The 250,526-nt window shown below is 37.3% G+C and overlaps 3 protein-coding genes across 3 annotated transcripts; 1 reads left to right on the top strand and 2 right to left on the bottom strand.

The window, feature by feature from the left end:
• Positions 1–50,457: 50,457 nt before the first annotated feature.
• Positions 50,458–73,608, bottom strand: LOC149791756 (uncharacterized). Its single transcript, XM_089970258.1, has 5 exons — positions 72,968–73,608; positions 64,979–65,091; positions 61,820–61,896; positions 56,579–56,726; positions 50,458–56,154 (listed from the first exon to the last, which is right to left on the bottom strand). The coding sequence occupies exons 1-5, from the start codon at positions 73,086–73,088 to the stop codon at positions 56,050–56,052; spliced, it is 564 nt and encodes a 187-aa protein (XP_089826384.1). The 5' UTR covers positions 73,089–73,608; the 3' UTR covers positions 50,458–56,049.
• Positions 73,609–121,603: 47,995 nt separating this feature from the next.
• Positions 121,604–175,853, top strand: LOC149791755 (kelch-like protein 18). The gene is made up of 11 exons (XM_089970257.1): positions 121,604–121,914; positions 129,538–129,668; positions 135,922–136,062; positions 138,721–138,919; positions 141,904–142,064; positions 145,448–145,584; positions 149,825–149,932; positions 158,001–158,115; positions 160,644–160,748; positions 170,374–170,485; positions 171,623–175,853. The coding sequence occupies exons 1-11, from the start codon at positions 121,807–121,809 to the stop codon at positions 172,013–172,015; spliced, it is 1,710 nt and encodes a 569-aa protein (XP_089826383.1). The 5' UTR covers positions 121,604–121,806; the 3' UTR covers positions 172,016–175,853.
• Positions 175,854–187,937: 12,084 nt separating this feature from the next.
• On the bottom strand, positions 187,938–233,253 carry LOC149791754 (uncharacterized). Its single transcript, XM_089970256.1, has 12 exons — positions 232,551–233,253; positions 221,656–221,787; positions 214,992–215,145; positions 214,407–214,468; positions 213,075–213,266; positions 212,256–212,415; positions 210,888–211,607; positions 210,296–210,494; positions 193,797–193,883; positions 192,541–192,737; positions 190,734–190,802; positions 187,938–190,131 (listed from the first exon to the last, which is right to left on the bottom strand). Exons 1-12 carry the CDS (start codon positions 233,019–233,021, stop codon positions 189,677–189,679), a joined length of 2,898 nt encoding a protein of 965 aa, XP_089826382.1. The 5' UTR covers positions 233,022–233,253; the 3' UTR covers positions 187,938–189,676.
• Positions 233,254–250,526: the final 17,273 nt, after the last annotated feature.

Here is a 250,526-nt window from a genome sequence, read left to right as displayed (position 1 = left end):
AAGAAAGTAAGGAGGAAAGTAAGAATTTGAGCACAGCGAATAACGCTGGAATTTGTTGGTGCAGGCCACACAAGTGACAATTGTATTGAAAATAATAATATATTCATATGATCTAAAATGCATAAAGTTATTTACAAAATTACTTTAACATAGTATGTGATAAACTACTTAGTTGAAATTCAGACCTGAATCTAAATTTGTAAACCATCAAACCAAAAACAATCTATCTGGGAGCTGAGGCCGCCATAATGTACATGTAACAGAAAGAACAATGAGCAGCAGAGAGGGTGAACAGACTCTAATTGACTTATCTGTCAAATCGGAAAATGAGCCTTTCTCTGAAAATCGCAAAAACTCTAATTGACTCACTCTTGAATCGCAAAAATAAGCCTTCCTGAAAATTGCAAAAAAAAAAGATCGCGACTGTAACGGGGGGGGGGGGGAGGGGGGGGCGAAACATTTTATCAAGACCGACTCGGTATCTCGACCGCGGATTATGTAAGTTTATTGTTATAAATCCATGCGAAGATAACTGAGCCTGACTAAATAAATTTATAAACTTAATTATGTCCATATATCCGCTGCACCAAGTCTGATTTAATTATTTCGCAGAGTATGTGTATCAACTCCGTTAAATAAAGCAAAAATATTGCAGTTATCTCTGATCACTTTTGGTATTTGTGTATACCGCTGGCTTACATAAATTGCATCTGTGTTTTTATGTCTACCGCGTTAAAATATTCTAGCAGGATTTGATTGCTTATCCAGCATTACATCGTCGTATACAACTAAATTATTAATAAATCCATCAATATCATCTACAGATGGCGCTTCATTAATATCAGTAATAAATTCAATAATATCATCACCGTTTTCATCCAAAAACTTTGCGTTTTCATTAAAGTCTTTAAGTACATCGTAGGATCGCTGATCATCATAGACGGACCTACTAAATACAACTTGTCCCTTGAGCCACCTCATTATCAAATTAAGCAGCAGTTGCGTTTCACCAGACCCAGATGGACCTGTTATGATCATTCGGACAGAATTTGGTAGCGCAGCATGATGCTTGACCGGTTCTTGCTTTCGTGTCGCTTTGAAATCAATTACATCCATGTTGTAGAAATATAATAAATAATACGGATTTATATTGTGTGAAATGCATGGCGCGTACCCCCACAAGTGGCTAACAACTATTACAACAAAAAAATAACAGATCAGCAGTTACAGGTAAGTGTGAACGATGTGGTACAAAAAAAATTATGTTTATTTCAAGAGGCGGATTTTTTTTTTTAAAAAAAAGGAGGTGATATTGCCGCCCAGTTAACAAAGTTACCAGGAACTCCATGGGTGAAATATCCAGGAGAAAAACATCTTCCAGGATATAATTATTGTGGTCCTGGTACTCGACTTGATATCAGGCTTGATAACCAAGATCAGCCAAAACCAGGTGAATATCCAGCAAATGCTATTGATAAAGCGTGTCACGCTTATGATGTAGCTTATAAAGGTAAAAACCTACAAGATAGACATTGTGCAGATATAAAATTGATTCATGCGTTAAATTCCATAAAAAATAAAACTTTCAAAGAATGGTAAACTAGCATTAGGAGCTGTTAATTAATCAACCGAGTATTATTATAATGAAGTCGATATATTATAGTCCAAGGGGATATTGGAAAGGTAGAGCAGCGATTATTAAACTCGCCGAAGCAGCAGGTGTCGAACGTTCTGCTGCTGAAAAATGGTTAGCACGACAGACAATATGGCAAATTTACCTACCACCGCCTAAAACAATTCAGTACGCACATTTTGACGTTAGCGATCCTAACGAAGTTCATCAAGCTGATATTTTATTTTTATCACAGGATATTATCAAAACTGGAAGACATTGTGTAACATACAAATACGCGTTAACTGTCGTTGACGTTGCAAGTAGATATAAAGAAGCAGAGCCGTTATTAATAAAGACAGCAACTTAAGTAGCTTCTGCGTTTGAACGAATTTATCGACTTGGTGGTCTACGATGGCCACAGCTACTACAGGTTGTTCCTGGCAAAGAATTTCAAGGCGCAGTATCATCGCTGATGAAGCAACATAACGTCAAAAGAGGACATACTATAATTCATCGTGATCAGGCAATTGTTGAAAGATTTAATCGAACGCTTGCTGAGCGGTTATTTGGATATCAGTATGTGAAGGAAATAATTCAGGCCAAACGATCTCGCGAATGGGTTGCAAGATTACCAAGCGTGATAGCTGCATTAAATAATGAAATCACTCGCGCAACTTCTATGAAATCTATTAGTGCAATTACAACAACAACAAAAAACCGTACAACGATGTGATTTTTCAAAACAACCAGTATTAGGTAATGTGACTGTAAGATATTTATATGAAACCAGTGAACTTGAATGTGGTAAAAAAAGAGCGACTGATCCTATCTGGAGTATTACGACACATACAATTTTTCCAGCGTAGTAAGATCCGCGGGTAGACCTGTAATCTACAAACTAGATTCAACTGCTCATCAGCGTGGATTTACACGTGAACAATTACAAGTAATTCCTGAAGACACACAATTACCACCGCGACCTCTTAACTAGCACCTCTGCGCCGATTACATTCAAGACAGGTCAGCATCACATTTTCGCTTGTATGACCAAGACTGCTTTCTTTTCTATCCACGGTAAATTATCTTGGATCATTATTTGAATATCGCCACAACATTATACAATTACAACTTGCACAATGATTATTCTGCTGCTGTTTTAGCGCTATGATAAATTCAACATCGAGATCAAAGTCTCGTTTGTTGTTTGTTTTTGTCACTTTGTTTATAACCAGCTATTTATATACTAAATCATTATCATCGAGGTCATCATCAGTGGTTTCTGTAGCGTCTATGACAATTCTCCGCAGCTGAGATATTCTTCTGACTCGAGACACTGCAAGATAAACTAAGTTTGACCATTCGACACGATCATCGACAATCCAAACTCGAGTATCAGAGATGGTTAACCCCTGAGATGAGTGAATTGTCATCGCGTATCCCAGTGTCCATGGAGTCTTATCCGCGCTCAGCGTATCCTCAACAACACTGACATCAATTAAAACAACATCATTTAATACGAGATTCTGTTTCTCAGTCTGTCCTGGTATATCAACGTCGATATTCTGTCGTCGTGTATCAACTGGTCTATAACACAATGGTACACGTAGATCTTAAAACTTTTCTTTATGTAACTGAAATAATCGCTCTTGAAGTGTATCACGAACTATCTTTCTACTTGCCACTATTAAATCATTTGGTCCCCACACTTGCAGAAAATCGTTCGTAGACGTTTCTGACATTATTTTACGCATTATTTCACATTGAATCTTATTCGGTTGTAGTCTGATTAATTTCGTAAACTCCCTTAATTCTACATCAAGAGATCTATGATCATCAGTTATTTCTTTATAATAATCTACACATTTGTTTAGCCACCCGTGCGGAGATAACCTAACAAACGTCGGTGGATGACCTTGATCGCCGCACATGACCACAGCTGTATTTTTCAATAACAGCCAATCAAGAAACATTTTTAATGTATCTAACGACACTGTACATATTGCATCCCAAATAATATTTTTTTGGAATTTATTTCTCTCACTTTCGATCAGGAGTCTATGCGTCTCCCTTCCATCGAAAAAAGCTATGATAAGTACACGATTGCACTCCTCGTTCTCTCACTTCTCTTTAGAGTCTGTGTGTAGGTGCTAAGACAACCGTACCATCTGAATTTTGTCGAACTCGATATGTTTTACCAGAACCCCGGTCCGTTTAGATAAACAGTCTCGTGTCGGGATACTGGATCATACACGGACGGTGCAGATGATAATTCTGATATCCGATTATTTTTGTAATAAATATCGTTGATTTCAACATGTGCGGATTCAGAATAATTATATAACATTTCCTGTTTAATTCTCCATTTACCCATGATGCATCATGAGCAGTAAATTGAGTCAGTAATTCTGTATATTTTTTCCCGATATAGAATGAATCCGTTGCAACTCTGACTGAAGTGGTAGGAATTCTAATTATCATCGATAATACATTTATAAAAACATAAGCGAGCATTGAGGATCCTAAATGAGTAAACTAAGGTGACTCACCATCAATATAACCAACAATTATACCTAATCATGTTCCGTTAGACAAGTTAGCTTTTCTCGACTTATAAATATATCTCTCTTTGTTGCATCTCCGATTATAAAATCATATTCATCATCATCTAGAATTACTCGTACATAATGTCGTTTATGATCATATGCCCCACCTTGAGTAAATTTACCGATTATTCTTCTACCGATATCTTTTGCGGTTTTATCATCAGAACTTTTCTGTGGTGGCAACCAAACATCTTTCTGAAGACGGTATGATATAATTACTTCACCTACAATCAACGATATCAACCTCACTGCATCGAGCATATAGCGTAATAAAACTATTGGTGCCCAACGTTTTTCTGAAAAGTGCCTACCAAACCAAACATAACAGATCGGATGAAGACCTTTAGCGAACTCGAATGATACAATACGAGCGAATCCGGTCAGAGTACAATCGGGAAGTTGTCCATTTATCGATACTCTAGTCATCTCGTGTGTGGGGTGTCCAAATCTTTTAAAATATCCAGAACACTCTCCGTGATCAAGAAAACTTCCCGGATAACACGCGACCATATCAACCAAGATAACGTCGCTGTAATTATACTTAGTATTCCACAATTCACCGTGTCCATATTCACAGCAGCTTAGCCGCACGTCTTCGAGAAATTCAAATCGTGTTGGCTTCTACGAATTTTCTCTCTTGTAAAGTGAGCTGCAAAATATGGAACTGTAAAACAATTACTCAACAATTGCTCAATATTCTCTGCGCATGATTTTTCATTTCTTTATGAAGAGATTCTTTACGATATATTTCGCCGTTAGGTCGTACTAATTGATTATATTTTTCATCATCTGAACTCTTTAATAACCATACTGATACAGGATCGTTTTAACTAATTTCGTGAATAAAATCAAACACGTTTCCCCCAGAGTCTTGAGGGTAAAATCTTACAGTCCGATCTATTGGAAATATTGTTACTGCGCTAGTCCACGCAGGCGCATTATGATCAATATTTTCAGTTGGGGCTCCACTCGCTTTATTCTTTGACTCGCATAAAATCTCTCCTGTTATCGTTTTTACTTTCAATGGAAATTTTAATTTATTTCCTTACTCGGCGACATCACTTATTGTAGCTCTGGTATCCTTAACTAATTCAGCCCATTTGTTTATTTTTTCAAGTGGTAGATCCGTGAACCCATTTCCACGCATCGCGTTTGTAAAATGTTCGATTACACGTTCGGCTACACAATTCAGCTTTGAAAATCTCATTGGTGCAAGATCGTTAATGTTGGGGTTATCATTTAGCTGATAAATTCCATAAATAACCGCGGTCATAGGATACGCTCGAGCATAATATGGTTTATCAACACCAGTCAACATTCCTGGTTTGGAATTTTTACTTAGCACAGCGGGTTTTCCATTAGCAAGGACAAGGTCACGTTTGTCATGGATAATCCACTCAGCGGAATCTGTTTCTGCTAGCACATTAAACTTTATTCTGAATAAACATCTTTGATCGTTGAGATAATCAATAATCTTTTTCGCCCAATCATCGTTCATTGTAGCGTCGATGACTTCGTCGACACCTTTGGTGTTGCGTATAATTTTGAATGTCGACCATACGTGAGATGCTCCATCATCACGAAATTCTATTTTAGCATTCCTAATATTATTAATCAGATTATTCGTGGATCAACCAAAGCTCGCCGCCGCAAGTCAGGGGTTCTTCGGTCAAGATCGAATTTGGATTCAGGAAGCGAATTTTTCCAGGGCTCGATTGTAGATAATCTCTCAAACTTCTCCATATTATATTTTAGACAAGTATTTAAATAAAAAATAGTATATATACAACGACTCAAATAAGGAATCAATGCAAGTGGTTGATGATAGGGTCTTCAACTCCTTGTAACAAATCTTGCGTAAATGAATTCTGCGGACAGCACTTGAAAAGCGTAAAGAGAGGGTCCAAATCCGAAAATCGTAGATTTTTAAGATTAAAAATCATCAAGATTTCAAATCTAAATTTAGACTCAGAGTCTCTTAGCGAAGGTCAAACAAGTTGCCGGACTGGTCAGTTAGTTTGAAATTTATTCTTGACAATAGCAGATTATGACATCGTTGATAATTGGTTCTTGCACAATCAGATATCCGGGTGGGACTTGCGGTGTAAAAGTATACAGAATATATCCTTGCTGTGCCTATGTGATATGTCGGTGTCTGTCTGATAACTTCCATCAATTGCATCACAAATAAGATTGACCGCGATCATTGAGGTTATATTTATAATTCCTGGAGAAATATGACGGCCTTCACCGTGTTGATTATTGTTCTATCGGAGAATACTTGGTGGCGGCGTTATTTTTCTCCATGACGAGTATTTTTGGAAAGTTTTCGTTGATTAGATCGTTAAATGAGTTTTTTAGTTCGTTGGTTGAATGTGATGGTATCACAAATGTTGGTAATTGTTGTTCAGTTATTTTATAATGGTCAAGAAATATTTTTTTAAATCATGGACGACCCAATTTTTAATATTACATCACGAATTCGCCAATTAATAGACTTAATAACGTCCATGATGTGATTTAAATGTTGTATTGTTTCGATGATATGTGGTTTTAATAATGTGCAATACTAACAAATAAATTATTTAAATTAACAAATACGCGTTTAAGTTCAGGTTTAATGTTTCTGACATTTCATTTATATATTCTTCGCTTATAATTACGTCAAAGCCGTCTGGGTTTTGTATACATATTTTAACTGCTTCTTGAGGATTTTGGAGATAACTACCAGGATAGTAGAAATATACTGTCTTCGTTTTCCAAAAAATCTTTTTTTTGTATTCTGGTTCCTTTATATATTTCATTTCTTTGGTGATAAAATCAGACTTTGTTGGTTCTGGCGGTCCTTGATATTCAGGACCAACTTCAGGCCATCCTAGCACAGATCTGATCGATGACTGATATAGATCAACGACGCAATCCGGTGAATTTATTTAAATTGCGGACGATAGCGTTGGTTGATGAACTGTTCTGGCTATCTTGGATTCTTTCCCCGTAATAGTTTTTATTCTACGTTGAAATTCATCACTGATCTGTTCGATTTGATAACAGCCGGTTGGTATTCCAACAACTACCCAGTCAGGTGGTCCATCATCTTTTTTTTTTATTTGCAAATACCAGCGAATTATTTGATTGTAATCCACCAAACGATCTTGACCGATATTAGACCAACTGTAGTATAATCGTAACTGCTCCAGAGCTATCTCCACTACTGGAATCGCAGTTGGAAAATTAATGCTGAACTCAGGGTTAGTGGAGTTTACTGGTATCGTCGTGATCTTCATTGGGGCTGTATTTGCGACTATCTGCTGCAATAGTTCTGTCATTTTCTTTAACTTTACACCATTTTTCAAATGGTAGGTTTTCTAAATTGTTTGCTTTTCTGTCAGATCATTGACTATTTGGTTTTCCAAATCGATGACTTCATTGTATATCTTAAGTATCACATCAAATTCAGAATCTGATATCGTCGTATCGTTACGGCTTGATAATATCAGAGACGACAATTTTGAATACGCTGTTGTTACCGTGTGTAATTTTACAACATAATCATGCAATTTTGTGCTCGTGCACATGGATATCTCTTTCGTTAAAATATTAAAAAGCCCAGCGATGGTCACCGATGATGAAACACATATTATTGAAGCTACAGCTGCTGTCACTGGTGTTAGCACTGATAATACTACACCGGTACCAGCAACTAGTGTGGATACAGAGTACACAATAACATCAATAAGAACTCACGTCTTCTGTATTTTGTTTACTTTCGTTGTATACTTGTCAATGATGGTTTTGAACGTTATTTGCCAATCACGCACTTTATCATATCTAAATTTTTGAACGTAGATTGAAATGCTCATTATACTTTAAGCAGTAACCAATTGAGGCGTTTTAGCAACAAATTCCAGACACAACCAGAAAAAGACGGCATAAATGTATCTGATGAACTAAATCCTGAAAACGTAGAGAGGAGGTGGGATGCACGCTACCATTAAAATACCATTCGTAAAGAAAAATTCAAACGGGAATGTTTCAATTGATGGCCACAGTAAAAGAAAATGAACTGAAGAGATTTCTCTCTCTCTCTCAAGGATAAAATCAGGGGTATAAAAATCAAGGACGGGGATTATTATTATTTTTATACTGTTTTTAAAGTGTATCAGGCGTCAGTGGCATTTTTCAGGTTTGTGATGTTTCCTTGTCCTTGATAAGGGGAAACAACACTCTACGATTAAATGTACTCGAAAATCATAGATTTTTAAGATTGAAAATCATCGATAATCGTAGATTTTTACAATTTTACATATAAATTCAGACTCAGGGGTTCCATGTCGTAGGTCAAGCAAGTTGCCGGACTGGTCAATTAGTCTGATATTCATTCTTGATAATAGCGGATTATGACATCGTAGATAGAACGGGTTAATTGGTTCTTGCACAATCAGATATCTGGGTGGGGCTTGCGGGATAAAAGTATATAAGATATATTCTTGCTGCACCAGATTTGATATTTCTGTGTTTGTCTGATAGCTGCCATCAATTACGTCACATACAAGATTGACTGCGATCGTTGAGGTTATATTTACAATTCCCGGATAAATATGACGGCCTTGTCCGTATGGGTCATTATTATACTTGAGAACAGTTGGTGGTGGGAATATTTTTCTCCATTGTTCAAGTATTTTAGGAAAAAACTCATCGATAATGTCACTGACTGATTTTTGTTTAGCTCGTCTGCGTTATACCAGGGAAATTTAAATGTAGGTAGATCTGATTCATTTATTAAATAATATTTGAAATATTCTGACTTGGCTTTTTCTTCTGACTTAAATACAGTTTTCACAAAACTTTCCTGAACAAATTTAAAATCAGATAAAATTTGATTTGATATTTCTATCTGTTTCATGATTTTGTCCCTTGGCGATGACAAATCAAGAAGATATTCTGTAAAATTCTGTCGCATTTTTTCGTGATGTTGTTTGTGTTTTCTTTAATTTCACCGAGTAACGTGTTTAAACTTGATATAATCCCACCTGCTCTATTTGTGCTACCATCAGTGGTAAAATAACTGTACCCCTAATATAAATCCTTCCCCACGAAAAATAATTTACCGTTACAATCAGAATCATTAATTATTGCTTTATAATAAGTGTATGTGTAATATTCTGGAACAGTTCCCCAGTACTGGCGTTTGTCCAAAGTAAAATCAGCTCGGGTTGGTTCAGGTATTGGCGGTGGTGACTCTGGGGCAACTTCAGGCCATCCTAGCACTGATTTGATCGATGACTGATAGATATCAACTATCGTGGTGGACAGTGTTGGTTCATGAACAGTTATGGCTATCTTGGATTCTTTCCCCGTAATATTTTTATTCTGCGCTGGAATTCATCATTGATCTGTTCGATTTGATAACTCCCCGTGGATATTCCAACAACTTGACAATCGGGTGTTCCATCTGGTTTATATTTATTTGCAAATACCAACGAATTATTCGATTGTAGACCGCCAAATGATCTTGACCTGATATTTGGCCAACTGTAGTATAGTCGCAACTGCGCAAGAGCGATTTCTTCTACTGGAATCGCGGTTGGAAAATTAATACCAAATTCAGTGTTGGTTGATTTTACTGACATCATCGTGGTTTTCAGCGGACTTGTATTTGCGAATATCTGCTGATGTACTTATGTCATTATTTAAATTTCTAAATCAGTTACTTCATTGTATGTCTTAACCATTATATCAGGTTCAGAATATGATATCGTCGTATCGTCAAGGCTGGATGATATATATCAACGACGACAATTTAGAATACGCTGTTGTTGCCGTGTGTAATTGCACAACGTAGTCATACAATTTTGTACTCATGCACGTGGATATCTTTTTCGCGATAGTATTAAAACCACAGCAACTGTTGCTGATGATGAAACACATATCGTTGCTACTGCTACCGTTAATGGTGTTAGCACTGATAACACTACGCCGGTGGACGCAACGAGTGTAGATACCGAGTATACAATGACATCAATGGCAACTACACGTCTTCGGTATTTTTTTCACTTTATGGCAACTACACGTCTTCGGTATTTTTTTCACTTTCATTGTATACTTGTCAACGATGACTTTTAGTGCTGTTTACCATTCACGTACTTGATCATATCTAAATTTTTGAACGTCCATTGTATTTTACACAGTAACCAATTGCGGAATTTCAGCAACAAATCCCAGACACCACCAGTAAGATGTTGAGGTTAATTTTTTATCAGCTGCTTCCAGTAAAAATGTTTCTCCATCTCTGCTATTTAACACAATATGTAGTGTAATTACTAAATTTTGCATGTCAAAAATCCCGATGACACTGTGCATACTATATTGACAAACTGTTTGTGGGGGATTTTAATCAGATTAATTTTTTTACGATATCAGGAATTCCACTTACGACACCTTCTTGTATTTCCTTAATTGTATCAATACTCGTATTGATATCAGAGAGTTTCACGTCAGCAGTCAACGGGATGCCAAAGAATTCCTCTGCAGTTTCATTAATTTTTCTAAAATTTCTACGAAGATTTGTAAACGCACTTACGTGAACTTCGTACTCGGCTCGCTACGCGGATAATTTACCATCTACATTATCTATGTATTTTTTCATCGCGGCATCTTCGTCAGATGTTGGATTTCTTAGCATGACTATTTTATTTCCGTTCATGCTGAGTTCACCTGTCATTGTGTCACTGGTATTCTTCAAACGGTTAGCAACACCTATTGCAATTTCATTTCCGATTTGCGATATGGATATACTCGAGTCTCTGATTTTTCCGTCGCTGGTAAACACAGGGATGTTATCCGTTATAGCACCGATACCTCTACGAACTATATCATTCCATTTGATATTACTCGTTTTTAAAACGCTGTATTTATCCTGAAAAACAACAACTTCATCTTGGTCAACTCCAGAGAGGTTCATAATATCAACGAGTTCGTCTTAGCATCATAATTTGACAGATCTGTTTCGTTGAATTTTTTTTTAATTCTTACTAGTATCGCCGCGGGATCTTCCGTAAATATCTCCATTTTTTTATTTACAGAGTATCTAAATTATGTTTTTTTTTTTTTTTAAATAAAATACTGCACTTGTATAATTGTGCACGACCTTGTGAGGTGGCAGCGCTGATTTTGATATAGCATTGAGTACAGCAATTACCTCACAGTCACATATCAGCAGATTGGTTAGTGTTTGGGTTGGTAGTGTTGAATACCGGACAGGGATCCTTGAATGTGTGACACAGTTGATAAATTCCTGCGGTGGAGCTAATCCATACGAATCGAAATAATTCCACGCGGATCAATCGTGTATGCTACCCAACGAGTTCCTGCTCCGGTACTATTATCGAGATTAATAATACCCGTCTCACTGTTGTTTGGTTGTTGCGGTAACTTATCACGCATAAAAACGCCTCTAAAGTTTCTTATTTTTAATTTTTTTAGCAGCATCAAGTAAAACCGCTGGTTTTTAACGAAGTGTTCCTGGAAGTCTCAAACCTTTTCCTCAATGAGTTCTTGGAAGTCTTAAGCCCTGTCCCGTTGCTTGTTTTAATGCCATTTCAACAGCGGTTCCAACAACACCTAACACAACCGCTTTTCCAACGGTTGGAGCTGCAGCGACTATCAATGCTGATATTGCCGAGAGAAGTGGAAATGTACCGCCTGTCTTAACAACATCTTTGATGGCTCCGGCGAAAAGTTCAAGTCGTATTCCAGTCTTGGATTGTTTGGCTTTATTAAGATGTTTAAGTTTGCATTCTGTGAACGACAGCTTGTTTTCACCGCCTGTGATATGACTCTGTTTTAGCGTTATTGTGGTTCCTGTTTTTTTTTTTACTGATGCAGATTGTAGCTTTTTAACCTGACCAGGAGTCAGACTGTCATTAACGTGATGGTATGATGACATTTATAAAATAGTCGTATTTGTAAATCACATATTTTCTACTGGTGCATCAATGACTCTCATTCAACCACCAACACCTTCAAGCAACATTGCTTTGTCGCTAAGTATAACCCTGATTACTCTGCCACGATCTGCGGCTAAATCACATATGAGAGCTCAGAAGTGTATATCAATGACTGATTGTCTGAGTAAATCCAAGTGCTCCAGCGAAGGTAATAGCTCGGATATATTGTTGTGAAATCACGCTGAGATATTTGCAACCCAATATTCTGATCATGCCCCATATACGACATCAATCAATGATATGCACGTGCAACGTGATTGTGTTCAAAATCCAACAATATTTCTCAGAAGGTTCTTGATGTCCGATTATCCTCAAAACAACTTCAGACACTCTAAATTTGTAAAATATCATTAGATTTCTTTGTTGATTGCTTAATCTAACATTATTCTGAAGCGCGATAAATATATGTCGTGGTGATGTCACTCCCTGCTGTGATGCTATTAGCCACGTGAACAGCCCAGCGGCATTAACTGGGGCGCTATCTGTGGTCATTGTATGCCACGACAGCAACAATTTACCGCATGTGTTCATGAAAGAAAGCACTCGCTATTCCTCAGTAATCGATGGAGTCATTACTGGCATCCATAGCGACAGTTTTGTTAGTGTTACTTTAACAGCATCAACTCCATCAGCACGCCATATCGCATCGTTATTGGTGGGTTTTCTGACAAGGCTATTGTGTGAATATAACCTTTCTGACATTTCTGCAAAATCCAAAAATATGAGACAGTGGAATTTCGCACGAAAACTCTTCACTGTCGTTTAGCATTGCTCGACGTGTGGTAAGTCCTAAGATGTGATTTACATTCATTGATATTACTGCAGGTGATTCTGCGTTTCCAGACGCATTTCTCATATTACCCATGGTTACGTTTCTGTGCTCTGGGTGATCTGTTATGTCTTTTGCAAACATCAATGTTGGGCCGGCTGATCTTGTGTAGCCGTCGGAGTATCTTGCAAGACCAAGTATCGTCATGGCCACGTCGACATTTTCAAGACACAAGTCAATATTTTTTCCGTCAGTCATGTATGTAGCACTGTTAAATAACGCCATTATGCCATTGTTGACAAACCCAACTCGATCACGATCTCCATATGCTGTATCATCTGCTTTTAAAACTCTACCTTCAACTTCGATGAATGCATCGGAGGGTAGGAAATATCTACTTGTATCCTGAACTTGTAATTCGATTCTTCCACGTGAATCGGGTACACGTGCATCATAATGATACTGATAATCAAGTACGGACTCGTCTTTTGGGAACTGGTGCATCCACGTCAAATGCTGGGTCAGATATACGTTTAAACATTTTATTATAAGTGTTTTTCCAAATGGTGGGTGGATTATTTACCGTCTGCGCCTTTGACTTTGTCCGAAGACCACTTCCCGCTATCAGATTTGCGGTTTTGTTTCTTTCTTTTTTTTTTCTCTTTCTTTTTCTGTTAGTGGAGACACATCTTGATTTATCAAGGCTACTAGTTTTTGATTTGCGGCCTGGTTTATTTTTTTACTGACATTTGCAGGCATAACTTCAGTGGATGGCAATTTTACTGGTTGTACCGTCTGACGTCTGTATTTGATTGCCGTGAAGGCTTTAGCGGCAGCACTGGCAACTACACCAGGAGCTTTTTCACGAATAGCGTCGATAGCTTTCATTGATAATTGTTTTGCAATTGGTCCTGCTTTTGGATCCATTCCTCTGAATAATCCCTGAACAACATCACCAAGTCCGTCTCCGTAATATTCTTCATAAACAGGTAATCGTGAGTTTACTGCTCTGATCATTACAGGTCTGCGTTCACCATCGTGTATGATTATCTATGATTTAGTCACTGTAGTCATCAGTGAGTTCATCGATAAGTTCCTGATAAATGTTAATATCCATGACACCACCTGTGAACAATCGTCGACAAATATCAGCTGCTTCACCGATTATTTCTGGAGAATTGTTACCGGCTAGTTTTCCTCCTATAAGACCTTCTAGTCGTTCTACGTCGGAGAGAATATTGTTAGGGCATGATGTAACAAGACCACTTCCTGTAGTAAAATCGCTACCGGTAGCACCAGAAAGATCATCTGAATAATACGTTTCTTCTTCTTCTGGAAAATATTCTTCTTCCGTTTGTTGCAACGATGGAGGAAGTTGATAGGAAGGTTCTTGCTTAGGAGGATGCCGCTGGAATTTTGTATTCTTTTTCTTTTTTGTTTCTGTTCCCTTTCTTTTCGTTTCTGTTCTTTTTGTTATTTTAGTGTTTTATTACAACTTTTTACTCCTTCTGAATAAATTTTATAATCAGTATTTTCTTTGTCTATATAATCAACATTTTGATTTAAATTAAACACCCAATCGTTCCATGTGTCAATATCTACTTTTTTAGTGTATTTGGGTTTTAAAAACTTATCTCTTGAATGATAATTATCAGCAGCAAACTCACCAAATTTGGCTTTTTCCTATTTTTCAATTTATGTTTTTGTATTTTTTGTATACTGTCTTTAGTAATTTTTTCCCTAAAATCAACGTCTCTTTTTCCCTTTTTTTGTTTTTCACCAACAACACCTTCAAGTGTTTCTTCACCTTCATCTTCAAGTTGAGGAAATAGTTGAGGTTGAGCTGCAGCTACCTTTGCAATTTGTTCAGCGGTTTGTTTGACTGATGGAAGAAGACTCTCTCTAATGACTGTTGTAACTTCCTCGATAGCTTTTGTAACAGGTCTAAATAATTGTTCTGTGCCTTCTGCATATTCAACTTGAGATTCTTGTCTTGCTTGTAGTTTTTCCTTAACAGCATCTCTCAGTGGTAGATATTTATTAATTGCTTCTAGTCGCTCTCGAGCTAGACATGTTGTATAAGTTTCTCCTATTGTCATTATTTGATACAACTTTTTTTAATTGATAGCAGCAACGAAGACGCTGTCTCACCCCCACCCCACCCCCGTCACAGCCGTGATCTTTTTTTGTGATTTTCAGGAAGGCTTATTTTTGCGATTCAAGAGTGAATCAATTAGAGTTTTTTGCGATTTTCAGAGGAAGGCTTATTTAGCGAGTTGACAGATAAGTCATTTAGAGTCTGTTCACCCTCTCTGCTGCTCCATGACATTTCTTAAAAAATGTTTTCAAATATATACAAAAGCAAAGGATACAAAGACATGAAAGAAATGTGACACTTGAATAATTTGTGTAGTACAGGTGTGATTACCTTCATCATATAATGTTACTGCTGAGAAATTCATATGAATAGAACATGCCTATAGATATTTAAAAACTAACTACAACATAGGAAGCTATACACTAAGGTGGTTAGTGGGGTGGTAGCGAAAAATGTAAAAATTATGATCGCTAAATATTTATACAACCCGTATCTCCAAGAATTCTTTTGCAAGTGACGCTTATAATGCTGACCCATATATTCGTGCACCTTACAACTATATTACATTGGCTGAATGAGTCATGTGACCCAATTCCTGGGTTTGATTGTCCCCAGAGGGTCTAGCACAACATAACAAATATTCAGTCTCAGGGTTCTGTGTGAAAAGTACTCGCAACACCAACAAGACATCTATCATGTGTTCATAGATATCTCAAAAAGGCCTTTGACAGAGTGTGGCATGAGGCATTGTGTGCTGCAATGAAGAAGTACAACATGGGTCAAAAGTTGACCAATACCATCAAGCAGCTGTACGCCAAGGCTACCAGTGCAGTAATTGCCCAAGGTTATGGAGGGGGACTGGTTCCAGACAACAGTCGGAGTACGTCAAGGCTGTCTCCTGTCACATTATCCTGACACCAGGCCGACCAGTCCTAACTCTTAGTAAGAGGGGTGGTTAATTGGGTTTGGTTGGCGTTATCCAGAGGATGACCTCTCTCAATATTAGAGCCCGGCGGGAGTGAAAGAAGAATGGAATTTCAGCAGAGAACTTAGTGAGAATACTGGGAAGAAATAAAACAATACGAGCCCCTTTGACAAGAAAATAACAAATTTAATCAGAACAAATTAATACCCGCAATTCAAATTCAAGTTAGAAAATATAAGTAGAATTTAACAGGTGTGTCCAATTTGGATTTATTACATCATCATAACGAGAGGTGAAAAGAGGGCAATGTCCACGATTGATTGCATCACCTTCATTCACTTTGACCGTATCAACGTCTCTTAGTTCCTCCTTCCTAAACTCTAGGTTCTGACCCTTTATGAACTTCCTGGTCCTTTTATTCTGACCTCGTCCTTCTTTCTTTCTTTCCACGTACTACTGTCTTCAGACTGTCTCGTCCTTCTCTCAGAAAGCTGTTCCTTGTCGCTGTATTTTATTTTCCTTCCTTCAGGACTTGTGCGTCCTAGCACTAAACATGCCTTTCTTTTTACCCAATTGTAGGCAGTGGTCCCTAATTTTCCCAAACAAATAATTTCTTTCATCAGATTTAGACAGCTCAGAATCTGTGTACGACAGTGCGTGACAATTTTCCTTTGAAAATATGATAAGTGGACGTAAGTTCCTACCAAGCGGTTAGGGTTGGTAGCTCAAATGTTTACTTTCTAAGGACCGTGTTAAGATATCCCGGTCAATTTCACTGTGTCGGAAATATTGTTCCTTTGAAGTTGACACTGACATGGGGGAAGAGAAACGAAGAAAGTTCGAAGTGACCTTTCACAAACACCTTTCTGGGTTAACTGCGATAAGACTTTAATTGCTAAATGCATTCAACTTTTAAAAAATTCTGTAATTCAAAATTCGACACTTCACACCCACGCTTTTCAACATCTACTTAGAGTGCATCATGAGCGAAGCCCTGGAAACCCACTGTGGGACAGTCAGCACTGGAGGGCGTAACATCACCAACCTCTGCTTTGGAGACAACATTGATGGGTTGACAGGCAGTGAAGACGAGCTTGCCACCTTAGTGAAGAACCTGGATGAAACATCTTCCAGATTTGACATGGAGATAAGCGCTGAGAAGACAAAGCTGATGACAAATAGTGGCAAACAAATCTCAGCCAAGATTAAAATCAGAGGACAGGAACTAGAAACAGTGAGCCAGTTCAAATATCTTGGTTCCATAATCACCGAAGAGGGATCAAGAGCAGAAATTTTGTCAAGAGCAGCATAAACAACGGCAGCTATGTCAAAGCTAAAACCCATCTGGAGAGACAAGAATATCTGTCTGAAAACTAAAATCAGACTATTGCGAGCACTAGTCATTTCAATCTTTTTGTATTCATGCGAGGTCTGGACCCTGACAGCAGAATTACAATGAAGAATCCAGGCACTTGAAATGAGATGCTACAGAACCATCCTTGGCACCTCTTACGTGGACCACATCACAAATGAAGAAGTGCGTAACACCATCAGGCGCAAAGAAGGCCAATATGAAGACCTCCTCACCACCGTCAAAAAGAGAAAGCTGAAATGGTATGGCCATGTCACTAGAGCCAACAGTCTATCCTCAACAGTCCTGCAGGGCAGCGTTCAGGGTGGCAGAAGGAGGGGTAGACAGAGAAATGTGGACTGACAACATCACAGAATGGACCAGGAAAAGTTTTGCGGAGACACAGGCATTGGCATATGATCGAGACAAGTGGAGGGAACTGGTCAGATGTTCAGCAGCACAGTGCCTTGACGACCACTCTAAGTCAAGAGACTGATGATGATGATGAGAGGGTCTATATTACTTTGCTTAGAGTGCCCAACAAGACTCATTCACCCCTCTTCACAAATATCCTTGCGCTAGCGCAAATAGTTTTAATTTTGCAAGCAGAAAACAACTAGGAAATTGTCATATTTCTGACGCTAATATTTTAATTTTTTTTTCCTTATACAGTTTCTTTCTCTGTTGTCTCTTTCGTTTCCTTCAGACAAGAGCCGTAGCTGAACATTTATAAACCGGGCCTCCTTAAATGAACGGCACATCAGCACGAGGTTTTCCTCATCTTATAATAAGCCAAGAAGCAACTCTGTATGAAAAACCGACAAGAAAGTAGTCATTGTGACATAAATTTGCTCACAGCTAGTGGAGATGTCGACAATATAAATGTCCATAAAGTTTCATGACTGTACATTCACCAGTGTCGGAGAGACTGTGCTAATTGCAGAAACATAATATAAACAGCGGAATGTGAAATGATTGGTGCTGTTATGTATTTTTCGTCCAATTAAATAAATACCAAACCTAATTAGCAAATTAATAAATTTTAATTAATAAAGGTTAATGCAATGAAAAACATATAACATGGTAACAATCAATTTCATATATATATATATATATATATATATATATATACATATACATACATACATACATACACACACACACACACACACACACAATTTCACTAAACGTTTTCGCACAAGCTTGACATTTAAATGGTTTATCTCCAGTATGTATCCTCATATGTACCTTCAAATGACCACCGAGTCTAAAACAAATTGTCACAAAATTTGGCATTTGAATGGTTTATCTCCAGTATGTATCCTCTTGTGGTCCTTCAAAGTACAAAATGGACGAAACATTTTATTACAAAGTTCACATGTGAATGGACCAGACAGTGTGGGATTAAGGCCTTCCAGGGATCTAAGCACTGAAAATATTTTGGTGCCACCACCCCCTCCTACAAAATGTGGGACTAAAGAAAGCAATAATAGAAGCTAACAAGGTGGGGAAATACCAGTGTTACCGACATTCCAAATCAAAATACTCGTACATGCGGATCAAAGTGGTCTATATAATTCATCCAATTTTATCCTCAACAATTAATCTGAATTTTTCTGGTGCCCCTAAGTACGTTCTTAGTGTGCTTAATGGGTAATCCAACATGGAATGGTTTATCTCGAGTATATATCCTCATGCGGACCTTCAAATGACTACTGTCCAAACATTTGATCACAAAGTTCACATCTGAATGGTATATCTTCAGTATGCATGAGGCCGTCCATTTAGTACGTAGTCATGGAGGGGGTAACTCATTTGCATACGCTTGCGTATGGGCTGCAGGGACGTTATTGGCGGGGGGGAGGGGACCAAATTTGGATCTGCTGTAAAATTGCTGTAGCCTATATATGAAAATTAACAAGTACATAAAGTTTTGACACACACACACACACCTAAAAAAAAAAGTTGAAATGTCCTCCCTGATGGGTGTGTGTGTGTACTGATAATGTATGCACGCGTAGGAAACTGGTGGGGTGGGGTGAAACCTCGATAATAATTTGTCTAATACATAACCTGTTCGATTCAGTCGGCGTTTGAATTTTAGCGGACACTAGACACACTTTATAAAGTTAAGCAGCTTATTTCTTTGATGCATCCACAGGGGCTCGTATAGTTGCTAACGCTCCAGTGGCCTAGTGGTTAGAGCGTCCGTCTCAGATGCGGGAGGTCGTGGGTCCAGTCCCCGACTGAGTCATACCAAAGACTTACAAAAATGGTACTAACAGCTGCCTCGCTTGGCACTCAGCATTAAGAGGTTAGTTGTTGTTGTTGTTGGGTTTAACGCCATTTTTCAGCACATGATAGGCTATACATGGTGGCCAGTATTAATGGTGGAGAAAGAACCCGGGAAAACCCCGGAAAGAACCACCAACCCATGAGAAGCTACTGGCAAGCTTTCTCACATACCAACATTGACCGAATCCAAGACTCGAACCCATGCAGACAGAGGTGAGATGGCAGTGATCCGTAACAGAGAGTGCTTTAGACAACTCAGCCACTCGAGGCCACTTTAAGAGGTTAGTGTTAGGACTTGTCCGCCTGGTGTCAGGATAATGTGACTGGGTGGGACATCATGCTACATGTCTGCGGCATGATGCCCCATTGGTAAACATCACTATAAACTGCCACACTGCAGACATCGTAGCGATATGACTGAAAAATTGTTAAAGCTACGTTAAAAATTCAAATCATATCACAACACATCGTATCATATCGTTGCTTAAAACTGACCTGTCATACATGTACTATATAATAACTAGTTATTATATAGTACATGTATGACAGGTCAATTGTAAGCAACGATATGAGCCCCTGTGGATGCAGCCAGACATTCAACGTCGGTGGACTATGTTTTATTAAACACGTTAATATTATTAATCCTTGATCATTTTTGCGTGGATTAATTATAAGCCGTTCTATAGAATTGGGGGGGGGGGGCATGTAAAATAGTATGCATGTGTACAGAGAGAGGGGGGTAGGGGTCAAACTTTGCCAGACTTTTGCGTACATACTAAATGGATGACCCCTACCCCCTTGCATACCTGTGCTGAAGCATCTTTTTACTCCAATATACTGTCAGTAAACTCCAATAATAGTAAAAATTAAAAAATGGTCCAAACCATACAGTAACAACATTCAAAAGTGATGTCTACCAATGAAACTGGCTCAAGTGTTTGAGTGAATAAAAAGATTTTTGTCAAAAACACCGTACTACTGTACTCAATGTCGTCAGTGGGGCCCCCGAGTGGCCGAGTGGTCTAAAGCGCTCACCGTTACGGATCACTGCCATCTCACCTCTGTCTGCGTGAGTTCAAGTCTCAGTATCGGCTAACGTTGGTACGTGAAAAAGCCTGCCAGTAGCTTATCGTGGGTCGGTGGTTCTTCCCGGGGTTTTCCAGGGTTCTTCCTCCACCAATTATACTGGCCGCCATGTATAGCCTATATTGTGCTGAAAAATGGCGTTAAACCCTACAACAACAACAACAACAACAATGTTGTCAGTGATGATGCGAATAAAAAGCATCCAGCAAAAAGCACATTCTTTCATGAAGTCAGTCTAGAAAAGTCTACCCTAACGTATGCCAACGCTACTCAATACTTTGGAAACAAACACAAATACTTCAATTTATGGTTTTCAGAAGTCAAAAAATTTTTAAAATGTATGTAGAACCTTTACTCCAATATACTGTAATAATTTTGGAGTATGCGCATTAGTTAATAGCGCTGTTTTAAGGATTTATTTGATGTTTGTGATTACTTGTTTGATTGTGGGAAGTTGGTCCTGGGTAGATATTTCTCAGACCAAAATCATTAGACAATTACCAGGAGCAAACGTAACAGAATGAAGTGTTAGTGAGTTTGCATGATACCATGGTTTACTTTTGATGAATTCAGGTCAGAGCTGCATGAGTGTCCCTGTCCTTCAATAGTTTTTATTTAAATCTAGTTGTCTACATTGATTGTGTGACTCCAGGTGCAGTATTTATGACCGAAGAGTGGTAAATTACAAAATGGAATAAACGAAGAGGGACTTCTGTTGTCAGCAGGGGCCGTTTATTACTGCCATGGTGGTAAATGTGATGCAGTTTTATAGGTGAAATATAGCTTAAAACCACGATTTGACTGGCATAAGGCCGCGTAGTGAAAAATATTCCCTATATTAGTGGGAGCTGTATAGTTTTATGGAGTGAAATGCTGACAGTACCATATGGAAAGTTAATGAAGAGAAACCATGCAGTTATGCGATTGATAGACAATTGGGAAATTGTGAAATCAGCGGTCCTGTATTAGAGTAAAATTATTTGTAGAATGGACACGTTGGACTTTCTAGTTTACAACAGTTGTTGTATAGAGGTCTTTGGAACTAGGGGAAATTTATGACTTCAAGCGGAATCGCGCAAGGGTTTGACATCGCTCGGTCAGTAACCCCTTTGATGGCTTATTACAATACCATGTTTTTACTCAGCAAACCCAAAGCATAAAAGTAATTGCTTAAGGCATCTTCAGTCCATTGAAAGCAAACACCACTGTGTGTGGTCATGAAATCGTATTACTCTTTATCATCAATAAAAAATATCATTTACTTTATTAATATTGCATTTTTGCATACATTTTTGTCTTTTAATTCAATCATATACTTAATTATACATTATGTATATTTTTAATTGCACTGTTACCCTTTATTTGATTGGTTCCTTTTTTACGTTTCTTTTTTTTATTTTATGACTTTCAAGTAAATTATAATTTTTATTTCCTAAATGCATGGTATATATATATATATATATATATATATATATATATATATATATATATATATGCAAGATTTATCCAGAAAGCTTCAGTAATTTATTTCGGACATAATCAGGTGAAAGAAATATGACATGAAATTCAATGGAAGAAACAGGAATTTCAATGGCTGGAATCAAGTTCAAATAACAAGAATATGCCTTCTGCCATTCCAATATATTAGATTTTAAGAGGAACTTCCCCAATCTGACACAGTGACAAAACTTGAGAAGTTCTGGCAGGCAGTCACCAACCTCAATTAATCCAGAGGCAGGAAACAAATAAACGTCTTGGTGAACTGAGTAGAGTTGTACCACTGACACATTCAATTGGAGACAATGAAACGCCATTTTCCATTCTGAAAATAAGTTCAGGTGATGCCAGAGGAAAATGAAATTCAGTAACAAAAACATGATCTCTCGAGTTTTTAAATACCAACAATGATGATGACTGCCACACAGGACCGGTCTTAAGGCAGGGCACTTGCCTTGGGTACTGCGCTCCAATTGATAACAACATTAGGCATACTACAGTCATTCTACCAGCCGGTCTCTGCTGACTCGCCAACTATAATGCCAGGCCTGCTACCGCAGATATAATCCAGACAATAATCTCATAAGAGATACTAAAAATGATTGTGGTACATATTAGGAGAGTATGAACCACAACAAGATACCGTGAAAGGATTAATGTAATGAGATGATGTGGTGCGACTAGACGATATGGGTTGGCCCATTGCCAGCCTTTATGTGGAGATGGGCAGGTTGCCTCATGCAAAAGACACTCTCTATCAATCTGGGGTGGCTTTCTACAACAACGTTGTAAATGGTGCTCCATTACGAAGTGATTCCATATCACGCTCCATTCGCACTATTACGAAGTGTATCCATATCCAGTCCCACGTTTAGTTGGGTTACAACTGTCCAATCCCGCACTGAGTTTCAGTGATTTCGGGGTGGAAAATTTACGAGTTAAGGAACCGGATTACAAATGCACAATGCATCCTTGTTAATAATGGACAACAAATCAATTATTATTCATGGTCCGGGGGGGGAAGTTGCGGCAGTTTAACAGAAAGCCGTATCCATCCGCAGTTTCAAGACTATATTAAAAGATTATATATTAACATTCTAGTGACCGTCGAGATATCAAAGCCCCATCACCCTGTGAGACTTGTTTAAGCAATCTGGGAAGTTTACCAGGTTGGAATGTTCATTAACAGTGTTCGTCATAGAGATGGAATCGGAAACAGGTCTATCTATACTGAATGCACACTATATAATTATACCAGAAGGACTCTGCACTATTGTCCTGACTAGAGGCTACACCACAAGTGGAGATTCTTAATCTGCTGCCGCATAAGCCCAATAATGACTGGGCGTTTCTTGGCGTTGATCTAACCGTTCATTTCTCAAATAATTATTATCAAGGAAAGAAAAACTTTCTATATCACGGCTAAACAAGCAAAAGAAAATAGTTTCTTGATGTAACCCTGTCCTTACTAATTGAGGAAATTATATTTCTTGAATTACAATGTCCGCGGATGCCAACACAGTACTGATTTAGACACTTTCCTAAAATTAAAAAGAATTATAAAAAATGAAGCACTTTGATTCAACAAATAAAACTACAGAGTTTGGTATTATCTAGCTGATGGGAGCTACAAACTCTAGCACAGTGCTTTCCAACCCGCGGCCCACGGGCTGGTTTTAAATGGCTCGCCAGAGGTTGAGCAGCTATATAGTCATTGCTTTTCAGTTTTCTGCTGCGGCCCTCTGCTTCAAGAAAAACATTGTGTCAAAAAGGTTGGACAGCACTGCTCTAGCACAGAAACAAGCTCGAACACCAGGTTGACCAAGCACGGAAGACATGGACTGTTCTCTGCAAAAGTGCCAGCAATGTATTAATACCATCGGTGGTGTTGGCACACCATTTATATAGGCAGTAGGGTATAGGAACTTGTGGTATGGAAGTACGCACTATCATCAGTGCTGGCTATATTGTTGTGCAAGCTGAAGCAGCCGCAGCAGCACTTTAATGGCTCCGGTTGAATGTAGGGTTATTAGGGTTATTAGCCGGCCTCTCAGTGTGAAAGGTAATAGGGTCAAGACTAGACCAGGTCAATAAGAGATGTACATATTTTTGCAGAAGGAGTCATGGCTTGGGGATAAAATACCATCAGACGAAAAGTTAAATTTGCGCAGGAGCCATCAAAGCACATACTGTTGCAGTAAATGAAGAGGCACAAAACGTTCTTATCAAGAGTAGTCTTTGGGATACAAAATACCCCCGATGCGAGTATTCTGGAGTAAGGTACACTTTATTGTACGATCGACTGCCATTATACTCTTCGTACAGTAGCAGAAACATAATGGATAGGATCATTAAGCTACAATGAGCCCCCGATCATTCACCCATGATCTAAGGCTACCATAATAAGTTATTTTTCTTTTTGTGAATTGTCGTGGTTTATCTTCTGTCCTAGACTGATTTTGTTCTGTGTAAGGTTTCAACCATGGTTGCCGTTCAAATGAGAAGACTATGTATATCTTCTGTTTCATACCTAATAGCATCTGTAGGTTTAGATTTCTATAGAATTATCTATATAAAAAAAAATACTTTTCAAAGTGCAAAATAGTTCATGTCGATTTACCATTTTCTATTACTTATTTTTGTGGATGAGCTACGTTTATTTCACCTGGAATTGTTTTGTCAGGTGCAGTGGGTTTCTCTTATATTAACTAAGCAGTTCTTTGGGAATCAGTAGATCAACCTCAAAATGTAAGTAGATATTCTTTGTGTTCGGGGATATTTAAAAAAATTTTCATTTATTCATTGAAACTTAACTCTTTTATCTCTTACACATCTTCTTTCACCAGTAAAATTGTTTGCACATTGCCCATCAATAAATAACTTCTAATCGGATGCCAGATACCCTCAGAGCGAACCCAGAAGTGCTGTAGCAATGAGCAGGGTCTAGTTTGCAACTTTTTGGTGCAGGCATTGTGAAATTAGTTCAGAATATTGCATACAATTAATGCATCTTTCATGACAGAGTAGGTACATAAATCAGGAAATGTTTTCAGTTCAAAGTGTTCCGTTGCATCATACAAATATTGGTAGTCACTAACGGATGCGTTTGAAATGAAGTGCGTGACTAGAATATTTCTTTTCAAGATTTTTGTGTCTGGTTAAACTGTTAAAATAAACCAAAGTACTTAATTGGGTAGATGTCTTTTTTCAAAATGTTTATTCCATCTATTCAATCCATTCCATTTGTTCAACCGATCTGCTTGTCAGGATAAGGTTTCTTGTCCTCATACATTTTAGCAAGCTGCAAGTGTTAAACTTCTTGCTGAATGATATGTATGTTTTACCCATTTATATCATTATCAGAGTCTTGCCTAACCAACTCCTTGAAAAAAGATGGCAAATCACAGCCTAAAATACAGTGAATAGTGGGATGAAAGTTGCACATTTGAAATTCGAACTGCACTCAGTGTACATGCCCTCACTATTCTAAAATGACCATGGCCGCGAACGTTATGTGCATGGGCTTCACCATTAATGACTTTGCTTTTAAATATTTCTTTGAAGACATGAAATGTTCTTCATCTCTGAATGTCATATGTTCAAGATATCGTTTTGTACTTAACTTTGCATACACAAGTTTCACTCTTCTACCCAGCTTGTTACAAAAGACCTGAATGCAATCTGCAACTCTATAACCGAAAACTCTTGTGCTTTGCCTCAAAGAAATTGCAAAGCAAGAAGTAATGTGTTTTGTCATTGTACATGATTCTGATGACAATGCTGCTGCTGCTAATGACGATGTTCCTCTAAGCAGTTTGTTTTAACATTTCAAGTAGTTCATTTTTGCTGTCTTTGGGTGTCATTACATGTGTGTAATATGGAAATATATCGCACAAGTTTATCCTTACTAGCCAATGTATCATAATTGTTATATGATAAAGATGTGTAAACCATGTAACAATACATTTAGATATATATTTTTCTGCTTCAAAAATGAAAAAAAATATGCATTACTATTCTTACTATCAATATCAAATCTGGATGAAACATGCAGACTTTGTACAAAGGCACGAGGACAAATCTTTACAATGCTGAGGAGGGGTTTCCTTGACATTTTTTTAACTATGGTCTGGTATTTTACATTTTCGAATTTTATTTTTGTCTATAAATCTAAAGATATGTCCGAGAACACATTTGTATTTATCCTTCTCTTCCTGCTATTACTCTCAGACTGGTCGGCCACTGGTACCCAGTGTGGGTATCAAGCAAAGGCTGAATAATCCCTTGGTAAAAGTTTACAGACTTCCCTCCATCAGTTTGTCCATGTAGCATGCTGCATTCTAGAGAAACCTTCAAGTCAAATAGCTAGAATCATTTATGTTCAATGAAAAACTCACCTCCCTTGGCTAAGATTATGGACAAGAAGACATTGTACAAGTTGTACGTGGACAAGCAATACTTAGAGTTCCTTGTAGGCAGTGAAGGTAAGCAAGACATGCATCCCTCTCTCTCTGTATCTATCTATCTATATATATATATAAAGAGAGAGAGAAAGAGATAAAGTTTGGATTGCCTTCCCCCTTTTCCATCTCCAACAGCCAACTATGCAGTCTCTTACACATACTTTCTGTTTGGTGTTCCGTTCCTAGACACTGTCGGAAAGTATCTAGATTGCAAGCCACAAATGTGGATCAGAGGCTGTGGAAATCAAGAGACCACAGTGATATTACTCTGCCCGATTTATTATCTTTCATTTTGTGTGTCTTTGTAGACTTGATGTATCACATCTATAGAATGAAAGCAAAGATGACTCTAGAAGGAACCAGACTGAACCAAATTGTCGATCACAAATACATAATATTCTTGCGATACAGTACATGTCCGATTCATGCTTCATTCCACGGTGTTTTCTTTTCTTTTTTTTCCACAGCAAGAAGCATTCTTAGTCATAATTTTGATTAATTTCATAACTTTCATTAAACATTTCACATCTGGATGTGATAATAAAAGATCATGAACGTGAGCTTTACAAAAGAAAAGACTGTAAACAGATTTCTTTATTTTTGATGAAAGTAGTTCCAATAGACTAGTAAATCAAATGGGGCTGAGAATTATGTTCGAAGTATGAGAATTGGTGTTCGAAGACGGAGAATTTGTGCTTTAAGTCTGAAAATTAGTGTTCGAAGACAGCATATTAGTGCTTGAAATCTGAACATTAGAGTTCGAAGACTGAGAATTTGTACTTGAAGTCTCAGAATTAGTGTTCAAATACTGAGAATTACTGCTTGATGTCTGAAAATTAGTGTTCAAATACTGAGATTTAATGTATGAAGTCTCTCCAATGTGCATGTTCCCAATGCAAACAACTTCACCTTAAACCAGTCACTCTCTCAGACGTTCATATCTGTGGAGTGCACGCATAGGTATGATTTATATTTGGTTGTGCAGCTGAAACATTTAAGTTGCAAGCATCAAAACAGTCCTTTAGAACAGTTCTCACATTTTCCTCCATAGAATAGAATTCATTATTAGCAAAGTGCCACATAACTCCAGCCACATCCACCTCCTGATGAAAAGTGAGTTATATTAAAATGCACGCTGCCTTTTTCTCAACATAGCAAACAATATTATTTTGAAAGACAGGAACCTGAAACTTGGCACAATTATTGCTAAGATGTCACTAATACATTTATCAGTTTGAAAAGGGATGGAACAGATGAAGTTCATGGAGATCGAAGGTCAAAGGGTAAAATGTTTGCTTATTCTTCGAACACTAGAATCTGGAAGTGAATTTCCTTTGTCATTATTTGTTAATTTCATTACAAATGGATGAAAAGAAACATTTTCATTATATATTTCTATCAATGCAACAGTTCTAAGTTTAAGATGGCTTCACTCATATTTTCTAAGATCACTAATTTTGCCTTAATTAATGTCATTACACACACACACACACACACAATGCATCCACAAGGAATAGTGTGTAAGCAAATGCAAAAGAAGCATACTTGGCTTAGTTTCATTCAAAACATCAATGTTAATTTACTGTTTTGTTCTAAACATCATACATGATGATATGAAAATAAGACAAAAAATTGTACAAATTTTCATATTTCTTTTTAAGGTGGCACTCTACAGTCTCATATTTTGCATAAGGTTGGATTGCAAAAAAAAATATCTGCGAACTCTGCTTGATCATTTTCACTTCCTGGACTTCAAAGGTAAATTATACAAAAAAAGAGCTGATAACTTTTTTACATTTATATATTTGGCAATTCATTCATGTCACACATCACTCTCTTAGATGTTTATAATATCTGCAGAGCGCCCCCTTAATGACTGTTAAAATAACACCGACATCACCACAACATAAAAAAGATCACATTCCCTGTTCTAAATGAGTAACACAATGAATCAAATTCAAATTATTTTATATCGTACAGTTTATTGAAATACGATTCCATCATATTTTGTTATTCAATTTATTTTACATACAATTAACACTTGTTAAGTCAAGTTTATCCTAAATTGAAAATTTTGCTATCAACATCTTTTGTTTTGGTACAAAGCCTGACTGGGATCACTCCATTGATGTACTATGCAACTAACATAGCACTGGTTTCACCTATCATTGATGTTGATGTTTTTAAGGATATTTATGCATTTAATATACGAGTCAATATCAAAATATGTCAATAATTGTTCAAAGTATACTAAAATAGGAAACATTATCTAACTTTTCATTTAGATATGATAGAATATGTCATAAAGTTTATAAATATCAGTAATAAAGGTAAAATTTATATAACATTTACATTATTATGTTAACATTTTCAGCCTATTACACATGCATTTACTTCTCCCTTCTTTAAACATTGGACGATATACTAACAAAACTTTCACATCAAATTAAATCCCATTTTCATTATTATACATATTACACATATTTCACAATAAATTTAATGGAATGTGCTCATATAAAGCCAATATTTAGACATTTTCAAGCATGTTCCTTTCATCTACAGTGTTTGTGACCATCATGTAACAATATTATAAATAACTAAATTACATGTAACAATAGACCCTACATCTGCTGATATTCAACTTCCGTTATTAATTGTCTTCAAAAATAACTTCTTGTCTTAGAGGCATTATGGCTTTAGCAGCCATTAAGAAGGACATTTTTTTAATAACTGGTAAGTTTACCTTCCTAGTATATATGAAAATTGTCCAGCCTCTAACATGGATAACACATACATACAATTTCTTAAGTAATATTTGGTTTTAGCCATAGATTTTAAAAATATCATCTCAATGCCACAGCAATTTTATCTTGAAGGAAGCAGTTCTTTTTTAATGCCTTGGTATTTATGTTCTAGTCCTTCCTGTAACAGTCCCGCCTGTAACAAACATTTTCGTTACAGGAATGACAAAATTTATTGCAGAAGGACAACTGAAGATAATTATGGAAACACACAGTCTGATATGTAAATAATTTTCACTGAAATAGAAAATACATTATTCTTGTTTAAAAACTTCTACATTTACAGCTTGTGTGATACACTGTATGAATGTGGCACAAATATAAAAGAAAACAAACCAAGTTCCTGTCACAGGAAGGAGTTCTTTTATTACAGGAAAGACTAATCTCTTTATCTTACACACATCTTACACACATCTAAATATCCTGCATCTGATGCAGGTTATTTTAATATATTATGTTGCATGAAACTAATTTCTAATGTTCATTCATGTCTATACTTTTATGAACAGTGCCAGCATTTTTTTAGAATAACTGTTGCAGCAGGGACAGAATTGTTAATGTTACTGTTTAATTTAGAGAGGAGTTCAACTGTTTACTGTTTCGTGTTTTTAAAAATATTTTAAACCTTGTGAATAACTGTTATTAAATTTCAAGTTCATTATATTAGTAATAATATTAATGGAAACTGATTAATGAATTGGGAGTGTTATGCCATGTGCTGTTCCTATATTCTTGAAACAATATGTTCTAAGATAAAATGTCAAATACAGAACACGAGAAAAAATTTATACAAAATAGAAATCCAATTCGAGAACATCGGCAAGCATATATAGAAAATGAAAAGAAATGGTACCCAAAATGACTTTTCTTGCAGCTGGCTGAATGAAACTACCATACTGGTAGTGGCTCTCTTGATTCTATGCTCACACTGTGACTCTGGGTAGATTCTTTCAGCAAGCACTTGGAGCCATTGCAATACAACCTTAGCAAAAAGCTTTCCCACGATGATCAGTTGGGAAATGCCACAAAAGTTGTTGCTGTCACTCCTGTCACCTTTATTTTTGTAGTGGTGCTAATAAAGGCATCCTTCATGTCTCGTAGATCAAGCCCTTGTTTCCAACATAGGAAGAATTCAGGGTTGGGTGGGAAGTCTTCTTTTGTGTGTCCAATAGTCACTTTGATGCCATTATACATGCCCTTTGTGTCACCGATATCGCCAGAGGTCTGAATCCACAACAATGTCGGCAGAGGTCTGAATCCACTAGCAGAGTTGAAGCCTGAAATTATTAGCTCAACGTCCTGCAGTCGGCTAAATTTTGGTATGGGTTGTCCTGAAGGTTTGCATGTTCTTCTCGGTTATTGAGGTTCTGTGGACGGCAAAAGCCACTGTTGTTTCTTCCTGAGAGCAGGAAGCATTTCTTTTAAGTGAGCCTCAAACCCAGTAATTTGTCTTTCCACGCTTTATGCCAAAGGCTGAGATTATGATGGTGCAGATAGTATGCTCGAGAAACCGCTCCTGTAACCTAAGTGATCAGAGAGAGAGACAAAGAGAGGTGTAAATGATTCAAAGTTTCGGTACGGTGGTACATGATCAGTAAAACTAGTTCCCCTACATACAGTAAATGTTGATTATCAAAGGTCCCTAATACATTTTGTTATACTGAGAAACAGTCATGTAAATGCCAACTATCTATTTAAACATTAATGCCCTTATTTACTTATTAGATGGCTGGGTAATTTTCATGACAAAGGTGTAGATTCAGTGGATTACGTTATGTAAGCCAGGCCCAATAATCATTCAAATATTTACTTAAAACGTAATCAAGAAACTTTTTGAAAATATGATCAGAAGTAAACTGATCGACTGATCAACAGACAGACAAACAGACAGATAGATAGTGTACTGGGTCAAGTGTGATTAGCCACTTGAGCTGATGTCAAAGGAGAAAAACTCTATTAATACTAACAAATCTTTGGATGTAAATGTATATTAAAATGGTACTTGCACATCTAATACATGGTGTCTGATCCCATTGTTTTTATCAAAAAGATTACATTCTATGAAAATGGAGTAATATAGTCCTCTGATTAAAGACTGATCAAGAGGGTACTTAATGTTGATAACAACACAAATGTAATCACAACTAGGTTTAATTTTGTGTAGTACATTTTCAAGCTCGGATTTAATATTATGTTGTATATTCTCAATAGTATTGATATTCGAGATCTACGATGGCAGAGAATGGATTCAGTGCTTTACCATTCTTCTCATCTTGTCCTCCTAGAAACATGGACAAAACGATAAACTTCCATAATGGGCCCTTCCCTATTTGGAAACCCCTTTTGCAATGTCCAGCCTTTCTCATTAAATATAACACATTTGTCAATTTTTCTCTCCAATGGGGTACAATCTCCAGCCTTTCTCATTAAATATAACACATTAATCCCAAACTCATTCATCTTCTGTTGACAGTACTTCCAGAAACATGAACACCAACAGACTATGGTCAGTCATACTATAAAGGATGAAAAATTACATGATCAACTCCTTTTTCTCATTAATTTTACACTGTTATCTGTGAACCCCTTTGGTCAAACACTTTCAAATGCTTATGAATAATACAATGTGATATTCCAGTAATTTCTGCTATTATTTCTATTACTAAATTCATTCTAGGTCAAATTAATTATCGGTCAATTCTCTATTGCATTTTGTTTATGTCTCAAGAGAGGTAAACAAAAGCACTCGCTACAAATTTAGTTTCAATCTGAACTCAATTTAGTACACACATACAGAATTATGTTTGCAGAGTCATTAAATCTTCTACATATGGCTGACTATTGGAAATCAAATTTCACTAAATAAAGTCGAAGTTTCTAACTCCATGGCTAATCACTTTTGACCTGGCACTGTAGAAAGATGGAAAGGTTGCCCATCATCCATTGTCTTTTCATTCATAAATGAACAGATGCATCAGCCCAACAAGCCAATGACCGAACCATTCATCTGCATGCATGCATTTTTGCATAAGAATCATTTTTGATACCTCATCACAGCTGATGTGGAAATAATTACATGTTATAAATAGGATTGCTTGCATCTGTCATTGAAAATTAAGATCTTTTTCTGGATTTTTGAAAATTCTGTATTCGTCTCCAAGAAGACAAAATAGCAATTCAACAGCTTTATTCCATAACTTAATACACCTTTGCTCAAATTGTTGGAGACTAAAATTACATCTTTAGAGAATGATTGAAATAAAATTGAAGATGTGCACATTTTGTTGGGGAGCGGGTGACCTCTGCAGTTATGGACACAATATTATTGGGTCAGGATTTACTGAATGAGTGAGCAAATAAAAGGAGAACATCTAATTACATGGATAGCTCATTAATCCATGCCAGTTCCTCAAGAACCTCAAAAGACTCAGCTAGTTTATCACATGCCTTTATGACAACCTGCTGTTGTTGAGCCTCTGACAACTGAAATGGTAAAATGGCATGTCTTCATTCTAAACTGAGTTAAATCTAAGACAAATTCTGTCAGACGATATATATTACATATTTACATTTTGGTATGTAAATGTAAGTTTATAATATTTTAAACTTGTGTGTCTTAAAAGATGAGTTAGAGAACATTTACGCAACATCACATACGCAACAATTTCACTTTATTTCAATATTTAAGTTAGGACTACAGATACAAGATATAGCTTAAGTGTTTTCGGCTATTACTGTGACATTCCTTTTCTGTTATCTAAATGGAAACTACTAACCTGTCCTTGAAATCCTGAATATGGAAGGTCAACTGAACGAAATTTATTATCGCCAGTCGTTTACATGTGGTAGCTAGGTTAATATTAACTATTCTAATTTTTGCTTATAATTCCATCATCACTGAATCTTTCATATTCCAAAATTAATCATGCTCTATGTCCATAAATACATTTTGCTTTAAAGAGACAATAAATAAATAAATGTTTGATGACATGTCGTTCCCTAACCTGTTGCATTTCACACTTGGTGCAGTTCTCCTTTTCCAGTACAGTCTGGTAGTTAAGACAGGTCAGGTCTGTAAACTCTTCGTTCATAGTAAGCTTCTTCTAAAGGCTTATTATCTCCTTTTCTGTGCTTTCTTCTCTTCTCCTTCTGGTTGTTCAAGCTTCATCTGCAGTTTTCCTGACACGTTTTCTGCTTCTCTTGGTACATAAGGCATTTCTGAAAGAATATAGGGTTGTGCAACATATCCAATGATTGAAAATCATATAACTCGGTTACCCATATCTTTTTCATAACTTTTTTTAACAATAGCAACACCCAAATAAATGTATTTACTATCCAAAATGGACAACTAGATAAAGAATAAATTTGCCCAAAGGCAACAAATCTTATGTAGACCTGTAATCAAGTTATTGTGACCCACCTTTTATATGACGCTGACCTTGCTTGAGAAGCATTCATGATAGAAGTTATTGTATCTTGTTGCAATTCAAAAGATATTAAAATTTCAAAGTATTAAAAAGGCACTTTAAAAAGGTCGTATGAGGTAACCAAATAATCATATGAATGCTGCACCAATTTTCCGGATGTACAGAACATCGAACAACTTATCCTCTCTGTCTAAAACAGACGTTAAAATAAAAGGTTCACACACACACTCTTTCTCTCTCTCAATGCAATCTTATACAGACAGATAGATGAATTGTTCTAATGGTAGGTAGACAATGTAAAGACAGACACCTTTTGAAGTGTTTGCAGTTGCCTGATGATGAGATCCATGTGACATTTTATAGTGACCTCCAGCAAACATCTCTGTATCACGTACTCCTTATACACCATTTTGTTCAATCTGAAGGTGATTTAGAATAATAAAATAATAATAATAATAATAATAAGATTGATTTATATCAGTACCACATGAACTTGGTAATGTAGAATTACTGTATTATCTCTAAATTCTCTGCATGGTTAAAAAATGATATGACAAACTTGGTTATTACCAATTCTTCTATTTATTTGCATCATCAATATTTGAAATTATTATTAAGTAATGAATGCGATGTTAGTATAGGCATTCCACATTATATGTGTATTGCTCGATTTCGCTGATGCAGCAAGCAACATATTGTTAAAACAGGGAGACTTTTTGGTATAGCGTGTATTGTACAAGCATGTCAGTATGTCATGGTGTATAAACATATAGTACAAACATGGCAGTATGTCATGGTGTATAAACAAACAAATTTCAGTATATCTCGTATATAAATGAACTGTACCAAAAAAAATTCAGTATATCATGTTATAGATGTCAACATTTTAGAAAAAGTCAACCGGCTACCCGACGATCTTAATGATTGGTTACCCGAGTACCTGATCAAAGGGAAATTATGTTAAATGTGAACCTGAATTGCTATGATGTAAGTTCAAACTTGCCAAATGCCACTCCCCAGGTATAAGCCTAATTATTACTAATATAAGTGGCAAACAAGTGCAGTCTGAGCATAAAAAGAGTGATCTATTTATTACATGCCACAATTACAGAAAACCATATGAAAACGTACATTTATTTTCGCTACTTACCTGAATCTGCAGTTAGCTAAAATTATTGTCATAAATTGGCTAAATTCATGTGGATTAGTACAAGAATACAGACACAAAACAAAATGATAAAATTATTTATACACAACATTCACTTTAATTAATCTACATCGCATGTTTAACTTTAGCTTAAATGTTGTAATGTCTACAAATTCTGAATGCTCTATTATATCACTGTAGAATTACTCTTTCAAAATTTTTAAGCAATATTGGTTTGTATTTTCATGATGCAGAATGCTCTTCAGTTTAACAAAATTCCTCTTCTCTAACATTTTTCAGACATATAACATCCACGATTCATAATAAAGCCTGTATCACTTGATATCTGGCAACATATTTTTTTCAATATATAAACTGGTCTGCTACAGGTGTGATTGATTGATTGATTGATTGGATTTACGTCCAATACAGGTGTGTGTATGAAACAATAGTAAATCTGTGATGCATGATTTCAAATTCAAGAAACCTGTCTGTTTTCTTTGAAACATGTCATGTACAGTTACTATAAACAGAAAATAAGAAAACTGTTTGAGTTCATAGACAAATGGTCACTCACATCGACAATATGAAGATGATCAGTAGACAGACATCTAAGATGGATCAATGTCACATCACATCACCAGATATAATCTTTGATTTGAACTAGCAAAGGGTTTTTCTTTGGGTTTTTTACATTACCCTGTTGCTAGATGTATTACTGGGGTAATCATGAATGGGCGGATACCAGACCTGCCAAGAGTTCATCTCAGTAAGGCAGTTGATTTTTTTCTGTAAGTCTGACCAGTTTTCAGTAAGGTGTAACAAAATATCATAAACTGCTACTGCAAAGCTGGAAAACATAATTAAAAGTTAGGTATTCAAAACATGCTGCAATGATAAACATTATGAAAAGTTTGTAAAATATGGGTAGACTTTATTTACCACTAGTACAGCTGCACAAACTTTAATTCAAAACCCTATGCAGCTAAAGGTGCTCTTTGAAGGACCAAACAAATGCCCATTTGTTATTGCTGCGGCAGCATCAAATAACTGTAAAACATTGACGGAGACAATATTTTTTCATTTGTTTAGTATATATACTATTTTTTCCTGTTCATTTTTCAAAAAGGAAAAGAGATGCCACTGTCTGTTAGATTGTAGTCATTCCCAATTTAAGAGGTGGTTGATTGTAGCTAGTCAGGTAGCATGACTATCTGGGTTACATTACAGCACAGAGTTCAAAGGCGAGACATCAGCATAAGCATATTATGATACAGTCCTACCTGTTTATGTCGACATCCTCGGGCCCGAGGAAATATTGCTGACATAGGCAGATGTCAATATAAGGGGGGGGGGTATGAAAAAAATACAAGGTAAATTCGTCAGTAAGGGGTGGCCTGTCATCAGTATGTAGCATTTACACTTTGAGAAAACAAGCAATGGAAATTTAGAGCACATGAAGACAAAACCAGTGCGAAATCACTTGTATATTGACAAATTACATTTTGGTTACCTTTTATGTAATAAAATCCACAATAAAATATTGCATCAGTCACATCCTGATATGAAAAACATTCACTACGATATTCAATGTCAATATTCAATGTTCGTATCAGCACATGGTTGCATAGTTGTTATTTACATGCTTCAAATACATGTACTTAAATTGTCCTAGATTTTGGTCAGTCTGTTCCCATCTTATTGAGGATACCAAGGGGATGGGGCTATTCACACGGAAATGAAACATGTCAACAAGTTGGTTTAAACAGTACATGTATTTAGTTACAGAAGTCATCGTGAAAAGTACATAAAAGTGAACAAGAGATACACAGCTGATATGATTAATGAAGGCATAATATTGTATTCACTGACACATACTAAATAAAGTTAAAAAAGAAACTGTCACAGCACAATAAACTTGTTTTAATCACCAATCACTTTGGAAAATGCAAGAATCGATCAGATTTCATTGCTTTTATTTAAGTCGCCGCGAGAGGCCAACTTTATAGGACCAAACAAAAGCTGGTTTTTTTTTTCAACCACGACATTAAAGCCTCCAGGTGGCAAGATCAACTAATTGTTGAATAAAGTACAGGTCAGAGAGGGCCGCTTGCCGACATAAATGATTAGGCGGGAAAATTAAAGTCTGTTGGCAAGATCAACTAATTGTTGAACAAAGTATGGGTCGGAACTGGCAGCTTGTCGAAATAAATGATTAGAAAACAAAGGTATTGTTCAAGCTGGGACCTAGGGCTTCTGTCGACATGTATGTTTATTTTTTTATCCCGATGTCGACATAAGCATGACAATTTTGATAGTAATAGTAGACCAAGGGACCGGGACTTTGCTTTTTTGTCGAAATAGGCGGCTTGTCGACATAAGTGATGTTGATATAAGCGGGTAGGACTGTATAACAATGTCGTGTTAGGGTGGTTTATCAATATGAACAAAGTATTTGTTTATGAACACTAGATTCCAGTGCAATTTTTATATCCATGTTTGCGGCTTCCTGTCATGGTGCCTCTGAATTGCTCAACTCCAAACCCAAAACTCTATATATAATTTTTAACAGCCAAAAATGTTGTCGCCAAAAAGATTGGCATATGGTACATTTTGTGGACAATAAGGAAACAAATCACAATATGTGACACTGCCAAAACCCAGCGCAATCCATGATGTCAGTATATCATGGTATATAAATGTATTGCTCAAATATGTCAGTATATAAACATCCAGTACAAACATGTCAGAATATCATGGTATATAAACATGTAGTACAAACATGTCAGAATGTAAATGGTTTAAAAATATGAGTACAAACATGTCAGAATATCATGGTATATAAAGATATTGTTCAAACATGTCAGTATATATATATAAACATAATGAAGACTTGCTAGTTACATATACTGCAATCTGAAGTAAGTATAACTGTCAAGATACTGCAATAACAAGTAATGATAACTGTCAAGATACTGTAATAACAAGTAATGATAACTGTCAAGATACTGTAATAACAAGTAATGATAACTGTCAAGATACTGTAATAAGTAATTATGACTGTCAAGATAATACAAATAAATTATAACAATTATACTTGTCAAGATACTGCAATAAGAAGTAATTATAACTGTCAAGATACTACAATAACAATTATAACTGTCAAGATACTTTAGTCCTGTAGAGTTCGAAGACAGACTTTCAAACAGGCAAAGGCCTCATTTAATGCTGGTAGTCCTATAAATATCCATTTATAAAACAGCACTTATAATCATTCAAATATAAGCAGGACATGGCAAATGCCTGATCGGAGAAACTGATGTATTTTAAATGCTAAAATATTTTGTGCAGGTGATGATAAGCCTTTGACTAACATGCATGTTTTCATAGAATTAAGTACGATTTAATAAGATATATTATAAATTTTAAAAAATTCTGTTCTGAATTTTATTCAATAGTCTATTTATATTTTGGTATGACTTTTAATGTAAACTTACAAGCTGGTCTTACCCTTAATGAACCACAAATAAGAAAGCATCTTCATAACATCATTTAAGGCCTTGCTTCTGCCACAGGTGTAGATAGCTATTCGTCCCACAAGGCATCTGAAAAGGTCAATATTACTGAAGCTGAAATATGTACAGGATACAAGCACAAAATTACAGAAAAGACTTAATGAATCAAGTGTCAGCATCTTGCCATTATATAACAAATCAAGTATCAGGATCCGACTGTTAACAAATAAATAAAGTGTCAGCATCTGACCGTTATATAAAAAATCAAACGTCAGCTTCTGACATTTGTATAACAATTGCATTTTCATGTAGAAAACTCATTTTTCATTATTAGGATTACACTCAAATGAGTTTGTTCCATTTAAAAGAAAATTTACAAATATTAATCACACCAGGACAAGAAGTATAATTCTAACTAGGAGTGAAACGATACACCTGTGCAGATCAGTATTGATACAATTCATTATACACAGCCTGCAATACGATACATATCGATACACATATGAATTTGATGGTCTTTCCATCTTCGGAAGGTAGGTAGTAACACTTCACGTATGTTGACATTCTTGGTTGTATTTGCAGACTACAGATATACATATAGTTATCATATATTTATCTGCAATTCTCATTGATGAGAAAAATATTTTCAAACGGAATACATGTTGGTTGCAGTGAGTTTTATCCAATGTTTTAGGTCATTTAATGGTGGCTCCATTTAACTCCCTTTGTATTGTACAACATAAATGTCTGAAAAACATATTCTTACCAATTTTATGTCTAAGTTACACTTGAAAGACATTACAATTATCTTCAAAACAGAAGAAATAATGCAACATCCTCGTACAAAGAAAATCTCATCTAGAACAAAGTCCCGGCATGGGAATAAGGTTGAATACCAAACAAAATCTATCACATCTAATTTCCTGCAGATGCAAAAGACTTCTGTGGCCATAAGTACTTGTATTTGTTAGTGAAGAAGGAAAATTTTACTACATCCAGTCCTATTCCACAATTTTCTTTGAACTTACACAAGGTTTATTTATCACAGTCGGTACACTTCACTTTAGTGTGTGGTTTAATATTTTTGATACTATAAAATGTGAACTATCACTTTAAGCTGACTGAGCCAAATAGCCCATTAAATTCTTGCGCAATTATTCTCTTTACTGATTAGCTGCGATTGCGGGAAAATTTAATTACCCCGCCGTCTGGACTTTTACTGTTGACATTTTGGCGGCCATTTTTTCGAATTGACTACCCAATGGGAATTGTGGAAATAGAAATCGCATCTGTCTAAATATGGCCCATTTATACCCACACGAACTTGTTAGACCATGTATAGATTATCATTCCCTGAAAATTGGCTTTAAACCCAAAACAAGAACAACAAATATAACGGAATAGGTCAACTGATAAAGTGCGTGTGGATCGTGGTGTGTGTATACCCATAAACTAGAATCCACCCTATATACAAGAGTGGTTTAAATGTTAACTAATAGGAGTACAAGATAATCTTTTTAAAAATCTATCCTCCGCTCACGAAAGAAGGTGGACAAACACCAGCCTCCAAAGTTTAAGAACGTTACCCAACCAAGGTATGTTTATGCCATAAAATGTCTTGTCATGTGATGCAATTCCGAATTTGTCTATTTCTAGAGTATGTCCTATCATGTGATGCAATTCTGAATTTGTGGACATGTCTGTTGTAGTCTACTGTTCCAAATCGAATGAGGCAAATATCCGGTCACAAATGCATTGCTGTAAATCAGGAATATCTGCATTCATAATCATTCCTTCACATATCCAACACTTTGAATGCTTAGAGGTGAAACTGATATTGGTATACTCCACTCTAAAATATTTCTCTATAGGACATCGTGCTGAACTTGCATATACATTCCGCTTTCAAAAAAAATAAATATGTTGTTCGAGTCAAATATTATATTTATTCGGAAGGACAGTTGCTCTTCAAAATTATAACTGGTAAAATTTAAACTAATAAATTACGATTTATAAAAGAGCTCGAAACATTCCAGGAACTATTTTTTACGCGTAACAAATGAAAGGTGCAGCGACTTAGTTAAAACGAATACAAATTATATTTCTTCTTTCACTCCGATTTCCATTAAAATAAAAACTGTGATGAGCAGAATCTCAAATCGGTAAAGGTTTAATATTAAACTTATGAAACTCGTTAAATAATGTCCAGTTCTTGCGGGCCTCGGACTGGACATTGTTAAACTCGTTTCATAAAATTAATACGAAATCATCACCCATCCTCTGTTTATCCTCTATAGGGCCTACTGTATATGATCCAATCACAACAGAATAATTTAATTAAATAAGTGTGAGCATTTACCTCTCTGAAGAAGAAGAAGAGGAAGAAGATGAGTGTAATATGATAAAGAAGAAAGAGTAGATTGATAATGATGTTGCTACTACTTTTGATTTCAGTGAATAATAATAATAATAATAGTAATAATTAATAATAATTAGTATTATTATTATTATTATTTACAATAATGAAGAAGCTGATGATGATGTCGATGATGATAATGAGTATTCAGGAAAGTTCACTCCACTCATGATATTGATGTAATAGTCACTGCTGTTCAAATGCGAGACATTTATTTAATATTTTAATTCTTTTATTTTCAAATCTACTCAAATCATGGCTCCAGTTCGGGTAAACTGTCCTCTTGAATTTTTATATAGATTTATTTTCTTACATACTTTCGGTTTTTGTTTCCTTTTATGATTCAGTTTGACTGGATCGGTTCATGCAGATGGAAAAAAACTTGGTAAATATTAGGAATTAACATTTCTTTCTCAGGAATTTTTATAATAAAAACTTTGCTGATACCCAGTGATGTTTGCTATATTGGACTAAATATTTAACACTAGTCTTTTAAGAATTTCTAGATTTCTTGGCGTTTATGTCTGTATCAAAACGAAACTGTATATCCATGAAATATCAATTATAGTTACATCTATCTGCAACCTCAGCATGGATTGAAATATCTTGTGGAAAAAAACAACCCAAATATATTTTAAAAAATTAAAAAGAAAGACATGTACATGACACGAATAGCCTAGTCCAGGATTAATATCAATGCGGTTTACAACTTTTGCTTGAAGATCATAGAAAACAATGACAAAACCCAATACAAAGTGTGTGGTGAGGAGAAGCCATTTTATATTCCGACTTAAGAGATTTTGTACATGTTCATAAACAGCAACAACAGTAACAACAACACAACAAAACCACCAATGATAATAATCAAGTCAGGCAGTAAACTATACATGGGTTTAGCAGTACCTTTAGTGGGTGTATTTTATCTGTGATGGAAACATTCAGTTATGTTAAACCTTAACCAACAGCAAAGTTCGTGCCTTTATACATACAGGATCAGAGGCGGCGTTAGGAGTACGCAGGGCCTAGGGCTGACCATGACCTCATGGGCCAGAGTTTAGGTATCTCGATTGATATGCTACTGCAAACACTGATTATGTCTAGACTAGATCAACTTTCACGATTTGCGTACATTACGTGCGGTCTGTATCAGCGTTTCCAATTTACCAGACAATATAGCTTGACAAACTCATAAGGACCACCTTAGGCCTGAAGCGCGGGGCCCCCTCAAGAGCGGGGCCTGGGGTGGTCGCCCCACTTGCCACCCCCAAACGCCGGTCCTGTACAGAATACTTACACCTCTCTATCCTTTTTGCAAACTAAAATTTCGGGTACAAGAATTCTCTCCAGTGTTATTTTGCTTTCTGTTCCATAGATACAGTAACAAAAGGTCGATCTCAACGGCATGTGTCAAGTCATAGTGACATCATGATGTTACTATGTATAATCCTACAAGAACAAACTACTTTGGTTATGTTAAATACGTGTGATCCTCTATCTCTGATAAAGAAAAAGAAGAAGATTTTAATGACGAAAGAACAGAAAGAGTGAAATAACTTTTTTTCTGCTACTTATCATGTCAGTGATATTGCTGATGATGATGACGACAATGTCGACATTGATGATGCAACAACATTAACAATAATAACAATAACAACATCAGCAGGAATGACCTAACAGTAACCAAACTTTTTATATGTCGCCCAGACATATTAGTTATTAACATTTTGTAATGAATCTACAACGTACACTATGTACTAGAATTTTTCCGATTATTAGGACATAGGAAAATTATACAAATTGTTTTGATTTGAGCCAATTGCACAGGTGGCTAACACATTATTGGCATTTTTTATTGTCCATTAGTACAACTAGACTAAATGTGAATAAGTACTGGCTTTTGTTCTTGAGAGTACACGACATCCATGGCTGGCTTGCCGAGTTCCTTGCCCTCTTGCCTCTCGGACATCATATAACGGCAGAGATGTGGAACAATCTCCACCCGCCTAAATCTAGGTGTACTGATGTGACGCCATTGTTGCGACCAATCGCAATGGGCGTTACAAACTGCTTGGGTCGACACCTAGTACAGTCAATAACGGACTGAAATCAACCATTAGTTAACATGAATGTGTGTTGGGCCCATTCCCATTCATGAAAGCCCTTCATTCAGGTCGTTAAGGACATATAGTCCTACGACCTGACGGCTAAATTAGCAGTGCTCCTTGAGCACATAAACACCTGGGAGATGTGGCACATTTAGCATCCCGCTGTGCGGAAATAAACCCGTCGCATACGCCTTTTTGGGCGCACGCGATGTAAATCTAAGTAATCAATCAATCAGCAGGAATTATGGCAACACTGCTTTTACAACTACTATTAATAGTAATAAAACAAGATCATGACAACGGCGAGTGTGATGATGATAACGATGATTAATCTTTCGTTATCTCTTCAGGAAAATTCACCCCATTCATGACGTGGACATAACAGTTGCTTGTGTTCGAATCCATTTATTTTATCCTATGAACGTCAAGGCAAAGCATGGCTCCAGTTCCACTAAATGTCCTTTTGAAATTTCCAACAGATTTATTTTCTCTACTTATTTTGCGGTTTTTGTTTATCTTATGATTCAATTCGACTGGATCGCTTCATGCAGAGAAAAATGAACTTGGGACTTATTAGGTAACAAAGACACTTTATTTTTCAGTAATTCTTCTCATGAAAATTGTAGTCATTTCAAGATCTATTGCTTTTTATTTCTATATCAAATTGAAAGGTCACATTAAATATCTTCTACAGTTAGCTATCTTGGAAACCTCATTATGGATCGAACAATCTCGTGAATAAAAGCAAAACAAGTACAGCAACAACAAGAACAACCATAAAAAGTATTTTTAAAAAATTCAAAACAGACAATATGCATGACACGAAGATCTAAATTTGGGATTAATATCAATGTGGCTTATGACTTTTCCAGGAAGGTCATAGATAACAATGATAAAACGTGATACAAAGAGTTTGGTGAGGAGAAGTCGGATGAAGCTTTTAGCTAGCTTTGGTTATTGTTACACCGATGCGGTGATCAGAGTTAAGGTGCGGTGACCATTTGTTTTTGGCAAAACTAAAACTAACCAGCACCTCATTTTTGTCATGTATGCATAAAGCGGACAGGTAGGCTTGTACAGTAACAAGTAGACAGCACTACCTTCAAAACTTTCTTGGCTGAATAACAAGTCTGGGTAAAAGAATGAGTCATTATCATCCATACCAAAATTGAAAACCATTATTTTACTATTTAATAAGTGTGATTTCTGTGTAACGAAAGTTGTCTTCAGTCGTAAGCAGTCATGAATTTGGGGTCAAAGATCTCAGAGAAGAAATATTATACCCTCACCCCTATCCCCTTTAAACAAAATGAGACAATCATACATTTAATTTGAAGGTATCTCACTGTTATCAGATATTGCTCGTCTTCATATCGTGTTTTTGTTTTTGTTTTTGTTTTGTTATGCTTGTTTAATGGCGGATTAAAATAATATATGGATGGGCTGTCATTACGCCAAGTATTTGATGACCTAGTGACTTGGTCGTTCGAAGACAGAGACACGTGTCCCCAACAGTCACTGAATAGTATGGGATACCAATGTTTGGTATCTGCAAAACATCAATTCCTAATAAATTTCAAGTAATTTGACAAATGTATAATGGCTACAGACTTGACCTATCTGACAACAAAAGACCAGACCAGTTTTGTCACAAAGTCAGACCGAGATTTTACGTGTGTTTAAATATTTTATATAGGTTAGTAATATTTCTTTTCCGTTCGACCCATGCGTTAAAGGGTTGTAAATTGTGGAAAGAATGTATATTTGCATATATTTTGCCAGCTAGTTGAATAAACTGACAGAAAAAGAAATGTATAACCGAACTACCAACCGATAGATAGCTAGAGAATTGTATACATATAGCTAGATAGTACCGAACTTCTTTACCTCCCAACGACCCATGTTACACACTGCTCACACGCCAAATACTGAACTGATCCAATAGTTATCAATCTCTATCAGCCAACCTACCTACCTACCTGCCCATGTATGCAGACCAGACTATTTAATTAATTGGTACATATAACGATACCCGGTCGATGTTATTTTGCGTATGATCACACGAGCTTTATTTATATCGTGAAGAGTAAAGTGCCCTGACCAGGGAAATATTTAAACAACTGACCTAGGCCTATGTGATGGTAGGATTCAAACCCGCACCCTTCTTGTCGCTAGTGTAGTGTAAGTCTTAATCGAACCGGGAATAATAATTGTAATCTGATTCCACATAGTGTTCCAGATTTGAAAAGGAGTGCACACTAAACATTTTGGAAGCTGCTAAACATACAGTTTGCAGGGGAAATTTTGTAATCTATTTCTGAACTTGGTATGACTTTTATACCTATTATTCTTTACTAATTAAAGACATGGATATATTTGTGAACTATTTGTTTTGGGGCTCAGCATTAAGAGGTTAGTGTTAGAACTGGTCGGTCTGGTGTCAGGATAATGTGACTGGGTGGGACATGATGCTACATGTCTGCGACATGATGCCCCAGTGCTAGATATCACTATAAATTGCCACACTGCAGACATCGTAGCGATATGACTGAAAAATTGTTAAAGCTACGTTAAAAATCCAAGTCACACACACACACACACACACACAGGACTATAGACGTCATTTTGGACACAAAGAAACTGCCTTTCTGTTGTTCAACCATTATACAACGACCCGTCCGCATTAAATTCAAAGGGAATTGTACCACCAGGCCGACCAGGTATAGTCTTGTGTTTGTTTTGCAATCCATCAGTGATGTCACGACCAGTTTGGCAGCAATTCTGGGCTTTGGTAAACGGAAACCCGAGAGTATCAAGTTAGTGTTAATTTACCCCAGGTCCGTTTTCAAAGAGACCAGGCCGTATCCAATCAAAACCGAGAGATTCAAGTCGAGGGCAAAATCTAAATAAGCAGCTGCTTATGTTCGAAACAAATTCATTTTTCAGTCAGTACATGTGTGAACCTCGCCAAGGGTGGATCATAGAGAAGTTGAGAGACATCAGACTGTACTCGGAGATGTGCACTCGTTAAAAGGCGGGAAGGAAGGAATTCTAGTGAAATTCAAGGGTTGAATTTGCGAACAAAGGCTTCTTCTGGAAGCTTTCTGGGTGGGTGTGGAGTTGACTCCAAGGATCGGAGAGAGGGAAGAGATGTCAAGACCATGTGGTAGGCATTATTGTGACGTTAGCAGTTTGTGTGGAGGCGCAGTGCCGGAAGAAGCACGCGATAGAGTACCGGAAGTGTCGGAAGGACAGCTCTGGAAGTGCCAGGAAAGCACGTGGTCAAGGATACCGGAAGTACCAGAGAGAAACAAGAGGCGAACAGTGACTGACAGATGAATAACAGAGACAACACTGAAAGGAAACACTTTCACTGAGACCATTAATTTCATATAATGAAATAGTAATTGGCAACTCTGAATTGGTCATTGATTGTATTTGTTCGAAAGAAATTGTGATTAAGAAATTTGTCAATGAAGTTACTGAATACCTTTGATATACTTGATTAAAGTGTTATACCATTCACTCTGAGGTATTTCTACACCTAGATCGTCGGCATTGTTGATAGGGGGCTCAGAGCTGTTTAAATTGCAATGTCCACCTTCTACGGTATTACAAAAGAATACTCTAGGAGGCACGTGAAAAACTGCCACTGACTTCTCTGGTCAAGTGAATAATATTCTTATGATTTGTTTTAATATAGCTCTCCAAAACTATGGACCCTTTTTATACCTCACTTGTGTATTTTATTATTTATGATTTTCTTTAGTAGTTCGGTGAATGCGGCAGCACATTTACACATAAAAACAGTCCCTTCCACCCACAGAATGTCCATGGAAAGAACTCTGGTTATTTTCACTCGAGATTAGTTTATCTTTCTTTTAGAAGTATGTCGTTGTTGTTGCCGTTGTTTTGGAGTTTAACGCCATTTCACAGCACAAGATGGGTTATAACTGGTGGAGACAAAAACCTCGAGAAAACCACAAGAAGAATCACCGACCCACGGGAAGCTTCTGACAGCTTACTCACATACCCACACTGGCCGAGCCCATGACTTCAACATGCATGGGCAGAGTTGAAATGGCAGTGATTGGTAAAGGCTTTAGACCTCTCAGCCACTGGGGCCCCCTTTTACATGTATGAAGCACCAGTTAGGATAGGTTTACATCCTGTCAATTAATATTAGGTTGCAGGGGGTAGTTTCGTAAATTGCCCCCCCCCCTGTCAATTTCTTAATATTATGGCGTGACCTTTTAAGCTTTTATTGTAATTAGGTAAATGTTCAAAACTAAAACAAATTAAGAAAGAAACTTTAGTTGATGGTTAAGTTTTTGATCCGTTAATTTATTATTTAGTGAATTGAAATGGTCGAAATATTTCTTTCATATATAGAGACCGCTCAGGTGGTTAGAGCAGCTGCCTCGGATGCGGGAGGTTGCAGGTTTGAACCCAAGCTGAGTCAAACCAATGACTTATAAAAATGACACTAGCAGCTGCCTCGCTAGTCGCTCAGCACTAAAAGGTTAGTGCTAATGCCGGTCGGCCTGGTGTCAGGATAATGGAACTGGTTGGGCCATGATGCTACCTGTCTGTGGCACAATGTCCCAGTGCTCAACATCACTTTAAACTGCAAACACCGCAGCGATATGACTGCAAATTTTAAAAAAAAATATCTGTTCTAAGTAACAAAATTTATAATTTACCGTTATATATATATATATATATATATATATATATATATATATATATATATATATATATATATATGGACAGCGTTCTTTTGCATACCAATGCCCAGCAACGTGGAATGAATTGCCCACTGAACTTAGACATAAAGATCACATTCAAGAGGGCTCTCAAAACTCACTTATTTCGACAAGAACAAACTTAAAAAACCTAATGTTTCCTACCTGAAATATTCTCAGTATGTTTTTTGTTTTTTTAATGTTTTTCTAATTTCATGGTGTTTGTTTTTGTAATAATATTATTATATGTTTTTTATCTTATAGGTGTTGTCTAATGTTGTAAAGCGCTTAGAGCTTCTAAAAATTAGGCGCTATACAAAGTCCTCATTATATATATATATATATATATATATATATATATATATATATATATATATATATATATATTTCACTTTGACATAAGTTTCCATTTAAAAAATCACAACATCCTGTAGATCAGTAATAGCATTACATCCCAATATATGTATACAAGTTATATCCTGTTTATTGTAAATTTCTTTAAAATATCAAATCCACTTGATATCCTCTTTGATATTTTGGTTTCTGGTGTTATGAACATTTCACCTAATAAAATTCTTTATACCCAGGTATCATGAGAAGTCTATTGGTGAGAAACCCGATGTTGATGTAGTCATCCATTAGGGAGAAAAAGAGATAGCATTTTCAAGATAGCCACCATGTTCTCCACATTGAAGGTTATTCATTTTGGACAAAATAGACAACATAGGAACTCTTCTGATGAAAACCCCATCTCAAAATGATAGGATTTTCAAGATGGCCTTATAATGGGCATCAGTTCAGTAACATCAACAAAACATTACAAGACATCATTCATGGAAAGTAGTGATAACAAAATTTTCATGCTGGCCACTTTGATAGCCATATTAGACATCAGTTTCATTTAGGCCTAACTAGACACCATTAGAAGCCTTTTTAGTGAAAACCCCTTGTCAACATAACTTTCACTTCAGGAGTAGCAATAAGAAGACTTTCAAGATGACTGCTTTTGTGGCCATTCTGGACATCAGGTCAACACTAGTATACTGGACATCAGGTTAGCACTAGTATACTGGACATCAGGTTAGCACTAGTAATACTGGACATCAGGTTAGCACTAGTAATACTGGACATCAGGTTAACACTAGTATACTGGACATCAGGTTAACACCAGCATACTGGACATCAGGTTAGCACTAGAATACTGGACATCAGGTTAACACTAGCATACTGGACATCAGGTTAGCACTAGTATACTGGAAATCAGGTTAGCACTAGCATACTGGACATCAGGTTAGCACTAGTGTACTGGACATCAGGTTAACACTAGTATACTGGATATCAAGGTTAACACTAGTATACTGGACATCAGGTTAACACTAGTATACTGGACATCAGGTTAGCACTAGTAATACTGGACATCAGGTTAACACCAGTATACTGAACATCAGGTTAGCACTAGAATACTGGACATCAGGTTAACACTAGCATACTGAACATGAGGTTAGCATTAGCATACTGGACGTCAGGTTAGCACTAGTGTACTGGATACTGGACATCATGTTAGCACTAGTATACTGGAAATCAGGTTAGCACTAGAATACTGGACATCCGGTTAGCACTAGTATACTGGACATCAGGTTAGCACTAGTATACTGGACATCAGGTTAGCACTAGTATACTGGACATCAGGTTAGCACTAGTATACTGGACATCAGGTTAACACTAGTATACTGGACATCAGGTTAACACTAGTATACTGGACATCAGGTTAGCACTAGTATACTGGACATCAGGTTAACACTAGTATACTGGACATCAGGTTAACACTAGTATACTGGACATCCGGTTAGCACTAGTATACTGGACATCAGGTTAGCACTAGTATACTGGACATCAGGTTAACACTAGTATACTGGACATCAGGTTAGCACTAGTATACTGGACATCAGGTTAACACTAGTATACTGGTCATCAGGTTAACACTAGTATACTGGACATAGGTTAGCACTAGTATACTGGACATCAGGCTAGCACTAGTTTCATTTAGGGGCAACTAGGCATCATAAGAAGAATTCAACAGAAAATCTCTCTTATGTTGATGCTGATCATCCATTCAGGAGGAGTAGCAATAGTAAGATTCCCATGATGTCTACTGAAAGATCCTACAAGTAGTTCAGGCAGTGTAGTGGTAACAAACTTGTGTAAATGAACAGATGAATTGTGCCCATCAATGTCAGATGACAGACTACATCCCATCCCATATGCTCTTCCAGTTCATGACCAGTACATCTAAAAATGACAGTGTCAGAAAAGAATCCCATTTCTTGAAATGTGCAAAACAGTCAAGACAAATATTCCTGGAAATTTAGTTTTAGGGATCATCTAATCTCTTTAAAAAAAAACTATCATGCTGACCGTATGATATACAGTACTTGTTTTATATACACATGTAAATTTAAGTTCAATCAATGAGTTGTGATGTATTAGCAAGGGCTTAATCTTCCCTTTGATTTGACAATGCCTGCCGAAAGATGGTAACAGACAGGAAAAATTCTACACTGTAAATATACTACAAACACAAAAGACATGATTACAATTAGCACTTTCATTTATTCCTTAAAATAAAGTAAATGCATATACTTGCTTATAAACTGAGTCAAACTACAGACAACAAAGATCCTGATCTGCCGTAGCATAACACATCATGGTCTATGCTGTTTGTTCTACTGATTACTCCTAACAAACTGCACAGACCTAGATCTGCAGGCACATTATGTGATGGCAGATCCGAGTCTCTAGTGTTTGCAGTTGGAGTTGTGAGTATATATTGTAGTTACAAAAATACAATAAGCGCAATTTCATGTACACAATAGACATAGTACCCAAAAGTTTAATTCAAGTGAGTTAGTGATTAAGCAGAAGAAATATCAACACAATATGACAATACACAAATATAATTGGCACAAAACAATGCGTCACTGGGACACAGATGATCCCCAACGATACGAGGCAGGTTAAAAAGGGGCCACAACTCTACAAAGATGATGAAAATCAAACATGAACTAGATCTTCTCAATGCAAAGCGCAATACCAAATATGTTTTCTGTCCTAAAATTAGAGAGTGGAAATGAATCTGCTATGGACCCAACGTGATATGATGGACAGAGAAAGAACTATATGCCTGCACAACAGATATGGCTAAATTCAGCATCAAAGTTGCACATATGTATAGGATTTCTCACTGACACATTCATAAAGTGTAATGCAGAAAAGCATGAAATTAGACCCGATAATTAAAACAAAAAAAAACTCTCTCCAGAATATTACCCTCTTCTGTTTTTCCTATTTCACCAGTACATCCTTATCTTGTGCCTGTATAAATGCATGCCCTAGTACTGCAGTTTTTCTTGCTTAAAAAAAAAAAAAAAAACAATGTTTAGTGATTCTAGTATTATGGCTAGATGTTTATTATTTTGTATGTGCAAGCATTATAATAGCGTTAACCTTGTCTTTCCAGCCACCAGTCCAGTTAAGTACTAAATCCAGGTCAGTGTCCCGCAATCATCAAAATAAAGACCAATAATTAATCTCTTACAACACATCTTATCTGCCCCACTATAAGTGGATTTTTTTAAAAATTGTCTTGATTATACAATGGAAATAACTTGCACATGACGAAGTCAAAACACAATGAAGTCAAAACTTAAGAAAACTACATCACTGCAACCTACATTTCCCTGGGTAGTGACACAATAATTCAAAGACAATAATGACAGTTCCATGTAGGTATCATCCATAAAGCTGGAGATAAGTGTAAATAAAATATATTAACTGTGTGATGGTTTAGAATGGAGTAAGGGAAATACTAAGTTCCATAAAAATGGCACGTCTACAGCTGAAGATGTGATAGTAGAACAAGACTGTTATAACTGAGTTAACCAATAAGCTATGAAGTCATTAATGTAACTATATTAGCATTTTCAGAAAATGATCTACCTCACATGGTTTTTCTCTTTAACTGTGCCAAACTGGATTCTGTCCCCAAAAAATTTAATCTAAACTTTCAAAATGATGAAAAAGATTTTTTTAAATGACCCGAAAATCAGATCATATCTACATACAAAATACAAAATATGCCCAAAAAATTTCAAGCACATTTCAAGACTTTGCAAAAAACTGAATGTCAAGATGATGTTGTTCGGTGACTTCAAGCTAAGCTTTTATATTCCACAACATCAAGGGGCCCCGAGTGGCCGAGTGGTCTAAAGCGCTCTCCATTACGGATCATTGCCACCTCACCTCTGTCTGCGTGGATTCGAGTCTTGGATTCAGCCAATGATGGTACATGGGAAAGCTTGCCAGTAGCTTCTCGTGGGTTGGTGGTTCTTTCCGGGTTTTCCCGGGTTCTTCCTCCACCATTAATACTGGCCGCCATGTATAGCCTATCATGTGCTGAAAAAATGGCATTAAACACAACAATAACAACAACAACATCTTCCAGCTATTGGGTCTTTTAGCTGGGAAACAAGGTGCCATTGCACATCTACTCAGTCCACTGAAGTACATTGTCAGGTAGAATGCCAAACTGATACATCAGGAACTGTTCTTCTAATTTATCGACAGCCTTTCCTGTAGCAAGATGCATCAAATGACAGGGACAACCTGTTATGTACACTGATGGAGACATTTTTCAAAATACAGAATGTGACACCTTTATGAATTCCAGTCTTCAGTGATGTATTATCAGCCGCAAACCCCATATAGTTCTGCCAACTTATATCATGTCCTGCCAACTTATATCATGTCTATTCAAAGTACTATCACGCAAATCAAAAATTGTTTGCTCTAGTGGAATCTACTGTTAATTTTGGTTGTTGTTGTTGTTGTAGGGTTTAACACCATTCTTCAGCACAAGATAGGCTATACATAGCGGCCAGTATAACTGGTGGAGGAAGAACTCTGGAAAACCCCAGGAATAACCACCAACCCACGAGAAGCTAATGGCAGGCCTGAGACTCAAACCCACGCAGACAGCGGTGAGATGGCAGTCATCCGGAATGGTGAGCACTTTAGACCACTCGGGGCCCCTGTTAATTCTAGTAATGAAAGAACAATCTGACTTTGCCTTTTTCATTGTCAAAGTCTCTAACACAAACCGAGTACAACTTTTGTTATAATCACTATTCTTATCTGTGGTATAACTAACAGCCCAATTTTCATGGCTTCTGAAATTTTAAGTGAAGTATCTTCAGCTAAATATCGAACAATATTCATCGATTTTGCTCTTGCACATGCATATTTTCTGCAATTTTGGAATCAGGAAACATCCATTTGAACAAAAAGCCAATGCATTCTACTGCTAGGGGTAGTCCATGTTCTATTTAGAACTCGGTAAATAACACATCTGCATTGTTAACCTTTGTGTCCACAACTGAGTTCTGCTGTAAAAATATGTTACCTTAGTACTGGAGTTGGTAAGACAAGCTAATTCAAGGCTTCTTTAATTTTCAAATGTTGTTCTACATCAAATATACCAACATGACCAATATTAAAATCCTTTCCACACAGCCTGTAATGGGCATGAAGTTACCCTAGAATGGAACACTGTATTGTGTAATTCATGTGTTCATCTTTGACTTGGTTTTTCATATTTTTCTAATCCATCTATGAAATTATTTTAAAAACGTTTCTGCTCTAGCACATGCATGGACTATAATAAATCTGATTTGACTTTTAGCACCAAATACCTTCTGTACCAAATATGAGATTAGAACAAAGAATCTGTGAACAAAGATTAAAAATTGAAAACCAGTCTGTTCTCTCCTAACTAAGCCATACAGCTGCTATAAATAGAATCTAGACCAAAAGTTTTAAAGTAGAAAGCAGTAGGTTTCTTGAAAAAAGGACAGTTGCTATAAATAGAACATAGTACTGTTAGTAAAGTATATGCAAGTCTATGTACAAGCGTACTCTTATGTCATAGTTATGCAGAAGCCGCCTTTTCTAGAATACAGTCTGTGGGAGAATGTTAATAAAAATGAGAAAACAAATTATCGATTGTTGGGGGAGGGGGATATACAGAAATAGTGTAATCCATATACATTTACACGAAAGGTGCAATTTAGTGGAAAATAGTGTAATGATTATGCCAAAAGCGCAGTGGGTGGCATATATGTATAAGGTACGCATATAAAAGTCCATACTGACAAACAGTGCAACACTAGACAGTAGAAATGTTTCTGCTTGTATTAATCATTTTGGGAGAAAAAAGTCATCAGAATGATACTGCAAAACTAGTCCATAGGGAATGCAACATGCCTTGGAGGGAGAGAGGATCTAAATAAAAAAGGTGAGTAAAAGTTGTAATATTACATCAACAGAACCTTGTTTCTAATATTATGTGTCCATCAATGAACACTTCTAAAATATATATGTTGGGCATCATCAGTTTCCCTTATTCCAAAACAAACAAATGGGTTCTCAATTGGTTAAACCCTACCCCATCCAATTTAAATGATTGTCTAACATATGCTTCGATCAGTTGCTTACTTGTTTGAATATTAGAATACTATAGAATCATTGTGCTTCCATCCAATTATTCACTAGTCAGCTTCAATATCTCTTCGAAACTCTATTCACCAAAATCTGCATTTTTTTTTTGCTCGTTTACCCTCTCAATCTGACCATATGTTTTTCTCTGTACGGGTTTGTCCCGTTTTCACTGTTCACCGTTCACCTATTACATCTTCTCATCAGTTTCAATTCGTCGTTTCTTTTCTAATATTTTATTCAAACGGAAGATATATTTAGAATGTAAAACACCATAAATACTTGCTTTATTTTCATACATGCCCCCCATGTTCTATTTCTGCACTTGAAAGGAGGTTTGTTTTATGTTTATTCAGATGAAGGAAATAAAAGACAAAGCTGTAGACACATGTTCATATTTGCTTACATAAATACCTACCTACATACATGATACATTACTGCATATTTTGTTACTATTTCTGCTTTTCAAATGCATGTCATTCAAAAAATAAAACTTCAAATATATTTACCAAAGAACAAAATTTAATGAAATGCATTAATATTATCTACGTGAAACAGCAAATGTGTGTGCATGCATGTGTGTGTGTGTGCATATGTTTATGTGTAAGGAGGCTATTTTATTGGTCTGACAAAAATGAATGTTACTGCACTGATGTGTAAGATCAGGTTTCCTTCCAATAACCTGCTTACATGCAATATATATCCATTCCAATTTCCCAACTGTACCTTTAGGACTCACAGTACTAATTCAGTTCCCATAGTAAACCTGTGCAAACACCATGATATTAAAAATTCAATAACTTTAAATTTTTGAATGCTCATGATCAAACCTATATTTATCAGTATAAATGAAACCTTGATGTCAGCTTCTGTGTTGAGGAAACGATATGAGCCATGGCAATTTCTGGACCTGCATGTGTTTGAAACGTGCTTTCAATTCCGCACCAAAGATTCAGGTGCTAATTTTAGTAATGAGTGTTCCAGACTCAAGGCTGTTAAAGGACTACAATTCCATCACTAAAACAATGTCTCTAATTTTTTTCACTTACAACTAGGATAAGCTCTCAAAAGATTCTTTTTCCTAAAACATAACTTACATTTTTAACCAATCCTGGTCAGCCAAATCCATATATACTCTATTTTATGTTCACCCATTTCCAGACTGGTTCCCATTTTTCCATATCATTAGTACCATGTGTCCTATAGAACCACACTAAGGGGCAGTAACTCCCAAATGGCATGGCAATTAACCTTACTGCCCCCAAATACTACTGCATAATTTGATACATTTCGATATTCACTGATATTTTCCTGTTAACAAAAATAGTAATAATGAAATATAATTAGTGTATGATGTGACCAGTTCTGATACGAAGGTCAAGAAACTTTACTGTTCTATTTTTAAGAGTGCAACACCACTATAACAAATCTTTGGTATAAATCGAATATTTTCAACAAGAAAAAATTCCAAATGATATATTCAGGAACTGTCAGTACAATAAGCATTATAATTAATGAGAAGATGGACAAGTGACTTAAAACAAATGTAATACAATTCATGGCAATATAAATGACCACAAAAAAATGGACGTTTCTGGAAGTTTGCGCTGAAAAAAGGTGCTGTTCAGCACATTCATTTCTTTGCTTGGGCAAAATTTAGAGCAGTACTGTTGATACAGTATCGCAGTCCAGTTGGTTTCGGGCCATCAGGAAAAACATGTCCTAGGTGAGAATCACACTGCAAAAGAAATTAAAAACATTAGAAAACATCATTTAAACAAGAGGCCTAATTGGAATTCAAACTGCTCACCTGGCTCACATTTGTCTAGTAGCCAAATGAATGAGAAGGTGGCCAGTAAATCCATGTCAATAGGATGCTTTATGTAGAAATTTCTTATAATGCTGTTGATTGCATATGTGATAAAAACAACTGAAACATTTTTTTTATAGTTTTGATATCTTCTTCAGCTGGATACCATGAACAATTTTGTACCATATTATTTCTAAAAACAATACAATACATACCATTGTACTCTGCAATTATAAGAAGGTACAACAATTTAATGTTCTGAGGCAGGGGTGTGACACTTTTTCTTCGATAAATTTTCAATCTGTCAATAGTTGAAAAGAATATATCCACAAAATTGGTGGAAATAACAAACCTTTCGACAAATAACCTCTGTCCGAGACATTCCATGGCTATTGTCTGCTCGAGTCAGAATGTTGTAATGTTTCTCATTTGCAATTTCTTCCTTCACAGCATCATAAAACGAAGGCCATCCACTTTCCGAGTTGTACTTGGTTTCTGAGCTTAAAAAATAATAATCCCATGGGTTTTTTAAAAAAATCATTACTATAATTATAATCAGTGCACATTTAACATCTTTTAATTACCAATACATGTTCCTATTAACAGTAATTATTGATTACAGTAATGCTTCAGTTTTAAAAAAATGCAAGTGACTCTCAATTTTACTTAGTACAAATTTTAACCAGTTATTGAAAAATATCATTCGCCAAAAGAGGAATGATTACATTTTATTATTTTATTTTTTAGCATTAGAAAGTTCTGAAACAGATGTGGTGGCCTTATCAGTGTTTGGATATTCTGATTTTGCTATGAACTGATTTCGTAAAGGCATTCTGCAAAACAATTTGGAAAATATATGAGAACAAATATTGTTTGCAATACTGTGTCATACAAACGCCAATAGCACATGATTTCAGTACATAACATACACTTAAGAGCAGACATGGGTACCTTCCTCCAGGTGCTGGACAGATAAGTAATTTTAAAAGCCACACCCTATGATGTAAATTAACAGATAAAACCAGGCCATGGGCTGGCTCTAGCCTCTGAGACATGCTTTGCTGACCTCTGCATTAGAGCATGGCAAGTAGTTTAATTCTTCTTGTGTAAATAAATGTCTCCTTTTATCAACTTTCATTACTACTCATAAGGCTATATTGTGTACAAAAAGCTAATTGCAAACATATTATGCAGTCACATGTAAAACATAGTTCACTGTAAACTAGTTTTGCTAGCTGTGACTAGTTCTTCTTATTAAGATATATGTAGCGATTAAGTTTCACGATTTAATTTATATTATCAGTCATTTCAGAGAAATGAATCCAAATGCAACAAGAGACTTAAGTGGACCAGGTATCACTCACCTGACTTACATAAGTAAAGAGATGACCAGTTTACAAAGGTATCTTGCAGAGTATTGTGTGTGTGTGTGTGTGTGTGTGTGTGTGATTTGGATTTTTAACATAGCTTTCTTTAACAATTTTTCAGTCATATCACTATGATGTCTGCAGTGTGGCAGTTTATAGTGATGTCTAGCACTAGGGCATCATGCCTCAGACATGTAGCATCATGTCCCACCCAGTAACATTATCCTGACACCTGGCCGACCAGTCCTAACACTAACATCTTAATGCTGAGTGCCAAGCAAGGCAGCTGTTAGTAACATTTTTGCAAGTCTTTGGTATGACTCAGCTGGGGATCAAACCCACAACCTCCCGCATCCGAGGCAGACGCTCTAACCACTAGGCCATCAGAGCGGTGCAGAGTATTGTAAAAACACAAACCAATTAAGTATGTAACTATCTGGCAAATTTTATATCAGGTCAATTTTACCTATTTTACTTGATAAAACATCCTTTTACTGACAGAGGTGTATTTTCTTGCTCGTACTCAGAGTCATTTAGGATCTTGGAGATATGGAATGAACCCACTGACAGAGTTTTAACCAATTAGATGAGAAATAAATTCTCTAAAATGGTAACAAGTTCAGCCAATTTAATTACTAGGCATCTCACTCGTATACACCAATCTCACTCATATACACCAATCTCACTCAGACACAGATCTCACTTTTTAAAAACTGATTTTTTCCAACCATGCTTTCTATGACAGTCAAGGTGAGCTTCATTGTTTTCATGGGTGAATGTGCCTCTTATTTGAGAAAAATTCATTTGTACATGCAGACTATAAAAATCCTACCCTCTGCAGTCTCCCTGTTTACATCAAGTAGTACCTCTGCAGCAACAGCGATAAAATGAAAATTGGTTTAGGTTCAAGCCTACTAAACACACATAGGCATTTTCTGAAGAAACAAATCTAATGTTCGTTAGTAATTATTTTCTTCCAATCAGTGACCTTCATTCTTTTAAATATGGTATTTTATGTACCACATAACAGACTAGTCCCATTTCTCTTAAAATAATGAGCAGCATCTGGTCAGCAAGCTCAGCCAATCACATGCAAGGTCATCTCATTTATTAGTGTGGGATGTGTATTATTGAACTTGCACAAGATTTTGAACATAGAAGCCTACATTTCAAGTTTGATCAAAATCACAAAACGGCTTCAAGAGCTGTAACAACCTCAGCAAAAAAATGCAAGATCACATCATAACTATATGATGATTTTGCTCATTACTGAAATTGTACAAGATTTTTATATCAAAAGCATATATTTCAAGTTTCATCAAAATCAACTTTACGGCTTAAAAGTGGCAGAAAACCTCAGCCAATCAGATGCAAGATCACCTCAGCAATGTATACGAATTTTGTTCATTACTGAACTTGAATGAGATTTTAATGATATAAACATAATTTCCAAATTTTATCACAACTGGAACAGAAATGTGGCCTACATTGTTGTAACAAACTTAACCAATCCGGTGCAAAATCACCTCTTTATTAGGTTGTTGTTGTTGTAGAGTTTAACACCATTTTTCAGCACAAGATAGGTTATACATGGTGATCAGTATAACTGGTGGAGGAAGAACCCTGGAAAATCCTGGGAAGAACCACTGACCCATGAGAAGCTACTGGCAGGCTTTCTCACGTACCCATGTTAGCCAAGCCTGAGACTCGAACCCATGCAGATGGCAGTGATCTGTAACGGTGAGCGCTTCAGACCACTCAGCCACTCTTTATTAGGTAGGAATATTGCTCATATATAAATTCTGCAATTTTGATGACATAAACATTCTTCGAAATTTTATCAAAATCAGATCAGAAATATGTTCTCTAGAATGGTAACAAGCCACTGTTGATAGACGGATAATGGATAACGCATGATGTACATCTGACAAATGGCTATAACATAAATAAATAACTTAAAGTTAGTTTCAAAGATAAAGGCATAATTAATATTTAAAGCTGCATGCACAAAATCAAAGTCATTTTAAAACTTAAGTTTACAAAGCTTTAATCTGTGGTCTACAGAGTCACATGTCTATGGCAAAACTTAAAATTACAATTCACAGGTTTCTGGGGGGGTGTTGTTTTATTTAGGTCATGGATTTCTTTACTCTTGGTACTGAAATTTGGAAGTGTTTCAGGAGAAAAAGCATACTTGGGTATTTTTAATAACTAAAGACTAGAAATAAAAATATACAAATTCCCACTAATGTGTATAGACAATGGCACTTAATGTATCAAATGCCATAATATAATGAACAATACAAGTAATTAACATATATATTAACATCTTCACTAGCCAAGGTTCCTGTAACTCAATCTACACCTTGGCATATTGAGCAGATATTTCTGAGCTTCAGGTCTGTGAATTTCATTGGATGCAGTGGCAAGCCATTGCATCCAATCAAAATTAAATTGTTTAGATATGAACACTGTTCCTAAGTAACTGAGCCAATAGATTGATATATAAGCACTTTTCCAGTGTGTTTGCACAAATACCTTTCACTCAAATAGACCTGTAATGGTACAAAGTCATACTTTCAATGTTAAACTTACAAAGGATCCTTTTTAGGTCAATTGCCACCACTATTTTTGGTCGTTGTACGATGCACCATGCTATTGGTTAGTTGGCATTACATACTAAGGGAGGCAACACATGAAATCCAATAGATGTTGCTAGGACAAAGCAGTGATATAGCTGTTAGGTCCACCAAAGTGTAGATAGGGTTATCGGAATCTTGGCTATCAAAGATGATATATTTCAGGAACTTTAACATTACAATATTTGCAACTGTCAAACTCTATTTCACCAAACACATCAAACTTGTTTCCAAATATTTAAGAATTTAAAATGTGGTAATGTTTTAGAATAATTCTCTCCAAATAAATTTATTAACTCAGGCATGCTCTTTACAAAAAAGTAGCTATTACTGAAACAAAATATTAGAAAAAAAAATACAATTACTAGCAAACAAACATCCAGAACTGTGTAAAGAATGTCTGATCCATAGTTACGACATTGTGCATTGTTTATGCTAGCCTGCAATTGTACAGTTTCTCAAACAATATTTCTATATTTACTTTTCTGTTTTAACTACAAAAAATTCATTTTAAACCCCAAGGTGTATTAAATTGCTTATTTAATAAACTGTTGTACTGAAATATATAGATCTTGTATACTGAAAATCTTCATAGATTTTACTAGGGGAAGAATTCTCTAGCCCACAAATATGTGACCATCATTAGTCAATAGCATATATAACTTTTTTATTTGCTTTAATTGAGACAGAGGACAGGTATTTCAAAAGCAAACTTTTTTGAACTGCACTGGATTTGAGAACACTTTCTAACTGCACTGAATTTTATTAATATTCACAGACCTTTCTTGCCAATGTATGTGAGAAAGCATGCCAGTGGTTTTCCATGGGTTGGTAGTTCTTACCGGAGTTTTCCCAGGCTCTTCCTCATCATCCAGCAAATATATTGGCCACCAAGTATAGCGGTATTATGCAACGAAAAATGGCATTAAACCCACAGAAACAGTAGTAGATCTTGCTCAAAATAAAACTTGATGAACATCTTTATGATTATAAGTCCATTTACCACATTTACTCAAAATTAGATAAAACAATTGTGTCCAAAGATGTAACAAATGTGCCGATTCCACTCATTATCGAAGCAATGCAAGATCTTGATCCTGTAACCTATGATCCGAGTTTTATCAAAATCTGATTAGAAATATCGCCACCAGTGACAAGCTCAGCCCATCAGATGTAGGCTTTTATTCACATGCATTATTGAACTCATATAAATCCACATTCTAAGTTTGATAAAAACTGGATCAGAATATGGCTTCCAAAAAGCAACAAACTCAACCAATCAGATGCAAGAAAACCAAAATAATATTTGTTAATTCTTTTGAGTTACTGAATGTCTCTGAGATCTTGATGATATAAGAAAATATTCCAAGTTTGATCAAACCTCATTAATATATATGGCTCTCGATGATTATTTACCTTGTTTGAGATTTTAACAATATAAGCGCATCTTCCGATGTTGATTATAATCGGATTAAAAATATGTGCTCAGAACGGTAACAAGCACATGCTGATGGACTAATGACAGCTGAGAGATACGTGGCCATACCATAAGCTCTATCATGGCCAGATGAGCTTAAAATGACTAACCTGAAGAGTCTGGTCCCACAGCAGACACAGGTGTATATCCCGTTCTCAAAATTATTCACATATTTGCCACTGTAGGGCTGATAAAAGAAACAACAAAAAATATTAGGAAAATCAGTCAAAAGAGAACATTTATACAATTACTACACAGTTCAAGATTATTAAACATTTTAAAGATCCTCCCACTTTTACAACTATGAGCATGCTTTCAAAAATCAAATTTGAACAAAATAACAAGTAACAATTTTTTTCATGAAAACGTTCTTCTAAAAGAAGGGGTGTTGTGCTAGGATTGCAAAATGGTGCAACATTTCTCATGATGCATAATATATTTAAGAAACAAATCAAATGACCCAGATAAACAATGGTTTTGTGAGACCATGGGGGTCAACAGAGCACACAAATGAACCCTAGACCCGATAAACCCAACAACCAACACTTAATGGGTACCCATACATACATGCTTGTAAGTCAAGACCAACTGCAGACATTTAGATCCTGATCTGCCATTGCATAATGTGTCAGCAGATCAGGGTCTATGCTATTGTTCTAATGATTACATCGAAGTTTGTTAGAAAATAAATAAAGCACACCTTTACTTGCTAATTATTAAGTCCAACTGCAAACTGCATAGACCAGATCTGCCAGTGTATTATGTGACAGCAGATCTGGGTCTATGCTATTTATTCTAATGATTTCTCCCAATAAACTGCATAGACCAGATCTGATAATGTAATATGTGACAGCAGATCTGGGACTGTGCAGTTTGCAGGTGGACTTAATAATTAGCAAGTACACAAGGTGTGCTTTTTTTATTTTCGAATAAACTTCCATACTAATTTTGTTACATCTGGCAAAATAACTTCAAATGAAGTGTACATGATTTTATAAGTCCATAACCACTCTTCGCTAGCTAACATTTTCCCCACAGGAACCCCAGCAACTCCATTCAAATTTAGCAATCAGCATTGTTCAGTTTGTGCATATGTAGTTGTAAAGGCAACAATATAAACAAGGCTTTCCATCAAAAATCAAGCAGTCCTGGTATTGTAATATGGCTAATCATTGCTGAGTTAAATAGTAAATTACAGACATGCAGGAGTCTAGATTTAACAGAACATGTGAGAGACAGGTATAGAATGTGATGGGAACTATGTCTTTCCATGATCAACTTCAACGAATTTCTTTCTGGTTAAATCAGTTCATCTCTTAGGAGATTATCGAAAGAGTCCATTCACTTAATTATTTGAATACAGCAACCATTCTCACTAGAAATGCATGGAATTTAGAAATTATAGTTCGGTGGAATTCCATGGATTTGTTTTCTCTTTCTCTGTCGTAGAAAACAAAGGAAATCAGAAGCATAGTGATGCAGTACATTTTAATGTTCATGATTTATTTCCCCTTCAGAACACAACAAATTAAAATGTCTGCAAAATATCATTAAGTGGACAGAACACGGGATTTTGAACATAGTCCATGAATCAAAACAAACTGATACAGTTTCATTTTGATTGACCTTAGACACACAACTCCTTTTGTATGACCTTGGACACACAACTCCTTTTGTATGACCTTGGACACACAACTCATTTTGTATGACTTAGGACACACTTTCCTTGTCACGAGGTTTGAGTGAGACCATGATGTACATGCCCTTAAATTGTGTAGAAATGGCAAACAAGATTAATATGGCATCAAACTGGTGCCAATACTCCGGTGAATACATTATTTGATTATAGTGATTTAATAGTTACACACTTTTGGAAGTATCTTAGAAATCAAGTCCATCACTCCACAGTACAAGTTTCTGAGAAACTGAGCCAAATGCATGGTTAATGCATATCAAGTAAAATATCAGCAACCTCTAGAAAAATATCAGTATTTAGACGTATGAATAAGTTGTGAGTGAAGAGTGTGTACAAGTCTAGCCATATAAGTCATGACTGAAGAGTATGCATGCGTAGTAGTCATATAAGTTATAACTGAAACATGTGTACCAGTGTAGTGATATAACTTGACTGAAGAGTGTACATGAGTGTAGTTAAACAAGTTATGACTGAAAAGTATGTACATCTGTCAAGTCATAAAGGAATACATTAAAAGTCAAGATATGCATAAAAACACAAGTTGCGACTGAAGCAAGCGTAGTGTGATACAGCAATTTAGTATTGATTAAATGTTAAGTTATAAAACTGAGAAGGTAACAAGAATCCTTGTGAGTTAATGTGTTTACAAGATATGTGAAATTGCTGTACAAAATTCTTTGTCATGGCCTTTTGACCTTGAACTAACATCATGAACAAAAATCACTATACATGTACCTGGCTCAGACAATTTTAAAACATATACCCATATGTGAAGATTTACCTAATCTATATTTAATTTTTAAAAATTGGTTGGGGGAGTTATTTTAGTGGCATCATTAAAGATATTTTAATATATCTACAAACTTATAGATATCAATTTATGCTTGTCCGACTTATCATCCACCAATCTGGTTTGGTTGTTTAAGCTATTTTGGTTTCTTTTGCTGTTTTCATTTATTAAACACTTTTTTCTTGATTACTGACAAGGTTTAATCATTGTTCTGATGGATTCTGTACACTCTATATGCCAGTATATAAATATAAGTTCTAAGTCTAACTGCAAACTGCGCAGGCACAATTCTGCTGTCAGATAATGTGCCAGCATATCTTGGTCTATGCAGCCTGTCAATCAAACAAACGTAGAGCTTGATATATGTTATAAAGAGATCCCCAATGGCAGTGGGGAGGTGGGCTACCATCGTCCCTAAATGACTTTTATCAATGGACCAGGAAATTTAGATCACAGCAACCTAATTTTCTCAAAAATGTAGTACCTTACAATGCACATCTAAAACACTTGTGTGGCTCTACATCTAATCATGTCTGAGATAATGTCCTAAATGCAAACCTTAAACAAATTTGATGTTAGACAGACAGACAGACAGGTATCAACCCATAAACCAAAATAGCTTTACATCTGCCAAAAAATGTAACATATTTCCTCAAAGCATTAAACCATATTTTATCCCAATGATCAATCAATATCAAGGTGCAGCAATAATAATAATAATAATAATAAACATTTAAACTAAGTTTCCATGGTACAGGCAATAAAAGCAGACTGGATACATACTGGTTCTGTGCACTTTTCTCTGCAGACTGAATATTGTTCTGGTGTTAACCTTTTGGCCCATTCTTCATTTGTCAAACTACGTACATCAGAGTGAGACTGGGGAGTTGTGTAAGCTGAAATTAAATACATGTGTGAGTGTGTGTGTGTGTGTGTATATATATATATATATATATATATATATATATATATATATATATATATATATATATATGTATATATATATATACACACATACACACACACACAGACATATTTCATATATAAAAGCTGCATTCCAAAAATAATATACATTTATACTTGTAAAGCAGTACAGACTAAAAGCTCTAAATCAAGCAAGTTCAAACATTTAAAAAATATTTTAAATATGGAAAAACATAACCAGGTCTTCTAAGTAAGCACACAATGTACATACTAGTTTCATTAAAGGTGTTTGCTTATTAACATCACTAAATGAATATTTAAATAGTCAAATAAAAATACTTTCTTGATGAATATACTGATCTAAACTGGAATTCAAATATTCATGTTATTATTAATATGTGACTGTGAACATGGGGAAAAAAAGAGATAATGGAGACTGTCAAAACACAAATGAAACTGTCAGTGAAAAGCAGTGATAGCCACACTGACATAATAATGCCATTGTCAGCATTAACATCTTTATGTCATATGGGAACACAATTCAAAGCATTCCCACACAGGCTGCATCATTTGTCCATGGCTGTTGTAGGGTTCCAGATTTGTGGAAGGACATTAAGTTAGCACCATTTTCATTTAGGACCAACAAACATGAAGCTTAGTTGTCTAAATAACTGTCCATGTAATCAATGGTCATAAAATTTTATGAAGAGATAAAAATTTAAGTCAAGCAGACAAGTACACACTTGAAATACGTTTTGTGAAAGTATATGTAGGATCAAGTCTATACAAGCATACATGTTTCACCAATGTTTGTTTTACATTTTCAGCCATCTGTTTATAAAAACAAAAAATTGGTTCATTTTTATTCTTCAAATTATCCAATATACATGTACATGCAAAATATTAAGGTTTCTTATGTTTAATATCTTATACCAGTCCTATTAAAATGGCACAGTGCAACAAAACTAAAAAAAAGGACAAAATTCTGCCTCAATATGACACCCATACCATTCACCCTAAAAATATCCATGTTATAATCAGCTGCTACAATTACATGCATCCATCCATAAATAAGATCAATTTTTTAATATGTATAAATACTTTCCTTTAATTAAAACAAATAAATCAAAATTAATGTCATAATATACGACGTATCTACATTTACTGCTGTTCCTAAAATGTGCATAGATCTGGGTCCATGCAATTTGTTTGGAGTAATCAGCAGAACAAGCAACTTAGTCCCTGATCTGCAGGTGCATTATGCAATGACATATTGGTGTCTATGTTGTTTGCAGTTGGATTAGCCAGACTAGTCTATATGGTATAATATTCGGTGTGCCTAATATGACTGAGAAACCTTGGTAATTCATATTCTTAACAAACTTAAAAAAGCTTTAGTTAAAATACAAGAATGGGTTTTAATCTGTTCCTAATTTAACCAGGGCTGATCTTTTTTTCATCCACTTGTCCAGGACAAGTAGTTTCAAAAGTCTTATTTGTCCCATCTTCCCTTTTCACTTGTCTCAAAACTTCACTCCCTTACCTTCATTCAACAAGATGTTCTTTTAATCAATAATAACATAAGAAATAATATACAACACAGTGATTTCTTCAAAGGGCATAATTTTTCAGTTTTTCATTGTCCAGGTTTTCTTGCCTCAATATGGAATCAATACTTCTATCAGCAAGACTGGAAATGAATTTACTAAAATCCAGACTTTCCCTAACTATTATACTCAATATTTGATGAAATGACAGAACAAAGCCCCAAGTGTTTTCTTGTAATGAACACCAAATTCAACAACGTACTTCTGGAGTGTACCAGGCCAAGAATTTAACACAGAGGACTAGTAGACAGAGAATTTTACTAGTCCTGTTGAATCTAAACTAGTCCTACCCACAAAACAATCTCAGAGTCATAACTAGATCAACAGCACTTTTGCTTCTTAAATATCACAATGATTCTAAATTGAGAAGAATCTTGCTTTAGAAAACCACCAAGGTCACTTTAAAATATTTGCTACAAACCCACAAGAAACATTTTCCAGATACATGCTGTCAGAAATGATGACCAAGCATTTTGAGAGCCTCGTCATCCAGCGAAAACAAATAATAAGAAAAACAGACAAAAACCTCATTCAATATGGTCATTATGTATTATAACTTCTGATAGATGATTTAGGGCAGTAACCACTATGCTAGAGTGAAAGCGAGGTGTGAAGAGCCATCATTATATTTTTATACAACAACATTAGTAAGGGTTTATTTTGTTAGAATTCTGCTACTATTGTACCTTGGATGTTATGAACGTATAGATTGCGAGACATGGGTAGTCATGTGACTAGCAATGCAGATGGAGAGTACCATGTAAAATTTTGTCAACGTTGTAGTTTTTTTCATCAAGAAATTAAAAATGTTATACTGGCAATTTCTGAGACGATAAAATGTCTTTCTGTTAATTTCATGCAGGATTTAAGTTTACTGAGTCCAGTAGAAAGTGGCAAACCTATGTTGACACCATGTGATTTCTGAAAATTCCTGGCTTTCATTGGTAAAGCACTCTAACTCACAACCCAAAATAAATGTCTAAATATCTACAATGGGAGGATAAAGGTAAGAGGAAACCCTGACTCACAGCTCTTGGCATGCAACTTTACCTTATGGATCCAACAAAACTTGTCAAGATTCATACTGCCTCATTTTGAAATACAAGTCAAACCCTAACTGTTCTAACTCTTGAGGGGCAGCTGAATCTCAGAGAATTAGGTAATTAGCTCAGAAAGGACTTGGACATCACCTGATCATTTAGGCTTCTGAAAATTACCTAGGTCAGCATTAAAAAACCGTGATGACTGGTAACATCTGAAACTTTCCTAGCCTTCGGACCATGATAATGGAAACTACTAAAGTCCAACAGGAGACTTACTTGTCTCTAACAAACTAACTATGTGCTATTAATTTTGAGACCTGATGCACACAACATCTCCATATCAGAAAATGGTTTTTTGTAACTAGCTATGGTGTATGTTGTATTCTCATTTTGTCTTAAAATGGCCATTCCGGTGCAGTCTAAGCAACTTCAACTTCAGAGATTTTCTGCATATTCTGGCGTGTGTGTGTGTGTGTGTGTCTTTGTATGTGAGTGTGTGTGTGTGTGATTTGGATTTTTAATGAAGCTTTAAGAAATTTTCAGTCACTTTCCTACGATGTCTGCAGTGTGACAGGTTATATTGATGTCTAGCACTGGGGCATCATGCCACAGATATGTAGTATCATGTCCCACCCAAACATAATATTCTGACACCAGGCCAACCAGTCCCAACACTAACCTCTTAATGCTAAGCGCCAAGTGGGGCAGCTGCTAGTACCATTTTTTAAATCTTTGATATGACTCGGCCCGGATTTGAACCTCGGACATCCTGCATCTGAGGCAAATGCTCTAACCACTAGGCCAATGGAGCTGTAACTGATTAGTGTCATGCGTATACTGTGCTGCAACAACCCTGTAATTTCTAGAACCAAAATTAAAAGACTTAGTTTAAGTTCAATCCTGAAATTGTCATTTCCAATGACAAATACAAATGACTGAATTTACAACCTGTGCCAATCTGGAATTATCATCTGTAATAGCTGCAAAATAGTTTCTTCCAGTGTCAATAAATTCAAACCATGGATAATTATCGACCAAATGTGACTGACAATTTCTCAGTCTCTTTGTTGTGTCATATTTTGCACTTGTACACATTATAATTGTCTGATGAAAATGTAAATATTGCTGCTACATGAATGTAACTGTTTTAATCCCAGTAACACCCTGACATTATTGGTATCTGACAGAATTGTTGATATTTAGATGAATTCTGTTTTAATCCCAGTAACACCCTGACATTATTGGTATCTGACAGAATTGTTGATATTCAGATGAATTCTGTTTTAATCCCAGTAACACCCTGACATTATTGGTATCTGACAGAATTGTTGATATTTAGATGAATTCTGTAAGGACAACTGATTTATCTAAGTTTGATCACCCTCCAAGAAATTAAGAATGTCTCATTGCTGTCAGCAAGCCAGGCCATTCCACTTAATCAGGCATTCATGATGCTGTACAGTACTTTCCGAATGGAAAATTGTTTTGAATTGGAAAAGTCAAAACACAACTGTCTTGTGTTAAAACAAGATTTTTTAATCAGTCCTCGGCACTCTATGAAATTAGCAGTTATCAATTTCTTTGTCAGAAAATCTGTGTGTGATATGGATTTTTAACGTAGCTTTAACAATGTTTCAGTCATATCGCTAAGATGTCTGCAGTGTGACAGTTTATAGTGATGCCTAGCACTGGGGCATCATGCTGCAGACATGTAGCATGATGTCCCACCCAGTCACATTATCCTGACACCTGGCCGACCAGTCCTAACACTAACCTCTTATTGCTGAGCGCCAAGCAAGGCAGCTGTTGGTACCATTTTTGTAAGTCTTTGGTATGACTCGGTCGGGGATGGAACCCACGACCTCCCGCATCCGAGGCAGACGCTCTAACCACTAGGCCACCAGAGTGGTTAGAAAATCCATGAATATTTTTTTTTTAATTTGCTTGCTGAGAATTTCCCTGACTTTGTAAGTGATTTTTTAAATACCCAAACTTTTCCAGAATTCCAGGACCCACAGGAACCCAAATCACATTAGAAAGGAAAGACTAATGATATTAAAATGTGAGTTGTGTGCTTTTATTGGCTATACCAAAAAAATATCAATTATTTTTTATATGTAGTGCTTCTATGCAAAGTGCTTTACAATAGTTAGCTAACAGTACATCAACAATGCGAAAGATCACCGTGACCCTCAGTAATGTTCAAGTGGTCAGCAAAGAAAACGGTTGAGAACCACTGCTCTGCGGATAAAATTAACCAAAACCTTAAGTTATGCTGTCAGCTTAAATTTACTTTTTCATGACCATAACAGAAATGAAAGCAGACAGTAATCACTAACATACATGTCATCACCATCAAGTGAAAAAGAAATATTTTTTTTGTACCTACCAGGTGAGTTTACCTGCATTGGATGGATTATGAGCAGAATGAGAGAAAAGGCAATGATCTACTGAGGAGAAGCTTCATTAAATATACCTGTAATATGGTAACTGGAAACATTAAATGTACCAGTAATACGGTAACTGGAAACATTAAATATACCAGTAATATGGTAACTGGAAACATTAAATATACCTGTAATATGGTAAATGGAAACATTAAATATACCAGTAATATGGTAACTGGAAACATTAAATATACTAGTAATGTGGTAACTGGAAACATTAAATATACCAGTAATATGGTAACTGGAAACTTAAAATTTGTTAGGGCAAGATCACGTTAAAGAAAATTATATTTATCTAATATGGTCTAAAAGCATTTATTTTACTGTCAGGACATTGTATGCTGTCTGTTTTAACGATTCTTTGGTCATTTGTCATCCAAAATGGTATTCTGCACCCACAGATAACCTCATTTTCAGTTGAACGACAAAGGGGTACTATTCCATTCAGTACCAGACTGACAATTTCAGTGCCCTGGATGAGACTATTTACTGGAACAAGACAGAACAAACAAAAATGCCAGAACAAAAAACAGATAATATAGGAACAAAGGTTAAAAAAAGCAACAAATTATACTTCTGTAACTAGTAATACTTTTGATTACATTAATTTCAGTTAATATTATACTGACATTGGTTATTTACTCTTTTTTTATAATTTATGTAAGAGGGGAACAACTGAAAATACCAGAACAAAACTAGATAATACCAGAAGAAATTAAATGTATATATCAGGATATGTTTCTTATGAAAAAGTTGAACTCTGTAAGCAAGATATCTGCATGAATCAAGCTTCAGCAAGCAGCGGCTAGAAGTAGGATGGTACAAAATGGCATATTATATTTTCAACAGTACTGATGCATTATTATTGTCTTATAACATAATCAGATTCGTATTTTAATGCTCAGAATGTCATCATTTAAAACCACACAAATTAATATTTAAGAATTGTACATACATCACAGAAAGTGATAAAATATGAAGTAATAAAAGTTGCTAGGCTATTAATGGCTTCATACGGAAACTGGATTTTAAGCTGAGATTTAGCAATTATTTTTCTATTCTTATTTCTTCATCATTGTCAGTGCACTGCAGTATGTAAATTGTCAATCCATACATTCAATAAGTTGGATAGAGCAATGCATACAGAGGACCAACTACCTGGTTTTGAACAGTCTACAGTCTTTTTTCAACTCAGGTAAATTAAGCAACAGGTGTACTGTCTGTTGTAAATGCATTAGTCTATGTGTTTTGCCATTATCTTTCATTTAAAAATGAATCATTGAATTTGTTAAATAAATAAAATGAGTTCTTTTCGCACTTATTTATTCTTTTCACAAGCCAGTTTACATACCACACTATGTACGGACTGGTAAAATGACCAAAATGTCATGTAAATTCATGTTTTGTAAATATATTAATCAGTGTGCTATGTCATTATTTATTATTTAAAAAAGAAGAACTATTGAATTTGAAAAATATTTAAGAAACAGAGTTCTTTTTGCATGTTACTCCTCTTTTTGCACTTTGGTACCACCCCTTTTCATGTTCATTATTTGTTTTCACTGCTTTGGATATCAGGAAATGTCTGTGGCTGTCCATTGCTATATATATGACATGTTTTGGTTCAATCTCTAAAAAGGACCACTTGCTTGAAACTGTTAAAGTTTTAATTTACCCCGTTTCATTTAGAAATTAATGCTCAATCAACATATAAGTTTATAAAATTTAATTTTCCATGAAGACAAAAAATCTCATGGACCTGTGGACAGTTTTATTGTACATTTATTCCTGTTTTAAATAATCAAAACATCTCACTGAAGATTAGTTATAATTAACATGTCCTAAAACAATCAAATAGCAGTATTTTTTATTATTTATCTATTTTCTGTTCCTGTATTTTCGCTTTTGTTCCTTAATTTTCAGTTATGTTCCGTGTTGTTTCCGTAAATAGTTGGACCACTGCCCCCCCCCCCCCCCGTATCGTTGCTTACAATTGACATGTCATACATTAGACAAACAAGTTGTTCTAACAAAAAAAAAAGGGGGGGGTGGGGTGGAGAACAACTTGTTGGTCTAGTCATACATGTACTACATAATTACAAGTTATTACATAGTACATGTATGACAGGTCAATTGTAAGCAACCATACGAGCCCTGGTGCTGCCCCCGGCTCATTCCAGTCGCCGCATATAGAGGCAGATTCTGTTTAACGACAGCGTGGGAAAATGGTCTGGCATTCCTTAAAGGTGTGGTAAATGGTCAAACTTTGTAAAGGTATAAGAAGTCAAATGATTGAGCTAAACATCAGTAACAGATATATTTTTATAGTACAGTTTGAAAGATCAGTGATATTCTTAACTAGGTCACACGACAAGGGAGAAAAGTGTCCACGTAATATTTTAGCACATTTACAGGTAAATTGTAAACAACCATACAAGGACCTATGGATACATGTCATAGTGAACCTGCGACAAAATACCGTACTGTACTGTATAGTCCAACATTTAGACGCTAGGGAAAACGTGCGTGTTGATAAACAATTTTCAATGATGAATAAATTATACATACAAAACTTTAGGGCTTTATATAGCAATTTTAATAGTTTACCGCATTATTGCCATGCAGACGTTAAAATTCACGATTAGGACACGAACCGCGGCTGGTAGGGACTAGGACCACACCAATAACAAATAAACAAATGCCTTCCGCTGTGCTAGCAAAACTAGACCACTGTAGCCAAATAACTCTTACCTCTTGCACAAGAAACAGTGAAACCCGCACTTCTTTGTACAAACACGCATCTTGCAACACCTCGACTCCTTCTAGAAACGGCTAAGCAAGCGCGTATGAGCGGATGGATTAAATGCGACATATTGTAGAGAAAATTAGTTGTAGTGTTGAAATCAGCTGACGTCTTTCCTTATCGTTAGTTCAAGGTCATGGACATTCCCACAGCTTGACGGAAATTTTCAATATACACTTTTGATCTACACGACTGCAGTCAAAATTGTACACAGATGCAACGAGTTCTCGCAATGCACCTTTGCTGATTAACTGAAACGAGTATGTTTAAAGCCGCAACTTCATATCGTTGTGACCAATGGGAAACCGAAACAAAGCCATCCAGACTGGCCACGTGTACCAGTCCTCAGGGTATCGCGTCGTCGCTTACTATTTGTCTATATACATAAGGCATGTATATATAATGATACAAAGTTAAGACACTACCCTCATTTCCCACAGGGGTTCGTTACAACGAAACTTTGGAGTATCCGTCCTTGGATCAAGGGATAGGAGGTTATAACCTGTAACTGTTCCGATACTCCAAATTTTCTTTGTAACGAACCCCTGTGCGCACGTAAGGTTTCCGTCTCCAACAGTGAAGCAAAACTCCTACCGAATTCGACCGATTGACGAAAATAAAATACTGCAGTGCTTGCCATTTGTATGCGTGTGTGTGTTTTGGGGGTTTTAACGTAGCTTTAACGTTAAAACAGTCGTATCGCTTAATTGTCTGCAGTGTGGCAGTTTATAGTGATGTCTAGCACAGAGGCAACATGCAGCAGACATGTAGCATAATGTCCCACCCAGTCACATTATCCTGACACCAGGACGACCAGTCCTAACACTAACATCTTAATGCTGAGCGCCAAGCGAGACAACTGTTAGTACCATTTGTATAAGTCTTTGGTATGACTCGGCTGGGGATCCAACCCACGATCTCCCGCATCATAGGCGGACGCTCTAACCACTAGGCCACTGGAGCGGTCGTTTACCATTTGTAAAGAGGCAATTGTCACCAGAATATTCTGTTCAAAATGATATTAACTTTGACACACGGGATACCACTCCTGTGTTTTTCATGTCTCGCGATATGTGGGCCTATTCTGAAAAGATGTAATGTTTATCCATCGAGCTATATAAATGAAATACATTACTTTGGACTGTTTCTGTCAGCAGTTCAGCCGAATAATTAGGTCAGATTTATTACTAGTTTTACAAAATTCAACGTAACAATGCCAATAAATGGCAATATATTAAGCAAACAAAACCAATCTTATGAAAAAATAGTTCTTTTTTTTTTAAAGATATTAGATGAAAGAGAAAAAACAATGATTACAACATCTTGTTTATGGGGAATAATGACTAAACAAGTTAGAAACAGACTATACGCCGGGGAATTTCTTGAGAATCCCGTTCTAGCGGCAAGTTGACACGCTGGGTAGCAGACGATTTTGTACGTGAGTAGTGAAGGGGGACACTTTACGTACAATGGAAATTAGCATTACAGACCCCCTTGGGACACTTTACGTACAATGGAAATTTAACATGGCGAAAAATCGTGGGACACTTTACGTACAAGGGGAATTAACATGGGAATAAATCGTGGGAACATATACGTACAAGGGGAATTTAACATGGGAATAAATCGTGGGATACTATACGTACAAGGGGAATTTAACATGGGATTTTTTTTTTTTAAATTTTTAAAAGGGGTAGGCAATTTAAAGACTATCTCTTTTCGAGAAATATGGCTGGCCCTGAAAAGGGCCTTTGGGTTTATGTTAATATGCCCATAACATAGAGGGCATTTGCGACATCTTCTTTTCCTCAAACTTCGTCTTACAGCAGGGCCATACATCAGAGTCCTCTTGAGGCAACCTTGTCTCTCTATATAGACTCTTCTTATCCACAGGCTGCTGTTGGTCCTGTGGACAACGGTCCACTTGGATCGGACATACATGAGCATGTCCGTCCTGAACATCATTGTTGACACAAGGGTTGAAGATTCAACGTCTGTCCACATGTTGAGGCTCCGAGAATAGGTGAATCAATGCAGTGAACGGCGCTTATTTATAGGGACAGGAAGGATTGAAACGGATTGAGTTCATTCACCAATCCGAACACGCGTTACAGAATTCAGTCAGCCCGCATCCAATCGTAAGAGTGCAGTCTGTGACGTCACGTAGTCTATATAAATTCGTTAGCGCTTGTGTGCAGTCAATCTATGCGACAGTGATTCAACATGACGGAAGCTCAGAAAACGATCCATTGGGGTGCACCAGCAGGAGAGACTGCCCAAGGGAACTCGGACTTACTTTCAGAAGAGGTGAATTGGGATTTTGTGGATTTTCTCTCCTCGCAAGAATTTGTTCCGGAACCTTCGTTACCTTCTTCATTACCGCAAGTGGAAAATTTTAGACAGAGACAAAAAGAAGAATTGGAGAAATTTATACAACGACAAAAGGAAGCGGAACAAGCTTTTCTCCTACAGCAACAGCAACAAGAAGAAGAGGTAAGAAAAAAACAACAGCAAGAAGAAGTAGCAGCAAAGAAACAAGAGGGTGAAAATCAAACGGTCACGGTACTGTTGGACATTTTAGCGGAGTTAAGAAGTCTGAAACAAATGTATCAGACTTCTTTATCACGACCGAAGAGAATACGACCTTCCCGAGCTAAACACGTCAACCCTGTGACTAAGCCTACCGTACCACCCTTAGTGATTTCAACCCAATCATCATCATCAACATTACGCAGTCCAGAAGTAGGCCTTGGCCGTGGCAAAGGCATAAGGCAGTTAAAGTTGATTGCTTAAACTCACCCCTTTACCATGAAGAAAAAGGCCCTTTTCAGGGCCACCCACATTTCTCGAAAAGAAATACAATTTCAATTTGCCATTAACTCAAAAAAAAAAAAAAAAAAAAAAAAAAACTCACCCATGTTACCCTTATAGTACGTGTCTGTGTATGAGTGCGTGAGTGTAGCTTCTTATTTTAAAATCAAAACTCAAAGACTCTTACCTTATATCATTCATTTATTCTTTTCTCCATTTTTACAATCCAATTCACAACTCAACACTTTAATAAAAAGTTCATTGATTTCTTCTTTTCTCCTTCTTTAGTCTCTCTGTTTTTTGAATTTCTTCACCGTCACACTCTTTTCCTCTTCTTCTTCTTCCTCCTCGCTTTCTTCCCTTCTTCTTTTTTTCTCCTGTTTCTTTTTCTTCACCTGTCTTCTTTCTTCCTCAGAAGAATCCCTCTCTTCCTCTGAAGAATCCCTCTCTTCTTCTGAAGAATTCCTCTTTTCTTCTGACTCCTCTTGTTTCTTTTTTGGGCAATCTGGAGACCAATGTCCTTTTTCTTTACAATAATAACAGGTATCTTGACTTTTGTCTTTTTTATCCCCTGTTTTTTTTTCTTTTTTGACGGTCTGGACACTCTGAAGACCAATGCCCTTTCTTCTGACAGATATAGCAAGTATCTTGACTTTTATCTCTAAAGGAAGGAGAGTAGTCCGTAGGCTGGTCTGAAGAGAATTTTCTAATGACCCCTCGCAAAGCTCTGACGAAACGTTCCATCTGGTTAGTCTCTTCCATCGTTGTGCTCGGCTTGAGAGTGAAATGAATAGTGAAAGGACAAGACACACACCCTTTTATATACGCTGGTCTGCTATGACTATAAAGTAGTTTATGGTGTTTGAACTTGAGTCATTTGACTTTTTGCTTTCAAGATGAAACGATCCCATTCATTCGAGAAGAAAGAAGAAGAAAGTAAGAGGCAGAAACGTGATCTATCGCCTCGTACCAGGGCTGAAATCTTGGCACAAATTCATGCCAGTGATTTTGAAGAGGACATGAGTGAACCAGAATCCGAACCCTCTAAACCAAGTTCACCACCCTTAGTCAACCCTGAAAAGTACTATTCCATTCGAGAGACGGAAAAGCGCTCCTCTAGAAAATTTAGAACCACGGCTTACAAATACACAGTGAAGTTTAAAGATTTCAAGGCTGAAGTGCCGTTAGAGAAAGCAGAAGTGTTCATCACCGAGGTGTGGGATTCTTTGCTCACTGCACTCAAGCAGCAATGTCAACCCAAAGAAGACGATCGCTTGAGACTTTCCATACAACACGACGGTTTGAAATCCCCTGTTTGGATCGAGTTTAGCACCCCTGCAGAATTGAACGCTTCCAAAGTCATGGACAAGATTCAACACGTGCAACAATCCAATGACCAGTTTGACATCACCGATGGAAAAGCCACATTGGACATGACCCACGTCTCTCCTCCTCAAGGAACTGGACGCAAAAAGATATTATTGGTGGACGACCTTCGCAACACCAAAAAGAGTCTCGTCCGAATTAACAACTCTCATGACCAGATGTGTTTAGCCCGTGCCATCGTGGTGGGACGAACCTATGCCGACAAGAACGACACGGTAGAATGGAAAAGAACCTGGAACACTATTCAACGTTCCCATCGAGCCAAACAACGAAACGAAGCAGAACTCCTGTTGCAACAAGCTGGCCTGTCCAAAGACACACCCTGTGGCATTCCTGAGATGCAAAAATTGCAAGATGCCCTAGCTCCACGCTACACCTTGAAAGTGCACCCTCAAGAAGTGCGCGGACCTCTGTTGTTTCGAGGCCAAGACTTTAAGGACGGAAAATACATTCATGTCTATTATCACGATGAACATTTCGATACCATTACCAGTATCACCGGATTCCTGAAATACGGTTATTACTGTGAGAAATGTGACCATGGTTATAACAATCGAGAGCAACACAAGCATTGTGGATCGAAATGCACAGGATGTTTGGCCTCTTCACCCTGTCTGAGCGAAGAACCAGTGCCTTGTTCAACTTGTCTGCGCACGTTTGTCAGCCCTACCTGTTACCAACAACATCTGAAAACGCAAGGTTCACAGAAGAAATGCGCTTGTCAACTGCTGAGATTGTGCCCCGCGTGTGGACAAGGCATACGTACCAATAATACCAAGGCACACGTATGTTCAGGAAAGAAAAAATGTCACATTTGTCACCACATCGTGCACTTGGAACACCAAAGTTACGTGCAAAAATACCAACCCCCACCAGAGAAAGAGGACGGTCACAAGAAGAAAGGCAATTTCATCTTTTTCGATTTCGAATGCATGCAAGAAACCGGCATTCACATTCCTAATTTCTGCGTGGCTCATCGAGCGTGCGAGAAGTGCATTCAAGAACCTATCTTCAGTCATTGCCCTCACTGCAGCAAGATACCCGGAGGGCGTGAAAAAATCTTTCGGGGACCAAACACGTTAGCCGATTTTGCCCAATGGGTCTTAGACCCCATCGACAAGACGTGGAGCCAAGAGGACATCGAACGTTACGGAGATTGTCATCGTCATGCCACGGTGATGGCTCACAATTTCTCCGGATACGATGGACAGTTTCTTTTGAGGTACTATACGGAACAAGGCACCGAGCGTCCTAAAGTGACTTTGAACGGAGCCAAAGTACAGTTTAAAGATTCGATGAGCTATTTGGCCATGCCTTTGAGTCGAATGCCTAAAACGTTTGGAATGACAGAAATGGCTAAAGGGTACTTTCCACACTTTTTCAATACGGAAGCCAATCAACACGCCGTTCTACCCCATTTACCTGAGGCTCACTATTACGACCCCGACAACATGCGTACCGAACAACGAGAAGCTTTCTACGCTTGGTACCAGATTCACGCCTCGGACCCTTTCGACTTTCAGGAAGAAATGCTAAAGTATTGTCGTTCCGATGTGGACATTTTACGGCGTTGCTGTGGAAAATTTCGAGAACTGTTCATGGAACACGGAGGGGTCGATCCTTTGAAAGAAGCTTGCACCATTGCCAAAGCGTGTTCCTTAGTGTATCGACAACGATTCATGCCTGAAAACACCGTGGCTGTCATCAGCCCTCAAACGACCCACTTTGTCAAACGTCAATACTCGGTCAAAGCCCTACGTTGGTTACATTACTTGTGCGACAAGGAAGACAAGTGGATTCAGCATGCCCGCAACGGAGGGGGCGAAAAGACCATCGGAACGTATTCGGTCGATGGCTGGGACTTAGAAAACCCCAAGATCGTGTACGAGTTTAACGGTTGCTTATTTCACGGATGTCCCGTCTGTTACCCTGACCGTGGCACTAAAAATCAGTTTTTGCAACGAACCATGGAAGACTTGTACCAGGACACTTGTCAGCGACGCCTAAAGTTGGAACAGGAAGGATACCAAGTGGTGGAAATGTGGGAACACGAGTACGATCACCGTATGAAAACCGATCCCGAGTTTAAACGCCTCGTGGAAAGTTACCAGTTCATGGACCCGCTGAACCCGAGGGATAGTTTGTACGGAGGAAGGACCAATGCCACCTGTTTGCTGTACCAAGCCGACGAAGAGAAAGGAGAAGAAATCAAATACTTGGACGTGTGTTCGCTGTATTCCTACGTGTGCAAATATTGTCGCTTTCCTGTAGGGCACCCGCAATTGTTAACGGAACACATCGACCTGAAAAACATTCGACAATACGAAGGCTTGATCAAGTGTAAAGTTTTGCCTCCCACGAACCTATACCATCCCGTCTTACCTCACCATTGTCAAGGCAAACTGATGTTTCCCTTGTGCCGTACTTGTGCCGAAACGTGCAACCAAGACCAGCCTTGTCATCACAGCCAGGAAGAACGGGCCTTGACGGGAACCTGGGTCAGCGTAGAATTGTTCAAAGCTCTGGACATGGGATACCAACTGTTAGAAGTGTACGAAATTTGCCACTTTCCCAAGACACAACAATACCACAAGGGTGATCCCAGTCAGAAAGGCATTTTCGCTGACTACGTGGATGCCTTTTTGAAACTGAAACAAGAAGCCAGCGGCTATCCTTCCTGGTGTCACACTCCCGAAGACCAAATAAAATTCAAAGAGAAATATTACGAACAAGAAGGCATCACTTTAGACCACATCGAGAAAAACGAAGGTAGGCGATCGTTTGCCAAAGTGATGTTAAATTGCTTGTGGGGTAAAATGGCACAACGACCGTGTTTACCCAAGACGGAATATTTGACAGAACCTTCCCGCTACTTCCAGATGATTCACGACAAAACCAAATACATGAAACACGTGGACGTCGTTCGAGAGAATTTGATCTTGGTCAATTACGAAGAAGATCTGGACTTTGTACAAGACGACCCTTTTGGAAACGTCATCATTGCGGCTTACGTGACAGCCCATGCTCGCTTAAAATTGTACGAAGCTTTAGAACTGTTAGAAGAACGCGTCCTGTACTTTGACACGGACAGTTGCATTTACATTCATCACCCGATTCAACATCACCCTAACATCGAAGGAGACCGTTTAGGAGCCTGGACAGACGAGCATCCCGACGACAAGATTCTAAGTTTTGTCAGTGGCGGTCCCAAAAATTACGGCTACGAATACCGTGACAAACAAGGAGAAGTGCACACCACGTGCAAAGTGAAAGGACTGACTCTGAATTATCGTACCAGTCGAGTGGTCAATTTTGGGGTATTGAAAGAAGCCTTGCAATCGGGAGAGGATGGAAACTTTAAAGTGACCACTTACCAACCGAACAAGATTGTACGTTTACCCACTCACCACATCGTCAGTCGACCTTTGGAAAAAGTCTATCAAATCGTGTACCAGAAGCGAGTTCGACTTCCCAATCATTTCACCTTACCGTATGGACACGTTGGTATAAAACATTGGTTGTAAGAGGATAGCCACCCACCAGAAAGATGACTTCGCCACAGCAAGAATCGAGTGAGAAACCCGATGAGAACTCCAAGTTCAAACCCTACCATTTTCCAGTCTTCTTACCTGACTATTGTGATTGTGCCCGTCGATTGGACACATTTCAGAAATGGCCTACGGATAGGGAAGGATTACCTTCTTCGCATGTTTTAGTTAGAACAGGATTTGTCTACTTGGGACCTGAGTCAGGATTGGGATACGAGGTACAGTGTTTCGCTTGCGGACTGAAGTTACGAATGGATCTATGTATCTATAAAGATTCAGCTATTCTGGAACATACTCGATGGTGTCCGCACTACCCTTACCTTTCTATGGCCTTTCCACCCATTACACTACGGTACAATGTTGACGGTACCTTAGAGACGGTACCTTCCGAAACAAGACATAAAAAACGTAAAAAAGGAAAGATGTACAAGCTGGAGACTGCATTGAGACTAGTATAAAAAGGGGGCTATGGTCAAGATCGATAGTTCATTGTGACTACCAAGACCGAGCGAACAAGATGAATACTTTGAAAAAGACATCGTTTCAGTTTGGGGATTGTAAAAAAGTTGTATCTTCCTCTAGTGTGACTAATATTGGATGGATAAGACCCATGCATTGCGACGGAAAATGTCCGGAAGGAAACTGCGATTGTCCATGTGGTTACCATTGTAATTGCGTAACGGAGTTTGCAGACGAGTGCGATTGTGAGCCTTGCGATGGGTACGATGCTGCACGTTGTGACCTGAGCGATGCCGTAAAGCATCATGGGAACTTTGTTCTCACTGCCCCTGTCATGGAAAGTGATGCTGTGCGTGTCAAACCTGAGGGATGCGAAAGCGATGCCGCTCGTCCTCTTAGACATTTTACCGGGTTTAAAGGGGAATGTTCACCTTCACGTCTACCCCCCTACGGATGTCATCCAGCCCTGAGCAAACTCCTGTTCCTGTCACCCAACCCTCATCGAAACGAACCTGTGAAAAACGAATATTCGTTTCCTGTACGTTTGTCGGAATACTGCGACTTTGAAAATCGTCTTCAATCGTTCAAAGGAAAATGGCCAAAGTATCTGGGAGGACCGACCCCCGAAGAATTAGCCAGAGCCGGATTTTTCTACTTGGGCGAAGGAGATAAAGTCAAGTGCTTCAGTTGCGGTGTGTCACTTCACCACTGGGAACCGCAAGATTCGGCCTACGTAGAACATGCTCGATGGTCACCGAATTGTCATTACTTACCTTTAGTGGGACCGAGACATTGAAGTAACTTCTTACCATAATAATCTGTTCATGGATACTTTACAAGAGAACATTCGTGCTTTGCCTGTGGAGTTGAGAGAACGCATTTACCGAGAGCTGGTGAAAATACAAGTGAAACGTAAAGAACAATTGCATCCGATACGTCACCGGTGTTTGAACCACTGGTACCTGAAGGCTATACAAGGACTGATTCAATTGAAAGTGTTCCATTGGACAGACATTGATCAACGATCCTCTAGTTTTAAAAAGGATTGGTTTGGTATGGACGATTGTAGTTACATCATTGTAAACGTACTGCATCGAATTCCAGAGGAAGAGTTAACGAATTACCAACATCTTGAACACAATGTCAACTTAGTGAAAGAGGAAACTTCTGAACGAATTGTAATGTGTAGATTAGTGACTAAACGATTTAACTTCGACACTGAAGTAAAACCATGTTTGTGCAAAGAGTACATTTCTTGTGTCAGACCAAAGAGGATTTAGTATGACCTATTCATGGATACTTTGCTAGAGAACATTCGTGCTTTGCCTGTGGAGTTGAGAGAACGCATTTATCGAGAACTGGTCAAAATACAAGTGAAACGCAAACTCAAAGTGATTCATCCGTTTTTAAATTATGCTCTGTTCCAAAGTACAAGAAGACTGATTATGAGTGGATATTACATTAGACACAAAGTTAAACGAGGCTATTGGTCACCACCCAACGATTCCAAAAACAGTGTATATAATTATGGATACTTTACAAGAGTACATTTTGGGCTTGCCTGAGGAGTTGAGAGAAAGGATTTACCGAGAGCTGGTGAAAATACAAGTGAAACGTAAAGAACAACTGCATCCGTTACGTCACCAGATCTTTAACCACTGGTACCTGAAGGGTATAAGAGAACTGATTCGTCAGAAATTGTTTCAGTGGTCAGACCTTGTTCAATACTTCCAGGCCCCCGATGATTCACGTGTTGATCATTTTGGTTACTTCGAGATTCACCTAGAGCAACCCATTGAGGAAGACGAGGAAAAGGATTACCAACATATTTTCCGTGGAATCTACTTAGCGGAAGAGGAAACTTCTAATCGAACTCTGAAGTTTCGGTTACAGTATGCAAGATTTACATTCCCCACTGGAAAACGAACATCACTGGCTAGAAAGTACGTGTATTCTTTTCGAAAGAAAGAGACTATAAAAACAGGCAGCTATGCCACGACTTATGTCGTATGTAATCCAACAGATTCCGTGGAAGGAACTCAATGACCATATTCAAACCGTGGATCATTACCATCGTTTATTACAAGAACTTTATCCATTCAATTTGGGACGACAAGTGGTGTGTGTCTTAGTGACTTGTTTTCTGGGATTTCGTTTACCAGCCGATTCTTTGTGGACTCTTTACGATCAGTACTTACCACCTCCATGGCCTTAAATGGTCACGAAAAACTCCTTTTGCTCAAAGCCTTGCGGTTTCATCTGGATACTTCTCGACCTCAACAGGAAAAAAAGATTCGTCAACTTTTAGCTACCCAAGACGTGTATGACGATGTGTGTGTAGCTTGTGACTTACACCCTCATTGGACAGATGTTCGTGACTGGAAAAAGGGGGGTTTTGAGGCTTGGACCCAAGAAGTGGCCCAGTATGCACAAGAGTTGTTCAAGGAAAAAAGTTACTTTTCAACCTGTGTTAGTGACGGTGCCAGAAGAACCCGTCACCGAGAACAACCACTCGCTTCAGGACAGGACTGTCATGGACAGGCCTGAAAGGTCATTCCGGGAGGACACTTGTGTGACAATACCTCATGTAGAGACTGTAAGAACATTACACACTGTCCCTAGGACATCTTCGTTACCCAAAACATGTTGTACAGACACTTGTTTATATTCCACTTTGATTGTTTTGATGTGTTTTATATTCCTGTACGTCACTATTTGGGTTGTATGCATTTTTGTCTTTCGTGTTCATATTTGAAACATTCAATAAACGTGTTCTGAAAAAAAGTATATAAACTCTTGTCTTGTTTGTTTTTCGTGTCACAAGTGACATTTCTCACACCATGGCTACCTCTGCTGTCTCTGCTCCCTCTTCCTCTACTGTCAAAGTCATCGACGAACACTTAGATCGTGCCAGTTGGGAGGCTTTGTATCTTCGCCATCCCTTTAACATGCTCATTGCTGGACCTAGCGGTTCAGGCAAAACCGAATTCGTCAAACGTTTGATCGAACATAAACATCATTCGATCGATCGGCCCCCTCAACGGATCGTGTGGTGTTACAAAGAGTGGCAATCGGCGTACAGCCTCTTGCGAGAAAGTCAAGGCGATTCCATCGTGTTTGTGGAAGGCATTCCTAAAGAAGACGACGGCATCGTCTCTGACTCCCGTCTAACCCATTTGGTCATTTTCGACGACATGTTAGGAGAAGACGAAGAAGAAATTAAATTGTGGTTCACGCGCAAAGGGCATCACCGTAATGCCAGTGTCGTTTACATCACCCAAAATTTGTTTCAACAAAGTAAAGCCCATCGCACCATCAGTCTCAATGCGCATTACGTGGTCTTGTTTAAAAGCCCTCGAGATAAATCGCAAGTGCAAGTCTTAGCCAAACAGTTAGGAACGCCTTGGCTGACTCAGGCGTACGACGATGCCACTCAAACGCCACACGCCTATTTACTCGTCGATTTGAAACCTACGACCCCCGAGGATTTGCGATTTCGTACCCACTTGTTTCACCACTGGTGCCAAGACGGAGGGCCTGTCCTGTACACGTCTCCGTCCTCGACTTCATCTCACTCCCCATAAAAAAAATCTATAAAAACCTCAGACCCTTTTTCGTCTGCCTCACTCTCAGTGTGAACATGACGTCCCTTCAGTCGCATCTTCCCGTCAAATTGATTCGTGCCTTGTATGGCATCAGTCGAGAAAAAGATCCACAAACACGAGCTCGTGTCTTAGAAGCTAGTCTCAAAGAAGTCTTACGATGGTTCACGGTGACGGCACGTCAAATACTCCAAGGAATCATTCAGATTCCTCATCAAACCCAACGCTTTTTCGATCGAAACAAAGTCGCTTTGGTCCAACTGGCCGATCCCCGCATCGACACTCAAACCAAAAAACAAATCATTTTGAAACCTGGAGGGAGCGGTACTCTAGGAGGGGTCATCATTCGCTCACTCTTAACATGGGATCCTAATGCCCCCAAAGTTGTCCCCAAGACAAAAGTTCAACGAAGCCCCAAGAAGAAAAAGAAAAAGACCAGGTCCCCAAGAAGAATAACTTCTCCAATGGCAGGGCCCTCCTCTTACCAGACACCACCACCCCGGAAAAAGAAAAGAAGCCCCCAGAAAAAGAAACAGAGAAAAAGTCCCCAGAAAAAGAAAAGTCCACAGAAGAAGAAAACTAGTCGCAAGAGAGGCACTTCGGCCAGGACGCAACCTTACACTCGCAAGCCACGACCTGCCACAGCGGTGACTGCGTCTCCGGCAGCCTCACGTTTGTCCACTTCTCCGTTGATGTCACCAGGAACTGAAGAGTACTTGGAGACGTTGATCACACCAAGAACTTCTCCGTTGATGACCCCCAAAAGAACTTCCCCAGTGGCAGGACCTTCCAATTTAGTGGCAGTGGCTGCTGCTCACAAAGTACCTTCTCCCAAAATCAAAGACCATGAAAGATCGGGCATGTTACAAAGTTTACTGGATTTGTCCAAGCAAGAACTGGCTCGATTTAGTCCGTTACGTACCCCTGCACGACGTGTCATGCCTGTCCTCAAACTGATACGCCGTAAAGACAATCAGTGGCGACGCGTTCCAGTATAAAAAAGGCATGTGACCGAGTAGAGTATCAGTGTTTTTAGGTGCTCCTAAAGACTCAAAGATGTCACCCTCCAGAAAACCCCAAGGAAAGAAAAGGAAAGGACTGCCACCACGTTTAGCCAAACATGGGGACCTGTTATCTGTCCTGTCCAAAGCTTCTCCACCCCTACGAAAAAAACTCATTCAAACGGCCTCCAAAGAGGTCATCGATACCGTGTGCGAATGTTGTTTGAACGTTTTGAAAGGCACGATCCCTTTGTCCAAACACCAGAAACAATGCTTAAGCAAACATCGTCACGTTCTTCGCCAAATGGTTCGAAAGAAAATTCCCATTCGTCAAAAAAAGAAGATGTTGGTCCAACGTGGAGGCATTTTACCTCTCTTGTTAGGCCCCATACTGAAAGGAGTCTTGGGAACCATGTTGGGAGGACTGGTGGGAGCAAGATAAAAAGGCCTTCGGAAGTCCCAAGATCTCAGAATCGACCCCTGACAACCCCATGGAAGGACGAAAACTAGCTTTAGTGCCTTACAAACGATGGATGGAATACCATCGGTGGCAAGAACAACGGACCCCGCATTTACCTCCCAATCCCAATTTGAGCGAGATGTCCCAGTTACAACACGAATTGCAGTCCTTGATGGATCGCCAAGATTTGTCCGAAACAGAAAAATCGCAAAAGTACGGTCAACTCTTGCAACGACTGCAACTCTTTCACCAGAAAGCTTTAGACGAAACAGCTCTACCCACTTTGAAAGATTTTAAGACCTTGATGAAAAGTCCAGCACCATCACCAGTACCACTACCAGTACCAGTACCACCAGTACCCGTGACCAAGACAGAAAAAGGAAAAGAAGAAGAAGAAGAAGGGTTTCAAACTCCACCAGAAAAAGTACGCAAGTTAACAACACCACCTACCTCCAGAATTGGATGGATTAAAAAGATGATGGCCACCCCTTCTTCCTCACAAGAGAAAAAGAAAGTGAAGACAGAAGTGAAGACAGAAGTGAAACAAGAACCGATATCACCCGCTCAGACATCCTCCTCTTCGACACCTATTGCTGGCCGCACACGCAAAGCCTTGCAATCCAAGAAAATACCCCAAGAGAAAAAGAGTAGCCTCTTCCAAGAGTGGGTGCCTTATTAAGACACCAATCAACACAAAAAATGGAAAAAGTCTTAGCTAGCATTTATTACGATCCCTCGCATCCTGCAGGTTACGCAGGAGTTCAAAAATTGTATCGTGCTGCCAAAACGCGACTGAAAAGTCTCCGTTTACCTCAAGTGCAACGATGGTTACAAGAACAAGCTACCTACACTTTGCACAAACCCATTCGCCGCAAGTTTGCCAGAAGTCGCACCCGAGTGGAAGGCATCGATCATCAATGGCAAGCCGATTTAGCCGATGTCTCTCATTTGGCCAGCTACAATCGTGGCTACAAATATTTGTTTTGTGTCATCGACGTCTTTTCCAAATTTGCCTGGGTCGTGCCCTTGACTTCCAAATCGAGCAACGAGTTAGTGCGAGCCCTGCAACGGGTGTTGAAACAAAGCGGTCGTCACCCTCTTCGATGGCAAACGGACAAAGGCACCGAATTTCTGAACCAAGCTTTCCAAAAAGAATTAAAGAAACGTGACATTCATTTTTTTACCACCGAGAATCCCGAAACCAAAGCCAGCATCGTGGAACGTTTTCAACGCACTTTGAAAGAACGCATGTGGAAATATTTTACGCATCACCACACTCTGAAGTACATCGACATCTTACCGCACCTGGTGCAAGCGTACAACCAATCTTACCATCGAAGCATCGGACGTGCCCCGCAAGACGTGACTCCCGACAACGAAGTGCTGGTGTTTGAGCGCCTGTTCGGTACGTCCCCGACGAGGGCTGTCCCCAAGAAAAGTGGAGAGTTGACCGTAGGAGATTGGGTGCGCATTGGCAAAACCAAACGCACTTTCGACAAAGGTTACTTACCTAACTGGACGACCGAATTGTTTCGCGTCACTGGACGAGTGCATGGCCGTCATCCTGCCGTCTATAAATTGGAAGACATGAACGGAGAAGTACTCAAAGGAACGTTTTATTTGCCCGAGTTACAACGTGTCACCAAAAAAGAAGACGACGTGTACGACATCGAAAGCATTCTCGAACGCAGAACCCGTAAAGTGGGCAAACGACGTGTCAAAGAAGTCAAAGTACGTTGGAAAGGATATCCACCCAGTTTTGATTCTTGGATCGACGCTTCGCAAGTCATCGACTATAAAAAGAAGAAGTGACCATCATGCCCTTTCACACATCAGACGCAGCTACGTCGACCAGTCCTTCTTCCCCTAGTTCTTCTGTGCAAGATTTACAAAAACAACCCTTGTGGGTGTGGTGTGGAGAACGTGTGCCTAAAACGCAAATCGTCTTTTTCTGCCAAATTTTCGTGGTGTATTGTGTCATCGGGGCAGCCATCGCCAATTTGAGTTTGCAACAAGGAGACAAACAATTGTGGACCATTTTATTGAGCAGTTGCATCGGTTACCTACTTCCCAATCCCTCCCTGAAATTCTCCTCAAACGGGAACGTTGTGTCCAGTGCCAGTGCCAGTCACCACTCCAACAACAACCACAACCAGAACCCCATTTTGGGCGGAGACACGCCTCTGACATCCACTAACCCCTCGGACAGCCACAGAACTCTGGAATTATGAGTCACCAAAACCAATTTTACTTAACCTTACCCAGTGACAGTTCCATGGAGGTGTTTCCCAACAACACGTTGTGCTGTTACACGGCCAAATTACCTCAAGCCATCCCCTTAGATCACGAAGCCCATTGGGAAGTGGCTTTAGTGGAAATGATTCACCCAACCCAAGTCCAAAATATCATTGCCCAGCAAAATTGGTTTAAGGTGGAAGTTCATGACCAACAATTGCAAGTGGAGTTGGATAAAATTGGCACATCTACCAATAGAACCTATGATGACAAACTTAAAACGTGGACCTACAACTTGTCCATTCTCCCAGGCTATTATTTCAGTGGTCATCATTTGGTCAGCGCCATAGCCTCCAGGTTTAATGGCGTGTTCCATAAAGCTTTGAGTAATGTCCAAAAAAGTGTCACCCTGGAATACCACAAAATAGCTCGTCGCTTTCTGATGAAATTTTCTGAGGGGTCCAAAAAATTCATGTCTTTCTTATTTTGTCCTGAATTGTTTGACATATTGGGCGGTGACACGGAGATGAGAATGGTCATGATGAAGAAAAACGAATTGCCAGTCATTTCCGACAACGATATTTTTGCCAGGTATTTTCGTTTCCCGGTAGAACTGAACCAAGGACTGAATTTGATCTTTGTGTATTCCGATATAGTGGAGCACAACGTGGTGGGACACACCTCCGTGCCGTTACTGCGTGTCATTCCTTTCAAAGTGGATTCTGCCACAAACGCTGACGAGGAAGGTGGAAACACTTACCACGTTCACCGCGAATTTGTCCATCCTCACTATTTACCCGTCAGCAAGTCGTATTTGGACACGGTCAACATTACTATAAAAGGAGATTTGGGACAAAATATTCCATTCACCAAAGGAAAAGTCACGGTGAAACTCCATTTTCGAAAACGGTTCTCTCACGACTCGTAAGTAAGTCATGTATCCAGTGTACCAAGGGGTGGCTCGACAGCGAGGACACGGTTTAGGAGACATGTTAAAATCGGCCTTTCGTTCGGTGGCCCCAGTGTTGAAACCGATGGTGACACGCGGATTGCACGCCTTGAAAGATGCGGCACTGACACAAGGCAAAGAATTTCTCCAAAATGTCATCATCGACAAACAAAACCCTAAAGAAGCCTTCATGAGGGCAGGCAAAAATGTCTTGCTGCAAACGGGCAAAGACATTTTGGGCCGACGAGACACACCTATAAATGCCCTGCACGCTACCGAGTCAAGCATTCAGCAAGGACAAGGCAGAAAGAGACGACGAAGAAGAAAACACCCTTTCACCAGACTTCAAGCGAGAAAGGCCAAGAAAAGAAGAACCGTTCGAGACTTAGACGTTTTCGATTATTGAGACACAGCAACAACAAAAAATGATGCACCGAGAGTCTTGCGCCTGTTCCAAGACGGAACTGGATCTGTTTGCCATGCCCCCCACCATGATGACCATGCAAGAATCCCAATGGGTGGAATTTAATCCCATCTCCTCACTGACCGATTCCGCTCCCATCGAATTTGAAATCAAGGGGCAGCCCGAAGATTACATCGATCTGAATAGCAGTTACTTGTACTTGAAAGTCCAAGTTCTAGAAAAAGATGATAGTGGAGTAGATGACGCTGACGAAATAGCTCCCGTCAACAATTTCATGCATTCCTTGTTCAGCTCAGTGGATTTGTACTTGAATAACAAACTAGTCAGCAGCAGCATGGATACATACCCTTACCGTGCCTACTTGGAAAATCTCTTGACGTACGGAATAGATGCCAAGGATAGTCATCTCAATGCCTGCGTGCTGTGGGTAGCTGACGAAGCGGGCAAGTTCGAAAAAACAGATGGAAGCAATTCCGGCTTTGAGGCAAGAGAAAGCAAAATCTTAGAGAAGAAGAGTTTAGAACTGATGGATCGTTTGCATTTGGACATGTGGTTGCAAGAGAAATATTTGCTGAACGGGGTCAATGTCCGCTTGAGACTGAATCGCAGCAGTGCCGCTTTCCATTTGATAGCTGCTGATCCTACTAAGGCTCCTAAAAGCATAATCCAGGAGGCCAAACTCTACGTACGACGCGTGGAAGTGTTACCCAAAGTGGGTAACGACATCAGTCAAACGTTGAGCAGAACGACCGCCAAGTATCCCATACGACGCGTGGAAGTGAAAACGTTCACCATTCCCGCTAACCTTCAATCCATAACCGAAGATCATCTGTTTCAAGGACAGTTACCCAAGCGTTTAATCCTTGGTATGGTCTCGAATTCAGCCTTCAACGGAGCCTTCAAAGAAAATCCTTTCAACTTTCAACACTTTTTAGTGAAGAAAGTCGAAGTCAGTCGTGATGGCAAGACCTTGTGTACCCGACCTTTCGAACCTGACTTTAGTGACAAGAAGATGAATTACTTGAGATCGTACTTGTCCCTGTACGAAGCCACCGGTCAGTTAGGAACCAACACCAGTCACGGCATTGAGTATGACGATTATGCAGGAGGCTATGCTTTGTGGGCTTTCGATTTCACTCCAGACCAAGGCAGCGACGAGGGACATTTCCACCCTATAAAATCTGGCCAGATTCGTGTGGAACTTCAGTTTGCAGATAAACTGCCAGTGACAGTGAACGTCATCCTGTATGCAGAATTCGATAATACCATAGAAATCAACAGTTTGAGAGAAGTCATTCTAGATTATTAGAAAGCCATGGAAGACTGTTATCCCTCTTTACCTAGTGGAGAAACTTTGGAGATGAAATGTAAGGAGACCGTGGAAGGAGAAGAATCTCAAGACAAAGACGAAGAAGATATCATGATGAAGTCGAGATGGCCAGAACAAGAAGCCCATTTAGTCTGCTGTTTTGCCAAACACTTGGTCGACAAAATGACGGAATTGATCAAGAAAAATTGTTATGGATGTCAAAACGATCATCCCAGTCAAATTCAACACGATAAATGCCTAATGTTAAGTCAAGAAGAAAAATTGGACGAGTATCTGGACGAAGCTTGGAGTCTCATCTCGAACAAAGACGTGTTGCACCAGTGGTATAAAGACTTGCGTGAACATTCTTGTCCACCATTAACCACTCAAGAGATCCATCGTATCGAAGCTCTCCTGAATCAGAGTGAGGAAACAGAACGAATAACCGTTTATTCGTCAGACATTTTCAAGCAAAAAGTCAGGATCGAATTGACGACTTATTATTACCTGTGAAGAAGAAAACAAACACAAAACAATGGATACCTGGGAACTTTATTACCTTTTGAACCACAGTTCGTATACGTCTTCTTGGAATCCCGTCGTCTGTGCTAAAGATGAACTCCCTCATCGCAAACCTAAAGACCATCAAGCTTACGTGATCAACACGGACGATAGTCATCTCCCAGGAACCCACTGGGTAGCCGTCTACTTTCCTCAAGAAGGCTGTGTGGAATATTTCGATTCGTATGGATTGCCCCCCTTGGAAGACGATATCATCGACTTTATGAGAAGAAATGCTCAAACCACCCGATTCAATAATGTGAAATTACAAGGCACAGATTCCTTGGTGTGTGGACAGTACTGTGTGTATTTTCTGCATCATCGCAGCCTGGGCTATTCCTTAGAACATTTAGTGACTCATTTCGATCCTCGTTCTTCTGCTAGAAACGATGTGAAAGTAGATAGATGGTTTTGTGACCATTATGCTTATCTTTTGTCTCAAGCTAGGAAACGTAGTGTCCATCAATGGCCTAATGATTTCCAACAGTGGAAATCACAATTTCATTCACAACGTTGTCAGCCCTGTTCAAAGTAGTTAGTAATTGAAGAAAAAAATGTTTGTGATTTGAAAAAAATTGTTTGATGTTAAAGTGTTGGATTATTGTTAAAAATGTTGTTGTTTAGTGTTAAGTGATTTTTGAATAAAAAATGTTGTGTTTAGAAAAAAATGCCTTTGTCTTTTGTTTAGCTATAAGAATGTTGGATTGATGCTCTTTCATTTCTTACTATCCCTCTCATGAACGTTGCGGCTCGAAAACCGTGTGGGAGATGTTTTCCTTCACGTCCGCGCTTTAACTTTAAGAACCGGGTTGTTCCCAGTCTAGCCATCCATTGTCGACTCATCCTCCTAAGAAGATGTGCTCCAAACTAGCTAAGCTCAACGAAGCCTACGTGAATCTGCATAGGGTCAGACACAGTCTGATACCGAAACCAGAAGAAATAGAGAATGTGAGAATGTTAAAAATCACTGAAGACCTGATAGAAGAGCTCTTCAGAGAAGAAATGAACAGGGAGAAAGAAGAATGGACAGAGAAGTACAGACTTCAGAGACAGCAGCAACAGCAGCAACAACAGCAACAGCAGCAGCAACCTGAAGCTGACAGAGGCTTTGTCGATTGTCGTATCGACACCAAAGAATTCTTCTTCTCTTTCCGAAGAAGCAGACCTATCGCCAGAAAGTCTATCCTCAGAGGACATCGCATTCTTAGAAACTAAAAAAGAATGCCATAGCAAAAAAAAAACAAAAAACAGCCCTTTTCAGGGCTACCCAATACTCTAGAAAAGAAATAACGATCGATTTGCCAATGTGTGTAGGTAGAGTAGTGTGAAAATAAACACTAACTCTTTCTTAAAAAATGTGAGGGTATGAGTTTATGTGTTTGTGTTTGTAAGTGATAAAATAGGTTGGTGTGGATAGTAGATTAAAATGATGTTAGTTTTTTTGGCTGTTAGAGGTATATATTTTGGGTTAGATTGGATTGCTTTGCGTATGTGGATAGTCTATTGAAGTGATTTATAAAAATTTTAAAATAGTGATGGGTAGCATAAAAAAGTGAGTGAGTGTTTCTTTTAGGTCCGCGCGTTGTTGTTTTATTTTTTGTTAATGATCTAGGTAAGATAAATTTTATGTTATTAGGGGATGTTTTCCATCACGTCCGCGCTTTCAGTATAAATTGAAACTCGTTCGGCAGTCCAGCTACCCTTGTTGATTGATCAACAGTAAAAAATGAGCAGAAGACTGACTAAATTGATGGAACTTCAGATGCATCTGGAGTATGCCAGATACCTACTGAACGAGCTGACTGCGGAGGCCCTTGTGGAAGAAGTGAGAATAGAACAGGAGGAGAAGGAGAGAAAAATGAAAGAAGAGAATGAAAGAAAGAGAGCTGAACCACAATCACAACAAAGACAAAGACAAAGAAGACAGAGGGAAGAAGAAGTGTTCACTATTCCGCAAACGGAGGAGTGGGATAGTGAAGCCACTCACCCACCGTCTGCTCTTCAAACAAGTCATGTGAATTGGACTAATGATTGGAGTAGACGTTGTGTCTGTGGTGCCAGACCCGGAAGGTGCCACCATTAACCAGGGGTCTCTGAAGTTTAAAAAAAACAGCCCTTTTCAGGGCTACCCAATACTCAAGAAAAGAAATAACCATCAATTTGCCAATGTGTAGGTAGAGTAGTGTGAATATAAACACTAACTCTTTTATAAAAATGTGAGAGTATGTGTTTGTGTGTTTGTGTTAGTAAGAGCAAAGGTATGTTTGTGAGAATAGTAGATTATGGGTTTCTTTATTGTTTCTTAGCAAATGTGAAGAGTATAGTTTGGGTTATATTATATGAAATGAAAAAGTAGGGGGATGTTTTCCTTCACGTCGGCGCGTTGTTTGGTCATGATCTAGGTAAGATCCATTGTATGTTTTTAGGGGGATGTTTTCCTTCACGTACGCGCTTTAAGTATAAGAACCCACAGTATTCGTCGTTCAAACCATTCTACATAGAAGATGGCTTCAAACCACCTGGATAAGTTTCAATCATTGCAAGACGTCCTTGACAATTTGAGCATGATAGAACAAATGCTCGTACGACTCGTTGAAGACCACTATTCTTATAGTCCGCATAGAGTAAAAATGGAAATTAACAACTTAAGAAAAGCAAAGGACATGATTAGTGGTGTGATGAAGGAAATAAAGGAGGAGAAGGAGGATGAAGAGGAAAAGATAAGAATAAGAACATGGAACGAAAAAATTGAAAAAGAAGAAGAAAATGAGAAGAGGAAGAAAGAAGAGAAGAAAGAAGAAGAGGAGGAGAAAAAAAAGAAGAGAAAGAGTGTTGGAGATAAAATAAGAAGTTGGTGGAGGAAAAGGAGAAATTAGAAGTAGAAGAAGAAGAAGAAAACCCAAAGGCCCTTTTCAGGGCCAGCCATATTTCTCGAAAAGAGATAGTCTTTGAATTGCCTACCCCTTTTAAAAATTTAAAAAAAAAAAATCCCATGTTAAATTCCCCTTGTACGTATAGTATCCCACGATTTATTCCCATGTTAAATTCCCCTTGTACGTATATGTTCCCACGATTTATTCCCATGTTAATTCCCCTTGTACGTAAAGTGTCCCACGATTTTTCGCCATGTTAAATTTCCATTGTACGTAAAGTGTCCCAAGGGGGTCTGTAATGCTAATTTCCATTGTACGTAAAGTGTCCCCCTTCACTACTTACGTGTAGGACAACTTCCTGCAAAATTGGAACTTGGATTAAGATGCAGAATTGTTTTAAGGTATACATTTTCATCTTTTATATAATGTATATATTTGTATGATTCTAAAAGATGCATAGTAAATTGGATTTTCTGGGATACAAGATCAAGAAGGTCATGGAGTGGGTCTTCGTGTTGACATTTAGATGTCACATTTTCACATGCATTTCGAGTCGAAATGTGGGACAATTTTGTACATTTTATGAATATCACTTTCCTTAATTAAAGTACGGTCGTTTTTTTCTTCTTGGTACAAAATAGATTTTTGACCAACAAAAAATAAAAAAGCGATTCATTGTTTACAGAGTTGACGTATCGTTGCGCAGAATTACCCGACGCGCAGAATTGGCCAGTATGGTGGGTATATGTGAAATTGGACCTACTATTCCGCCATTAACTTGGAACACCAGCCCGTTTTTTATTGGTAACCGCTGGGCTTAGCCGAGACCAACAAGTAGTTTTTTTCCGCCTTTTTCTGACATGACGCCAATAATATCTAGAAAAAAGGTGAAGAACTATTTGTTCGTCTCGACTTAGCCATTATCGAAGAGACAAATATATAACTGCAACGCGCTAACTAGAATACTACACTCTCATGAGGCAAAAAATAATATTAAAAAAATGCGGTAATTAGTTGGCGCGGTACGTCATTTTGATTGACCAATGAGATGACATCATTTTATTCGGCTCGTGGCACTTGTTTAATAAGTGTACATAAGTATGGACATGAATTGATACCCACGACGGATTAATACCAATGTGGTATCCTCGACGTGTCTATGTTACGAATGATCCCATACCATATAATGGAGCAAATAAAGCATCGTTAACGTAAAAAAACATAATTGGGTAAAAATATGCCCCTTAAATATAGTCCTATTTTGAAAAAGTTAGACTCATGATGAAGTTATTAAACTAATACAAGATAAAATATATTTATTTGGCAATACTAACCGCACTGTGTCCGCCATGACTGACAATGCGGGATTGTGCGGTAACTCGTTTTGTCAATAAGGCTTGCTTTACTTTGTTTGGATATTCTACGATTCAGTGCATGCCGTTTACTACGATCCCTTTACGTTTCCAAAATAAGGATGCACTGTCATTATATGGTACATGAAGAAGAAAAAACAACGTGACTGAAAACAGAAATAGTTATTACATGAACTAATGTGGCGGACGATGTAAACGAAAATATTGTATTTTGAAGGTAAACGCTCTTTTGCACGTATTTCTACAATGACTTTAAGTATTTTTGGTATTAAATAAAACGACTATTTAATGTTTTAATATATATGTGAAACATCTTCGCAGTGTACAGAATGCTGTAAAAGCACCGGGTTTGAATCACGACCGTCTGCTGAACTGATACACATAGATTTGTTTTAGTACCCTGTCCACAGAGTTGGGGTACTTATATTAGTACTGAAGACGAAAGTAGTAATGTGGGATACTATACGAACAATGGGAATTACCATTACAAGCCCCCCCCCCCCCTCCCAGGGATCGTATACGGACAAGATTTATACGGACATAAGGTTCCGACTGTATACGGACAAGGGAAAGCTGAACATAGGTTGGGTTTGTATAGGGACAATAGGATTGGAACAGGGTGACGTCATGGACACTGGCAACGATGGGTCAAACAGTGACGGGGGGGGGGGAGGCTATAACGCTTGACAGGGCGGGAACGAACATCCGCGTGGTACTGACCCGCAAACACAAACATCGTCTGACGGTGTGGGAACACGTACCATTCATACAACAACAAAATATACATGGCGGGGCAGGAAAAATAACATTTTAGACAAATAAACAAAGACATAAATATGGCAAGAGAGAGTAAATCTTTTCGAGGCAATGGACTGGCCCTGAAAAGGACTTTCTTTTGTTGATCCCACCAGTCAAGTGGTAAACTTTGGGGTATTGAAAGAAGCCTTGCAGTCTCGGGGGGATCGAGATTTTAAAGTGACCACCTACCAACCTCACAAGACTGTACGTTTAGCCACACACCAAATCGTCAGTCGACCTTTAGAAAAAGTGTATCAAATCGTGTACCAGAAGCGAGTACGGCTTCCCAACCACTTCACGTTACCTTACGGACACGTTGATTTTGGTCAACATATGAAAAGGGAAAACGCCCGAGACCGATAGTTCATTGTAACTATAAAGACCAAGCGAGAAAGATGAATACTTTTAAACAGACACCATTCAAGTTCGGTGATTCTCAAGTGGAGTGCGATGCTGTGTCTTGCGATGGCAGGGATGCCGTACGCTGTGACCTCAGTGATTCAGTACCACATCATGGGAACTTTGCTATGACTACTACTACAACTATACCTACTATGGAAAGTGATGCTGTGCCTGTCAAACTTGATAGATGCGAAAGAAATGCCACTCGTTATCATACACATTTTCACTTTACTGATTTACATTGTCGATGTCATCCTCCACGTGAAACCATGCGACTTCCACCCTACGAATGTATTACAACCCTGTGCAAACTACTGCGGATTTCACCGTACCCTCATCGAAATGATCGTTTTTAAGAATAATGTTCATTCCCTGTGCGTTTGCCTGAATACTGCGACTTTGAAATACGTATCCAAACCTTCCAAGGAAAATGGCCTAAACATCTGGGAGGACCTACCTCCGAAGAATTAGCCAGAGCCAGATTTATCTACCTGGGTGAAGGGGATAAAATTAAGTGCTTCGGTTCCTGTGTGTCACTTCACGAGGAGGAGCAGAAAGATTCCGCTTACCTGGAACAAGCTCGATGGTCTCCGCACTGTCACTACCTACCTTTAGTGGGACTCCAGTAATCTCTGGATGGATACTTTACAAGAGAACACTTGTGATTTGCCTCTATTTTTGAGAGATCGCATTTACTGAGAGTGTAATCCAAGTGGAGTCCAATAGTAATTCACTTATTAGTCCGTCGGTCCATCCTTCCGTACGGAACAATCTCGTCAGCGCAACTGGTTCCTCGGTTTTCTCTTGACTTGGTGGCTTTTATCGTCATCAGTCGAAGATATACATATTAACAAAGTCTGTGCCCCAAGAATGTTTTTAGAGTTATTGCCCTCTAAGCAGAAAAGAGTGGAAAATTGAATCTTGAGGATACAAAATGTCTATAGATTGTTTTGGGTTATTTTTAATGGATTACCATGCAACTTCCTGTATATGTTGTTATGGTCTTCTTTAAAAATGCATACGCTGGAACACATTTGTGCTCTCTCTCTCTCTCTCTCTCTCTCTCCGTGTTTGTAAGAGTTATTGGCCTTTTGAATTAATGTGTGAAATTTGTTACAAATTATTATTATTATTATTATTATTATTATTATTATTATTATCTTTTCAAAGCGCATATATTCACAATTATTTATGTACCCTTCGCTTTTGTTAGAGTTATTGTCCTTTATGACATGTTTCTGTGAATGCATATACACTTGCAGTTTATATTGTTTGTTGTGAAGAAGATGTGCACGTTGTTCAGTCAGTGTATTCGCATTATTCTCCTAAGAGTTATCCCCTTCTTAGTACTGTAAACTCAATTGGTAGAGCATCAGACTCGTAACCCAAAGGTCGCGGGTTCGATACCTGCCCATGCTAGCCCGGGTCGATGCATCAATGGATCCAAAAACTAAAATCTGAAACCTGGAAGACATGTGGGTGAAAATGTGGTCTGTAGTGGTAGTACTGTATCTAATAGTCTTTCACCTCCTTGGTTACCTCTCCATCTGTAGTAAAGTCAAGTCTAATATATATATATATATATATATATATATATATATATATATATATATATATATATATATATATATATATATATATATATATATATATATAAACCAACCCTCTCCATAAACAAAACAAAAAAACAACAAACAAACAAATGTGAACTATGATAAAAGATAGTTCTTAGTGTTTTTCTGGTTATTTAATATATCAGTTTAACATTAACATGACAGAAGCATGCCATGACACGATATAAATTATTCACGATTTCGATCTCATAAAAATGGAGCATATATACAAAATATTTATAAACAAGTGGACATAAGGTTGCGTTATTCCTTGTGGAGGTATACGTCTCCAAACACAGGGTTTGATCTGGAAATATTCTGTACATATCGCCGAAAGAACTCTCCAACAGACGACAGCTCAGGAGATGTGAGACGTACTGGTGAGTGTTTAAAATGTACTCCGATGTATTGCCGATAAATCTGCCTGCAAACATTTCTCGATTTTATGAATGGGTGACATCATTCCCTCAAATCATCCATTAGTATCAACATTTTTGGGTGTGTGTGTGTGTGTGTGTGTGTGTGTGTGTGTGCTGAGTTTATGGTTTTTCGGACTACCGCAAGAGTATCTGCGCATTCTTGGGGTTAGCATGTAATCTTTCGAGGAAAAAAAAAGCCAAAAACAAAACGAATGTTACAGTTGGAATATCATCGGCATTTATTTCCACACTACATACTCTGCAATCGAACAGTGGCGAATTACCATAACCCCTCAAATATATGTGTATTAATACAACAACTTCCACGGTTATTTTGTCAGTCTGACGGATGTGGCTGAGAAACGTTCCGATCGACAAGGTGTCAAAATTAGAAACCTAATTGGACCTGTCTGAAATAAATCTCGGAAGACTATTATCATAGCTTTAGAGTGTTGGGGAAACTTTACAGCAGCCTTACCAACGGTGTACAAAAATCAGTGTATCTCATTCAGATAAGGTAGGTCGAAGTATGGTTTCCCTTGGATTATATGGAACATACATCAGCTGTTCACAAAAACGAGAGAGATTATATCAAAAGAAAGAATAAAAAGAAAAGAAACAGAAAGAGCAAATTTAAGAAAAACAAGCATTGGAAAGCTAAAGTACGAAAATGAAGGCATAAATGTACAACATTATAATCGAAAACAATAACAAACAAACGTGTCTTTTAAAACTCTAAACAATGTCCAAATATGAGTAACATTCCTAAAACAGATGTGGCATTACATAAAAATCAATAAAATAATGCAAACCCGCTTCAAAAACATTTTAAACCTATGTTCAGTCCCAAATCACAACTGTCACTCTGATATATTTGTCACTGAAAGTCCAGGACCAATCACAACACTAGACTATCATTTCATAACAACCCGTTCTCCGTATGGCTAACATAGTCTACATAATGAATGAGCAAATAACTGCAGAAACTAACAGATTTGTAATCAGATTCTAGTGGATATCTTGAAGAAAAAAATGGCGTTTTATAGACCTATTTCATTTACCTGCATTCACTTCAAACCCGTTTTACACATCAGATCCACGTCCGTTGTTAAACATTACAACAATCAAAACATTTTGTAAACTACAGATTGGGTTTCAAGAAAAGTGATCTCGTGAGTACCATCTGATAATCATTGTTGACGAGATTTACGAAAAACATGCATAAATAAAAAGAAGCTGATTGGATTATCTTATAATTCAGTAAAACTTCGTATTATTATTATTATTATTATTGAAAACAAGAACAGTATTCCCGTAGCATCAGCTGTCTCACAGGGCTCTGTTATAGGACCTGCACTGTTTCTCTCCAACAACCCGTCTAAACACGTCAAATAAATAATTAAATTGTTTGGAGATGACACGGCAATAGATCTCACAATAAATAAATAACATACACTAAAATGACCTGGCAGGATTGGAAAACTAGGAGTAAAATTAGGAGATTTAATTAAAAATCGGAAATGTAAAGCTTTCATATTACCAGTTCTCCAAAAAAGCTATGTAAATACGTCAGATTTTTAATGGTTTTTAATTAAAAACTGTAACCTTTGCCTAAAAACCTTGTTGTTTACTTTATAAACAACTTTCTTTGAAACACGCGCACCTTACGTACGACAACGAAACAAACATTAGGATTCAAAAAACGAAACATTTAAATTCTACCATGAAAACCTGGAAGTAGTTCCCTAGAAAACTTAGGTATGGCCACAACTGGAATATGCCTCTGCAGTCTGGTTTTCTCATACAAAAATCGTCTATCAACTTGAATCCGTCCAAAAAAGGTTCAGCCAGGTGGATGAAACATTACTAACGATAAAAATATACTGACTTAGAGCTGGGTACCACGGCATTTCTGAATATACCATAATAGTTAGTTCCCTGATGACGTCATCATCCGCCATATTTTTGGACAGCGGGCAGATTTACCGTTGATTTTATATGGTGTTTGGAAGTTGAAATAAATTCATTGAATCTAAAAATTCTTTTACGAAAATTACATACATAAACAGAACACAAAACAAGCTTTCTGTTAGTATCTATAGTTCTGATTTATAAGTTAACTTTGCTTCAGTGTGCCTTGTTAAAAATGGTAAATTTTGGTGATCGCATATAGGAGTAGCTACCAGGTTGCCCATCGTCCCGGTAAAATAGGCAGAAATGTAGTCTGCTAGTGACCTTATCGGGAAGCATCGATACTTACGATGGTATATCACATTATATTAAAGATCAATAATTTAATTTTCTGAGGCAGGAGCTTGGGATTTTTTTTTTAAAATTCCGGCTTTGAAATAACTGGAAAAAAAACACGTTATCCTATTTATAGCAAAACAATACCATGTTATACCCATATTATTAGAACAAAATTAATCATCTTGGGATAAAGGAAACTAAAATACCCTGGCTAGAAAAAAAAAATCGCACCTCCTCTCCCGAATAAAATGACCACGACCTATTATTAGTGATGAATTGGCTGTGTCTAAGTTAATGTTGCGTACATTTTTTACTGTAATTGATCCGGGGTGACTAAGCTTACACTAAAACAACTGACACTCTGTACAAGTCATTGTGCTTGTTGATAAAAAAAATGATGTACGGACACCGAAACAGACAATTTACTACCTATACTATTTATACAGTAGGCACGGAAACTTTGAGTGGGACGTCGACTTTCGGGCAAGATATTTATCAGGGAGGGACAGTAAACATAAAACACAACGAATCAACAAACAAGAAAACATTTTGAGGACCAGATAAATTACGAAAACTTAAAGCAGAAAACAATTGCTCTCCTGGAAATCTTTGGATGATTTATTGGTCTTACATATTAATACTTGTACTTGACAAATTGACATATGCTAGTAAATAACTAAAAGAAGTTATATACATACATACATACATATATATATATATATATATATATATATATATATATATACTTTTTTTGCATTTTTATTATCTGGAATTATTACAAAAGTTGGATATGGCCCAAATATCGTTCACTGCATCTCATTCTGTCGCCATTTTGATATACTCGACACGTGTCCAGCATGGAATTAAAGGTTCATTAATATAGTTATATTTGTAAATTTTCAGAAATATTTTGTTATGAAAAATGAAAACATGCTTTTAAGATCATCACATTTGAAACAAAATTACACAGGAATTTCTGTATATTCCTTTCTGACAGAATCTACCGAGATGTCGGTACAGTGAAAAAGTACCATGGTACGTACTAAGGGAAAAAGACCGCTCCGGTGGCCTAGTGGTTAGAGCGTCCGCTTCGGAAGCGGGATGTCGTGGGTTCGAACCCCAGCTGAGTCATACCAAAGACCTACAGAAATGGTACTTACAACTGCCTCGCTAGGCGCTCAGCATTAAGAGGTTAGTGTTAATACTGGTCGGACTGGTGTCAGGATAATGTGACTGGGTGGGACATCATGCTACATGTCTGCGGCATGATGTCTCATTGCTAGACATCACTATAAACTGCCACACTGCAGACATCGTAGCGAAGCGATATGACTGAAAAATTGTTAAAGCTATGTTAAAAATCCTAATCACACACCAACACACACACACACACACACACACACACACACACACACACACACTACCAGTATACCGGTAATAGCGTTCACCTCAATTTGATCTTACAAATAGGCAAAAACTATTAAATTAGTAAACCGAGTCTTGGTTTAAACAAAAAATGCCAAACGATCTTGCTATTATTCCCAAAGAAAATAATCTAACTCCCACCAAATCCCCTATTACCTTACTCTTGCCTGTAGACGGATTCTTACGTCTGTGGATTAAATAAAGTAATCTTTCTTCCCTAACAGCATCATCCACTGGAACTCTCACTGTCGGGCTGGTACATGTGGTGATCTGCCCGAAGGCAGATCGGTCGCGCGTTTATAGGCAATATTATAAGTCAAGGGCCGATATGGACAGACAGGTGGTTTCTCATTAATTCTTCAAGACTAAAAACATTTTATTGTTGACAAAGATAGAAGAGACACTGTTCCATTTTTGGAAGGCTTAATAACAAACGAAGAATATTGCTATAACCAATAGCTAATTTTCTTTTGCTTTATACATTCATTAAAGTCTGTATGTTCAATACGTTGTGTAGTTTTAAGATTTTGATAATCTAACTTTGATATTACAAAAGACAATTTCTAAATTTACATAAGACAACGTTTGTTCGAGATCATACAAACCTGCAATGTCTTGCATTATCTTCTTTATCTGAACATACATAAGTATAACCATTGTCATGTAAGAGCTTGACCGTTAAGAAGTACAGAAGAAGGACACAGCAATTTGAAAGATGTTTCTGAAACAACATGCATACGGACTTTTGTGTAATATATATGATATCATTTTCAAATTTCCTTAAACATGCAATAGAAGGACTTATCAATGACATGTCTCGATAAAACTAAAATTAGTAAGAAAACAATGGCAATTAAAACCCACGTGACATTGACCCAATCTTCCATGTATATTTCATGTAGGCGAAATTTAAGCTTCCCGCCTCAGTTCATTGGTTACATGGAATGAACTGGATAATGTACGTACATAGGATGAATGTTTGCCATAACAGTGTACTTGAACTACATAAACGCATATTTGGTTGTCGAGTAATTTTATGAAAAGTATCTAAAAATTGACCATAAAATGTCTTACTAGCCTATTAAAAACAAACAAACAAACGAACATGCAATCTAAATAATAGTTGATTGTTTCTTTAATGGCACAGATGGATAAGTCTGTTGAGTCTTGCTTCTTACGACCAAACTGATTATCCGAAACTGTAATTTCATATCGATGTGATACAAACCAATAAAATAAGATTTATAGGTCTATAATTATGTTTGGTCTGCCAGGTTACTAATTTACCTTTCAATTCGTGATAAATTGTAACTTTTGTGAAAATACCTGGAGTAATGTTTCGTACAAACATACCATGAAATAAAGTCATCCAAAACACGGAGTCTATCATTCAAAAAGAAATGTATACAATTTTTTTTTTTAAGGGTAAATTTTAATTTTTTTTATTTTTATCGAAATTGATTTGTGCCTCTGAGCCGGCTTAGCCCAGTAAATCCATAAAATAATGCTGCTATTTACATGTTTATTTACAATATACACTATGTACACTCCTTTACAATATACACTATGTAAGTAGTAAATGGGGCCACCCTAGGGACAATGGGACTTGGCATTAAAAACACCCCTGGGCCACTCTAGGGACAATGGAAATTTAACATGGAGAAAAACGCTGGGCCACTCTAGGGACAATGGGAATTTAACATAGAGTTTGGGCTTGTCTAGGGACAAGGGGAATTGAACATGGGAATAGAGTTTGGGTTTGTCTAGGGACAAGGGGAATTGAATATGGGATTTTTTTTAAAAAAAAAAGTTTTTTTAAATTTAAATTTAAATTTAAATTTAAAAAAGGGTAGGCAATGGAAAGGCTATCTCTTTTCGAGAAATATGGCTGGCCCTGAAAAGGGCCTTTGGGTTGTCTTCTTCTTCTGCTTCTAATTTCTTCTTTTTCTCCACCAACTTCTTATTTTATCTCCAACACTCTTTCTCTTCTTTTCTTTCTTTTTTTTCTCCTCCTCTTCTTTCTTCTTCTCTTCCTCCTCTTCTTTCTTCCTCTTTTCATTTTCTTCTTCTTTTTCAATTTTTTCATTCCATGCTCTCATCCTTATCCTTTCCTCTTCATCCTCCTTCTCCTCCTTTATCTCTTTCATTACACCACTTATCTTGTCCTTTACCTTTCTCAAGTTATTAATTTCCATCTTTACACGATGGGGACTATAGGAATAATGGTCTTCAACGAGTCTTATTAACATCTGTTCCATCATTCCTAAGTTGTCTAAAACGTCTTGCAATGTTTGTATTTTGTCCATTTGGTTAGAAGCCATCTTCTTTGTAGAATGGTTTGAACGACGAATACTGTGGGTTCTTATAGTGAAAGCGCGGACGTGAAGGAAAACATCCCCTACTTTTCTCATTTCATATAATAAAACCCAAACTATACTCTCCACATACGCTAAGAAACAATAAACAAAATCCATAATCTACTATCCACACAATCGTACGTGATCTGTTACAAAACCCAAACTATACTCTCCACATACGCTAAGAAACAATAAACAAAATCCATAATCTACTATCCACACAATCGTACGTGATCGGTTACAAAACCCAAACTATACTCTCCACATACGCTAAGAAACAATAAACAAAATCCATAATCTACTATCCACACAATCGTACGTGAGCGGTTACAAAACCCAAACTATACTCTCCACATACGCTAAGAAACAATAAACAAAATCCATAATCTACTATCCACACAATCGTACGTGAGCAGTTACAAACACAAACACACAAACACATACCCTCGCACTATGAAAAAAGAGTTAGTGTTTATAATCACACTACTCTACCTACACACACACACACACACATTGGCAAATCGATAGTTATTTCTTTTCTAGAGTATTGGGTAGCCCTTAAAAGGGCTGTTTTTTTTTTTTTAACTCCAGATGCACCTATCTAATGGTTGCACCTTCCTGGCCTGGCGCCACACACGCATCTTCTTCCCCAGTCTCCTTTCACCTTTCTTCTGGGGTGCGCAGAGGGAGGATGATTCGCTTCAACACTCCAATCCTCTGTCTCGGGAATATTGTACGACATCCTCTCTTCTAGTTTCTTTTCCTCCTCTTCCCTCTGTCTTCTCTCCTCCTCTTCGTTCTTCATTCTTTCCTCTTCTACTATAGCCTCCGCGGCCAGTTCATTTAACAGGCGCCTGACATATTCCAGATGTATCTGGAGTTCAAGAAGTTTGCTTATTCTGCTATTCATTCTTGTGTTGATCAATCAATAAGGGTAGCTAGACTGCCCAGCGAGTTTCAATTTATAGTGAAAGCGCGGACGTGATGGAAAACATCCCCAAAAACATAAAATTGATCTTACCTAGATCATAACCAAAAAACAACAACGCGCGGACCTAAAAGAAACACTCACTCACTTTTTTATGCTACCCATCACTATTTTAAAATTTTTTTATAAATCACTTCAATAGACTATCCACATACGCAAAGCAATCCAATCTAACCCCAAATTTACACCTCAAACACCAAAACAAAAAGATATCATTTTAATCTACTATCCATACCAACTTACTTAACCACTTACAAACACAAACACATACCCTCACATTTTTTTAAAAAAGAGTTAGTGTTTATTTTCACACTACTCTACCTACACACATTGGTAAATTGATTGTTATTTCTTTTCTAGAGTATTGGGTAGCCCTGAAAAGGGCTGTTTTTTTGTTTGCTATGGCATTCTTTTTTAGTTTCTAAGAATGCGATGTCCTCTGAGGATAGACTTTCTGGCGATAGGTCTGCTTCTTCGAAAAGAGAAGAAGAACTCTTTGGTGTCGATACAACAATCGACAAAGCCTCTGTCAGCTTCAGGTTGCTGCTGCTGTTGCTGTTGTTGCTGCTGTTGCTGCTGTCTCTGAAGTCTGTACTTCTCTGTCCATTCTTCTTTTTCCCTGTTCATTTCTTCTCTGAAGAGCTCTTCTATCAGGTCTTCAGTGATTTTTAACATTCTCTCATTCTCTATTTCTTCTGGCTTCGGTATCAGACTGTGTCTGACCCTATGCAAATTCACGTAGGCTTCGTTGAGCTTAGCTAGTTTGGAGCACATCATCGTAGGAGGATGAGTCGACAATGGATGGTTAGACTGGAAACAACCCCGGTTCTTAAAGTCAAAGCGCGGACGTGAAGGAAAACATCCCCCACACGGTTTTTGAGTCGCAACGTTTAGTGAGTGTCATGAGAGGGATAGTAAGAAATGAAAGAGCATCAATCCAACATTCTTATAGCTAAACAAACCACAAAGGCATTTTTTTCAAAACACAACATTTTTTATTCAAAAATCACTTAACACTAAACAACAACTCTAACATTTTTAACAATAATCCAACAATATAACATCAAACAATTTTTTCAAAACACAACATTTTTTATTCAAAAATCACTTAACACTAAACAACAACAACTCTAACATTTTTTAACAATAATCCAACACTAAAAGTTTCTCCACTAGGTAAAGAGGGATAACAGTCTTCCATGGTTTCTAGTAATCTAGGATGACTTCTTTCAAACTGTTGATTTCTATGGTATTATCGAATTCTGCATACAGGATGACGTTCACCGTTTCATCAGGGTCTCGGTCTTTAAACTGAATTTCCACACGAATCTGGCCGGATTTTATAGGGTGGAAATGTCCCTCGTCGCTGCCTTGGTCTGGAGTGAAATCGAAAGCCCACAAAGCGTAGCCTCCTGCATAATCCTCGTACGTAATACCGTGACTGGTATTGGTTCCTAACTGTCCGGTGGCTTCGTACAGGGACAAGTACGATCTCAAGTAATTCTTCTTGGTAAAGTCAGGTTCGAAAGGTCGGGTACACAAGGTCTTGCCATCGCGACTGACTTCGATTTTGGACACGCCAAAGTGTTGAAAGTAGAAAGGATTTTTTTCGGCAGCTCCGTTGAAGGCTGTATTCTCGACGATACCAACGATCAAACGTTTGGGTAACTGTCCTTGGAACAGATGATCTTCGATCATGGATCGCTGTCCCTTGGGAATGGTGAAGGTTTTCACTTCCACGCGTCGTATGGGATACTTGGCAGTCGTTCTGCTCAACGTCTGACTGATGTCGTTTCCCACTTTAGGTAACACTTCCACACGGCGTACGTAGAGTCTGGCTTCTAGGATTTTGGTTTTGTAACCGTCACTATCAGCCATCAAATGGAAAGCGGCACTGCTACGATTCAGTCTCAGGCGGACATCCACCCCGTTCAGCAAATACTTTTCTTGCAACCACATGTCCAAATGCAAACGATCCATCAGTTCTAAACGTGTGTCGGCTCCCGTGATTCTCTTTCTTCGTTCTACAAATCCATCATTGTTGTCTTTCTTTTCATCAGTTTCCAATATTTCAAACTTGGTAGGTTCGTCAGCTTCCCATACCACACAGGCATTGAGATGAGTGTTCTTGGCATCTATTCCGTACGTCAAGAGATTTTCCAGGTAGGCACGATAAGGGTAAGTATCCATGCTGCTACTGACCAGTTTGTTATTCAAGTACAAGTCCACTCCACTGAACAAGGAATGCATGAAATTGTTGACGGAGCTATTACCTCATCGCCATCTAGGGGAGAATTGTCCTCATCGACAACTTTGACTTTCAGGTACAAGTAACTGCTATTCAGATCGATGTAATCTTCGGGCTGTCCTTTGATTTCAAACTCGATGGGAGCGGAATCGGTCAGTGAGGAGACGGGGTGAAATTCCACCCACTGGGATTCTTGCATCGTCATCATCGTGGGGGCATGGCAAACAGATCCAGTTCCGTCTTGGAACAAGCGCAAGATTCTCGGTGCATCATTTTTTTGTCTCTTTTCTCAATAATCGAAAACGTCTAAGTCTCGAACGGTTCTTCTTTTCTTGGCCTTTATAGCTTGAAGTCTGGTGAAAGGGTGTTTTCTTCGTCGTCTCTTTCTGCCTTGTCCTTGCTGAATGCCTGACTCGGTAGCGTGCAGGGCATTTATAGGTGTTTCTCGGCGACCCAAAATGTCTTTACCCGTTTGCAGCAAGACATTTTTGCCTGCCCTCATGAAGGCTTCTTTAGGGTTTTGTTTGTCGATGATGACATTTTGGAGAAATTCTTTGCCTTGCGTCAGTGCCGCATCTTTCAAGGCGTGCAATCCGCGTGTCACCATCGGTTTCAACACCGGGGCCACCGAACGAAAGGCCGACTTTAACATATCTCCTAAACCGTGTCCTCGCTGTCGAGCAACCCCTCGGTACACTGGATACATGACTTACGAATCGTGAGAAAACCGTTTTCGAAAATGGAGTTTCACCGTGACTTTTCCTTTGGTGAATGGAATATTTTGTCCCAAATCTCCTTTTATAGTAATGTTGACCGTGTCCAAATACGACTTACTGACAGGCAAATAGTGAGGATGTACAAATTCGCGGTGGACGTGGTAAGTGTTTCCACCTTCCTCGTCAGTGTTCGTGGCAGAATCCACTTTAAAAGGAATGACACGCAGTAACGGTACGGAGGTGTGTCCCACCACGTTATACTCCACCACATCGGAATACACAAACATCAAATTCAGTCCTTGGTTCAGTTCTACCGGGGCACGAAATAACTTGCTAAAAGACTCGTTGTCGTAAGCGATGGGTAATTCGCTTTTCTTCATCATGCTCATTCTCAGGTTCATGTCTCCGCCCAACATGTCATACAATTCAGGACAAAATAAAATGGACAGGATTTTACTCCGTTCAAATTTCATCAAGAAGCGACGAGCTGTTTTGTGGTACTCCATGGTGACACTTTTGTTAACATGCTCCAAAGCTTTCAGAAACACGGCATTAAACCTGGAGGCTATGGTGCTGACCAAATGTTGACCACTAAAATAATAGCCTGGGGAAATGAACAAGTGATAGGTGGTGTACTTTTGTGTACGGGTTTTCTTGTCATATTTGACATTGCTATCCTTCCACTGTTGCAATTGTTCGTCATGAACTTCCACATCAAAAAAATTTTGATTGGGAAGGACATTGAGGACTTGGGTCGGGTGAATCATTTCTACTAAAGCCACTTCCCAATGGGCTTCGTGATCTAAGGGGATGGCTTGAGGTAATTTGGCCGTGTAACAGCACAACGTGTTCTTGGGAAACACCTCCATGGAACTGTCACTGGGTAAGGTTAAGTAAAATTGGTTTTGGTGACTCATAATTCCAGAGTTCTGTGGCTGTCCGAGGGGTTAGTGGACGTCAGAGGCGTGTCTCCGCCCAAAATGGGGTTCTGGTTGTGGTTGGAGTGGTGACTGGCACTGGCACTGGACACAAGGTTCCCGTGGTTCCCGTTCGAGGTGAATTTCAGGGAGGGATTAGGAAGCAGGTAACCGATGCAACTGCTCAATAAAATGGTCCACAATTGTTTGTCTCCTTGTTGCAAACTCAAATTGGCGATGGCTGCCCCGATGACACAATACACCACGAAGATTTGGCAGAAAAAGACGATTTGCGTTTTAGGCACACGTTCTCCACACCACACCCACAAGGGTTGTTTTTGTAAATCTTGCACAGAAGAACTGGGTGAAGGAGGAGTGGTCGACGTAGCTGCGTCTGTGTGAAAAGGCATGATGGTCACTTCTTTTTATAGTCGATGACTTGCGAAGCGTCGATCCAAGAATCAAAACTGGGTGGATATCCTTTCCAACGTACTTTGACTTCTTTGACACGTCGTTTGCCCACTTTACGGGTTCTGCGTTCGAGAATGCTTTCGATGTCGTACACGTCGTCTTCTTTTTTGGTGACACGTTGTAACTCGGGCAAATAAAACGTTCCTTTGAGCACTTCTCCGTTCATGTCTTCCAATTTATAGACGGCAGGATGACGGCCATGCACTCGTCCAGTGACGCGAAACAATTCGGTCGTCCAGTTAGGTAAGTAACCTTTGTCGAAAGTGCGTTTGGTTTTGCCAATGCGCACCCAATCTCCTACGGCCAACATTCCACTTTTCTCGGGGACAGCCCTCGTCGGGGACGTACCAAACAGACGCTCAAACACCAGCACTTCGTTGTCGGGAGTCACGTCTTGCGGGGCACGTCCGATGCTTCGATGGTAAGATTGGTTGTACGCTTGCACCAGGTGTGGTAAGATGTCGATGTACTTCAGAGTGTGGTAATGCGTAAAATATTTCCACATGCGTTCTTTCAAAGTGCGTTGAAAACGTTCCACGATGCTGGCTTTGGTTTCGGGATTCTCGGTGGTAAAAAAATGAATGTCACGTTTCTTTAATTCTTTTTGGAAAGCTTGGTTCAGAAATTCGGTGCCTTTGTCCGTTTGCCATCGAAGAGGGTGACGACCGCTTTGTTTCAACACCCGTTGCAGGGCTCGCACTAATTCGCTGCTCGATTTGGAAGTCAAGGGCACGACCCAGGCAAATTTGGAAAAGACGTCGATGACACAAAACAAATATTTGTAGCCACGATTGTAGCTGGCCAAATGAGAGACATCGGCTAAATCGGCTTGCCATTGATGATCGATGCCTTCCACTCGGGTGCGACTTCTGGAAAACTTGCGTCGAATGGGTTTGTGTAAAGTGTAGGTAGCTTGTTCTTCTAACCATCGTTGCACTTGAGGTAAACGGAGACTTTTCAGTCGAGTTTTCGCAGCACGATACAATTTTTGAACTCCTGTGTAACCTGCAGGATGGGAGGGATCGTAGTAAATGCTGGCTAAGACTTTTTCCATTTTTATTTTTTGTGTTAATAAGACACCCACTCTTGGAGGATGCTACTCTTTTTCTCTTGGGGTATTTTCTTGGATTGCAATGCTTTGCGTGTGCGGCCGGCAATAGGTGTTGAAGAGAAGGATGTCTGAGCGGGGGATATCGGTTCTTGTTTCACTTCTGTCTTCACTTCTGTCTTCACTTTCTTTTTCTCTTGTGATGAAGAAGGGGTGGCCATCATCTTTTTAATCCATCCAATTCTGGAGGTAGGTGGTGTTGTTAACTTGCGTACTTTTTCTGGTGGAGTTTGAAACCCTTCCTCTTCTTCTTCTCCTTTTTCTGTCTTGGTCACTGGTACTGGTGGTACTGGTACTGGTGATGGTGCTGGACTTTTCATCAAGGTCTTAAAATCTTTCAGAGTGGGTAGAGCTGTTTCGTCTAAAGCTTTCTGGTGAAAGAGTTGCAGTCGTTGCAAGAGTTGACCGTACTTTTGCGATTTTTCTGTTTCGGACAATTCTTGGCGATCCATCAAGGACTGCAATTCGTGTTGTAACTGGGACATCTCGCTCAAATTGGGATTGGGAGGTAAATGCTGGGTGCGTTGTTCTTGCCACCGATGGTATTCCATCCATCGTTTGTAAGGCACTAAAGCTAGTTTTCGTCCTTCCATGGGGTTGTCAGGGGTCGATTCTGAGATCTTGGGACTTCCGAGGCCTTTTTATCTTGCTCCCACCAGTCCTCCCAACATGGTTCCCAAGACTCCTTTCAGTATGGGACCTAACAAGAGAGGCAAAATGCCTCCACGTTGGACCAACATCTTCTTTTTTTGACGAATGGGAATTTTCTTTCGAACCATTTGGCGAAGAACGTGACGATGCTTCTGGTGTTTGGACAAAGGGATCGTGCCTTTCAAAACGTTCAAACAACATTCGTACACGGTATCGATGATCTCTTTGGAGGCTGTTTGAATGAGTTTCTTTCGTAGGGGTGGAGAAGCTTTGGACAGGACAGATAACATGTCCCCATGTTTGGCTAAACGTGGTGGCAGTCCTTTCCTTTTCTTTCCTTGGGGTTTTCTGGAGGGTGACATCTTTGAGTCTTCAGGAGCACCAAAAAACACTGATACCCTACTTGGTCACAGGTCTTTTTTATACTGGAACGCGTCGCCACTGATTGTCTTTACGTCGTATCAGTTTGAGGACAGGCATGACACGTCGTGCAGGGGTACGCAACGGACTAAATCGAGCCAGTTCTTGCTTGGACAAATCCAGTAAACTTTGTAACATGCCCGATCTTTCATTGACTTCGATTTTGGGAGAAGGTACTTTGTGAGCAGCAGCCACTGCCACTAAATTGGAGGGTCCTGCCACTGGGGAAGTTCTTTTGGGGGTCATTAACGGAGAAGTTCTTGGTGTGATCAACGTCTCCAAGTACTCTTCAGTTCCTGGTGTCATCAACGGAGAAGTGGATAAACGTGAGGATGCCGGAGACGCAGTCACTGCCGTGGCAGATCGTGGTTTGCGAGTGTAAGGTTGCGTCCTGGCCGAAGTGCCTCTCTTGCGACTAGTTTTCTTCTGTGGACTTTTCTTTTTCTGGGGACTTTTTCTTTGTTTCTTTTTCTGGGGGCTTCTTTTCTTTTTCCGGGGTGGTGGTGTCTGGTCAGAGGAGGGTCCTGCCACTGGAGAAATTCTCCTTGGGGACCTGGTCTTTTTCTTCTTGGGGCTTCGTTGGACTTTTGTCTTGGGTATAACTTTGGGGGCATTAGGATCCCATCTCAAGAGAGAGCGAATGATGACCCCTCCTAGAGTACCGCTCCCTCCAGGTTTCAAAATGATTTGTTTTTTGGTTTGAGTTTGAGTGTCGATGGTTTGAGTGTCGATGCGGGGATCGGCCAGTTGGACCAAAGCGACTTTGTTTCGATCAAAAAAGCGTTTGGTTTGATGAGGAATCTGAATGATTCCTTGGAGTAATTAACGTGCCGTCACCGTGAACCATCGTAAGACTTCTTTGAGACTAGCTTCTAAGACACGAGCTCGTGTTTGTGGATCTTTTTCTCGACTGATGCCATACAAGGCACAAATCAATTTGACGGGAAGATGCGACTGAAGGGACGTCATGTTCACACTGTGTGAGACAGACGAAAAGGGTCTGAGGTCTTTTATAGATTTTTTTATGGGGAGTGAAATGAAGCCGAGGACGGAGACGTGTACAGGACAGGCCCTCCGTCTTGGCACCAGTGGTGAAACAAGTGGGTACGAAATCGCAAATCCTCGGGAGTCGTAGGTTTCAAATCGACGAGTAAATAGGCGTGTGGCGTTTGAGTGGCATCGTCGTACCCCTGAGTCAGCCAAGGCGTTCCTAACTGTTTGGCTAAGACTTGCACTTGCGATTTATCTCGAGGGCTTTTAAACAAGACCACGTAATGCGCATTGAGACTGATGGTGCGATGGGCTTTACTTTGTTGAAACAAATTTTGGGTGATGTAAACGACACTGGCATTACGGTGATGCCCTTTGCGCGTGAACCACAGTTTAATTTCTTCTTCGTCTTCTCCTTACATGTCGTCGAAAATGACCAAATGGGTTTGACGGGAGTCAGAGACGATACCGTCGTCTTCTTTAGGAATGCCTTCCACAAACACGATGGAATCGCCTTGACTTTCTCGCAAGAGGCTGTACGCCGATTGCCACTCTTTGTAACACCACACGATCCGTTGAGGTGGCCGATCGATCGAATGATGTTTATGTTCGATCAAACGTTTGACGAATTCGGTTTTGCCTGAACCGCTAGGTCCAGCAATGAGCATGTTAAAGGGATGGCGAAGATACAAAGCCTCCCAACTGGCACGATCTAAGTGTTCGTCGATGACTTTGACAGTAGAGGAAGAGGGAGGAGAGACAGCAGAGGTAGCCATGGTGTGAGAAATGTCACTTGTGACACGAAAACAAACAAGACAAGAGTTTATATACTTTTTCAGAACACGTTTATTGAATGTTTCAAACATGAATACGAAAGACAAAAATACATAAAAGCCAAAGGCTTAAGTACAAGAATAAAAGGCACATGATAACCATGAACGTGGAATAAAAACAAGTGTCTGTACAACAACCACATGTTTTGGGTAAAGTTCTAACCAGTTCTATAGTAGCGGGTAAAGTCACACAAGTGTCCTCCCGAAAGGGTCTTTCAGGCCTGTCCACGACAGTCCTGTCCTGGGTGACGGGTTCTTCTGGCACCGTCACTAACACAGGTTGAAAAGTAACTTTTTTCCTTGAATAACGCTCGTGCATACTGGGCCACCTCTTGTGTCCAAGCCTCAAAACCCTGGTCTCGGTGATGTCCAACATTTGACTCCTAACCAATCTGGTTTCTTCTTCGTCAACGACATGGTAAGTTACTTCAATGAACAATGAACTATCGATCTTGCCTAGGGTTCCTTTTTATATACAGACCAATACCGACGTGGCCGTACGGCAACGTAAAGTGATTGGGAAGTCGCACTCGCTTCTGGTATACAATTTGATAGACTTTTTCCAAGGGTCGACTGACGATGTGGTGAGTGGGTAAACGTACAATCTTGTTCGGTTGATAGGTGGTCACTTTAAAGTTTCCATCCTCTCCCGATTGCAAGGCTTCTTTCAATACCCCAAAGTTGACCACTCGACTGGTACGATGATTCAGAGTCAGTCCTTTCACTTTGCACGTCGTGTGCACTTCTCCTTGTTTGTCCCGGTATTCGTAGCCGTAATTTTTGGGGCCGCCACTGACGAAACTTAGAATCTTGTCAGTTGGTATCCCATGTCCAGAGCTTTGAACAATTCCACGCTGACCCAGGTTCCCGTCAAGGCACGTTCTTCCTGGCTGTGATGGCAAGGTTGGTCCTGGTTGCACGTTTCGGCACAAGTACGGCACAAGGGAAACATCAGTTTGCCTTGACAATGGTGAGGTAAGACGGGATGGTATAGGTTCGTGGGAGGCAAAACTTTACACTTGATCAAGCCTTCGTATTGTCGAATGTTTTTCAGGTCGATGTGTTCCGTCAGCAATCGCGGGTGCCCTACAGGAAAGCGACAATATTTGCACACGTAGCGATACAGCGAACACACATCCAAGTATTTGATTTCTTCTCCTTTCTCTTCGTCGGCTTGGTACAGCAAACAGGTGGCATTGGTCCTTCCTCCGTACAAACTATCCCTCGGGTTCAACGGGTCCATGAACTGGTAACTTTCCACGAGGCGTTTAAACTCGGGATCGGTTTTGATACGGTGATCGTACTCGTGTTCCCACATTTCCACCACTTGGTATCCTTGCTGTTCTAACTTTAGGCGCCGCTGACAAGTGTCCTGGTACAAGTCTTCCATGGTTCGTTGTAAAAACTGAATTTTAGTGCTACGGTCAGGGTAACAGACGGGACATCCGTGAAATAAGCAGCCGTTAAACTCGTACACGATCTTGGGGTTTTCTAAGTCCCAGCCATCGACCGAATACGTTCCGATGGTCTTTTCACCCCCTCCGTTGCGGGCATGCTGAATCCATTTGTCTTCCTTGTCGCACAAGTAATGTAACCAGCGTGGGGCTTTGACCGAGTATTGACGCTTGACATAGTGGGTCGTTTGAGGGCTGATGACAGCTACGGTGTTTTCAGGCATGAATCGTTGTCGATACACTAAGGAACACGCTTTGGCAATGGTGCAAGCTTCTTTCAAAGGATCGACCCCTCCGTGTTCCATGAACAGTTCTCGAAATTTTCCACAGCAACGTCGTAAAATGTCCACGTCGGAACGACAATACTTTAGCATTTCTTCCTGAAAGTCGAAAGGGTCCGAGGCGTGAGCCTGGTACCAAGCGTAGAAAGCTTCTCGTTGTTCGGTACGCATGTTGTCGGGGTCGTAATAGTGAGCCTCAGGCAATTGGGGTAGAACGGCGTGTTGATTGGCTTCCGTACTGAAAAAGTGTGGAAAGTACCCTTTAGCCATTTCTGTCATTCCAAACGTTTTAGGCATTCGACTCAAAGGCATGGCCAAATAGCTCATCGAATCTTTAAACTGCACTTGTCCCACTTGCATGAAAATGATTTTGGCTCCGTTCAAAGTCACTTTAGGACGTTCGGTGCCTTGTTCCGTATAGTATCTCAAAAGAAACTGTCCATCGTATCCGGAGAAATTGTGAGCCATCACTGTGGCATGACGATGACAATCTCCGTAACGTTCGATGTCCTCTTGGCTCCACGTCTTGTCGATGGGGTCTAAGACCCATTGGGCAAAATCGGCTAACGTGTTTGGTCCCCGAAAGATTTTTTCACGTCCTCCAGGAATCTTGCTGCAGTGAGGGCAATGAGTGAAGATAGGTTCTTGAATGCACTTCTCGCACGCTCGATGAGCCACGCAGAAATTAGGAATGTGAATGCCGGTCTCTTGCATGCATTCGAAATCGAAAAAGATGAAATTGCCTTTCTTCTTGTGACCGTCCTCTTTCTCTGGTGGGGGTTGGTATTTTTGCACGTAGCATTGGTGTTCCAAGTCCACGATGTGGTGACAAATGTGACATTTTTTCTTTCCTCGACATACGTGTGCCTTGGTACTGTTGGTACGTATGCCTTGTCTACACGTAGGGCACAATCTCAGGAGCTGACAAGCACATTTCTTCTGTGAACCTTGTGTTTTCAAATGTTGTTGGTAACAGGTAGGGCTGACAAACGTGCGCAGACAAGTCGAACAAGGCACTGGTTCTTCGCTCAGACAGGGTGGAGAGGCCAAACATCCTGGGCATTTCCATCCACAATGCTTGTGTTGCTCTCGATTATTATAACCATGGTCACATTTCTCACAGTAATATCTGTATCCCAGGAATCCGGTGATACTGGTAATGGTATCGAAATGGTCATCGTGATGATAAACATGAATGTATTTTCCGTCCTTAAAGTCTTGGCCTCGAAACAACAGAGGTCCGCGCATTTCTTGAGGGTGCACTTTCAAGGTGTAGCGTGGAGCTAGGGCATCTTGCAATTTTTGCATCTCAGGAATGCCACAGGGTGTGTCTTTGGACAGGCCAGCTTGTTGCAACAGGAGTTCTGCTTCGTTTGGTTGTTTGGTTCGGTTCGATTTTCGAATGTTCTCCCAGGTTCTTTTCCATTCTACCGTGTCGTTCTTGTTGGCATAGGTTCGTCCCACCACGATGGCACGGGCTAAGCACATCTGGTCTTGAGGGTTGTTAATTCGGACGAGACTTGTTTTGGTGTTGCGAAGGTCGTCCACCAATAACATCTTTTTGCGTCCTGTCCCTTGAGGAAGAGAGACGTGAGCCATTTTCAGTGTGGCTTTACCATCGGTGATGTCAAACTGGTCATTAGATTGTTGTACGTGTTGAATCTTGTCCATGACTTTGGAAGGGGTTAGTTCTGCGGGTCTGCTAAACTCGATCCAAACAGGGGATTTCAAACCGTCGTGATCTATGGATAGTGTCAAGCGATCGTCTTCTTTGGGTTGACATTGTCGCTTGAGTGAGGTGAGCAAAGAATCCCACATCTCGGTGATAAACCCTTCTGCTTTCTCCAAGGGTACGTCGGCCTTGAAATCTTTAAACTTCACCGTGTAGGTGTAAGCCGTGGTTCTAAATTTTCTAGAGGAGCGCTTTTCCGTCTCTCGAATGGAATAGTACTTTTCAGGGTTGACTAAGGGTGGTGAACTTGGTTTAGAGGGTTCGGATTCTGGTTCACTCATGTCCTCTTCAAAATCACTGGCATGAATTTGTGCCAAGATTTCAGCCCTGGTACGAGGCGATAGATCACGTTTCTGCCTCTTACTTTCTTCTTCTTCTTCTTTCTTCTCGAATGAATAGGATCGTTTCATCTTGAGTGAAAAACGTCAAATGACTCAAGTTTAAACACCATAGACTAATGTATAGTCATGACAAACCAGCGTATATAAAAGGGTGTGTGTCTTGTCCTTTCACTATTCATTTCACTCTCAAACCGAGTACAACGATGGAAGAGACTATCCAGATGGAACGTTTCGTCAGAGCTTTGCGAGGGGTCATTAGAAAATTCTCTTCAGACCAGCCTACGGACTACTCTCCTTCCTTTCGAGATAAAAGTCAGGATACTTGCTATATCTGTCAGAAGAAAGGGCATTGGTCTTCAGAGTGTCCAGACCGTCAAAAAAGAAAAAAAAACAGGGGCTAATAAAGACAAAAGTCAAGATACCTGTTATTATTGTAAAGAAAAAGGACATTGGTCTCCAGATTGCCCAAAAAAGAAACAAGAGGAGTCAGAAGAAAAGAAGGATTCTTCAGAAGAAGAGAGGGATTCTTCGGAAGAAGAGAGGGATTCTTCGAAAGAAGAGAGGGATTCTTCAGAGGAAGAAGAGGAAGAAAGAAGACAATTCTATTTAAAAGAGGCAAAGAAACAGGAGAAGAAAAGAAGAAGGGAAGAAAATGAGGAAAAAACGGTGAAGATTTTCAAAAAACAGAGAGACTAAATAATGAGAAAGAAGAAGTGTACGAACTTTTTAAAGTGTTCTGTGGTGAATTGTGAATTGGATTGTAAAAAATGGATAAAAGAATACATAATGATATAAGGTAAGTGTCTTTGAGTTTTGATTTTAAAATAAGAAGCTACACTCACGCACTCATACACAGACACGTACTATAAGGGTAAAATGGGTGGGGTTTTTTTTGGGTTTTTTTTGAGTTATTGGCAAATTGAAATTGTATTTCTTTTCGAGAAATGTGGGTGGCCCTGAAAAGGGCCTTTTTTCTTTATGGTGTAGGAGTGAGTTTAACCAATCAACTTTAACTGCCTTAAGCCTTTGCCACGGCCAAGGCCTACTTCTGATGATTGGGTTGAAATCACTAAGGGTGATACGACAGGCTTAGTCACAGGGTTGGCGTGTTTAGCTCGGGAAGGTCGTATTCTCTTCGGTCGTGATAAAGAAGTCTGATACATTTGTTTCAGACTTCTTAACTCCGCTAAAATGTCCAACAGTACCGTAGCCGTTTGATTTTCACCCTCTTGTTTCTTTGCTGCTACTTCTTCTTGCTGTTGTTGCTGTTGTTTTTTTCTTACCTCTTCTTGTTGCTGTTGCTGTTGCTGTAGGAGAAAAGCTTGTTCCGCTTCCTTTTCTCGTTGCATAAATTTCTCCAATTCTTCTTTCTGTCTCTGTCTAAAATTCTCCACTTGCGGTAATGACGAAGGTTCCGGAACAAATTCTTGCGAGGTAAGAAAATCCACAAAATCCCAATGTACCTCTTCTGAAAGTAAGTCCGGGTTCCCTTGGGCGGTCTCCCCTGCTGGTGCACCCCAATGGATCGTTTTCTGAATTTCCGTCATGTTGAATCACTGTCGCATAGATTGACTGCACACAAGCGCTAGCGAATCTATATAGACCAACTGACGTCACAGACTAATCTCTTCGGATTGGATCCGGGCTGACTGAATTTTGTAACGCGTGTTTGGATTGGAGAATGAACTCAATCCGTTTCAATCCTACCTCTACCTATAAATAAGCGCAGTTCAGTGCATTGATTCACCAGTTCTCGTCGCTTGAAGATGTGGACCGATGTGCAATCTTCTACGCTTGTGTCTTCCATGATGTTCCGGACGGACATACCCATGTATGTCCGATCCAAGTGGACCGTTGTCCACAGGACAAACACCAGTCTGTGGATACGTAGGATCTTCGTAGAAAGACAAGGATGCCTGAAAAGAGTCCTGATTTACGGTCCTACAGTGAAACGTAGCCTAAGGACAAGAAGAAGACCAATGCGGTACCCTTTATGTTAATGGATACATTAACATAAACCCAAAGGCCCTTTTCAGGGCCAGCCATATTTCTCGAAAAGAGATAGCCTTTCCATTGCCTACCCTTTTTTAAATTTAAATTTAAATTTAAATTTAAAAAAAAACTTTTTTTTTAAAAAAAAAAATCCCATATTCAATTCCCCTTGTCCCTAGACAAACCCAAACTCTATTCCCATGTTCAATTCCCTTTGTCCCTAGACAAGCCCAAACTCTATGTTAAATTCCCATTGTCCCTAGAGTGGCCCAGCGTTTTTCTCCATGTTAAATTTCCATTGTCCCTAGAGTGGCCCAGGGGTGTTTTTAATGCTAAGTCCCATTGTCCCTAGGGTGGCCCCATTTACTACTTATGTACACTCTTTTAGCCTTGTGTTGCATTACACAAGAAAGCCCCTACTTTCCTGTAGAGTTACAATCTAACTATTTATTAGAACAGAGAGAGAGAGAGAGAGAGAGAGAGAGAGAGAGAGAGAGAGAGAGAGAGAGAGAGAATCTAATTAATCCTTTCACACTGAAAGCTACAGAACCTCTTTCTCTCTCAAGCAGGAACGTCATTTCAATTTTTTTCGGGGCGGAGGGGGGTGACTTGGGGGGTGGGGCAAAATTTGACGGGCTTGTTAATTTTCGTATATAGGTTACAGCAATTTTACAGCATATGCAAATTCGGGGGGGTGGGGTGGCAAATGCCTCTGCCCCCCCCCCCCCTTGACGTCCCTGCTCTCAAGTCTGTGAATCTTATTAAAACCACTTTCCCAGTCTAGTTAAAACCTGATACTGGACACACGAAAGCAGAAAATGGTTCTCACTCCATAGGATCACTGCCCTCAGGCAGACAGTTCCGTTATAATTAACAGCTCTAATTGTTTCAACCAGTGCTACAGGGAAAACATAACTCCACCAATCATTGTAGCATCACACTCCCCAGGTATCTAATTTCATCATATATTCCTACCTGCCCTAATTTTAAAATAAGTACAATATGAAACATACATGTTGTGCTTGGTTTTTTCTTCGTTTTCTTCTTTTATTTTGTAAATTTATATTTGATTTTTTAAAATCTTTTGTTGGTCTTATTTGAAGGTTTAAAATTTGACCCTGGATATTTCCGCTATTTTGTTGTGTAGGTGCATTTATTAGTAACTACAGCTTTTATCTATGTGATTCAGACGCATGTTTCGGTGGAAAAAGAAGATGTGGATTTAAGTATTTCCATGAATATAGTCTTTACCACTGAAAATAAATTCTAAATGGATGCAGTTTTATCAATTTAACTTTTGTTTTTCACCCAAATAATAAAGCTGACGACATCGTCAAAATGATGACATAAATGCATGCGTCTCCACCGCCTGGAAATATAATAATGAAGTATGGCGGACGATGTCACACATTTTCACAAGGAGGATTTACCACTGTCTGCATTTCCTGTTTTTGAAGACATAAGGAGACAGGGAAAGCTATGCGACGTTACACTAAAAGTATTATGCTTTACTAGAAATGATTTTATATGTGTATTAAAAGGAAGATATAAATGGCGTATAGAACCTTTGTTTCTGGAAGAGCAGTTATAACAAGTTGGGAATATGATTGCCACTATAGTCTACAGTGTAAGACATATCACAAGTTATTTATGTTTTAGTACCAGACGCCCAAAACATAAATATCAGCAACGAGGTCTTACATGTAGTACTAGATTGTTCCGTTATATTAGGAACAGTTCCGTATTGGATAGTAAAATGCAGTGTAACAGTTGTAATGTCTTTTCAAGGGCTTACTTGTTCCTTGTTTTGGAGGTTATCAGGTTGGCAACCCTACTCGGCTAAACATTTTCCGCACGAATCGCCTCAGAAGCTCTTATTTGTCATTTTGTGCAATGTTTTTGTGGGTAACATAAATGTAAAATATTGACACTGAAGGAATGTTTGACAAAGATAGTAGTGAAAATCTAGCACAAAAATAAGAACAGAACTCATTGGTGTGGCAATTAGTACCTAGTCCAATATAATTGTCCTCCAAACCTTTATTGGTATGTTTGGTGGCTTGGGTTATAATCTCACTAGTCCTACAATGTAAGATGTATCACATGTTATTTATGTTTTAGTGCTGTGTCTTGCTGCCCAAATAATGGCCTTTTTTTTAGCTTATTCCAACATAGTCCATGTAAGACCATGACACTGATATTTATATTTTGGGTGTCAACAAAATCAACATGTACTATGTCTTACATTGTAGGACTAATTCTGACTTGGACTGACATTGGAACGAGCATCCACATTTTCAAGAATATCTCACACACTTGGCAGCACCTGTTGAGCTTTTCCACAAATTAAGGTCATACTGATTTAGGTGGCCATTACTTACTCTGATGTCTTTATTTAGAACAAGTTCCAATTCTCACATAAGCAAATGGATGTTTTCAAGTTCCATTGACCTACATTACAGTTGACTAGAATCTGATGGAAGCAGGGAATGATGAACATGGTTATTGTTGTTGTGGGGTTTAACGCCATTTTTCAGCACACGATAGGTTATATATGGCGGCCAGTATTAATGGTGGAGGAAGAACCCGGGAAAACCCCAGAAAGAACCACCGACCCACGAGAAGATACTGGCATGCTTTCTCACATACCTACATTGGCTGAATCTGAGACTCGAACCGGCGCAGACAGAGGTGAGATGGCAGTGATCCGTAACGGAGAACGCTTTAGACCACTCGGCCACATGGTTAAAAAGATAAATATCTTGTACAAGACAAAGTTAAATATCTTGTACAAAACAAAGCCTTCTAAACACTTTCTTCAATATTAGTATATGTTTATTTGTTTTGTTACAGAAACATTTTTCAACCTAATCAAATTTCAGCATTCTCAACTTCATCACATTCCATCCAGCTGAATGGAATATTAAAATGCCCCCATTTGCTATTGTTAGATTTTTATTCCATGAGGATAAAGAAAACAAAGTTTAATCTGTCAGATTTAAATTTGTAGAAGAGTGTTGATATGAGCTGCCAAGTGTGTGAGATATTTCTGAAAATGTTAGCTTTTATTCTCATATCGGTCAACTTGGGAACACACTATGCAAGGCCTTTAAAGAGGCAGTAAAACATAGCACCAAAACAAGCATCATGTGATATGTCTTATGTTGTAGGACTAATTATCTCAGCTTTTGGTAAAACTACAAGCATTTCAGACAGATCTGTCCATATGGGTGCACATATTGATAGTTTTTAGAGATCACATTTTCACGAATCCTAAGTTGTATGTGGTGTCCCATACATAATAATCTACCCACATCTTACGTGCAAAACGTGAAGCAAATTAAATGAAAGTGAGAATAGTCTGTACATCTCAAGGGAGACTCATGCTAGGCATGCTCAGCATGTATTTCATGCATCATGTGCAGCATTTGATTTTAGGCCGGTCATCTGTTTGTAAAGACTTCTCCAGAGTTCCTAACCCCATCTTGGTAACATTGGGGAGTTTTTATGAGTCATGAAAGGTGTGTTTAAGGTCCAAAGGAGGGTCAGTGCATGTGACAAAAAAGCTATATCATCCAACTGAATTTGTTATTTTCTTGTAAGCCTATAGAAAATTAATTGGAAATTCAAAAAGCTGAATAAAAGAAAATAACTTGTTGGTTTCCTTCAAAGCATTTTAAACACTTAACAAGGAAAGAAATAGCTTGTAGACTTAGCATTGTCAAATATGGCCTTACACATACACATTCGTGCAACTCTTGCACAAATCACAACCACTCTGACATTAAATAAAAACTTGCATCAGGTTTCTGTCTTTAAAATCCATAGGATGGCAAAGTATTGGCCTGATTAGATGCAGTCTTCACTGCCCTCAATATTTAGTATTGGGTTTAAAGGTCATTGGTGTTCATTTTTGCACTCACTTAGACACTGGATGGTACTTCTGAGCAAACTTCCCAGCTGGATTCTCTGAGGGAATCCTGGTCAGAACATAGTTGTCCTTGACAACCAAAACATTAGCATTGTAAGAACTCACTGATGCAGTTTAGTCATGAGATATGCTTGTCACTTTAGAAAAATGAATATTCAACACATTTAGGACTGACCATTTAATTGAAAGGGGAGGGGACATAATATTTTCAGGTTTAATGGGGGTAGGTAATACAGCAGTGGTATATGCGTCGGTCCAGCAAGGGTGTTGATGCTTTGTGAACACAAATAACTGTCCAGCATGAGTGTGTACTTACTGTTGTCTTTTAATCCCTCTAAAATCATTTTTAAAAGCATGGGTTAATTAATAGTTAGTATCTTGATTAGAGTAAGATAATAATAATGATAACTGATCAGAACATTCAATTCATCATGTCAAAATGTTACAGATGGTGCTCCTATTTTGAAGAATGTCATACACTCCCGAATGACCTGAGTCACAAAGTTAAACTGCCAACCTGGTGTTTTGAAATTTTATTTATGCTGGCTTTGCTGATAGCTTATTGCTTCCTTAATCCATTTTCAAACATGAATCACACTTCAGAACTATTTCAACAACTGAAATGATCATGCTTTGCATTTTATATATGGAGTAAACTCAAACTTTGCAGCTGTTCCCAAACTTGCCAATAATCTTTATTACAGATGACTTAAGCAATCTTATGCAAGGCAATGATCTGTGATAACTTGTGCATCTCTATGTTCTACCCCTTACTTAAAACAATTGGGTTGTTCCACTTTGTGAACTTTACCTATGCAAATTTGCTTTTTAATTGCCTCTTGACAATTTGCTGTATAAGCTTCCTCAAGGATAGTTTTACGTGAACTCAAAGAAGCACTGTTTGTCATTTATCTACATGTTATGGGCATCTACTTTTTTTTTTTCATCCTTTAAATACATTTCACAATCACATTATGTTTGGAATATTAGCCAGCTGCATCACAAATCCAGCTCTTCTAAAAAAAGAAAATCCACTTTTCCTGTTTATCTCATACAGACAAATGGCTATAACTCTTGCCCATTATTTTCCCTTGCCATCAACAGGTATCACTGGTTTTTGGCTTGCTGCTTTAATGGTAACATTGTACAATTTAACCTTTGACAATCCAACACTTTTTCTGTTCTAATTAAACCATCCACTTTTCCTTTTGGATTTATTTTGTGGCTTGATCATTCTCCTGCAGGTTGTATGCATTATCTTTATAAACTTATGCCAAATTTGAGTGATTTTGTCACCTTTAGGACTTTGTCTATTTAAGACCATATTACCGGTATACAAGCTATCATTGACCTCATGAAGGTCATTATGTGTTAGCACAACTTTGACTTTTTGCTTACTTCATTTGTACTGGTGATATTATTAGTGAGTTTTGATATGCTGTATTGCTAATTTGTGCTTGGTTTCTTCATTTTTGGTGTTCTGATAGAATTGTTAATATTATGCATCAACTCAGCTTGGCTGTAAGCTTCTAGCATGACATTTTTCACTTTTCCATTAGTAATGAGAGTAATTTAGCAAGTTAGTAATATACTGCATTACTAATTTATGCGTTATTTTTTTCTTTTTTTGTGATGTTTTAGTGGAAATGTGATCCAACTGCTTGAAGCGCAAAAAGTTTAAAGCTGGGGAGGATAACCATGACTCCTATATTGTATGTACAAAATGTATGTTGACCCCATGCATCATATGTAACACATGGTCAGAAGATATTTGGGCCTTAATTATCCAAAATGCAGCTAAGGGGAAGGAATGACAGACTGAATTGAGGAATGAATGCCTTGACACCCTCAGCATTTATCCCAAGTCAACGTCCATTATGAGTCTTGTGGGGGATGCTGGGTCCCCCACCCCAATCAAAAGTTCATTGTGTGCAATAATCGACTACAGTCATCTTTGAAACAGATGTGTCATCTAGTACATAAATTGACGACGCAACTCTTGACATCAGGGCACATTTTACCCATTTAGTCCCTCATCTGCTCCTACACCTTTTTCTGACTCATTGAGGGCATATTCCAGTGGGTACAATTCCCCCAAATGTCCAGGCATGGCCTTTGGGCCTGTAAATCAGGGCGTATTGGGTTTGTACCTGATCCATTTGAACCAATTCTTAATGACGCCACACTGTTACCAGCCATCACAACATCACTGGCAGTCCAGCCATCCTATGATGGGGACCTTTCATCAAAATGGTCCAGCCAAATAAATCATATGGGAATCTTAATGACAGATCCATCTATCCAGCCGTACCATTGGCAGCTTGCCACAGTGAATGTGACAAAGTGCCAACAAATCAACCATATTCTGATCTGACTTTTGAGCCGACTGAATTCAGCTTTCAAGCTGCAGTCGAGGAAATTTATCAGGTGTTGGCCATTTTTGGAATGCCCTCTGTCCTCTACCATTGCCCAAAACTATAAAGTGAAGGCGTTGGAAGATTTTGGTGAGGAAGAAGAGATGCTGTCTTTTTGACTTTTTCCCCAATTGGCAAAGATTAAAGAGATCAATGACCAACTTTTGGGTAGGATTGTTATAATACTCACTCCAACGCCATCAGTATGAATCTTCCTGCCCGTGACAAGAATTTAGCAGCTGTCCACATGTCAGTTCCATTGTACTATAAAGTTTACAAGAATGTGTTCCATGCCATGTCCAAGCTGGTTCGGAACATCTTCAATGTCCTCAGTGTTTGATTTGGCTCATTGGCAATCTTCCAACTTGCGGAAAAATCTGACAATAGCCACACTTGGGAGGCAACAGGCAGGATTGCAAGGATCCTTAACCAAGCAGCTCACCATACTATATCCAATGTTGGCCAACATGAACCTAGTATGACGGGACACTTGTTGCTCAAACCATATCACGCCCTAGCTTTACAGACATTCCCATTTGGGTCACCATTGCTTTTTGGAGAAACAGTGGAAGAAGTTTGAAGGCAGGCAGCTCAGGAACTGCCCCTTCAACTTGTTGCTCAATCCGCACATGCCTTTGGAACCTCGCAGACCCCCATTGGAAAGGGATGTTAAGCGGCCACTCAACAGGGGAACATTTCGGTCATATGTGCACCAGTATTGATCCTAACCCATTCTAGGAGGCAATCATGTAGAGGTGGTAAGAAAATGAATTTCTCCACCTTCAGGCCCTCCCAACCATAAACATTGACATACTCTACATGCCACCTGCCAACAGCCTACCTGTGGGTGGCTGACTCCTGCAATTTTGAGCTTACTGGATCTCCCTATTCTCTTAGAACATTTGGGTGATCCAGGTCATTTCCTTCTCTTCCCTCTTCATGGACATGCCCTCAGATTGGGAGAAGGATGCCTTTCTACAACAGGATATAATGGTCGCTCATAAAACAGGCAGATTGAGATTATGCAAAGACCACAATGCCCAAGGTTTTATTCAAGGCCATTTCTAATTCAGAAAGTGAACAGCAAGTTGAAACCAATCATAGACTTGAGTTGCCTCAACCAATTCATTGTACCTTCAGAATTGAAGATGGAGACAGCAAGATCAGTATGCTTCTCCATCTGATGGGACGAGTGTGCCATCAGTCTCCATCTGACCAATGCATATGTTCATGTCCCTATCCACCAGTGTCACAAAATCTTCTCCATTTTGCTTACAATGACACAGCTTATCGGTTCAAAGTCCTTCCTTTTGGTCTCAACATCAGCCCTTAGGCTTTTACCCAGATTATGGATTGCACCATCACCCCATTCCAATTGACATCATCTACAATGATGGCAGCATACCTGGACAACATCATCCAGAAACACATGGTAAGTTCTATCCTATTCTTGTTTGAATCATCTAGTCATCATTTGCTTGCTCTCTTCCATAGATAAGTCAAGAGCAATGGCCATGTAAGATCCTGTTTTTGTGCTCAAGTACTACTTGAAACATGTAGAGACAAGTTGTGGTACATGAAAATGCCTTTCTGGTAAAAGCCGTGCAATGGGACATCGCCCTGCAAACCCTTGCTTTGTGACTGAAATGGGTTATATATTCGGCATACTCTGAGATCTCACAAGATCAAAGTTGGCTCATGAAAATTACTGCTCATGAGATTTAAGCCATATCTGCATACTTGCATTTAAATGTAATGTTTTGATCTGGGTTATAACAGAAGCTGTTAACTGGAATGTAGAGTCAATGATCTCGAGTTTTTATCTATGAGATTTAGCTTCACAAAGGCAAACCTAGATGGGTCCAGTGGCAGCAGCACAGATGGCCACCAGACGCATTGAAAACAACACAGCCTGTAAGCTTCATTGGATTTGCCAGTGAAATTTTTTAGGTAAGAAAATTTCAGTATTTATCTTCTTAACTTTATATAAGGGTCACAGGTAAAGTGACCCTAGGCTGTGTTGCTTATGTAATTAGGAAAACTGGTTGTCATTCACATAGCTACATCTAGCCATCCTTCCCTTGGAAGATACCTGAGGTAGAGGTCATATGCTTAGCATTCCCGCCTCCTGTTAACTATACTCCTCCTCCTGGGTAAGTATTCTAGAGGAAACATATTTTAAATTTTCTTTTTTTTATGATTACTGGAAATTGTGTTGTTTGAAAAATGACTAATATCAGGGTATTTCAGAGTGAAAAATATGAGTTTTGCATGACACATCATGTCATGGCAGATGTAATAAACTGACCTTTGTACACAGGTGACCTTTATATACAGGTTCACCTTATAAAATCTTTTGTATTTTTTACATTTATCATGTAATTTGTAAACATTTTAAAGAGTTTTGACTTATTTACCTTATATATTTTATGTTGTAGTAGTGAATGTTTACATTTGTTTGGCAGGGTTTATATTTACATTTTTACAGTGTAACCATCAATCAGTGCTATAGAGTCATGACTGTGCTGATGTGCTTTTAGACCCTTTACAAACATACCTTTGTGTGTGTGTGTGTGCATGTATGTGTGTGTGTGATGACTTGAGATTGGTGCAGAAATGCATTTGAATTCATAAATTGTGTTGGGGATTAAAAAAACATTTGTAAAATTAAGTGTTTTTTCTCATCCATGAGTTGTGTCATTATAGAGAATATGAGTTAAAAAAATACCTTAAATAAATATTGACCACACATTTACACTCCATTTCTTCTTAACAGGTTGGGGATCGGAAGTTTCGAGCCCATCGGATAATCCTGGCTGCCACCATCCCCTATTTTCAGGCAATGTTCACACATGATATGGTGGAGTCAAAACAAGATGAGATCAGTATGCAGGGAATTGATCCAAAGTATGATTCTGAGCTAAAAAGTTTATATCATAAAAGCGCACAGCATAGTTATCTTGTACATTGTTCAGTACAAATATAAAGCTGTGAGCTAGAACTTACCAGGTAGCTGCCAAAATATAACCCCAACTCCCCCAAAACACTGATGTTTGATTTCTTTAGTGTACTGGAAGATGACTGTATTATAGAAAATCCAGATGTAACATCAGTTAAGTTTTACTCATTACCAATTATTAACTAGCATTTTCTGTTATAATTTCTTTTTTATCTGAATGTTTTTTTCTCAAACTTATGCATATTCATTTTATTGTTGAACTAAGCTGATTATGTTCCATTTTTAGTAGACATCTGTGTCCTGAAGTGAAAATCTGCAGAAAACAGCACAAAGCCCTAAATTTTAAATAGCAAGATGTTTTTTTAAATTTTTATAACTGAATCACCGTCTGATGACTTTTATCACCACTGGCAAGTACAGTGTGACCCTGCTATAACATGGTAGTTGGGGTCCATAGAACCTGACCGTGTTATAGACCAAACTGTGTTATAACCAGACAAGTCATTTAACTGAAGAAAATGGTGTATTTACTTAAAACATGGCAAATGGAGGTGGTGGGGGTGTAATAAAAGCAGGTGCAAAAACTAGTTTGAAAAACACTTCTATATTGAAAACTTACATTTGTGTACTACAATCCTTGATCCGTTCAGTACTGTACTTGTATATAATAAATCCATGAATTCAAATATAGATCACATGTTATAAACTTCATGTATGACTCACATTCTGTTTGCTTAACACCAATAACACGTATTTATTTAAAAAAAAGTGGTAGTCCTCATTTAGATTAGATTGTCACTTAACAATTCACTACAGTTGTCGCAAGTAGCACATAGCTATAGCTGTTTACATGCTACATGTACTTAAATTGGCCAAGATTTTGGTCAGTTTGAGATAGTATCATCTTGTCCAGGCTACCCAGGAGATAAGGCTATTGATAGGGAAATTAAAACTTGAACAAATTAAAAAGTTTAACAAACATCTTTGCAAAATCAATCTTTAGTTAACTTGATGACCATCTATCTCTTTTTTATGCACCATTGGTAGCAACTGTAAGCATATTTTTTCCCCTGCAAAAATGAAACTTTCATAGCACAATAAACGTATTCCAGTCAAATTGGAAATTGCAAAATTCCATCAGATATGATTGTGCTGACTTCCTTTTTATTGAAGATTGTAGTCAGCTTTCTTTGATGAAGGGTGCATGTGTTTGTAACAAGATAACTGGGTTGGTTTAGGATTATAATGAATACTTTTGATGGTTACGAAAATACAATATTTATTTATGAATGATTCATTGAAAAAGACTGTTTGATTCATGTGCCAACAAAATCCAAATATTGGATATTTAACAAAATATACATGAACCTGATAATGTATTGCAATTTAAATGAAATGTGTACTGACATGCAAGAAAAAACTTTAAATAGTAAAAAGATGCAATGATTACTGATTCATTGATTCCACACAAACAATGGAAAATTGATTCACATAAATGTTGACAGTTTCCTCACAGATAGTAATGCATGATATAGTTCACTCAAACAGTGATGTATGATATGTTTCACTCAACTAATGACACATGATGTGTTTCACTCACTTAATGAAATATGACTGAGTTTTCACTCAAATAGAGAAATATAATTGTTTTCACTCAAATAGCAAAATATGATGAGTTTTCACTCAAATATTGAAATGTAATGAGTTTTCAAACATTGTGATATATGAGTTTTCACTTGCAGAGTCAAACACGAATCTGAATGGTCTGCCCCTCCTGGTCTTTCTAAAGATCCGTATAATCTCTTATTCTCTACAGACCCATTGGTCCAGAAGCCTTGGTTCTTCATCACGTGATGACCTTTATCTTCTTCTGGGCCAGTGTCACCCACTGACAGCAGCACACTTGGTATAACACAACCCAAATTAGTACCATGGCTAAACAACACCTACAGTACAGTGCCTATACGGAGATACAGCATAACTATCACTTTGTCTCTCCTTCACTCCTTCAGCACTACACTCGGCATCACCAGTCACCCTTCACCAGCCACCGGCCATCAATAAATCATTCACTAATCAGTCAGCTGAAAATATAATATCCAAATCCATGTCCTACAAATGACACGGTCATGTATAACAGCACGTAATGATGTTATGTACTGTAAACTTGAGTCGATTAATTTATACAAATTATATTATCGGGACTATTATGCAAGGGGATAATCAGATTCAGAAGTGAACCTGTATCTGACAAGAATATTATAATACTTAACATAACACCCTCTCTTCCTTAATAAATACAACATAAATGCAAATATAATCATTCTGTTAAGTTACAAGTAAACTAGAAAACAGACTATAACATTGCATCATATGACACGAGTTGGAATTACCTAAAATGCATGTGAAAGTAAAACAATTATATCCTAAACATAAATAGGGAAATAATAACTCACATACCTCTAAAGCTGGAGATCGTGTGTCATAAAGTGGATTGCTCACTGACAAGACTCTTTGCTTTATAATGTGATGTTTAACTCTGTGATGAGTAATGTAGCCATGCACTGCCTGTGTGCTCAAGTTATATCGGTTTTCCCATTGTAAGCACTTTGTTCATACAACATGGGATGAACTGAACTCGCCATTTTGAAATAATATATGATATACATAAACCACTTTTGGATAACATTGTACATAAAAAAACGAAACAAGAGTACATGTATTTAATCCAAATAATAATTGAATGATAGATATATACCAGTCCATGACAGAGTTATTGAAGTTACTGCTAAAGGACAGCTTTGTAGGACCTGACATATGTATGTTTCTTGTTTAATTCTATAAGTGAAAAGAAGAGGAATTTTACTTACCATCCACATACAAAGCTCAGTCAAAATAAATGCATTATTTACTTGACAGCGGCCAATAATCCGACACTATTTTGTTCAAAAGATCGTTATGAGATAGGGTCTCATCTGATTGATCTCTGCTACCAGAAATGTTTTTAAAAAATGCAGAGATCTCACAGCATACAGTACTCTTGCCAGATGTCAGAATAAGTGGATTATGATATAACAATGCACTGGTAAGATGGTTTGTCAATATGATCAATTTATTTATCTAACAATATATAAATTCCAGTACATTTTACATCAAGTTTGTTGCTTCCTTTCATGATGCCTCTGTACAAGTTTAAACAGTCAATGGTGTCAGGAAAAAAATCTCCAGATGTTATATTTTGTCGCCAGTAAGTACTATAAATCAGAATTTGTGATATTGGAGAAGTCTGGTGTGATCCTTGAATAAACTTTTTGCACGTTATTTTTTGTACTTTTAAGAAGAATTTTTTCATTCTTTCTTGAATATGAGAAAAATACATGTATATGAAATTGCAGAAGCTACACCATGATCGTCTTATATTAGAATTGATGCATAATATCTTCCCCAATGATACTAAGCATTTTACACTTTACATTCTTTTAACAAAGAAAGATTATTTTCATGTATGAGAAAAGTACATGTATGTGAAATTTTGAGCGCCATGCCACAACCATGTTATGTCCAGATTTTGTTATAGTGGGGTCATACTTTGGGTGTGTGTGTTTGTTCCATGGAGATATATAAATTAATGTGATTTGGAGATATCTAAAAAATTATAAATGTGTGTCAAGGACACATGTATAAATTATGAACATTAAACAAGTAGCGTTGACATGAGGCATGCATGAAAGTGGAGGTAGATAGGATGGTAGAAATTTGAAGTTGCATCTGTTCACTCAAAATATGGTAATTGCCATACAAGTTAAAATCATTTTGTGATGCTTTAGAAAAGAACATTTTTTGTTGAAATCCATCTGCATATTTAGAAGCTTAACCTATCAGATACTGACATGATATTCATGTAGTTGTATTTCCACTTATCCATTAACATGGGTCACACTGGACTCGAAATTTTGGGCAAAAGGACTTCTCTCATATATCTAAATTGGGCAAAGTGACCGTTTATTTTACCTGTCTAATGGAGGCAAAACGACTTCTCCCTCCCGTGTAATTCAGGCCCATTGACTTCTTCATGTCTAGTTCAGGCAAAGTGACTTCTCCCTCCTGTCTAATTCAGGCAACGTGACTTCTCTCCCTCCTGTCTAATTCAGACACATTGACTTTTCCCTGTCTAGTTCAGGCAAAGTGACTTCACCCTCCTGTCTAATTCAGGCAAAGTGATGGCGGTTTAGGAATAAGTGAGTTTGAAGACAAACTTTATATAAAAAAATTCAACAAATGGTGTTTTCCAGGTTCTGCAAGTCAAATAGCGTTAAATAGTCATCATAATTTATGAAAATATTATTAAACACTTATGTCTTGAATGTGAACAATTATTATGATGTATATAAAATTTGGAAGTAACCTTATAAACAGTATAAATGTTCCTGATAATGTAACAGTAATATTCTTTAAAAGGAAAATCCCATTACGGCAGTTTCAGGTGAAAATTTTGAAATAATTCATTTATCTATTTATAGGTTTTGGTCTCAAAACAACACATTATACAGCAGTTGAACTTGGGGGTTTAAGTAAAATATTAAATTAACGGTTATATATTAAGTACATGTTTCTTGTTTTTTGCCTAAAAACATACCATATATACTTGCTTATATATATTGAGTCAATCTGCAAAAAAGAAAGATCCTAAGCTGCCATAGGATAATGTGCCTGCAGATTAAAGTCTTGTTTTTTCTACTAATTACTCCTAACAAATTGCACAGACACAGATCTGCCAGCTCACTATGCAATGGCAGATCTGGATTTGTGCAGTTTGCAGTTGGATTCGTCTTGTATATGTGTATATACAGTTAGTCAATATTGCCTGGCTTTTAGTTAAAAAGCTAACTGTATGTACTCATTTAAAACATTTATAAGACTAAAAGCCAGGCAATGTTGACTATGTTGGAAAGGATATCGTTCGGTTTGAAAAAGAGGTGAGTAGGCACTGATTTGTGAAAAGCAAAGTTATCTTTGCTTTCATGGGGTGGTAAACTGAAAATTGCTAAATAAGGGTGATTATTGTGCCCATATTGCCCTGTAGTTTGCCTATATTGCCATGGAGTGTGTCCATATTGCCCTGTAGTGTGCCCATATTGCCCTTTAGTATGCTCATTTTGCCCTGTAGTGTACCTATATTGCCATGTAGCGTGCCTATATTACCCTGGAGTGTGTCCATATTACCCTGTAGTGTGCCCATATTGTCATGTAGTGTGTGTATTGTGCCCATATTGCCCAATAGTATGCCCATTTTGCCCCGTGGTGTGCCCATATTGTCATGTAGTATGCCAATATTGCCCTGTAGTGTGCCCTTATTGCTCTGCGGTGTTCCAGTATTTCCCTTTATTGTGCCAATATTGCACTATAATGTTCCCATATTGCCCTGTAGTGTACCTATATTGTTTATATTGCCTTGCATAGTGCCTATATTGCTATGTAGTGCACCCATATTGCCCTGTAGTGTGCCATGTGTGCTAATATTGCCCTGTAGTGTGCCCTTATTGCTCTGTAGTGTGCCCATATTGCCACATAGTGTGCCCATATTACCCTGTAGAGTGCACATATTGCCCTGTAGTCTGCTTATGTTATCCTGTAGTGTGCCCATATTGCCCTGTAGTGTATCTATATTGCTTATATTGCCCTGGAGTGTGCCTATATTGCCCTGTAGTGTGCCCATACTGCCATGTAGTGTGACTGCATTGCCCTGTAGTATTCCCATATTGCCCTTTAGTGTGCTCATATTGCCCTGTAGTGTGCCTATTTTGCCCTGTAGTGTACCCATATTGTTGATATTGCCCAGTATGGTGCCTATATTGCTCTGTAGTGTGCCGATATTGCCTTGTAGTGTCATGTAGTGCCGATATTGCCCTGTAGTGTGCCTCTATTTCCCTGTAGTTTTCCCATATTGCCCTGTAGTGTGTCCATATTGCCATGTAGTGTGCTCATATTGCCCTGTTGTGTGGCCATTTTGTCATTTAGTGTGCCATATTGCCTGTATTGCCCTGTAGTTTGACTCTGCATAAATGGTACTTATCTTCTTTAATATACATTTAATAATGGTATGGAGCTCATATGTATTATATCCTCTTGGCTGTTATGTATGATATTCCCAGATTACAAAAGTTTAATAAATTTCTGGATTCGTATTCTCTTTTTTTCTAGTGCTCTTGAATCTCTAGTAAATTTTGCCTACAATGGTCGTGTAGAGATCGACCCATCCAATGTTCAGTCATTACTAGTGGCGGCCAGTTTTCTACAGCTACAGTCTGTTAAAGATGCTTGCTGTGATTTCCTAAAAAAGAGGTAAGTCTTTGATAATGGCCATAACACCATTAAGTTTGTGCAAATATTCAATAACAGCACATTGTCATAATGATGGTATATCTTGGTACACCCTTAATTATTTTCTAAAATTGAATTTTGTATGGCCTGTAAAAGTTGGGACACAAAATTATTGTTGTTGTTGTTGTAGGCTTTAACGCCATTTTTCAGCACACGATAGGCTATACATGGCGACCAGTATTAATGGTGGAGGAAGATCCCGGGAAATCCCCAGAAAGAACCACCGACCCTCGAGGAGCTACTGGCAAGCTTTCTCACATACCCACTTTGGCCAAATCCGAGACTCGAACCCACGCAGACATAGGTGAGATGGCAGTGATCCGTAACGGAGAGCATTTAAGACCACTTGGCTACTTGGGGCCCCCACAAAATTACTACAATATGTTAATGTGCTATAAGTCTTGGGGCATCCTAGATATTTGGTCTAAAGTGCTCTCCATTACAGATCACTGCCATCTCACCTCTGTCTGCTCTTGTTCGAGTCTCGGATTCAGCCAACGTGGGTACGTGAGAAAGCTTTCCAGTAGCTTCTCGTGGGTTGGTGGTTCTTTCCGAGGTTTTCCCGGGTTCTTCCTCCACCATTAATACTGGCCGCCTATTGTGTGCTGAAAAATGGTATTAAACCCTACAACAATAACATTTTTATCTCAGCATACTTTTGCCTTTACAAATTTAGCAACACTGTCATCTTTACACATTTAATTGTCCTTACACAGGTAGCCTATGTGACTATGTAAATAAGATTGGGCTGTATTTTTATTTATGTTAGCATGCAAGTCCTTGAGACCTTTAGAAAATTTTTTATATAGTTAGAATTCCACAACAGCTGGCTACATACAGGTGAGTTTTCTCTACTAATACATTTAGTATCTGGATGCCACCCTGCTAAACTTGCCAGAATTATACACAGCAAAATGGGTTATGTTAAGGGCCATGTGTAGCATGGTGTAATTAAAGCAATAACAGGACTTATGCTTCAGCTCATGCAACATGATGCATTTAGACAGTAACCAGGATCACGTTCGGGCTCATGTGGTGCAATTCAGGCATTAATAGCTATCAGTATAGGGGCTATTTGCCTTTTACGTAGGAATCAAGGTAGGGGTCATGTGCAACATGGTGCAGTAACAGGAATCGTGCTGTGGGTCACCTGCAACATGGTGCAGTTTGGCAGCAATGGGGATTATGCTATGGGCCATATCCAACGTGACACAATTCAGGCATTATTGAACAGGCATCAATTTCATCTCATTCTTTTCTATTCAGGCAAGAGTTAAACCCAGAGAGTGAAGTCCATGCAGTTACTGCTGTCACCCCCAACTTTTGTTGGTCAGCCAAAATCTTGCTGGTCCCCTTCAGTTACCACTGAAGAAACTTGACTCTAGGGTTGTCCATCAAATTATTACACTGATTTTCTCAGCTTCCCCACTGCGACCTTTGTACAACCCTGTTGTGTCAATTCATTTGTTGACTCACCCATTTACAGAATAAACCAAAATTAATCAGTATTATCAGTTGAACTTGTGCATAGTAGATTTTAAGATTCACTATCCAAATACAAATGCTGGGAGGGAAAGGTTGGAGAAAACTTGGAACATGATTCAATCCCGTTAGGTCAGGTTTGTTGTTTGAAGTGTTCCTCATTTAATCAGCAATTTATCAGATAGGTGAGGAATATTTACAGGACATCTCATTTTTTTAAAAAATCTTATTGAATTATTCTTATTATGACTATTCTTTCTAGTGGAGTATAACTTACCTTCAGTGTTTCATGTTTTGACTATTTTTGTTCAGCTGCAGTTGGACTCACCATGATTCAGCCTTGCTTCTAGTGCACTTGAACTCTTATCATTTTATTTTGCTGGTTATAGACTGGAAAAGCTTATTTAAGTCATTCGCATCAATGCACTATGATAAAGGTGCTCAGCATGATGTGGAGGGATTGAAAACACACTTCAATTTCAGCATGTATTTATGTAAGAATGATGACTAAAGAGAACATAATTATTTGAGTAAAGATTTGTTCCTGTTGTCTCCAGACAGTTGATGTTTTGCGATGGGGGTGCTCACCAGTTATTATGTACATTGAGAAAGTGATATAGGTCCAGTGAAGTTGTTTGCATTTAAAACATGCACATTGGAGAGAATGTAGGCATACCTCTATGCTGCTTTGATATAATGTGGCTGACATTTCTTTGGATATTGTACTTTTGGAAATTGTATTACACTCATCCGTCATACAGCAAAATACTGGTCAGCCTTATGTCAGGATAATGTGAGTGGGTAAGACATGATGCTAAATATCTGTGGCATGATACCCAAGTGCTAGACATCACTATAAACTGCCACACTGCAGACATTGTAGCGATATGACTGAAAAATTGTTAAAGCTATGTTACAAATTCAAATCACACACACACACACACACACACAAAATGAATTTTCATCACAGTGATCAGATTTATTATAAACCATAGGCATCAAAATCTAATTGCCCGAATGTTCTGTGACATTGATAACACTTGCTTGCCTGAAGCTAAAATTTAATTGTCCCAGGCTACCAGGCAGTGGATATTCCTTACCCAGAGTAATCAATGTGTACACGTGTTTATTTTTCAGGCTTCATCCTCACAATGTACTTGGAGCACGCAGGTTTGCAGACCAGTATATGTGTGGTAGTGTTGTCGAGGCAGCAAACAAGTACCTACAGAAACATTACCAGGAGGTTGCAAAGTCAGAGGAATTTCTGTCTCTTACAAAGATAGAGGTGCAGGAAATCATCTCACGCGATGAACTGAATGTTAGCAGTGAGGAACAGGTCTGTCAGCTACTGTGGCCATGCATTACACTTTAGACATTCTAGTCCATCAGTTAACACAGAAAATATGCATTTAACTTTGTCTTTGCAAGAAAACAGGATGCATGATCTTAATGTCATTTTCTTAATATTGACAAAAGAAACAATGGTGATTTTATAAAAAAAATTGTTTAAACAAATGTTTTTGTTTAAATGTTGGCTTTAAACTATGCATTCTAGTTACAGTTTTCATCATTTTGTTTGAGACAATCAGAACAGTATATTGATACAGATTTGTGTATTAAAACATAATAATATAATAAGATTTTCATTATTCAAATAATAGATGTTAAAAATTATTATTTTTTTGGAGGGGCCTCGAGTGGCGTAGTGGTCTAAAGCGCTCTCCGTTATGGATCACTGCCATCTCACCTCTGTCTGTTTGGGTTCGAGTCTCAGATTCGGCCAATGTGGGTATGTGAGAAAGCTTGCCAGTAGCTTCTCGAGGGTCGGTGGTTCTTTCCGGGGTTTTCCCGGGTTCTTCCTCTACCATTAATACTGGCTTCCATACTGGCCTATCGTGTGCTGCAAAATGGTGTTAAACCCAACAACAGCAACAACAACATTTTTTCGGATGGTATAATATTAAAGCTATAGTTATTTTGTAATATTTAATATTTTATTTTGGAGAATCATGGATTTTTCTGCAGATAGTTATCAAGAAAAGAAAGTTCATTGATTGAATATCTTCTTTTTAGCATTTATTTGACAGTGTTCTTTATATGATTCAAGGAAAATTCATAACTGCAGTAGACGTTTCTCACAAGTCAATCAGTCTTTCTTTGCACCAGCTTAATTTATTTCCTATATCCAATGGAAAGGCTGTCAGATTAGGACTGGTGTTTGCAGTTAGATCCTGTTATATAATGTGGGACAACATGTTGGAATAAAAAAGATGTAGTAAATATGAGCCAAAATATTTTGCAGATTACTTTCTTTTAGTTTAATTGACAAAATTTAATACTTTTGCATTAGAAAATGTTTTGTAATGTAAATTAGGGTTGTCAGGGCATATAGCACAATTTGGAAAGATCCATTATAAGTGCATCACAGTCTGTTTGAACTGCTTACTTAACATTTTTATGATATTTTGCATTTGAATTGTATTATGCCTCAAATGTTGGAATCTTTTTGATTGGATCTTAGTAGATTCCATACAAACCAATAATGTAATCCAAAAATTAGCCACTAACTAGTATATTTTGAGAGTGAAGCAGTCAGTAACTATTTCTCAGAAATTTCTTTACATGTGGTAATTATGAAATTTCTTTACATGTAGTAATTATGTAAATCGTTCGCTTTTTACAGGAGACAATGGCTGCCCCCATTTGCTTGAAAAATAAGCCTGGAATAGTCCAAATTGCAATTATGAAAATGAGGAAAATGAAATTTGCAAGATCAGAGAGTTCTAGCTTCTGAAAGTGTAATGAATGAATTGCAAAATATATCAAATGTAGAACAAAAGTCATTGGCTCATTTTCTTTGAAAAACAGGAAGTAAAATATAACCAAGTGGGGCTAGCAGGCTTTTGAGTGGTGCACATCTGAAGTAAGGCCAAAGTTTATACTCTATAAACCAAATTGCACCCATCAATCATGCACCAAAACAAAGGGAATTAAAAGGTATTGAATTAAGGTCTGTTTTAAATAATCAGGATAACCACTGAGGAAACCTGGGAAAGTCTTTTTCTTAAAAATCAAACCCTATGCAAAGTGAAAAACTGTAGAGCAAAACCCTAATATTGCACATTTGGCATATTTCTGACCTAATGGCCTAATACTGCACATTGGGTATATTTTTTACCTAATGGTCTCATAATGCACATTGGGTATATTTTTTACCTAATGGCCTGATAATACACATTGGACATATTTCTGACCTAATGGCCTAATACTGTACATGGGAATATTTCTGACCTATTGGCCTAATAATGCACATTAGGTATATTTTTTACCTAATGGCCTAATACTGCACATTAGGTATATTTTTTACCTAATGGCCTCATAATGCATATTAGGTATATTTTTTACCTAATGGCCTAATACTGCACATTGGGTATATTTTTTACCTAATGGCCTCATAATGCACATTGGGTATATTTTTTACCTAATGGTCTCATAATGCACATTGGGTATATTTTTTACCTAATGGCCTCATAATGCACATTGGATATATTTTTTACCTAATGGTCTCATAATGCACATTGGGTATATTTTTTACCTAATGGCCTAATACTGCACATTGGGTATATTTTTTACCTAATGGCCTCATAATGCACATTGGGTATATTTTTTACCTAATGGCCTAATAATGCACATTGGGTATATTTTTTACCTAATGGCCTAATACTGCACATTGGGTATATTTTTTACCTAATGGCCTCATAATGCACATTGGGTATATTTTTTACCTAATGGTCTCATAATGCACATTGGGTATATTTTTTACCTAATGGCCTCATAATTCACATTGGACATATTTCTGACCTAATGGTCTAATACTGTACATGGGAATATTTCTAACCTAATGGCCTAATAATGCACATTAGGTATATTTTTTACCTAATGGTCTCATAATGCACATTAGGTATATTTTTTACCTAATGGTCTCATAATGCACATTAGGTATATTTTTTACCTAATGGCCTCATAATGCACATTGGACATATTTCTGACCTAATGGCCTAATACTGCACATAAAAGATCTCTCTGACATAAAATGTTTGCAGCTTACTCATTGGCAAGTACATATTGTAGATTTAGGATGATATAATAGGGGGATACAAACTTTTATAAGTTTATTTATATCACATAAATATTTATTAAAATGTAATGCTTTGTTAAAATTTTGATTAGCAGTAAACACAATTTATTTTACTTGTTCACAAGATGAATTCATGCACCTTTATGAAAAATACCTGTATTGAAACTGCTTCTCCGTTGCAGGTGTTTGAATCTGTGCTATCTTGGATCAAGCGTGACCTTCAAAACAGACAGGAAGCCCTTCCAGAGCTGATGGTAAAAGTTCGACTGCCCCTGTTGACCCCACAGTATCTGTCAGACAGAGTGGCCACAGAGGATCTCATCAAGAATTCATTGGTCTGCAGGTGACTATAAAATAGATAGACCAAGCAATCATTCACCTTGTACAGTTTGATTCAAAACCCAAAGAGGATTCAATATTTTCCTAAGCACTCTTTAATACTGTATGACACCGTGAATCATTTTTGCTGTATAGCTACTTTAATGTTATGATTCTGGACTTGAGTTTATTTATTCCTTTGCATGGATCATATTAATTTGATTTTTGTTAACATTGTTTGCTTATCAACACCAGCTTTGACAGATAGTAGATGGAACATAGAATTTGAATTTAAATTCACATAAGAATAACATCCAGGGTCATTCAAAGGGAATTTGCAAGACTAATGTAAATGTTGTACATTGAATATGCAATTGCCTAAAATGATGGATGGGCCATAATTTTGTGGATTAAATGGGCAGGATGACAGAGTCACAAAATAATACATATTTTTATTTTTGGGGATATGTAATATAGCAGAGATAATTGGGGCACCTGTCCAGCAGCTTAACATTTAATAGTTTCTACTGCACTATGGAAACAAAATGTAGCATAAATTAATAGGTTTTATCCAGGCCCTTGAAAACCATGAAAGTGCTTGCTTTTAGATAGAAAAATCAAGGCCTTGAAAGCACTTGAATTTTAGAGGTATGTCAAGTGTCACAGGAGATGTAGTTTTCTGAAACTGATGTTATGTTGATTATTTGCATTGGCTAATATTCACAATTAAATATGTTTTACTTATAATGCAGGGAGGAAAATGATAATGATTCATCTGTCATTTGATCTTTAAGAATATATGCACAAACAAAAATTCTTGATACTCTATCTTCCTTTGTTATGAATAATTGGGTCCTTGAAAAGTATTACATGTGTGTTGAAAAGTTCTGAGATGGTCTTTGTGATTTTATTCTTCCAGAGGTTTTATGCCCAGAAAGTAGTATATAAATTGAGAGTGCTGCGTGATGAGCAATGGTCCTAGGTGATATGTCACCTTTACAGCTCAGTTGGTTAAATGTTGTACCGTTTTTGCTGGCCTATAAGTCGATGCAGAGTATAAGTTGAATCAGCAAATTTGGCAAATTTTCCATCCTTCGTCTTTATATAAGTTGATGCTGAGTAGAAGATGAGGCCACATCAACACCTCGGATTGTTTTTCACTTCGTTCCACACAGCATCACAAATTTTATCCTACCTCTAAGTCAGTAACCTTTCCAGTCAGGATCATTAAATGTAACTAAAAGTACCTAATTTATTTTACAAGAAGTATTTTAAACATATTATGTACTTTTAGCTACATATAATGATGCTGACCCAAAAATTTATTGAGTTACAGATAGGATAAAACTTGAGATGCTGTGTGGAATTAAATGATAACAATTTCCAGTTTCATAAATATTAAAAATAACACTGCATTGTTATTTCAGATCACCAGCAGTAGGGACATTGCATCATTAATACTAAAATACATTTTCCAGGGGTGGGGGTTAGGGATGGGGTAGAAAGATACAGAGAAAAAGATGCATATGTATTCCATTGCATTTTTCTTTTTGCACCTCGTGATCAAAATCAAATATGGTTCAATATATGAGAGAGAGTTCAGCTCTTTGTGGATTTTTTGGTTCTTTTTTTTAACTTGTTGCCCCTATGTTGCTGCAGCTTTTGTCAAAGAGAGAAAACATTAATAAATGAAAGAGTAAACGTAAACCATAAAAATACATACCATACACCTTCAGGGTTTAAATATTCACAATAGTTATATTCATATAGTCTCCATTAGGTTAAATCCCAAGAATGACCATTTTGCATGCTGTCTAATTTTCTTTGCAAGTATAACAACCTCTCCATTCCCAATAATTAAGATTTTGTTTAAAGTGCATGTACTTTTCCTGTTCTTAGGTGGCAACTGATTTTGATCTTTGCTCATGCTATATGTACTTTAAATTGCTGTTAGTTCCGTCGGTAAGTTAAAAAATGTCACTGGCTGAGAAAGTTACAATAGTAACTACCTGGCATTTCCTTTAACTATACAGTACGGTGCGGTATTCATAATACCCATGGGTAGCCTCATTTCCCTATTAATAGCTTCGCTAATCTGATCTGGTCTGCAAAATCTGGTCAGCAAGGTGTTATCTTGGAATGGACTGCTCTGGTGGCCTAGTAGTTAGAGCATCCGCCTCGGATGCGGGAGGTCGTGGGTTCAATCCCTGGCCGAGTCATACCAAAGACTTACAAAAACGGTACTAACAGCTGCCTCGCTGGGCATTCAGCATTAAGAGGTTAGTGTTAGGACTGGTCAGCCTGGTGTCAGGATAATGTGACTGGGTGGGACATGATGCTACATGTCTGCTGCATGATGCCCCAGTGCTAGATGTCACTATAAACTGCCACATTGCAGACATAATAGCGATATGACTGAAAAGTTGTTAAAGCTACGTTAAAAATCCAAATCACATCACAACACATCATGGAATGACTGAATACAGCCATAGCATATTTAATTAGCATGTAAATACCACTACAAAGCCATGTGATTCTTGTAATAATGGAAGTGGAAACAAAAATTAGAAGGAATCGCTTAACTAGTGGTATTAATTGATAATGGAATATGGTACTGCACTTGTACACGAGTAAAATCAGTCATCAGGTAAGTGAACAATACAGATTTACAATCATGAAGACATCTGTCTGTCTGTCTGTCTCTCAATGGGGCATACAGATTATTTGATCATTAGGTGCAAGAAGAAAATTGTGATGGAATATTTCTTTGTCATAGTTATTCATCTTTTAACTTATGAATTCTAATGCACATATATGTAATTAAATTTAAACAACATATATTACAAACAATGTACATTACTGGTGCATGCAGCTATAGTGCAATTACATCTGATCTTTGTTAATTTTTAATACTGACGATCATGTAATTGTTCAAAATACTCATTGTGGTATCTTATATTTGTTCATACATGATCTCTTCCCTAAAATGAAATATTTTTTGCATATTATATTTTGTACTCTTGGAAAATTATTTTCCATACAAAATATATGATAAAGCAATTCGGATGACATAACCCATATATAAGTTGATTCGGAGTATGAGACGAAGCTAAGATTTTCTGGTAAAAAGGTATAGTCTTATAGGCTGGCAAGTACGGTACTCATAATCCAAGGTCATTGGTTCAATACACGAACAGGTCAGCAGCCTTGGTGTGTCCTTGATAAAGGTACTCAAGTTCTATTTCCTTGAGATAGTCAATAATGCGTTAGAAAATGTTGTTAAAACCAATAAATTATAATCTAGTGCATTCCTACCAAAATTCCATATTAGAAAATTTGCATATGTTTGTAAAATACAAGATATGCATGATAAATGAGTGGTAGAAAATGAGTTTTTGTCTTTGTCAGGGATCTCCTTGATGAGGCCAAAGACTACCATTTGATGCCAGAGAGAAGAGGCTTATTACAGACTTTCAAGGTTCGTCCCAGGTGCTGCACTGATGTCCCAGGAATTATCTATGCTGTAGGGGGCTTGACATCCACAGGTATGTGAGGTACTCAGCTGCTATTGCATCCAAAGAAGTTCCAAGTAAATAACGACTTTTTTGTCTTAGAGACTTGTTTACCAGTGTTGATTGTTATTTGTTGTTGTTGTTGTTGGGTGTTTAATGCCATTTTCAGCACACAGTAGGTTATACTTGGCATCCAGTATAACTTGTGGGTGAAGAACATGGGAAAACCCTGGTAAGAACTGCTGATCTACAGGAAGCTACTCAAAATCTTTCTCACGTTTGTCTTGATTAGAAATAAGCAGTAAAGACTAAACAGAAATTAAGGCAACATTGATTGCATACCATTACTAATTTCTATATTTTTTATTACAAATATTTCCACCCTACTCTGCCCCTGGACAAAGAACTATAAATTTGTATTATACCTTACTGCTATGACTGCATACATAGAATTTGTTTTTTTTTTATAAACATTTTAAAATATCAGAAAATTTGAAATTTTGGTACATTTGACCTTTAACCTCCTTACAGAGACCCCAGGGTAGGAAGGCAAAATATAATACCCCATTTCAGATGGCTATTAGAGGGGAAACTACCTACTAGGTTTTGGTGGATCAAGTTTAGGAGACTGAGTTACAGACAGATAAATAGGTGGACATACAGTGGGTATTACAATACCCCACACAATAAAATTTGTGCAGATTTTTTTTCTAGTTTTATTATTATATGTTTGAACACTGGTGATGTGTTATTTTGCAGTTACTGCAGATAAAAGCAAAGCTCTGGATGTAACTGAATTTATGATTAGTCAAACTAGATCACACTAACATAGAGAAAATTAAGAGTTGGAAACATTACCAGAAAAGTTTTGGAGCTGGTCTAATAAAACATACATGGGATCCAGGGAACATCTTTTCAAAGTCAAGTAGTCACCCATTAATGAAGTTTAGAATGTTGTGTTATTGTTTATTAAAATTAGAGTGATCTGAGTGCTAGGTACATATTTTGTATGATTGTCGTCATTAGAATTAGAGTGATCACGGTACCTGGGTACATGTTTTGTATGATTAATATTTAGATTTTGAACAATTAGAACACCTGTTAAATATTTATTCTGATTGTTCATTAGATTTAGAGTGATCACTATACATGGAACACATTTTGTATGATTCATTAGAATTCGAGTGATCACTGTACATGGAATACATTTTGTATGATTGTTCATTAGAATTAGAGTGATCACTTTACATGGTACACATTTTGTATGATTGTTCATTAGAATTAGAATGATCACTGTACATGGAACAGTTTGTATGATTGTTCATTAGAATTAGAGTGATCACTGTACATGGAACACATTTTGTATGTTCATTAGAATTAGAGTGATCACTGTACATGGAACACATTCTGTATGATTGTTCATTAGAATTAGAGTGATTACTGTACATGGAACACATTCTGTACGATTGTTCATTAGATTTAGAGTGATCACTGTACATGGTACACATTTTGTATGACTGTTCATTAGAATTAGAGTGATCACTGTATGTGATACACATTTTGTATGATTGTTCATTCGATTTAGAGTGATCACTATACATGGAACACATTCTGTATGATTGTTCATTAGATTTAGAGTGATCACTGTACATGGAACACATTCTGTATGATTGTTCATTAGATTTAGAGTGATCAGTATACATGGAACACATTCTGTATGATTATTCATTAGATTTAGAGTGATCGCTGTACATGGAACACATTTTGTATGATTGTTCATTAGAATTAGTGATCATTGTACATGGAACACATTCTGTATGATTGTTCATTAGAATTAGAATGATCACTGTACATGGAACACATTCTATATGATTGTTCATTAGATTTAGAGTGATCACTGTACATGGAACACATTCTGTATGATTGTTCATTAGAATTAGTGAACACTGTACATGGAACACATTCTGTATGATTGTTCATTAGAATTAGAGTGATCACTGTACATGGAACACATTCTGTATGATTGTTCATTAGAATTAGAGTGATGACTGTACATGGAACACATTATGTATGTTTGTTCATTAGAATTAGAGTGATCACTATACATGGAATACATTCTGTATGTTTGTTCATTAGAATTAGTGATCACTGTACATTGAACACATTTTGTATGATTGTCCATTAGAATTAGAGTGATCACTATACATGGAATACATTTTGTATGTTTGTTCATTAGAATTAGAGTGATCACTTTACATGGAACATATTCTGTTTGTTTGTTCATTAGAATTAGTGATCACTGTACATGGAACACATTCTGTATGATTGTTCATTAGAATTAGAGTGTTCACTGTACATGGTACACATTTTGTATGATTGTTCATTAGAATTAGAGTGATCACTGTATGTAGTACACATTTTGTATGATTGTTCATTAGAATTAGAGTTCACTGTACATCGTATACATTTTGTATGATTGTTCATTAGAATTAGAGTGATCACTGTACATGGAATACATTTTGTATGATTGTTCATTAGAATTAGAGTGATCACTGTACATGGAACACATTTTGTATGATTGTTCATTAGATTTAGAGTGATCACTGTACATGGAACACATTCTATATGATTGTTCATTAGAATTAGTGATCACTGTATGTGATACACATTTTGTATGATTGTTCATTAGAATTAGAGTGATCACTGTATGTAGTACACATTTTGTATGATGATTTATTAGAATTAGAGTGATCACTGTATGTAGTACACATTTTGTATGATGATTTATTAGAATTAGATTCATTAGGGTACCCTTGTGCATGTTTTTTATGACTAGTAATTAGAATTTGAACAATCAGAGTACCTGGTACATATTTTACATATTTTATATGATTGGTCAGTAGAATTAGAGTTATCATAGTACCATGGTACATGATTTTGTGTCACTGGTTGATATAATCAGACTGATTAGAGTACTCTTGCAGATGTTTTGTATGATTTAATTACTATGTTTGGAGTGATCAAAGTACTCTTTTACATAGCTTGTATGATTTGGACATTCAAGCAATCAGAGTATCCTGGTACATCTTATGTATGATTGGTTATTAGAATTTGAGTAATCAGAATACACTTGTACAGTTTTGCAGGACTGATTATTATAATTAGTAAGCTCAGAGTACCAGATACGTATTTTATATGATTGGTCATTGTAATTAGTCATCAGAGTACATAATATATATTTAAATAACACACAATACATAGGTTCGATATAAACTTTATTGTAAATATAAATAATCTTTGGCATAATGGGGGCAAATTCTGTCACAGCACACTGCACCAGCCAAACTCTGAATTGTTTCTATAGGAATACCTCAGGAAGAGAGATTTGGGGGAGTTTGTAGGGTTGTGAAGAGTGTCTGACACCTGTACGTGGAGCCGCAAGGGGCTGATACGAGGTATATGCAGACACAGATAACCGAAACTTGATAAGTCTGATCCTGAGGATTGCTATAATAACAAACATCACCCGATACTCCATACATGCACCATAGGAAGTGGGTATGAAGTATATGGGCATAATAGTTGAGTACATTTAAATACTGACACAAATTGCGGGTCAAAAGTTGTGAATGCATGAAACTTGACAATGGCCCAAATGAAGTGAAGGGAGCTCTGTGACTATGGAACAGTGCAACTGTAACGAAGGCACCCAGTGGTTGTTATAATTAAAGTCATCCGAGTACCATCATGCCTATCTGATGTAATTTAACATTGTGATTAGAGTACCTTGTTACTTATTTTGTATGACTGGCCATTACATAATTAGAGTGATTACAGTACCCTGGCACATATTTTGTGTCTTAGGTCATTATCATTGGATCAGAGTACCCATTTAGATATTTTTGATGATCTGGGCATTGCAATTAGAATAAATAGATTACCCTGGTATTGATTTTGTTTGATTTGTTATTTTTTAATTAGAGTGACCAGATCACCCCAGTACATATTTTGTATGATTTAGTTATTAAAAGTACTTTCCTAGTATTTTTTATGATTTGGACATTAGAACAATCAGGGTACCCTGGTACATATTTTTTTGATTGGCCATATTAATTAGAGTGATCCAAATACCTGGATATGTTTTTTTTTAGAAACTGACTTAATATGTACCATATGTGATTTTGGTAAAGAGTTGTCTCTGAGGACTCGAGGAATTATCTGTGATGTTATGTATGGAGCATGTATCCATATTTTTTCTTTCTACTTTCTGTAGGTGACTCACTTAGCACTGTGGAAAGTTTTGACCCATTCACTGGAAGATGGACTGTAGCTGAGGCCATGAGCACAATGAGAAGTCGGGTTGGAGTGGCTGTATTGAATGGTAAGTGTGCTACTAGAATGAAACCCCATTTTGTAGGGTTGGAGTGGCTGTGTTGAATGGCAAGTGTGCTACTAGAATGAAACCCCATTTTGTAGGGTTGGAGTGGCTGTGTTGAATGGTAAGTTTGCTACTAGAATGAAACCCTATTTTGTAGGGTTGGAGTGGCTGTGTTGAATGGTAAGTGTGCTACTAGAATGAAACCCTATTTTGTAGGGTTGGAGTGGCTGTGTTGAATGGTATGTGTGCTACTAGAATGAAACCCTGTTTTGTAGGGTTGGAGTGGCTGTGTTGAATGGTATGTGTGCTACTAGAATGAAACCCTATTTTGTAGGGTTGGAATGGCTGTGTTGAATGGTATGTGTGCTACTAGAATGAAACCCTATTTTGTAGGGTTGGAGTAGCTTTGTTGAATGGTAAGTGTGCTACTAGAATGAAACCCTATTTTGTAGGGTTGGAGTGGCTGTGTTGAATGGCAAGTGTGCTACTAGAATGAAACCCTATTTTGTAGGGTTGGAGTGGCTGTGTTGAATGGTAAGTGTGCTGCTAGAATGAAACCCCATTTTGTAGAGTTGGAGTGGCTGTGTTGAATGGTAAGTGTGCTACTAGAATGAAACCCTATTTTGTAGGGTTGGAGTGGCTGTGTTGAATGGTAAGTGTGCTGCTAGAATGAAACCCCATTTTGTAGAGTTGGAATGGCTGTGTTGAATGGTAAGTGTGCTACTAGAATGAAACCCCATTTTGTAGGGTTGGAATGGCTGTGTTGAATGGTAAGTGTGCTCCTAGAATGAAATCCCATTTTGTAGGGTTGGAGTAGCTGTGTTGAATGGTAAGTGTGCTACTAGAATGAAACCCCATTTTGTAGGGTTGGAGTGGCTGTGTTGAATGGTAAGTGTGCTACTAGAATGAAACCCCATTTTGTAGGGTTGGAATGGAAGTGATGAATGATAAGTATGCTACTAGAATGAAACCCTATTTTGTAGGGTTGGAGTGGCTGTGTTGAATGGCAAGTGTGCTACTAGAATGAAACCCTATTTTGTAGGGTTGGAGTGGCTGTGTTGAATGGTAAGTGTGCTGCTAGAATGAAACCCCATTTTGTAGAGTTGGAGTGGCTGTGTTGAATGGTAAGTGTGCTACTAGAATGAAACCCTATTTTGTAGGGTTGGAGTGGCTGTATTGAATGGTAAGTGTGCTGCTAGAATGAAACCCCATTTTGTAGAGTTGGAATGGCTGTATTGAATGGTAAGTGTGCTACTAGAATGAAACCCCATTTTGTAGGGTTGGAGTGGCTGTGTTGAATGGCAAGTGTGCTACTAGAATGAAACCCCATTTTGTAGGGTTGGAGTGGCTGTGTTGAATGGTAAGTGTGCTACTAGAATGAAACCCTATTTTGTAGGGTTGGAGTGGCTGTGTTGAATGGTAAGTGTGCTACTAGAATGAAACCCCATTTTGTAGGGTTGGAGTGGCTGTGTTGAATGGTAAGTGTGCTACTAGAATGAAACCCTATTTTGTAGGGTTGGAGTGGCTGTGTTGAATGGTATGTGTGCTACTAGAATGAAACCCTATTTTGTAGGGTTGGAGTGGCTGTGTTGAATGGTATGTGTGCTACTAGAATGAAACCCTGTTTTGTAGGGTTGGAGTGGCTGTGTTGAATGGTATGTGTGCTACTAGAATGAAACCCTATTTTGTAGGGTTGGAGTGGCTGTGTTGAATGGTAAGTGTGCTACTAGAATGAAACCCTATTTTGTAGGGTTGGAGTGGCTGTGTTGAATGGTAAGTGTGCTGCTAGAATGAAACCCTATTTTGTAGGGTTGGAGTGGCTGTATTGAATGGTAAGTGTGCTACTAGAATGAAATCCCATTTTGTAGGGTTAGAGTGACTGTGTTGAATGGTAAGTGTGCTACTAGAATGAAACCCTATTTTGTAGGGTTGGAATGGCTGTGTTGAATGGTATGTGTGCTACTAGAATGAAACCCTATTTTGTAGGGTTGGAGTAGCTTTGTTGAATGGTAAGTGTGCTACTAGAATGAAACCCTATTTTGTAGGGTTGGAGTGGCTGTGTTGAATGGTAAGTGTGCTACTAGAATGAAATCCCATTTTGTAGGGTTAGAGTGACTGTGTTGAATGGTAAGTGTGCTACTAGAATGAAACCCTATTTTGTAGGGTTGGAATGGCTGTGTTGAATGGTATGTGTGCTACTAGAATGAAACCCTATTTTGTAGGGTTGGAGTAGCTTTGTTGAATGGTAAGTGTGCTACTAGAATGAAACCCTATTTTGTAGGGTTGGAGTGGCTGTGTTGAATGGCAAGTGTGCTACTAGAATGAAACCCTATTTTGTAGGGTTGGAGTGGCTGTGTTGAATGGTAAGTGTGCTGCTAGAATGAAACCCCATTTTGTAGAGTTGGAGTGGCTGTGTTGAATGGTAAGTGTGCTACTAGAATGAAACCCTATTTTGTAGGGTTGGAGTGGCTGTGTTGAATGGTAAGTGTGCTACTAGAATGAAACCACCTTTTGTAGGGTTGGAGTGGCTGTGTTGAATGGTAAGTGTGCTGCTAGAATGAAACCCCATTTTGTAGAGTTGGGATGGCTGTGTTGAATGGTAAGTGTGCTACTAGAATGAAACCCCATTTTGTAGGGTTGGAATGGCTGTGTTGAATGGTAAGTGTGCTCCTAGAATGAAATCCCATTTTGTAGGGTTGGAGTAGCTGTGTTGAATGGTAAGTGTGCTACTAGAATGAAACCCCATTTTGTAGGGTTGGAGTGGCTGTGTTGAATGGTAAGTGTGCTACTAGAATGAAACCCCATTTTGTAGAGTTGGAATGGAAGTGATGAATGATAAGTATGCTACTAGAATGAAACCCTATTTTGTAGGGTTGGAGTGGCTGTGTTGAATGGCAAGTGTGCTACTAGAATGAAACCCTATTTTGTAGGGTTGGAGTGGCTGTGTTGAATGGTAAGTGTGCTGCTAGAATGAAACCCCATTTTGTAGAGTTGGAGTGGCTGTGTTGAATGGTAAGTGTGCTACTAGAATGAAACCCTATTTTGTAGGGTTGGAGTGGCTGTATTGAATGGTAAGTGTGCTGCTAGAATGAAACCCCATTTTGTAGAGTTGGAATGGCTGTGTTGAATGGTAAGTGTGCTACTAGAATGAAACCCCCATTTTGTAGAGTTGGAATGGCTGTGTTGAATGGTAAGTGTGCTACTAGAATGAAACCCCATTTTGTAGGGTTGGAATGGCTGTGTTTAATGGTAAGTGTGCTACTAGAATGAAACCCCATTTTGTAGGGTTGGAATGGCAGTGATGAATGATAAGTATGCTACTAGAGTGAAACCCCATTTTGTAGGGTTGGAGTGGCTGTGTTGAATGGCAAGTGTGCTACTAGAATGAAATCCCATTTTGTAGGGTTGGGGCACCTGTGTTGAATGGTAAGTGTGCCAAATACCCAGATATTTGTTTTAGAAATTGACTTAATATGTACCATATATGATTTTGGTAAAGTGATGTCTCTGAGGACTTGATGAACCCCAATTTGTAGGGTTGGAGTGTCTGTGTTGAATGGTAAGTGTGCTACTAGAATGAAACCCCATTTTGTAGGGTTGGAGTGTCTGTGTTGAATGGTAAGTGTGCTACTAGAATGAAACCCCATTTTGTAGGGTTGGAGTGGCTGTGTTGAATGGTAAGTGTGCTACTAGAATGAAACCCCATTTTGTAGGGTTGGAGTGGCTGTGTTGAATGGTAAGTGTGCTACTAGAATGAAACCCCATTTTGTAGGGTTGGAATGGCAGTGATGAATGATAAGTATGCTACTAGAGTGAAACCCCATTTTGTAGGGTTGGAGTGGCTGTGTTGAATGGCAAGTGTGCTACTAGAATGAAATCCCATTTTGTAGGGTTGGAGCACCTGTGTTGAATGGTAAGTGTGCCAAATACCCAGATATTTGTTTTAGAAATTGACTTAATATGTACCATATATGATTTTGGTAAAGTGATGTCTCTGAGGACTTGATGAACCCCAATTTGTAGGGTTGGAGTGTCTGTGTTGAATGGTAAGTGTGCTACTAGAATGAAACCCCATTTTGTAGGGTTGGAGTGTCTGTGTTGAATGGTAAGTGTGCTACTAGAATGAAACCCCATTTTGTAGGGTTGGAGTGGCTGTGTTGAATGGTAAGTGTGCTACTAGAATGAAACCCCATTTTGTAGGGTTGGAGTGGCTGTGTTGAATGGTAAGTGTGCTACTAGAATGAAACCCCATTTTGTAGGGTTGGAATGGCAGTGATGAATGATAAGTATGCTACTAGAGTGAAACCCCATTTTGTAGGGTTGGAGTGGCTGTGTTGAATGGCAAGTGTGCTACTAGAATGAAATCCCATTTTGTAGGGTTGGGGCACCTGTGTTGAATGGTAAGTGTGCCAAATACCCAGATATTTGTTTTAGAAATTGACTTAATATGTACCATATATGATTTTGGTAAAGTGATGTCTCTGAGGACTTGATGAACCCCAATTTGTAGGGTTGGAGTGTCTGTGTCGAATGGTAAGTGTGCTACTAGAATGAAACCCCATTTTGTAGGGTTGGAGTGTCTGTGTTGAATGGTAAGTGTGCTACTAGAATGAAACCCCATTTTGTAGGGTTGGAGTGGCTGTGTTGAATGGTAAGTGTGCTACTAGAATGAAACCCCATTTTGTAGGGTTGGAGTGGCTGTGTTGAATGGTAAGTGTGCTACTAGAATGAAACCCCATTTTGTAGGGTTGGAATGGCAGTGATGAATGATAAGTATGCTACTAGAGTGAAACCCCATTTTGTAGGGTTGGAGTGGCTGTGTTGAATGGCAAGTGTGCTACTAGAATGAAATCCCATTTTGTAGGGTTGTGGCACCTGTGTTGAATGGTGCCAAATACCCAGATATTTGTTTTAGAAATTGACTTAATATGTACCATATATGATTTTGGTAAAGTGATGTCTCTGAGGACTTGATGAACCCCAATTTGTAGGGTTGGAGTGTCTGTGTTGAATGGTAAGTGTGCTTCCAGAATGAAACCCCATTCTGTAGGGTTGGAGTGTCTGTGTTGAATGGTAAGTGTGCTACTAGAATGATACCCCATTCTGTAGAGTTGGAGTGGCTGTGTTGAATGGTAAGTGTGCCAAATACCCAGATATATTGTTTTAGAAAGTGACTTAATATGTACCATATATGATTTTGGTAAAGTGATGTCTCTGAGGACTAGAGAAACCCCAATTTGTATGGTTGGAGTGGCTGTGTTGAATGGTAAGTGTGCTACTAAAATGAAACCCTGTTTTGTAGGGTTGGAGTGACTGTGTTGAATGGTATGTGTGCTACTAGAATGAAACCCCAATTTGTAGGGTTGGAGTGGCTGTGTTGAATGGTAAGTGTGCTACAAGAATAAACCCAAATTTGTAGGGTTGGAGTGGCTGTGTTGAATGGTAACTGTGCTACAAGAATAAACCCAAATTTGTATGGGTTGGTGTGGCTGTGTTGAATGGTAACTGTGCTACAAGAATAAACCCAAATTTGTAGGGTTGGAGTGGCTGTGTTGAATGACAAGTTGTGGGTATAACTCATGATGAACTCTTTCTGTACTGTCTCTTTTTGTGTGTGTGAGTTGGAGTTTTAACATAGCTTTAACAATTTTTCAGTCATGTCGCTATGATGTCTGCAGTGTGGCAGTTTATAGTGATGTCTAGCACTGGGGCATCATGCTGCAGACATGTAGCATGATGTCCCACCCAGTCACATTATCCTTACACCGGGCCGACCAGTCCTAACTAACCTCTTAATGCTGAGTGCCATGCGAGGCAGCTGTTAGTACCATTTTTGTAAGTCATTGGTATGACTTGACTGAGGATCGAACCCACAACCTCCCGCATCTGAGGCAGACGCTCTATCCACTAGGCCACTGGAGCGGTTGTGTACTTTCTTTAATGTGAAATATAAAATGCAGCTAATATTGCTTCATTTTTGTAGGATTGGGTCATTACAATTAGTGCATGAAAAGAAAATGCCAAAATGAAACAGTTGATAACTTTACAGTAGTGTCGAAAACTAGAAACATCTTTATGCACCAATGCACCATGAGCTGTAATCATGAGGCATGCTAGACCTTCAGATTTGTTCAAGGTTACAATATTAACAATGTGTCCACATATATTTAATCCTTCAGCTAGTCTTTTTAATGAAAAATAGATAATGGACAACATAATAGATTCCACTTCATTGAAGATATTCATTTAGCTCAAAATTTTCAAATTATACCATGCCTAAATTTGGGAAAACATGGAAGTGAGAATGAAAAGTCCTGCACTTCTTTTAACATATGCGTGTGAAAACATGTTTAATGTAAAAGGAGCTTAAAGGATCTCACAAGACTTTCCACACCAGTGACTGTTACTCATTGGGTGGACACTTAGTATTTGACTTAGGGTTTTTTCTGTATTGGAAGCCACTTCAGATGCAGTATATCTTAGCATGTGGTAATTGACAGAGGAGAAAACTTTAAGGAATCTGCATATAAGGCCTTATTTCAAGCAGATATTTTAATGATAAATAAATCCATTGAGTAGGAAACTTTATTGATTGCCTGAAGAATTTTAAATAAAGGGTGGGTGTGGGGATGCTTATAAGGGTAGTTTGGGCTTGTTAGGTCAAATACAGCACTTTCTTTCATACCCCATAGGATCACCTTTTGTCTCTTCATTTGTTCGACTATATTTATATTGTCTGTTTGACATTTGTCTGTGATGGAGTTTTTGCATACCTGACTTTTTGTCCATGATTGTAAGTTGTAAAAAGAAGATGTTTACTAGAATTTGAGTTCAAGGCCTAACTTTATTTACAAATTGGTGGAATTTACCATTAGAATGTTTACAAATTGGTGGAATTTACCATTAGAATGTTTACAAATTGGTGGAATTTACCATTAGAATGGTTAGTTTTCCAGAACACTGTTGCATCGCAGATTAAGTGAAAATCTCTGTATACATGGACTTGGTATACAGATAATTAATTCCTGTTTTATATCAGTCTTTGGGAATCCATAATCAGAGTTTGCAGTTGTGTTCTAATATCATTCAAAAGGATTTTTATTTAAATTATTTTTGGAGTTAATTATTTTTCATTGATTTTGGATCAACACATCATCTTGGAAATATTGAGAACTCATTCAAAACCATTATGGATTTCATCATGGTGGTGCATCAGGACATTAAAGACTATTGTAATTCCTTTGCAGCATTCTCTCCTTTGGATTTGTGATGTTGGGATATTTAATATTAATTGGGATTTAATACACAGTACTGTAAGTGTCTTGTGAATTTCCACTTTGTATTCTAGGGAGATAAATTGTTTGTTGAATTTTACTAAACGTGTTTGTTTCTCCTCATTTAGGATTATTTAGGATTTATTCACAATACTGTGTTTTTTAAATTTTCACTTTGTCACTTAGAGAAAAGTTGTTTTCTTGATTTTATTAAACTTGTTTATCTTCTTTCTGTTGCGTAGTTTAAGACCTATAGTTGTAACAACTGTTTTATCTGGTTTCTCTCTTAGCTTTTTATTTTTTCGTTTACAATGTTTAGAGATTTGGCTGGTTTGAAACCGGGCTGAGTCATACCAAGGATTTATTAAAAAATGGTACTAGCAGCTGCCTTGCTTGTTGCTCATCATTAAGAGGTTAGTGTTAGGACTGGTTGGCCTGATGTCAGGATAATGTGATGGGGGGTGGCATCATGCTACATGTCTGTGGTATAATGCCCTAGTGCTAGACATCACTCTAAACTGCTACACTGCAGACATGGTAGTGATATGACTCAAATTGTTAAAGCTTTGTTAAAAATCCAAACAAAAAAACACACACACACAGATGCAGTTCTTCATGGGAATCAAAGCTGACAACATACTTCACCTCCATGAAAGAGCAGCTGTATTGAAGTCTCATAATTATAAAAGAGCTTCGTTTTAGTCCTGTTCATGGTAGGGTTAAACATACTGAGATAATGAAGTTTACATTAATCATTATGTGATTAACTGCATCCAGTATTGTGTTTGCATTTCCAGGTAAACTTTATGCAATAGGAGGGTATGATGGTATGGAGAGACTGAGCACAGTAGAGGTATTTGAACAGGATTCCAGGAGGTGGAGAAAAGTGACCTCAATGAATTGTAAAAGAAGGTACAGAAGATTGTATGGTCTAAATCAAATGGTTCAAAAAATGCAAATTTTTGCATTGGGTTCTTTTAAAATATTGATAAAAATTTCAAATGCTAAATAGGGGCCCCGAGTGGCAGAGTGGTCTAAAGCAGTCACTGTACTGGATCACTGCCATCTCACCTCTGTCTGTTTGGGTTCCAGTCTTAGGCTCGGCTAACATGGGTACATGAGAAAGCTTGCTAGTAGCTTCTCGTGGTTTGGTGGTTCTTCCTGGGGTTTTCTAGGGTTCTTCCTACACCAGTTATACTGGCCACCATGCATAGCCTATCTTGTGCTAAATAAATACAAGCTTATAATATAGTCCTCCATCAAGAATGCATCATATGGCATGTCATCAATCCAGTTGTGTATTTTGAACCTCTCAAAAGCCACATGGCCTCTTTCATTCAAATTTGATAGGAATGTTCCTCAGGACTTGTCCTAAAATTATTTCAATGTGGCTCACCTAGCAGTGATTTAGCTTCCATCACAACAATTACAGGGATCCTATTTTTAACTTCTTTTCCAGATTGGCTCAGCTCATCTTGATAGGAATGTTTCTTTGGATATGCTCTTTTAACATTTTTTTTAGAGGTGGGTCCCTTAGCAACAGCGTAGTTTCCTTAGAAATTTGGTGGAAAACCTATTTTCAGCTTATCTAGAACAACTGAGCGATTTTCAATCAAATTTGATGGTAACATTTGTTATAACACTCTTTGTCAAAATTAATTAAAGTATCTCCTTTTGCATGAGTGTGGCTTCCTTAGCAGCTGGAAAAAAACTTATTGTGACTTCTAGAGGGCCAATTCTGATTAAAGTTAGTAGAAATATTTGTCATGACATACTCTGACAACAAATTTTCCAAGATGTCTCCCCTTCCAATGGTGTGACTTCCATAGCAACCAAAATACCTTTTAACGAGAATGGCTGAAACTATTTTAATCAGATGCGATAAGAATGTTTCATAGGATATGCTGTTCTGAGTGGCTTCCCTCCCAACACTGTTGCTTTCATATCATCGAGGTGGAAAATCTTTTTGTGACCTCTTCATTTAAAGGACTGAGCCATTTTCAGTCAGACTTGGTAAGAGTGATTCTTAGGATCTGCATTGTGAAAATTAGGTCAAGGATGGCTCATTTGGAAGGGTTTTTGTGACTTTTGTAGCAGCCATATGGAACATGTTTCTATAGCTTCTCCAGAACAGCCAGTTTTGATCAATGTTTCTTAGAACATACTCTACCAAAATTATATTTATGGTGGCTGCCCGTTGATTAGATTGGGTTCCTGAATGACCATATCAGAAGCCGATATTTTACATCTTCTTTAGAATATCCGCAAAAAATGTCAGTAAAACATGGTAGGAATATTTGTTAGAAGATTTGACATCAATGTTATATCTAGGGTGGCTCCAGTAGCAATTTTTGTGTCTTCCATAGCAGTCATATGGAAAACCTGTTTTCAGCTTTTTTTTTAGAAAACTTGTGCTAATTTTAAACTTGGTTGGAATGTTAGTTTTTAAAACAATGAAATGACAAATAATTTTCAAGATATTTGTTCTGAGAACAACAATCAGAAACCTGTTGCTTCCACAGCAACTTGGTGAAATTCAGATTCATCAAGCATGTGCCCATGATGGTTTTGTCATATCATGTGATACTGACAAGTGTTCTCTGCCTGATGAATCTGGCTTTGTCATGGTTGCGGCAACAGCAACCTGCAGTCCCCTTTTTCTGAATGGAAGATTCCATATACTTAATTCAAATATTGTATAAATTGACATGTTCTGTATACTTGGCAAAATATGTGGAATGTATACTCCACAAACAAACTCTGAAACATAGTTGGAGAGTGTCATCCTCACATGACATAAGTGTCCAGTATGGTACCAATACCAGACACATGCATGTCTCCTGATCTGATTGATTTTCAAGATAGAGAGATATATCCTTTGCCTTTGTAATCACCCACACTTCCAAAATTACCCATTTGAAAATGAGACATGCCCAGGTTTAGTATTTAGGAATTAAATGAGCTATAGGAGGGAACCATCATCTCGGTTGCTATGTGTGCATGTGATTTCTAACATAGCGTTTAATGATTTTAGTTATATTGCTATGATGTCTGCAGTGTGGCAGTTTGTAATGATGTTTTTATAAGTTTTTGATATGACTTGGCCAGGGTTCGAACCTGAGACTTTCTTTATCTGAGGTGAAGACTCTAACCACCTAGGCCACTAGAGTGATATCTCGGTTGATAGAGCATTGTACTTATAATTATTGGTTGATGGGTTTGATATCCATCAAAGCTATCCTGGGTTTGCTGCCTCAGTGTGTCCTTGGGAAAAGCACTTATCTCCCCTTTCCTTAACATGATAAAGCCAATAATGTGTCCTGAGCACCATTAAAATGAACAAAACCTATCAAGCTAAGGGTTGTAATTTTTAATAAGATTTTCTTCCAGCTTGATGCACTAGAAGTCATGTCATATGTTGATTGTATTATCTATTTCAGTGCACTTGGCTCTGTGGGACTAAATAAAAAATTATATGTCCTTGGTGGATATGATGGAGTAGCCTCACTTAGATCTGTAGAAGTCTATGATCCGGAAACAAATATGTAAGTACAAATTTTCAGGCTTGCCTTTTATCCATTTCTTTTCAGTAAATATTTAATGTATGGCTCCATTTCATTCTGTGTCAGCTAGGCATTTTGTGATACTGTTCATCACTCTGTCATTCCATCCACATGTCCATTTGTATATCTGTCATTCCATCCACATGTCCATTTGTATATCTGTCATTCCATCCACATGTCCATTTGTATATCTGTCATTCCATCCACATGTCCATTCTTCCATTTGTATATCTGTCCATAACTCTGCCTCCTACACTTTCATGCAGAAATTCACCAAACTTTGCATATAGTTTGCTCTTTTGATAACATTTGCAACAGGGGTATACCTTTTTGGGACTCCTCCATGTAGTCGAGGGGAGGGGCTTAGAGGTCAAATATACAAAATTGCAGAGGGGTATATTTTTTGGAGGACCCCTCCAATGGGGGGGGGGCTCAGAGGTCAAATATAAAAAAAACATTGTAATAGAAAAAGCATCTTATAATAATTATTTTGCCAAAATTTAAATATGTGATGGCACGAGGATGCATCATAAATGTAACAGATTTGGGATTAATACCCCAAGGTCAAGGTCAGAAGGATAATATGTAGCATAGTGGATTGCCAGGGAAGTTGCTCTTGAGGTTAGCTGACACTTTTCTTTGAGTGTGTTTCAAGGTGAAGAAACTGAGGATTGGTTGCATTTTAATTGATGGGATTGAATGGGATGAGAAGGGTCCAAAATATATTTAAATTGTTTCAACATATTTGGATGGTATTATTTTAAAGTTTTCTTCATTCACTTTGGAACTTACATCTTTGAAAGCCCTTCCCAGAATTATAAAATGTTAGCATCAGATAATGCTTTCATATCATTTTAGAGTCTTGTGTTAATCTGAATAACAGAAAAAAAAGCAAAACCAACAATTCTTGTAAAATTAAAAAAATAATTTAATTCTTTAAGTTCCAAAGCAAATATTTAAGAGAAGCTTACAATGTTGTGAATTAAATCACAAATAATCCTTAAGTTTTATCTCAGTTCCAAAATTTAGTGTTCCAAATGAATTCCAGTGCTGTTCTGAATGAATTCCAATCTTGAATGTGCTGATGTGCCAATCATCTTGAATATACTGGTATATCAAATGTTTGATGTATCAAAATGATATAATCCCAAATAGTGTTTTAGTCAAACTGTCACTTAGCAGCTTGTAATTCCAATGAATAGTTTAAATAATTCCTCTCAAATTATATCTGAACACATTTAAAATTGATTCCTCAAAGACTGATATTAAGATAGGAATGAATAATTTTGATGTAAACAACCTTATTTAAAACATAAGACACAATAAGATTACCTGGATGTGTTGTTGTTGTTGTAGGATTTAACACCATTTTTCAGCACATGGTAGGCTATACATGGCGGCCAGTATCAGTGGTGGAGGAAGAACCCAGGAAAACCCTGGAAAGAACCACCAACCCACGAGAAGCTACTGGCAAACTTTCTCACATACCCATATTGGCTGAGCCTGAGACTTGAAACTTGAACCCATGCAAACAGAGGTGAGAGGCAGTGATCCGTAATAGTGAGCTCTTTAGACCACAAGGTCACTTGGGGCACCACCAGGAGGTTTGTCATTTTTCCATCAAATTTGTAAACATGCACAATTTATAGAACATTCTAAATATACTAATTAAGGCTAGACAATAGAATTTCTGAGTAGAACAACCAAGATCCTGGACTCAAATCCTAGTGAACATGTTTACAAATGATTATTATCATTAGGTATAATTTACAGCCATGAACAAAAGTTAGCTATGTAATATGTTTACAAATGACCTTTACATTCTACAATCATGGACAAAAGATAAATACATGATATAGATGTACATAACATTTGGTGCCAGTAGTTTCTCATGGGTCGTTGGTTCTTTCTGGGGTTTTCCTGGGTTGTTCTCCACCATTAATACTGGCCACCATGTATCGCCTATCGTGTGCAAAAAAATGGCGTTAAACCCTACAACAACAACAACAACAACATAACATTTGGTTGTACAAAAAATGTAGGTCGACATTATTGATACATTAAATGATCTCTGCTAGAACTTTCTATAGCATTGGGATAACTAAACAGTAGGTAGCCTCATAATGTTTGTTAGAAAATTGCGTTATCATCACAAAAATGAAATAAATCAATAAAATATAAAGGAAAGTACATATAATACATAATATTCTATATATCATGAAGCTCACACTAGTTTTTCAGGATAAATTGTAGAAGTCTTTATCTCTTAATGTAAGATTAAAGTCAAACTCCATAATGGAATGTCCTGCAGTGCTGATGATTATGAAGTAATTAGGCACCCTATATGACAACCAGTTATTAACACACTAATGGTCCTGTTCATGGCTTAACTCATTCGGCCCCAATCCCACCTGTAGGCGTGATGAGGTTGTACCCTATTTCCAAGCTCTGTAGCATCAAGGTCATTTAAGATACACCAACGTGGGTGGTATTACAAAAAAGCTGACATATATAGCTCTAAAATGATACCAAATAATCTGGAAGTTCTAGTTGCACTACAAAAAACCACATTTTTTGGACCCATTTTTTTTCTCACCCAAAATTCACTCGTGGTCGGAATGCAATTTTGTGTTCGGATTTTAGACCTTTTGGCCAAAGATCTAAGGCAGACAGGTCTGAGTTGCACACAGACAGGTGAACCTTTGCAAAAACAAGGATAAGATGGGCATTTGGAATAATGAGCGGTCTCCATACGAAAATGATTGGTCCATTAAGCAAAAAAAAAAGAACTCCAACTTTTACCCTTCTGCTCATGTGCAAGCAAAATAACCAATGGAAAATGATGTTTCTAAGACAACTAGGCATTAGTCTCATGGAAATTCTGTTGAAAGCCAATGTATTACGATGTATTCAGAAATAGCCCCCTGAATGTCTTTCCTACGTGCATTTCATGCGAAAACGACAAAAACTTTCTGGGGTCGAATGAGTTAAAGGACCTTTTGCAAAGAAAAGAAAACATGAAACAAAAAGTTAATTAGTGGATGTAGAAAAAGTTCTAAAAACTTCCTGATTCATAAATTAACTACAAAGGACAAATTCTTCAAATATGAAGATAGTTACCTATTTTGAAATAATAATGTCAGTATAACTAATATAACATTATGAACAATATATGTTTCTTCTTCAAATACATTACCCAATCATAATACCTTAGGAGAACTACCACTACCCCTGCAAAGCCAGCCTTCCCTGATACTACTTGTAGCTCAAGGGAGCTAAAAGTTGTCTGTTGACCCATTTTTTTGGTGGTTGGGCAGAGTGATCTCCCCTTACATCTAAGACTTGGTGGCAAGGCAGAACAATATACCAGTTATTACTTCTGCTCATGTCAAGAAGCACGTTCTTGTCATGAGAGACCTCTCAAAGCCAAAGCTACGTGGAAGATATGTCACTTCAAGCTGGACGAGTTTTTTTACTTCTAAGGAAAGTATAATCCATCTATATTTCCAACTTTTTCTCTCCTTCTCTCACAACAGAGTTCTGCCTTTACAGATTAGTCATACTTTGTCATTGTCACACAGTGGGTTCTTGCACATGGAGCCTAAGTGACTTCGCAGTCCGTTCATGCTATACTTAATTTTATGTGCTTGTATAACTCCTATATATGTGTAATTCTTTACTAACGGGTACATATTAGCAAGTCTTTTGTCCAAGGCTTTCAAAGCGTCCAGGTGCCATTTTAGTGTAATTACTTGTACGGGCGGTCTCTGGGTCTATTATCACTACAAGTATTGCCTCAAAATGGGTTTTGTCGTACCTACTGGGTATATCTCAAAACGGTGCCTTTACTCCATTCTTTGTAAAGGTTGTTTATGTGTTATGTAAGTACTGGTATATAGTAGTCCCCCTCTTGAATGCCCCTCCCCCTGACCAGCGGCCACCAGCCTCTTACGTCCTGAATCCGTTGGCACTGACGATTTTGTGTTCAAAAGTACCCCTCTTGAAAGGCCACCGGCTAACGCAACCAGTGGTCAGCATATTAGTTTATTAATATAAAATTTACCCCTCACAAGCAGACGCATTTTATTTTAATATGTATCCAGAACCAGTATTTTATACATGTGTTAAGTAATCCGATTTCTGTTTCCCAATGTCAGGTTTTCATTACTGAAAGAAGTGTTGACTAAAGTACATGTACCATTAAGGTTAATATTATATCATTTATGCCTCACAAGAAGCCACATTTATTCCATAAAGCAGAGAAAGACTCAAATTTTAATCCATACAGAAGAGTAAGTACATGTAATCCGAAAGGCCACCCTCATTATAAGGCCACTTCCCTGCTGCAATAGGGGTGGCCTTGTAAGAGTGGGACTACTGTATTCTTATTTATACCATTCTATTCAGACAATTACATGTCAGCGCACTATACATGGTTCATTCAGTCACCTCCTGCATGTTTATATAGGTGACCGTTGAGTCCTGTGTATCTGCATAACTTTATACGCTACCGGAAAATTGGTAACTTTATACAGGGTTCCCACGCTATTGGGAAATCGGGGAAAAAGTTGGGTGAAATTATACATTTTCCCAACCGTGAAAAATCCTTGAAGTTTGCAAATATGGATGAAAGTTGGGAATAACCCGGGAATTTTCCGCCAACACTTGACGCCAGAAACAGTTATGTAATTGAGTCATAACTGAACTGATCATGAGTTAAATTTATCGAGTTCTGACCAGAATATTTGGAGATTGCAGAATGGATCATTTAGGTGCTTGTCATAAACATATTTGTCGAACTAATTCAAACATTTCAGTGTATTAGATTCGGCTAGTGTACTGGTTGTTGCACAGACAGCGCGATATCTGCATCCTTTCTTAAATGTAAAGTTAAAAGCCAGTCTATCATCACTAGAAGCCAACATGGTGTTGACAAAGCAGTGTCGCTTATCAGATGTCCTAGCAAACTTAAATGATGTTACATTGTGTCATATCCGCTTGAAATCGATATGAAAATGATATATTTTCTGAGAAATTTTACATCGTTATGTCTTTAATCTTTTGAAAAGACGAGATGAAACTATGGCGTTGATGAAATTTGACCTGGTAATCATGATTTGCACTGCTAGGCCTAATTGCACGAGTACACAAATTTCGCAACCCACATGTTCATGACATCGTAGTTCCGGTAGTCACGTGATATCAATAATAACCCGTTTCAGATGTTGTAGAAAAAAATAATAAATGAAAGTCATATACTGTTTGTAATAATAAAGAACAAAAAAAGAAAAAGAGAAAAAAATTCTTTATATATTTATTCTGAAAACAACTACACTGGGTTTTTTGTATCACATGACTAACAGGGTTGACATATATGCTTGATGAATATGACTGTCCAGATTGCGGCTACAGCGACAAGTGTCTGGTAGTTCTTGAAATAAATATTTTGAGAATTATATGTTCGTTCTGCTTTTTACAAAAGGTATCAGACTTTCATTTAATATATTAGAATTTTTGTACAACTACATTAGGTGTTTGCTCTAATATCACATGACTATTGGATCTCCGACGTTGTCATGAAACTAGTAATGTAAATGGCAAATACTGGGTAAGGTTTCATCTGGGGTCTGACATGATTCCTCCTTCAAAATGGGACAGAGCTAAAAAAAACAGCCAAATTCTCTCTCATTCAGCAGACATACGGACAGGTTACATGGATAAAATATACCATAACCTGTCCTAGCTGATGATCCTAACGACATCTTCCTCACTCAGATGGCCTATTTCTGTTGTGACTGGCCTAGGCCATATGCTAGGGATCATGAATGGCCAATCATCAATATTACAAGCTCAATCAAAAGCAGCCAGAGTTTGCAGTATGTCGAACACAACTTTTACAGACATGTGCATGGACCAGTCTAACTCGTACCACCTCATAACACTTGTTTGGCATGATACTAGGAGTAGAACCTCAACAGATGTCGCCTCGCAATTTCTCTGCCACGAGAAGAGCCCTTTTACTCGGCGACTTTCTTGAAGTCTTGGTTTCTTATTCAGGGCGTTCCATGTGTTAACTGAGCAATAGACCACATCACTCTTCGCCATGTAAGTCTCAGTGTGTTACATGGACTCTGTCTGAATTCAGTGGGAAAAATTAACAGCAAAATTAGGTTAAGAAAAACGAAGCACGTTTACGATTCCAGGGTCCATGAACAGTGTCTGTACAAATTTCATACTGCTAAGATTTTCTCATAATGGTTTTCGTTTACATTTATCCATTGCAAATTTCAAATAATTAATGCTTGTACGCTTATTCATTTAAACAAATACAGCAAGCATAATTAACAATCAACACATGCTTTCAGTATGCATATAATGTTTACTTCTGATTTTTGAATATCGAAAGAAACATTTGAAAACTACTATACTAATCAATGCGCAAAGTGCAGAGAATGACTTGCATTTGTGAACTTGTTCTTCCAAAACAATAAAATATTTTTTAAAAAATAGGAAATTAATAACGAGTTCATAAACAAACACCAAACCCATGTAAAACCAGAGAACTAAGTGCAGTAGGCCTGCAATGGTCATGAGTCACTTTTATAAAAGAAATTTTAAGCTGAACGCATGTACAATTTCATACCGATTCAATCATCAGCTAATAAAGCGGACATTATTTACTGGTCAACTTATTGTGTCTAATAACACTGCCAAGCCTAGCAAACATGTTGGCGGCTTTCATTTTTTATGTTTATTAAATTCTGAGAATCTTTTATCAACCACCACATTGTATACTGCTTGGTTATGTATGCAGTTAAAGAAGAAACACATGTTGGCTATTGTTTGAGCAACGATTGTATACAAAATTAATTGAGGACAATCACAAAGATGACTTACTGGCTTTACTCATGGATCAGTAATAAGTAACATCTTTGATAATGTTTATTTTGGCATAACACTTCAAGAACCTGGTGAAATTGTTAAATTTCAGAAGCTATGCCACGATTGTATTATATTTAAATTCATACGTGAATTCTTCCTAAAAATGATAATAAATGTTTTACACACTATTTCTTGTACTTAAAAAAAATATATTATTTCCAAGTATGAGAAAAATACATGTACATGTATTTATAAAATTTCAGGAACCATGCCACGATCATATTATATATAAATTCATATGTGAACTCTTTCCCAAAATTATAATAAATTTCTTATACACTATTTCGTGTACTTAGATCAAAAAATATTTTTTCATGTGCAAATGACATACAAAATTTCGGGAGCCATGCCATGAACGTGTTATGTCCAAATTCACGTTATCATGGGGCACGTTATGGCAGGGTCGCACTTCTGATTCCAAGTGATACAGCAAACAAGGGAATCAGTCTGTGACCTCATGTCATCACTCTCAGATAGGAGAAGTTGTGGATCGATGACCACATCAATCTGGCATCAGAAACCCTGTGGAAGATTTGGGTCTCGTCTACTCAAACAACCAGCATGGCAGTTGTTCATCCCTATACCTGCATGTCTGGCTCACATCAAACAGTCTCTTAGACACAAACAATTCTCGCAACCAGTAGTGGAGAGAATCACTCAGGCACAATAGCCCTCCATTTTAAAGCATATGAAAGCAAATGGCACTGGTGCACAACAAACATATCTTACCTCTCCAGGCATCGATATAGCAGATAGCTAATTTCATTCTCTGGCTCTTCAAAGAGAGAAAATTAGCTCTGAGTACGATCAAAGGCTATCGCTCGACGATAGCAGACACCTTTTGTCATCATGGGCATGAAGATATCAGACAAATCAAAGATGTATCTGATCTTGCAATTTTGAGTATACACGGCCTAACATTAACCCTCTGCATCAAGGGGAATCTATCTAGGGTATTAACCAGGCTGAACAACCGCTCCAGTGGCCTAGTGGTTAGAGAGTCCACCTTGGATGCGGAAGGTTGTGGGTTCGATTCCCAGCCGAGTCATACCTAAGACTTACAAAAATGGTACTAACAGCTGCCTCGCTTGGTGCTCAGCGTTAAGAGGTTAGTGTTAGGACTGGTCGGCCTGTTGTCAGGGTAATGTGACTGGGTGGGACATCATGCTACATGTCTGCAGCATGATGTCCCGGTGCTAGACATCACTTGAAACTGCCACACTGCAGACATCAATGCGATATGACTGAATTTTTTTTAAAGCTACATTAAAAAATACACACACACACACACACACACACAAAAACCCTTTTGAACCAATTACATCGGCATCTCTGGTGCACCTTTCCTACAAGCCCAGCTTCTTCATGGCCTTAGCAATGGCAGCCAGAATTAATCAAATACTTGCGCTGTTCTCAGATCCCCAATTACCTGCAGTTTCGACAAGATAGGTCAGTCTTTCTTATGACGGCATTCTCTTTCATCACAAAGAACCATCACCCTTCCACAGGTAACCAGTCTTTTCTCATGAAACCTTTCTCATCTGGACACTTCAACTGAAGGCCACTTACAAGATCTTGTCATATCTTCAAAGTGCTTACTTAATTGAACGGAACCTGTGCGTAGAGGGAGATCACACCTTTTTCAATCTCTCAAGACAATATATCAGCTCAGAATATCTTATCCTGGATCAAGAGGGTTATTTGCTCAGCACACAGGGAAATAACCCCGGTTCAATGAATGTTGTGATACATTTCGGATAATGAGGTTAGGGCAGTTGCCACCAACCTAGCATTCAAATGGAATTGTTCTCTGTCATCATTCAGGCTGTGTGATAGAGATCAGAGTCAACATTTTCTAGCTTTTATCTCAGAGATTTGTCATCCCAGAGGACCCAATTTGATCTGGTAGGACCTATTTACACAGCTCAACAGGTCATTAGACAGCTTCTTAAGTGGTGGCTTCATGACTTCCGCTGGATTTGAATGGGAAAACTTTATCCCTTTTGAAGCCGTGCACCAACAGATGCTGTCTCTCATACCTTAGGGGATTGGAGATTTTATCTCCTTCCTCCTCTTACTTATTCTCCTAAGGTATTAAGATTGGGTAATGTATTCAAAGAAGAAACCAATTTTTTATGGTAAAATGTTTCTTCGAAAATACTTACCCAATCATAATACACATACACTCTCAGCCTCCCTGTAGTTATATCCATAGTGAGCCTGCCTTCCACTCCAGTAATAACTAACATATCCTTGAGCCTTGCTACCAAGTCTTTTATATATATATATATATATATATATATATATATATATATATATATATATATATATATATATATATATATATATATATATATATATATATATTAGGGGAGATCACTCTGCCTGACCGCCAATGGGTCGAGTAAAGTAATAGGATATTTGTTTATCAAAATAACTTTTACAGGATAATGAAAAACATACAAGTGTATCGGCACTGGCATAAAGCATATTGGTGGGAAGAAAAATATTGAAGCAAGAGAAGATCATGTATTAGGTCCATGATGGTAAACAACTCCAGGGAGAAAAACCAGAATTTTAGTTTAAGCTAATATTCTGCATGTTCTGATGACTGAAAACAATTTGCTCATGATGTTTTTCATTTTATTTGATTTATAAACAACAGATGGACAATTTTATCCAGCATGTTGAAGCATAGGAGTGCAGCTGGAGTTACAGTTCTTGATGGGGAAATCTATGCCTGTGGTGGACATGATGGATTATCAATATTTGATTCAGTAAGTTCTCCATAGAAATATTTTGGATTCATGTTTTGGAGGTGATAAGAATCTGTAAGACCAAGAATTCTCTTTAGTATGTGATTTGATTGAATTCACTGAGACAATGACAGAAAAAATATATAGAATTGTGACGAAAAATGCCATATGAGCATTAAGACATCAAAATGCTATACAAGAATTGTAACATAAAATTGCTGTATGAGGATTGTAATGTAGAAATCCAAGCAGAATGCTGTACATTTGTTAGGAATTAAAATCTCTGAGCATGGGCATCTAAGATTAAAATTTTTGCCTTATTAATAATTTCAACAATACATTGAGGTTCCATTAATTAGGAACAATTACCAAACTTACGACTTATGATACCATAATTGGAGCTGTTAAATACAATGCACCAAGTGTCAGATGGCTTCGTTTGATGGGAACGCACCTTTTCCAAGCTAAAACTAACACTATCTTCTGGTACTAATATTTTATAACAGTGATTACAATAGCCACTGCTTCGATCATGCAGAACATCTGCTGAAGTTAAATCTTTGTTAGGGAGAGGCCATTTAATTATGGGAGGGGGCAAAGACACATGTTTTGAAATGTGTTTCTTGCTCTGACTTTGTTATGTCAAGGACACTGTGCCATTCCTTTTCTTGCTTTAAATAATTCACGTTGGCTATACTATAGCATCTCGTATTTCAAAACAAGGCACAACTCCCTCCTTATAAGACAGTCAAAATGTGGCTTTTGATAGAAAGTGTTCAGCCACCAGAAAAAAAAGCAAAAGTTAAATGAGAATGATGAGGAATAATTCTTATGATAAGGAAAAGCGTAATGGAAAATTTCAGAAGAAATGGACAAAAGACAGGGAATGGCTGAATTATGACGAGGAAAGGAACGTTATGTGGTGTAACTGGTGTACGCAATTCGAAAAAAAAACACACAGAAAACATCCAGTTTTGTTGTGGGTTGTTCGAACTTTAAAATATTCTAACTATAATATATTTTTGTTAAATATTGTTTACATAGCTTTTGAATAGCAATTCCTTTTGAAACCTATTTTTAATACTTATGTATTAGCAATCTGTCACATATCAAAGAAGCCCAGCAATTAATCAGTGCATTTTAACATCTCCATTGCAGGTTGAATCATACAATGTTTCCACTAATAACTGGCGTCACCTGGCACCAATGCTGTCCAAGCGATGTCGTCTTGGAGTTGCAGCATTGAATGGTCATTTATATGCAGCTGGAGGGTATGATGGGTCAGTTTTCTTGCGCAGTGTTGAGCGCTATGACCCAGCAACCAATACATGGATATATGTGAAGCCAATGAATGTAAAAAGGAGCAGAGTTGCTCTGGTTGCAACTTATGGAAAATTGTATGCAATTGGTGGCTACGATGGAGTGAGCAATCTCAGTTCAGTGGAAATGTATGATCCTGAGACAGATAACTGGAACTTTATAGCTTCAATGTGTGCACATGAAGGTGGGGTGGGAGTAGGAGTTGTACCAGTTGAAATGGATTCATTATAAATAAACAGTTTCTAAAATCAATCAGTATTTAATTTCCCAGTAAAATATTGTCTTGTTCATAAAATGTTCTTCATTGTATATGCTGTATAGGCAGTCACAGTGTCATTCTTTTATAGAGATAGAAAATTTAATGCAATGATTTCTCTCTATCTATCAGTCCATCTGTCTATCACATTTTTGTTTCTGGAGCATAGCTTCAAAAGAGTTCTAGATGTCTCTATGAAACTTGGTTCAAATATTTTATAATGATCTAGATGTACATAGTTCTATTCACTGTTCTTTAGGTTCAGTATTTTTTAACGCTTTGACCTGTTTGTCTGTTCATCCACCATCCTTACTCTTGTTTCCAGGGAAACATTCCAGAATTCTTTTAGAGATGGAGTAGGTTTGCCTAATTTGTTATTTGAAGGTGTTCCGTTTCAATTAACATTATTGTCTGTTCATCCAACCACTGTCCTTCATACTTTCAGTTGTATAGCAAAATCTAAAATTGCTTAAGATATGAAACTTGATTCACATATTAAACTAACAATTTTTCCTATTCACTTTTCAGATTCATTAGGTTTTATTTTATGTTCATATGTCTATCCATGTATCTATTATTTGTACTTTCATGTGCTGGACAAAATCTGTGAAATTTTGGTACATATTAGATATGGTGTGCCTTTTTCCATTTACAGTTATTCAGTTTCAGTATTTTAAGAGTTTATGTCAGTTTCATAATTCCATAAATCATTTACACTTTCATTTCTCCAAAAATATTTCAAGATGGTTATTTAAAACTTTATACACATATTAGATGATTGGGTGGTGTTGATATACCATTTTCTAATAGGAATTATTCAGTTTAAATACTTTTTGTTTTTCTGAATTGGTCTCTGCATCAACACTCTGAATACATTACCCTATCACAATAACATTTGTGATATAAGCATGCTGCCTCCTGCAGCCCTACAAAAGATGAAAATTTACGTTTTCTAGCTAAATCATATATCAACAAAGGGCAATAACTCTTCCCCTTTACTCCCCTTGCAACCACTAGGTCTTCCCAGTTTCTTAGCTTTGCTTCTGTACAACATGATGCGAGCCGTCTCAATCCAAGCAAAATCTATTAAATTCAATCCATCAATACAGAAGTTTGGATTTAATTGGATTAATATTTACTCCTAAACAGGTGTTATATATTGCTGGAATTTTGCATATATTTTGTCGAATTTTTCATTTTCTCAGACTTGGTCAATTTTAGACCACATGGTAAAAGACGCTGTTGTTGATGCAAGTTGTTATTCATGGTTTATTGCTTCTACACCTGGTTAGTAAAAGTCGATCTTTTAGCAATTTATTAACATGCTGCATCATTAATTTATACACATTTATGTTTTGTTTATTGTTGTTGTTGTAGGGTTTAATGCCAATTTTCAGCACACAATAGGCTATACATGGCGGCCAGTATTAATGGTGGAGGAAGAACTTGGGAAAACCCCGTAAAGAACCACTGACCCATGAGAAGCTACTGGCAAGCTTTCTCACATACCCACATTGGCCAAATCCGAGACTCAAACCCACACAGGCAGAGGTGAGATGGCAATGATCCGTAATGGAGAGCACTTTAGACCACTTGGCCACTTGGGGCCCCATACTATTTCTGTCATCATGTTAATATTTTGAGACAAAGCAATTAATTCATCAGGACCCCAGGGTGGGGTGGCCAAGTGGTCTGAAGCACTTGTCTTTACCAATCGCAGCCATCTCTCCTCAGTCCCTGTGGGTTTGGGTCTTGAGCTTGGCTAATGTGGCTATGTGAAAAAGCTGTCAGTAGCTTCCCATGGGTTGGTGGTTTGTACCAGGCTTTCTCCAGGTTCTTCCTTGACAGCTATTAATGGCCATCATGTATAGCTTGTCTTATGCCAAGAAATGACATTAAACCCACTACAACAACAATAATTCCTTCATTAGTGGTAGGACGGTCTGTTCCTAATGGCAGGAATTGCTATTAGGAACCCCAACTGGAGATTATAGTTTTTATGAACACCAGGTCATACAGTTGGGGGTTCACCTGTTGTCATACTGCACCACACTTAGTGAAAGTACTGGTGTCCAGAAGATAAAGTTTTTCATCTCAACCTTTTGGAAATGAAGGCCATAGTGAACACATTCATTTATGGAAGGATCAGCTCTGCAGCAGTATACCAGTAATTCTTATAATGTTGAACAACTCTGTGGTGTCCAACCTCCTTACACTGGGGAACCAGATCACCTGATCTATGCATTCTGGTCTGGAACTTCCTGCACTGGTGCTTCCAGCTAAAGGTTACAGTCCAGATCTGGAACATTCCTGACAGGTTCAATATTCTAGTCAATTGACTTATTGAGAAGGGGTCATTCTGTTCACACTGTTAACGAATGTTCTGTTGATCCTTGGTTTGGTCTTTGAGCAGATTTTTGCAATCTGGGGACATTCAATGATATTAGTTTTTTGCAGCAAGATTGTTAACTATTATATGATTAATTATATTCTGTTACCCTTTAAAATAGATTTTATGATTGAAGAGAGAGAAAACAGTTGTTAACAAACCATTTGAACTTTATGGCGAACAGACTTCATGCTGACTTGAGCTGAAATGTACTGTGCTGTAGGCTGTTAGCTTTCACAATCTTGATATTATAAATGGTAATAATAGCCAGTAATTATTAATTAATTAATAGGGTAATTAGGTAGTCTTTGTCTTGATTAAATTAGGTACTTTGTCAGCATGTTGGAACAAAATGTCAGTGTTTTGAATTTTTAGATCAACAAATGTTCATAAGATTTCCATCTGTAAACCTCAGTACATGTGTGCTTGTAAAGGATAACTATAAAAAAAAATCTGCATAAATTTCCTGGCCGTTTTGCCATGTTAAAAGAGTATAAATGGTACTATTGAACAGGCTTGTCGCTGAGAGCGGATTCTGACCATAAAATATGGGAACTGTTCAAGAGTGGTTCACCAGTTTGGTGTTATCTTGTGTGCAAGTCAGCTGCAGGAAGCAGAGGAATACATTATTGCATGTATCAAAGAGGGTACATTATTCCATCTTTTCAAGAGGCAAGAGACTGGGTTAGATTGAATACTCTGTCACCCATCATTATCAGTCTTTCCTTCTTTTTGGAACAAAGAGATTTTATTCTCCATATTTTCTTTCCAACTCGTCAATCTTGTTCTTTGCTTTTATCACTATGCCTTTAGATTAATCATTTATGGTTCAGCGTATTAAATTTCACTTTCTTTGTTTTTTTCGTGGAAGTTATACTTTTGCTAATATTGACAAGCCCTAAACCATCCACCTTCATTTCATTTGTACTCATTTTTAAAAGAGTTTATTTGTTACATACTATGTTAACCACATACTATCATTAATTGTGAGCCAGTGCAATAATGTTGTCAGTATTGAAGTGTCAAGACTAATTGAGTACACTATTATCAATGTCAGAATATGTAATATGCTTTGTCATATGATTTATTCAGTCAGTCTTTCAACTATATGTATGATCTGACCAGTACTGTTATCGTTTTTTATTATCATTTATTGTATTTAGAAGATCAATAAATTAATAGCAGTATGATTTGTACAGGTATTTTTTAATAAGCTGCAAAAGTGCATTATGATTTTGTATTAGAATTTCAGCACTCAGAATATATTCTTTGCAGAAAAACAGGATCCATTTGTCTTTAAATTTGTACTGTCTAAACAGCAAATGATGGATGTGAATATATTTGGAAATTATATCATGGAGTTTGATATGACATTTCTATGAGTTGGACTTAAGTAATATGAAGATTAAATGTCATTATTTGGAGGAATTTGTTTCAACTTTTTTTTTATCTTCAGCACTTACAGTTCCCATATACATTGTTCCAGTTAAAATATGTTGCACGGTTTGCAAATTACTCAGTGTAAAATTGTTAACTTAAGTTGGAGTGGGCGTTACCTCTCCTGATACTTGTGTACATGTGAAACAGCTGTAGAATGATGAACTCACTTAAGTAGATACAATTGTGCATATATACTAACACATGAGTTTAGGAAGTAGAAGAAACCAAAATGACTATCTTTACCATATCTAACTAACCTGCACAGTTTTTTCTACTTCATTTATGACAAGAAAGGAAATGAAAATGACATTTGTTTGAATGATGCATATTGTTATTAAGAATTACTGTGACACTTTGCATTGAATCTGCACAATCTGCACAAACTCGGTACATATTGTGTTCATTTTCTCTAGCTGTTTTTGTTGGTCAAGATAAGAAGACAAGTCAGTGAAGAACGATTTTGTCAAAAGGTCACCTAAAGCAGTTTCCAGTACAAACAGGAACAGTAAATGGGAAAATTTTAAATATCACTCTAACTTAATAAATTTGCCATGTTCTTCTTTATAATTACTGCTTGTATATATCTCACTGGTTATTAGGTAAGCCAAGAGAGACAAAGAAGGATGGGAGTGACTTAATTTCTTCTTTGATTTAAGTCACTTTCTTTTTCTTTCTTTTTTCTCTCTTACCAATATCATGTCACTAATTTTGGGTTGCAGTCTATCGCTGAATCCCTATTTAGCATTTAGAAGGATCTGTAATTTGATTATCTCTAATAAGATGCAAAAATTGGCAGTGTGGAATACTGACACACCACTCAGTGATGCTTTCAGTTTGACCCTAGTTTAAATGTTTGAACTTATTTTTCTGTAACATTGCTCTTCCTTGTCTAAAGCACTGACCGTTACGGATTACCGCCATCTCACCTCTGTCTGCATGGTTTTGAGCCTTGGGCTCAGCCAGTGGGGGTGCATGAGAAAACTTTCCAGTAGCTTCACATAGGTCGTGGTTCTTTTCCGGGTTTTCCTGAGTTCTTCCTCCACCATTTATACTGGCCGCCATGTATAGCCTATCTTGTGCTGAAAAATGGTGTCAAACCCTACAACTACAACAACATCCCTTTGCTCTTCCAAAATGTAATAGTTAAAAAAGCAAACAAAAAAGGATTAACTTTGCTCTTGATCACAGTTTTAACCATATGTGGTATTTAAGCACATTGTGTCTATTAAACAAACCATTTAATTAATACACTTCATAAGTTTTAGATAGTCTGCTAATTCTGATGTGATGTCAACCAGTGTAGTAAACAAAGCCTTGAACGATTTCCAGTCTTCACATGCACCTGTATGCATACATATGCAAAATATCCCCATATGTGTGTTTATTTCAAAACATATGTAAATTTCATCTTGTGTTTTAATTTGCACATGTGTGTAGATTTGCATGTTTAAATTTTGTACTGTCTCTAGATTTAGTGCAAAAGCAAATGTGCGTTCATGTTTAAATTTTGTACTATCTTTAGAAGTAGTGCGAAAGCAAATATGCTTTCATGCAGATACACAGCAAAATATACATAGAAGATATCTCTCTTTTTTGTATAGATATATGGACATATTTCACAAATGAAGCAAAACATTGTATTGTCCTTAGTGGAAAAGCCAATGACAATGCAAAATGTTTCCACTTCATGAGTAAAATATTTCCTTAGAGGCTAAAAGTGTCAATTTTTTTCGCATGAATTTTCTCCACTCATTGCCAGTTAACAGCTGCATTGATACATAGATATAAAGAATCTCCTAAATTTTACACTAAATTTCGAAAATGTAGCTTGTACATATCTTGGTTCAGATTGTGTATTTTTTTCAAATTTCATGACTATATTTGTACGAAAATGGAGAAACTTTTTTTTTTCAGGGGCAAATTGATACAGTTGGGATTGGGTAATGTAGAAACTTTGCAAGGTGGCTATATTTGACAGACATCCGAGTGTAACATCTTTAAACAATTTTTTTAATGATTGTGAGCAATACTTGTAATGATTTTTTTCTGTATTTTGTTTATTTCTACATTCAGTCAGTTTTTGTGTGACATTGGCAAACTTACTGTCTAGTTCAGTAACAGATGTTGCATCCAATATAGTTGTCACTTAATTTTGGTTTTGCAATGAACACTGCTAAATTCCCAATTTATCCATTGTTTTCAAACACAGTTGTGATGTGAATTAAAATTGCCACTTAAAAATGTTATTACCATAATAAAAATGTGTACCATTCTTCATAGATCATTACAGGTATTCAGTTTTGTATGGATGACACAAAGCAACAAGTCAATGTATTTCATTGATTCATGTACAAAACGTGTTCTAAAAAGTTAATACTTGAAGTGCACTTTTTGCTTTTTGCAGTTCGTTTGTAGGCAATTTTGAATTGCACGTCATTAATTGCATTGATGTACATGAGGGTATACGTGTGTGTGTGTGATATTTAGATTTTTAACATAGCTTTAACAAAAAATTCAGTCATATTGCTACGACGTCTGCAGTGTGACAGTTTATAGTGATACCACTGGGGCATCATGCTGCAGACACTAGCACTAACCTCTTAATGCTGAGCGCCAAGCGAGGCAGCTGTTATTACCGTTTTTGTAATCTTTGGTATGACTCGGCGGGGGATCGAACCCACAACCTCCCGCATCCGAAATGGACGCTCTAACCACTAGGCCACCTGAGTGGTTTCACATGAGGGTATACAGTTGACACATTGTAAGATCACTTCAACATGTGTGGAGGGAGAAAGAGAAAAGGAGCACCAGAAGAAGAAAAATTAAATAGACCTAACTATGGGAATACAGATTTGAATAACATACATCAGGGAAGATACATTTCCTAAAAAGGAAAAGAAAGTACCATAGTTCTAAAAGTGATACAGCCACGATATAATTTTTCTCCCACTGATGTATTTCAGTATCTCATTATGAAATATATAATCAGAATCCATTCATTTATTTTAAAAAATGACAATGAGATTATTTCATTTCATTGTTCAGCTGGACATTCAGTCTTTGTAGCCATGATGTTCTGGTAGCATTTGTTGAAAAAATGCATTTCCTACATGCTTCACTGCCAGTGTTTACATGCCCATATGCCAGTGTTTACATGCCCATATGCCAGTGTTTACATGCCTCTCTGCCAGTGTTTACATGCCCATCTGCCAGCGTTTACATGCCCATATGCCAGTGTTTACATGTCCATATGCCAGTGTTTACATGGCTATATGCCAATGTTTACATGCCCATATGCCAGTGTTTACATGCCCATCTGCCAGTGATATGAAGCATTGACCTTTTTAAGACATGGTGAGGATGGACTGGTGTATATTTTTAGACTAGTGAGTGGGTGGGTGGATGGTTGGTCAGGTTTGATGGATACTTCATTTGCTATTTGACAGAATAAAACTTGAGATAATACAAAAATACACTAGGTACCAAAATCTGAGTTGATTGGCACTTGATTAGAAACACATTTTTAAGATCATGTTTCTTATTACTTTCTTCTTTGGTAGAATTTGAACAGAAAATAAAGATATACATAAATAAGAAATAGCTTTAACAATTTTTCAGTCATATTGCTACGATGTCTACAATGTGGCAGTTTATTGTGATGTCTAGCACTGGGGCATCATGCTGCATACATGCAGGATCATGTCCCACCAAGTTACATTATCCTTACACTAGGCCGACCAGTCCTAACACTAACCTCTTAATGCTGAGCGCCAAGCGAGGTAGCTATTAGTGCCAGTTTATAAGTTTTTGTTATGACTCGGCCGGGGTTCGAACCTGCAACCAACCGCATCCGAGGTGGACGCTCCAACCACTAGGCCACAGGGGCACTCCAAACAGGAAATATAAACGATTTGTTGTCAGAAGTACCGATAGCATTAAAGTATTTTGTGACAAGTAAGATTGTAAATCTAATGTACCAAAAATCAAGACCAGATATATCACATCTTGTAGTGTTTGCAGAGTAAGACGAAAGGCATTTTAATTTAATGAACATGTGTCATATATTTGACAAATGTGAATAAAGATAAAGTTCATAACAATGACCATTTAAAAGGGAAGTACAGAGGTGCTGCTATTACCAAATGCAATTTAAATTTTAAATATCCGAAATGCCATTTTATATTCATTCACTTTTTCGCTTATGAACCATATTTGAGAAAAGACATTTGCCCATACAACACATCAATCGCATTGAAAGGTTTATTTACTCATTATTCCAGCAATCCCCGTTTAGCACACCATTAGAAACTTTAAATGTATAATGTTTTAGAACTTGAAGTGCGGTCAGACTATAACAAATCTTCAATGATTAAAAAGTACAATATGAGGTGATATAAGTATGGTGCCACATAGAAACGCCATAGCAAGTCACTAATACAACATAGACGAAAATGGTCAGACAAATTTATGGTGAGTTCGAGCGATCAAGGTCACTATCATTCGCTGTGTATCTAAATTCTAATAATCTCTATGCTAAGGTCATCTATGAACCAGTATATGCCAATTAACAAAAAAACATGACAACTGATAAATACATTTAGATGGATAAAAAAGAATCTGTTCGAAAAACCACATGACTTTGCATGCATATAAAGAATGCTACCGGAAATATTGTAAAGGTGGATTTGGTGATTCCATTACTCTTGCCTTGCTATTTCAAGGACTGCTAGTAAACTCCAGAGAAACCAATGTCAGACAAAACGATTATCTCCCTTGCTGAAGAAGTTAGCTGATCATTGCGATCGTACAACGGTTCCTAAAGCATTATGTACATTGAAAACAAAGAGAGATACTTCATTCATTACGAAAATTGAAGCGTTTCGTACAAATGGGTTGAAAACTGAAATCGATGCAGTTTTAACAGCAACACTTGCTCAAGTCCTTAATTGAACTTTGTAAAACCTTAATACTAAAATCAAAGATTTCGAGAGATTTTAGTGGTTTAGAGAAAAATAAAAAAGGATTTTAAAAAATGAATAACGATATATTTTGAGGAAAACAACTAAAAACAATTCGAGATGAAAATACATTTTCAAATGCCAAAAAGACCTATCATTCTACTAGAACAGCTGCTGATGACGATTTTGATATTTGTTAGTTTGAAACATACAATGGCTGGATAGTGCCATTATTTTGTTTTGTTATATCTAGATTGAACACAATAATATCTTGCTTAGACAAGACATAATCTTGATTAAGGAAACAATATCTTGCTAAAATCTTGGTTTACGTAATATTTTCGTTAAAGAAATTTATTCAAAATATAATTTATTTTTAAAATAATGTTATCTTCTTTAAACTAAGTGATATATTGTATAAACTTATAATACCATGTTTTAAAGAGATACTATTTTACTTACACAAGATAATATGTTGCTTAAAGGAAATATTTTTTAAAAAAAAGAGGATATTGTTTAAACAAGATATTCAATCTTTTAGATTATGACAGATGATATGGGTGGAAGGCTTTGATACGAATAGCAACCCTGGAATTGTCAGTGGATAGTATATTCAAGCCGTTAAATCAAAACAAGACTGTCCACATAAGATCAGAGTAGAGGTAGGTACAGAAAACATACACATGGCTTCTTTGTAAGTATTTGTGATAGGGAGGATGATTTTACTTTAGGAGCAAATCAATGTAATCAAAACATGGACTCCTGGTGGAAAATGTTTGGCGTTCTCACTTCTGGATTTTAGTGTTTTAGTAAATGAAATAGGATAGACTTTCCAGTGGAAGTCTTCTGGAAATTTTTGGGGGCCACATTTCTGCTTTATGAAACCTGTCAAGGTATTGAGCAGTTCAATAATGTACTCGCCTACTATAATTAGCTTTGTTGTTGTTGTTGTTGTAGGGTTTAACGCCATTTTTCAGCACAAGATAGGCTATACATGGCGGCCAGTATTAATGGTGGAGGAAGAACCCGGAAAAACCCCAGAAAGAACCACCGACCCACGAGAAGCTACTGGCAAGCTTTCTCACATAACCACATTAGCCGAATCCGAGACTCGAACCGACGCAGACAGAGGTGAGATGGCAGTGATCCGTAACGGTGAGCGCTTTAGACCACTCGGCCACTCGGGGCCCCTACTATAATTAGCTAGATGGCTAGATAACAAGCTACCCTGATATACGAAGAGTTGAGCTGACGAACTGATATAGGTAGATATATATTTACACACACACTAAATTACACACGTCCAGACTTACGTGCTAACACACGAACGTGCGTACATACATATGTTTAAATCATATAATGAATACATGTCTGCATGCACAAGTACGTAGTTGCGAAGGAACATAAATGCATTCACCCCGCCACCCCCACCCCACGCATACGTACCCAAAAACATACATAAGTGAGGGTTTTGGGGTGTGTATGATATATATGTATTATTGCTTTGTATTATATGTAACTATTTTTCAATTTTTCATTTAAATATCTAATCATTTATTTATCATTATTAAATATCTGACTATATACCCCATGCTTCAAAGAAACAATTCACACCTTAAGTTAGCTTACGTTCGTATTTCTTCATGACCAGGTATGTTTCATAATATATGGTTATTCATGTGTATATTTTTATATCCCATGTAATTTGTACGTATCTATAGAAGCTCAGTACAAGAGGATACAAAGATCGTTCATCCATCCATCCATCCATCCATCCATTCATCCATCCATCCACATGCAGAGACTGTTTAGCGGCAGTAATAGTAGTAATGGGTTTAGTGAGATATAAAAATATGTAAATTTCGAAAATTAATTTTATAATGTTTAATACCCATACTTTCAACATTTTGGACAATTTGGTTGAATTACTTTTAGTAAGTGTTAAATTAGAATCTAGGACCGGATAGCTTTATAAATCAAACTTACTACCAACATACATACATACATACATACATACATACATACAATGCACAGGAACAAAGATGTTGTAGTATTTACTTATACTTTAATAGTTGGTACCAAGCGTATGGCTACTTATCTCAAATTCGTAAAACTAAAACCGTCAGAACAGAAAACTTAATCTGTGTACATTAAGTAAATACCTTTTTACACATTAGAACAAAAATGATCGATGGTTAATAATTTTGTATTGTATTGATAACTTAGTTGAAAGTTATGAACAGTACACAAAACATTATAATAGATATTCTGTCTTCCACAGTCGATGTAGGAGTTTGGGTTTGAAGAAAAATAATCACTGACGGATGTACTGAAATACTAACCAAAACATAGACAAACACGATATATATCAAAATCTATCCACAAAAACCCGAATATAAGAACACTAAACTGAACATTACCAGGGGATAAAAATTAAAAAGATTTATTTCATTTTTAAGAATTACATATTACATCATGCCTTATTTAGAAGCAATATCTTTAAGGAAACAAATTAAGATCACTAATAGTTAAGACCAACTTGAAGGAATGTATGTATGCATGTATGTATGTATGTATGTATGTATGTATGTATGTATGTATGTATAACTAAACTGTTGTAGGAACCCAATTATTGGTTTGATGTAACGGCTTGTGTAATAATCTTTTTTTAAAATTATAACAATAATCGAGCTACTTACCTTTATCAAGTATTTCTTAATAATCCTAATGTGCATTCTTTATTATTCCACAATGTTATAATGCTCTTGAATAAGAGTCCGGACATGAAGAAAAAAAAATAGATGGCTGTTAGGTTGATATTAGTGTATTGCTCACTCCCCAAAAAGAAAGCTTGTTGGTTGGATGGGAAACCAAAACTTCACTTAAAAACACGCAAGTTTGGAAAACGTTTTATGAAAGAACTAAAAGGGTGTTGGAAAGATTATCGATGTAGTATAATTTTTTAGCAGCCTGACAAACCGTTGATTACACAAAGGAGAAGTTATGAACATGCCGTTAAACCTCGTGTCATCTAAGTCAACATCATCACTACATGAGCCGCATAAATAAATACAGCACTGCGGGTGTGCCGTAGAGATCGTGTTCCCAAAACACAAATTGTCGTTTTCTGTTAGATTTTCATTGCCTATTGTGGGATTGATGATGCTCTTAGAACTTGAGATTGTGTAAAGCAACCATTGACCATGGTATTTTTTGGCAGTTTTTATTGGCTATCGTCTGCCCAGTCCATCACTGAAGTCACGTATAGCTACGGAAAATCAGTCAGAACCACGATAATAATCAAGCTCAAAACAACCGTTAGGGACCGTTGGAAAGTAATTCTTTGAAATCGGAAGACTGCTCATAGACGAGAACAACTGTACAGCGAATTATCAATTTTATTCGACTTTACCCAGCGAAGTTTGTCTCCATATGTTTCACACCCACACCTTGTGTGTTTGGCGTTGAAATTACTTAAGCAATATATCTGGACCACGAAGCCGAACATAAAGTCGCTTTAGAAGAAATCATAAATCAGATCAAAGTCTTAGTTATCGTCTTGGTTCAAATTAATTTCATCGTAGAAATACTGGACGAACAAATTCATTGATAAGTGAATAAAAGTTACCATAAAGTTTACCTAAAAAGAATACTATAGTCATCCAGTGCACGGATGTACATGACATGCGCATTCCTGAAGGTTGCTATTTTAAGAGTCGATATCTCGTTTATACCATTTCAACTTTGTTCAACGATCAGTTTGGCAAGGCACTAGACCAAACCAAGAAAGGTGTAATGATTAATTACTATCCACCGTTTCATTGCTTAGAAATGGATATTTCCGACAGTAATACGATGTTCATCAAATTTTCCCTGAGATTGTCTGATATGCTGGGTGGAAACTCCAAAGATAACTCCGGAGTCGAGGATATCAACAAGAACAACAGCAACACCAACAAAGTCTTCAGTTATTTAAATCTCAGAGCCATTAAAGCATGTTTATGGCTGATAAGGTTTCTGATAAAAAATCTATATCTCGGATAGAAATCTCAAATTTCTTTTTGCTGCTAGTGACGACGATACAGCAACCTGGTCACAAAAAGTAAGAAAACAACGCATAAGAACGGTAAAATGGCAGTTCTTAGTTTTCTTGCACATCTTTTTATTTATTTCTTGTTTGGGGGATGTGTGAAATTTTAGGTCACGTTAGGACTGTTGTTTTCAATGGTAACGATGATGATGATAATGAAAATGATAATGAGGAGAAGGAGGACGATGTTGATAATGTAATTTATAGCTATTCTAAACGTGGATAGGAAAATGGCATTCTAATTTGCGCTATAATTTCCTGAAAATACAAAAATTGTAAGAAAAATTAAAAAAACTACCCGACAAGTTTTGATAAAATATGAACTTGCTGGCTCATAAATCATTGAAATTTATAGTTATGTGGAATTTAACGTTGGCTGTTGCCGTTAATTCTTAAAGTAGCAACACATTTTAACGATTATATTACCATTTTGACAGAATTCGTTATAGGTAATCCTCAAGAGAAAAAAAAACAACGTAAAACATACTGATTCTACATCAGTTCTAGCTCATTCAACTAAAAGAATACCGTAATCTTGATCCTTCTTAGAAGAATTCTTTCTTTTTTTTTCTGGCAAAGTACAAGACGAGTCACATAGGGAGTACCGTGATGCCAGTATTATTAAATATATTTTGTTATCTGTCCGTAAATATGGCCGCTGTAAACAGTGACGGAAAACATGATACAACTTGTTAAAAAAAAATAACTACTGGATCAGTTTTCACCAAATTATCCAGTCATCGACTCTAAAGCCAGTGATATCGATTGAGCGATCTCATGACAACTTGGGCCTCTTGATCTAGATTATTACCGAGAATTAAGCATTTGAATTATTTTATAATTGATCCAAAATTAATTGGAAAAAAATATCATGTTTCGCATCGTTACTAAATTAACACTGCCAAGTCTTGTGAATTTTCACCAATCGATTTAGGAGAAATGAAACGCACTGATGGACAGATAGTGAGTATAAAAAATCCCTCATGCATCAAAGAAACTAGGTAAGCTGATACCTATCGGGATATTTACCTGGATAGTTTTATCCAAACTTCGTGAAAGTTTTTTCGAAAGACTTTAAATTGACCTAGAAAAACTTGAACGGTCAAAATATTTAAAAGATAATTTCCATTTGTAAGAAAACGTGCATTTCCTGCGAGGATGTTAAAGTATTACATGTAATAAACTTTGTGAGAATTTTAAAATTTGTATGCGTCCGTCTTAAGTCGAGGATAATATACTATGATATCGATTACACGTCCGTCTATCCGTTCGTGTTTCTGTCCTTTAACATTTGCTTTTCTTCCCAAAACTTGATAACTTTTGGAGGGATTTTCACGAAACTTTGCCAAAGTACATTTCATGACTAAATGGTGTGTCGGCGGACGATAGTTATGCCTCTTGTCTCAAGGTTAAGGTCACAAAAAGAGAAAATGAAGTTCTTTGACTTATATCATTGTCCGGTGTAATTTTGCATCAAGGAAGATATTTTATTGAAATTTTAGCAACTTATCTATATTTGTAAAATTCTGAATATTTGTAATATGACTTTTTGTTTCTTTGAACCCGCGAATAAATTTCACGTGAATCAGTATAATAATGTTCCATAAAACGATTTGTACCTGCACCTACCGCATGCCAACCAACTGCATGTACATAATTGCCACGAAACATTGGTAAATGACAGTTATCTAACAAATGTAAGAGGAGAACAAGTCTGCTACTGAGCCACGGGCATACTGTAACATCCGAGGAGGGGGGTCTTAAGGTACACTCCGACTGGTATCAAGGTAGACTTGAATAAAGTTTACGAATGTAATTCTCTGTCGTATCTTACATTCTCGAGGTGGTTTCGTCATTTCAAAGATGGTGGCTAATCTTTGGAAGATAGCCAACGTTCTGAAAGATTGTTGCCTGCGATTGGCGAGGTGGAAATGGCTACATTGAAGGGAGTAATTAATAAAGATGATCGATACACAGTGGACAATATTTATATTATCATGGGCATTACTTCGTCATCTTTGAATGATATGAAGATAACAAAAGGTAGGAGGACGACGACGAAGAGGACTATGACTTAAATGCCCTTCTATCTCCGTGTTTTTCAAACAATTGATCAAACACTTCCTTATGGATGGTGACTTGTTCTCGTGCACATCCGGTATTGTGATGATACCTTTTATTGTGCAAGAAGGGAAGGGTCCCCAATTTGTTGGCTGCTGATCAAAAACAGACTCTGATCGAAATCGCCAAAAGAACTACTCACCAAATATGAAAAGAGTGACCAGTAACGTCTGAAAGAGATTGTCACATATGACGAAAAATGGATTTACCTTTATCACCTCGACTATAGAGAATATAGTAAATTTGGATCGGGAAAAGCCACAGACCGCTAGATGGAGACCGACTGTCCATAGAGTTTTGTACACCTACTTTTCGATGGAACAAATCCGATCTTCCAGAGTGCTAATGTCACTGGGCATTTATATGCCTCCAAGGTGTTGCTAATCATTGTGGAACATTACCAAACCATTACCTACCGGTACCTGAATTACATATGCACTTTGTGATAACGCACTGGCGTACCAATCCGCCATCATGACATACTTCCTGAGGAACACAGCATCCAAACTTTTTGACATTATTGGTACAACTTGATTTCACTAGGTAATTATTAGCTGAATCCCATATCAAAAATTCGCTGGAGGAAAAAACGATTTAAAAGCCGCCATGCGGTTGGAAGGACTGTTTTCCAGTGTATGAGCAACAGGCCAAAAAGATGAATACAAAATGGTAGCTAATAATTGAATAATCATACTGAGAAGTTTGTAGCGGTGCATGGGGAGTACTTTAAAGGGATGCACTGTTCACTAATTAAAAAAATCTTTGCTGTGCAGCGTACTAAAATTCAGGACTTTTTTAATGTCCACTTCAAAGCCATTCCATGCGCTTCTCAATTCACACTGGGGATTTAGTTCACATATGGAATTTAGGTCGGAGTGTCCGTAAACTAAAAACTAAAGTTCTCTTTCTCTCTGTGTCAAAACTTTATTTATATAAGTTTTTAAACACACAATTTACATATAGAGATAATGTTGGGGTAACAAAACTTAACAATATACAAAACAAACCAACCAATCAAATTGCACGTTGACAGTTATTTTATATCACAGACACATAGGTGGAGATCATTCGGAACATCCTCGTCTCTTTCCAAACCTCGTCGAATACATTTGACTCTCTGAAAGAGACTCGATAGTAATCGTAGTGATACTTCCCAATGGTGAGGTTTTGGTGGACGAACACCAGGCTAGATCTGCGAAGGATGGCTCTTGAAAACAACACTTTACGGCGTTTCAACAATCAATGAGATACCTCTACACTGTATTCTTGATATTATTCCTGCAACTGTGTAATGAAAACGTTCATGAAATCATTCGGTTTAAATTGTCTGCAACTATTGTTTGTAGTAATGTTAGCGATGACACGTCATCTCTTCGGTCTGACGTTGTGGAGTTATTATGACAAAATAACAATCACGCGCCTGAAGGCAGCTCAAAATGTCAATTGTTTACATTCGATGTTTTTCTATCATGCGACGGAAAAGGCCGAGGACGTTCCGATTTAGGAGGAGTTCTGAATTTAAGAAGAAAAAAACCAACTAAATAAGTTAGATAACATTCAAACAAAAAAGTATATGACTGTAAACATGGGTATTAAATTTGATCACATATATTAATAGACAGTCTCGTAAATTCAATCCAGGAATTTCTGAAATGTTTATGTACAAGTTTCAAAAGGCGAAATTCAATGAACTATCACCACACCCTCGGTAGCTTCGATCGTGCAAAAATATATTCCATAGAATGCCGAAAAGTGAAAACATATAAGATGGTATCCTGACACTGGGTTGTACATGTTGTCGATCGACTTCACAAAAGAGCGTTTGTATACAGATCACAAGTGTGTTGCTGGTGTAAGATGAATCCATTCCACTGGTGACACGAATGAATTTAAAACAGAAAAAAAAATCACTCACTAAAGAATTCGCAAGAAATCCCACTTCCGTATAGTATAAGCATATTCGACGTACGCCATGTTTACTCTTTCGCCATGCCACAAAACCCATTTCTCTTTCACATTTATCCGAAATTACGAACGAAACACAATGCAAATGGTAATCCAAGAGAAATGTTCGATTTGCAGCAGGGACCGCATAACACTGTAATATAAGCTGCAATTGTGTCTTACAGTGACGTCCTTTCTTGATTTGGTCAAGAAAGAACGAGCTTCAGCTCACGTGATCTTTGCCCATTAAGCAATGTTATTTTCGGTGACATATTAAAATGTATTTTTCTCCTTCGAAAAAATCTGGATGTTTAACCCGAAACGATTTGTAGAGAAACGAAATATTTGCCTCCATAAACTAGGGTTTAATACGTGCTGATAAAATTTACACGTTTGAAATATTCGTGTAAAGTTGACTCAAGTGAAACACGCATTATAAAAGTCTCGTAAAATCAGAGCAGAGAAAAATACATTTATCACCGAGATCAAATTAATGTACTGACATTGGAAGTTTTGGTAGCACTTTACTGGCCTATTGGTCTTCAACATGGTAACGAAATGAGCTACGTTAAATTCCAAGAAATGTACAAAATAAACGAAAATCAAAGAACAATAGACACAGTAAAAGTGTTGTTCTTGATGAAGATCAGAAAAGGAGGATAAATAGAATACACTTTTGCAGATGATTGGATGTTCACTTTTTATGCGCAGAGATAAACCTGTCAGTATGAACGCTGTCTCGAGTATCGAACTGGGATCCTAATAGGGTACTGTTAGTCTTCAAGCGCTCTAGATCCAACTGAAGATAGTCAGCATCATACCCGGTTTCAGTCAGCGAGATGGTTCCGTCATCATCCGGAATATATATACTTGAATAGTCTGACATATCGCCACGAGGTTTTGCATAGTCCGCCCTGTTTCGGTACCCAACCTGTTCATGCATTTTCATTATTTCCAGTCGAGAGCGTGTGAGGCCTTGTCGAACCAAACCGGGGTTCCAATCTTCGGTCACTGAAGAGGAGCGAGTTGACTGCTCCGCGCGCAAAACGCCTGGATGATCAAAGTTACCCTTTCCACGCATGTCCTCCTGAATTCTCTCGTTTACGTCCATCAGGGCCTCACGAACGGCTTCCTCGGCTTGTTCGTCGCCTGAAAATGTAGGACACACTTTCTGAAGACTGATATTAAAATGAAACTTGTCTTTTTCGCTTTTTTTCAGACTGGTTGTAATGCAGAAAATATTAAACACTTAAAAGGGAAATTTTCTTACAGTTTTTGCAGTTTTAACATTTATCCGACATTAATATTTTTAAAAAATAGTGGTTGCAAATCAGTTGTGTACTGATATCATGCAGCAATCTCTCTTACAAGTACAGTAACACTTAGTTTGTATCGAAAAAATTGGCTAGCATGAGACGCCCGTTTCTGCAATGTTTTGATGCATACATCTTTGAACAACATATAGATTACAAACGGAACTATACTTTTGTACATTTTTCACAAAAGAGAGTAGAAACATTTTAAATATAAAAAGCCTACACTCGGAGGTGAGAAAAGCGGACCCTAAAACAGGTCGTTACTTTATTCAAGTGGGTTCTAAAAACGTCTCATCATTAGTATGAAACATTACCTTTTCATCCTCATCCATGTCATTTTCTTTTGACCAGATAGATTCTTAGAGAAGCTACTTTTCTATATATAGAGGTATCTGCTCAGTGACGTTTAGGTACTAGCCATGACTATGATCTTACCTTGCAACCTGGCCTGCTCTAGAGCTCTCTCAAACGTGTTGAAAGCTGCGTGATATTGCTTGAGCTTCACTGAAATTGCAAATACATAACAAATTATTGACATGTGTTATGTATACAAAAGTGCTATTGCAAACTAACATTCTTGGAAATAGAGACTTCAATTTATAATGAAATGTCAATCAAAGATATATTCTTGGATTGTATTATTGTGACAAAAGACTTGTTACACCAACACGACACGGACCACCATAGGCACATCTACACCTTCAGCGTTGGATTTAATTTTAAATTCCAATAAAGTTTATTCAGAACTTTACTTATTAGGACTTCTGTCTGTATTTCTAGGATTATCTGGGTTTTATTATAAGTTCCTTTGTATTTTACATTTTCACTTTACATTCTAGGGAAAAAATATTTGTTGAATTTTACAAAGCGTGTTGCTTTTCACTCTTTTCTTTTACTTATTTTAAGACAATTGAGTCGTAATACATGTTTGTAAGGGTGTACTAAGTGTGTACTTGTGTGCATCTGAAAACGTACAGGTGCATCTGATTTATGTATTTAATACACTCGGTCAGTTGTTAGAATTATACAAAGAGGTGTTTTCTTTACGAGATGTCTAACACTCATTTGGATTTTAAAAAAAAACAAGTGATTCCAGCTGTACAATCTTCACACTGAAAGTTTAAAGAAAATACTAGTGTGGTCATTGCAAATTGTCAATAAGCAAAAATATATCTTTTCATTTCTAATCAAGTTCATTATATTATTGGAAAAATGTTAAAAGCGTCGTAGTTTAGATTTCGATGCAACAGCTGTGCGTAATAAATAACAATTAAATTGAATTTTAGTAAGGAGTGAGTATATATATATATATATATATATATATATATATATATATATATATATATATATATATATATATATATATATACCGATACCCTCCAAAATGTGTTGTTAGATTCTGACAGAATTTGCTCTTGCCGTAATTTAGAATGTTCGAAAGTTTAAAAAAATATTCTGAACAAATTTTGCCTTAATAATTTATCTTATATCAAAGTTATGGAATTTTTAGGGGTATTTCAAATTATCACACCGTCTTATGTTTGTTATAATTTGAAGAGAAAATGTCCGAGTAGAAATTTCAAGTTGCGCAGTTTGGTCCGTGATATTTCTTTCCCTCTGCGAATTGGGTAACTGATTTTGTATCTTGTCCCGCACCTTTACATGCGATCAATAGTTGATGTAGCCTGTTGAACCTACTTGATGCTAATTGTGGCATAGAAAACTGGAAGGACTTCAATAAAAAAACAAGAACGAAAAACCGCTGCATGGTGATAGCTCTTAGCTTGTTCCCTTTGAGGTCCTCATTAATCCCGCGCCCCTTTTCTGAATGATGATAGCGTTAATATTCATATTGTCTTTATTGTCATTTTTATCCAACACTTCCATAGTAATGGATTACTTTATTTCGCATTATTTTGACACAAACAGTTGCAGACTGTAAAAATAGGACAGGTAGACACTGAATACATCCTCAATAAGTATCCAAAGCCGTCCATATTTTATGCGCACCTAGCAATACACATTTTTTTTTGTTCTTACGAATTCCCCAATCAGCGCAAAACTTGAGAGATGTGCGTAATCAATGGATTGTCTGCGACCTGCACTTTACAATACACTGTATTAATTTTGAGACAAAACTGCCCATCGCTATGTAAGAAGCAGAAATTGAAGAAGAAGAAAAAAAAAACCAGGACCACGAAAAATACATTGTAGTTCCGCATATGCCTAATGGTCCTCTCACCTTCTGCAACTCCCATGAGGACACAGGACTGCAGCTGGTAACTCCACTCCACAGCTGTTTCTGCCGCCTCCAGAGATTTCTTGGCGGCGTCTTTGGCGTACTCAAAATCTCCCAGTGCCAGGAAACAGTTTCCGATCTGATGGAACAACCAGGCCGTCTCTATTCTGTTTTTACAAAGCGGAGTCTTCTGCAGGAAGCTGCAAGTGTAAATTAACTTGTTTCATTATTTTCTTTATTTGCTTAACCTAATTACACAACAAGTTCCGAGATCTTATTTAACTCACTCTGGATATTGCGATTCTGACGTGATGTGGTTCATTTTAATGTGGAGGAAACCGAATAACCCCACCAAAAACAATCTTATGATGTGCTACTATTTACCACAACGACATGCCATTTTTTCTATTATTTTAATTTTAATTTTGTTTTAATTTATTTATTTACATTTGTCAAAGAAAATTAAATTTATTGTTTCGGAAGGGGGGATGCCAGACGGTCTAGGTACCAAAGCGAATACGTAAATATTGCGCCGTCCATGCAGAATACAGATAATATAGCAAATGAGCACTATTTTCTTTTACTTTTACCTGTAACTTTCTTGTATAAATCTTTTTAAAAAAATAGCCGTAGGCCGTTAATTGTGTCTATAGTACCAGGATTGCATTTCATCAATACAACTTAATCTTAAACTTAATCTTAACACTTGAAGGATAAAAGCGACTTAAAATTGACCAATCAAATGGCTTAAGTTCCAACTTATATTGGAAAATGGAAGCGGGAGTGTAATTCGAACAAATTTGTTTTAATATCTAGATAAGATGAAAGTAATGGTTCATAACAAGCAGCGATTTAAAAAGAGAAATAAACTTAAATAGCCAGTAGGTTCTTACACATTCAGGGCAACTTTAATAATGAGTGGGTATTTGCACGTTCAGGGCAGCTAAGATAGTCGGTGGGTACTTACACATTCAGGGCAACTTAGATAGCCAGTGGATAATTACAAATTCACGACAATTAAACGAGTGGATACTTACACATTCAAGGCAACTTAAATAGTCAGTGGGTACTTAGGTATTTAGGGCAACTTAGATAACGATTGGATACATACACGTTCAGGGCAACTTAGATAGCCGGTGGGTACCGACACATACAACGCAACTAAGATAGTTTGTGTGTATTGACACATTCAAAGCAAATCAGACAGACGTTGGGTACATACACATTCAGAGCAACTCAGACAGCCGATGGGTACTTACACGTTCAGGGCCTCTTGGTAATTCTTTTGAATCACATAAATACGACCAAGGTTGCCAAGGGCGCGGGAGATGGACTCCTGAAGGTTGCTACAATATATGAAAACAGAATAACCTGTCTTATGTCCATAAATTTGTACAAACAACGAGTGAATGATGATAATATATATATATATATATATATATATATATATATATATATATATATATATATATATATATACGCACACACACAAACACACACCTTCGGGACATAAAAAAACAACGTTCAAATGTATTTCATTTGTTGCACAAAGCTTACGTTTTGCGAGCCCAGCAAGCAAAATATATAGCAGCAGAGAGGGTGAGCACACATCATTTTAGAAGCGTCGTCGTTGAAAACTAAGGTTTTCACGAAAACGAAAATAATTGAGCCGATAACGCGGAACCGAAGCTTCTAACTTTCTGAGAGTTTCTCTCCCAGAGTCTCTCCGGGGGGTTAGTTGTTTTTGTTCCTTTATTGTTGTCGTTGGTGTTTTTTAAAAAGTATTCTCGCGCGTTTTACTGCGTTGACGCCTCATTGAGGTCGCACCCTCTCTACTGCTGTAAATTAAATAAAATTGTGTCAAATAATGACACTATCTAAAGAATCTTACGCAGCCAGACTAGCTCGAGAACGATTAGAAGCAATTAAAAAAATATATTCCAGTCCGTGATTCTGTTAAAGAAAAACTATACGCTCGTCAAGAGTCACAAGTTGAATTTGTAGAAGGTGCAGAACAGTTATTTAGACCTGTCACAAAAGTTACTGAAAGAATCGTAACGGCTACTGAAGGTCTTCTTCCGTCGGTAAAACAAACCGCCAACAACTGAAAAAAATAGCAGAAAGAACTAAACAAACAGAAAGGATTTTACGAAAACTTCTAACTGATATAGCTGCAGCTCAACCTCTTGTAGGTGAGGAAATACTTGAGAATATTCGTACTGAAATCGCCGGCGTAAAACAAGAAGTTGCTCCTAAACCCAAAGTAAAAAAAGAAAATATTGAATTGATTATAAAATTTATAGAAGGTGCTGTTGAAGAAATTAAAAATACTAAAGAACGTGAATTGCCTCGAAAAATACTACTTGTCATGTATGATAAATCTAAAATATTAAAACATGGTTATAAAACCGTAAATGATGACAATTTTATTAAATGGATATATCGTAAATATTACACAAAAAAGTCAGAAGTGATGATACTAAATACGATGCACTTGTTGAAGAATTAAGAAGACTTGATCAAGAGTTTAATTAACAAAACCTACAACCTTCTGTACCTTCTTCTCCACCACCACCGTATCAACTTCCTCCACCGCAGCAACAGATAAAACAAAAAAAAAAGCGCAAACCAACGCCACAACCAGTAAAATTGCCCAGCACCGAAGTTATGCCCTAAAATGTCAGTATAATAATAAATCAAGCCGCAAATCTAAAACTAGCAGCGTTAATAGGGGCAGAAACTGGAAAATTTTTTTACCCAAGGATGAAGTAAACACAAGTTTTATTTCAGGAAACGGTCTTCGTATCCTTGGGAGGTCTACGCGATCATGATTTAAATCACCATTTTAAAAATGGGCAATATAATAAAATGTTTAAACGCATATCCGACACAGCATTCGATATTGATGAACCAGTTCACAAAGATGAATCCGTGCGCGATTATCAGTATTATTCTTACGACGCATGTGTACCCAACGCACGAGGAAGAATTGAATTGCAAGTCCACGATACAGCTAGATATTTTCTGCCCGCTGAGGCATATATTGAAGTAAAAGGCGAGCCTGTAACATATATTCCTCTTAACACATCATACGGAGCCGATGCTATAGTTGGTTTTGTTAATAATGATATTATGGCATTATTTGACAGCGCCACATACATGATTGATGGAAAAAACATCGAGGCAATTCAAAAATTCGTTTACGTTGCCACAACAATAGTAGCTTTAGCAAGATATTCCGACGATTATACAAGATCAATTGGCCCGTCGATGATGTTTGCCAAAGATAATACTAATCATCCTGATCACAGGCAATTTCTTCAAGTACATGTACCACGAAATACTGCAACTGACCCACAACCAGCTACAGCGATAGATAGACCTGGCGCTGAATGTTTGATGTTACAGAGCACCAACAACAATTACAATTATGGATTTACTGCACGTAAATTAATGTTAAAAGATGACCGAAGAAGATTTTCATGTGCGATTCTACTGTCACATATCTTTGGATTTTGCAGAGATGTCAGAAAAGTTATCTTTGGAGCGAAACACACAGTTGTGCTTGTGAGAAAGGGTAGTGATGATGATGCTATTTGGCGACCAACCGCAGCTGCTGCTGGTAAAGTAATACTGTTAAAACTTTCACTCTGGATGCCAGTAATGCCTCTATCGATTGCTGAAGAACAACGATTACTTTCTTTTATGAGCACAGGTGGTAAGTCGTTATTGTCATGGTCTACAATGTCCATAGATAATATTCAAAGCAATGCTGCCGGGTTATTTATATGGCAAACTATGACCCAGCAGGGTGTTTCTGCACCGAGATATATATTTATTGCACTGCAAAATGTTACTCGGTTATGTAATCAGGAGCATAGTCACGTGATATTTGACAATCTTGCAGTCAGTGTGGTTTCTTTTTCGAATAAATGGGCACCAAGAACCATCTGAAGACATAATTTTAAATTTTGAACACAAACGCGTTGCTCGCGCGTATCATCCATTGTTGTCGTATATGGGACGCGATCAAAACATAGACACAGGTTTCCAAATCTTACAGTAGAATTTTATAACATTGTATCCGATCTATTACTTTTCACTGGAACATTTAGATTTATTTAGGCAAGCTGTGGTTGATATACACTTCAGAGCTAACTTGAACCCAGGTGGTGTTAATTACAGTGCAATCGCGGTCATACTCAGCGACAAGGCAATGTTGCTTGAAGGTGCTGGTGGCAGAATGAGAATCGTTGACGCACCAGTAGAAAATATGTAATGTTTTCCAAATATGTAATCGCGCGGTGATTAAAAAATACGACTATAATCATAAATGTCATCATACCATCATGTTAGTGTCAGTCTGGCTCCTGGTCAGATAAAAAAAGACTACAATCCGCACCAATAAAAGAATCCGGAACCACTAACGCTAAAAACAGTCAGATTACATGTGGTCAGAATAAATTATAAAGACTGGAATAAGGCTTGAACTTTCCACCGGTGCCATTAAAGATACTGCTAAGACAGGCGGTATGTTTCCACTTCTCGCGGCGATACCATCATTGATAGCCGTTGCAGCAACAGCCGTTGCAAAGGCAGCTGCGTTAGGTGCTGTTGGAACAGCTGCTGAAATGGCATTTAAAAAAAAGCAACAGGAAAGAGTCTGAAACTTCCAGGAACCACCCATCGACACGGAAAGGGTCTGATACTTCCAGGAACACTTCGTTAATTCTTCCAATGTCAAATTTTGATTTACTTGATGCTGCTAAGCAAATAAATATCAAATATTTTAGAGGTGTTTTTATGTGCGATCAGTTGCCGCATAAACCGAACAATACTGAGACAGGTATTATTAATCTTGATAATAGTACCGGTGTAGGAACTCACTGGGTAGTATACGCGATTGATCCACGTGGAATTGTTTATTTCGATTCGTATGGGTTGGTTCCACCCCAGGAATTTATCAACTATGTCGCACCACACAAAATCCCGGTTTGGTATTCAACATTGCCAATACAAATACTAACCGATCCACCAATATGCGGCCGTGAAGCAATTGCTGTACTCGATGATATTTCAACATCAAAATTACCACCTCACAAATTCGTATCCGATTATACCAGTGCGTTGTTTAAAAGTCGTGAGTGAGATGCTCGTAAATAAATAATGGTAGATATTTACAGAATATCCGCGGAGATACTACTGAGAGTTAAAAAAATCCGACGAAATAGATTTGTCAAATAACGCGACAAAGGATGAACTAGATGATATTATCAACCTCTCTGGAGTTGACCGAAATAAAGTTGTTGTTTTTCAGGATAGATATGGCGTTTTAAAAACGAGTAACATCAAGTGGAATGGCATAGTTCGTAGAGTTCTTGGTGCTACCACGAATAATATTCCAGTGTTTACCAATGACGGTAAGATCAGAGATTCAAGTATATCAATCGCGGTTATCAGAAATGAAATTGCAAGAAGCCTTGCTAAGCGTTTGAAGAATACCGGCGACACAATAACAAGTGAACTCAACATGAACGAAAATAAAATAGTTGTTTTAAGAGATCCAACATCCGACGAAGATGCTGCAACAAAAAAATATGTAGAAGTTATCTACGATAACGTAGATACTAAATTATCCACTTTGCGGGCCGAGTATGACGTTCACGTAAATATGTTTATGAACACCCGTAGAAATTTTCAAAAACTCAATAAAATCGCAGACGATTTCTTTGGTATCCCGTTGAACGCTGAAGTGAAACTCTCTGATATTAAGACGAGCATTGAAACGATTAAAAAAACACACTGGAAGATGTCATAAGTGGAATTCCTGATATCGTTAAAAAAATTGATCTGATTAAAATTCCCCACAAACAGATAATCAACGTAGTATATGCGATATCATCAGGATTCTCAACACGGTCACATCAAAATAATACTATCAAGGATACCGCGGAAGTCACTGGTGTGTACAGACTATCTATATTCAGCGCTGCAAAATTTAATATATACACTACGAATCCCTGGCGTCATTCCACCGATCAGTTTTCTGGAACCGTGTTTATTGTGTTAAATAGCGTGGAGGAAGAAACGTTTATACTACATGCATTATCAGCTGATAAGAAATTAACCGCATCGTCTTACTGGTGGTGTCTGGAATTTGTTGCTGAAACGCCTCAATTGGTTACTGTGTAAAATATAATAATGGCCTTAGCAGAGCTAAGCGTTCAAAAACTTAGATATGATCAAGTACGTGAATGGCAAACAGTGCTAAAAATCATCGTTGACAAGTATACAACGAAAGTAAGAAAATATCGAAGACGTGCGGTTCTCATTGATGTTGTTGTTTACTCGGTATCTGCTATCACTGCCAGTAGCAGTAGCTGTGACAATATGTTTCATCATCAGCAACGATTACTGGGTTTCTTAATATTATCGCGAAAAAGATATCCACGTGCACGAGCACTAAATTGCACGATTATTCTGTAAAATTGCACACGGCAACACACGCGTATTCTAAATTGTCGACGTTGATATCATCAAGCCTTAACGATGAAACGATATCAGATTCTGAATTTGACACAATGCTTAAGACATACAATGAAGTAATTGATTTAGAAAATGGAAATTTGAATAATGACAGAACTACTTCAGCAGATAGTCGCAAATACAAGTCCGCTGAAAACCACGATGCTATCAGGAAGTTCAACCAACCCTGAATTCAGTATTAATTTTCCAGTAAAGAAAATAGCTCTTGCGCGGTTGCGATTATACTACAGCTGGCCCAATATTAGATCAAGATCGTTTGGTGGATTACCAGTAAATAATTCGTTGCTATTTGCAAATAAAAATAAACCCGGTGCCGATGTCATTGGGGAAACACCTGACTGGCAGGTTGTTGGAATACCCACGGGAGCTTATCAAATTGAACAAATCAATGACGAATTTCAACGCAGACTAAAATCGGTAACAGGACGGGAATAAGATAGCTATAACGGTTCAGAACAAAACATTATCGGCCGCGATAAAGATAAATTCACCGGATTACGCTGTTGATATATATCAGTCATGGATCAGATCCGTGCTAGGATGGCCTAAAGTTGTTCCACCGGTACCTGCACCAATACCTGAATTTACACGGGCTGATTTTACATCGACGTATCGTTCGTACCATGGAACTGATGTAAGTTATAGCTATGATCGCAGTTTTTATAGAAGAATAAAAAACGACGAGTTTGACGGCGAAATAATACACAGCGATATAAATAATAGCGTAGTGTGGCAGTTTAAACATATCGAATCGAATAGCGAAAGTTTAGCAGTTTTCCCCGACGAAAACATTTTCACCAAAAGTTTTAATAAAATTAATCACGAACAACAACGAAATAAATTGCGTCAGCGTTTTACCGAGTATCTTTTTGATTTGACCTTTACGCGAAAGGCGATTATTAAGCAAATAGAAAGATTAAATCAAATTGTATTTGATCTTGAATTTTTGTATCAAAAAATGACACAAGCGGTAATCCAGCCAAAAAACAGAAGTAAGCAATTATTTTTTTAATAAACATTCAATAACAGAAGGAGATCTACTGAATTTTGATTTTCCTGGGTATAACCCAGCTGAGTTAAAAAATCTGTCGATGATATCATCGAAAATTTTTTCCTAAAATATTTGCTGAGCGGAAAAAAATAACACCGCAGCAGGATAACATTCTCCGACATAATAATGGACAGCACTGTGAAGGTCGCCATATATCGCCAGGAATTGTAAATATAACCTCAACGATCGCGGTCAATCTTGTATGTGATGTAAATGATGGAAGTTATCAGACAAATACTGAAAAATCAGATCAGGCGCAGCAGGGATATATCTTATATACTTTCACACCCAAGTACCACCCGGATATCTGATTGTGCAAGAACCGATTAATCCGGTCAATCTAAGATGTCATAATCCGCTATTATCAAGAATAAATTTTAAACAACTGACCAGAACGGTCACTTGCTTGATTTACGAAATGAACGCTAAGTCTAAATTTACATGTAAAATCCTAAAGATTTTCAATTGTAGAGTGTTTTCCTTGACTCTGTCAAGGACAACACATACTTGAAAAATGCCACTGACGCGTGATACATCGAAAAACAGGAGAGAGAAAAAATGCATAATAATCCCCCTCCTTGACTTTATCCTTGACAGAGTCAAGGGGGGGGGCATTGTTTTACTGACAAATCGACTAAAATCAGTATAAAAAAACCCGATGAATCCTGATTAAAATCTGAATCACACTTTCACTTTCACGAAATGACCCTAACATTCATTTTCTGATATAATCTTTCTTGATTGCCTTATGTATCGATAGTCTTTTTTGTTTCGTATTCACAAGACAGTTCTAATATAATTTGTTTTATTAAGAGAGAGAGAGAGAGAGACAGACAGAGAGAGAGAGAGAGAGAGAGAGAGAGAGAGAGAGAGAGAGAGAGAGACTAATTCCCCCACTTCAGTTTCTTTTACTGTAGTCACTTATGGGAACATGGCCCATGAATTCGCTTTACAAATTTGTGTTATGATGGTAGTGTGGATCCCCCTTCAAATTTACGTTCTTGTAATGTTTCAAAATCGGAAATAATTTTTTCATGATTTAGTTCATTAGATATATTTATGCCGTCATGTTTTAATTTTTTAATTGCAAAAATGATATCATTGATATTTTTGTAATTCATTATATACTAAATATATATTTAAAAGAAGAATATTTACACTCCCAATAACAGTAGCAATGATACCGAAGAGATTTTACACGAATCAATCCATTACAAAATAGCGGAGCCCCAATTAAGATTACTGATTATATAGCACACGCGTGGACATCCGCGATAACAACATTTTCACGAGATCAAACAGTTAGTTTTTATCACGGAAACATGTTTGATTTTATTCACGAAATAAGTAAAAACCATCCTGCATCAGTATGGTTATTTCGAAGTTCCGATAATGAAAAATATGATCAATTTGTACGATCTAACGGCGAAATATATCGTAAAGAATCTATCCACGAAGAAATGAAAAATCTTGCGCAGAAATTTTCATCGCAGAATACTGAACAATTGTTAAATAATTGTTTCACCGTTCCGTCAGTTGCTGCTCACTTTGCAAAAGAAAAACTTTGGTGGAAGCCAACACGTTTTGAATTTCTTCTTGAATACTAAGTATGACCACAACGACGTTATCTCGGTTGATATGGTCGCGTGTTATCCGGGGAGTTTTCTTGGTATGGGAGAGTGTTTGGGATATTTTAAAAGATTAGGACACCCCACACATGAAATGACTAGAGTATCGATAAATGGACCCCTACCTGATTTTGATCTAACTGGATTCGCCCGTATCGAGTCATTCGAGTTTCTAAAAGTCTTCATCCGCTATGTTATGTTTGGTTTGGTAGGCACTTTTCAGAAACAATGTGAGCACCAATAGTGCTGTTACGATATTTGCTCGATGCAAAACTAATGATACCGTTGATTGTAAGTGAGGCAATTATATCATACCGTTCTCAGAAAGAAGTTTGGTTACCAACACAGAAGAATTATTCTGATGATGAAACTAAAACCACAAAAGATCTTGGAAGAAGAATGATCGGTAAATTTACTCAAGGCGAAGCATATGATCATAAACGACATTTTTCACGATTAATTATAGACTATGTTGAACTCGATTTTATAATTGCTGATGCAACGAAGAGAAATATATTTGTAAGTTGAGAAAACGCTTACTTGTCTAACGGAACATGATTAGGTACAATTGTTGGTTATATTGATGGCGAGTCTCCTCAGTTTACTCATTTAAGATCCTCAATGCTCGCGCATGTTTCGAGAAAATTATTATCGATGATAAATAGATTTCCTGACACCGCGGTCAGAGTTGCTACGGATTCATTCTATATTGAAAGAAAATACTCAGAATTACTTACTCAATTTACAAGTACTACTTAAGATGTATCATGGAGCGAATGGAGAATAAAATAAGAAATGTTACATAATTATTCTGAATCCGCCGATGTTCAAATCAAAGATATTTATTACAAAAATAATCAAATATCAAAATTATCGTCTGCGGCATCTGTATATGGTCCAGTGACAAGACACAAGACCGTTTATTTAAACGGACCCGGATGTTCTGGTAAGACAACTCGAGTTATTGAATTTTTTCGGAAGAGTTCAGATGATATGGTTGTTTTAACACCTATACACAGACTCGCAAGAGAACTGAGAGAACGAGGAGTAACATCATGTACTTATCATAGGGGTTTTTTTTCGATGGAAGGGAGACACATGGATCGAATGGGAGAGAAATATATTCAAAGGATCATCATTTGATATGAAGTATGCACAGTATCTAAAGATACATTAAACATGTTTCTCATTGGCTGTTATTGAAAAATACAACTGTGGTCATGTGCGGCGATCATGGTCAACCACCGACGTTTGTTGGGTTATTTCCGCACGAAAGACTAAAGAATTTTGTAGATTATTGTGAAGAAGTAACTGATGAATTAAGGGAGTTAAAGAAATAAATCAGACTACAACCGTAATAGTGTGAAATAGTGCGTGAAATAATTTCAGAAACTTCTATGAAAGATTTTCTGCAAGTGTGGAGACCAAATGATTTAATAGTGGGAAGTAGAAAGATAGTTCGTGATACACTTCAAAAGCGGTTATTTCAGTTGCATAAAGAAAAGTTTTCAGATCTACGTGTACCATTGTGTTAAAGACCAGTTAACACGCGACGGCAGAATGTCGACGTTGATATACCAGGACGGACTGAGAAACAGAATCTCGCATTAAATGATGTTGTCGTAGCTGATGTTAGTGTTGTTGAGGATGCGCTGAACGCGAACAAGACTCCAAGGACACTGGGATACGCAATGACAATTCATTCATCTCAGGGGTTAACCATCTTTAATACAGTTGTTTGGATCGTCGATGATTGTATCGCATGGTCGAGCTTAGTTTATCTCGCAGTGTCTCGAGTCAGAAGAATATCTCAGCTGGTGAGAATTGTCATAGACGATACAGAAACCATTGATGATGTTATTGACTGCGATATAGTAAGATAAAATTAGCTAGTTATAAACAATGTGACAAAAAAAAAACAGTTGCGACTTTGATCTCGATGTTGAATTTATCACGACGCTAAAACAACAGCAAAATAATCATTGTGCGATCTGTAATACAGTAATGTTGTGGCGATACTCGAGTAATGACCCAAGACAATTTACCGTAGATAGAAAAGATAGTAGTCTTGGTCATACACGCAAAAATGTGATGCTGACCTGTCTTGAGTGTAATCGGCGTAGAGGTGCTAGCTTACAAAAGTGATCGCTTGTAACTGTGTCTTCGGGAATTACTTGTAACTGTTCACGTGTAAATCCACGTTGAGGAGCAGTTGAATCTAATCTGTAGATTGCTGGTCTACCCGTGGATCTTACCACGCTAGAAATTGTATGCGTTGTAATACTCCAGATAGGATCATTTGCTCTTTTTTTACCACCTTCAAGTTCACCTGGTTCTTATAAATATCTTACAGTAACATTACCTAACACTGGTTGTTTTGAAAAGTCATGTCGTTGTACAATTATATGTTGTTTTTTTTTTAATCGAATTAATAGGTTTCATGTTAGTTGTTCGAGTAATTTCATTATTTAATGCAGCTATCATACTTGGTAATCTTGCAATCCATTCTCGAGATCTCGTGTCTTGAATTATTTCCTTTACATATTGATATCGAAATAACCGCTCAGCAAGTGCTCGATTAAATGGTTCAACAATAGCCTGATGACGATGAATTGCAGTATGTCTTCGTCGTATTTTGACGTAATATTGCCTCATCAATGATGATACCGCACCAAGAAATTCTTTGTCATGATCAGCCTGTAGAAGTTGTGGCCACCGTAAGGGTCCTCGTTGATAAATTCGGTCAAAAGCAGAATCAACTTCAGCAGCTGTTTTAGTTGATAGTGGTTCTGCTTCTTTATACCGACTGGCAACGTCAACGACAGTCAACGCGTATTTATATGTCAGCTGACGTCTACGTATTTTGATAGTATCATGTGGTTAAAGAAATATCCGCTTGATGAACTTCATTTTGTACGCTGACATCAGAATGTGCATATTGAATTTTTTTACGTGTTTTTTTTTAATTTGCCATATTGCCTGTCGTGCTAACCATTTTTCAGCAGCAACACGTGTAACATTTGCTGCGTCGGCGAGTTTACTAATTGCTGCTCTACCTTTCCAATATCATCTTGGACTATATTAAATTGATTCCATCATAATAATAATCGGTTGATTAATTACCAGTGCCTAGCACTAGTTTACCTTTCATCGCGGATCTTACCAACGAATTAGCTAATGATTCTCGAAAAGATGTATTTTTTTTATGGAATTTAATGAGTGAATTAATTTCATATCTGCAATATGTCGCTGCTGAAGAGCCTTACTTTTATAAGCTACATCATCAGCGTGACACGCTTTATCAATAACGTTTAATGGATACTCACCAGGCCTTGGCTGGTCTTGATTATCAAGCCTGATGTCAAGTCTGGTACCAGGACCACAATAATTATATCCTGGAAGATGCTTTTCTCCTGCGTACTTAGCCCACGGAGTTCCTGGTAATTTTGTTAACGAAGCGGCAATATCCCCTCATTTTTTTAAAACACGGTTTGGGTTAGAAACAAATTTAATTTTTATTGTACCACATCGTTCACATTTGCCCGTAAGTGCTTGTCGTTTGTTTGTTGCAGTTATAGTTGTTAGTCCACCTTTAGGGGTATGCGCTCTACATTTCACACAATATCAATTCATATTATAAGTATATAGGTGTAATTAATATTTCGGCAACAAAAAAGCGAGAACCGGTTAAACATCACCCAATGCTACCAAATTCTATCCGAATGATAATAATTGGACCATCTGGGTCTGGTTAAACACAACTGTTACTTAGTCTAATAATGAAGTGGTTGAAATGGGATAAGTTGTATTTAGTTGCACCATCAGTTGATGATCAACGATGTTACAAAGTGCTCAAGGATTTTAATGAAAACGCAAAGACGATAAACGACGATGACGTTATTGATTTTATTACCGACATTGATGAAGCACCGTCCTTGGATGACCTTGATGGGTCTATTAATAATTTAGTTGAATACGATGATGTGATGCTGGATAAACAATCTAATCCATCTCGGATATTTTCCCGAGGGAGACAAAAAACACAGACGTGCTTTATGTTACTCAACGATATACACAAATACCTAAAGTGATCAAAGATAACTGTAATATTCTAGCTGTATTTAACGGCGTTGATACACATACGTTACGAAATATTCACCAGACTTGGTGTAGCGGAGACATGGATTGTAATCGTTTTAAAAATTTCTTTTCACGTGCACAGTCAACTCCGCATGGTTTTATTATAATAAACTTATATGACCCACGGTCGAGATACCGAGTCGGACTTGATAAAAAGTTTGGATAGCAGCAGAGAGGGTGCGACCTCAGTGAGGCGCCAACGCAGTAAAACGCGCGCGCATACTTTAAAACAAACACCAACGACAACAATAAAGTAACAAAAACAACTAACCCCCCCGGAGAAACTCTGGGAGAGAAACTCTCAGAAAGTTAGAAGCTTCTGTTTCGCGTTATCGGAGTAATTTGTTTCGTTTTCGTAAAAGCCTTAGTTTTCAACGACGACGCTTCTAAAATAAGGTGGGTTCACCCTCTCTGCTGCTTATATAAATTGTTCCTCTTGCGCTATTATATTGTTTTGAAATTATCATATACGAAGGGTTCTATTTGTTAAATAAAAAAATAAGAAAGGAAAGAAAACAAAACTGATTACATTTGATAAAACCGCTAGATAATGTGAAGATTAAGTACATCTGAGTACAATTGAACTGAATATGAAGACTTTGTCTTATAAGAAGTCATGGTATACTTCGTGAGCTGTAAATGCATGAGTCCGTGTTTAGAAACATATTTATAAACTTACATAAAATGGTATTAATATAATATAACGTTTATGCGTTGATATTTGTTTCATAAACGCTTAATTTCCAATCCTAATTCATACTTGCTCTTTTCTCAGATATGATATTGATTCAACAATTGCACTACATACGAATTCGGGTCATTAATGAAGTTACAAGTAATCAATAAAATAAAAACCCGAATAAAGCGCATCTCTGAATACAAACTAATTGCATTCCGCATTATCCGTTACTATAGTGACTACGTAATACTACAGCGATGACGATCATCGTCACAAAACATATATTTTAGAAAGTTGTACAATTACAGATCACCTTTCGTTCTCGTTCTGTCCCATGACTTGGCTTTTCTTTCTCATGTCGTTGAATCAATAGAGCAATTCAATCCTTTCAAAGTGGTATTATTGCAATAGAAGAGCGGAGGTCCTAATAAAGTGTGCGTATATTTGTGTACGTTTGTGGATACGCGCGCGCACGCGTGTGTATGTGTGTGGCGAAGGAGGGTAAGCAGGAGCTGGCAATTATTCAACGAGTTTCATAAATTTAATATTTAATTATTACCCATTTGAGATTCTTTTTATCACAGTTTTTATTTCAGTATAAATTAATTAGAGAGAAAGAAGAACGATGAATTTCGTTCATTCTGACTGAGACGATTAACCTTTCATGTCTTGTGTGCAACAACAAGTCCCAAACGAAGTTTAACAAGTATTAACATTTAAAAGTAGATTATGCTTTTTTTTACAGATTATAAATCGCAGAACAAGTGTCTTCCGATAAGAGCACATTTTACATATACAAAATCATTTTTTCAACACAGGATGTCCAATGCGTTTGATGTCACATTGTTTGATACATTACCGGCTAGAGTACTGTAGACGATCACGTGTCAAATTCACATCTAAACATTACAATGTTGCGAGATTCAAGTGAAAGGAGGATTAATGGATGTAGAACTTGCCATATTTACTGTAATGTATTTGTAACTGGATACTGACATTATTTGATTTGGAACAGAGGACAACAGAGGACGTAAACACATTTCATTTTAAGTAAGAATTACATCACATATTTATCGTGTACACATGTTCCAGTTGGATGAAATTCTGTCAGTTGAGTGACCGGTTTATATATATAGTGGACTCCATGTTACATGTATACAACACACTCTAAACCCCACAACTGTTATCAACTGAACAATACCCTTAGTTTTATTTGTTGTTATTGTTGTTTTGGGGTTTTATGACATTTTTCATTGCATGATATGATATTCAAGGCATAGCAAGCCCTTGTGGGGGTTAATTAGCCATATTCAGAATAGACGTGACATCTTTTTCCCAATTCCCTTTGGTTAGTGGATTCCTAAAAATGGCCGCCAAAATGTTCAAAGTATTAGTAAAAAGAACAAGTTCCCTAAGGCGGAGGAAAGAAACATTTTCCACGACCGCAGTCAATCAGTAAAGAGAATACTGTGCAAGAATTTCATGGGCTTATTTTGACCAATCAGAATCACACAAGGTGAAAAGTTAACTTGTTGTCATATCGTAAATAGTAAACTGCACACACTATATGTAAAGTATACGGACTGTGTGATAAATATAAGTGTGAAATTATTATGCTGCCGTCGTTATATCATGCGTGATAGCAAGCGTGATCGAGACAAGTTATTTTAGGTCAACAAGACGTGTTACCAAATATGCTGATATGATTATGCAGCCATGACAACACATGTATATATATATAATTTGTTTATACTGCTGCATCGTTTCAGTAAAACAACACGATGTGTATTTGTCATCATGTCTACATGCCTATGTCAACACAATGCAATCAATAAACTCGTCCCGTCGACGTATAAGAAGTCCTATGCATGTATGATGCAGTAATAGTTCGTCATGACGATGGCACCTTAATCTTTACAACTGTAATTAATTAACACGAGTTTGTCAAATTCCCCTTAGAAACACTGAACATCAATAGCCGTACACGTAATTAACGTAGTGAATGTTTACAAAGAAAAGATTTCACTAAAAGTTTAATTTTTTGTCAAAAAGGTTACATTTTTGCGAACAACTTCTGATTTACGCAGATTCCAGTTTCGTTCAGTAGGTAATGTCTTTATCTTCATGAGAAAAGGGACCACTTGTTCTAGGAAAGAAGTGGAACCGTAGCAAAAAAAACAATTTTCTTTTAAAACGTTTATTCTGAAGAATCTTCTTTCTTCACGGAAAAAAATCGTCATTAAGACTGAGATTGTTTGCACGAAAAACCTGTCTCGACGAGGGAATGCACTTTTGAAGAAAGTGGCATTCTTCATGAATGTTATACTTTTTTTATCCCAAAAAGTAAAAAGTATTTTTTTTTTCTAAACACTTGCATCAACATTTAAAGGCAATTTCCCATCGACAAGGTGATATTTTTCATGAAGATTAAACTTTATTCACGAATGAATTGTTTGAACGTGAATTGAATGCGCAAGTTTTACGAAGGAAATCATTTTATTCTTATAACAGTTTTTTTGGACGTATGCAAGCATTTTTGCGTGAAAATACGAATTCATGAAAATTTATTATCTTCACGTAAAATGAAACCCTTGTTTGAAGAGTTATATCTAAAGATGTTTAATTTTATTTGTGCAGAAGGTAATTTTTCATTACGTTTTTGCAAACAAACTATCGTCAATCAAACCCTAGCACGTGCCGATACCTATGGAACACCGACTAATACTCTCGATGGCAAAGGTGTATCACCCGATCTTCTGAAATTTCAGGCCTAATGTACCGTTACGTCCCCTACCTGACTGTCACTAGATACTAATTCAAATCGAAAAAACTCAAACAATTTTTAACCATTTGTAATGAAATTTTCGGTATGTACTTAAAACACGTATTTATGATGGGTAAATATCAATATAATATACTTCGATTTTATAACATATGTTATGTTCATGAGTTAGGGCATAATTACGTCCGCACTGATGACAGGTCAATTTATGTGAAGAAAAGACAGCTTTTTCGGGATAGATGTCTTCAGGATAACTGTATGACTGGTCGCTCAAGTCATTAGAGCGCTAATACTTTAAAGGGAACACGCACTGGTCGATATGATAAAGGAATATTAAAAGTTCGGTACCTAACCAAGAATTAGGAGAGACAAAAAGAACCGCCTCGTTCTTATACTATCCCGCCCCCCCCCCAACCCCGAACAACATGGATAGCTAACGTACATGATTGACGTAACGCATCGACTGTCTCAGTAGAGTAGTAAACACGAATCTGCGAACAATGAACTAAAATCAACAGAGTGATACATCCTTAACGATATAAAATCTGTCAGGAGAAAAGCAGCAGTCTTCATGAAAATGATTTTTTTTTTTGTTGTGAAGAATGAGGACTCATGGGAACAAGTTTCTTTACTGAAAAAAGTTTTATGTTTCACGTTTCTGGAAATTTTGACAGTATTAGTTAAACAAATCTTCGCGAAGAAAAACCCGTCTTCACGAAAAAGGAAGAAATTTTCCTGGAAAAAAAATCATCTATTTTTTTACATTTTCAATAAATCTTTTCTCTGAGACCCCCCCCCCCCCCCAACACGTTAATGACATATGCGGCCATGTAAAATGGAGTAACGGACCGCATGTGTTTTGACCTAGTTTCTTCAGTTTAAAGTTTACAGTTTAATGCAGGCTTTATAATTAAAGACAATAACTCTCTTACTTCTTCTGTCCGATGTCCAAGTCCAGTTTGTGATGCTTCAGGCCTGTTTCGTAATCTTTCTTGGCCATGTAAGCATTACCCAGGAAGCTGTGAAAAGAAGATACACTCTGCGGCTTGTTGATGAAATCTTTTGTTTCGACGGCTTCCAGACACTGAAGAGCTTTCATGATGCATAGGTCAAACTTGCCATCGGCATAGGCTGTGTAAAGAATTACAAGCATATTATTTAGTAACGGAACCATATAGATGGAAACGTATGTATATTTGAATTGTACATTACTCATCATGCTGTTGGGTATGTAAGCTTTGAAAATAATTCAGTTAGAGTCTTGTTGAGTTTTGTGTAGCATAATTCTACTTTCATCGGTTTCCGTCTTTATTTTTGTTTTATATTTTGATGATTCAGCGATTAAATATCACTTATGTGCCTTATTCGATATAGGTGTTAACACGTACATAACATATGTTGCTCATAGTTATCTATTCCTCTCACGAACAGTTTGGTGTATTACATCAAACATGTGTTTACCCTTTCTGACCGTATTTTACATATATAATACATAAGGTTAAATGATTGAAACATTATTCTTACCAATTTCAATGTCCTCCAGGTCTTTCTTGACGGCATCGGCCAAAGCTTGTCTCTTTCTCTCCTCCTCTTCTCTTGCTTTGCGATCTTTTTTCATGAGTTTTCGGAGTCCTTCTGGTGGAGCCTTCTTTTTCCTAGGAGAATCTTCGTCCTCAATCTCCATAGGCGTGCCACGGCGTCCCCTGTGTAGATCCAGGTCGCTTGGTACTCTGTAGGTCTTGAAGGTCAAATTAATGGACTCCTTGCTGCCGAAGTCTTTATTTTCCTTACTGAGAGTTACCCTTTTGCCTTTCGTTGTGGTCTCTTGTTTTTCTTTGCTGTTCGATCGCTTGGTATCCAGGTCTGAATGGTCCCTTGGAGAAATCTTCTGGCCCTCTACAACGTGGAGGAAAACGTGACTGTTCTCTTTCCGTTCCTGTGCCTCGTGAGCCTTTTTCTGTTCTAAATATCGGAAGAACGTAGGGTTGTTGGTTGACGGCTTTTTCCTTTTCGTCTTCTTTGGGGGCGTATTCTCCACGTTTTCTGATTCTTCCAAAAGACTTTCTTTAGATGAATACTTTTCTTTCTTGGCAGAAGACCCTTTCCTCTCTCGTGGAGGTGCAGGTTTTTCAGCAGGAGGGACGATGTGACCTTCTTCTACCCAGTATGAGACCCGGTCATAAAGAAAGTTAAGCCCCTTCTCACCAAGAGACTTCAGGTCCACAGAGTTTGGTGGAAGTTTTCCTACAAAAGGAAATATTCAAATTTCATAACAGTAAAGTCACATTGTATTTACTATTTATTTCAAGACTTTAAGGAAAAATCGTAACGGAATGTCACATCGAAAGGCAGCAAAAATAAAATAATTTTACAATAATATGGTCAAGTACATCTGATATTGATTTAAGACATCGTGAACTAGCCAACATTGAATTGTACGTCCTACAAAACTGCAGAAAATGGACAATAACCGATCTCACAATTATTCCAGTAAGAGCATGATAACAGAGTGACCTTTGGTGGGGAAAAACATGTGCAACAAGGATCATGAAAATAAACAATTAGATCTGATGATTTTCTTCCTCATAATAAACAGGAATATATCAATCCCCACCCCACCCCAAACAAACAAACAAAATAAAAGAAAACGAAAACGTATGACCAGTTATTTTGTTGAACAATAATATATGTCTGTAATCAAGGAACCGAGAGGAACGCTAGGTCTCACTATTTATTCCATTATCCTATGAACCTGCTAATTATCACACTCAATTGCTAGGAAAAATAACCAAACTTACAGAGTGCAAATCTAATCTTTAATTAATGTTTAGAGGTTTGTTTGTTTTTTCTTATTATAGGCATTGTCAGCTCTCGCTGTCTTAGCTGACCCACCTGCTTCCGTGGCAAGCCTCTCAAGGTACTCCTTGTCGTTGTACATGCGACCTAGGATGTTTTTCATTGTACCGTCATTCACATCCTCTAACTTGGGGGCCTCGGCTAGGTTGTCCCGAGGGTGAGGAGCTTTCTCGTGGGCCTGATATTTACTTCGCACCTGGAGGGAAAATAGTTTCTGTCATGATTAATTCACTGTAAAGGCATTCATCGCAATGGCTTCTGTAATTATTGAGGAAGTAACATTTAAAGTTGTTATTGACTGTGCCTTGAATATTTAAATGTTAAGCCGTTATTATTCCTCCTTCAGTTGAAATATATATACATGCACACATGTGTTTAACGGAAACTGAAGGGAATAGCCGAAGTGCTCGTTCTTGAAAACTGCACTTAATGCACAGGTATATATATATATATGTTTTGAAGGCATTGGAAAGAGAAGACAATACTTGGCCTCATGGGAGACTCAAGCAAGTGTTTGATTTAGACGGTAGAGAGACCACATGTGCATAACACACACGCGCGCGCGAGCACAAACACACACAAAAACATTCCTATTCGTTAAGTACAACATTCAAAACCTGTTTTTTTATACTTATTTTAATTTGTATATCTGGCTAGAGGAACCTGTCATAAAAGAACATCTTGTGGTCACTGCAATGCATTTTATAAACATGTTCCACGATAGATAGATAGATAGATAGATAGATAGATAGATAGATAGATAGATAGATAGATAGATAGATAGATATGCAATTAATACATTTGTTTTTAAAGTACAATTTTTCCAAAAGAGTCATCCAACCCCAAGCTGTATACCTGAAGTCTGGCTGGCAAGGGTGTCATTTGTCTGCCCTGTCTCCGTATAGGTGGAGGTGGATTCGGGGGTGGGTGTGGCTCGAACAGAGGCGTTGTGGTGGTGGGAACTTCATCCTCCTCCATATGAGAGCTACCTGAGTGACTGGAGTTACGATCTTGAAGGGCTTTCGATTTCTTCTTTTTCCCCTTCTCCTAATATGAATTAAAATAGATGAATTACAGCGATTTGTTCCTTGCGCAACACACAAAATATGCGCTTAGACTTTTTGAAATGCCCGTTTTAATTCAAAACAGTCTTAAAGAGGGTATATGTAATGCCTATTTCAGTTTTTGTTTGACATGCAAATACATTTATTTGTCCTCCAAATAATTCAGTTATAAGGGTACTTTTGAACAGAACAGCATACGTACATCTACACTGTTAATTCGATACTAACGTCTAATTTTACAATGATAATGAATGATATATCATTACTTAAGTAAATGAATAAATAGGTGATGATGATGATGATGATGACGACTATGGTGGTGGTGAATTAGACGACAATAAAGACAGCATAAATGCAGAAGAATGATTGTAACTCCAATCTGTAAGAAACACTTCCAAGCACATCCCAAAGTGTTACGCCTGGATTTAAATCGATGTGTGAAGCCAATGCACGTTTATAATGTCAAGATATATCCAATTATAAGCTAGTGTATTCGTTGTATCTATGTAAAATATTGATGTATCTCATCCTAAAAGAAAAATTTACAAAACACTTCTGATAAATTTTGAAGACAAACGTCCAGACAATTAAATAACGAAAATCCACGTAAATTTCTCTCTCTCTCTCTCTCTTTCTGTAAATAAATATATATATATATATATATATATATATATATATATATATATATATATATATATATATATATATATATATATATTATTGGATTACGAGTGCGACGGTATAAAATCTGGCCTAGCGTGACTCACCAGAAGAAAAGAAATGTGAAAAATAAAGACGACGAACTGGGCAAAATAATTTTAAAAAATGGTCGAAGGACAGAGGAACTTGGTAAAAATACAAAAGAAGAAGAATTAAGCAAATAAAAAAGGAGAAGAAGAGGAAGAAATAAGAGTAAAACACGAAGTGACACATATATGGGAAAGATTCTAACGGTATTTCATAACAGCATCGCGCACATAATGGTCTTTTTCTTGTGAACAATAATTGGAATCGTTGATCAATTCCTTTTTTAAAAGCTGGATACTTAAAACGTGTATACATTTGTTAATACTTTCATGTATGCTTGTTCTTGAGTAATTGTATGTGTGTACAATGAAAATACCTTTTTATGTGTAACCGTGTTCCCTTCATCGGGACTGGGGATGTTCTTTCTTTTTCTCACTCCTAAAATGCGGAAACTACATAGGTAAGTTAATAGACGTCGACATGAATGAAAGAAAACAATTATGTTATTATAATTGACATGTATTCTGCAAATTTATTAGATATATACATCTTGTATACATCTACTCTGCAACTATATTAGGTATATTTTGAGAAATACTTTATATTAATATGTAAAGAGGTATTCACAGAATGCTTGATAGCTAAATAGGTATAAACATAACACTTTTTGGGAAAAGAAGCATTTTTTATCAACTGAAGTATTATTCGTATCTTGACATCATTCGAATGACACGTGAATAAAATTAAATATGATTGTGTCGGAGAGAGAGAGAGAGAGAGAGAGAAGAAAAACTCACTGCATGGACTGTTAGTTATTTGATTTCTGATGTTGGTACAACAGTAGCTGAATAGTTGTACCTACTTACCTACCCATCTACTGGCTAACTCATGAATGAAATAATAATGAATAAATAAATAAAGAAAATAAACAAACTACTGGGTGAATAAATGAATGTACGACCTTTATGGGTCTCAGCAATTCGGGACTTGGTTTCGTTGATGCGGTCTTGGAAGTCCTCCCGATCCGGCCTCGTTCTGGCCCCCATTTGGAAATGTTGCATGGCATTTTCATACTCTCCGGCCGCTAACAGCAATTCCCCTTTCTGCAATAGGGCCTGCAACAAACAAATTGATAAAGAAGCCAGCCAATAAGCATCAAAACAATCATTAGGTGGCCTTACCTCTTTTTTTCAAGCAAGATATAAAAGAAGCAATCAAGACAAAAATAATCGATCAACCAAACAACCAATTGATCAGCCTAACGACCAACGGCTAGCTCTTTAATTTCTTACTCCATGAGAGAGAGAGAGAGAGAGAGAGAGAGTGTGTGTGTCTGACGTCGGCCTTGCTAGCCCTCTTCATCACAAAGACAGTATTAAGTACTCTCTAAATTTTCACTGCTCGCTATCCTCTCCTCTCCCCTTATTTAAACAATCTTCTCCAATAATGGATCTGTCGGGCACATTTTTATTTAAATCTACTCTATTGTCATAAATGTTGACAAACGGGGTCGGCCTACAAGTTCTTACAGCTTAGAATGGGCCCTTCCCTTACAGTCGACAAACAATTTACACGGATATCGGCATTAAATTAACACGAATTCGTACAATTATATTTAGACATTGATGATTCAGTGAAAATAGGTATATGAGAGAGAGACAGACAGAGAGAGACAGAGAGAGAGAGAGAGAGATGAATATATGGCACAGCTACTTGATATATAGTTTAATGATAACTCAATGAAAATATATAAATTAAAAAATATATTTCAGAAGGTACTTTTTGTTAGTAACTGTAAATGGCAACTTCTATTTCCGAGAGAAATCAAAGCGTAGGTGACTTAAGTGCTACTTGATCCATTTTGTTCAAATGACGAATTATTAATGACCAGGCAGTAAAATGTTTTGCATTTTAAACTTTAAGCTGCAACTGTACAATTCAAAATGCACTTTAGTTGCAACCGCTTGCTTTTTGGCATACAGTAAGAAAAGCAGAAATTATTGAAAGGTTGTCATTTATTTGACGAATTATTCGTTTCTGAATATCGAACTCGCAATGTCATGCTAACACAAAGTGCACTATTTTTGTTTGTTAAACACGTTAAAATTACAGTACGTTTCTTAAAATAGAAAAACAGAACAACCTTGATAGCTCGAATACCCATGAGCGTAACGAGTCAGTTAAATGATCCAGCTCAATTCAACCTTGATAAATCGAATACCCATGAGCGTAACGAGTCAGTTAAAGGATCCAGCTCAATTCAACCTTGATAAATCGAATACCTATGAGCGTAACGAGTCAGTTAAAGGATACAGCTCAATTCAACCTTGATAAATCGAAAAACCAAGAGCTTACAGTTAAAGGCTCTAAAAAGATTCAAATCTTGATAGCTAGAATATCTAGGAGCCTAACAAGTCAGTTAAAGGATCTGGTTCAAGTCAATCTTGATAGCTCGAACACCCAGGAGACTAAAAAGAGCATTAACGGATCTAGTTCGATTCATTAAAGTTTAATATAAATATTTCGATCGACTCTATAAAATAAAAAGTTCGGCCGATCGAAAGTATACCAGAATAAACTCTGTTGGAGCCAATGAGATTCTTCCATATACGGATTATTACAATATATCAGCTTCTATCAGGGAGTATCGCTAAATACACATTTACTGAAACTGGTATTAGGCCATCACATAAATATAACTAAACACACATTTACAAAAATGGGTACAGGGCCATCACATAAATATAACTAAATACACATTTACAGAAATTGGTATTAGGCCATCGTATAAATAGAACTAAACACACATTTACAGAAATTGGTATTAGGTCATCAGATAAATAACTTAACACACATTTACAAAAATGGGTATGAGGCCATAACATAAATATAACTAAACACACATTTACAGAAATTGGTATTAGGTCGTCAAATAAATAACTAAACACAAATTTATAGAAATGGGTATGAGGCCATAATATAAATATAACTAAACACACATTTACAGAAATTTGTATCATGCCATCACATAAATATAACTAAAAACACATTTATAGAAATTGGTATCAGGCCATCACATAAAAGTAACTAAACACACGTTTACAGAAACTGGTATAGGGTCATCACATAAATATAAAAACACACACATTTACCGAAACTGGTATTAGGCCATCACATAAATATAACTAAACACACATTTACAGAAATGGGTATTAGGCCATCACATAAATATAACTACATACACATTTACAGGAACTGGTACCGGGCATCACATAAATATAACTAAACACAAATTTACAGAAATTGGTATCAAGCCATCACATAAATATAACTAAACACAAATTTACAGAAATTGGTATCAAGCCATCACATAAATATAACTAAACACACATTTACAGAAATTGGTATTAGGCCATCACATAAATATAACTAAACACACATTTACAGAAATGGGTATTAGGCCATCACATAAATATAACTACATACACATTTACAGAAACTGGTACTGGGCATCACATAAATATAACTAAACACAAATTTACAGAAATTGGTATTAGGCCATCACATAAATATAACTAAACACACATTTACAAAAAAAATTGGTATTAGGCCATCACGTAAATATAACTAAACACACATTTACAGAAGTTGGTATTTAAGCCATCACATAAATATAACTAAATACACATTTACATAAACTAGTACTGGTTCATTGCATGAATATAATTAAACACACATTTACAGAAATTTGTATAGGGCCATCGCGTAAATATAAATACCCACACATTTACAGAAACTATTAGGCCATCACATAAATATAAATAATCACACATTGACAGAAACTGGAACTATGTCATCACACAAATATAACTAAACACACATTTACATAAATTGGTATGAGGCCATCATATAAATATAATTAAACATACATTTACAGGTATAGGTATTATGCCATCACATAAATATAACTAAATACACATTTACAGAAGTTGGTATGTAAGCCATCACATAAATATAACTAAATACACATTTACAGAAGTTGGTATGTAAGCCATCACCTAAATATAACTAAATACACATTTACAGAAACTAGTACTGGGTCATTGCATGGATATAATTAAACACACATTTACAGAAATTTGTATAGGGCCATCGCGTAAATATAAATACCCACACATTTACAGAAACTATTAGGCCATCACATAAATATAAATAATCACACATTGACAGAAACTGGTACTTGGCCATCATATAAATGTAACTAAACACACATTTAGTGAAATTGGTATTAGACCATCACATAAATATTACTAAATACACATTTACAGAAACTGGTATTAGGCCATCACATAAATATAACTAAACACACATTTACAGAAGTTGGTATGTAAGCCATCACCTAAATATAACTAAATACACATTTACAGAAACTAGTACTGGGTCATTGCATGGATATAATTAAACACACATTTACAGAAATTTGTATAGGGCCATCGCGTAAATATAAATACCCACACATTTACAGAAACTATTAGGCCATCACATAAATATAAATAATCACACATTGACAGAAACTGGTACTTGGCCATCATATAAATGTAACTAAACACACATTTAGTGAAATTGGTATTAGACCATCACATAAATATTACTAAATACACATTTACAGAAATTGGTATCAGGTCATCACATAAATTGAACTAAATACGCATTTACAGAAACTGGTATTAGGATATCACATAAATATAACTAAACACACATTTACAGAAATGGGTATTAGGCCATCACATAAATATTACTAAATATACATTTACGGAAATTGGTATTAGGTCATCACATAAATTGAACTAACTACGCATTTACAGAAACTGGTATTAGGCCATCACATAAATATAACTAAACACACATTTACAGAAACTGGTATTAGGCCATCACATAAATATAACTACATACACATTTACAGAAGTTGGTATTTAAGCCATCACATAAATATAACTAAACACACATTTACAGAAACTGGTATTAGGCCATCACATAAATATAACTACATACACATTTACAGAAGTTGGTATTTAAGCCATCACATAAATATAACTAAACACACATTTGCAGAAACTGGTATTAGGCCATCACATAAATATAACTAAACACACATTTACAGAAACTAGTACTGGGTCATTGCATGAATATAATTAAACACACATTTACAGAAATTTGTATAGGGCCATCGCGTAAATATAAATACCCACACATTTACAGAAACTATTAGGCCATCACATAAATATAAATACTCACACATTGACAGAAACTGGTACTTGGCCATCATATAAATGTAACGAAACACACATTTAGTGAAATTGGTATTAGACCATCACATAAATATTACTAAATACACATTTACAGAAATTGGTATCAGGTCATCACATAAATTGAACTAAATACGCATTTACAGAAACTGGTATTAGGCCATCACATAAATACAACTAAACACACATTTACAGAAACTGGTATTAGGCCATCACATAAATATAACTAAACACACATTTACTGAAATTGGTATTAGACGATCACATACTAAATGTGCGAAAACCTTTATGAAACGAATAGTGTTGGAGAGAGCTGTTGTGAACACACACCCGAATGTCATGCATAGTATGTTTCAATGCATAAATTCGTTGCAGCTCTATATTAAATATTTACCTAATGATTATATATCGCAATATAATTAACATTAGCGAGTGATTCATTTCACATTTACGACAGTTCTTTTGTAACAGCCACAACCTATTATTTTGATTAAAACATTCTAATTAACTTCATGAGTACGAAGTCGTGTACATGCTTCAAACATGGCGGTAATGGACTATAAAGTGAGTTATTTGTTTGAAAAGGCCAAGTTAAAATTGTTAAACATTATTTTGCAGTAAAGAGGGGACGTGTATATGAAGGAGACTTATCTATCCATATTTAAAGGCCCAGGGATATGAAAGAGAACTATCTATTCATATTTAAATGCAATTGGCAACTACCCGGCCACCACGCGTATAAAGTGATTTGATGAACAACGCATGTATAATGTAACTAGAAGGCTCGATTTATTCCTCCAGTCTATATGTTAGTTTACTTCAAAACCGACCATATAGTTGCTCTTATCAGATAAATACGAAAAATGGTAACCCATCAAGGATTGTATTCACTGACAAGACAAAAAAAAATTGTTGCTGTAATTCTACGCTCGGTTGAAAGCTTTTGACAGCAAGCGGTGCGGTATACAATTTAGAAAGGAAAAACAGAATGCATAACTGAAAATCGTTTGACTTTACGTCCCTTGTAAGGTTGATAGGTGTCTGCTTTCGGCAAAATGAAGATAGTAAAGAACTCGGCCAAAAGTCGGTGCCAAACAATTAATTCATTTAAAATCTTTATGATTTTAAGTATAACTGTGTGTTAATGGAATAACCACTATGCACGAACTGAGTTCTGTGGTTTTTGTTTTAGATGGTCGAAATTGTATGATCGATCATCAGTTTAACAAAACTAAACGAATATCGAGTATTAGTCAAATATTGTGGTCAATTTTAGTTTCATAAGGAAAAGTCCGTGTTAAATGTATTTTAGTCCATTTTGCCAGCATATCTTAAGTTAAAGTGCATGTAAAATGTAATAAATCAAAGCGAACGTATTCACTAGAGTTTTTAAGCTATTTTGCATAATAATTATACCAAGAGATTTTAATTACGTACACAATTAACAGACGAAATTTACAGTTGTGTAATCGGTCATGCGAAATGATGACACCAGTCTTATAAAAGCCACAAACGATTGTCGTCAATCAAATCGCTTACTCTGAACAACACTGCGAATTATTACTTTCATGGCAATTGAAATAAAGTATTTCAGACAAAAATTAAACAACTTTAAGGAACGGAATTAATTTTAAAAAATGTATTGAGTTTATCCTGTTCTTTCATGAATTTGTGTTTTCATTTAAGTTAATTAGGCAATTAAAATATGAGTGTCTGTCTTCCTTTTATATATTTACGAGAATTTAAAAAGTTTGCAGATTGCAGTCGAGACCAATGATATACCGTCATACATATGATTTATACTGACTTGTGTCAGTGCACAGCGTCGTTTGTCGCATATCTACGGAGGACATGAAACTCTTAAGGATAAACGAGAACCCGACTAAACGACTTTAGACTGAACTAAATCTGCTAATTAGGATGCGACATAATTGTGTTCGGATATTTCATTATATTACTGACTTCGGAATCAACCACTGATTAGTTTCAAACAGAACTCCCATCATGACAATACTACAAGACTTGCAACACACACACACACACACACACACACACACACACACAGATCTGTAAACTATTCCACACTTATTGTTCATGAGATGCTGGAAGAGATACAGAAAACTTTAAAGAGCCTGTTTTAACTGGTTCCCTCTAGGGTGTACAATTCACTAATAAATCCTTTAAAAGATCATGTTTTCCGTAGCGATCTATCTGCTGGTCTGTCTGTCTGTCTGTATGTATGTATGTATGTATGTATGTATATCCGTACGTACGTGTGTGTGTGTGCGTGCGTGCGTGTGGGTGCGTGTGCGTGTGTACCTCATGATACAGGGGATCCAGTTTTAATGCAAGGTCTGAGTCTTGGGTGGCTTTCCGTATCTTTCCCAGCTTCTGGAACGCCCTTGATCGTAACACTATTGTGACCTTATCATCCGTTACATATCTCAATGCCTGTGACAAAAGATAAAAATGAATATTTTGTATCACATTATTGTAAAGGGTTCATAGAGATTACAACATAAGCAGAGAATTAATACCTAAACACGTATATTAAGTATATAAGATAAATTTTGCTCATCGAAAATTCCTTGTTTTATCACTATTTAGCTACTTCTGTATTTTTTTTAAAAAATAATTTAATTTACTTTAATTTAATTTAATTTAATTTAATTATTTACGTTATGGGTCTTGAGTTCTTTGTGAATGAATGAATGAATGAATGAATGAATGAATGAATGAATGCATGAATGAATGAATGAATGAATGGATGAAATATAGCCTTATAGATCTCCCCATATCGGAACGAAAACGTGAAATTAATTCATTCTGACAGCAGAATTACTAAGACGTTTTTGACCTCTGAATTGTTTATAAGAAAAGGTCATTATGTATTCAGATCTAATGCAGCAGTGACATATGACCACCAACACGAAGTCGTCCTATGTGTTTCAGCGTCATTTTGTGCCAAACAATTTGAGTACGTGAACCCAATAGATCCTTTTCACGATTTCCAATCGGAGCATACTCGGCCTTGTCTCCTGCTTCATGAGCGTATCTAGAACGAAGCTAAGTTTGCAAAAACCTCTGCCAGACAACAGTACAACGCAAAGAACACGTTGAAACAGTTACATGTTGCTGTAAACGACCAGAATATTGACGTCTTTTTCCTGACAGAAACATGGCTAAAAACATCAGGCCAAGTGTGCGGAGCTAACACCCACTGGCTACTCCATCAAGTCGTTCCCCCGTAATTCTCGCGTAGGTGGAAGTACTGTCATCACAAAGAACACCATGATAAAACGTCTTAACCACACCACAACATTCAATTTCGACCACACATCGGTTGAACCAGTCCAAACCACACTCACACTGGAGCAAAGGTCAGTCCATTGTTCCTGCCTATACCGCCCTCCTCCTAGTAGAAAAAACAAGCTGGCTGACTCTCTCTTTTTGGAGCAGTTTCCGAATCTCCTAGACTGTGGAAATTTGATAGGTGGCAACCTGATTATTCTTGGAAATTTCAACTTTCACTTTGACTGTCCCGGAAACCCGAATACATAAAAACTCATAGATTCCATTAATGTTTTCAACCTCAAACAGTCAGTTAACCAACCCACACATAAACATGGTCACATTTTAGACTGGATTCTTCATAGACCTGATGATAAAATTCTACGGTCCTCTCTGGTATCCCATAACCTTGCATCAGATCACCTCTGCATTATACACCATCTTGACGTATCAGTCCCTAACCCTCCACCTTTATCTGCTGTTAAGAGAAACCGCCGTATGATAAATAGAACCAAACTAATGCATGACATCCAAGCTAACCTAACAACTTGCTTACCTCCTACCGCAGAACAACTCGATAACTGCCTGCGTTCACTGCTTGACAAACATGCACCAGCTACCAAGTGCAGAGTATCAATTCAAAAGTGTTCTCCATGGTATAGCAGTGTTAGGGACCAGCTTCGCACTGCTAAAAGAGACCGCCGTAAAGCTGAGAGGCTCTGGCTTTCCACCAGACTCACTATTCATAAGCAAATCTATGAAGCCGCTAAGAAGAATGTCATAAATATAGTCCATGCAGCGAAATCAGCCCACTACACTACTAAGATCATGGAAAGTTCCAGTTGCAAAAAGCTCTTCGAGATTACTAACAAGCTAATGTCAAGGAACAAATCAACACCACTTCCAACTACATTCTCTCCAGTCGACCTTACGGACATGTTTGCAATTTTCTTCCGTGACAAAGTACAAACCATAAGAGATAAGCTTAACACCACAATTTCAGTTGACTCGTCGTCACCATACAGTTGGGATACAGAATTTGAACGGCAAGCATTAGCAGCATTTGAACCTGTCTCTATGGATTTCGTACGTACAATCCTGATGATGAGTGCATCAAAGTCATGTGAACCAGATCCAATTTCAACATCACTGCTGCTTGAGTGCTTAGATCCAGTTTTGCCTTCACTAACTGATGTTATTAATACCTCTCTCTCATCCGGTGAATTCCCATCATTTTTCAGAACTGCCATTGTAAAGCCTCTGCTGAAGAAACCAAAACTAGACCATAACGACTTAAAGAACTACTGCCCAGTTTCTAATCTCTAATTCATATAAAAAATCTTAGAAAAGGTTGTTCTATCCCAGCTTGTATCTCATCTAAATTCAAACAGTCTTTTTAGCAATGTACAATCTGCATATCGCCCTTGCCACAGTACTGAAACTACTCTTCTAAAAGTAGTTAATGACATTCTCTCTGCGTTGGATAGTGGAAAGATTACAGTCCTCACCCTTTTTGATTTATCTGCAGCTTTTGACACAATAGACCATCATATATTACTTCACCGTCTCCAGCATGTATTTGGCATTCATGATACAGCCTTACTGTGGTTCAAGTCCTACTTGGTCAACAGGACACAAATTGTATCTGCAATTGGAATACGCTCCAGCGAAGTTGATCTATGTTGTGGTGTTCCACGGGGGTCTGTTCTTGGACATGTTCTCTTCATCATGTACACTCAGTCGCTCTCAAGTGTCATAGATCATCATCCAGTGTCTCACCAACTGTACGCTGATGACATCCAAATATACAAATCTAGCCACACAACTGAAGTTGAAGCTACCATCCAAGGTGTAGAGAGGTGCATTTCTGATGTGAAATCATGGATGACATGTAATAAGCTGCAGATGAATGATGATAAAACTGAGGCCATTCTGATCACAACACAAAGACTTTCTCATTCACATCATTTACCTCAAACAATAAATATCAGCAACACCAACATTAAATTCACACAATCAATACGAAACCTGGGTGTTACTCTGGACAGTACTCTCACATTGCACCAACATGCAAGGCTGCATATCTTGTGCGGAGATGCATCAGCTCATTTCGCAAATATCTTTCAGTTGATGCCACTAAAAACACTTGTGTGTTCATTAGTACTTTCAAGACTGGACTATTGTAACTCAATTCTGTCTGGTTCATCTCAATATCTGATCCAGAAACTTCAACAAGTTCAGAACACAGCTGCTCGGATCATAGAGTACCACGATCAGAGCACACCTCCCCATTGCTCTGTACCCTACACTGGCTATCCATTTGATCCAGAATCAAACACAAAATTTGTTCTCTGTGCTAAGTTTCTCTGTCGGGCTCTAGTCCAACATACCTATCCGACCTCACCCATGTGTATACACCAGCAAGATACTTACGCTCCTCTTCTGACAATCGTATACTCATTATTTCCACTATGAAAACAAAGTCATATGGACAGCGTTCTTTTGCATACCAGGGCCCAGCAACGTGGAATGAATTGCCCACTGAACTTAGACACAAAGACACAGTGATCACATTCAAGAAGGTTCTCAGAACTCACTTATTTCGACTGCAAGAACAAACTTAAAGACCTAATAATGTTTCCTACCTTAAATATTCTCAGCATGTTTTTTTAATGTTTTCTAATTTCATGGTGTTTGTTTTTGTAATCATATCATTATATGTTTTTTATCTTATAGGTGTTGTCTAATGTTGTAAAGCGCTTAGAGCTTCTAAAGATTAGGCGTTATACAAAGTCCTCATTATTATTATTATTATTATTACACCGGATTATATTAATCTGGAATGATCATTAAATAAGGACATAATATACATGCAAACGTTCCCCTCAAGTCATAGCATCGTGTTGGATATTTATTTATTTATCCGCTTCAGATTTCATTTAAATTTAGGAATATGCAGTTATTAGTATATAATTATATACACTGTATATTTTACTTGGTTTCTTTAACATGAATGTAATTACTTTGTACGGCAATTATGGGGAGACAGCGTTACATGCAACATTTTGCCTGTCAAAAATACAATACTCTCCCTGTATTCCTCGTGTTATTTGAGGAAATCTCTTTTCCTTTCAAAACAATTTTATTTCTTGATCACTTCTTTATTCAACATTAGCTGATGTATATTCTTCCTAAATCAAATAACAGAAAATGTTAGTTTCTTGAAAAAAACACCATGACTTTTTCGTTAAGTGTATTCCAGTATACTCGTCATTAGTAAGACAATCAGCTGATGAAGTTACGTTAAGGAGATAATTTATGTCGATTATCTAATGTAAAGATGAACCATAAAAGGTCAGTACAGATACTTTAATTTTGTACAATCCAACTGGCTTGTGCGTTTGTTTGTTTATTAATGTCCGATTCAGTCGAGTTGTTGTCCTCAGTGATGTGATAAGACAGGTCTGATTAAGTGGGGTACAAGGGCCACGTGCCCGGCACCCGCACCGTCACGTACCCCACCCCCCCCCCCACCCCCCGTTGCCGTGGATACAATTTTACACGTGTTTAAATAAACCATACACAGGTACAAACCGTCTAATACTTGGCCAGATATAGTTATGATAGCTGGACAGTTTAAAAACTATTTTCGGGGTATATTTGTAGGTCTATAAAACTCCTTCCGCCCTCCCATCTTAAGTGCCGACCCCTCCCCCTTATTTATCCTCAGTAACGTTTTATTATTTTTTATTTCTTATTCAATTTTAAATACTTCCAAAAAACGAAGACAATTCGTGTCGAATAACAAAAGCAGCCTGTTCTGTGCCAATGGTTCACTATTGTCTTTAAAACATACGCCTTTGATAGACACCCAAAGCCTCGTTTTCGATCAGCGAGATAATGCGATAAACCACGCTACCTCTAATTATCCGCAATTTCGAAACTCGTATCTTTACTTACAAAGACCACTCTTTGTTTCTTGCACAATAGTCTCACTCTCTATACTTCGGAATTGTATTCGTAAACAATCAGTCGGTCATAAGCTGGCCTGATTTAGGACATTATGGTTTACAGATTAGTCAAAGAATCCAGTATGGACGCGAAACATAACTGAAATACAAGTTTCCAAAAGAAATATAAGATCGTATATGATCCCACAGAGTTGGCTTTTACGTATAGGTATTTTTGTAAATGTATAGATACTAACCGTCCCAATATTCATTTTAGAAGTCTACTAAAGTTGGTTGCAAACGAGATAAAAAAAAATGGAACCATCGCCACAATGTTTGCCATAACTGATTTCAAATTAATACGTATTTTTAAATGTTCTCTTCCTGCGCATATGAGAGAAACTGTTACATCCATTTTATAAATTTCAATTTGATTCTGGTTTCTTTGGAAAGATCAATCGCTTGAATAGCTCAATAATGAAATTACAACAATCCACGGGGATCTATCTATACATACATCAATTAGGCTAAATGTATATTTTGAAACTAAGAAAATAGATCAGCAATAAATTATTTTATGTTTTTTGAATGAAAACAAGAGCTTGCTTAAAAAACCACTTACGATACTTGATAAGATTAGTAGTATCAAAAACATAATGTGTAATGAATACGTTAACATGTTAGGTACTTGTTAAGTTACTTGTTACCTTGCGCACTGACGATAATGTTTTCATTTTCTAAGACAACAATTACTGAATTTTTTAAACTATTCTTTTCTCTGAAAGTGGCAGTTAATAGTGATGTCTAGCCCTGGGACATCATGCCGCAGACATGTAGCATGATGTCCCACCCAGTCACATTATCCTGACACCTGGCCGACCAGACCTAACACTAACCTCTTAATGCTGAGCGCCAAGCGAGGTAGCTGTTAGTGCCATTTTTTTTAAGTCTTGGTATGACTCGGCCGGGGATCGAATCCACGTCCTCCCGTACCTGCGGACGCTCTAACCACTAGGCCACCGGAGCGGTCTAACCCTGAAAGTTCCCAACTTTACATAAATTAAAACTATAAGAAATGATCGGCGATGTCTGCCCATTGTATTTCTGTATTTTTCACATCTCTAAGATTTCTCTGACATAAGTCTTTCTCAGTCCCATAGCACCTCAAAGTTGATATATATTCATGTATGTATGAAATTTGTGTATACATGGATGAGCACCGTTTAACTAAACAATGTCTGGAAGTTACTCTCTGTATTTAATGCTATTAGTAATCAAATCAATTAACCATTAATAATAAATTCTAGAATTACGAGGATGGCAATATCATCGTCATTACACATTCTCTCTCTCTCTCTCTCTCTCTCTCTCTCTCTCTCATTGTTAACAAGTACAAACATTCTGCCCCCGTGTTTGGAGGTATTTGGTTTCAATACTGATGGAGAAGACTGTTCAGATTAGCAGAACTGACAAGGCGATGAAAACGGAACCTGAAGCAGCCTGCTCAGTTGAGTTAACTTAACTAACTTTGTCATAGGACTGTATCATCACTTTCTCAACGTACTTTTTCAACATAAATGACCACAGACAGTTTCAAGTGATTTCAGTGTTCACGTTTGACACAATTAAACTTTTAAGATATTACAATCAAACATTAAGGGTTAAATTAATTTTTTTCAAACCTGAAATAATCTTTACCTACAACATATATTATCCCATCCATTTAGCCAATCTTTAATCCCAACTGATTACTTACTGTTAATTATTTCGTAGCGATACAAGGAGCGATGATTCACTTTACTAATTGAGGGCAAATAGTCGTCTTCAACTTGGCTTTGGATATTTTCTGTCACTACATATCAGTCTGAGTATCTCGGTCAGTTTAAGCTGCCATCGCTATGGAACGAAAAGTCAAACAGCGCCAAAAGGGTGGGGTGGGGTGGTATCTCAAAGTGAAATGAAAAGAATGCGCAACAAATTGTGGGATGTTAGCTGGCGTTGCGAGGGGTGAGTATATTAAATAAAATTAATAGTAAAAATAAAGCAAGCCAATTCACACCTTTGATGCAAATAAAGGTAAAATTGTTATCCGTCAGGAAAGTTATAAGAGAAATTTAGTTGTATTTTAAGTCTAGCACTTTTTGCGTCATGCATCTGATGACGCCATAATATCGAAGATGTCAACACTTTCTCGACAGATGATATCAAAACGTATTCGCTAGATGTAAACAAACTGTAAGGCGACGTAGTTTTTTGCAGTCTTTTCTCCCTACTGATATGTCAAAATTCTTTATGCAGATACAGTCCTAGGAGGCCGAGACTAAACTCTAAATTAGATCATGTACACTTTTCTGTTCTCCATTAATAGTATTTACAACTGTGATACAGAACTATAATGTATATTGGTTCTTATCAACTGGTTCCATTTCAATCAATAGCAGGAAACCCTTTAAATGGGCATTTTTTCGACGGACAAGCTAACAAGTCAGGAACTAACCACTTTGATACAAAGTTGTACTTTGGTGAAAACCTTTTTAAAAATTAGCAAAACATGTTAGAAGAATCCCAATACGGTATTTCAGAAATGACGATGTTACTCGTGAAAGCATTTTTTAATTCACAATATCTAGAACTGTCCGATTTTTCAAACGATTTATTGCGAGATCTATTGCGAGAAGTGAACTGTATTTTTACCTGTATTGCATACACTCCATTGCAAATAACGTAGACCCGTGTCTGCCGCCGCAAAATGCGGTGGTATAATTGTTCATTGTATATTATTTAAAAAAAAAAATGAAGGAAACCCCAAACAAATCACTCTTATGCCTATCTGCCAATGACTGAAACAAAATTCTCTCATAAGTGTGTGTGTGTGTGTGTGTGTGTGTGTGTGTGTGTGATTGGATTTTTAACGTAGCTTTAACAATGTTTCAGTCATATCTCTCCGATGTCTACAGTGTGACAGTTAGTGATGTCTAGCACTGGGGCATCATGCCGCAGACATGTAGCATGATGTCCCACCCAGTCACATTATCCTGACACCAGGCCGACCAGTCCTAACACTAACCTCTTAATGCTGCGCGCCAAGCGAGGCAGCTGTTAGTACCATTTTTGTAAGTCTTTGGTATGACTCGGCCGGGGATCGAACTCACGACCTCCCGCATCCGAAGCGGACGCTCTAGCCACTAGGCCACATTCTCTCATAGGGCCTGACGCTCTACTAATCTCAAAGAATTCTCTTGGTCTTCTAGTTTAAACAATTTATTCTGTTTAACTGTTGATTACTGAAACCGTGTCAGATATATACGAGTGATTAGATTTTAACGAATCAGCCGTGGTGGCGGACATATTGGAAGCAAGACTGGCACCATTATCATTTAGGACAAATTAAACATCATTTGAAGACTAGAGATACCAACCCCATTCCCATATGACTATACAATCAAGAGGAGTAGCGCTAGCAAGATGTTCAAGATGGGCATTGCGACAGCCATATTTTGTATAAAACTGGGCACCATTCACATATAGTTTCTTTCGGTGGCCATCAGTTTTGGTGAGTAGCGAGAACGAGTATTTCAAGATGGTCGCCATGGTGGCCATATTTTATATCAGATTACATAAGTTTCATTCACGACAGACAAGACACCTTAAAGAGTCTTCTGATAAAAGCCCATATAAATACGACTTTCCACTTAGGAGGAGTACAGATACGATTTTCAAGATAACTGCCATGGCGTCAATATTTGAGGTCAGATTGGGACTATTTCATTCAGGACCATAATTGTCTTCTGGTGAATTCCCCATATAGATATTATTTTCCTTTTAGACTTAAATTTTGGTGGAGTAGATATAAAAAGATTTGGAAGATGGATGATATGATCGTTTTATTGGATGTCAGATAGGCACAATTACTTATTTAAGACCAACTAGACAACATTAGAAGTCTTCAGATGAAAACCCCATGTCTATATGACTTTCACTCAGAAGGATCAACGATAACAATAATTTCAAGATGGTTGCCGTGTCGGCTATACCGAACGTTCTAACAGCGCCATTTTTTATTTAGGACCAATTAGAGGGGAAAAATGACTGCTCTTGTTTTACCGATTTTTCAAAATGGATTCACAAAAGAATGAATTAAAATAAAGAAACTGTAAGACTCGAACCATATATAACACTGCTGTTGTTAACTATACCTCCTTACTTTTATTGAGGGTGGTGGTGGTTTGTGTCGCTAAAATGCAAGGCAAAACTAGCTGAAATGTAACTCAAAACGACGTTGACCCCGGGGTAAACGGGATGTGCAGACAGTGGTGTAGTTTGCCTTCGTCACTTGATAGCACTTTTATATAGTGGGCGCTATACACATATTATGAACTTCTGAGTGACAGGTGTACGGCGAAGTTGTTAGCATTTGCAACCCGTACGAAAGAGAGAATGTTGGCATACCTCTGTGTTACTTTCTTCTATTGCAGGTGACATTTATTTCGATATTGGACATGTGGAAAGTGTAAACGATCTAAGCACACAGATAACCAAAATGACTGCCCCCACGTGCTCAAACAATTAGACTGAATTAGTCTAAAGTACACTATCTCTAGCAGTTATTAACACAGGGAAAATTAATTTTGCCAGACTAGACAATACCAGATTCTAAAAGTGTAATGAATGAATTACCAAATATATAAATTTTAAAAAAGTTATCGGCACTTCATTTTTTTAAACACAATTTACATCGGAAGAACAGGAGCTGAAAATGACCACGCGGAGATAGTAGCTGTTTGATAAGTGGACATCTGAAGTAAGGCCAAACTGTCTACTCTAAAAACCATATTACACCCATCAATCATACACCAAAATAAAGGGAATCAAAATGTTTTGAACAATGCCTAAGATATACAATGTCTTTCAAATGGTCAGTATAACCAGTGAGGAAAACTGGGAAATTATTTTTCTTTAAAAATCTAACCCTTTGCAAAGTACAAAATTGTAGAGTGCCACCATAGATGGATGTTGGCAAACTGCTGCCAAGATAAATGTCATAACGAACGGTATTCGTTATCCCAGCTTTAGGAGAGGCAACCCACTGTGAGTCGTACGAAATTCTAGGAAAAAAATCACGAGGTGCTTTGATTGGCGTAGACTGCAGTCTATCGGTGCATTATACTACAGACCTGTATCAATGTTGGGCCTGACTGAGCAAGTGCGTCCCATTGATATATATGGCATAACCTTTAAAGCGTAAATAATTGTGCACAATATAACGTATCAACATTATTATTTTATCTCAAGAGATATTCAACAGGACATCGGAAATCAATGAATCAAAGAATTAGCATTAACAGTATTTCTGCTTTTTATAAATGGTTAATTTAAAGATCACCTCTCTTTTCTTAATTATCAAAAACTGTCAATTTTAAAATGAAATCAGTTAACTGGTCGAAAAATTTTCAGAAAAAAAAACACAAAGCAAAACAGCAGCCGTTTGGCAATCGTGCACGTTTACTTATGTGCTTGTGCTTTTGATGCATTTTGAGTTCTCTTTCTTTCTTTCTCTTTCTTTTTTTTTTCTTTTTTCTTTTTATTTATTCTTTCTTTTTTAAACCAAGGATGGTAAGGAAAGGGGAAACGTCCCTATAATAGCTGTTAATACACTTAAAGAACAAAAGAAAATATTCGAAAGTATTGCCATTAAACCCTTTTATTCCCTCTTCCTAGCCACAAAATTACATAGAGATGCCAATCGTGGCCTCATATTTTGAATGCTCCATCTCGGTTAATGTCGATAAAACAGGTTGAGGGATGGGAAACATCATGTAGCACACAAGTTCATCGAAAACATTTGATAGGAGCAATATCTGGGTAGGAGGGGGTGGAATGGATTGTTAACAAATCTGAAGTGTGTGTGTGTGTGTGTGTGTGTGTGTGACAACTGCCTCAACCCCTTTACCCTTACAGTCTGAATATACGTACCATATTGAAACTCTTCACCGCTTCTTCATATTTTCCCTTTTCCATGTGCGCCTCTCCTTCATTTCTACAAAATTCGTTCAAAGCCTCGACACGATTCAGTTCTTTGGGTTTCTGGGGAGGGAGTACGGGAAGTTTTCGCACCTTACGTTTCTCTCGAGGTGTTGAAGTACCACTTGATCCAGAAGTGTGTTCATCAGCCCTACTGGAGTCATTCAGTGGGATAAGAGTTGTCCGTGTGTATGTTCCGTTTGATTCCTTCTTGGTATTTACTGGCTTGGGAGCTCTAGGAAGAGCACGAGAATGTTTTATGTTGCCGTTGTCCACGGAATTCTGAAGCTTTCCATTAGGTACAGACGGTAAGGCTCTTGATGGCTTGATAGAAGCCATTGGTTTCACCGAATAATGCGAATCAGTTGGAAGTTTGGGTAAAGTGTACTTCGAACTTTGTTGAAATAAAACTTGTGCAACCATTGCTTAAAAAATAAAAAATAAAAGACAAAAAAAAAAACAAAAAAAAAAAACAACAGATTTCTATAGTCTAACTAGTTCTGTGTCAAAGACCAATCCGAGGAAAAGTTATTACAGACAATGCATAAAGTCTTATGTCTGCAAAATTGTAACGTCTGCTGCCATTTTGAATTTCACAACATTCGTACTTTTAAATCGCCTTCGTTGTACCATAAAATCCTGAAAATGAAAGAAATTTACAAATAATGAAAATGAGAATACATTTGTTAAATAAGTATACATTATCTCCTTTATATTTACAATAGTACGAATGCAAGAGTACATTTAAAATATATATATATAAAAAACATATCCGCTACCTACGCCTTAATGGCCATAGCAAATGTACACGAGTTCTCTCTCTCTCGATCAGATCTTTTGTTTTAGTCAGTTGCCGTGTGACAATCAATGACGACAGCGTTTAGTCTTTTATGTATTACACTATACACTCAGTTAATGTTAAATAATAACATTGTTTGAATGGTGAACACTTGTCTTTCTTTTATAATATTTTGATATTATTTTTGTCAACAATTTTAAAATGACTGTAGAATCCTGATCTGATTGGATATCCGTTCCATTCGATCGTAGTCGTCAAAAGAGCACCATGGTGGACTCCTTGATACGAGAATACGGCACGTGAAAAGTGATACCAAAGTCGAAAGAAAGAGGGATAGTATGGATTGCTCATGAATGTGACCAGTTAACCGGAGAGTTTGCAGCGAATAAACAAAACGGAGGGTTTTGAACTATGTATTTTATAGGAAATGTAAACGCTTAATATAACTAACGCGTGGTAAACACGGACAGTATGACTTTTTTTGCAACACAGTGGTATTAAATTGTATTCTCCGATTTTTCTGACTTTTGTTTTACAAAACATTTAGTGACCTGTGGTATAATTTGTTTCAAAACGCTGTCGAAATGGTCTTATTTTTAACACACACACGCGCGCGCGCGCGCGCACGCATGCACGCAGAAACACATTATGTAAATTATGCCAGACACAAGCTTATTATCAAGTAAGCGCCATTAAAACACAATGACTTGTGGTGGTGACAGTTTCTCATTATCATGGTGGTTCTGGTCAAAGAATAAAATTAAAAAAATACTTCATTTTTTGTGTATAACGTGAATCCAACTCTGCTTTGGTTTCGTGTTTTGCGGTCTAACAACACATGTAGGTTATAGAGTGCCAAGGCAACTGGAGTAGCGGGCCTTGCTCAAGGACACCAAGGTAGTACCTAACATGGGTTGACATGATGTAAAGATTCGAATCTGCGCCCTTTTGGTCGCCAGTCGGCAATCTAACCATTGAAATACTACAGCTAATAACGGGCAGGGCCGACAAGGGGTGGGTTGGGTGGAGAGGCAAACGGGAATATATTCCGGGCCTGTAAGGGGGCCCGGGCCGAACAACACTTTTTAATTTTATAAAAGAAAAAATTTGTTTGAACAAGAACTAGGAGAGACCCGTGTGTTCCTTACCCCAGGGTCCATGATCGCTCTCTACAGCCCTGATAATGGGTACTTGTATCTGCGAGCGTATTAATGCTGTTCGCATGTATTGTGTAGCATACGGGAACGTGTGCCCCAGGTCCTTTAAAGAACATGGCTATAAATGAGTAGTATCGTTGAGTGCATCGTGTGTGTGTGTGTGTGATTTGGATTTTTAACGTAGCTTTAACAATTTTTCAGTCATATCGCTACGATGTCTGCAGTGTGGCAGTTTATAGTGATGTCTAGCACCACGTAGCATGATGTTCCACCCAGTCACATTATCCTGACACCAGGCCGACCAGTCCTAACACTAACCTCTTAATGTTGAGCGCCAAGCGAGGCAGCTGGTAGTACCATTTTTGTAAGTCTTTGGTATGACTCGGCCGGGGATAGAACCCACGACCTCTCGCATCCGAGACGGACGCTCTAACCACTAGGGCACCGCATTTTGTGTATCGACCTTGTTAAATATTTTTTCTACAATGATCAACTAAATAAATCAAAGTACAAGTATAAAATAAATAAATAAATAAAACTATCAGTGTTAATTTTAAATGAAAATGGGTCAAAATAATATTATTTGTCGACTTGTAGGAAAATTTTGGCAACTGTTCAATTATTATTCTCAAGCAATTTAATAAGAAATGAGTAACTTTTAACGCTAGAGAGTTAAACATTGTAAGGGGAATATATGGTGCCAAGTTCTTTTGTTCTTAATGCCTCATTTGACACGCACATAGATAATGTATGACATGTGCCATGCTTATTTTTGTTTGTTGGTTTGTAACGGCACCATTAATACGTTATTGTCTATACTATGGCAAGGAAACGGGAGCTGAGCACCGTTTATATTAACATGCAGACCCAGCCAGGACTAGGTGGGAATCGAACCCACAACCCTTGGATCATGAATCTGATGTCCTGTGAAATGTTTTACCATGGCTACCAGTCTATTTTCGGAATAGCTTACTGGAGATCTGTGATAATTTTCAACTTCAATTTAATTAAAAAAATTTCACAAAGGACACATTTTACGAATTGATTTTAATTAAGCATAAAAACTTAAACATTGTGACCATTTATCAACAATCTGCATAACGTAAAACGTTTATAATACTGATATTTTAATATTATATTTAGAATTAAGAATTTATTTTCAAATTTAATTTTACTTATAGGGTTTCTCATAAATAAATTGTATGACAATCGTGAATAAATCACTACTTAGTTTGCATCCTCATTTTATTGCCTTTATACATGCAAATTAGCTGTGATTGTATGCATTTGCATACATGTTAATTCATTATTACTCATTTAATTCATTAATACTCATTTGGCATACAATTCATGTTGACACCCACATAACACGTTTCGCTCACGGATTTAGTGATGAATGAGTTTTATTTTAAGTTTCTAAATCCTGAAATCAGTCACGTATTATGGTGATGAATAACTCCGCTACAGAATAAACACGCATATACCTCAACTACATGATCATAAAAGATTAATTTCTCATTCCATCACAAATACTGAAAATATAAATATTTTACTCAGCATGTTCGGAAAAGGTAAAAGTCGTACGATATGAAAATGTTTTCGTAATATAGACTTCCAGCAAACATCACTTTTTATGCAACAACACGAGACCTAGCTCACGTGCGTCACCTAACGAAAACAAAAAAAAGACCAAAAAAAAAAAAAAAAAACAAACAAACAAAAAAAAAAACCCAACAACAACGGGAGACAACTTTTCAGAGCTAAGCACTAAGCACCGTATTTTGCGAAGACCTATATTGGTATCCCATAGATCTGTGTTTTGTAACCCATGGGTCGCGGCAGTAAACTGGATCACCATGCTGTTTTGAGTGGGTCGCCAAGATCAACCTTATTAATTTAAAGTTTCAACCAGAGTGGTTTTTAGCATTCGATAGGTCGCGAGGCTAACAACACAAATCTTATCTTGGTCGCCACCCATAAACATTAAGAAACACTGTCACAGATGTTAGAAAGGTGGACCATACAACAGAGGCGTAGCTATGATATTTTGCGCCCGGGGACGAACTATAAAATTGGCGCCCTAGCCCCCTCCCCGTTTAATCACATTTTTGAATATTACCCTTGTTTACATATTATAATGTAACGTTGTAAGCCTCATTTTGGCGCCCCTGTACCTTGGCGCCCGGGGACATATGTACCCCCCTGCCCCCCCAGCTACGCCTCTGTCATACAATGCCTAACAAGCATGCAAGCGTCAACGGCATGTCTTTCCTTCTTACCAGATACCAACAGATATGTTGAAAGAACTAGGAAATATGCATGTTTGTAAAATCTTAGTATCACCCTGATCAAGGATATCTCTACGTTACTGAACATTAACCAAAATTAGCTGTTTATGACCGATAAAACAGGCACATGTTCATACATTAACTAAATTTTCCTAAAATTTTCCTTTGCGGGGGGGGGATGCATTCCAAAATCATCTGTTGATTTATTATATACATCTTAAGCTGCATCTAGAATTTTTTTTACATTGTTAGCGCACACAGATGAAAGGAGGGTAACTAAATTGTTTGAATTATTACATTGTTATTATACCCAGATGATAGGAGGGTCACTAAAATGTTTGAATTAATACATTGTTAGCAGACCGCTCCGGTGGCCTAGTGGTTAGAGCGTCCGCCTCGGATGCGGGAGGTCATGTTATGCCAAAGACTTACAAAAATGGTACTAACAGCTGTTTCGCTTGGCGCTCAGCATTAAGAGGTTAGTGTTAGGACTGGTCGGCCTGGTGTCAGGATAATGTGACTGGGTGGGACATCATGCTACATGTCTGCGGCATGATGCCCCAGTGCTAGACATCACTATAAACTGTCACACTGCAGACGTCGTAGTGATATGAATGTAAAATTGTTAAAGCTACGTTAAAAATCCAAATCACACACACACATTGTTAGCATACCCAGATGATAAGAGAATAACTAAAATGTTTGAATTATTACATTGTTAGCATACGCAGATGAAAGAAGGGTAACTAAAATGTTTGAATTATTACATTGTTACCATAGCCAGATGAAAGGAGGGTAACTAAAATGTTTGAATTATTACATTGTTAGCATACCCAGATAATACAGGGGTCATTAAATTATTTGAATTATTACATTGGTACCATAGCCAGATGAAAGGAGGGTAACTAAAATGTTTGAATTATTACATTGTTACCATACCAAGATGATAGAAGGGTCACTAAATTGTTTGAATTATTACATTGTTAGCATACCCAGATAATAACAGGGTAACTAAAATGTTTGAATTATTACATTGTTAGCATACCCAGATGATAGGAGGGTCACTAAATTGTTTGAATTATTACATTGTTAGCATACCCAGATGATAGGAGGGTCACTAAATTATTTGAATTATTACATTGTTACCATAGCCAGATGAAAGGAGGGTAACAAAAATGTTTGAATTATTACATTGTTAGCATACCCAGATGATAAGAGGGTTAACTAAAATGTGTGAATTATTACATTGTTACCATACCAAGATGATAGAAGGGTCACTAAATTGTTTGAATTATTACATTGCTAGCATACCCAGATAATAAGAGGGTAACTAAAATGTTTGAATTATTACATTTTTAGCATCCCCAGATGAAAGGAGGATAAATAAAATGTTTGAATTATTACATTATTACCATACCCAGATGATAGAAGGGTCACTAAATTGTTTGAATTATTACGTTTTTGGCATACCCAGATTATAGGAGGGTCACATTGTCGTTTATTATTAAGTTTTAGGCATACACAGATGACAAGAGGGTCACTAAATTGTTTGAATTATAACGTTTTGGGCATACCCCGATTACAGGAGGGTCACTAAATTGTTTAAATTATTGAGCAACAGGGAGGGCGAGCAAACCTAGCTCGTTTTCCGTATAAAAAGCTCTACAGAAAACTTTGTTCTACCAAGGGCTGATTTACCAAAATAAAAGATTCTACGACGATTAAAAATCATCATAAAATCCGGAAACACAATATAGGTCATGCCCTCCCTGCTGCTGTCGTAGTGATCGAATTTTTATCCAAATATTTTATCAAGACCAACACGATATCTTGTTCGAGGATCATGTAAATTTACTGTTACAAATCCATGCGGAGTAGCTTGAGCATGACTAAAGAAATTTCTAAATTTATTAATATCCATGTCGCCGCTACACCAAGTTTGATGAATATTTCTTAGCGTGTGCGTATCTACGCCATTAAAAACAGCCAAAATATTACAATTATCTCTAATTACTTTTGGAATTTGTGAATACCGCTGAGTTACATAAATAATATCAGTATTTTTATGTCTGCCTCGGGAAAATATTCTTGCAGGATTAGCTTGTTTATCCAACATTACGTCGTCGTAAACAACTAAATTATTAACTGATCCGTCTAGGGAATCAACTGAAGGAGCTTCTTCGATATCCTATAAATTCAATAATAGTATCACCATCACGTAACAATGATGCGTTTTCGTTAAAATCCTTTAATACCACATAACATCGCTGATCATCAACAGATGGTGCAACCAAATATAATTTGTCCCATTTTAACCATCTCATTTTCAAATTCAACAACTGCGTTTTACCTGACCCTGATGGACCAATTATCATTCTTATAGAATTTGGTAATGCCGCATGATGTTTAAATGGTTCATGTTTTTTTTTGTGGCAGAAAAATCAATTACATTCATGATATAATTATATTATGGATTTATATTGTGCAAAATGTAAAACACGTACGCCAACAAAAGACCTAACTGCGGTTGTTACACGCAACAATAGGTCGGCCGCTACCGGAATATGTACAAAATGTGGTATAAAAAAATTTAGATTTACTTCATCCGGTCAAAAGCCAGCCAAAGTAAAAACAATCAGAAAAAAAAAACTTATGGAGGTGATATTGCCACAAAGTTAACATCGTTGCCAGGATTATTTTGGGCTAAATATCGTGGAGAAAAACATCTTCCTGGATATAATTACTGTGGTCCTGGAACACGACTAGATATCAGATTAAATAAACAGGATCAACCAAATCCTGGCGAGAATCCGATAAACGCAATAGATCAGGCGTGTCTAGCTCACGATATAGCTTATCGAAGTAATGATCTTCAACAACGACATCTTGCTGATGTAAAATTAATTCATTCATTAAATTCTATAAAAAATAAATCTATCAAAGAAAGATTAGCTAGTTGGTTAGTAAAATCTGCAATGAGAAGCAAATTAGTTTTAGGTGCTTAATTATTATGGAAGCAATTTATTATTCTCCTGCTGGATTTTGGAAAGGTAAAACAGCTATCAAAAAACTTGCAAGTGCTGCTCGAGTAAAACCTGCTACGGCTGCTGCGTGGTTATCTAAACAAGCTTTTTGGCAAGTTTATTTACCACCACCTAAACGAATTGAATACGCACATTTTGACGTTAGTGTTCCTAATGAGGTTCATCAAGCCGATATTATGTTTTTACCACATGATACCGTTAATGACGTCACTTACAAGTACGTGTTAACGATAGTTGACATCGCAAGCAGATACAAAGAAGCAGAGCCGTTAATAACTAAAACAGCTACTGAAGTTGCTGACGTATTTAGAAAAATTTATCAACGAGGACCTTTAACATGGCCAAATTTACTTCAGGTTTTGCTGACGTATTTAGAAAAATTTATCAACGAGGACCTTTAACATGGCCAAATTTACTTCAGGTTGATCCTGGCAGGGAGTTTCTTGGTGCAGTATCTTTTTTAATGAAACAAAATAATGTTAATATACGACGAGGAAAAATTAACATCCATAACGATCAAGCAATTGTTGAACGATTTAATAAAACACTCGCTGAACGATTATTTGGTTATCAGTATGCGATGGAATTTATTCAGGATAAACGATCACAAGAATGGGTCACAAGATTACCGAGTGCTTTAGCAGCAATAAATAACGAACCAACACGAGCAATATCAATGAAACCAACAATCGCGATAACAAAAAACAATTATACCAATAAAACGACGTGATTTTTCAACACGACCGGTTTTAGGTAGCATTATTGTGCGATATTTATATAAACCACGTGAGGCTGAGGGTGGCAGAAAAAGAGCAACAGATCCTATTTGGAGTACAACAACACATAAAATTTCTACCGTAACAAGATCGTCAGGTAGACCAGCAATTTATGTACTTGATTCACTTGCCCCTCAACGAGGATTTACTCGTGAACAATTACAAGAAATTCCTGCTGATACTCGATTACCACCTCAATCACTTAGGTAATCAATTCCACGTCGATTACATTCTAAACACGCCAGAGTAACATTATTGCGATTATGACCGAGTTGATTATTTTTTCTATCCACGGTAAACTGTCTTGAATCATATTTTTTATATCGCCACGTCATAATACAATTACAACCACAACAATGATTATTTTGTTGTTCTCGAAGTAAGATTATAGCGTTAACATCCAAATCAAATTCATAATTATTTTTTTAATCAAATTGTTTATAACTGAATAATTTTTTCTTTATCATGTAGTTGCCAGCTACTGATTCATCTAGGACAATACGTTTCAGTTGAGATATTTTTCTAACCCTAGATACAGCTAAATAAACTAAATTGGACCATTCTGTACGATCATCAACTATCCAAATACGAGTATCAGTTATAGTTAATCCTTGCGAAGAATGAATAGTCATAGCATAACCTAGCGTCCAAGGAGATTTTGTTGCGTTAATTGCTGGCTCAACGAAATTAATATCAATAACAACAACAACAACATTAAGTACAAGATTTTGTTTTTCTTTTCCTGGAATATCAACATCAATATTTTGTCTTCTAGTATCTGTTGGTCGATAACATAACGGTACCGGCAATAATGGGAATTTTTCTTGATGTAATTTAAATAATTTCTCCTGAAGAGAATCACGAACAATTTTTCTGCTGGCAACTATTAAATCAGATGGCGTACACGATGATAAAAAAATCTTTCATTGATGTTTCTGGAATTATATCTCTCATTATGTTACATTGAGTTTTATTTGATTGTAATCGAATTAATTTTTTAAATTCACTTAACATTTCATCAAGAGATCTGTAATCGGCGTTAACTTCTTCATAATAATCAACAAAATTCTTCAATCGTTCATGAGGAGATTCTCCATCAATTGGATTTGGTTGACCATGATCTCCACACATTATTACTGCAGTATTTTTCGTTGATAACCAGTCGAGAAACACATTTAATGTATCAAATAGAACAGTACAAATCTCATCCCAAATAATAACTTTATTGATGTATTTATCACCCATTCTTGAAGAATTCCATATTCCACCGCTGTATTTGAAATAACTATGATAAGTACACGAATTAACGCCACGTTGCTTCATTTCTCGCGCTAATCGATGTGTTGGCGTTAACACAACAACGTCAGAGTTTTTAAATAATTCAATCATTCTTGTTGTTTTTCCGGATCCATCTGACCCGTTCACGTAAACAATTTTATATCGTGATACCGGATCATGCACGGATAGTTCTGTTGAAATTTCTAAAATACTATCAGAATAATATTTATTTTCAACAGCAACACCAGCTTGTTCACAATAAATCAAAATGTTTTCATCTTTTATTCTCCACGTGCCCCATGAACCATTGCCGGTCAATTTTGTTAGCGCCGATATATATTTTCTGTCAATATGAAACGAATCAGTAGCTACTCTAACTGCGTCAATGGGGAATTTATTTATCATGGAAAGTAAATTTATACTTACGTACGCAAGCATCGACGATCTTAAGTGAGTATACTGCGGTGATTCTCCTTCAATGTAACTAATCACGGTACCTAATTTTGTTCCGTCAGCAAGATAAATACTCTCTCGGTTATAAAATATACCTTTCTTGGCGGTATCAGCGATTATAAAATCTAATTCGGCTTCAGGCTTCATCCATTATAAATCTACAATGATGTCGTTGATGATCATATGCACCGCCCTGAGTGAATTTACCAATTATTTTTCTACCTAAATCTTTTCCGTCATCGTGTTCCGTTGGCAACCAAATTTGTTTTTGTTTTCGATATGAAATAATTGCTTCACTAATCGTTAACGACGTTAACATAGCAGAATCTAGCATATATCTCAGCAGCACTATTGGAACCCATCTTTGTTCTGAAAAATGTCGACCAAACCATATATAACATATTTTATGTAAATTAGCAGCAAATTTAAACGAAATAACACGAGCGAACCCCGTCAAAGGAAAATCCGGCAGCGGACTATTAATTGCTACACGAGTCATCTAGTCACATGGATGTCCAAATTGTTCAAAGTATTTAGCACATTCACCTAATCCTAAAAATCTTCCAGGATAACACGCAATCATGTCAAATGAAATCATATTATCGCAATTATATTCTGTATTCCATAATCCGCCGTGGCCATATTCGATACAACTCGCTTGTACATCTTTGAGAAATTCCCGCCGCGTTGCTTCTTCACGAATTTTTTTCTCTTGCCGCGTGAGCAACAACAGATGGAACAGTAAAACAATTAATAAGTAAATTTTCATTTACTGAATATTTTTCTGCTATTTCTTTGATTGAGTTATGTAATAATTCACTTCTGTACATGTCTCCGTTAGGTCGTACAAACTGATCGTATCGTGTATCGCTGGAAAATAACCAAACAGATACCGGATCGGATTTACTTATTTGGTAAATAAAATCAAACATCTCCGTGGTAGAATTTTCTGTAGTAGAATTTTCTGTAGCAGATTTTTCTACTGGATAGAATTTAATAATACGATCTCGGGGAAATATTGTTACCGCGTTAGTTCAAGCATGAGAATTATGATCAACAATTACAACAGGTGATCCTTTAGACTTATACGCGGACGAATATAAAATTTCCCCCGATATCGTTTTTACCATCATAGGAAATTTTAACTTCGATGATAACGCAGCAACATCATCCACTGATGCACCAGCAGCAACTGATTCCGCCAAAGTATTTATTTTTTCTCTTCGTAAAGCAGTCAGGCCGTTTCCGCGTTTTTCATTTGTAAAATGTTCTATTACTCGTTCAGCTACACAATTTATTTTCACCGACATTTTCATCCTATTAAGATTTTCTATATCGGGTTTATTTATTTGATAAATTCCATAAACTACCGCGGTAACAGGATACGCGCGAATATAATACGGCTTATCAATTCCAGTTAGCAATTCTGGTTTAGATTTTCCACTTACTAAGACAGATTTTTTCCCACCAATTACCGGATCTCGTTTATCACGAGTAATCCACGCATCATTTTCATTATAAACTATAAATTTTATCCTAAATATAAATTTATTATCACCTAGCGAATTAATTATTTTTTTAGCTCGTACATCATTCATTATGTTATCGACGCCGTTAGTTTTCCGCGTTGACCAAACATGAGCTGCTCCGTCATCGTAAAACTCTTTCTTGGCGCGATTTACTTCAGGTAAATCATATTTAGCTTCATCAAGGTCGAATAAACTGATTGTTATATTTTAAACAAATGTCTAAATAATAATGAATCAGTGCAAATGGTTTATGGTTGGTTCATTTACTTATTGCAATAAATCATGTCGAGGTGAATTTTGCGGAAATCATTTACAATCTATTCGTTGAACAGGCCCAGGACCAACTAGATGTATCAAATGTAACATCGGAATTCGAGGAAAAACACGATTATGTTTGTGTTGCGGCGCAAAACGCTATCGAGAACTTAAGCGATATTATGATAAAAAATCTAATGATAGCGATATCGCTATCAAATGTGAGGAAGATTATATAAACAGATTTAAGACAAACTTCGATTTAGATAAATAATAATTACTATATGGATAATATCTTTAAGAAGCAGCCAATTATCGATAACTATGAAGTATCTTGTGATGGCGTTGTTTAACACTGTAAATCGAAAAATTCTGTTGGCAATGTTAGTAATTCTGGTTATCTTATGTTTAGAACCGGAAAGAAAAATTATCTTAATCACAGATTTATTTACGAGTGTTTCAACGGACCAATCAACGCTGGTTTAGTGATTGACCACGTCGATGGAAATAAATTAAATAATTCCATAAATAACCTCGATGCGGTTACGCCATGTGAAAATAATTTGCGAGGAAATGCTGGCGGATACAGAAAATCTAAGGCGGTTAAATCTGTAAATCTGAGTACCAACGAAGAGATGGTATTTCTGTCGATGCATTCCGCTGGTAAATATTTTGGTATTGATTGAGCTTCAGTACGCAGAGTTGCAGAGCGAATATATAAATCATAGTTTTCATATCGTTTCGGAGAATGGATCAAATTCTCTTATATTCCAGTATTAGATTAAAAATACTTGATTTTAAAAAATATCTATTTTATATTATTATTTTTTTTTACTTTCCAGAATATTTTTATTTTAGAAATAAAATTTTAGTATATCATGAACGAAGAAAATATCAACAACATAATTAAATCTACTGAGGTATTAAAAATCAAAGAAATAAATATTTCATCCGAGCTAGATTCGGACAAGATCATTGAGGATTTTGATTTACTGGAACAAAATAAACAGGAAGGCCGATACGTGTTGTCGTCCGAGTATAAATTTATAAAGAAAATTCAATCAGCGATGTATAAGTCGCTGGCTGACAATGATGAATCAGCGATAAAAGAATTTGCTCCGTTAGCTAACGTTGTTGAAAAGATCCGATCAGAGTGGTCTGACGAATATGAGGCTAAAAAAATAATTAGTACGCGTGTGCGACAACTAAAAAAGATGTTAGACAATGAGAAGTAGATTGTTGAATTTTAACAACATAAATAATATCATTTTTAATAAAACTAAAGAAAGAATAATATTTTGTCAGGTTTTTATCGTTTTTATTTTTTGTTGGTTTTTTTTTACGTATACAACTAAGATTATACCAATAAATTTATACATAATGTTTCTCCACGTAAATCATGCAGGTTTCCAGACTGATCTGTCAGTGAAAAATTCATTCTTGATAATAAACTATTATGACATCACAAATAAACCGGATTGATTGGTTCCTGCACGATTAAAAATCCAGGTGGTTCTTTCGGTGAAAACGTATAAAGAATAAATCCTTGCCGTGCTTGATTTGACACAGACGCGTCCGCGCTGTAGCTGTTTTCGACGATATCACAATTAAGATTAACCGCAACAACATTTGTTATATTTACAACCTCCGGCGAGATATGCCTGCCGGTGCCATCTACGGCGTTATTATTTTTCAATATAGATGGCACAAGTAAAGATTTTCTCCACGCGTCATGTAACTTAGAAAATAATTCATCAACGGTGTCAGTGATAGATTTTTCTAATTCATCTGCGTTATAACCGGGAAGTTTATAATTATTTAGATCATTTTCTGTTAGCGAATACGCGGTTAAAAATTTGTGTTTATTGTCTGATTTTTCATTTCTTATATCCGAATTAATCGATCGTGAACTTCTTTCATGTCAAATACGAATCTATTTAATACCTCTACGTGTTTAAGAATTTTATCACATGAACCTGATACGTTGAAAATACACTCCTGAAAATATTGTCGCAGCAGCTGTAGTTGTTCTTTATATACCCGATTAATTTCTCTGAACAATTCAATAAGATCATTTAGTTCAAAAAATACATTAACTATTTTTCCTGGTATTTTGAAAAAAAAATATGATCACCAAAAATCCATGACATATCATCTTTTTTTCTGATTATAAATTTAGAAGGTAGGAGGTCTTGGTTGGCAAATAAATTTATAAGATTATCTGCATAACCTGGTCTGTATTCATGATAAGATTTTTTTATCTGTGACATAATCAGATTTTTTAGGTTCTGGCGGCGCTGGTGGTTGCGCTGGCTGATTACAGGCCAGTCTAAAATGGTTCTTATTGAACTCGCATAAATATCAACAACGTAATCTGAACTTATTTCGATTATCGATGTTAACGTTGGTTCGTGTGCAGATATCTTTATTCCGGGATCTTTTCCGGTTATATTTTTTATTCTACGTATTAACTCGTCATTGATTTCTTCGATCTGGTAACTACCTGTTGGTAATCCAACAACGGTCCAGTCAGGTGTTCCATCTGGTTTGTTTTTATAAACAAAAACAAATGAATTATTTGATAATAATCCACCAAATGATGCTGATCTGATATTGGGCCAGCTGTGGTAAACTCGTAATTGTGCTAACGCTATTTCATTAATAGAAATAGGTATTGGAAAATTAATGCTAAATTCCGGCTTAGTCGAACTCGCTGAGATCATCGTTGTTTTTCGCAGTGTTGTGTTTGTCGAGATCTGATGGAGTAATTTTGTCATTATTATTATCTGCTGCTATTGTTTGATTGTAAATTTTTATCATTGTTGCAAACTCTATATCGGATATAAATCCGTCAGTGAGACTCTCAGATAACAACGAAGATAATTTTGAATACGCCGTTGTTGCTGCGTTTAATTTATTTACGTAATCGGATAATTTTTTATTAGTACACGAAGATAATTTTTTTTGTAATAATACCAAGAACACCAGCTAGCGTCGTTGTCGCGGAAACGATGATAGTTATTGTTACCGGGGAAATCATTGTTACCGCGGATAATATTATTCCTGCACCGGCAACAGTAGCTGATACCGAATAAACAATAACGTCAGTGATAACTAGCCTGCGCTGATACTTTTTTATTTTTATCTGGTACACGTCAATGATATTTTTCAGCGATGACTGCCATGATTGCGCCTGATTGTATCTATACTTGTATGCCATTTATTAATTTATACAGTAAACAATTGAGGTGATTCAGAGATAAATTCCATAACCCACCAGTATGTCATTGGCAATGTTCTTTCGTGTTCCAGTGTAAATATTTCTTCTTTATCTTTATTCATTAATAAAGTTAAAAAACCAAGTTGTCTATCGCTGGGGTATCTCCAATCATATTCTTTAGTTAAAATTCTGAATCTCGTCTTGGAAAATATATTTAACCTGTACACGCCAATAACTGATGAGGTGTATTTGAAGGTATTATTTTCTGGTGTCCACGTTGCTGATCCGGTTGCAACGGTAAGTATTAAATTTTTAACCTGTGATGGTGTTACCGCTGGTGGAATATTAATAAAGTTAGTCTTTGCTATAATTCCAGGAATTAATATACTTGTTCCTTCAAACAGATCAACTGCGTTTCTGATATCAGCAACTCTTTTATTAATTCCAATTATTTTTTTATTTGTTTCAGTGATAGTTTCATCGATTTTTCTGATATTTTCATCAGCCCGTGCAGTTGTTTTTGTAGCTGTTATATTAATTTGTCTGATAGCGTCATTATTCTGTCTAATAGCGGCAGCGGTATCTTGGATAGCTTTAGCGGCATTTTCATTAACTCGCCTGGCATCTTCGTTAGTTACTTTGATATTTTCCTGAAGAGTATTAAAATCACCTACGTGAGTGTTATATTCGGTCCGTTTGATTATATCAGTTAATTTGATATTACTTGTTTTTAGTTTTCCGTGTTGATCTTGAAAAATAACAACCTCGTCAGGATCTATTCCTGATATCGCTAAAAGATTATTAACGTCATCTTTTGTTGCGTATTTAGATAAATCAATATCAACTGGGGATTTTTTTCTTGATGAGAGAGATCTTCCGTAAATGTAAACCATTATAATAATGATTGATTTAATTTATCTGATGTATATTCGTGGACAGTTTTATGATACAGTTTAACTGATTTTTATCGCAGCGAGAACATTAATTGCTTCACGGCCACATATAGGAGGATCAGTTAACGTTTGCGTCGGTAACGTAGAATACCACGTTGGCGTATTTAATTGTGCTACATAATCAAGAAATTCTCGTGGTGGAGCTAACCCGTATGAGTCAGCGTAAACGATTTCACGCGGATTAACAGCGTAAGCTACCCAGTGAGTGCCAGGTCCTACGCTGTCATCGAGATTTATAATTCCGGTTTCATATTTATTTGGGCGCACTGGTAATTGATCTCGCAAAAATACTCCTCTGAAGAATTTTATTTTTTGTTTTTTAGCGGCGTCGATTAAATCAAAATTTGACATCGGTGTAATAGTTTGTGTTATTTGATTTTTGGGTACCATGACGCTGGTGTTCCTGGCAGTCTTAGACCGTATCCTTTTTTTTACCATATTTTCCTCCTAACATCTTTTTTGCCGCCATTCCTGATGCTGTTCTAATAGCACCTAACACAGCAGCCTTTGCCGCGACAGGAGCAGCTGCCGCTATTAACGCTGGTAACGCAGCAAGAAACGGAAAGAAACCACCTGAGTTTGTCATATCTTTGACGGCACTCGGAGAAAGATCATTTTGGACTCCAACGTTAGCTGATTTAGCTTTACTAAAATGCTTGTGTTGTGATTTAGTTATCGATAATTTATTTGGTCCACCCTGAATCTGATTACTTTTTAATGTTAATTTTACACCACAGATTTTTGTGGTATTCGATTGAAGTTTTTTCATCGGACCCGGAGTCAGAGTTACACTAACGTGATCGTATGGCATTATTTATAAATAACATGATTGATTTAAATTCGGATTACATTTTTTCTGCAGGAGCATCAATTATTCTCATTCGGCCGCCAATACCTTCAAGAAGCATATTTCTATCGCTGAGCATAACAGCAATTGCCGTAAAATCAGCTTGACCAGGATTATCTATTTCAACTTTAAAATGTATATCAACAACTGATTGTTTTAATAAATCAAGATGTTCCAATGAAAAATAATAGATCGGATACAGATTTGTAAAATCTAACTGAGATATTTGTAATCCGGTATCAATATTTTGCTCTCGTCCCATATAACTTAATAATCGATGATATGCACGTGCCACCGAATTATTTTCAAAATTTAGCGAGATCTTTTCAGATGGTTCTTGATGCCCGTTTATTCGTAAAGATATCTTAGTGGCGTTATATTTATCAAATACCATATGACTAAATATCCGATTACCTCCTGTTGATCTTTCAGTTCTTTGAAGAGAAATAAAAATATGCCTAGGTGCAGAAACACCTTGCTGAGACGCTATATGCCAAGTAAAAATAGTATTTGTTGTGGAACTAACACTATCTGTGACAGTCGTCAACCATGAAATTATTGATTTACCACCTTGATCCATAAAAGATATTAGTTTTTGTTCTTCAGCAAGTGACGGAGTTATTACTGGCATCCACAACGATAACAATGATAACTTAGATAATACAACTTTACCGTCAAGAACAACATCTTTTTTCCAAATAGCATCATTGCTATTAGTTTTCGATGAAGAACAATTGTGTGTTTAGCCACAAAAATTACTTTTCTAAAATCTCTGCAAAATCCTAATATATGTGATAACGGAATAGCACATGAAAAACTTCTAGATCACCTTTTAACATGTTTCTGCGAGTAGCAAATCCTAGATTAAATTCAGGATTAACACTTTGGGATGTTGAAAACGCAGCAGCTGGCCTAGCTATCATTACAGCAGGTTGAGGATCCTCCGAGGAAACTCGAGTCAATTGTACTTTAAGAAATTGTTCGTGATCAGCGTTATCAAAATTATCTTTGGCAAACATCATACTAGGTCCGGCTGATCTGGTAAAATCATCAGAATATCTCGCTAAGCCTATAATCGTTGTAGCAACATCAACATTATTGTTAATTGATTCGATATCTTTTCCATCAATCATATACGCGTCACTCTGAAATAATGCCATAATACCGTTATTGACAAATCCAACTTTATCGTTTACTCCGTATATTGGATGAGCGGCATCAACTGTTATAATTTCACCAACAACCTCGATAAAAGCCTCACACGGAAGAAAATATCTGGTTGTATCATGTACTTGTAATTCAATTCGTCCAACTGCATCAGGAGTTTTT

The sequence above is a fragment of the Sinohyriopsis cumingii genome, chromosome 9, assembly GCF_028554795.1.
Source record: "Sinohyriopsis cumingii isolate HCF-2022 chromosome 9, ASM2855479v2, whole genome shotgun sequence".
In the NCBI taxonomy this organism is placed as follows: domain Eukaryota; kingdom Metazoa; phylum Mollusca; class Bivalvia; order Unionida; family Unionidae; genus Sinohyriopsis; species Sinohyriopsis cumingii.
Note: the sequence above shows the minus strand (reverse complement) of the source record. Positions and strands in the feature narration are given on the sequence as shown.

Excerpts from the sequence above, each read along its gene's own strand:
- LOC149791756 (XM_089970258.1), bottom strand. The coding sequence starts at position 73,088 with ATGTCGCATTTAATCCATCCGCTCATACGCGCTTGCTTAGCCGTTTCT. Across the intron at positions 65,092-72,967 it reads CACTGTTTCTTGTGCAAGAG|CTTACACAACTCCCCAGTCT; the intron begins GTAAGAGTTATT and ends ATTTAATTTCAG. Across the intron at positions 56,727-61,819 it reads TGTGGGACCAGACTCTTCAG|CTCAGAAACCAAGTACAACT; the intron begins GTTAGTCATTTT and ends TTATTTTTTAAG.
- LOC149791755 (XM_089970257.1), top strand. The coding sequence starts at position 121,807 with ATGGCGGACGATGTCACACATTTTCACAAGGAGGATTTACCACTGTCT. Across the intron at positions 136,063-138,720 it reads TGTGATTTCCTAAAAAAGAG|GCTTCATCCTCACAATGTAC; the intron begins GTAAGTCTTTGA and ends TTTATTTTTCAG. Across the intron at positions 142,065-145,447 it reads AAGAATTCATTGGTCTGCAG|GGATCTCCTTGATGAGGCCA; the intron begins GTGACTATAAAA and ends TGTCTTTGTCAG.
- LOC149791754 (XM_089970256.1), bottom strand. The coding sequence starts at position 233,021 with ATGGTTGCACAAGTTTTATTTCAACAAAGTTCGAAGTACACTTTACCC. Across the intron at positions 211,608-212,255 it reads GAGGCTTGCCACGGAAGCAG|GAAAACTTCCACCAAACTCT; the intron begins GTGGGTCAGCTA and ends TTCCTTTTGTAG. Across the intron at positions 190,132-190,733 it reads AGAGCAGGCCAGGTTGCAAG|GCGACGAACAAGCCGAGGAA; the intron begins GTAAGATCATAG and ends CTACATTTTCAG.